General features: G+C 42.2%; 1 protein-coding gene and 2 long non-coding RNA genes across 7 annotated transcripts; 1 reads left to right on the top strand and 2 right to left on the bottom strand.

Annotated features, from left to right (window-relative positions):
• Positions 1 to 23,001: 23,001 nt before the first annotated feature.
• On the top strand, positions 23,002 to 83,262 carry LOC129487572 (uncharacterized). Of its 2 annotated transcripts, none has more exons than XR_008659371.2 (4): positions 23,002 to 23,120; positions 23,392 to 23,481; positions 69,813 to 69,931; positions 82,461 to 83,262. It is a non-coding gene; the product is annotated as an uncharacterized lncRNA (long non-coding RNA). The 2 variants fall into 2 exon arrangements; XR_008659372.1 differs by lacking the exon at positions 82,461 to 83,262 and adding an exon at positions 77,292 to 77,609.
• LOC129487571 (uncharacterized) lies at positions 80,808 to 92,528 on the bottom strand. The gene is made up of 3 exons (XR_008659370.2): positions 92,296 to 92,528; positions 82,005 to 82,151; positions 80,808 to 81,308 (listed from the first exon to the last, which is right to left on the bottom strand). It is a non-coding gene; the product is annotated as an uncharacterized lncRNA (long non-coding RNA).
• Positions 92,529 to 139,184: 46,656 nt separating this feature from the next.
• Positions 139,185 to 283,601, bottom strand: KCNK10 (potassium two pore domain channel subfamily K member 10). 4 transcript variants are annotated; one of them, XM_055288517.2, is made up of 7 exons: positions 282,728 to 283,601; positions 219,394 to 219,743; positions 196,824 to 196,941; positions 183,480 to 183,640; positions 148,473 to 148,659; positions 142,827 to 142,969; positions 139,185 to 141,006 (listed from the first exon to the last, which is right to left on the bottom strand). In XM_055288517.2, the coding sequence occupies exons 1-7, from the start codon at positions 282,765 to 282,767 to the stop codon at positions 140,386 to 140,388; spliced, it is 1,620 nt and encodes a 539-aa protein (XP_055144492.1). In that variant the 5' UTR covers positions 282,768 to 283,601; the 3' UTR covers positions 139,185 to 140,385. The 4 variants fall into 4 exon arrangements, with proteins under 4 accessions (XP_055144492.1, XP_055144494.1, XP_055144491.1 ...); XM_055288519.2 differs by lacking the exon at positions 282,728 to 283,601 and adding an exon at positions 279,962 to 280,116; XM_055288516.2 differs by lacking the exon at positions 282,728 to 283,601 and adding an exon at positions 279,062 to 279,599.
• Between the last annotated feature and the right edge of the window lie 2,958 nt (positions 283,602 to 286,559).

Raw genomic sequence — 286,559 nt, 5'->3', positions numbered from 1 at the left:
AAACAGAATTATACAATATGTGGCCTATTGTGACGTATTTCACTTAGTATAATGGTTTAAAGTTTTATCCATGTGTAGAATGTATCAGCACTGCATTTCTTTTTATGGCCTGATAGTATTCTGTTGCATGGTTGTACTACATTTTGTTTGTCTAATCACTTGGCTTCATTAACAAATATTTATTGAATCCATTCCATAAACTAGGTTTTGAGTTAAGTACTGGGGCTGTGAAAGAAATGGTCTCATGAAGCCTCATGAAGTTTACATTAGTTCAAAAGCCTAGTCACTGAGCTTGAAAGATTTCTATATAGAGGAAAAGGAAATAGGCTCTGAGTTTTATTTTGATCTCTTTTTAATTTATAACTGAGTATAACATAGCTGACATTACCAGAAGTTTAACGCATAGACAAATAAATAGTTCTATTATATCTTTCTTTTTGGACTTAGAATCTTAGAATATTTTGAGAGTTCTTTTTTTTGAGTCAGAGTCTCGCTCTGTCATCCAGACTGGAGTGTAGTGGTGCCATCTCCACTCACTGCAACCTCCACCTCCCAGGTTCAAGCGATTCTCCTGCCTCAGCCTCCCAAGTAGCTGGGATTACAGGCACCCACCACCACGCCCAGCTAATTTTTGTATTTTTAGTAGAGACGGGGTTTCACCATATTGCACAGGCTGGTCTCGATCGAACTGCTGACCTCAACTGATCATCCTACCTAGGCCTCCCACAGTACTGAGATTACAGGCGTGAGCCACCATGCCTGGCCAAGAGAGTCTTGATACAACACATTCTTTTGAATCCTCATTGTGGAAATTGCCTAGTTGTAAGTAGACACTCGGTAAACATTTTCCTCACCAAAATATTTTTAAGGATTTTTCTACCCTTCTCCTTTTCTCTTTGCTTTCCTTTTCTTGCCTGTTCTTTCCACTCCCCCCAAAATTATCAGATAGCAAATGTCTTGATAACATGTGGTGCCCTCACATTAAAAAATAAAATATTGAACCGGGCGCGGTGGCTCATGCCTGTAATCCCAGCACTTCGGGAGGCTGAGGTGGGCAGATCACCTTAGGTCAGGAGTTGGAGACCAGGCTGACCAATATGATGAAACCCCGTCTCTACTAAAAATTCAAAAATTAGCCGGGCCTGGCCTGGTGGCATGTGCCTGTAATCCCAGCTACTTGGGAGGCTGAGGCATAAGCCTGCAATGGGAAAATGGATCAAATCTGGGGTGTGGGGGAAGTGATGTGGGGGTTAAGATACCTCCTTTCTCTTCCAAAGATGCTGTTCTTACTGCATCACTTGTAGCTGGCCAGGAAAAGCCATGCAGGAGTTTTGTTTGTGGCCACTAGGTGACGATCGTATTCTGTACAGGACCTCTTATTAATAGTTCACCACAGCCACCACTCCAGGAGAGCAGAGGAACCCAGGATAATATTTTGTCAACCAAGAAACAAGAAGTACCTCCCAGGAACTGGAAATGAATGGGGAACATGCTGAAATCTCATTTGCACTATTCATTTCTCTTCTCTCTGGAAAGCTCGGCAATCATCAGGTCATTTCATTTGGCTTAAATTCCGTATGTCTTTCCAAACTTTTAAAAGTTGGTTAAAATTGTTCCACCCATATGTAAGAGAACATAGGCTAAGTTGTCTAATTCTTGCAGGAATGTGGATATAGCATTAAAAATATGTCTTTGTACAGTTATCTTACCCATGTAAGAAAAGAGTGGCCAACTTTCATATAAATAGAAACAGAACATTTAAGCTATATGCAGTTTGCATTTTTGTCTACTATTATGAAATTATTATCTATGAAATTCAAGATGTAACTCAACATATGTATAATTTTAATTTCTAATTTATTGTTAGATGTCAGCACTTAAAAATTACATCTTGTATTTGAATTGTTTAAATCTGTTCCCTGCAAAGAACAGTAATACAATCATGTTCTAATTTACTAGCATTTGCATATCTTAGAAATATAATGGCCTGTAATTTACTTTTCTTTTGACTGTAATTTTCTGAAGCTCTTTATGAAGCACCAGTGCATTTTTATTTAAAAAATAGGTTGTGACTCCTCAAATAATGTTACAAATCGATGTTCAAAAAGCAATCCATGTACATAGCCATAAAGGGATGAGCTAGAGAGGTCTCCATATGATCATTCAGTGTGAGCTCTAGAATAAAAATATAAATTTCTTTATCTAGGAAATATGTGTTGATTGAACTTCAAATCTAACACAAGCAAGAAACCTTACTCTGCAATGACTTGATTTGCCAATACTGTTAAAAATATTAACTTCAGTTCTCAGCATTTCATTGAAAGCTCTTAGATATTTGCTTGAGCTTGTAAACATCCTTTTAAAAGAATTATTTTCAGAATTACTCTAAAATTTCTGGTATTGCCTCCAAGACTGTTGACATTAACAAAAAATTTAACTTGGAAACCTCGATTGAAAATTTAGAAACAATTCTTGTTCTGATCCCCAGAAAGGACAATTTTAAGGGTATTCTCACTGGTAATCACAATTGTTTGTTGGATAAATAAATAATAAGTTAATTAATCAAACAAACTAAAAATGCTGCAATTTTACAGTTTGTCCTAACCTCAGGATTCAGTTCCTAAAACCCTTAGGGATATTTGTATTCCTGGTTGAAAAACTTTAAGCTTATATGGGAAAGTAAGGTTAAAGAGAAAGAGTCTCCCTTTAGGAAAGCCGTTATTAATAATTTTTACATTTGCTGAACTAAAATAATAGGAACAAACATTAGCAAATGACATTTTATTCATCTTAAATTAGTAGTAACAAAAATTGTCATGTTAATTTCCAGCTATCATTCCTTGCTCATGAGAAATGATTTTAGGATATCCCTTCCCTAAATTTTTAGTAAGCTGTTCATCAGTTGACTTACTTTTGTTGCAGACTACACGGTGGCATGAATCTCTGTTCATGGAATCAGTGCTGTGAGAAAACATTGCTACATTTTCTTTGTCAGCTTAATTGTAACTCCCAGCCCACATACCACCAAGCTATAGGAAATTCCATCTCAGGCATTATGGGATTGTCTTCCTCTTCTTGGTTTACACCAGAATAGGTGTAATTACATGATGCTAAGAAAATGAAAGGGGTCTTTGATTTATAGTCACCAGTGATGGTAATATTGCCTAACCTTTTAGTGGTTGCTTGATTCCTTTATGGCCTCCCTGAATCTCTTGGGGCACAGGGAAGGACTTGGTAGGAGCCCAGTTAATGGCCCAGATTCTTGTGCATCAGGTAGAGGTTCCTTCAAAATGTTGTATATCCTCATGAGAACTAAAAATAAAATCCTAAAATTCTAAGCCCCCCAAACTGACTGAAAAGACCTCTCTTGGCCAGGGGACCCCAGAGAAACCTTAAAAACTGAGTTCCTAGCCATGACAGAATGGGAGCTTGTACACACCTCATTGTACCCACTCTGTTTTACAACTTAGACACAACAACTGACCAGTGTTAATGTTAAAATGGAGATCATAAGACTGACAAAATTGACTCTTTATGGCAATAAGACACTAAATTGTAAACAAGACCTAAGGCCACGCCAAGCAAGAGTTAAGTCACGTACCCCCTGTACTTAAAGAATAAACTATGTTCCACCGCCACAAGATTTTTCTTTTTCTCTAGCAGCTAAACAAGCACTGGCCTCCAGATAGGAAATATTGAAACAATTACAGCTCACCAATTGCCAGATGCAGCCTGATTTCACCCCTCTGTTCCACAAGCCATCACTACAGTTGTGATGAGACAAGAGGTTGATTTTGGTAACTTTCTCTTGATGAAAGACCACCAACCGTAGACTGCTTCTGGCTGGTTTACAGAGGCTGTGCACTTGAGTGCCTCTGTGTCTCTGCTTCACCTTTTGACATACAAGGCCTAATTGCAATGCATTTATATGTTAAGTCTCCACACCAAAGTGTACAGGCAACATGCATGTTTATTCAGTGCACATGCGTTAGGATACTCTTCATGAATATTTATAGCTACTCTTATAACCTGCTAAATATGTATACTTGGCCAACCTGTTCGGCATAAATCCCTGTTCCATCCTCCCCTCCCTCAACGTACCTGCCTTCTGGCTTCTACCAGAGGCTATGTTTCCCAGCCTGTCAAAATGACCACCCTGCAGGCTGTAACCCTTTATGAGAAATCAAGTCTCCATTCTAAATGTAACAGCTCATGATGTTTCAGCTGACACTTCAGAGCTGCCTCTTTTTAGGAATGCCTGACTTCCAGACCTGCGTGGTTCTTGGCTTTAGGAATGGAGCATGTAGTACCTAAATAAGTCAGTCAAAGCCACAATGATTGGTTCAGTGGTGGGCATGTGACCAAACCTGCTTAGATTCTGGGACAAAGGCCCTTTCTTTTAATCTGGATGTGGTGGTATGTGAATGAGATGCCTGGAATCTTTGTGGCCATTTTGTTAACATGAAATAGCCAATGCATGGGAAAAAGGAGAGCTCAGGGAATCACACAACACTGGAGCTGTGTCCTAAAGATACAGAGAGTCTTGAATATTGCAGGTACATGAACCAAATATACTTCCTTATTATTTTAGTGTGAATCTCATATTTTTGTTCCTTGAATCCTAAAGGATCCTAATGGAATTTGGAACATGGAAGTGAGGGTGATGTTACAGACTCCAGACTGTTGAATAGGCAGAGCTGAAGAGTTACAGTGGAGAAGGCAATGAAGATAGAGCTAGCTTGTGATGTTAGCAGCCCATGTTAAGTGGTAGCAAAATTGCTGGTTAAACTATTTCCTGCTATATCCCGAGACTCAGATAATGTCCACCAAGGGTCAGGAATCAAGACTTTGGAAGGAAAAATTCAAAATGTTGGTGGTTTTTGGCTTCTTCTTATAGTTTTCAATAAAGTCCCACAAGAGACAGATAAAATAATACAATTTTTATGAGAGCTTTGCTGTTAAATTTTCAAATCCAGAAAACACTGCTGCCCCTTGGGGCCTACACACAGAAACAGTGTGTTTTACGCTTCAGGAAAAGGGTAAATTTTAGCTAGAAAAAGCAAGTCAGCATTGTTTGTGAGTCACCAGTGAGGGAGTCTCAAAAGCCAGACATTATGGGGAAATAAAAGAACTTTTTAAACCTCTTAGGCTCCCATCTCATATCAAGAAGCAGGACTGGCTGACTTAAAATTGGAGTTTTCTGTATGCCAGGGGGTAGTGAGAACCAATCATGATGTAAACGAAGCTTCTATTATTCAGGGAAATGAAAAAGCCTGGGCTCCTGACCCCAGTGGTCTAAGGGGAGGAGGCAAAGAAGAGTTAAAATGAGGATGTCAGAGACAGATGTTGATCCTCATGGCCTGAGAGCAATAGAATTTCCAGGGTGGCCAGGATGGTCAATGCCAATAGTCTGCTTTTCCTGAAGATAGCTGCAAGCCTCTGAGGAAAACCCCATATTCAGCCTTATGCATGCACTTTACTGTGGTACAAAAATAGAGACTGGCATACAGTTGTGCAGGTTGAGTATTGCACAAGAAATCCATGTCTAAGAGGGCACCATTCATTTAACAGACATTGAAGATTTGCACATTTATTATGTCCATTTTAAAGCATATGGCAACAAGATGCTTGCTCTAATAAAAGCAGCACGACAACTTTCCAACATCTGGAAGGAAGGTATCATAAGGAAGACACATCTTACTTTTACAGAATGCCCAATGAGCAGCATAGCCCTGCCTCTGCCCTGTTACTACAAGGTCATGTAAGCCTCTCCAACCCCGGAACCACCATGGGAGGAGCTAGGGTAAGTGGAATATATCTGAAAGACTGAACGTTTAGCCCAGAGTAGCTGAGCTAACCTAAAAAGACAGTTTAAGCAAGAAAAGATGGTGATATCATTAATCCGCAAGTAAAATAATTTTTTGCACCGATACCCAGTAGGTTCGTAAATCAGAAAGAAGAATAAGAATAATAATAAGAAGAAGAATAAACAGTCAGAGAAAATAAACTACTGTTTTAGGTGTGCATGCAGTTGAGTTATAGTGTGACCATTGTCTCTCAGATGTCCTAGCTTTGACAGGAGGTGGCCTCCCTGGAAAAGAGAAGAAAACATATCTTTTAAAAAAGGATGAGTTCATGTCCTTGGCAGGGACATAGATGAAGCTGGAAACCATCATTCTCAGCAAACTAACACAAGAACAGAAAACCAAACACTGCATGTTCTCACTCATAAGTGGGAGTTGAACAATGAGAACACATGAACACAGGGAGGGGAACATTACATACCGGGGCCTGTCGGGGGTTGGAGGGCTAGGGAAGGGATAGCATTAGGAGAAATAGCTAATGTAGATGATGGGTTGAGGGTGCAACAAATCACCGTGGCACATGTATACCTATGTAACAAACCTGCATGTTCTGCACATGTACCCCAGAACTTAAAATATAATAATAATTTAAAAAATGATACTGTCCACCTATGATCTAGAATCCAGGTTGAATATAGGCCCAATCACCTAGTGCAATGGTTCTCAAACTTTAATGTTTATAAGAATTAACTAGGAATCTTAGTTTAAAAGATTCTTATTCAATACATCTGAAGTGGGGCCTGAGATTCTACATTTCTAAGAAATTCTCAGGTAATGCCAGTGCTGCTTGGCCCTGGGTATGGGTGTGGAGTTATATAATTTTACAGTCTAGAGAAGAGGTTCTCAAACTTTAGCATGGATGAGAATCACCTGGAGAGCTTGTTAAGACAGAGCGCTCAGACTGTAGTCTACTCTTGTGTCACCACTGAGTCTTGGCCAATCAAAGGTGACCAACTGTTCAAACTGTGTTCAAATGATGCAAACATCAAGTAGTAACCCATCTAGTTGTTTCTGTACCTTACACCATTTTGTGTATGTCACTTTCTTTCTTCTATCTATAAATCTTCCACCATTTGGCTGTGCTGGAGTCCCTGAGCCTACTCTGGCTCAGGAGGCCGCTCAATTTGCAAATTGTTCTTTGCCCAATTAAACTCTCTTAAATTTAATTCGGCTAAAGTTTTTCTTTTAACAACAGAAAGATGAAGTAGATATGCCTTCTGATTCTACGAAGAAGGCATGAGGTACAGAAAGCGAGAGCAAAAGATAGGACATATTTCCGGATTCATATCAAGAGAGATCAGCAAGGAAACCCAGAAGCAGAGCAGCAGAGGGGACTCATGCCTTGTTTGGGGTTCAGGGAGGAGATCACCTTTTAGGTCACCCCTGCATTAGTAAAACTGCAAGAGAACAGAAAAATCGGCATGGTGGTATACCATGGTGGTGATACTTAAGAAGAAAAGATAACTGGGAATAGGTCCTCTGCTGTGGGATAGGGAAGGAATCCAAACATTGTCACTTGCTCCCAGAGGAAGAAGAGTAAGGAAGAGAGATGAGGGCCAGTGGGCCTCCCATGGATCCCTTTGGGAGGGAAACTTGACCCCATGGCAGAGGCTGCTTGGTGGACAACCAAGGCCCAGGGTGGATGGAGGAGGCAGCTGAGACCGTGGGGAGCTGCTGCTCTAGCAAGAACCAAGGTAAGGGAGTATAACAGGAGGGGACACAGTAGACCCCCAGCAGGCCACCAGATCACCAATTATACTGGCTGTGGTCTCAGCAGCTTCTGTCAGGGGGATGCCTAATGGACAGACAGGACATCATCTCAAAGGCCAGAGGGGACCAGAAGACAGTATGAGGAGCAGCAGGTGGACATCCTCGCAGCAAAGAGGACAGGTAAGCTTTCCTCTCCATTCAGTTGCCATCTTATGGAAGACTACATCTTGTGAGAGGCAACTCTCGTGGAAAGTGCCTTCTAGTGAGTGGCTCTCCAAGACGAGAAACAGTACTAAGAGGGGCATGGACCTTAAACTTGAGTCTTTATCCAGAAGACATAAACAAGTCTTTAAAAGACTATTTAAGCCAGCAGACATGGAGATATCTTCTTTGCACAAATTTAGGGTTTTTTTCCCCCCACCAATGGTGGGAATGAGGTTTTCAGGGCACAATGATGATAGTTTCTTTCCCACATCTAAATGTAGTGTGCAAATATGTGACCTTTCAACTCATCAAATGCTTGGCAAATTATGCAGGATTGTGCTACTACATTGATTTTACATAAGCCTAGTTTATTTAAGCTAGGCTTATTTTCATCAACTAAAAAACAATAGCAGAAAATAGAGCTACTGTGAACAGCCCAGAAACAGTGCCTTGGTCATTGGATAGTGGAACAATGAATGGATGAATAATGAGGAAATTAAGTACTGTTCAAAATTTTCCTTCATCTTTACTTTAAAACTCATTTGTTTTTCTGGCATCCTTTGATGAAAATAATTTTCATCAAATGGATGCCAGAGGAAAGTATCAAAAAGCCACAGTGCGTGAAGGAAGATATTACTTGGTGGAAACTTGGAGGGCTTGGAAGGGTTTTTTGAGTCCCTTTCAAGGACGATAGACATAAAGATGGAATGCTAACAATCACAATAACTAGCACCACATTTTACTTTTGGTAGACATTGAATATTTCCTTGGACATTTGGTGTGCTGATTAGATTTTAAGAGAGGTATCATGAAAATTATATAGTGTATTTGGTTAATTGGATTGAAGCGGGAAGATGGGATGAACTCTCCTGGGAGTTATCAATAGGGCTGACCAGGGCTGGGAAGGGCCCTTATTTGTAATGATGTCTGTCCTTTATTGGATGGACAGCAGTGCTGCGGTGAATGTGCCGGGAACAGAGAATGAACTCACATGGAGGCATAACTTTTCTCTCAGTTCTAGCTGACCTGGAAGATTGGCTACTGTTGATCCTTCTCCATGTTCAGCTCTAGAAAGGCATTTGAAGAACATCCAGTACAAAACCCTCATTTTATAGGTGAGGGATCTAAGCCCAATTCCAAGTCTCCCAGTTCAGAAATTTTTTCTTTACTGCAGACTTTTCTGGATAAAGGTGACAACAGATCACATACACACACACACACACAAAGACTATTGGTCCAGGGGAGAAAAGTGCAGGGACACTTTCAGGTATGGCTGAATTCAAATGCTCAACCTCTGTGGCCAGAAGGACATTTTCACCAACTCTCAGTTCCACCTTTTGCTATTTTATTTTGGCGTTTATATGATGTCAAAGATAGTTAACAGCATCTCCAGGCCTAGGTTCCACAGATTAGAAAATCCAGCGGGAAGAGAGCCTCTTTCTTGGTATCTCTGGAAAATTTCAAGGTTCCCCTGCCCTTGTCCCTTCCCATCTTTAAACCGATCACTGTGGTTAGGGGTGTATAGTTTTCTCATAAGCCAGGGCGGGGCCCCACGCCTGCCCTGGAGAGTAGGGTCGGTCCCATCATAACAACAGAGACTGTAAGGAGAAGAGAGGATGGTTTCTCAAGGGAAAATCAAGATGCTGTTACCAAACAAAGAGAGAAAAGAGTCTGTTTCTATGACTACATCGTTCTGGGCTGTGTGGTCCAAACACACCTGTGACACCAGACATGTCCCCTACATTATTTTCCATTGAAAACAATGTTTATTTCATTTTATACATGGTAAGAAATTGAGTTCCGTTGCATAGAGAATAGACTCCTTCAGAAATATTCATTCTGGACGGTAATGTCAGGAAGGATCCTGGCAGGCAATGGAGAGATCACTCAAATTCAGGTATTCTGAAGAAAGTTTAGTAAAGAGATAGTTACAAAGGATGGGCAGGGTACAGGGAAGCCACAAGGATGATGCGGGAACTGGGGATAAGAACATCTGGGCACCCTGAGGCCCCTGGCTCTGAGAGGGCAAGCAGAGGGGGTGGTTACCAAAGCTGGAGGCACAGAAGTCTGTATGCAGACCCCCAGGCATAGCCAGCCTATGGCCAGGCATTAAAATGAGAACTAGGGAAAGAAACAAAAATCCACCCCTGCTTCTCCTCCCTCCCTCCAACTTGCTGCGGGAATTCCCTATTGAATGAACCACCAGGAAGCCAGTGAGAAATCTCTTTGTTGTAGGTCCTAAGATCAGCCTCCCAGGGCACAACAGGAGAAGGACAAAAAGTGGGAGCAGAGAAACAAACAGGAAGTCAGTTTCTTATCTATTTTTACACTCTATTCATGGGCCCGTTCAGGGAAATATCCATAAGATGTCTAAACACATGCCCTGGTCTGATTTCCTGTGGCATTGACTGCTAAACATGTATGTTAAAAATGGTCTGTGCAAACATCAAAATACATAAGACTGTGAACATATCTAACAGCAGTATCAGTGTGGTCCCTTGAGGCTTCCTCTTTTTTTTTTTTTTTTTGAGACGGAGTGTCACTGTCTTCCAGGCTGGAGTGCAGTGGCGCGATCTCTGCTCACTGCAAGCTCCGCCTCCCGGGTTCACGCCATTCTCTTGCCACAGCCTCCCGAGTAGCTGGGACTACAGGCGCCCGCCAACACGCCCGGCTAATTTTTTTTTGTATTTTTAGTAGAGACGGGGTTTCACCGTGTTAGCCAGGATGGTCTCAATCTCCTGACCTCGTGATCCACCCGCCTCGGCCTCCCAAAGTGCTGGGATTACAGGCGTGAGCCACCGCGCCCGGCCGAGGCTTCCTCTTGATTTGGAGGCATGAGGTTTGTTTGAACTTTTGTTCTTTCATTTACAGGCTACGTGACCTTTAACAAATGAGATAACCTCTCAGAGACTGTGTCCTTGTCTTTAATAGGAGGATATTTCCCCTGCCCACCTAATGGCATCTGTTATTCAGTGAAAATGAAATATTGGATTTAAAAGTATTTGAGAGTGATAAAGTACTAATGTTATATTGATCTTTTCAACCTTAAAACATGAGCATAAGAAATGCAGACTAATATTTTTATGGGTATGATTTTTTGCAATGTTTATTTCAGAGTTCTATCGTGGGGAAAGAAAGAGAGATCAGACTGTTACTGTGTCTGTAGAAAGAAGTAGACATAAGAGACTCCATTTTGTTCTGTACTAAGAGAAATTCTTCTGTCTTGAGATGCTGTTAATCTGTAACCCCAGCCCCAACCCTGTGCTTGCAGAGACATGTGCTGTGTTGACTCAAGGTTTAATGGATCTAGGGCTGTGCAGGATGTGCTTTGTTAAAAATGTGTTTGAAGGCAGTATGCTTGGTAAAAGTCATCGCCATTCTCTAATCTCGAGTACCCAGGGACACAATGCACTGCAGAAGGCCACAGGGACCTCTGCCCAGGAAAGCCAGGTATTGTCCAGGGTTTCTCCCCATGTGATAGCCTGAGATACGGCCTCATGGGAAGGGAAAGACCTGACCGTCCCCCAGCCAGATACCCGTAAAGAGTCTGTGCTGAGGAGGATTAGTGAAAGAGGAAGGCCTCTTTGCAGTTGAGAGAAGAGGAAGGCATCTGTCTCCTGCTTATCCCTGGGAATGAAATGTCTCAATGTAAAACCCGATTATACGTTCTATTTACTTAGATAGGAGGAAACCGCCTTGTGGCTGGAGGTGAGACATGCTGGCAGCAGTACTGCGCTTTAATGCACCGAGATGTTTGTGTACATGCACATCAAGGTACAGTACCTTTCCTTAAACTTATTTATCACACAGAGACCTTTGCTCACATGTTTTCCTGCTGACCCTCTCCCCACTATTACCCTATTGTCCTGCCACATCCCCCTCTCCGAGATGGTAGAGATAGTGATCAATAAATACTGAGGAAACTCAGAGACCAGTGCTGGCGCCCATCCTCTGTATGCTGAGTGCTGGTCCCCTGGGCCCACTGTTCTTTCTCTATACTTTATCTCTGTGTCTTATTTCTTTTCTCAGTCTCTCGTCCCACCTGACGAAAAACACCCACAGGTGTGGAGGGGCTGGTCCCCTTCAGTTCTAAAGCCCGCTTGGCTCATTCCACATGTGGCAGTATTTTTTTATCATGTGAACGCCGAAATAGATTCGTGACAAATGAACCTCCCGTTTATTCCAGGCTTGCGTTAAGGAAATGATTTCCTATGATTCTGCTTACTGCTTAAAAAAATTAATCAAGTTTTCTGCCTGACAAGTAAGTCACTGTGTTTATTTTCTGTTCATGACTAGGCAAAAGCACGTAACATCCCTGTGTGCCCAGTGAGTTACGAAAGTCCTTTGAAAGCAGTGCATTAGCCATGGATCTTCCCGCTATCTCTCCCCTGCAGTTTGCCGAGAATGTTTTCCATAATAGAACCAGGCTTATCACAATTTATTCCTGCCTTACTGACTACTAGGTCATTGCCTAGAGTTCTGAACCCCGGGTTGGAAGCTGTTAAAGTTTAATAAAAACTACTTTAGAGAAAATGGTCACTCTCCCTTCATCCTCTCTCACCTCCCTCTGGCTCCTTGACCCCCATCCCTCCGTGAAGATGCTGGTTCCTAAGGCTCTTTTAATAGATTTCCTTGTTGTCCCAGGTTTCCGGAAATTCATCAGTGATAGCGGCCATGGGTATGTTGAGAGGATACTATGTGCTGAGAACTCCACATCTGATATTTTACTTAATTTCCCCACAATATTATGAAGTAGATGTTATTTTCCCCATTGTACAATAAGAGATGGAAAGCTAGAGAGGCTAAAAGCAGAACAAGAATTTGAACCCAAATGCCTGTGACTGTAACCACCATACATATAGCCTACCTGTTTCCATGTTGTTCTAGCAGGATCCTTGTTTTCTTCCTTCTTACAGTAAAATGTGACCGATCACTGTTGAATAACGGATCTTAATTAGGTCGAGATGCGGAAGGAGTTTGCTCCTGTAATTTCAGGAGGTCTTTGCATATACCTATTATTACAAATAGATTTCGCTTTATTGGAAAAAGGCTATCAGTATTCCCCGGGGACTCTATTTTTACAGCTGAGGCTGCTGCTCTCTATCAGTCACTATGAAGTAGAAATTCTGATAATGATATCATATAAGATTCAAGGCCACTAGTGATAAATGTTCAAGAGGAGGTGTGTTCAGCTTTGTGATGCACTATTGTGATAAAAATATGGCACAGGATTTTAAAAATATGAAAATGTAAAAGGAATACGAATATGATACATGATTACAATTCTACTTATGGAATTTAATCTATCTGTCCTAAATGCTGACTGTAAGAGGTTTAGCCCAGTGATATAAACTGTGCCTGAGACAGGTCCCAGTCAATTTCATGCTGTTCATATGCCATTTATTTTTACTTTTTAAGTACATTGGGAAAATACATAAGAAAAAATGTACATTCATCTTTTTAATGATATTACAAAAGATGGTGAACAAGTTAATCGGAAGAAAAGAAAAACAATTCATCTAGACATTCTTGCAATGAATTTTTGCCAGACGCTTAATTTTTACTAGATGCTAGGAGAATTGGGAAGCCTTAGGTCTGACAGAGGATCCAGAGACAAGAATTACAAAGTAGCGAGTGCTACAGCAAGAGTTAAGTAAGAAGGTTGGATAAGATGTGTGCTACTAGCTCAATCTTGAAAGGGTCCAGGACACTTGCCTCTGAGACCTAAGCGGCTGAGTGGGCATTGATCAAGAGTGGGAGGTTGTTTCAGGGTCAGCACATGCAAAGGACAGGCTCCATTTTAGGAAAATGAAAGTAGTTCAGTGTTATTGGAGCTGATGGTGAGGGAGGAAGTGGCAGAAGATAAAGGCTGGAAAGAAACAAGTCAATAAGTAGCCACAAAAAAGTTTTAAGTAGATGAATAACACAATCCAATTTGTGCTTTAGGAAGATTACTTTTGTCTCAGTGTCCAAAATAGGTGGAGGGAGGCAAAATGAGAAGCAGAGAGTTATTTGATGGTGGAAAGAGAGAGCTATTCAAACAAACAGGCAAGATTCAGTGGAGACCTGAACTAGGCAGGTGGCATCTTGGGTTGCAAGAAATGGACAGATACAAAAGATATTCAGAAGGACAAGAAGGTATTTTAGTTGGATGACATACATTTCAAAGGAACAAGGAGGAAGAATGGTCTGGGAATAGTATTGGTGAGCCAGGAGTCTTCATTTGAGCGGGCTGCAGGGAAAGTTGTGTCCACAGAAGATGCCACATTTCAGTTATGGTACAATGAGAGGGAATGTTCACTATGGCAGTGGAATCACCAGAGGGCCACAAGTGGATCAGATTGGGAAGTGGGATAATATTTCAGCCTGAATTAGATTGTACAATCCCAGGGAGCAGGAATGAGGAACAAGGGAGTAGAATAGAGAAAGAGGGGGAGTAATATGAGGATGCATTATAGGTCTAACTGCTGCCAGGTATGACTGATTGCTCAATCCCATAGGACCATCTTCTAAGAAGTTGTAATAATTTCATCACAGAGAAAAGTGAAGAATTTAGCCACTGGCTGCAGCCTCCAATTGGTCAAAGGTTTGTCTCACAGAGCATGAACCTCCCTGCACCTCCATATTACACAGATTTGAATGCAACAAGGTTCTTATGTAAGTATCATCAGGGTGGCCCCAGGGAAGGAGGTGAGAAGTTGCAACAATGTCAGGTTGCGCTTGCATGCAAGTGATCAGAATATACCCTAAGAGCAAGTTATCTCAGTGGCAGCTTGAATGAAATCGGTGAGCCAAAGCATATAAATTAGCACATAAAAGGTGCATAATACAGTCCACCTTCTGCACTATTCAGGGCCACTTTCCCCCATCATTATATCCAAATCGCATACTACAATATAGGTCCCCATTTTTGTGAGAATAAGTTGTCCTTATCTATTCTACAAGAGGGGAAGCACTCATCCAATCTGTCACAAGGTCCCCTTCAAGGGGATGGTCCACCAGAGTCTGGTTGAGGATAAGCAAGACAAACTTCTGTTCCATAGCTGGACGTGGATCTGAAGTCATAAGTAATATTTATCTCCAACCTCTTCCAGCAATTCTATATTTCCCTCACTATGGGCCAGCACGTTAGCTATCTGTGTTGGTCTCCTGGTGGGATGACACAAACATTCATCCTTGAGGGGCTTGAACCTTTATTTTCCTTATCCTTTTTGGGCCATAGTTGTTGCAATACAATTACACATCAACTTTTGACAATACAATTATGTAGGTACAATACAAACTATGTACAAATCTGTTATCGCTGGACCCAGGAGCACCAAGACACCCTTGTGAAACCCTTGGGTTCCAGATGTGTTTCTTCTTGTCCTCACTGGGAACAGCAACTCTAGCTATTCAGCAGAGTCAGGGGCTATTACTTTTAATGATGTGCTAACTTTTTATTCCCTGCTGGCCCATAAGCATGAGGAGTTCAACTGATATTTTCAGCTTCAAATTCAGGGGACCCTTACATTTTATCTGGCAGAATTATTCTCTTTCCCATCGACAGTCACAATTAAGATTTCTAATCCAATAGAGGCTAAAGTTGCAAGATGGAAGATGGTAAACACAAATTCTGTAATCACTTGGTTCCCAGTTTTATATAATTGAGCTACTGGGGATTCAAAACCATATATGGGTCATTGGCTTAATGTATATGCCATATCCTGGAAGATCATTCAAACCTGCTAGATGTTGTCCCCAAGCTGGGATCTTAATGAACCTTTAATATGATTTCTACCATTCTCTTAGGATGGCTGCTTCTGGGTGATGGGGTACAAGGAACAATTATTAGATTCTGTTTCATGCACTCATTACCTTGATTCTTATAAAACAGTTCCCTTGGTGTGTGGCAATGCTGTGTGAAATATGTATTGATAAGTCAAACATTCTAAAAACTTTTGGATGGTAAGCCAGTGGAGGTACTACAGACGAGGGAAAACCCAGGGTCTATTCACATTAAGGATCAATTCCTACAAGGACAAATTTCTGTCCTCCCCAGCCCCCAGGGTAGAAGATGTCTAATTGTAATCTACCTGATACCGAGAGACTGGCTGATCTCCTCAATCTCTGCTGTTGAAAAATTGAGCATTCAAGAGTATCATTAGCTAGACTAGAAGGAGTTCATGCAAACCTTTATCTCTGCCATGAGACCACCCTTTTCTTGGGCTCACTGTCCAGCATAGAAGCAGTCAATGAGAGAGAGATGAAGTGACATACATGATGAGGTAGCCTTCCCCACTGGTTGCTGAGAGACCTGTTGGTGGTAGATGTTCTCTGGTAGGTAGTAATAGCTGCAAAATTTGTGTCCATTTTTATAGGTCAATCTATATGCCTCATCCTGTGACATCATCATTCCCCAGTTTTCTAATTTGATTCCTTCCAGACTCCTCACCAGTCATTCATGTCAAGTGGATGACAAATTTACTGCTCACCACTTTCCCGCTGGCTAATTTACTTTTACCGCTGCTCTTTAGAGATACCACTGAGTGGATCTATAATATGTCAACAGTGTATTTTTGACTAGCATCTGTTGACACACTTGTGAGCCAGGCGTGAAGTTTTTTTTTTCAATCTTCTATCAGTTGGTCATAGGGAATCCCCTATAAACCATAAGTGCAAGATGAGATAAAAGGTATCAGAGTGATAGAAACAGATGACATGCAAATTTGTGCCACCTCTTCGTGCAATTTACTCTTGCCTTTTGGACCTGCCTCAGTCCCATTTCCAGGCACGACATTCCATAATGTAGATTGCTGCTGTGCTAAACCAATCTATGATTTAGTGGATCTAATCGTACACAGCTTGCTGTAGTTCAGATATTTGCTCCTTTCAAATCTCATCTTGAAATTTGATTTCCAGTGTTGGAGGTGGGCCCTAGTGGGAGGTATTTGGGCCACGAGGAGTGGATCCCACATGAATAGCTTGGTACCATTCTCTCATTAGTGAGTGAGCTCTTGCTCTTTTAGTTTCAATGACAGCTGCTTGTTAAAGAGTCTGGCACCTCCACTTCTCTCTCTCTCACTTCCTTTCTTGCCATGTGATCTCTGCACATACTGGCTCCCCTTAGCCTTCCACCATGAGTGGAAGTAGCCTGGGCCCCTCTGCAGAAACAGAAGCTAGCACCGTGTTTCTTGTACAGTTTGCAGAACAGTGAGCCAAATAAACTTCTTTCCTTTATAAATTACTCAGCCTCAGGTATTCCTTTATAGCAATACTAAATGGACTCAGAAACAGCTCACACTTGGTGTCTTGTGATGTTATAACTAGACATTCAATCTCTACAAATATCCGGTAGCAGGCCAGGAGCTGCAAAAGAAATTGCAGTCTGCAAAAGCCAGATAACTCTTTGTCAACTTTGAAGGAGATTCTCATTTCCTACAGTTCCTTCATCATGGAGAGCTCTATCACGATTAGATCTACTGAGTTTTATAGTTCAATAGTCTGGCTCTGCAGAAGGCTCCTGCAGAGCCTTCTGTTAAATGTGGCCCAGGCAAAACTTCCATATCTCCCAGAATATAGACCAAAGCAGCATTTTTAAATGCAGTCTATTCTTCCACCAAAATTCAAAAAGGCTCACCAAGCAGTGTACCTCTTTCTTAGTGGTAGGAGTTGCAAGTAGAACAATGTGCGTATTTCTTTGGAAGAATGTCCTAGCATATTCTGGATTGCTGGATATCTACTAAGTTGACCAATATCATGGGAACCTGAACTTCATTGGGTTTATCACCTACCCTCTGATATGAATGTATCTTACTGGGTCACCTAGGGTATTAACATTTCCAATAAGCATGGTATCATCAATACAGTAGACAAGTGTGATACCATGACATTCTGCAGAAGGTTAAGGTGATGGAAATATCTGGCTATTATATTGTGACCGGGACAGGAGAGTTAACACAACAGTGAATATGTAGAGTTGCCCCTCTAAATGTAAAGTCAAATTCCTTTTGATCATTTTTGCTGATGGAAATCTAGTCAACAAACATTTTCTGTAAAGGGTCATATAATAAATATTTTAGCCACATGGTTCTGTTATAATTATTCAACTCTGCTTTTGTAGTCTGTGGTCATGTTTGGCCCATGAGCTGTAGTTTGCCTACCCCTGACTTAAAAACAAAGTGTTTTCCAGATTAGTAGCTGCATATAAAACGCCAAAGACTGTGTTGATCTTTTTCATGAAAGGTACCACATTTTGTCTGTCATGACCCATATGTTTTTTTCAGGATACAGATAAACCAACTGAATAGGGATGTGATGAGACCACCACACCTTCATCCTTTAAATCTTCAATGTGTAACAAGGATTTACACATTAAAAGAATTACACATTGTATAATTCCTTTTAGGATGCGGATTGCTTATTTTCCATATAGGGCATGGATGTGTACATAGGGGTGTGTGTGTGTGTGTGTGTGTGTGTGTGTGTGTGTGCATTTGTGTATCTGTGTATATGTAGGAGGAGAAGGAATTGCAGAAATTTCAGGGGTTTCCACAGAGCCCTTGCTACCATAATGGCCCTTAATCTACAAGTCAGAGAAACAATGGGAGGGTTCTGCCAGATGCTTAAAATAACTGTGTATTTGGAGACTAGAAAAATAACTGAGATTTTTTGTCCTTGCGATTGAACAATGAGAACACATGGACACAGAAAGGGGAACATCACACACCGGGGACTGTTGTGGGGTGGGGGGAGGGGAGATATACCTAATGCTAAATAACGAATTAATGGGTGCAGCACATCAACATGGCACACGTGTACATATGTAACAAACCTGCACGTTGTGCACATGTACCCTAAAACTTAAAGTATAATCATAAAAAAAGAAAAATAACTGAGATAAACTTGAGATAACATTCCATTTATCACCTAGCTTCCATATACCTACTCTAACTGGAATTCCATGATGAAGCTTTGAGTCCACTAGCATCAGAAAATTCGGATCCCATATTTAACGGTGCTCAAAAACAAATATATGTACTTCCTTCCCCAGTGTACAATAGTCTATCAATGGCCACAGGTCCCTTTTGGGAAGGATTATAAGAAATATTTCATATTTATATATATTTTTTCAATAGCATTTCAATGTTATTCCTTAAGGGAACTCAGCCTCCCTTTCAATTAGTGGGTTCTAGGTCTACAAAATAACTTAAATTTTGAAACTGGAAGAAAGACTACAGATTTCATTGTGGTGACTGATGTTAACACTTCTATTCTGTAGTTCTCCATTTTTTAAAATAAAATAGTGCAAGTCAGCAATCCTTGTCAGCAGTCTAGCTGTCTCACACCTAAGAACACCATGGTCTATTAGCCAACACCAAAGATCCCCATTAGGGCATTTTGATTGACAGCCTGATCTTAGAGCTCATTATAGACATTATGTCCACCATGTTCCTTATAGTTCAACTATCAGAATCCCAAGCTCTGCCACTCTGGAATCCTGTCATCCCCGCCGATAATATACAGCCCAATTTTATGGCAGCATCTCCAACCCTCAGTCCTTTTACAAAGACAATTTTCATTAAACTTCTAAACAATTGTCTGTACCCTCTGACCACTGCATTCCTTATTTCTTTGGTTAATGGAAGATATTCTGTGTTCCTTCAATGAACACAGCCGGGTGATATGTTTTTAGATGTTACAAAATAAATTAATTCTAACAGCCCCATCTTTATGATCCTTCTGATCCTTTCTTCAATACTATACATCAAGAAAGTCCTAGCATCTCTACCTCATTTACTGAAGGCCATCATCCTGTATAAGCTTAAAGAATCCATCCAAACAGATTTTCAGAATCATCTTGAGATATTTCCAAAGCATTGAAATCCAAGTCATGAATGAGCTCTCCCTTGTTGAAAATGCTCCCTACACAGCCTTATATCTGTCTTCCCACTCCAGGACAATGCCCTCTTAGATCTACTTCCACATGTGTTCCAGGTCCTGAAAAATCCTTTTCAGTATAGACTATTCCTCCTGGGGCAGAGGTTGTACTTCCCTGATCAGACTGTGCTGAGACCTGACTCTGGTCATTGGCCTGAAACTAATGAGAATTGGATCTGGAAGAGAACTAGTGCCATATTGCAAAGCACCTGCCTTAAATGGTGTCATTTCATTGCCTCCAGAAAAGGGGAGACTGTTCCCCTCAGGCAAGTTGGAATCAGTTGCTTCTGCCATCCTGGGGAGTTCAGGGACATCTCGGAGTTCAGAATTCTCAGGATAATATACCTAAATATCCCTAATACAAGTTAGGGGTCCCGCTCTTTTCCCATCAGGGCATTAACTTTGACAGATGAGATCTGTTGGGGCTATGCCTTGAGTCACCTGTGCAGCTCTGCTACACTGAAAACTAGATGCTGGGCCTGCTTTTCAGCAGTCTGCAGGAAATAAGAGTCTCCTTCAAAGTTGCCATAGAACACTTCGCCTTTTTAAGGGTGTCTTTACTTGGCAGTTGGCTGTCATGAGCTTCTCATTTTCTTGTGCCAAGTCTTTCAATGCAGTTAAGAAACATCCCACTCAAAATTTTGTGTAATTATCATTGCCCTCATAACATTCAATTACAACATATCCCAGCGCCACATCTTCTGCCTGCACCTCACTCCCAATTACTCTCGGGTCAAGGGCAAAAAATTACATAGAGGTATGGGGTAGGAATGCAGGAAAGGAAAATGGCCATATGCAAATTGAAAACTTAGGCCTTCTGAATAAATTGGCCTAGAGGTGTATTTTGTTTGGCAGGCTCAACTTCCAGAAAAATTCTGAACTTAAATATCTTTAGGCAGAGCATGCATTTTTCCCATTTGCCACAGTTCCTACCAATCACGACGGTGTTACTCCACATATTCTCCTTCCCTGCCTGACTTCTGAGGGCATTTGGGCTTAGCATCTCTGGGTGTCAGGATCACATCTGGTAAGAAAGCATAGTGGATTTAGCTAGCTGCAAATTTTCAAGAGGAGTTACTCTCAGCAGCCTCCAGATAGGAATGCCCCATGCCTCCTGAAAACAAGTGAGCAAAGGCCCAGATTCCCTGAGCGCCTTTGAGATTTCCAGCACAGGCAAGCAGGGAAGCAACAGGGCTAGCTGATTCCCAGAACCCTGGGCACATGTTAGAAACAGCAGCAATCTCTTTTTAAGAAAATGCTTAACATTTTCAGGGGATGAGAAGGCACTGAAGTATCTTTATGCAGATGAGGTTTCATCTTGGTTCTGATTAAACAAAACGATGTTGTACCTGGTTCTCTTCCCTACCATTTTTTAGTGGCCTTCAATTCAGTCATCATTTTCCCCCATTCTCAAGAGAGATAAGAGTTAGAGTTGTTATATATCATCGAAGCAGACCTTGAGGTTGATTGTCTATGCATACCGATAATATGGTAACGCCATTCTGTTAAGTGAATGATCTAGATTTGTAAGAGATGTTGAATTTCTTAAATTCACTCTGAGATAGACAATAGATACCACAGACATTTTATTAGAAAATTTATATCATAGACATATTTATTGAGGCTCACTCTGTGCCAGGCATTGTATTGGGCTCTGTTGATGCAAAGAGAATTAAGATACGGGTTGCCGCTCTCGGGAAGTTCAGAATCTAGTAGGAAAACACATGATATCATGTGGAGTCTAAGCAGAGTGTTATGGAGACACCAAGGAGGGAGAGAAGGCTTCACTGAGAAAGTGACATTTGTCCTGAATCTTGAAGGATAACTTGCTCCTGAGGCAGAAGTGGGAAGATGGGATGGCAGTTCAGAACAGTGAGTTAGGGACAAGATGTGGGACTTCTTGTCCCTGTCTTACTGAGCTGCCTGTACCCCTATCACTCCTGTTCAGCACCTCACTTTGGTACTACTGCAGCTACCTTCATGAACAATCTCTGATAGACTCTGCCTCCCCACACCTCTGAGATGAGCAAATTGTACCAACTGCCTACAAGTAGCAAGCCAGTCACTAGTGCCCTCAACTGGGCACATGGGAGCTGGCTGAAAATCCATTCCCAGCTGTAAATTTTAAGTGTAACATTATACCAAGGACATCTATCAGTAAAGTGCCTAGACATTCCTTATTTTCCCATTTTCACAAGCTTGGAGATCAACGGGCAGGAGCAGGAATAAATTACTATGTTATCACACTTTTCTGACCATCTGGAAGAAAAGCTGTATCTGAAGAGCTGTGGGTGACCAGAATAGCTGAGTGGGTACTTGGGCGATCAGGTGTATTATCAGTGGAATAGCTGTTTCATCTTTATGATGATTTGATAATGAATGGCATTTTCTACTTCCATTGACTCCACGTTCTCAATCAGTTATACTGTACTCTGATATGCACACAATGGGATTGCCTTGGTGCTTAAAAAATGGATGCATGGACTCCACCGTTTAAATCAGAATCTCGGAAATTGGGGCCCAGATATCTGTATTTTGAAGGCTGCTCACAGGTTGTCATGTGCAACCAGGGTTGCTTACCACACTTCTAGACCAACAGAGAGATAAAAGATAGGGGAGCTTACACTCAAGGAGCAAGGACCCTTATTGGCATCTTCCCACTTTATATAGATATAGCTTCCATAACAACGACATGGGAAAATGTAATCAGAATTCTTGGAGCAGCATTACAGTAGTTTGACAGAAATACAGAAATTCTTTGATAAGTTGCTGGGGGTAAGGGGTGAGTCCTCTCAGAGGCATGCTTAGGAAACAGAGTAGTTCCTAAAATCTATGCATATGACAGAGAAGAATTAGATGGCCTTTGAGAGACCCAGAAGAAAAGGCAAAAAGGAATAGGGAAAAAAAGGGCAAAGCAACCTGCTGTGAGCATCCTAATCTTCCATGGCCTGAATTCCCAGTGCTTGAGGTAAGGATTTCAGTGCTGAGGGTGATATGGGCAATGTGAAGCAGGAGCTGGAGGATCAAGATTGTCTCTGCAGAGGTCTGGGTCTCAACCATGGTGATGGCTAATATGCATTGAGAGTTCTTTAGACATTCAGGAGTAGGGGGAAAGTTGAAAGATACTGTTACATTGTGACAAAAGAGAATTTGCTGATGTCGGTGGTCACCTTGGTGACAGGCTCACAGCTAGAACTGCATTTATGAGGTTCTACAGAGAGCCATTGTGACCAAAAATCCCCCTCCAGGGTGTTAAACTCCTGGAGGATACTCATAAGCCAGGACTTCCCAAGAGTGTCCCGTGGAACCTGAGTTCTAAGGAGGGTACAAGAAAAAAATCAACATGGGTTCCATGATCAAAGAAGTTTGGGAAATGGGCTAAATGAAAGGACTTCCAAGGCCTTTTATCTGCTAATGAGAAAGGTGATGTTTATAGAGGCAAGATACAGACTGCAGCTCTCTCTGCATGCTCTCATGAAATATCTCAAAGAAACAGAATTCCTTAAGGGTCACTTTGGGAAACACTACTGCCGGTCTATGTATGAATGACTGGAGCCACATAGAATGTTTTGCAAGAAATAACCAGGAGACACAAATGTATAAGAATACATACCAATGCATTTTAAATTTGCCCACTTTTTCGATCAAAAACAAACAAGTATAAGTTGTTTTCCCTTTCCATGTCCATTTCTAGAAAAAAGCCCTGTGAAAAACAAGCTGCTGTCCCTGCTAGAGGCATCCTGCAATCCGTGGATGTTTATCACCAAGCCATTGTTAACATGAGGTAATGGCTATACAGGATTTATTTCACTCATACCTTGAAACTCAAATTCCCTGTGGAGAGTTGGAGTAACATATATGAGGACAATAGAGAGCCTGAAAGTTAAGGATTCATCCTGCTGTATTTCTCCAATGGCACATTCATGATGTGGCTCCATAGTTTAATGCAGACTGAAAAGCAGTTGGCATTTCACAGCAGGAGGTTAGAAATAGAGTGTGCTACTGGGTCAGGGTAGCTTGACTGGATAGAAGTGCATGCCACGGATGCTGTAATGAGGTGGGAAGCAGGTGACCTGAATTTTAGTCCCAAAGATACCACACTAAACTCTTGCTATATGACCTTAGCCAAATTCTTAGTTTTCTTATCTGTAAAATGAGGTTTAGATGGTCCTGAAACCTCCCACTCATGCTCCTCCTCCTTCTCATCTTTCCTGGCTGACTGGGATGACGACCATGAGGCGATGTTGGCAGCCAGGAGTAGAATATGGCAGACTCACTAGCACACCTGAATCCCTGAAAAACAGTATCACTGTTGCTGCTGATTAAACCTCCTCCTTGAGAAAGGAATACATTTTTTGTAAGCTACTGGATGTTATGGGTCCCTGTGTTTGCCTTCTTCCTTATTTCATATGAGAACTAGTACTGAAAAGTAAGCACTATAATATCTAAAATGGAAGGTATTAGCTTAGCATTCAGACTGAAGGCAGGAATAAAATGGTTATGAGAGGCTAGAAAGCGAAAGCCTCATGTTATCCATGGATAACTTTAAAAATTATCATCTATGATTATTTGGAAGGTAGACCAAGAACCTATTGAGTCTGTGGCTTTAGGGAAAGCAGGTGAAAAGAGTATGAATATTAGTGTATGTCAACTGCTATTTGTTGTTTTTAATCAAGTGCTACAAGAAACAGATAAACTCGAGCAATAATTGGTTAGTTTGCCAGCGAAAGTGGAACTGGAAAAAAAATACAAAGCTTCTTGGGGCTGAAAAAACTCATGGGTTCTGTATCTCAAATACTAAAACATAAGATTTGCAGATCAAAAAAAAAAAAAAAGAAGAAGAAGAGAGAGCGAGAGATCCAGCCAAGTGGCAAAGATAATATCAATAAAGTTGCTTTGCCACCCAGGCTATTTTAGACTTCAATGTGGATTCCATGATGGTGGAATAGATGGTATGATCCAGGAAGACAAATCTTAGATCAGGTCTAGAAAAGAATTTGGGAGTTATTTACGAACACATGAAACTGACTGGAAACAAGTAGGTCAGATACCTAACGAGTTTTTGAGAAAACTGTAATGCCCAAAAAACCACAAGCTTGAATCTGTAAAATTACCCTCATGTAACAGCAGAAAGTGGGCTCTGGAAGGTGTGCAACTCCTAGCAACATACTCCTCAATATTCACCATTTAAGGGTCCATGGAGGCTAATGGACAAAAATATTCTCCAGGAGGTCAGAGCCAAGAGACAGAGGAAAATGAGGAAGAAATTTCCTTGCAGAGAACAGACCCAGGGTCTATCAAAACATTTTCTTCCAAGGCTTGGGGATCTTTGCAATACCTACCCTACAGGATTCCATTATTGCTCTGAACCAGGGAATTCTTTAGGCATTTTTATTGTGGTTAGCCAGTCCACTTTTGTGTATTGAATAGGCAGATGGAGCAAAGATAACTGGTCTGTTAGTCCAAAGGATGCTGAACTTCAAGGAACAGTATCTGGACTTTCAGAAGAGGCCAGAGCATCATTTGGAGATCCTAGACTTTGATATCAATAAGTGGACAATTCAATAAGTGGACAAAATTTTGGGTTTTCTCCCCAGAGTAGTAGGTACGTATGTTTAATGTAAAGGATGATAGCAGCGAAAGGGGCTAACTGTGATAGAGGTTGCTAGTTATCTACTAAAAATCCATTCCCCGCTTCTTTCCGGCACAGAGCTAAACTGCATTTCTCAGCCTCCCTCGCAGTGAAGTGGCCAAGTTTTCTTCAGTGAAATATGATTGCAGTGACATATGTCACCTCTACGTTTGGCCCATACAAACCTCACACTTATCCCAATATGTCCTTTCTTTCTACTGGTTGATTGGTGTGCCAAAGCTTTGTATAACTTCTAGATGCCACATATTGAGGATGGCAGAGCTATCCCCAAATGGCTCTATAGGGACCACTAAGTGACTGTGGAGGAGAGCTGACATCAATCCAAATCCTATTATAAAAACTGTTTGTTTTTAAGCCACTGGAATTCAGGTTTTATTTCAACTTCAGTTCAGAATACTCTAATACATCACTGTAAAAGTAATAATGCCTATTTATGCAGAATTTGCCAACTTTTCCAAGGAAGTCTACAGTTGATCTATTGAATCTAAGAGCTTTACACTGTCTAATCCGATCATCACTCTTGGTCAGATTAGATTACAGGGTTCCTTCTTATGACTATTTTAAATAAATACACTCAATCTCTTCTCTCTCATCCTCTCCTCTCCTCTCTTTATCTCTCTTCCCTGACTCCCCTGTTGCACTCTCCTGGCAAAACCCCAGCTCTGTTTTTATCCAACTCTACCTATGCCCACACTCACAAGCTTCCTGTGGCTAGTTTCACTTTAAACTCATGACTGCTGATGCAAAATAAATCCATAGTGCTGCCCAGTAATCTCACTACATTTCCATAGTTCATTCATTCATTCATTCAGTCTCATGCACAGCTATTTCATACTTTCTCTTCTCTCCACAACTGTCCAGTTCCTCCCCACTCCTCTTCTTTCTCAGCTGATGAGCTAGAATTCTACTTAAATAAGAAAAGAGAAGCAATCAGGGAGAAATTTCCATTGGTTCACAACATTTCCTCCACTGCCTACCTGCATCTGTTCCTATGTAATTTGCCATCCCTCCTGGGTGAATTGTCTGTGCTTCTTTCTAAAGCCAAAACTTCCATATGTGCACTGGGCACACTTCCTCTTATCTACTTAAGAATCCTACTCCAACAATTGTCTCCTCTTCTGCATCGTCAAAATTTCCCTCTATGCTGGATCTTTCCCTTAACACACAGAATATCTTAATATATATCCCATCTTTCAAAACATCAACAACAAAAAACCCAAAAAAAATTGACTTTGCATTATCTTGCAACTACCATCCTATTTTGTTGCTAGCTTTTATACATATATTCCTGAAAATAACTGTCTACATTCACTGTCTTCCTTTCTCTAATTTCATTCCCTTTTGAGCCCACTCCAGGCAGGTTTTCATACTCACCATTTCACTGTGTGGACCTATGATCCCAGCTACTGGGAAGGCTGAGGCAGAAGGATCTCCTAAGCCCAAGAGCTTAAAGCTTCAATGAGCTGTGTTCGTGCCACTGCACTCCAGTCTGGACAACAGCGCGAGACTCTGTCTCAAAAAAAATTTTTTTAAACCAACTTACATTGAGATCACCAGTGATCCTCATCTTACCAAATCTGGTGGGTAATTACTAATCTTCAGCTTAGTCATCCTGTCAGTAGTATTTGATAGAGTGTATCCTTCACTTCTTGAAATACTTTTTTCTCCATGGACTATTCTTTCTTGGTTCTTTGCTTTCCTTACTGGTCTCTCCTCCTCATCTCCCCAACGCTTAAATGTTGGAGTGCCCCAAGCTCAGTTCCTTATGTTGATTCTTTCCCATCTGCACTCATTCTCCAGATGATTTTGTCAAATTTTATAGGTTTTCATGCCAAATCTATGCAGATGGATCCAAAATTTCTAGTTCTAAGCCAGATGTCTCTGTTGAACTCTGGGCTTGCATATCCAACTGCCTTCTTGACATCTCTACTTGGGTGTCTCATTATTATCTTGAAGTTAACATTCCTCAAAATCAAACTCTTGATTATCTTTACCCTCAAGGTTGCTCCATAAAAGTAGCTCCACTTCTCATTTGTTTAAGCCTGAACCTTCATGATCTCCAGCTGTACTCTTTTCCTTACATCCTACAGCCAGTGCATCATCATATCCTGTTGCCTCCACCTCAAACCATATCCAGAATCTGAACACTTCTCGTGACCCCCTTACCATCACCTCCCACCTAGATTACTGCAATAGTAGCCTGTGGATAACACTATTTGTTCCCTCACTATATCCTGTGCAAATACAATTTTCATCTGGGTACTTGGTCTTCCAGAATGTATATTATATTTCCTAACATTTCCTGTAGTTTAGTGTGACCAAGAGGATGTAATCTGAAATATCTATAGAACCTTCCTTAAGAGATAGCTCCAAGGTATCCTTTCTTCTTTTTTTTTTTCATCTGTTCTTCCACCCTGTTTTTAAGTACAGAGATGACCACTCAGACCACAGGGATACATCCTTATGTTTATTCTTTTCTATTGTACTCATGGCAGTGAATTGGAAGGTCTTGGGGTCCCTGAGGACTTGGTGAAACAGATCTGTCATCTACTTTTGGATTTCGATGTCTGAATCTATAAGTAAGATAGAAACTAACTTCTACTTAAAGCCACTGTCATTTGGGTTTTCCTCTCACCACTGAACTTCATCCAAATCAATACACTTTCTAACTGGTTCTCTTCCTGCTACTTTATAAATGATTCTCCCCACAGCATCAGCAAGAGTAGATCCTTTAAGACTCAGATTGGCTCATGCTACTCTTGTCCTCAAAGCCCTCTGGTAGCTCCTCTTATTTCTCCCATTGTGCTCTCATCAAAGCCATTACTGGAAATCTCTGTTCTTCTATGCTCTGTTGCCTGCTCCTCCTCTCCTCTCATGTATGTCCACTCTTCATCCCATTCCTTCCATTCCAGGGCAATAACCTATGCACTGCCTTGTGAGCACACTCCTGCTGCAGGGCTATGCACTCCTTTCTTTTTCCTGAAAGCCTCTTGGCCTTGTTATGGTATGACCCACTCACTCACTTTCCACAAGACTGTACCCAAACATTATCTTATCAAACAGGCTGTTTCCACTCACTCAGTCTAAACTATCACCACCACCATGAGAACATATTCTGTAAAAATCAGAATGCTCAGCTTCTTTAGAGAAAGCAACCACTATGACAAAACTGGGCCCAAATTCTCAAAGGGCAGCAATGGACTTGATCCAGGGAACACCAAGGTGGGGCTTAAGGCAGCTCTAGTTATTCTTTCCATATAATTTCCATCAGGACTCTGTCCTCATTCCTTGGTATGGAGAATGGGTGTTGTGTTATTTTTTTTAATGTAAACTTCTATGCAAAGTTAGCTTCGAACACCAGTACCCCATCCCATTCTCTCCATTCCTCTTCTGCCAACCCATTCCCATTCCTGCCCAGCTAGATGGCCATCTTTCTAAATGAAAAGCATAAAGTTGCTACTGCTAGAAATTGGATGGCACAGGTACTTGACAGTTTACAGTACCCCAAACTCCCTGTTTTCATGTACCTCTCTGCTTCACTAATTCATCTTTGTCTGGTTTCTAAAGGCATATGATTAGCAGATAACACATTAGGATATTTCAGTCCTCCCAGGTTCATAGGAGAAAATCGAAAGATTAAAAGGCTCTTCGAGACCCCAAGGAATGACTCATCAATATGGAATTCCAGATATCAAGAGACAATCATTCCACATAGTAACTTTCTTTTTTATTATTATTATTATACTTTAAGTTTTAGGGTACTTGTGCACAACATGCAGATTTGTTACATATGTCTACATGTGCCATGTTGGTGTGCTGCACCCATTAACTTGTCATTTACATTAGGTATATCTCCTAATGCTATCCCTCCCCTCTCCCCCAACCCCACAACAGGCCCCGGTGTGTGATATTCCCCTTCCTGTCTCCATGTGTTCTCATGGTTCAATTCCCACCTATGAGTGAGAACATGCGGTGTTTGGTTTTTTGACCTTGCGATAGTTTGCTGAGAATGATGGTTTCCAGCTTCATCCATGTCCCTACAAAGGACATGAACTCATCATTTTTTATGGCTGCATAGTATTCCATGGTGTATATGTGCCACATTTTCTTAATCCAGTCTATCATTGTTGGACATTTGGGTTGGTTCCAAGTCTTTGCTATTGTGAATAGTGCCACAATAAACATATGTGTGCATGTGTCTTTATAGCAGCATGATTTATAATCCTTTGGGTATATACCCAGTAATGGCATGGCTGGGTCAAATGGTATTTCTAGCTCTAGATCCCTGAAGAATCGCCACACTGACTTTCTATACTTTCTACTCTTAAGACTGAATTCCTTCTACCAGATTATTTTACAAAGCCAAATGGCTCATTCCTGGAGAGTTGTTTCATTTGGTTCAGAATCCAAGTCTGTTTTCTTTTGAAATGTCAATACAGGCCAACCAGGTTTTGAACACGTGCAAAGATTATTGAAAACAGATTAATTTTCCTAGGAAAGGATCTAGCCTGGTACCAAGGAACTACTATTTTAAATGACTAAAAGAAGAATTACATTATTTAGCTTGCAAATACTATATTTAAAAGTTACTAAAGATATAAATTCGAACCATTGCCAGGTCAAGTGAAGTTCAAATCTGCAAAGTGAATAGCTTCTAAAAGGTTTATACAGAGCTTGGTAGTTCCCTGTTACATATTTACGTTGCATTTTTATTAAAGAAAAGTGTTGGTAAAATTAGCATGGTTCCATGTTAATTTTACTACGTCTTTATAAGTTCTCTCAAAACCAGATTCTTGGAAAATGGTAATAAAAACTGCTTTGAATGGAGTTTATGGACTTTTCTTTTTAGCAGTTTGTCCAGGATTAAGCAATTATTGTGAAAATAATCTCATTTGAATGGAGTTTGTGGACTTTTCTTTTTAGCAGTTTGTCCAGGAGTAAGCAATTTTTGTGAAATAATCTCATTAATTAATTCTTTCAGCAAAATCATGCAACAAATATTTATCTATCAATGCTAGTCACTGTTCTGTGCTCCGTGTTCACAGGGGTAAACAAAAGGGCAAAGTCTGTGCTCTTATGGAGATTATGGTCTGATTGAGAGGAGAGGTGATTAACAATTGTGTAATATGTGTGGACTATGAGGAAATGTGTTAGCAAAGCAAACAGGGATGGAGTTTTATTCACATTTGCATCACCAGCATCTGGGGCTTGGAAAGGGGCTTAAGGGATGAATGGATTAATGACTCAATATAAACTGTACCTGCAGAATCTCTGATCAGACAGAACATCTGCTCCAAAGCCATTGAATGGACTGGGGTGGAGCATGCATGGTTTTAGCTTCATCTCCCACAACTGTGGCTTTGTTATGTGTTGGTGGCAGGTGGTTTCCAAAAGGAAAAGCTTTGGGAGATAGAAGTCCTCGTTTTGACCTCTGCCCTCCTTGTACACCAGGAGCCAGAAAAACTTCATCTCTTTTACAAGAAACATTGAGATTCCTGTAAAATTAAGAAATCACACAATTTGATGCTCTACATTATCTAAAGCAAATGAGACTTCTATTTGGAACAAAGACTACCTTGTTGGGAAATGAGTCTGCAAGCTGAAGTGTTTTCTGATAAGTTTCTTTGGTGCTTAGCTTCCTTAAAGGGGAAGTAATCATTGCCCATGGGCCCCTTTTAATTTCCCAAAGTTAGTTTGTCTATTGAGTCATTTATGGTAGTTTCGAATTGCCTCATAGAACAAAGTCAGCACTTCTTGTTTACGCACACTGTGCCACATTGGCAGAGTTATCTGGGTCTTCTCTCTCTCAACATTTCCAGAAAGATGGTATCTGTACCATCTAGACTGTGTTTACCCTGAGGAGAAACTAAGACAGACATGCCCAAAGGCTGAACTCAATATCTTTGTAGAAATTATTAAAAACAATATCACCTTTAGCCTTGTCAAGAGCCTCTAACAAGACCTTTTCAGACCAAAGTGCCCTCAATATCAGAGCATGTAGTCACCCACCCCAGGTTGACCCCAGAAGTATGAGAGAGCTAAGGTGGGAGCCAGAGGCCGAGAGAAGAAAGGGGGTGACCTAGTTCATGACAAATGAATCTCACAAGCAGGACTAGATTGTAAAATCAGCAAAGTCACTCACAGCTGCATTATGTCCTCCCTGAGCTCTGGGCACTTTTGCCTTTGTGACCTCCTTCCTCCAACAATTAACAATAAAAATTGTATTTTATTATAAAGACAAACATAATCATGACAGAATTTATTATTACAGATAAGTTATGATTAGAGTAATTTTTGTTCTAACTTTAAGAGAAATGAAAATTAAACATTTTTGTGGGCCCCAGGCACTGTACCTCCTGTGGCTTATGGAAAAGTATGCCTTAAAGTTGGTGCCTTAGCATCTTTGCCTCCTCTTATTTTTCCTGTGCATGTCAACTGTCACTTTGCCCTTCTTTGGGACACCACTTTTTACAAATGAATGTCTCAGTTATCTAATATATTTGCGTTTCCATTGCCTCTCCTGCTCGCTGACCCCATTGAAATATTTTGGCCAGCAACAGAGTTAGGAGGGGTGTGATCCCCAATGCACTTCCCATTTCTACTTCCTCATTGCCCAGTTGGCACTAGCTTTTGCTGCCACTTCTCCACTGAAACTGCCCCGTAAGGTCATCAGAGTCCACTAGATTGCCAAACTCATGGATGATGGGCAATCTCTATACTTTAGAGCTTCCTGTAGCATTTGACACTATTCTTCATTTAACTAGTTTTTACTGAGTACCCACAACGTTTCAGTCCGTGTGCCAATTTGGGAGGCATAATTATCAAGTAATCAGACAAGATTCTGGCCCTCATAAGGCTTTTTGGCTAGTAGGAGACACAGATAAATAAACAGCAAGTACAATACATTTGGGGATACTATAGAATCACCTAATTGGAACTTGAGAAATCAAGAAATGCCTCCTGGAGGAGATTACCCTTAACCTAAGACCTGAAATATGAATAGAAGCTAGACTGGTAAGGGGAGGAAGAGTGTCCTAGGTGGAAAAAGCAACATGCACAGAGCCCTAGTGATAAAAGGAATAGCTGCACACTCTGGTAATAGAAAGTAATTCCACATGGCTAAGGCCTAGATATATATGCATGAGAGGGGAGTTTGTGCTGGGTAATGTCATGAGCATATTGTCATTATATGAAGACGGCTCTAGTGTCAGTGTAGAGAATGAATTGGGTTGGAGGCGACACTGGGGTCAGTGAGAGCCACCAGAGAGCTGCCAAAGGGATGCGGTGACTGTGATGTGGACAGGACACAGTAGGGTTCTGAACCAGGGAAGCAGCAGAGGAGAAGGAGAGAAGTGAACAGATTGAAAAGATCTGTCTTAGTAATAAATTGGATTTGGAGGTGCAGGGGAAATAGGAATCAAGGATAGCATCTGTATCTGGGCTGTTAGTGGCAAAAAAAAAAAAGAATCCCTTTGCTGATTAGTCAGAAAGAGTTTGAGGAGTTGAGTTAAGAGGCAACTCAATCTTTGGGAAAGGCAGAAAAAAAAAAAACACCCAGTTAGGAAAGCTCACATCCAGGACCAACGTAGCCAAGAGCAAGCCCAGCTGAACACCACATCACTGAGCAGAATTATGCTTCTTGTTCGTTGGCTCCCATAATACTAGGAACTGGACACCAAAAGCTTTCCTGCAGCTACCCCAGAAGAGCCTAATTCCTCCACATTAGCCATTGTCACAAGAGGCTACTTCCCCTCACCCAACAGCAGGTCATGTTGCTCACTTCTGCCTCCTATATTTGTGCAGGTGCAAATGCTTGACCAAACCTGGGTCCCATGTTGAGCCAAGTGGTAAAGAAGCTTGGAAAACATGGTTCCTAGCTAGTTCCTCCAGGGAGGCAACTACAGAGGAGTTGAGATGGATGCTGAATTCTTTATTGCATCAGCCATGATTGGTGGCTCTAGGGCCAGGCACATATTTTCTGGGGTTCTTCCCTGAGTCACTTCAATCATATACCATCTGGGCCATCTAAACTTGAAGCTCCCTCTGCTCTGGCCCTATGTTAATTTTTGAATTGTCACCAAGTAGTATTTTTGAACAGAAGTTCAAGATGTTCAGACTCACTGAGTAATCCATGTTCACAAGGCTCTCAACCTCACCAGCATATGAACCTTCCACAGTTAACCTGCCCTGCATACTTTTCTATTTATTATTAAAAGTTGCACACATGCACAAAGCAGAGAGAATGGTGTGATGAGCCCCTGTGCACAGCAATGCACAGCTTTGACAATGATTTGCATTTTGCCATTCTTGGTGTCCAGCATTCTTTCTTCTGCCTAGATCCAGACTCCTTCCATGCTGGGCTTTGTTCAATCCCAGTTCTCTGTTCTGTCAACTTCATCCTCCAACTCAGAAATCCTCTCAAGCTGATGATACCATGTGTACACAAAGTCCTCCTACCCCAGCTTTTTCACAAGCAGCTGAAATACATTCTACTTTGACTGTGGCTCCCATCCTACCAACCTCATCTTTCTCATTTATTAAGTAAAGTGGTATTGTTGGACCAGATGATCCTTTTCCACAACAAAATTCTAGGATGGAGTGTGAACTTTCACTTTTTGGCTTTAGACTCAATAACAATGTTGAATGATTTTAATTGGATTCTTGAGAGCCAGGACTCATTCTTTTACAATTAATACTCCTCCCCATCCCCTTCTTCTGGGAGCCTCTACCAACTGTGTCAAGCAGCCCCCCGCACTTGGCCAGGCACCCTGTATCCACCTCTTCCACAATATTTAGTACTCCCATTTGCATTCATATTTGTTTCCCACCAAAGGCAACTGTGCAATTGTTTCCTACTACCCTGCATGCTGCTTAAGTCTGATGAAGCCATTCTTCTTTGGAGTCTGACAATAGGTAATAAGGACACATAAGGTGACTTGAGTCCCTAACTGGACTCAAAAATGAGATGGCTTTTGTTTGGGAAATGCTTCCACTTCACACCAACCAACCTACTTACAACAAATGATATATAGCAGAGAGCACGTGAGCCGGAATCCACTAATCCTATCATACACCACACCACTTAGAGCAATGGGGCAGCTCTTTAAATGTGCAGCTGAAGCACCAGATTGGAGATGATACTCTGCCAAGTGGGTGCCATCCTCCAAAATGTGGTATTCTCCCTAAATCAGTGACCATTAAATGGCACCATGTCCTCAGTAGCTAGAACACACAGGTTTGGGTACCAACAAAGAGAAGCAGGAATGCCCTTGCCTTACTATAACATCTGGGGAAATTTTTGCTCTTGGCCTTGGTTGCCCAGGGCAGTACTCAGCCATTATCTTATTCCTCCTTGGCTTCCTCCCTCCTCTGTGTCACTTCCTAGTACCTCGCCATACTCTCCTGACATTCCCTCCAAAATAAGCTACTTGCCCCTGAATGTATGTCTCAGAATGTGTTTTGGGGAGATCCATGCTGAGGTGTGGGGTTAATGCTAATATTCATCTCACAGATTTGTTAGGAGGAACAAATGGAGAATGTACCAAGCACCACATCTGGCTTTGAGTAAGTGCTTGGTAAATGACAGTTATCATTGTTGGTGACATCATTATCACTATTCTCTCGCAAAGAGAGCTGAGGCTGGGCTTATTCAAAGTTCTAAGAGAGGCAACATTAACACACCGGCTTATTCCTTCCACATCTTCCCTCCAATAAGTAAATTATTGATCATATTAGTAGCTATCTTTTGTCTACTCTGCAGCTAGGTACTGGGCTAATTGCTTTGTATGAATTATTGCAGTACAATGTTGTCTCAATGGCCTTACCAGATTACAATAATCAGGAGTATAATTATAATCCTAATAATAATAGACAACATGTGTTGAGATTTTTCTATAAACTAGAAGAATCTTCTGAGTGTTTCACGTGTATGTAGCACTGCAGTATCTTTCTGTTTTACATGTGTAGCAATAGGCTCAGAGAGGAGAAATGGTTTGCCCTTGGCCACACAACCTGGACAAGGAGGAATCTGAATCAGAACCCAGACCTAACTGGCTCCAGAGAGCTTGCTCTTTTTAGAAGACCACAGTCTTATAATAACTTCTTGTGTTTCTCTAGATGGGACTGTATATTTGTGTGATTTAAACTTTTCAGGGTAATAAAACATTGTCCTTCACAGGAGCTAAAAAGAAAACTACCACTCAACATAGACAAGCAAAGTTCACAGGAAATCTGACCCTGTGACAATAATTTTAAGGAACAAGAAGGCATAAGTCACAATCCAAAATAGCAAGAATAAAGCATAGGATTCTGCTTATGCCAAAATATTCCTCTGTGATTTAAACAGATGCAGGGACTTTGTTTCAACCATAGTGGATATGGGAGGGAGAACGTCTACTGTTAACTTGGGATGTCTACAGAAGAAATGGATATCCAAGACACAAATACCTATTTTTAAACAAGTACATAAAAGACAGGGATGTGTCTATTTAATAAATTCTTATCATTTTCTACCCTTAGAAAAGTTTCACTTAATCAATAATTTATGCTAATGTGAAATCATTGTTAGAAAATTAAAATTCAGCCTTATGAAATAATCCACTGAAATCTTCCAAGTTAAGATTACACATAATACAAAAACATTCTTACTAACTACAATTAGAGGAGGAGAATGGAGTCATTTTACCAGCTCTTCAAGCTATAAAAAGTACATTTGATAGATTCTCCCTGCCCCTGTCTTATTTTCAATCATCACAATGGCTACTATTTTTCAGAGGCTTGTCGTTTGCTGAGAACTGAGTTAAGACCTTTACATTATTTCATTTAATTCCTATAATAACCCTAAGAGGAATACGCTATCATTATTTTCATTTTACACAAAAGGGAACTATGGATTAGAGAGGTTAAAATCTTGCACAACATCACTCAACTAGTATGCGGAGGAATCAAGACTCAAAATATGATTAACCAATGTTATTGACTGAAAGTATTATTCCCTCAGTGTTCTTTCTACGTAGACCCAAACATCTAAGTTCCACAATGGCTGGAATCATGGTAGACAAAAGTACAATGACAAAAGACACTGTATTACTGAGTTCTGAAAATAAAGACTCAAGGCCCTTCTAAAAGTGACATCGTAATAAATTGCTCCAAGAATTGGCTTTTCTTGGGGACATGCAAAGAGCTCACTTTTTGGCACTGTGATTTACAGATAAGTAGCCTCATTGTCAGGCTGTGACAGCCATCACAACAAGTCAAAAACACAGGCTCAAAAATGTATACTTCTCCAAAAACAGAGTCAGAATTCACACTCACGGTACAAAATTATAAACATCCTGCACCACCCAGTGACCCTGAGCCAACTTGGTGATCACAGGTGATTCTGAATTCAGTAGGAACCAAGAAGTAAACTCTATTAAATACTATAATTTCCTTAGTCCATCTGTTACATGCAAATACTAATAGTAGTTTCCAGGTTGATTGTTGAAAACCAAAATGAAAATTTGAAGTAGAGGCAAGGGACATATAACGAATGTGTCTTCATCATGAAGATCTTGAATTCAGCCTGATCTATGACAATGATCTTAGATCATTATATTGAGATATAATTCACATACCATAAATTCACCCATTTAAAGTGTACAATTCAATGGTTGTTAGCATATTCTCAGAGCCGCACATCCATTACCACAATCAATTGTTGAAATTTTCACCACTCCAAAAAGAAACCCCATACCCTTTAGCAGTCACCTCCCATTCTCCACATGCCTTCAGCCCTAGGCAGTCTGCATCTCATCTATATAGATTTGCCTATTCTGGATATTTTATATAAATGGAATCATATATGTAGTATTTTGTGGCAGGCTTCTTTTACTTAGCACAATGTTTTCAACGTTCACCTATGTGTTGCAGCAGGTATCACTACTTCATTCCTTTTTATAGCTGAATAACATTCTGTTGTATGGATATGCCAGATTTTGTTTGTCCACTCATCAGGTGATGAACATTTCAGTTGTTTCCACCTTTTGGCTGTTAGGAATAATGCTGTAATAAACTTTTTGTGTGCTAGGTTTTGTGTAAATATGTGTTTTCAGTTCTCATCAGTATATACCTAGGAGCGGAATTACTGGGTCACAAGGTAACTCTTATCTTTACCTGTTTGAGGAAACACCAAATTGTTTCACATTTCTGCCAGCAACATATTAAAGGTTCTTATTTTTGCACATCCTCATCAACATTTGTTATTATCTATCTTTTTAAATTTTATTTTTTATTTCAATAGGTTTTTAAGGAACAGGTGGTGCTTGATGACATAAATACGTTCTTTAGTGGTGATTTCTGAGATTTTGGTGCACCCATCACCCAAGCAACGTACACTGTACCCAAAGTGTAGTCTTTTGTCCTTCATAGTTTAGCTCCCACTTATGAGTGAGAATATACGATGTTTGGTTTTCCATTCCTGAGTTACTTCACCTAAAATAATAATCTCCAATTCCATCCAGGTTGCTGCAAATGCCATTATTTAATTGCTTTTTATGGCTGAGTAATACTCCATGGTGTGTGTGTGTATATATATATATATATATCACATTTTCTTTATCCACTCATTGATTGATGGACATTTGGGCTGGTTTCATATTTTTGCAATTGCCAATTCTGTTGCTAGAAACATGCGTATGTGAGTATCTTCTTTGTATAATGACTTCTTTTCCTCTGGGTAGATACCTAGCAGTGGAATTGCTGGATCAAATGGTAGATCTACTTTTAGATCTTTAAGGAATCTCCACACTGTTTTCCATAGTGGTTGTGCCAGTTTACATTCCCACCAACAGTGTAAAAGTGTTCCCTTTTTACCATATTCACACCACCATCTATTATTTTTTGATTATGATCATTCTTGCAGGGGTAAGGTGGTATCACATTGTGGGTTTAATTTGCATTTCCCTGATAATTAGTGATGTTGAGCATTTTTCCATATGCTTGTTGCCCATTTATACATCTTATTTTGAGAACTGTCTATTCATGTCCTTAGCCCACTTTTTGATGGGATTGTTTGTTTTTTTCTTGCTGATTTGTTTGAATTCTTTGTAGATACTGGATTTTAGTCCTTTGTTGGATGTACAGATTGTCAAGATTTTCTCCCACTCTGTGGGTTTTCTGTTAACTCTGCTGATTATTTATATTGCTGTGCAGAAGCTTTTTAGTCTAATTAAGTCTCATTTTTTATTTTTGTTTTTGTTGCATTTGCTTTCTAGTACTTGGTTATGAAGTCTTTGCCTAAGCCAATGTCTAAAAGGGTTTTTCCAATGTTATCTTCTAGAATTTTTATGGTTTCAGGTCTTAGATTTAAGTCTTTGATCCATCTTGAGTTGATTTTTGGATTTTTGAATAAGGTGAGAGACGAGGATACAGTTTCATTCTTCTACACGTGGCTTGCCAGTCATCCCAGCACCATTTGTTGAATAGGGTGTTCTTTTCCAACTTTATGTTTTTGTTTCCTTTGTCAAACATCAGTCGGCTGTAAATACTTGGCTTTATTTCTCAGTTCCTATTCTGTTCCATTGGTCTATGTGCCTATTTTTATGCCAGTACCATACTATTTTGGTGACTATGGCCTTATAGTATAGTTTGAAGTTGGGTAACGTAATGCCTCCAGATTTGTTCTTTTTGCTTAGTCTTGCTTGGCTATGCGGGCTCTTTTTTGGTTTTATATGAATTTTAGGATTTTTTTTTCTAGTTCTGTGAAGAATGATGGTGGGTTTTTTGTTTTTTTGTTTTGTTTTGTTTTTGTTTTTGTTTTTTTATTTTTGAGACTTAGTCTTGCTCTGTTGCCAGGCTGGAGTGCAGTGGCGCGATCTCAGCTCACTGCAAGCTCTGCCTCCCGGGCTCATGCCATTCTGCTGCCTCAGCCTCCTGAGTAGCTGGGACTACAGGTGCCTGCCACCACACCTGGCTAATTTTTTGTATTTTTAGTGGAGACGGGGTTTCACCGTGTTAGCCAGGATGATCTTGATCCACCCGCCTCAGCCTCCCAAAGTGTGATGGTGATATTTTGATGGGCAGTGAATTGAATTTGTAGATTGCTTTTGGCAGTATGGTCATTTTCACAATATTGATTCTACCCATCCATGGTCATGGGATATGTTTCCTTTTGTTTGTGTTGTCTATGATTTCTTTTAGCAGTGTTTTGTAGTTTTCCTTGTAGAGGTCTTTCACTTCTTGGTTAGGTATATTCCTAAGATTTTACACTTTTTGCAGCTATTGTAAAAGGAGTTGAGCTCTTGATTTGATTCTCAGCTTGGTCGCTGTTGGTGTATAGCAGAGCTACTGATTTGTGTACATTAATTTTGTATCCTGAAACTGTTGAATTCCTTTACCAGTTCTAGGAGCTTCTTGGATGAGTCTTTAGGTTTTCTAGACATGCAATTATATAATCAGCAAACCGTGACAGTTTGAATTTCTCTTTACCAGTTTGGATGTCCTTTCTTTCTTTCTCTCGTCTTATTGCTCCAGCTAGGACTTCAAGTATCATGTTTAACAGAAGTGTAAGTGGGCATCCTTGTCATGTTCCAGTTCTCAGGGGGAATGTTTTCAACTTTTCTCCATGCAGTTAGATGTTGGCTGTGGGTTTGTCATAGATGGATTTTATTACCTCAAAGTATTTCCCTTCTATGCCAGTTTCACTGAGGGTTTTAATCAAAAAGGGATGCTGCATTTTGTTAAATGTTCTTCTGCATCCATTGAGATGATCACGGGATTTTTGTTTTTAATTATGTTTATGTAGTGTACCACATTTATTGACTTGCATATGTTAAGCCATCCTTGCATCCGTGGTGTGAAACACACTTCATCATGGTGGATTAGCTTTTTGATATGCTGTTGGATTCAGTTAGCTAGTAATTTGTTGAAGATTTTTGCATCTATGTTCATCAGGGATATTGGACTGTGGTTTTCTTCTTTCGTTATGTCCTTCCCTGGTTTTGGTATTAGGGTGATACTGACTTCATAAAATGATTTAGGGAGGATTCCCTCTCTCTATATCCTGTGGAATAGTGTCTATAGGATTGATATCAATTCTTCTTTGAATGTCTGATAGAATTCAGCAGTGATTTTTGTCTGGTCCTGAACTTTTTTTGGTTGGCAATTTTTTTACTACCATTTCAACCTTGCTGCTCCTTATTTGTCTGTCCAGAGTTTCTGTATCTTCATGTTTTAATCTAGGAGGGTTGTATATTTCCAGCAATTTATCTATTTCCTCTAAGTTTTCTAGTTTATGTGTGTAAAGGTGTTCATAGTAGCCTTCAATAATCTTTTGTATTGCTCTGGTATCAGTAGTAATATCTCCCTTTTCATTTCTGATTTATTTAACTCCTCTCTTCCTTTCTTGGTTAATCTCATTAATGGTCTACCAATTTTATTTATCTTTTCAAACAACCAGCTTTTTGCTTCATTTATCTTTTGTGTTTTATTGTTTGTTTGTTTGTTTCAATTTCATTTAGTTCTCCTCTGATCTTCGTTATTTCTTTTCTTCTGCTGGGTTTGGATTTGGATTTTTCTTACTTCTCCAGTTCCATGAGATGTGACCATAGATTGTCTGTTTGTGCTCTTTCAGACTTTTTGATGTAGGCATTTAATGATATGAACTTTCCTCTTGGCACTGCTTTTTCTGTATCCCTGAGGTTTTGATAGGTTGTATAACTATTCTCATTCAGTTCAAATAATCTTTAATTTCCATCTTGATCTTATTGTTTACCCAATGACCATTCAGGAGCAGGTTATTTAATTTCCATGTATTTGCGTGATTTTGAGGGTACCTTGTAAAGTTGATTTCCAATATTATTTCACTGTGATCAGAGAGAGCACTTGATATAATTTTTTTTGTTTGTTTTTTGAGACGGAGTCTCACTCTGTCGCCCAGGCTGGAGTGCAGTGGCACAATCTCGGCTCACTGCAAGCTCCGCCTCCCGGGTTCACGCCATTCTCCTGCCTCAGCCTCTCCGAGTAGCTGGGACTACAGGCGCCCGCCACCACGCCTGGCTAATTTTTTTGTATTTTTAGTAGAGACGGGGTTTCACTGTGGTCTCGATCTCCTGACCTCATGATCCGCCCACCTCGGCCTCCCAAAGTGCTGGGATTACAAGCGTGAGCCACCGCGCCCGGCCCACTTGATATAATTTTGATTTGCTTAAATTTGCTGAGACTTGTTTTGTGGCCTATCTTATGGTCTGTCTTGGAGAATGTTCCATGTGCTGATGAATAGAATGTATATTCTGCAGTTGTTGGGTAGGATGTTATGTAATCATCTGTTAAGTACATTTGTCCTAGGGTATAGTTTAAATCAATTGTATCTTTGTTAACTTTATGTCTTGATGACCAATCTAGTGCTGTCAGTGAAGTATTGAAGTCCCCCACTGTTATTGTGTTGCTGTCTATCTCATTTCTTAGGCCTAGTAATAATTGTTTTGGAAATTTGGGGGCTCCAGTGTTAGGCACATATATATTTAGGATTGTAATATTTTCCTGTTAGACTAGTCCTTTTATCATTATATAATGTTCCCCTTTGTCTTTTTTAACTGCTGTTGCTTTAAAGTTTGTTTTGTCTGATACAAGAATAGCTACTCCTGCTTGCTTTTGGTGTCCATTTACATGGAATATCTTTTTTATCCCCTTACCTTATGTGTGTCCTTATGTGTTAGGTAAGTCTCCTGAAGACAGAAGAAACTTTGTTGGAAAATTCTTACCCATTCTGCCATTCTGTATTTTTTAAGGGGAGCATTTAGGCCATTTACATTCAACATTTGTATTGAGATGTGAAGTACTATTCTATTCGTCATGTTATTTGTTGCCTGAATACCTTGTTGTTGTTTTTTCATTGTGTTATTGTTATATAGGTCCTGTGAGATTTATCCTTTAAGAAGGTTCTATTTTGGTGTAGTTTTAGGATTTGTTTCAAGATTTACAGTTCCTTTTAGCAGTTCTTGCAGTGTTGGTTTGGTAGGGGCAAATCTCTCAGCATTTGTTTGTCTGGAAAACACTGTATCTTTCCTTCAATTATGAAGCTTAGTTTTGCTGGATACAAAATTCATGGCAGATAATTGTTTTGTTTAAGGAGGCTAAAAATATGACCCTAATTCCTTCTAGCTTATAGGGTTTCTGCTGAGAAATCTGCTGTTACACTGACAGGTTTTCCTTTACAGGTTTCCTGGTGCTTTTGCCTCACAGCTCTTAACTTTAGATAACCTTCATCTTGACTTTAGGTAACCTGATGACTATGTGACTAAGCAATGATCTTTTTGTGCTGAATTTTCCAGGTGTTCTTTGAGCTTCTTGTATTTGTGTGTCTAGATCTCTAACATGGCCAGGGAAGTTTTCCTCAATTATTCCCTCAAATATGTTTTCCAAACTTTTAGATTTCTCTTCTTTCTTAGGAACACCAATTATTCTTAGATTTGGACACTTAACATAGTTGCAAACTTCTTAGAGGCTTTGTTCATTTTTAAAATTATTTTATCTTTGTCTTTGATGGATTGGGTTAATTTAAAAACCTTGTCTTCGAAGTTCTTACTTCTGCTTGTTCGATGCCATTGCTGAGACTTTCCAGTGCATTTTGCATTTCTCTAAATGTGTCCTTGATTTCCAGAAGTGTGATTGTTTTTTATTTATGCCATCTATTTCACCAAAGATTTTTCCTTTCATATCCTGTATCATGTTTTTTATTTCTTTAAGTTGTACTTCACCTTTCCCTGGTGCCTCCTTGATTAGCTTAGTAATTGATCTTCTGCATTCTTTTTCTGACAATTCACAGATTTTGTCATGGTTTGGACCCATTTTTGTTGAGCTGGTGTGATCTTTTGGGGGCATTAAAGAAACTTTTTTTGTCATAGTACCGGGATTCTTTTTCTTGTTTCTTCTCATTCGGACAGACTATGTCAGAGGGAAGATCTGGATCTCAAGGGCTGCCGTTCAGATTATTTTGTCCAACAGGATGCTCCCTTGATGTAATGCTCTCCCCCTTCCCCTAGGGATGGGGCTTCATGAGAGGTGAACTGCAGTGATTGTTTTTGCTCTTCTGGGTCTAGCCACCCAGTGGAGCTACCAGCCTCCGGGCTGGTACTGGGGAGTGTCTGCAAACAGTCCTGTGATGTGATCCATCTTCAGGTCTTGCAGCCATGGATACCACCATGTGCTCTGGTGGAGGTAGCATGGGAGTGAAGTGAACTTCATGAGGTCCTTGGTTGTATTTTTGTTTAGTGCACTGGTTTTGTGTTGGTTGGCCTCCAGCCAGGAAGTGGTGCTTTCAAGAGCACATCACCTTCAGTACTATAGGGAGGATGCAAACTTGCCCTAGGGTCACCTGGTTAAGAATCCACATTTCTCAGGCGGTGGGCAGGGTCATAGAGCTCCCAAGAAATTATGTCCTTCATCTTTGGCAACCAGAATTGGTAGAGAAAGACCACAAGATTGGGGCAGGGATAGGCATGTCTGAGCTCAGACTCTGCTGGGGTGGGGCTTGCTGCGGCTGTGGTGGGGGGTGGGGGTGTTGTTCCCAGGCCAATGGAGTTATGTTCCCCAGGGGATTATGGCTGCCTCTGCTGAGTCATACAGGTCCCCAGGGAAGTGGGAGAAAGCTGGTAGTCACAGACCTCACCCCAATCCCATGGAACCTGCAGTCCTGTAGGCTGTATGGAGATCAATCTATACATCTACGATGAACTCATTTTTGACAAAGTCACTCATTTCTACCATGCCCCGAAATGAGGGAGCACCGAGTCTATTTCCAGGCATCCAGTGACCAGGGAAAAGAACTTGCCTCAGACCACCAGCCTCCCCACTGAGAAAGCAAGCAGACTCACGGTTTTTCGGCATCTCAGGGAGCCTGCAGTGGCGATCCAGTTTCTTCAAAGGGTCTGTAGATTATCTCAGCTTTCCTTGTAGGTTCCTTTAGTAGTCCTTAGAGCAAAAGATCACAGTGTGAGTCTCCACATGCTGGCTGCTCTTTCTGTCCAAGCAGGATCTGCAAGCTAGTCCTGCCTCCTATCCACCATCTTAAACCTATCTCTCACCACTGTTATTCAACATAGTACCAGAGGTCCTAGGTAGACCAATCAGGCAAGAGAAAGAAATAAAAGGTATCCGGATTGTAAAGGAAGTAGTCAAATTATCCTTGTTTGCAAATAATATGATGTTATATTTGAAGAAACTTTAAAACTCTACCAAAAAACTATTAGAACTGACAAATTCAGTAAAGTTGCAGGATATAAAATCAACATACAAAAATTAGTTGCATTTGGCCAGATGCGGTGGCTCACACCTGTAGTCCTAACACTTTGGGAGGCCGAGGCAGGCCAATCACCTGAGGTCAGGGGTTCGAGACCAGCCTGGCCAACATGGCAAAACCCCGTCTCTACTAGAAACACAAAAATTAGCCGGACGTGGCGGCTCATGCCTATAATCCCAGCTACTCGAGAGGCTCAGGCAGGAGAATCTCTTGAACCCGGGAGGCAGAGGTTGCAGTGAGCCAAGATCGTGCCACTGCACTCAAGCCTGGGTGACAGAGTAAGACTCTGTTAAAAAAAAAAAAATTAGTAGCATTTCCGTATGCCAATAACAAACAAGCTGATAAAGAAATGAAGAAAAAAGCTCATTTAAAATAGCTACAAATAAAATAAAATATCTGGAAATTAACTTAAAAGAAGTAAAAGATCTTTGCAATGAAAACTTTAAAATACTGATGCAAGAAATTGAAGAGGACACAAAAAAATGGAAATATATTCCATGTTCATGTATTCAAAAAATTAATATTGTTCAAATGTCCATACTACTCAAAGCAATTACAGGTTCAATGGAATCCCAATCAAAATACCAATGACACTCTTCATAGAAACAGAAAATCCTAAAATGTATACGGAACGACACAAGACCCGGAATTGCCAAAGACATCCTGAGCAAAAATAACAAAACTGAAGGAATCACATTACCTGACTTCAAATCATACTATAGACTATAGTAACCAAAACAGCATCGTTCTGGCATAAAAGCAGGCACATAGACCAGTGGAATGGAATAAAAAACCCAAAAATAAATCCATACATCTACAATGAACTCATTTTTGACAAAGTTGCCAAGAACATGCATTAGGGAAAGGGTAGTCTGTTCAATAAATGGTGCTAGGAAAACTGGATACTCATATGCAGAAGAATGAAACCAGACCCTATGTCTCACCATATAAAAAAACCAAATCAAAATAGGTTAAAAACATAAATCTAAAACCTGAGACTATGAAATGACTAAAAACAAACACTGAGGAACCTTTCTGGGGACATCGGTCTGAGCAAAGATTTCTTAGGTAATACTGCACAAGCACAGGCAACCGAAGCAAAAATGGATAAACAGGATCACATCAAGTTAAAAAGCTTCTACACAGCAAAGGAGACAATCAACAAAGTGAAGAGACAACCCACAGAATGGGAGAAAATATTTGCAAACTATCCATTTGACAAAGGATTAATAACCAGAATATATAAGGAACTCAAATCTATAGGAAAAAAATCTAATAATCCAATTTGAAAATTAGCAAAAGATCTGAATAGATACTTCCCAAAAGAAGACATAGAAATGGCAAACAGGTATATGAAAAGATGCTCAACATCATTGATCATCAGAGAAATGCAAATCAAAACTACAATGAGATATCATCTCACTTCAGTTAAAATGGCTTATATCCTAAAGACAGGCAATAATGAGTGCTGTTGAGGATGTGGAGAAAAGGGAAACCTTGTACACTGTTCATGAGAATGTAAATTAGTACAACCCCTATGGATAACAGTATGGAGGTTCCTCAGAAAATGACAAATAGAGCTACCATGTAATCTGGCAATCCCACTGCTAGGTATATACCCCAAAGAAAGGAAATCAGTATATCAAAGAAGTGTCCACAATCCCATGTTTATTAAAGCACTATTCACCACAGCCAAGATTTGGAGGCAACCTAAGCGTCTATCAACAGATGAATGGATAAACAAAATGTGGTACATACACACAATGGAGTACTATTCAGTCGTTAAAAAAATGAGATCCTGTCATCTGCAACTACGTAGATGGAACTGGAGGACATATCATGTGTAATAAGTCAAGCACAGAAAGACAAACTTCACATGTTCTCACTCATTTGTGGGAGCTAAAAATTAAAACAATTGAGCTCATGGAGATAGAGTAGGAGGATGGTTACCAGAGGCTGGGAAGGGTAGTGAGGGGAGGGGAGTGGCGATGGTTAATGGGTACGAAAATATAGTTAGATAGAATGAATAAGATCTAGTATTTGCTAGCACAACAGGATGATTACAGTCAACAAAAATTTATTGTACATTTTAAAATAAATAAAAGAGTATAACTGGAATGTTTGTAACACAAAGAAATGATAAATACTTGAGGTGCTGGATACCCCATTTACCCTGATGTGATTATTACATCTTGTATGCCTGCATCAAAATATCTCATGTACCCCATAAAATAATGTACCCATAACTATTTTCAATTTTTTAAAAAAAGAAGTTGTTTGTGGAAATCCAGGGAGTGTTTTGTCCCCTCCCCTTTTTCCTTCTTAAATTGTTAATTAATAACTTGATCCCATTCATAGATTTGCCACCTTCTAAGAAACAAAAAAAAAAGGGAAAATAAGCATCCTTTCAAATATGTATGATATGGTTCTTAAGATGTATGAGTCTTAAACCGGAGGGACTTTAACAGATGATCTCATGAGATAGTACTTACCAGAAATTGGCTGCTGACCAGCTGGCCACCACCTGAGTTCTATTCCTTGGTTGAGTGCCTTCTCTAAGAGCTGTCTTGTTGTCTTACTAAATCATCAAAAACACCTGGGCTACATAAGCTTCATTCTGGCAGAAATACTTCCCTTAGGTTTTGATTTTTTGTGAGGTCCTTGGCCATAAGGAGAATTTCTCTACACGTTGTAAAAAAGTAAAACTGTTGTTGACAACCCTCTCAATGTCCTTCATTTAAGAATGCATGTTTTAAATTTCTCTTATGATTTAGGGAGAGAAAATCATTTAATACAATGAAACCAAAGTGTTTCTCTTGGTTTTCGGAAAGATGAGAAACAAAAATCAGTAAGCATTTTCTTCTGCTTAAAATAATTATTTGCGGCCAGACGCGGTGTCTCACGCCTGTAATCCCAGCACTTTTGGAGGGCGGATTACGAGGTCAGGAGATCAAGACCATCCTGGCTAACACAGTGAAACCCCGTCTCTACTAAATACACAAAAAATTAGCTGGGCGTGGTGACGGGCGCCTGCAGTCCCACCTACTTGGGGGGCTGAGGCAGGAGAATGGCGTAAACCCAGGGGGCGGAGCTTGCAGTGAGCTGGATCGTGCCACTGCACTCCAGCCTGGTGACAGAGTGAGACTCCGTCTCAAAAAATATATATATTATTATTATTATTATTATTTGCCTGTTCTCCTGAATGATTTCCAATTTTCCTTTTATTTCTATTTAACTGTCTTGTGTGTATTTCACATATAAGGTACATGTTTCTATGGCATACATATATTTTTTATAAGTCTTTACAAATCCTTCTACAAATGATAAATAAATACATATCTATATACCATATGTAGAAGACAGTTCACCGTAAAAACTCCAGAGGTGATAGAAGCAATGACTATTCATCCAGGTCTCTTGAGCTAATCCAGCTCTTAAGCTAGTGTCAGGTAAACTTGTGAAGGAGGTGAAGATATTCTGAATCCTAGCCTCTCCCAGGCCCCTTGATTATCTATTGCTGTATATCAAATCACACCCAAACAGTGGTTTAAAAACAATAGCCTATCACTCATTTCATTCATGAATCTGGAGGTTCACTGGGATCAGCTAGCCAATAGTTCTCAAATATGAAAAACCACTTTTTCCTTGGAGGACATTTGGAAATGTCTAGAGACATTAGCTGGTGTTAATGAAGTGGCACCATCAGATAGGTGAAAGCCAGCTAAAACACAAGATTTAAATAACATGCGGTCTTAAAGCAAAATATCCCATATGTCCAAGTTTCAATCAAAAATCTCGTATACCAAGAACTATTAGGAAGATCTCAAATCAAATGAGAAAAGACAACTGACAGAGGACAACACCCAAATGACACAGATGTTAGAATTACACAATAAGGATTATAAATCATCCATCACAAAAGTGTTTCAACATGCAATTATGAAAATGAGAAAAATATAGAAAGTCTCAGCAAAGACTTAAGAAGATATCAAGAAGAACAAAATATATATTTTAGAACTACCAAAAAATACAAAAACCAAAATTAAGAAACTAAATGTATGACCACAACAGAAGAATGACTGAAACAGAGGAAAGAATCAGTAAACTTAAAGATACCTAATTTGAACAACAGAGAGAAAATAGATTGAAGAAATGAGCAGAGCCTTGGAGACATGGGACTATGACAAGTTTCAGGAGAGCATAAGAAGGTGGGACTGAAAAAATATTTCAAGAAATAATGGCTGAAAAAGTCTCAAATTTGGCAAAAAAACAAACAAACTACAGGTTCAAGAAGCAAAGTGAATGTCATACAGGAAAAATTCAGAGAAACCCACAGCAAGACACATCAGAGTCAAACTTCTGAAAACTAAAAACAAGAAAAAATCTTGAAAATAGCCAGAGAAAAACAATACATTATCAACAAGGGAAAAAAACAACTGGAAGGACAGTGGATTTCTCACTAAAAAGCATGGAGGCCAGAAGAAAGTGGCACATTTTTCAAGTGCTGGAAGAAAAGAATTGTCAACACAGAATTTTACATCTAGCAACAATATCCTTCAAAAATGAAGGAGAAATCAAGATATTCTCAGTTAAAAGAAAATTAAGTGAATTTGCCTTGCCCCCAGCACACATACATTAAAGAATGGCCAAAGGAAGTTCTCTAAACACAAATTATAAAAGAAAGAGTCATGGGGATGTCTGGAAGTAAGAAAGAATATTATAATAGTAAAAATATGGTAAATAAAATTTCCTTCTCCTCTTGAGATTTCCAAATTATGTTTGATGACTGAAGCAAAAATTTTAACACTGTCCAATGTGGTTCTCAGTGCATGTAGATAAAATATTTATATTATTAATGAGAGAGGGTAAAGGGATATAAATGAAGGCAAGATTTCTAAACTTTACTTGAATTGGTAAAATATCGATGCCAGTAGACTTTGATAAGTTATGTATGTAATACCTAAAGCAACTACTTAAAAAGCTGCTCAAAGATACATACTGAAAAACGCTAGAAATAAAAATGGGATTCTAAAAATGTTCAACAAACCTACATAGAGCCAGAAAGAAAAAAAAAACTGAATTTATTGCTCACTATGGTAAGGGAGAGGTAAACCTGTTAGACACAGTTCCTCTGAGCAAAACAAAGCATTGATTTCATATTGGGTTTTTGGGAAACATGGAGTTCAAGGATCGGCAGACTTTAAGAGGTGTGAGGGGTTAATATCATTTGTAGAAGCACGATTACTGGGGTGACACCCTTGTTGATTGGTGTGCTGTCCCTGGCGTGTTTACAGGAATAAGTCCATCACTGATTGGCGAACTTTTAGAGGCAAAAGACTGACACTGATTGGTTGGCTATATGCGTGTTCAGTGAGATGAGTTGTCTTGTCTATGGAACAGGTTTAAAACTGGCCCTGGTAGCTACTTCTTACCACGGCTAAAGAAAAATCCATCTTTTCCTAACTTTGCAGCAAATTTTAAATTGTCATTGGTATTGCTATTTGAAAGTATGTATTTTAAACTTTATTTCTATTATTTCAGCTTTTTGTCCCTCACATCTGGTAGGGTGGGGAATGTTTGTGAAAAAAGATTAAAGCATATCTTTTCTTCTTGCCTACTCATAACCAACTTTTCCCCTTCTGATTAACAATATTCATCCCTCCACCCACACTCATCTGACATATCTTTGGGGAATTCTTCCTTTCCTACATCAACCACGTGGTTCTGATGAGGGCTGTCTTTGTCCCAGCCACATAAATGGACATGTGATCCGGACCTAGCCAATCAGAATACCACATTTCCTTGATTTCATTGATTGGTCCAGAAATGAGCATATAACTCAGGTTGGGCCAATCAGTATTTTACCCTTGGAATTTTAAGTAAAGTTTCCTTTTACTCTTGAATCACTAGGCAGAAATACAGTAAGACCCAGGCTATTCCTCCTGCAGAAAGAAAGCACATCTGCAGGAGAAAAAAATGAAGTTACCAGCAGAGAAAAACGGAGATGAGAAATGGGGTGGGGAGAGGTGGGTGGAGAACAGCGTCCACAGCATTCTAGACCCTGTTTCCACATGTCAAAGGTCAGCTCCACCCGTGCCCTTCTCAATTTCATGGGCCAATAAAGTCATTATTTGATTAAACTAGTTTAAAAGTAAAGGAATAAGGAAAGGCTGGAAAAAGAGAAACCTTCAAGGGTGCCTTGAAATAGAGGAGGACAGGCTGGGGACAGTGGCTCACGCCTGGAATCCCAGCACTTTGGGAGGCCAAGGTGGGCGGATCACTTGAGGTTAGGAATTCGAGACCAGCCTGGCCAGCATGGTGAAACCCCGTCTCTACTAAAAATACAGAAATTATCTGGGCGTGGTGGCACATGCCTGCAATCCCAGCCACTTGGGAGGCTGAGGCAGGAGAATCACTTGAACCCAGGAGGTTGTGGTGAGCTGAGATCAGGCCATTGCACTCCAGCCTGGGTAACAGAGTGAGACTCGGTCTCAGCAACAACAACAACAAAAGAAATAGAGAAGGACAAAGCCAGCACTTTGGTCCAAGTGAACATGCCATCCACATAGAACTAAAATAGCTTTTAAAAGGATACTTTGGGCAGCAGTAATGAGAAAGCTATTGTTTCAGTAGGTAGTTGCCTTGGTGAGAAAGGTCACTGCAAAGAATTTAAACCACTGACTCTCTAGATGACAAGATTATGATGGTTTTTGCTGTGTGCAGACTTTCCTGTCAGATTATCTCTCTCACACTCAGCTATCCCTATGAGAAGAACCTTTAGAAGCAATATTTATTAGCGGTCATGTAATATATGAGTCATAAGCGGTTGAGACCATTGACCTCATTCATCTTCGACCACATGGTAAGGTTTTCTGAATAAAACCAGTCCTCCCTGCTCTAGAATGCTCTGTATTTTTCTCTATCATATCACCCTGTGACACTTCATTGCATGGATATTGTTCTGTGACTGCCTCCCCCAGTAGACTGAGTTCCTGGAGGGCAGCGACCATGTCTGACTCATTGGTGTATATCTAGAGCTTATCATAATGCTGTTAGGTGCTCAATAAACATTTCTTGATTGCATGAATAAAGGCATGAATGGGCAATGGGTCAATAATTGGGTGAATACTCAGCTATTATTTGTGAAATAAACAACAGATGTAGAAACTCTTAGAAAATCTAGGGTAGGAAGATATTTAGGAGGGCTCATCACCCAATAACCAGTATTGCAGAGATTGTAGCCCACAAGTGATTAGGTTCAGGAGCTGACCATTTATAGTTTTTCTCTCTAAAAGGAACCACCAAAGTCCTTCTCTCCTATCGGGCATGGAGCAGGCAGGGGAATAGTGCTTAACTGCCACAATCAGATAGCCTCACATTTGTACAGAATTTTCTAACTTTCACAATGTGTTTTACTTTGCAGTCCTTCATTTGATAGCTTGTGCAATTGGAAGGACATTCCTAATTCTTCTGATACAGCCACTTCGGCAGCTTGCTCACACTCATGCAACTAGCACAAGGAGATCAAGTCTCAAAGTGACTTTCAACAAGTCCTTCTGGGGGTTCACTGTGTACCATGCATGGTGCTAAGCCCAGTGTGTTTCGTTTTCGTTGTTGCTGCTGTAACAATTACTATAAACTTAGTGGCCTAAAACAGCACAAGTGTATTCTCTTACATTTCTGGGGATGGGAAGTCTGAAATCACTTTCACAGGGCTAAAGTGAAGAAACCATCAGGGTTCCATTTTATCTGGAGGCTCTGATGGGGAGAATTCATTTCCTTGTCTTTTACAGGTCATAGTGTCTGCCTGTGTTCCTCGGCTTATGACCCCTTCCTTCATCTTCAAAGCTCCTCACTCCAATATCTGCTGCTGTCATCACATTGCCTTTTCCTCTGACTTTGACTCCTCTGTGTCCCTCTTATATGGATTCTTGTGGTTATACCAGGCCCACCAGGATAATCCTGGATAACATCCCCATCTCAAGATCCTTCACTTAGTCACATCTGCAAAATCCCCTTACCAGGCAAAGTAACATATTCAGAGGTTCTGGGGATTCTAAAATGAACATATTTAGGGGCCATCATTCAGCCTACCACATCCAGTAAGCAAGTAAGTCTGCCCATCCTGAAGCCCATACGTGGGCTCCTCTATGACCCCTAACTAGATACCAAGGGTTTGGGTCTTCATCTCAGCAGTTGACTTATTTCCTCTTTATGTGCCACACGCAGGTTTGCCAAAATCAAAAGTAACGATCCCAATTGGTGATCTCTTAAACACAAGGGGATGCACCATTAGGGTAAAATACCAAAGGTACCAGAAGAAGAGACAGCTCTCACTGCAAGTATTACCAGAGCCTTTCCCACCCTCCCCATGGACCCCCATTCTGTTGCAGTTGCTATAATAGTGAGGCCAGTGTGTCACCCAAGGAGGGATATTGGGGCTGCTGAGTCAAGTGGATGTCAGCCAGCTGTGTCATGTGGGACAGCTCTGTACTTTCTGCAGACATTAGGGCCAGTGCTCAGACTGCCCTCTATTCATATCCCTTAGTAATTCTGAGCATGGGGTACAATTGCTTCTCTAAGAGCTCTTGAGCAAATAAAGAGGTAGTAACATCAATGACCAACTGGATAGACCTCAAGTGTCAGCAAAACTTTGTAACTGGCTGCTACTCATGCCATATTGGTGTGTCCCAGGAAGGCTGAGGGAAGACAGCTAAGATTAGATATAACTTTTTAGGATCTAATCCCTACTGAAAACTCAGAGTAAGGATTGCAAAGTTAGGCTAACAAGAGTCCAGTAACTTAGGTCCTAGTAACCTTGAGCAAGTCATTTAAATTCTGTGGTCCACAGTGCCTCCATCTGATAAAGAGTCAGTCCTTTTCGTCTCTAAAACCCACCATTGTACTGCCTTTAAGTTTCAAGATGGGAAAGCAGGTCCAGTATCCAAGGCTGGTGCCATGGCCAAAAGGTCACCCCAAGTCTGAGTAAGGCGGAGTTCCTTTCCTGCAGGCTTCTGTTTCCCCTCCTACCCTTAGCCTCTTTTAACAGAATGTTCAAGGGTTATGGCATGAATTGAGTAAAACCTCCCAATAATTCAGGATCTGTCCACTTTGGACAACATCGACTCCAAAGTCCTTGAGTGTGAGAGATGCTACTTTAGAATTGATTGACTACATCAGTGACTGCCTGGCTTCCACAGGAAAATGTCTCTGTATTCAGGATGTTTCCTTCAGATTCTTTCTCATGAATTTTGTGTGTTTTCCTGAAGGTACTACACAACAGTATTACTGGAAGTGTAATGATAGAGGATTTGGACAGTCTTTGATGATGTATTCCAATGAATGATGATGATACATAATAATAAGGTTCATGTTTGATGACATTGGCTGAAGATATAATTATGATGAGGAATTAATAATGCTGACAGAAATTATTCTCTCTAATAACTCTCTAGAAGTTATTAAAAATGTTATTTTTGGAAAGCATGCTGAGTTTAAAGTCTTGCCTTCTGTACTTCCTTCAACCACATAAAATATAGTCCAAATTTAGTTTTCATTCCTGATAAGAGATTGGTTTGTTGGGAAAAGAAGTGCAATGTCACAAAATCTTGGAGCAAAAGAATTCTCAGGAAAAATTAAATTCAATATTTAATTTTGCAAATGAGAAGACATGTTCATAATGGACATTACGTGAGTTGCTCAAAGTCACACTATAGCTGTCAGGACTAAACATGACTCTCTCTATACACAATATGTCTCCATATCTATGTCTACCTATATCCAGGGCTTTGTATCTACCCTGATACCCACTATCTAGTACGTATCTATATTCATTGCACCAATATTTTCCAGATTTCAGTACTTCATAATTCTCAATCTGTACCATATGTACTCACCATCTTACTATTATTTTTTTCCTTCAAATCAACTCAAATTTTCCCTCAAGTTTATTTAAAAACAACATTTGTAACACCAATGTAAATAAAAAACCAGTTTACTTGCCATAAAAGACTGGCAATCAATTTGTGTCTATGTACTAGAAGAAGTTTACTTTCCAAACCTTGTGAAAATCTGTCACCTCCCAGGATGCCTTGCCTATGAAATAAATAGAATATTGAAATTCTTAAAGGATTAGGAATCACTGGCCTAAGATAAAAGTAATCAACAAATAAACTTGCAGGCTTGAAACAGTTCTAATGTACTGAAATATCACAGAAAATTGCTATTTGTTTTATTACAATATCTTGCCTTACCAGTCCACAAAATTTTCACTTGGCTTATAGGGATGATATTGAAACACTTCACTGTGTGCAACAGGGAAAAGTAGGTCTTAGGGAGAGGTAGATATTTCACAAAAGAAAGCTGAAGCTAGTAAAACATCTCCGGTTGGAACAATTATGCTATCTGTGTGATATTAGACTCACTTTAATATCTCAGAGCCTTGGATTTTTCTCATTTTAAAAATGTGAACAATTGGTACTTTTCAGAGTTATTGTAAGGATTAATGAGAAAATATAAAGAAACACAAAATAATTAGCACACATAAAACATAAACACAAATAAAATAATTAGGCTGTATAAAGAACAAAATGGAATTTCAATACATATATTTACATGGCAAGTTGGGTCTTTTTCTCTGTTCTCCCTTTTCTGGAGTCTGATGCCTTTTATGGTTTTCATAATGTAATTCAAAAATGAGAAGCAGAGAAATATTGTTTTAACATCATAAGGTATAGTCATTTTTATTTCATTTTTCAGACAAAGAAACTGAGATGTAAAATTAGTTTAAGTAATGTGTCTATCCAGGTAGTAAGTTCTGAAGTCAAAATACTCTCCATCTTCAGAGCTTAAGCTCCTAACAATCTATACTATCTATTGCATAGTATCCAATCTATACTATGAGTCATGGCAGATTAAGATGACCACAAATTCTTTTGACACTCCTCCCACTGAAAGATGGATTCTATGTCTCCTTCTCTTAAATCCAGGTTGGTTCTCTGATTATCTAATGGAATATAAAGGAAATGATGTTGTACCAGTTTCCTGGCCCAGGTCTTAAGAGACTGGTAGCTTCAGTGTTCTATTTCTGTAATTACTTATTCTTAGAGTTCTGAGGATACATGTAAGAAATCAGACTATCCTGCTAGACAGACTACCTGTTCTCCAGTTCAGTGCACAGGCTTACCAAAAGACTGAGACCTAGCCATAGGACTATGGAATGCTTCCCACTCCCCAACACCTTGCCAATGCATGACTAAGGGCCTATTTACCACAATTCCTCTTACCCAGTACACATCATGTTCACCTGCTATGGTTTTTATGTTTGTCCTCTCCAAACCTCATGTTAACATTTGATCCCCAATGTAGCAGTGTTGGGAGGCACAGCCTGGTAGGAGGTGTTTGAGTCATAAGGGAGGATGCTTCATGAGTAGATGAATGGCCTTCCTTGGGGCTGACTGTGTTCTCCTTCTATTAGTTCCCAAAACAGCTGGTTATTAAAGAGGCTAGCACCTTTTACCACTCCTTCACCCCAGCTTCCTCTTTTACCATGTAATGTCTTAGCATACACTAGCTCTCCTTCCATTTTTCACTGTTAGTTGAAGTGGCCTGAGGCCCTCACCAGATGTAGTTGCCCAATTTTGAACTTCCAAGCCACCAGAATCATGAGCCAAATAAACCTCTTTTCAAAATAAACTACCTCGTTTCAGGTGTTCTGTTACAACAACGCAAAATGAACAAAGACACCACCTTTCAATGAAAAATTACAAGGCTAAAGAAAACATAGTTTGAAGAGTCTGAACAAGCATCAGAACTAGAGTCAGATGTACAGAAATACTGGCATTATCAGACTAGGAAATTAAAATAACTATGATTAATAAGCTAAGGGCTTTAATGCAAAAGTAGACAACATGGAAAAACAGATGGATGATGTAAGTAAAAAGATAAAAATTCCAAGAAGGAATGAAACAAAATGCTGGAGATTAAATACAATGTAACAGAAATAAAAAATGTCTTTGATGAGTTCATTAGAAACCTGAACATGACTGAGGAAAGAATCTCTGCTCTTAAACTTTGGGTATACATGGACATAAAGACAGGAAAAATAGATACTGGGAACTGCCAGAGAGGGGAGAGAGGGCGGGAGGCAAGGGCTGAAAAACTACCTGCTGCATACTATGCTCACTACCTGGAGTACATTCATACTCTAATCCTCAGCATCATACAATATATCTTTGTAACAAACCTGCTCAAGTACCCCCAATTCCAAAATAAAAGGTGAAAAAATAATGAAAAAAGGATCTCCAAGTTTGAGGATATGGCAGTAGAAACTTTTAAAACTAAAAAGCAAAGAGAGAAAGAGATTGAGAAAAAGTAGAACCAAATAGACAAGAACTGTGAGAAAACTACAAATGTTATAAACTACACATAGTGGCAACACCAGAAGAATAAATAGAGAAAGGCACAGAAAAAAGTATTTGAAGCGATAATGACTGATAAATTCCCAGATTAATGTCAGACACCTAATCAACGGATACAGAAAGTTCAGAGACTATCAAGCCGGATAAATGCCAAAATAAAGTACACCTTGGTACATCATATTCAAACTTCAGAAAATCAAAGATGAAGAAAAAATCATGAAAGAAGTCAGAGGAAAAAAAATCTTACCTATAAAGAAGCAAAAATAATAATTATATTTGACTTCTTTTCAGAAACCTTGCAAGCAAGAGAGTGGAAGGAAATATTTAAAGCATTTAGAACTAAAAAAAAAAAAAATCCACCAACTTAGGATTCTGTATCCCATGAAATTATCCTTCAAAAGTGAATGAGAAATAAAGACGTTCTCAGGCAAACAAAATTTGAGGGAATTTTTTCCAGTAGATCTGCTTGCAAGAAATGTTAGAAGTTTTTCAGAGAGAAGGAAAATAATATAAGTCAGAAACTCAGACCTACAAAAAAAAAGCATCAGAGAAGAAATAAGTTTAGATAAAACGAAAACATTTATGTTTCTTAATCTTAATGGATCTAATAGATAGGAGTTTGTTCAAAATAATAACAAAAATTTATTTTATTACATATGGTCATGTGTGTATGTTTATGTTAAGTGAAATGAATGACAAATTACAAAGAACAGGAGAGAGGAATTAGGAATATTTTGTTGTCGTTATTATAAGGTACTTGCACTACCTGTGAAGGAGTGTAGTGTTACTTGAAAGTGGGGTTGGATTATATATGTACATTGCAAACTTCAGGGCAAGTACTAAAAATAGTTTTTTTAAAAAAGCATAGGGGCTAGGTAGGATGGCTCACACCTGTAATCCTAGTGTTTTGGGAGGCCAAGGTGAGAGGATCACTTGAGCCCAGGAGTTCAAGGCTGCAGTGAGCTATAATCACAACACTGCACTCCAGCCTGGGGGAGCACAAAGTCAAACAAACAAACAAAAACTATAATTGACCATAAGTGATATGCTAAGAAAGGAGATAAAATTGAATCTTATACAACACTCAATTAAAACCACAAAAGGCAGAAAAAGTGTGGAAGGCAAACTAGGAAGAAAGAACAAAAACACAAATAAAAATATTAATGAATATGATAGATATTAATCAAATTATATCAATAATCATTTTAAATGTTAATGATCAAAATATACCAATTAAAAGACAGAGATTGTTAGAGTGGATCAAAAACAAGACCAAACTATATGCTGTCTAGAAGAAACCCACTTTAAATATAAAGACACATGGAGATTAAAAGTAATGAGGAAAAATATAATATGCTAACACTAATTTAAAAAAAGAGGAAGTAACTATACTAATTTCAGACAGAGCAGACTTCAGAGCAAGGAATGTTATCAAGAATGGATAGAGGTATTACATAATTATAAAGGAGGTAAATACTTCATGGAAAAATAATAATCCTCAATATGCATGCACTTAACAACAGAGTATCAAAATATATGAGGTAAAAACTGATAAAACTATAAGGAGAAATGGGTGAATCCATTGTTAGGGTTAGACATTTTAACATGTCTTATCAGAAATGGAGTGATTCAGGCAGAAAATCAGTAAGCACATTGTTGAACTCAACAGCACCATCAATCAACTGGATATAATGGAAATTTATAGACTACTTCATCCAACAGCAGCAGGTTATGCGTTCTTCTCAAGCTCACATGGAACATTAACCAGGATAGACCACATTCGGGGCCATAAAACATGCCTTAACAAATTTTTGAAGATAAATATCATAAAGCATCTACTCCCAGACTACAGTGAAATTAAACTTGAAATCAGTAACAGAAAGATAGCTGTAAATCCCAAGATAACCAAACTGCACTTCTAAATAACACATGCCTCAAAAAAGAAATCTCAAGATAATTTTTTAATTTGGAACTAAATGAAAATACAACTTATCAAAATTTGCAGGATGCAGCAAAAGCAGTGCTTAGAGAGAAATTTGTGGCATTGAATGCATATATTAGAAAATAAAAAGTATCAAAAAAAAGAAAATAAAAAGTATCTAAAATCAATTGTTTATGCTTCCACCTTAAGATACCAAAATAAGAAGAGCAGCTTAAATTCAAATTAAGCGGAAATAAATAAAAGAGCAGAAATCAATAAAATTGAAAACAGGAACTCAATAGAGAAAATCAATAAAACTAAAACTAGTTCTTTGGAAAGATAAATAAAATTGATAAGCCTCTAGCCAGGCACCAAGAGTAGAAGAGAAGACACAAATTACTAATATCAGGAATGAAAGTGGGAACATCACTACAGAACTCATAGACTTTAAAAAGATAATAAGGAATATTATAAACAACCCTATGGCCACTACTGTGATATCTAGATAAAATTGACCAATTCCTTGAAAAATAGAATATACCAAAACGCAAACAAGAAAAAAAAAGACAATCTAAATAACCCTACATCTGTTAAAGAAATTAAATCAATGAAAATAACCCTACATCTGTTAAATTAAATCAATGATCAATAACTTCCCAAAACAGAAAGCACCAGTCCCGGAGCAATCACTGGTAAAATCTACCAAACATTTAAAGAAGACATTATGCCAATTCTCTACAATCTCTTCCCAAAAAAAGGAGAAGGAATCCATCCTAATTCGTTCTACAAGGCCAGCATTACGCTAATATCAAAACCAGAGACATTTTAAGAAAATAAACTATAGATAAGTGTATTTTATGAACATGAGAGATGAGATGCAAAAATCTTCAGCAAAGACTTAGTAAGTCAAATCCAAAAATGTGTTAAAATAATTGTATACCACTACCAAGTGGAATTTATCTCAGGTATGTTAGGCTAGTTCAACATTTGAAAATGAATTAATATAATCCATCACATCAATAGGCTAAAGAAGAAAAATCACATTATCATATCAATAGATGTAGAAAAAACATTTAACAAAATCCAACATCCATTTATGATTTTTTAAAAATCTCAGCATGCTAGAAATAGAGGGGGACTTCCTCAATTTGATAAAGAAAATCTACAAAAAAAAAAAAAAAGCCTACAGCTAACATCATGTTTAATGGTGAGAAGCTCAAAGCTTTCCTGATAAGATCAGAATCATGACAAGGATGTCCCCGCTGACTACTGCTTTTCAACATGATACCAGAAGTTCTAGCTAATGTAATAAGACAAGAAAATAAAATAAAAGTTATATCGATGAGGAAGGAAGAAATAAAACTGCTTCTATTTACAGGTGAAATGATTGTCTATAGAGAAAATTCAAAAGAATTGACAAAACTAATAAACAATTATATAAAGGTTGCAGGATAGAAGCTAATATACAAAAGCCAGTCACTTTCCTTTATACCAGCAATGAATGAGTGAAATTTGAAATTAAAAACATATTACCATTTACATCAGCATCCTCACAAAAATTCTTAGATATAAATATAGCAAAATATATACAATATCTGTCTGAGGAAAACTATAAAACTCTAATGAAAGATATCAAAGCAGAACTAAGCAAATAAAGACATATTCTATGTTCATGGATAGAAGACTTAATATTGTCAGTATGTCAATTTTACCCAAGTTGATTTAGAGATTTAATGCAATCTCAATTAAAATCTCAGCAAGATATTTTATAAATATCAACAAATTGAATCTAAGATGTATACAGAGAGTCAAAAGACTCAGAAGAGCCAACTCAATATTGTAGAAGCAAAACAAAGTCAGAAGACTGACAGTACCTGACTTCTATATTTACTACAGTAATTAAAACACAGTAATTAAAGCTACAGTAATAAAGACCATGTGGTATTGATGAAAAATTAGAGCAAAACAATAACAACAACCATTAATGGGACGAGTAGAGAGCCCCAAATTGAAATGCATGAGTATAACCAACTAGCTTTAACAAGGGAGCAATGGCTATTCAATGGGAACAAATATTGCATTTCAATGAATGGTATTAGAACAACTAGACACCCACATAAAAAAACAGAGACACAGAACTTACACTCTTCTCAAAATTTAATTCAAAATATATAAAAGACTTAAATGCAAAACTGTAGAATTCCTAGAAGATAACACAGGAGAAAATCTAGGTGACCTTGAATGTGACAATGACTTTTTAAATACAACACAAAAGGCATGAGCCATAAAATAAATATTTGATAAGCTGGACTTCTTTGAAATTGAGAACTGCTCCGCAAAAGACAGTATCAAGAGAATGAGGAGACTAGCCACAGACTAGGAGAAAATATCTGTGAGACACACATCTTATAAACGACTAGTATCCAAAATATAGAAAGAGCTAAATTCAGCAATAAGAAAAAAAAAAAGTTGATTTTAAAATAAGCAAAATACCTGAACAGACACCTCACCAAAGAAGATATCAAAGTAAACATATGAAAAAATGTTCAACATCAAATGCCATTAGGGAATTGCAAATTAAAACAATGAGATACCACTGCACACCTATCGAATGCTGACAACATTAAATGCTGGGGAGGATGTGAAAGAACAGGAACTCCCACTCATTGCTGGTGAAAATGCAAAATAATACAACCACTTTGGAAGACAATTTGGCAGTTTCTTACAAAACTAAACATATTCTTACTATGCAATCCATCAATTATTATTTTTTTGCCCAAATGATTGAAGGCTTATGTTCACACAAAAACCTGCACTTGGATATTTATAGCAGCTTTGTTAATGATTGCCAAACCTTGGGAGCAACCAAGATGTCCTTCAGTAGGTGAATAAACAAATAAGCTACGATACCTCTAGACAATGGAATACTATTCAGAGCTAAAAACAAATTAGCTATCAAACCATAAAAAGACATGGAGGAAATTTAAATGCATATTACTAAGTGAAAGAACACAATCTAGAAAGGCTATAAACTGTGTGATTCCAACTATATGACATTCTGGAAAAGGCAAAACTATGGAGGCAGTAAAAATATTAGTGGTCACCAGGAGCTACAGGGAGGGAGGGACGAATACGTAAAGCACAGAAAATTTTTATAGTAGTGAAACTATTCTGTATGATACCACAATGAGGAATACATGTCATTATACATTTGTCCAAACCCATAAAATGTACAAAACCAAAAGTAAATGCTAATGTAATCTATGGACTTTGGGTGACAATGATATGTCAATATAGTTTGGTCAACTGTAACAAAGGTACCACTGTGGTGTAGGATGTCCACAGTGGGGGAGCTTGTGAATGTGTGGAGGTAATGGGGTATGTGGGAACTCTCTGTACTTTCTACACAAGTTTTCTGTGAACCTAAAACTACTCTTTGAAAAAAAAGTTTATTAACTTGAAAAACATTTAATAAAAAGACTTTTAAATTCATTCATTAAGGTCATTCATTTCTTGAATACTTTTATTAAACATCTTCTATGTGCCAGTGTATCAGTTTGGGTCCTCCAAGAAGCAGGCATCAAGACAAGACTAAATGTGCAAGAAAGTTATTAGGGGAATGTCTATGAGAGAAAATTGGAGACTGCCAGGAAAGGCTGAGAGAACCATTAGAGTGTGATGTAGGTCTGACTCTGAGTAAAGAAGAGAGAGAAGGAAGGAAGGCTAGGTAGAAGCTTGCTAGATTGCTATGCAGTCTAAGGAAAGTTGGACAAGGCCATTGCAGAGTTCTCGAGCCAAAATTGCCCATCAGTGGAGTCTTGCATCTCTCAGAAATGGGTCTGCTCCAATGTCGCTGCTGGGCACAGCTAATAGCTGGGAAACACGGATTTGACACAAACTCAGTGATGGATTTCACAGCTAAGCAGCTGGAGCCCTTGGTCCCTACAGTTGGAGATCTGAGGGGCACATTCTCATGGCCACCAGAGAGAGGAACTTTTTTATCCACCAAAAAATGAGAAGAGAGGTTCTAGTGTGGAAAGGAGGGAAGGAGTTAGCCTAACTCTGCTTCTAACCCAGTAGCTATCCCCCAGAAGCCATTCTGGTGAGACAGCAAAAGCCTGGGCCTTTACACCAATACTCCCAAATATGGAGAGATGCAAACAAAGTGAGAGGACTTTTGTCTAAGTTTATTCAATCAAATTGTTGATATATTTTTGGCTGGTTTGTACTCTCTCCTGCCCACTATTTATTAAATATTGGAGAATAGAGATTCTGTGAGTTTATTTCAATTCACTATTTTAAGTCGTAAGTCCTCCATTAGTTTTCTAGTATCACTTCAGCTACTATTAGGGGAATGGATTGAAGCAAAGAGACAATTAGGAGCCCAGACTAAAGTAGTGGCAATGGGGGTAAAGATAAAAGAATTGGGCCAGACACAGTGGCTTATGCCTGTAAACCCAGCACTTTGGGACGCTGAGGCAGGTGGATCACTTGATGTCAGTAGTTCAAGACCAGCCTGACCTAACAAGGTGAAAACTCGTCTCTACTAAAAATACAAAAATTATCCAGGCATGGTGGCACACGCCTGTAATCCCAGCTACTTGGGAGGCTGAGGTAGGAGAATTGCTTGAACCTGGGAAGCGGATGTTGCAGTGAGCTGAGATCGTGCCACTGCACTCCAGCCTGGGCAACAAGAGCCAAACTCCATCTCAAAAAAAAAAAAAAGAGAGAGAGAGAAGAGAATTGATTGAAAATATACTTTGGAGATGTAATCAACAGGATTGCAGGTAGATTAAATGTCCCTGCCTTCAAAATTTGCACACTTGGACAGACTGTTGAAGTATAGACTCTCAAAAGGCCATTACAATGCAGAAATATTAAGTGCTGTCACTCCTTAGCTTCTACTACAATCTTACCATGGAAGAGCCATCTCCAAGGATGCTTTTAATTCCATCATTTCCTATCTTCTTATGATTCCCACAAAATAAAAGACCTATCACTGTCATTTTCATTTGTTAATATTTTGTTTAAATTTTCTTTTTTAAATGAACTCATCTCCTAAAAGCAAATGAGAACTCAAAACCATTTTATAAAACCATCTAGGTAATAATGTAAGAGCTCAGCAATTTTCAATTAGGTGGAGACGATGTCCCCAAATAGGAAATTCACCTAAATGTTGGAAACAGGGTATTAAACAGCACATACCAAACATCTTGTGAGTCTTCCATATCTAACACCCAAGAGATCCCACTGCATTTTTCAGCGAGAACCCAGGATTACTCTAAGAAGTTGTCTTTGATTTCTTTGCTGAGCACAATACCTGCTTTAATTAGCCTAAATGAAAGTGTCTTCTATTAGACCACGTTCAATCTCTAAACCTAGCTACTGACATTGTTCTTGGAAGAAGGAAGTCTAGGGTGAGTGTATATGAATGTAAGCTGCCTTCCTATGCAGAGTGACCTCAATGCCATGCCCTTCACGTGGGGTCTCACTAAAATGCCTTCTGAGGAGGGGTATGCAAGTTTGCATCCAGAGAGGAGAGAATGAGCAACATGAGGGAGAGTAACCCACCAGCTCCACAGAGCTGGTGAGATTCAGAAAGGAAAAGCACATCTAATGAGGTTGCTGAGGTGTGATGTAAGCGGGCCCTGGGCGATGTAACTCCCACTTCCATATCACCTGTGAATTCTTCAGTGACATCTACATCGTACATGGAAGCATTTTAATGAATAGTCTGAACTTAGTAAGAATACAAACAGTAATAGTTTTAGTTTTCTCTTTCCACTGCTTTCTGCATATTCTGATGGATCGCCTTTCTCTACTTTTTAATGATATCCCAGGTAGATGCAGTGATTATCTAATCCCTTTTGTTTTTTTACAAACGATCTCCTTTCTAAAGGAGATTTTTACATACTCTAACATTCTGTCTAATCTAAAATAAAACTTGAACCTCGCATCTAATTTCAGGCCCCTTCCCTTTCTTTTCTCCTCACTACCTGCCTCCACCGCCTACTCCTTCTCCAGTCAGGCTTGAACTTGGCTTGGGGACTTGCAGTAGTGGTTGAACATGACCTGTTCTTCCACCTTCTTCCCTCTCTTCTGCCCTTTTCGGGGTCAGTACATGAAGAGGGATTAGAGGAAGTGGCAAAAGTCTCTTTTCCCCCTTAGATAGTCACTGTTATCTTTCTCCCTTGGCTGACACTAGGTGGCCCTTCTGTGTTGCCCACTTTCAAATGCTGGCTTCTCGTGAGATGTGTCTGAGTTCTCAGAGTCACAGTGGGAACTGCCATACTGTTCAGGTCCTGGAGCGGGTGGCGTGCTCTCCAGTTGCTCTCTTTGGACCATCTATTAGCTCCTGCCCCCCACTATGGTACTTTCCACAGTTGAGTCCCCTCCCACATGTGCTGCCCTCTTAGGAAGATGCCTTTTAGATGGCTTAAGCCTGGGCAGCTCCCATGGCAAGGAAAATGCTTGCCAAATGCTGACCCTCTTATCCTTTTTCTCAACTCAGCCATTGCAAGCTGCACCATCCACCCTCATACCTCCACAATCGTCCAGGTTGTAATTATGCCCCATTCTCTATATTCAGGGATCACTCTAAGCTCCAGTGTCAAGGAGTCAAGTCCTTCGGGACTTCTCTGCCTCCACTCCCTGTGGCAGAGCTAGAATGACTGCATGCTTCTGAGCTTAGCCAGCATCCAGGCAGAGAGTGAGATACCAGCCTCCCCTTTTTGAAGCACCCACTTCTAAACTCTATGACAGTTTTCCAGACCCAACATGGGTCTGGAGATGACAATGTCACAGCACTCCCCTCTAAGCCAAAATTCCCCCGCATCGATGAACTATTGGGTGAGTTTCCTTCAAATGTCATGGCTTCACTTTATATAGGATAGTTAGGATGTGGTGGGAGGTAGTGATAGTCAGAGTATCAATAGATTACCCAGAAAGCCATAGAGGGCACCTGTGCCAGCTTCCTGACACTCTTGTAAAAATATGGGGGACCTTGTCTGCTCTCTTCAGCTTTGGGGCTTTACAGGAAACTCTGAGAAAATAGGGAAAGTCTCATGCATAAGCAGGTTATGCACACTATTGCATTGGTGTGAATGGGTCATTCACTGTAAATATAAGAGCTGTGGAGGATGTGCGTTCAAGATTGGTACTAGGTGAGAACCAAAGCCTCTGGGGTGAGGGGGCACATATAATGCATATACACAAAAAGGTAATGTTATAAGCAGTTTCTGAGCATCCCTGTGCTGGGTGGACAAAAGCACATCAGAGGCTGCATAATGAGGGAATTTCTAATGAATCAGCAAATGTTAACAAAAACCATCAATGTGCCAGGCAACTGTGACAGATGCTAGAGATAATAGAAACAAATAGAACCCAAAGGTGGTGGAGGAGTCTCACTTGAAAAACATTGTCCAGGCACCTAATGGTTAGGTGAATACAAACAAACGTCCCAATCACACTCTTTCCTAAATGGATTTGTAATTGCCTGCATTGGGAGCAGATTGCAATATCAATAACTACAGTATAATGAACTGACTTGCTATTCCATTTTCATGGGGAACTTTGCAGTTTCTCCATTAAGCCATGAATCATGTTTATTTGAAGACCAATTTCGCCCCCACCCAGTATCCACAGGAAGAAGTGCACTCATCCCAGAGGCTCAATTACTCCCTGCCGCTTCCCAGCACTAGCCTGGAGAAAGCTCCAAGAATCATACATTATTGCCTCTGAACTGTGGCTAATTTCTTAGACTGTTTAAGAATTTGTATAAATGGTTATCTTTAAAGATGCATCAAATTAGAGGAAAAAAATAAATAATATCCTGAAGTTTAGAATTTCATCAACTCAATCAGTGAGCATTTCCTTTTGCCAGTTAACTCTTCACTTACTGTGATTTGTACCTTCCAATTTGTATACATAATGACTAAGTTTCATTGGCTTGCATAAGTAAATGCTTTTTGTTTTGGGTTTTTTTATCTACATACAATTACTATGTATTAATATCTTCCAGGATGCTGGGAACTTTGTACAGATTAGTTCTTACAACAACTGTAGAAATAGGTAGTGTTATCCCCATTTAATAGGTGATTAAATGAGGCCCAGAACCATTAAATAATTTGCTGACACTCATGCAATTAGCAATGTGGACAGAGAATTTCAAGCTAGGTTTCTCTAATCCAGATCTTAGAGTCTTACCCTACTGCATATCTCTAAAGAAGATTAAAGGAAAATATTCTGAGAAATGTAGCCAGGAAGCGAAAAGAAAAGCTTATGCATCGCTACGAAATAGGTCAACAGTAGCAACACACCACCTTGGATATGCTATGTGCCAAATACTCTGGAGTCCTTGTCTGAAGAGCTTCAAGAAGAGTGACATAACTGTTAATTTTCTCTACCTTAGTGGTGTGACACCAAAATGAGAATATCCACCACTCTCATTACTCACATTTCCCCAAATCTCCAAAGGATATCTAAGTGTCATCTGGTCCCACGGTGCCTCCCTAGACCCACCACATTTGCTCTGAGAGGTCCTCTAGTCCCTACTGGAACACGGTCGGGGATGGGAACTCATGGCCTCCCCAGGCAGCCCCTTCCATCTTTGCATGGCTCAAAGATAAAATTATTCTGAGCCTGGATCTCATGCCCTGTGGTTTCCGCTCATGGTTCTGCCTTTTGAAATTCAGAATAATTTTAATCCATCTTTTACATGACAGCTGTCATATATTTGAAGGCATCTCTCATATTCCCAGTTGAAACATCTAAGCATCTCCTGGCTTTTTAAGTATAAATATGATATGATTTTAAATTCCTTCATTATTCTAGTCATTCACCTCTGGTCTTGACTGCTACCTATATGTCCCACCTGGGCAATTGCAGTAGCTTCTTGGCTAGTCTTCTTCTTTCATTCATAAACTACAGTCTAAACTCCACTCAGCACCTGGGATATTTCTTTAAAATGTATGATCCTGTCTTTCTCCAACTGAAAAACTTCCAATAGCTTCATTTAAAACAAAATCCATACTCCTTACTCCAGTGCATTAGGCGCTCACTGTTTTATTCTCAGAGTGACGGTCAACTGACCTGAAACAATAAAACTTCGTCCTTGCTGGATGATTTTGCAACTGCTCTATATTTTATTGACATTCAGATAAATACTCATGTGAAATATGTTCAGAGCAGATTCAAGGGTACGTTTAGTGTGTCATGAAATGCAAGCATAATCTGAAATGCAAACAGGTCCTAAAGTAAAATACCCTAACCTCTGACCCTGATGCTTAGAATGTTTTATGAACTTTTCAACCTCTTGTAGATGCTAGCTCTTCTGACACAAACTCTAGCTTTTATGTTATTATAAACATCTAGGATGTAGAAGGTTTTTTAACTTCTCATCAAAGAAGGACATTCCGTAGCCATTCTAAATAAATCCAAAATAATATAACTAAAAATATAAGTGCAGTATGTTTTATGCTGTAACACCTAAACTAGGTGTTCTTGATCTGGAATCCATGAGGCTCTGAAATTCTCTCTCTCGGTAAATTTTGATTTTAAAACGTAACCAATGAATGAAAGGGAGACTCCTCTTTGTAGAAATCTCTGCGCGAACCATAGAAGCTGGTTGGCAAGATCAGATATGTTGATGTTAACCACTCACCTATGTCTTCACTCCACTAAAACTGTTGCCTGTTGTCTTACTGAGAGCCAGCACCAAGCTAAGTGCAGGGAATCAGTGGGGAGCATGCAAAGCAGAGCACCTGTCCTCAGAGAGTTCGTCCAGTGTTGGAGACATATGTTAAATCAATAATCATAGAAATATGTCATTACAAACTGTGATAAATGCTATAAAACAAAAATGCTGGAAAACCTAATTTAATGACAGAGCCTTGGACAGCCATCCTAGGGAAAGTAATGTTTTAGCTGAAAGCTAAAGGTTGAAAAGTAGTTCACCAGTAAGGAATTCCTGCTAGGCCCAGCACTAAAGGTCTCCAGTGTTTCTCTGTGGGTATGTTTTCTGGGAAACTTCCCAAGGGGTGGGTACCTGTGTAGCAGTTTGTCTCCAAAGACAGCCCCCATCCTATTCCTAATGGGTTCCTCTTAGTACCCACAGGTGACTCCATTCTCTGGGTGAATTTGAGTTGGCCTTTCCCTGTTTAGAACAATAGAACATGGCAGAGGTGATGCTGTGCCATATTTGTCACATGGAAGAGTATTAGGGACTGGACCTGTGAGTACCGAGGCCAGGCTGATATCTAGTTCATTTGGGCCTTCTGATGATGCCAGCACCTGCAGCTATCTAAGTGCAACCATGTGAGAGAGCCCAACAAGAACTGCCAAGCCAAGCCCATCAACCATCAACAGAGAATCATAAGTCATTATGTCAAGCCAATAAGTTTTGGGATATTTGGTTACACAGGAAAAGATAACCAGCATACCTGTCCATGATCTCGAAAGACTCTTTTGGGGGACTTAGCCTAAGAGAACTAAGTTTAGATCAGCTGACAGGGCCTCCTGAAAAATGTTTATTCAGACTTTCTTACTCCAATGGCAGGAAAAAAGAGTTTGTCCTCCCAGTGGACCCAACCCTTACCTCTCCGCATGCCAAGCCTCCCCTTGTTCAGGTCTGGAGGGAAGTGACCCAGGATGTCTCTGACAAGACCCTACCCTAACACTTGACTGGACTCTCCATGACAGTCTTTACCAGTTTTAATTTCTTCCAGTTTCTGCACTGCCATGGTTTCCAAACCTTTCATAAAAATCCAGCTCCAAGACAGATAAAAATGGTGTTTCTCTTTCTCAGGATGGGTAATTTTATTGTCATTGTCATCTCTTGATTTTTTAGGATCCAGTATCTGCTGGAGGAGCCCCACCTTCTGCTACTATTATATTCTTCAGATGAGTAGAAGAGAGTGGGGAGGGAGAGAGCAGGAAGAGGAAAGGAAGAATAATGTCTTGAAATTGGTAAGAGTGTTTTTGTTTGCACATCCTGCATTATTAATATTTCTTGTTTAGCATAATTAGCCACCCTCTCAAGCTTACACACAACCTGCAGCGTTTATGCCTTCCATTGATAGCTAAACCATCCGCAAAGCAGTCCAGGTCCCCGAAGGCTGAATGCAGGTGGTTCTGAATGCTGCAGGATGCATTCGAAAAGCAGGATACATAAGCTTTAATTGTTGCTAAAAATACATTCATTAGAAGAATTGGACTCCTTCTATCTGTCTGGAGTGGATAAAAGCCATCTATGGATTCAGTAGTCTTCAGAAAGTCACAGAAGAACAAAGAAAAGGTAGAAAAATGGGCCCAAATGAACTTCATTAATGAGAGAAAAAGATAACTAATATAAGACAATACCACTTCTCTTTATTCAAATAATTGGCAGTCCATTTTACTTGGACAATAACTATGGCCTCAAATGTGATTTCAGGCTCAACAAAGCAGTGCAATTTAAGGTCTATCATGCCTTGTTGTCATGCTTCACGCAGCCCGGGATAAGTAATTCAATACCCCTTACAGGATCACAGGCTATTAAACCAGGATAAGAGCTTAGAGGCAGAATTACTCATTCTATGATATATTATTATTATATAATATACTATTTGTATTCTATTATTACATGTATACTTCAGTGGCCTGAGTTAATATTTTTCCACCAGCCACTAATTCCATACTCAAGAGTTATTCATGAAAGAAAAAAATAAACTATTTTGACCTGTTAGAAATGGGTCAATATGAAAAGAATGTACACATATGGGAGTGTGTGGAAGTACCTGTCCTCAATTTGATTAGCAGAACATTCAGCAGGAACTGTGGAAATCCAAGTCAAGTAATATTCTCAACAGGTATTAATATAGTGCTTATTATTTGCTAGATACTGTTCTCAATCTTGCCTATGTATTAATTCATTCAATCCTATAAAAAATCTCTTTGAGCTAGAGACTATGACTATCTCTCATTTGTTAGATAAGGAAATTGGGACATGGAGGTTAAATAAATCACCTAAGTTCCTAAGTTCACATCATTAGTATCTGCTGGAGTGAGGATATTTGGACCCAGGCAATCTGGTGCAACCATCTGTGTGTTTAATCACCACACTAAATTGCCTCCCAATTCAAAGTTGAATGTTTCCATATTTACAAGTTATCAGGTTTATTTACCCTAAAACAAGTCATTCCTTCCTTTTTAGTGTACAGAGTGCTTTCACATATATTTTTTCATTTGATCTTTGCATCAGCTTTGAAAAGTAAGCATGGCAAGAACGATTATCCCAATTTACAGATGAAGGAACTTAACAAGCATCTTCCCCAATTCCTTTATACTTCTGGCAAGAAAAGTAAAGCTGGATGTCTAAATAATGCCTACACATAAATATTAAAATAAGACAATTCAATAAGAAATAGGGAAATCCATGGGCAGATGTTCTGCAGATGAAACACATGGCTTGCAAACATTCAAAGAGGTGTTGAACGTTATCAGGGAGCCGGGAAATGCAATTAAGGCTAGAATGGGGTACCAATTCCCATGGCTTTTTCAGGAAAAAATGTAAAAATCAATCTATGCCAAGAGATAAAATAGAGCCATAGGATCTATATGTTGCTGATAGAAATGTGAATTTAGAAAAACTTGACATTCTCTACCAAAGTTGAAATTAATATATCCTGTGACCCAGAAATTTCACTCCTACATATATCCTCAAAATATATTCTTATACATCAACAAGAAACATGTGCAAAAATGTTTGCATCAGCATTTTCACAGTAGCAAAAAATCTAGAAACAATTCAACTGTCCATCAACATGAGAGTGAATTAATTCATCATATAAAAATTCACTTAATGGAATATTAAGTAGAGTTTAAATGAATGGATTATAAAAACATATGTCAATATGGGTGAATCTTAGCAATATCATACTGACTAAAAAGCAAATCTCAAGGTAAATAAGTTGATAGAGAAAGGAAAGCTAAGGAATGATGAGATTTGGAGGGAGAGAGTCAGGAGTGTGGGAATTTGGAGGAATTCCATAGGGGTAACGTGGCAGGCAGAATTCTTAGATGACCCCCAGTGACCCACACTCTTGTATAATCTCTTCCTCTTAAGTGTAGGTGGGATCTATAACTTTCTCCTAACCAATACAATGTGGCAAAGGTGATGGGATATCCCTTCTGTAATTAAGTCCTGTTATATGGTAAAGATGAAGGAATTTTGAAGACGTAATTAAAGTCCCTAACAGTTGGATTTAAATAATCAAAAGATAAATTATCCTGGGTGGGGCTTACCTAATCAGGAGAGCCCTTAAAATGAGTTTAGAAGTCACGTACTTAAAGCAGCAGAAACTCTTTCTCTTCATTGCTGATTTTTTTTTTTTTACTTTTAAGTTCAGGGGTATACATGCAGGGGTGTGATATAGGTAAAATCGTGTCACAGAGGTTTGTTGTACAGATTCTTTCATCACCTAGGTATTAAGCCTAGTATCTTTTATTTATTTTTCCTGACCCTCTCCCTCCTCCCATTCTCCATCCTCCAGAAGGCCTCAGTGTCTGTTGTTCCCCTCTATGTGTCCATGTGTTCTCATCATTTGGCTCCCACTTGCAAGTGAGAACATGCAATATTGGTTTTCTGTTCCTGTGTTAGTTTTCTAAGGATAATGGTCTTCAGCTTCATCAATGTTCCTGCAAAGGACATGATGCTGACTTTGAAGATGCAAGCTTCCACATCGACAGCCTCAAGGAAACAAATTCAGCCAACCACCTGAGGGAACTTTCCTTGTCCTGCCTCAAGATGAGATCACAGTCTGCCCAACACCATGATTTAAGCCTTGTGACACCTGGTATGGAAAACCCAGTTAAACTCTCTCCAAACTCTTGACCCACAGAACCTGTGAGAAAATATATGGATATTATTTTAAACTGCTAAATTTGTGGTAATTTGTTATGCAGCAATAAAAAAACTAATGCAAGGAGATATAGATTATTGTAAAAATCTTAGCTTTTGTTTTAAAATATAGTTCACCAGTAGTAAGTTACTAATAAGTAACTAAACAAATAAAAGCAAGCCGTTTACAAATCAATAATAAGAGTAAGTCATGAACTAAAGATTGTAATTAATCAATTTCTGTACTCCTGTAATGAAAATAAAGGAGGAAAAGAAAATGAAAGAAAAGACAAGAGACCAGGGACTCGCTCTCTTCCTTTGTCAGGGAGCTCAGATTAGAACTTCCAGTCCAGTGCTCTTTTCTACTATAATTGGTTACCTCCTAATTCAAATTCTAAACACCTAGAGTCACTAAAAAGTGTTCAGAAATCAATGGTTATGCAAAAATTATATTCAACCCATGAAACCTTGAGTGAATCAACCCATCTTTCCCCACGCCAAACCTTCCTATGCCCTGTCTTCTGCTACTATTCTTAGAGAAGAATCTATGAAGAAGACTACAGTCTCCATACTTGTTCATAACCAATACTCTGGTCACAGCAGATTGAACCAGAGTAGCCACTGATCCAAAGGCATTTAGTGATAGGCTGGCCAACCACCTATGAAGAAGACTGTGCAATGTTTAGACTAGATGTGAGAGTTGAGAGATATCTTTGGGTACATGTCCAAACCTTATTCCATTTTCTTTTGATGATATATAGGAAAAGAAAAGGCATACATTGAATAGCCCATTCAAACACTGAATATCCCATGTCTTTTGTTATTATGAAAACAATTCAGACTTCCCCTCACACTCATAGGATATAAAGAGAAAGAATAATGAGGAGAAAATAATAGAGACAGCATATCTAAACTCCCTGCTGGCCATGGCTCCTGCTTTGAGAAACTGAGTGAGAAACTATATGGCAAAGAGTCTTTGAAGGTGAGACATATCCTGCAGCACTCTTGGTGACCTTGAGAGGCTGGGCAGACTATCCAAAAATGGTGACTGGCTCAAAAGCCTTACCCAACTGGGCATTCAGTACTGGAAGACAACTGTCTGATTTCATCAGTTCTCTGTTTAGAGAAGACTATTGTTAATGGAAAATAAGATAAGCAGAAATGTGTACACGTTGAGAAGACAAAATTAGGAAGCCACGGGTAGCAGAAGACATGTATAAGATGTCATATGGTAACTGAGTAGAAACAGCCAGTAATTGAGAGAAATAAAGGCGAGAAGCCTGAGAAGTGGTAATTGGCAGTAGTAGGAAGTGACTGAGTCACCATATTGGTGCCACAAAAGTAGCTACCAGCACATGCAGCTGAGAAGATGACCAGACACCAGGGCATCTCAGGTGATCACTAAGACATTTTTCTCATTTTTCTGACCTCTCCATTGATTCTAAATACAGTCTTCCCTTACTTGAGGTAACACAAGAGTGTCTGTTCCTGTCTCTCACAAGACACTGCGTAAGGTAGCAATGAAAAGCAGGAGCTCTGGAGGTAGACAGCCCAGGCTTTTACCCAAGCTCCATTAGTTCCAAGCAATGTCACCTGGGGCAAGTTCCCTAACCTGCCTGTGCCTCTGCTTCCTCATCTGTGAGATGATAATATTATTAGTGCCTAGCTTATAGGATCACTATGAGGATTAAATTAATTATTGTAAAGTGCTTAGAGCAGTATTTTGCACATAGCAAGTGGCATATAATAATTTGTTGAATGAATAAACTTGTCAGAGAGGGAACTCTCCTTCCCTACTCCCAACTCTCTCTTCTGTGTGGAGGGATATCAATTAGTGTAACATTCTGTCTGGAGGAGATGGAATAATTCATTTGATTGGAGAGTATATAGGTTACAATAGGACCCAGCCTTAAGGGACAGGAAACTCCAAATAATAGTGACTTAAACAAGATAAAGGTCTTCTCTGGCCAGGCACAGTGGCTCACACTTGTAATCCCAGCACTTTGGGAGGCCACAGTGGATCACTTGAGATCAGGAGTTCGAGACCAACCTGGCCAACACTATGAAACCCCATCTCTACTAAAAATACAAAAATTAGCCAGGTGTGGTGGCAAACACCCATAATCCCAGGTACTTGGGAGGCTGAGGCAGGAGAATCACTTGAATCCGGGAGATGGAGGTTGCAGTGAGCTAAGATCATGCCACTACACTCCAGCCTGGGCGACAGCAGTGAAATTCCATCTCAAAAATAACCTAAAAACAAAAAACAAAAAAAGGTCATCTCTCTCCCATAAATAAACTTTGAGGTAAGCCATCAAGGGATAGCACGATGTCTCCAGGGCCGCAGGTTCTTTCCCGTTTGCTTGTCATTCACAAATTCCAGTTTCCATTTCATGATCCAGAATGGACACCCCAGATCCACATTCTTGTCAGAAGAAAGAAGAAAAACTAGGGAGAAAAGCATATGCCTTTACTCTGCCTAAAAATTGGGCACAACACTTCCCTTACTTGTGTCTGCTTAAACTAAGCCATATGGCCACAGCGAACTGCAAAGGAGACTGGGAAATGTAGTCTTTATTCTGGGGAGCTGGCATGCCCCAGTAAAAAATGGAAGAGGGAGGAAGAAAGAAGAAGAAGAAGAAGAAGAAGAAGAAGAAGAAGAAGAAGAAGAAGAAGAAGAAGAAGAAGAAGAAGAGGAAGAAGAAAGAAGGAAGGAAGAAGGAAGAAGGAAGAAGGAGAAGAAGGAGAAGAAGGAGAAGAAGGAGAATTAGAAAAGAAGAAGAAGAAGAAGAAGAAGAAGAAGAAGAAGAAGAAGAAGAAGAAGAAGAAGAAGAAGAAGAAGAAGAAGAAGAAGAAGAAGAAGAAGAAGATTATTTGAGGGAAGAGGTAGCAGGGTGCCATGCTGAATTTATAAGGAGAAAGTGAGCATGCTTAATTCATGCACTTGCTAGGGAACAAGCTTATCCTAATCTAGCCTGGCTGGGGGATGTCTGTCTAATTCTAGGGCTCAGTACTAGGAAGCTGCCTTGGCCACAAATGTAAGCCATACTTTTCCATATTATCTTTCACACCAATAAAGATGATAGGCTTATCTCCATCTGCTAAACAACTTTGTCTTCTTTTCAATTGTTTCAGAGCTCAGATGGAAAAGAATGGTGTTACTGAGACCCTTCGAGATTCCCCATGTAATTCGATAAAGAAAAGGCAACACAAAAGAGTTGTATAGAATTTCCCACATTATGGACCCATGTCATAGAGAGAATCCATGGTGCATTTGTTAGCTGCATTTAAATTACAACTCTTTCAGATCCAAGATTTATTTGGTAGGCAAATATATCTGGATGCAGACTTTTAAACAATGCCATTTCACATCTTCCATTCTGGAATGGTTTTATACTGAGTGGGATCCAAAGCTTTAGTGTTTATCCTTTAGCGGAGTGAGGATTTTTGGATCTAAATTGACTATTCTCTAACATGTACTGTTTTAACATTTAGAAAGTGTCCATTTTTAGCAAAATCACAGCTGTGTGAATGTAACATACTGGTGTGGAGGAGGGTTACATTTCAACTTGCTATATTAGAAAAATAAGAAAATTACTAACTTTTAGATCTGGAAGAAACTTACGGATTATTGAGCCAACCCTTCCTATTAAGGATGAGAAAGCTGAAGCCCAGAGAGGGAATGTGATATGTCATTGGTCACTCAGGCTAATAAATTATAGGATGGCATGAAAGCCCAGTAACTGCTGGTCCAATATTCTTTCTAGCATATGACACCATGCAAAACTCTACTTTCTTCTCTTTCACTGTCCACTGCTCGGTAGCAAGCACCATACTGAGCTCTGAGGATATCTGAGTTGAATCTGATAATGTTCATGATGTGAAAGAGATGATAAGTGCGTGAACAGATAAATGACTACATAACATATTAAAGGCAAAAACAGGCAAATGCACCTATGAGGTGGCAATGAGTGACCAATTAATTATCTTGGTTAGTGGTGGGAGATGGAAGGTTAACAAAGACTTCCTGATGGAAATGACTCTGAGCTCAGCTTTTTAAGTCAACTAGAAATTCATAAGGTGGAATACCATCCCTAAAGAAGCAGTAGCATGTACTAAGGTGCTGAAGAAAGAAACCCCATTTTATTCACTAAAAAATACCAGAGTGCAGTTAGAAAGTAAGGTACCAAAGGGACAGAAATAGGAGGCAACTTGGGCAAGAACCAGAACATATAGACCATTCAGTCCACCCTGGGAGCTAAAAGTTTATCTGTCAATAGAGAGGAGCTTGTTGAATCTTTTTGAGCAGACAAAGGTATGACCAGATTGCCTTTGTTATGAGTTGAGGAAAAGGGCAAATTAGTTGAGGCCAGGAGCAGGGAAGCCAGTTAGGAGATAAGGTTGAGGGTTCAGGCTGCCCACCAATATCCATTCTCTCTTCGTCCATAGGGATAAAAATTTACCTGGATGCAAGGCTATTCAGAATGAAGATTAATGATATGGTTTGGCTGTGTCCCCACCCAAATCTCATCTTGAATTCCCACGTGTTGTGGGAGGGACCTGGTGGAAGATAATTGAACCATGGGGGCAGGTCTTTCTCGTGCTGTTCTCATGAGAGTGAATAAGTCTCATGAAACCTGATGGTTTTATAAGGGGGAGTTTCCCTGCACAACTCTCTCTCAGCCTTTTGCCATCCATGTAAGATGTGACTTGGTCATCCTTGCCTTCTTCCATGATTATGAGGCCTCCCCAGCCACGTGGAACTGTGAGTCCATTAAATCTCTTTCTTTTGTAAATTTCCCAGTCTCTGGTATGTCTTTATCAGCAGCATGAAAACAGACTAACACAATTACATTTCCCAGCTATCCCCTTGCACTGAGATGAGCCATGTTACTAACCCTGGCAAATGGGATGTGAGTTTAAATTACATGTGAAATCTCTGGGTTTCACAGGAGGAATCTGAACCCCTGCAAAGAAAGAGACCACAAACAGTCCTGGATCATTATGTGACAAAGAGAATCACTTCTATCTTGTGTTTTAAAATATTGTTATGTTTAATCTCTGTCATGGCAGTAAAACCTATATTGGAACAAATCCCTGAGGCTGCCTAGGTGAAAGGCGATGGTCTGAGGCAGGAAAAAGGTGAATGAATTAGTGGGGATAATAGATCTGAGAAAAGTTGTTGGACTTATTGACAGGAGGTAGGAAATGAGAGAAGAAGGTGTTAATTGCACCCTCCCGCCCCATATGCTTTCACTCCAACACTGGGTTAATGGATGGTGAAGTCATCAATGAAAAAAAGAGGATGTGGGAGAAGTAAGATTACTTCCAAGCATTTTAGAGGAGTTGGAAGTTTGCTGGGAAAAACCTGTTTTCAGTTCATTTGTTCATCAATTCAAAAAATTTTTACTGACCTCTTACTATGTGTAAGGAACAAAGGATTTTTTTACAAAAAAAAAAATGTTCATTAGCAACAGCATAGGTTTTTATTACAAAAACAATAAAGATGGGAACCTCAGCTGTAAAAGTAGTAAAAATGCAGAACTCTATGGATTACGCACAGATTTGTCAGGCCCTTCACTGCCTGAGCTGTTTACAGATCATCTAACATCTCACTTAGTGTTGTCTCAGGTTTGCACAAGCAGCCAGCCTGGAAAAGGGAAGTGTGTGAGGCACACTTTTAGCTTTAAGATTTTATAAAAGTCCACCTGTTTGGAACTGAGGTTCATATAAGAAAGAGAAGGCCCCTACAGTGAAAAGAATTTCATATAGCCACTCATGTAGTTGTACTGTAATCCCAAATATCCTTAGGAGAGTCATTCCAAATAAACATATGTACATGTACATTCAGGGTAAAGAGTATGTGTATGTACATTCCATACACTTCAAAACACAGTCCTGTTTAAATCATCTCTGCACATTTTCACAGCAGACTTTCTTTTTGCCCTATTTATCCTCCTACATAAGCAGTTTAAATAATCACCCTACATGATATTCTGAACTTCCTGAGTAGAATAGTTTTTCTCATATTGACTAAAAATTCAAAGTATGTCTATATATCAGGAAAGTCATTTAACATTCATGTTAACATTCACAAATGTTAGGCTGCTTCAAACATATCCTACCATAGATTTCTTAAACATAAAATATATATGAAGGAAATCAAATAAACAAACTTCTTCACTCTCAGTTTTTTAACAAATGGTCTGGGATCATGTTAACTCCTCTGATCTCTGCTTCCTGCAGGGTGGTCTGCTGCTGGTCAAATGAAAGTATTCCCCAGCTAAGTCAGACAACAGGAAAGCATTCATTTAATTAACTGGCATTCAATGCAATTCAATGGGTTATTTCTTAAACACCTACTATGTGTCAAATCCTGTCCTAGGCCTAGGTGGATGCAAAGGTAAGTAAGATTTAACATGGCTCTGACGCAGGTTCATCGAAGAGCCCTAGGACCCTGAAGGGAAAGATTAATTCCTTGTGATTGTGTTGAAAGGAAAAAACGCTTCCTAAAGATTCCTACGTAAGAGCTAAACTTAGAAAGAAGGGTGGGAGTGAGGTCTCGGAAGAAACAACTGACACCTTAATCTCAGACTTCTAACTTCCAGAACATTGAGAAAATATATTTCTAATATTTAAACCATCCAGTCTGTGCTACTTTGTCATGGCAGCCTAGCAAACTAAGACAAGGCATAACTCTCCAACATTTGTAAAGGAGTGTCAAATACATCACTGTTGATCTTCACATTAACCCTGCAAGGTACATATTATTATGCACATTTAAGGAAACTGAGGCTCATCAGATAAGTAACTTGCCCAAAATCACACATCTACAAGTAGCAGAAAGATACATAGAGAACTGGGAGCATACTGCACATATTTTTATCTGCCATTTTTTACTCAGTTGTTTTATCATGGACATCTCCCATATCACTGAAAATCAAAGTATGTCAATTTAGGTTTGCTTATCTCAACTTTGAATAAGCTGCCTAGGGAATCTATGTAACAGAGGAACATCTTGAAAACTAACATTGGAAAAAATAAAAATGAAACATAACTTGTTAAAACCAGCAAGGAATTTAGTGATCACCCAAGAAGGCCAAACACTATGACAGGTGACAACAAGGCTATGGCACATCCTGGATCCTAGAAAGGCTGTCCTAGTTTATGTGAATATTCTGGGAAGGACTTTCTCATCTTCCTTGACCCCAAGAACTATGGAGGGCTGAACAGGCAGGTTGATCCCTCTCTAGCTCTGAGTCTGATAGAGCAAAGAGGATGATGCTATTAGTGTTCACCTCACAGTGTATTAAAGGAGGGAAAGACTTAAAATGGTTTACAGTGAGATTTGGGAAACATTAGCAATGATTTCTGTGATTTAGTAGATAAAAATAAAAAATTCTGTCCTTGCTTTTTATATACAGATTATCCAGTTTATTCTTGATAACCATTTTCAGAATGACACAGATCATCATTGCAAGACCGTAAGTGTACATCCAGTAGAACTCGGGGAAGAACCAGTATCACAGAAGAAGAAAGAGAAGAAAATCGATGTATTCATTACCTCTAGAAGCTTACTATCCAGTTGGGGATATGATAAATCTTAAAAACAAAAATTGAAAAGAAAAAAGATAAGAATTGCTTAAAGTAGCCTCCAATTGTTTTTAAAAGACCTAGTAAGAATTTATGTGAAAATACTTTATAAATTTTGAAGCACTGTAACAGGTTCTTACTACTACATGTTTTAAAAATACTGATTTTTTCTGTGTTTCAGGCACTATTTTGTAATTATTAGTAACTAGTGCACGTAAGTTAGCATAGAAGAGTTGAAACTGAGTTAGTAGTTGCCTAGTAGACCTAAAATAAAGAAGCAACTCACGAGGGTTGGAGGTTGCCCTCGCTCACACTGCCACAAACATTTTTAAACACCACCATGGCTTATGGACAAAGTAGACACAGCACAGGTTTAAACTCAGGGCTGGGGTTGGAATCCCATCTCCACTACTTAGTAGTTATTTGACCTAAGATAAGTCATGAAAATGCCATTGATGATAATAGACCTTGAAGCGCTCTTAAAAGATTTCATGATAATGCATGGAGAGTACCTGGGCCACAGTCAGGGCACTATAAGTGGAAAATTTTATTACTCTTAGGAGCCATAATTAGTTTTCTAGGGCTATCATAACAAAGTTCCACAAACTGGGTGGCTTAAAAGAAGAGAAATTTATTTCTCACAGTTCTGGAGGCTAGCCATCCAAAATCGAGATGTCAGCAGCGTTGGTCCTTCTGAGGGCTCCCAGGGAGCATCTGTTCCATGCCTCTCCTAGCTTCTGGTGATGGCTGTCAATTCTTGGTGTTCCCTGCTTGTAGAAGCATCACTCCAGTTTCTGTCTTCTTCTTCATATGGTGTTCTCCTTGTGCCTCTGTGTCTTCACATAGCCATCTTCCCTCTGTTTCTCTCCTTTTCTTTTAAGGACACCATTTGTATGGATTAAAGGTCCACCCTACTCCAGTATGGCTTCATCTTAACTAATTATATCTGCAATAACCCTATTTCCAAATAAGATCACATTCTATAGTACTGGGAGGATTTGAACATATCTTTATGGTGGCAGGGGGCCACAAGTCAACCCATAACAACAACTTAAGTTCAGCTTCTAGTCCCACAAACCAGCCAAGTGACCTTGAATGAAGCACTGCCTCCGATACTCAGTATACTCAGTATCGTCATTTATAAATTAAGACAATAGTATCTCTTTATAGAATCTCCCATAGAGTCAAAAGAGACTGTAAGTGAGAGTGCTTTGTAAACTATACAGCATTATATAAGTTAATTATAAGCATTTCTATAAAGAATACAGAGTATTTTGATGCCCATTTTATTCTTAGCTCAGCTCCTATAACCCCTCTGAATCATCCATTGCCCCACAGTTCCTTGCTTGCCTTCAACAAACTCAAATAGGACATTTTTTAAATGATTTGTCCTCTTAACTCTAAGTGAACTAAATTATGCCAGTGTATTGTTGGGCTGGGGCAATTGAGTTGCCTGACCATTTCCATGAAGTCACAGTGCTAACCTAATTCAATGTGACAGCTTTGTCCTGTAGCACATTCTTAAAATTTGATTATTCTGAGTAAGAAAATATTCATTGAGAGGCTCACCAGGATTGCACCAGGCCTGTTTAGTATCCATATGTAAAGGTTAAGCTCCAGGAGTGAGGGCCAGAGGGCAGCTGAGCTGCCATCAATCATCTTTCTCAGGCTCCAAATTGAGGAGAATTAATGTGTACCTGCTTCTGTAACCTTCTGCTGCAGAATTAGACCATGAATAATAAAATCCACGATTAGTCATAAATTGGAAGAGATAGTTTTTTTTGTACTGCAATAAAACAATTGAAAAGTAAATAGGCCTTTTATACTTTCATAAAACAGGCACATTAGAGCATCCGAAATAGCCTTCACTTGGGTTCTTCATTACACTGATAATGACTGCATATTGCCAGTATGTGCCCTCTTAGTGAATAATTTTTTAAGGTCGAAAAACAGAGTACATAGGTATTTGGTTCATTCTCATTAAGTTTTGTACTGAAAAATGTAACCTCTTTTTTCTATTTTCAGATGATGCGTATCATAAATTATTACTCACCCCATGTTTCCACCCTCGAGATACCTCCAAACAATCACCATGCCACAGTGAACATTCAGTAACAAAGATTCAGCCAGGGTTTTCACCAGCTTGAATGGCAGTGATTCCAATTAGGAAAATAGAGAGAGGAGAGTTCAGAGCCACCCAGAATGGCTCTTGCAAGACACGAAATAAAGGCAGCAGCAACAGGGCTGAACATTCCTCCTCCCTAACTCTCCCTTCACCAGTAGGAAACCCAGGATAACTGCAATCACTGCAGGCCATCTGGCCTGAAGTTCTACCACTAGCAGCCCTCCATGGGACCTTCTTAAGGAAGCATGTCAACTCAGGTAAGGGATGTAAGGGGATGGATGACCCTTTGAGACCAAAGTTGGAGCAAAAAACACCAGATGTTCCTGTGCACTGCTCCTAAGAGATGGTTCTGAAGATCAGTTCAGGGAGAGGTCAAAATACTGGACAGAATCTCAGCAACGTGGAACCTCAAACTAAGTGACAGGCACTGACAACCCTTCCCCAAAGAAAACAAGCACAGACATGGTTTGTGGTAAGCAGAATTATAAAGATGAATTCCCATCTCCCTGTCAGATTACCAATATGGTAAATTACCAGATTACCTGGTTATTTATTCAAACACTAATACAGTTATTGCCTTGATGGAACCATACAGATACAATTAAAATCCCAAGTACCAAATAAATTGACCTTAAGACAAAGACTAAGTAAATCACATGAGCCCTCTGCAAGCAGAGAGTTTTTCTCCAGCTGGTAGCAGAAGCCAGGAATTTGAAGCATAAGAAGTATTCAACACATTATTGCTGGCCTGAAAATGGAAGAGGCCACATAACGAGGAAAATTGGTGGCCTCTAGAAGCAGGGAGCAGTCCCCTGCTGACAGACAGCAAGCCAAGACCTCAGTTCTACAACTGCAAGACACTCAATTCTGCTAAGGACAAAAATGAGCTTGGAAGTGGACTCTGAGATTCAGGTGAGAACACAGCCAAACAACACCTTGATTTCAGCTTAAACAAAGAATGCAGCCACTCCATGCCAGAATTCTGACCTGTAGAAATTTGAGCTAATAAATGGATGTTTTAATAGCTTCATTGATACATACTTCACTTACTATAAAATTCATTAAAGTGTACAATTCAGTGGTTTTCAGTATATCCACAAAATGCAACCATCACCACTATTTGATTTCAGGATTTCTTTTTCTTTTCTTTTTTTTAATCCCATAAAGAAAATCCAAACAATTAGCAATCTTTCTTCCTTCTCCCTGCTCCCAGCCCATGAAAACCACTAAATTACGCTCTGTTTCCATGGATATGCCTATTCTGGATATTTTATATAAACCAAATCATGCAATATGTGGCCTTTTGTATTTGGCTGCTTGCACTTAGCATCATGTTTTCAAAATCTATCCATGTCGTAGCATTTCTCAGTATTTCATTCCTTGTATAGCTGAATAATATACCACACAAATATATCACATTTTGTTTGTCCATTCATCATTTAATAGATGCTTAGGTTTTTCTATTTTTTAACTATTATAAATAATATTGCTTTTAATATTTGTGTACAAGTTTTTCTGTAGGCACAGGTTTTCATTTCTCATGGATATAAACCTAGAGTGAAATTGCTGGGTCAAACAGCAGCTCTATGTTTAACAACTTGAGGAACAGCCAAACTGTTTTTTGAAATGGCTGCATTATTTTACAATTCTGTCAACAATGTATGAGGGTTCCAATTTCCTGACGTCCTTGCCAACACTTGTTAATGTCTGCTTTTGTATTTTAGGCACCCTAGTGGGTATGTCGTAATATTGCATTGTGATTTTGATTTGCATTTCCCTAATGGCTAATGTTGTACATCTTTTATATGTGCTGATTGGCCATTTGTTTATCCTCTTTAGAGAAATGTTCTATTCAAACACTTTGCCCAAGTTTTAACTGGACTAATTATCTTTTTATTGTTGAGCTGCAAGAATTCTACATGTATTCTGGAGTAGTTGTTTATTCAGAAATACAATTTGCAAATATTTTCTGTCACTGTATAGGTTGTCTTTTCACTTTCTTGATAGTGTTCTTTGAAGCAAAAAAGTTTTTTATTTTCTTGAACCCCGATTTATCTATTTTTTCTTCTTTTGCTGCTTATACTTTTGGTTTTATAGCTAAGAAACCATTGCTTAAATCAAGGTCACAAAGATTTACACCTCTGTTTTCTTCTGAGAGTTTTACAGCTTTCTTTTTTTTCTTTTTTGATAGAGAAAGGATCTCACTGTGTTGGCCAGGCTGTTCTCAAACTCCTGGGCTCAAGTGATCCTCCTGCCTCAGCCTCCCAAAATGCTGGGATTACAGCAGGCATGAGCTACCACGCCCATCCAAGTTTTACAGCTTTAGATGTTGCATTTAGATCTTTGATCCATTTTGACTTAATTTTTATATGTGGTGTGAGATAGAGGTACAGCTTTATTCTTTTGCCTGTAGATATCCAGTTGTTTCAAACCACAATGAGATACCACTTCACACCTACTAGGATGGCTACAATAAAAAAAAAAAGACAATAACAAATATTGATGAGAATTTGGAGAAGTTGGAATCCTTCAATTTGCAAATAAGATATAAATTAGAGGAACCACTTTAGAAAACATTTTGGCAGCTCCTCAAAATGGGTATATACCCAGGAGTGGAATCATTGAGTCAAACAGTTTATTTGTAAATAAACATTACAAACCAGTTAAGACTGATGCCAGACTCTAAATCAGAAACTATGTAAATCAAAAGAAAATTAAGCATAAAATTACAGTTTGACTTAACGATTCCACTCCTGGGTATATACCCAAGAGAAATGTAAACAAAGGTTTACACAGAAGCTTGTATAAAAAATGTTAATAGCAGCATTATTTATAATAGCCAAAAAGTGGAAACAAGCTAAATGTTCTTCGACTGATTAATGGATAAAGAAAATCTGCTATATCTATATGATGGAATATCACTCTACCATTCAAAGAAACAAAATACCGAATCATGCTACAGTATGGATGAACTTAAAAACATTATGCTAAGTGAAAGAAGCCAGACACAAAAGGCCACATATTGTGTGATTCCATTTATATGAAATGTTCAGAAAAGGCAAATCTATAGAGACAGAAAGTAAATTCGTGATTGCCTAGCGTGGGGTGCAGAAAAACATGGGGATTGGAGGGTGATAACTAAGGGGTGCAGGGTTTCTTTGGGGGGTGATGAAAATGTTCTAAAATTAATTACGGTGATTACGGTTACACAGCGCTATGAATATACTAAAGACCATTAAATTGTATACTTAAAATGGTTGTATTGTGTGGTATATGAATTATAATTCAATAGAATAGTAGAAAAAAACAGGTGATGGAAAGCATTTGCCTGCAGTCTATAGTTTTTCTACTCCTGGTGTAGGAGAACAAGAACAAAGAGGTCACTCAGATTGTTTTAATTGCCTTTGTACTAAGGAGAAAAATAAGACCTATGTCAGGCACATGGGTAGATGGTTCCTCATAAAGGCTTAAGACAAAACCCAAGTAAATAAAAATGAGTTTGTATTTTTCTGATGAACCTTTTTATATATGTTTTATGTGAACTCATGTGAGGCAGAGGCAGAGAATCACTATACATAATTTCTAGATACTGGCCATAAAACTTTCTTTCTCACCGTTGCTAATAGGAGAATCAGACAGCATATAGTTACAACGAGTTCTTTAACTCAATCTGGCAATCTCTGTAGTTTAATTGAAGTTTTTTATAAAATTTATACTTAAGGCCAGATGCGGTGGCTCACGCTTGGAATCCCAGTACTTTGGGAGGCCGAGGTGAGTGGATCACGAGGTCAGGAGTTCGAGACCAGCCTGGCCAAGACAGTGAAACCCCGTCTCTACTAAAAATACAAAACTTAGCTGGGTGTGGTGGCAGGCAGCTACTCGGAAGGTTGAGGCAGGAGAATCACTTGAACCCGGGAGACAGAGGTGGCAGTGAATCAAAATTGCACCACTGCACTCCAGCTTGGTCAACAGAGCTAGACTCTGTCTCAAAAAAAAAATTATAGTTAATGTAATTTTTAACATACTTTTGTTTTAAACCATTATATTTTCATCTAGTTATTTATCCTTTCTATTATTCTTGTGTTTTAAACCACCATATTTCCACCTAGTTTTTTTTTAATCTCTATTTTTCCTTCCATTTTGCCTCTTTTTCTGCCTTCATTTGGATGATTATTTTATATGTGATATTAGCTTATTAATGACTATGCTTTCTATTATTTTAAGTGGTTGTTCTAGGTCTTAAAATACATATATTTGACTTAACATAGTCTATCTCCAAATATTACTTTAACTGCTTCATGTATATTGTAACAACTTTACAAGGGTATAATTCCATTTTCCTTCTCCTGTCCTTTGTCCTAATATGTATACTTCTATATGTGTTATAAATTCCACAACACGTTGTTATTATTGTTGTTTCAAACAGTGAATTTTTAAAAAAAAAAATTTAAATTAGGTCAAAAGTCTGTTATACTTAACCAGTATGTTTAACTGTTCCAACATTCTTCAATTCTTTGCATAGAGCCAAATTTCTTCCATTATTTTCCTCCTGCCAAAGACCTTTTCATAGCCTTCTTACATTGGAAACCTGCTGGTAGTGAATTTTTCAAGCTCCATTTTTATATTAAAAAATTCCTTTTTAAAATCATTTTTATATTATTACATGTTATTGAATTATCACTTAACAGTATTTTGTTTTGCTCCCTCCACCCCTTTCTCATGAAGTAAAAATGTTTCTCAATTTTCTTTTGATTTATATAGTTTCTGATTTAAAGTGTGGCATCAGTCTTATCTGGTTTGTAATGTTTATTTTTCTCTGGCTGCTTATAAAATTCCCTTTATCACTGATTTTCATCAATTTGATTACAATGTGGTGGTTCTTTTATACTTATTCTTTCTGGGATTCATTTATCTTTTTGGATTGCTTTATAAATTTCATCTCTTATGGAAAATGTTCATTTACTATTTCTTCTCTTTTTTTTTTCTTTCCACCCTGGGGCTCCAGTGACACATATTTTAGACCATTTACTGCTTTTATACAGAAAAACGATGCTCTGTTTATTCTGTTTTAAGTATTTTTTTCTCATTATGCTTCTTTTTTGATAATTCCTATTGCTATACCTTTGGGTTCACTTATTTTTTATGGTATCAAATCTGCTGTCAATCTCATCCAGAGTCTTTTTTATTTCTATTACATTTTTCATCGCTAGAAACTCTATTTGGATCTTCTTAAAACTTCCATTTCTAGATACAGTTTCTAGATTGCAGCACAGGATGGAGGAACTCATTTCTCTCCTCGTTGTGGTTATGCTTTACTCATTTTTCTTAAATCAATGAATGGGGCATGTTTATAAGCTGGTTTAATTTTTTGTTAATTTCATGTTTTGTATCATTTCTGGGTCTGTTTTACAGACTAGTTTTTTGTCCTTGCTATGGGCCATATTTTCCGAAAATACTTAGTAATTTTTGATTAGTTGATCAACATAAATTTTAGGTTTTGAGGTGTGATATTTTGTTTTATTGCTTAATATTATATTAGACCTTCTTCTGGTTTGCACTTATTTTAAATCAATTTGATCTTTTTCAGACTTGCTATCATACTATGTTAAGGTTGATCCAGAGTAGCCACTATTTTAAAGCTAATTCAGCCCACTACTAATATTACACCCTTCTGAGGATTCTATCCAATGTCCCATGTATTATGATATCTTCCCATTCTCAGTCATAGCAACATAAGCTTTTCTTCACTGTGTATGAATTCTAGAAATTGGTTACATTAGTGTTTTCTGGTGTTTTTTTCCTTGACCTAGGGTCATTTCCTCTGCACTTACTCGCAGATTAATACTCAACCAAAGATACAAGTGGACTTCTCTACAGATCTCTGGAGCTCTCTATTGATCTTCCTCGTCTCCAAATTCTAGCCTCGTTGGATTCCCAAATTCTTAGCCCTGTGTCCTTCGCTCAGCAAGACAACCAGGATTTGGGTTTGAGTTCCTCCATCCTGTGCTGCAGTCTAGAAACTGTATCTAGAAATTAAACTGAAATGATTATAGGGCTCACTTTATTTGTTTCTTTTTCCTTGGAAGTTCGAGTCTACTGCTGCCTGTTTCCCATTGTCATAAATTATTGTATTACAGAGTTTGTCTTCATTTTTACTTGCTCGAAGTGGGAGGGTAAATCAAATCTGTTATCCCATTATGACTAGAAGCAGGAGTCCAGTTTTGCCTGTTTTTGAACTTTACAGAAATGGATCTTTGCAGTACGTTTCCTTTTGCCTCTGGCTTTTCTTGCTAAACGTGGTGTTTGTGAGTGCTAACCATGTTGTTTCAGGCCGCATTAGTACATTGATTTTTACTGCTGTTTTTTATTCACAGTTCAACAAATATTAATTCATCTTTTGCTATGTGTGCTAGGAACTGTGTCAAGTTCTAAGGATACAAGTTTTATCAAGATAGACATAATTCTCACTATCAAGAAATGTATAATCTAGTGCAGGAGTCAGCAATCTATAGCTCATGGGCCAAATGCAGACTGCTACCTGTTTATTCAGTCAGGTTTTATGAGAACACAGCCACAGCCATTCATTTATGTATTGTCTATGGCTGCTTTCATGCTACAGTGACAGAACTGAATAGCTGTGACAGGAACAATATGGCTCACAAAATCAAATATATTTACTTTCTGGCTGTTTAAAGAAAAAGTTTGCTACCTGTATTAGTCTGTTTTCATGCTGCTTATAAAGACATCCTTGAGACTGGGCAATTTACAAAAGAAAGAGGTTTATTGCACTTGCAGTTCCACATGGCTGGGGAAGCCACACAATCATGGTGCAAGGTGAAAGACATATCTCACATGGCAGCAGATAAGAGAAGAGAGCTTGTGCAGGGAAAGTCCCATTTTTAATATAACCATCAGCTCTCGTGAGACTTATTCACTATCACAAGAACAGCACAGGAAAGCCCTCCCCCAATGATTCAATTACCTCCCACCGGGTCTTTCCCACAACATATGGGAATTCAGGATGAGATTTGGCAGGGGACATAGCCAAACCATAACACTACCCCTTATCTAATAAATAATATTAGTAACTTCTTGCTATAATAGAGTGCAAATGTGGACAGACACTGTGGCTTAGAAAGAATAAATTACTTACTTAAAATTCTTGTAACTTAAACCTAGATCTGTCCAGCACTTAAACCTAGATATGACCTTCTGATCATCTCCTTGCCTGGAATACAGTACTCTGCAGCCAAAGAATCCTCCCCATCCTTCTAGGTCAAAGCTTTATTCAGGCTTCTCATCTTACCTTGCCTGTCTATAAGGATCTCTCTAGCTCTGACTTTCTGTCATTTGATCCCTACTATCATCTGTGCTATGCATGGAAAAATTAGCTTGGACTATTAACTGTATCAACTGTATTAGTCAGGACTCTGTTAAAAATACAACTCAAGCAAGCTTTGACAAAGAAGAATGCTATTTGTTGAAGGAATACCAGGGTAATTTATATTACTAAAGGATTCAATATTCAAATGGCAAGGTCAGGGGTGAAGCTGGGCTTCAAAAACAATTTAAACTGAGTATTTCCTGGGCTCTTCTCTGTATCGTGTCTCTGCTTCTCATGGGTGGGCTTGGTTTCCTGTCAAAGCAGATGGCTTCCTCCATGTGCCAGGAAATAGGGCATCCAACAACTGTTGAATACCCCACCTAGTAATGTCTCCTTCACCCAGACTAGAAAAACAAAGTTATTTTTGTATACTTCCAGCTGGAAAAATCCTGGAGAAGGCTTCAAATTGGCCTGACAAAGGTCAGATCTCCATTCCTGAATCACTCAGCTGCAGCCAAAGCAGCAATGTTATTCAGTATACATGTGCCACTGATAAACCATCTCCTATAGAGTAAGAGTTGTTCCCAGAGTTAAAGGATTATTTATGAATGAGACACTAATTCCAAAGTGTGTCTTGTACGTTCTAACCCTTATTTTCCTAGCATTAAATGCATGTTCATACACACACACAAACACACACAGAGACACATTGATTTCAGGAGACCTGAGTGCCATTGCTATAAATGAGGAGGCCAGAGCTCTCGCTGAAGTGCGTGCAAATACAAATACATCCTCTGGAGCTGAGGTAGTTATCAGGATGTTCCGCAATGCCCCAGTGCCATTCCCGTGATGGCATGTGTCACTTTCCTCAGATCCCTGTGAGCATAGCCACTGCTGCACACTCCTGCTTCCTCAATCTCTGCGCCCCCTACTCCTATGAAGCTCTAGGACCTTATCCCATGAGCCTTACTGGGGCCATGACTGTCTTTGATCCCATGCTATTCAGAGCTGCTGGATAACCCTCATTTCATCTCCAGGTCTGATCTCCAAGCTGCCCATGCCCTGTGAGACTGCTCTGGATGGATTGAAGAAAAGGATTGCCTTTCCTTCTAGCTTCTAGTTTATTACAGCTAATGGGGGATGCCTGCAGAAGACCAGATAAATAAAGAGAAGTCAAGTCAGAGTATCTATTCCCCAGCTCCCTTCCTATGGGATTGCCATAGGCTGACTGCATTTGTTGGCTGAAGGACGCAGTTCCTTTCTGTCCACAAAACCTCTCTCTCTTCAAGTTCTGCCAACTTGTCATAGTTCTATCCTCCATTTCCCCACTGTTGTCTTGGGTCATGCCATGTAACAAAGCTAGAATAATATAGTAGCTTTTGGCAATTCCACTCAAGGTGGTAGGGGAATCAAAGACTCTTTGACCATAATTCATTGGAATTATTAAAAGAGGAGGTTCATATTGGCAATGTCAAAGTGCTGCTTATCTTATAGTTCTACCCAAAGGACCTGAAGAGCTCACCTCCTGCTTCACAACCAATCACCATCACCATTTCATTCTTGTCCAGAGGAGAATCAAGTAAAACTGAATGACTAGCCCATGACTGAAAAGAAGACGGGGTAGTTTCCTGGAACTGAGGAGACTAGCAAAGGAGCAGCAGGGGTATAAAGATGAGGGTGGTTTTCCCAATACACTTCAAAGGGAATGAACATCAGAGACTGCCTATTGGACGGAGTACATAGGACTCAAGACCGTGGAGGAGCCTGGGATGAATTGGATAGAACAGGAACCACCCGAAAATCCTCCCTCTCAGCATAGACCAGGAATAGACTCAAGAATGAGACTTGAACCTAGAGTAAAATGCTCTTTCAAATATTTTTCTGAACTCTTGTGTTATGATTGACCTGCAAGGAGTTGAGGCTGTTTAATAATGTAGTATTTCATTTCTTCCTTCCATTGCGAAGGACCTAATGCTCAGTTAAATAATGTTGAGTCCAGGGTTAGTGGACTCATTTCCCAGAGCTGTGGCCACTAACCTTCCAGAAAAGTAGCCCATCCCTGAATTTTTAGGCCATTAAAAAATAAATAAGAGGACTTCTAAAATTAATCTCTTTGCATTTTGCTTCATTTCAATTGAATGCTACTAGAGTCATTACAATGATGACACAAGAGGCCCACAGTGTGACTGAAACATGGACAGTTGTGTTTTTCTCTGTAAAGACTACTTTCCTAGGTGGAATGAAATAGAAAGTTAACACACCAACAAGCCAGTTGCAGGAGTGACTCTTTCTTGAAAGCTAGGAGGCATATATTCATTTTTCTATTGCTGCTGCAATAAATTACCACCAATTCAGTGGCTTAACACCACACAAACTTATTATCTCATGAGTCTGTCATTCATAAAACTCACTGTTCTGTAGGACGGGCTCAGCTGGCTTCTTTCCTCCCAATCTCAAGGCCAAAATCTAGGTGCTGCCTGGCCTTGGCTCTTCTGTAGAGGCTCTGGGAGAGAACACGCTGCCAGGCCTACTCAAGTTGTTGGCAGAGTTCAGCTCCTTTCAGCAGTGGCACTGAGGTTCCCACTTCCTTGCTGGCTGTCAGTCAGAGGTTGTTATCTGCTCCAAGAGCCTTGATTCTGGATGCTGTCTTCATATTTAAAGCCAACAACAGTGAGTAAAATGCTTCTTATCCTTCAACCCCCTCTATCTTCTGATACATCCTCTGTCAACCAAGCTAGGGAAAGTTCATTTCTTTTAAAGGCTCATGGGATAAGTTTGAGCCCACCTGAATAATCAAAGATAATCCCCCTATTTTAAGATTCATAACCTTAATTACATCAACAAAGTCCCCTTTACCATGTAATGTAACATATTCAGTTTCCAGGGATTAGGGCATGGACATATTTGGGGGTCATCCTGCCTGGTGCAAAAGACATTGAAGCCAGATTATGGCCAAGTGCAGAGACGAGATAGCTTAGACCAACTGATGCCATTTTTGCATGTGATTTTTTTTTTTTTTTTTAGTTATCTTGTTTAATTCAGTGTACTTGGAAAATGCTATGAAAATAAATTGTTTCAATATACTTTTTCTAATTACATATGTAAATATATGATATACTGATATACATGTAGAATATATATATAGTCAAAACCTTGGAGCTACATATTTAGCTCATTCAGTTTATAAAAAAAAAAATCTACCACATAGCCTCCTTAGCAAAGCCAGTACTCCTTCTCAAGATAATCAATCAGCTGAATCAGTCTGACTCTCAGAAAGACATTGAGTTAATTGTTTATCCAAAAAAAAATGAATTCTAAAATCCACTGAAAAAGGCATGAATCATATGATAACTTTATAATACCATAATACAAATTACTAGAAGTTGTTAGGATTAAAATTATATTGATCTAATGTAATTAATTACACATAATTATAAAAATCATTCATTATAATTTTTATGCTATAAAATTAAGAATATATCTATTTGCTGTTTTTCATTAATTAACTTGCAATGGTATAACATTTAATATGTGGTTAAAATGATAAATTCTTTACTAGAGGAGGCCTAGGATGAAAGGGAAGGTACTCATTGTTAGGCTGGTGTGCGTGTGTGTACTAAATGTGGATGTTTGGCTTTGGGGAATGTTGTGGGGAGAATTACCTTGATGCAATGGTACCCTCCAAGTATGCTCTCAAACAAGCTATCTCAAAGGCCATGGGACAGAAAGACTCACCAACCAAATTTAAATACTTGAATCGCATGAGCTATTTAATCAATTTAAAATATAGCAAGAGGCAAGGGAAAGAGATGGGTTAATACACTTAGGATAGGGTATAAGAAGGTTGAACCACGGTCAGCTTCTCCCCGAGGCACCACAGACACACTGTCCAGAGACCATCCATTTTTAGGAGCCCACAAAACTGTTTTAATTTTTTTTAAGTCAGAAAAAAAGAATGAATGTAATCTACCCTGGATTATACTAGTCTTCATACTAATTCAGTGGTAAATATTTTTAATATTTCTTCATGGAGGAAGAGCCCCAGAAAGGCTAAAATGCCTAGAACCCAGACAAGACATTCCCATACAGACAAGGATTGGAAGACCACACTATCCAAAGTTTGGGGGTCACACAGTTTTCACGTAGTGTCTTTTCCTGCTTCAATCTCCCCCATGAGTACTGAGGTTATGAAGACCAGAGCTGAGGTTTGAACTCGGGGTTTAGGCCAGGTGCAGTGGCTCGTGTCTGTAATCCTAGCACTTTGGGAGGCTGAGGCAGGAGGATCACTTGAGAGCAGAAATTTGAGACCAGCCTGGGCAACATGGTGAAACCCCATCTCTATTTAAAAAAAAAGAAAAAGAAAAAAAAAGAAGAGGGAACAGAAAGTAACTGGAGCCAAAACAAACACCAGCCCATCTGAGAGACTCAGGGCCAAGTGTGCCTAGCCATAGCTAACGCTTGGGAATTAGCCAGCTCAACAGCTTTAGGCTTTGACTGAATTTCTTAGGCAGAGCACATGTGGGGCCAAAATAGGGCCATACTGGGAGTCACCAGTGGATGGACAATGTAAGTATGACATAGTTGTCAGGCCAGAAGTGGCAGCATCATATTTTATGACTTGGTCTTTCCATATCTTTGTATCTGTATGTAAATCTCTTGTTTTTTCCATCATGCATTCCATTTCTTCTGTTTAACTAGAGATGGGGTCGTGCTATTTTGTCCAGGCTAGTCTTGAACTCCTGGCCTCAAACAATCCATATCTTACAGGTTACTACTATTATATTTAACATGTTTATGGATTCTGCCTATGTCTCACAAGATATTTTTTGGCCATTATCTATTCTTAACATGTCCTGTGAATGTTGCCTGCATCTCATAAGCTACTAGCTTATTAGAAAAATTAAATAAGAGTAATGTATGAGATTAAGAAATCTCACCATTTACTTCATTAAATGTAATCAAACCTGTTTTATGTAAACAAAGAGAAAGTTATATACCATAAAAAACTGTACTTCATTAATTTTTCCTCATGTTTTCATCATGTTTTTATTTTATATCAAAAAGTAGAAAATAGTAAACATTTTATAAGGTGAAATTAGGTGAGCATTGTAATTTAAATATATGTTTAGTGTTATAAAGTATATTTAAACTAGAAGGAATCACATATAAAAAAATTTATTCATAGGCTTTATCCAAGGTAATTTGAAAATTTGATAGTCCCTAAAAATACTCTAGTTACATATTTTAAATTAATCATCACTAACTTATTCTACCTGCGCTGTTAACAGACGCTTTTCTTTTTAGTTAGTGACTTATTCTAGGGATAAGCATTGGGATGTAGAAAAAACCAATTTCGTGAAATATGTCTGCAGAGAGGTAGAAAGGGGGAAGCCATTTTTAACTTTCATTATTTCTTAACAATGCTTTTTGCTTTATCTTTGTCAAACTCTCAAGAGCTATGGATTTCTTGATAATGGTGAGGGATGAAAGAGTAGATCATTCAGTGAAAGGCCCATGACTACAGTTAGTATTTCTGACTTCAGAACACACAACAAAGGCCAAAATATCCCCATTTCTAATGCCATACTTCATCTTTAACAGAAACACGTTCAAGATGGTAAAAGAAAGATTTTGAGAATCTTTGATTTCATCAATTAAAAGACCCTTCTTTCAAGTCAGTATTTCAAATTATCTGTGCCCTGTGAGACCTTACCGCCCAGAGCAATGAGTCACAGTAAGAATTGGAAAGGTGAAATGTTTACCTTTCTTAGATGAAGAGGTAGGCTATAGAAAAAGGAAAATGGGAAAAGAGAACTCTGTAATGCCAGGAAAGAAGATCCCAGGGATCTAAGCACCCCAGTCATCTGCCCAACTTCTCCAGACTCTGCATATTTTAAATACACAAATTTCCTTTCCCTCCAAAAAAAAAAAATCCATGAATTTCTTGGATAATACTTACTGGAGAATAGGTATAGCAAAATATGTATAAATCAGGCTACTAATGTTAATTGTAAAACTGAAATTATAAACTTTCCTGTTTTTGCCATAGTGTTTTGCCACCTTTGAAGCTTTGGTCTGAAATACACATATACACACATATATTTAGTCAGAGTATTTGAATAACCCAAAAGACCAAAGACTGCCAGTGGACAGCAATGTCTCACTAGGGCTATAGAGTGCAACGCCCCTATCAGAGACCGAGGGCCTTGCTCATTCAATTCAGCATTTTGTGGGCATCTCTGGGGTACAATTAAGCCAATTTAGTCTGAAAGGAAAGCTGTTGGATCAATTAAAGGATAAAAATAAAATAACACATAACAAGAGTATTGGACATGGTTTTGATTTTTTGGAAAACACGTAAGTGCATAATCTGAGGCTGGCAAGAAAACAGCCACACACGGCAAGAAATAAGAAGGAAGCCAACAGCCACTGGAACCTCAGACATGAAGAGAAATGCTATTTCATACCAATTTTGTTTGAATCGATGGGCCAGATTTTATACAGACTCCAAGAACCTGATACTGCTGTTAACAAGCTGCTTGTATCCATGGTTTTCTAAGAAATGCTCTGGCCCTGAATTTAAATCTCACCCAAAAGATAATTATTATTCTTAGAACTAACTCCCTCTTCCTCATAAGTCACTCGTGTGGGCCAGGTATGCAATATTTTGCTCTGAATATTTACATCTTCCTCTGGCAGAGGTTTGACTTTGGCCTTGGAGAAATGCCATTGATGAAGTTATAACCAAGAGCACAATTTGGATCAGAGGTAGGTTTGGCCAAGCTGAGTTCCAGGGTCAAGTGTCTAGGAGAGGCAGGAATAGAGAGATAGATTAAACAGTGGTCAGGATGGGAGGGAACCAAGGATTCAAAGGCCTAATTCTCATAGGGCAAAGCTCTGGAGCCAAGTATCAGGCCAGATTGCAAGATGCACAGGGTACAAGTAGAAATGGGCTGCCCGGATGGGGTGGATTGGGGGGACCCAAGGTAAAGAGGCAAACAACTGTGGATCGAAGATAGCCCACCAGCTTCCACTGTCTCCTAGGAGGCGTTCTAAGTAGAGAGAGGCAAACAGCAAGGCAGCAAACCCTGGGATCAGATTGGACAGAGGGTTTGCCACTTGTCCAAGTTTGATTGGGTAAACTCTGAAAAGCCTTCCTTTTGCTACTGCTCAACTTTATTATCAACCTCTACAAATACATCAAGCATCTATCCCTACATGACTGTTTTCATACAGTTTGGCTTTCAACCAGAGAAGTTTCCTGCTTTCCAGAACACTGGTGTGAATAACCTCTCAGTGCATCCACATTCCTATGCCAGCTCTCCATTTCCCCTTCCACACTCAGGCTCTCCAAACCCTAGTCTAGTTCCAAACCAAGCCAGGCCTGAAGGAAGGAAGTGGTTGAATTGCTTCAGTTCACTCTCCTGTCCCTTCTGACCCCATCCCCCATCTGGTAGGGCATAGCGTTAAGCCACCTGCCTGGAGACAGATGGAGGAGTGGTGCCCAGGCCACAGCACTGTGCCTGGATCCATGCCGGCTGGTATTCCCTGAATTTCCTTGAATTTCCCTGACCTAGGTACAACCTCATGATAAGAGTTTGCTGAGCCTTCCAGGAAAACTGTGCCCACCTACATAAACCTCAGCTGCAAGGATCTGTGGCTGGACTCACTGGTCCATAGTCTACCCTACCGCAGAGGTGATATTGGTGAAGGATCTACCCCTTCTGACACTCCCTACTGTGACCATGTCTTACAAAGAGTAAATCGCCTGATCGTGCTACCAAATTCTGATGTGTAACCCATCATCCTTTTAAGTCATGGCATAAACTAGTACCATTTTTATAGAATGGCATTGACATGTGTCTCCTTAAATAATATTCCGATAGCAACTGACTCCTTTTTCAGAAACAACAAGTTCACAGGCTCTGGAAGAGAAGGGAGGAAGAGCAAAGAGGAGTATTGTATAAATCATTCAACTAACAAGTGCCAAAAAGCTTTTTACATTCTTAATCACTGAACAGAAACACATGTATAGAACTTGCATTTAACCATGACTGTAGACAGGTTTGGGTGTATTTTGGTGTATTTGTCTCAGTGCCTCATGAGAGTACACAGGTGAATAATCAGGGAACTTACTTTAAAAGAGCACATTTTATTTGGGAGAAATCTGGAAGGGCACCAGGGTCAAGGTATGGGACCCCTCCTCCCATGCTAAGCTTTCTAGAACAGTCTTGATTTCAAATATTCAGTCCTGTTGTATAACCAATTGATACTTCAACACTTTCTCATCCAAACTGCATCTCCTGACCATCTCACACACATAGGAGTCCATGTGTCCTGATTTAGAGAGTTGGAAAAAAAATAGTGCCCATCGATACATTTCAGTAGAGATGTTTCTCCAACTTTGGGCTTTTCTAGCTAGAGCTGCACTCTCTGCGTAAGACTCTTCACTGCACAGATAAGAAGAGAACTTCTCAAGCTTTTCTGAGAATCCTCAGAGAGCCTGTAGAAAACACCAGCCCTCTGACAGGAGTTGGGAGAGCATTAAAGCAGAAGGCTCTAGCAAGCACTCACACCAGCAGAAGGTGGGCAGAGGATGTGTGCCCTGGCACAAGGCTTGTCCAAGGGGGCAGGAAACTGGAAGAGACTTTGAACACTGGTAAGCTGCAATCTTTGACAACTCAAATGAGACTGCCTTCTAGGGCCACTAAAAGCCTCCTTTTGACAAATTGGAATCAAATTATTTCAAGTGTGAAGTACTAAACTGTCCAATAGGACATATCCACAGAGTTTCCAAGTTGGCTCTCCCAGACACACAGAATACTAAGAGAACCATGTAGAAGGGTGAGATTCCCTGGCTCTTCCTTTACTGACCACTCAGCAAGATCCTTGACCTTGGCATTATCTGTATTATTGCAGTCTATCTTCCCGAGTCATGAATTTGCTACTTTTCTCATTCTAGGTCTGGGTGTAACCTTTTGGAGGTGCTCCTCTCAGCTTTGTAGTCTTCTCTAACTCATCCAGCAGCCACAGGGCCAGGTGAGAGGTGCTCCACTTTCCATCTATTTCTGTTGGAGTTCACTCTGCTGGTAATGTGGCATCAGCCACTGCTACCTAGTTTGACAAGGAACTCTCCAATCTGCATTCACCATACAGCTAGCATATCTCCAACCTTAGCATCCAATAGGTATCAGTTTTTGAGGAGCTATTAAAGGCATCTATCTATCCACTGTCCTCCACACATGGTGCAGAAGACAGATGGTACATGTTCTGGGGAGGGAAGAGTATCTTGCAAACAACAAACCAGGTCTGCCCACGAATAGACTTTTTGCATAACTCACTGGATTTCTCCACCCAGAACATCCCTTCTGACATCAGCTCTATCACTTCCTAATATTCCCATTAACACTTCAACAACTGGCCAATACCTTAGGGGATTCCTAAACACCTCTGCTGTGCCAAAAAAAGGTGAAAGTCCGTGGTCTTCAAACCAGGACTCATATGTAGGCATCAATGGGTTGCTAAACACACTGAAATGGTATGCCATGTTTTTCATTTTTTTCTACAAAAATATTCTATAGCTTTCATCAGCTCTTATAGGAATCCATGACCCAAGTGATGTTAAGTTCTACTGCTTATGGTATATTCCAGTCAAGTAGAAATTATCCTTTTTCTTTTTATGGAAAATAGGAGATGCACCGTTTTCCTGTGCCTAAACTGGAAAACCACTGCCAGAAGCCTTTTGAAGTAACCAAGGTCATAACCCCATAGCCTTCCAGTTCTCTCAACCTTTCTTCACAGGCATGGTCCTGTGACCAGCTATCCATGGGTGCTGTTGTGCCTGATTCATTTGTTCCTGGCTCTCTGCCCACATCTTCTGGTGACCCAGCTTGGGGTCCTAGATTTCATCACTAGGGAAGCATCTGTCTCCATGGGCACCATGGCCAACTTTGGTACCTACTTCCACCAGGAATGGCATAGACCACGAATTTCTGGGTGGTCTCTTTCCCATCTCTAGCATACCCTTCCATCAGGGGATACAGGAGCAGCCTGTTGTGATCTTTAAGTAGGAAGTTACTTAAAGGTAAGAGGGGGGTCAACCCTGTCCCTGAACATTTAAATACAGCAAAGTGCACCTGTGCATTCCTCTTAAGAATGCATATAGAAGACCACTGCATGCAAGAAAAATACCCCATTAGTTGATTCACCTGGTAATAGGCTCCTGCTTAGTCCTGCCAAAACCTAACTGACTAATCATTTTCCCTTTCTTTCTGTGGCTCTTGAGCTCAGGCAGGGACCCATTTCAATCACCTTATCTGGCTCAACAACCCATTCTGCTCTTGCTTTGCATGTTTCCTAGGTTTAGGCCCTGGCAAAGCACACTCTCTCAAACACTTTACCATATAGGAAATTCCACAGCCCAATCCTTCTAGACTCCCTCACTTCCCACCCTCTTTCCCCTCAGATCTACCTAGGAAGGTTTTTGAAAGAGTTTTCACATTTATATGTTTTTCAGATACTTAGACTATTTAAGAGGAAAGGAGGGCATTTCAAGCATCAGTCCAGGCAGTAGATTTGCCCTCATTTTGCCATTTCAAATTTTTAAAAGCAAAGAAACTGAATATCACGCTGAAGTGTTTTTTTTTTTCTTTTTCCCTGATGCAAGGTGGTGCTCTGGCTCTCGAGGGGTGGATGTTCAAGTGCTTCCTTTTGATCTTGAGTAATGCAATGTCCAGGGAAGGCCTCCCTGTCCCCTGCGTTCTCCAGACCGCCTAGCAGGCCAGACCTCATCCTGAAGTTGCTTCTTTCCCATATGGCTTTAGTGGCTCAGGATGACTGGTGGGACACCTATTGAGAGATAATTCCTAGCCATGCAGCTTTGCCCCCACATGACTGCCTGCTCCCTCTCACAGAGCAGAAATCCCCTGTGGGCCTCTGGAGTGCTGTCCCGAGTCCTGGTCTGTACATTCTCTTGAGGCACTTCACAGCCCTTCCTGGGAATCATCCAAAAGGAGGTGATTCCAGCCAGTTTAAGGTGAGAGCAGCCAGCAATTCAATCTACATACCGTTTCTTTGGAAATTAAACATGCATATAATTCAATGAACTGATCCTGAATAAATAGCATATTCTGATATTTGCTACAGAGACAGAGGTGGAAAAGAAATCTCTGACTTAGCCCTGAGTTTTGATTTTTATCCATTTGTTCTGCAAATGGAATTGAGTATACCACAAATTCTGTTCCCTCTCAGAGGCACCTTTCCTCACTTCCACCTCACAAAAGGATAACTGGGGCTGCTCTTGATTTTGGCTCTTCCTGGTCAGCTCATGGGGTTATCATTGCTCCAGCCGAAGCTGTCATGGTTTCTAAGAAGTAAACATTTTGCTGAATGAAACCATGGCAGAATTCCGTCTGGGTGGCAAATTAAGCAGCCTGTGCACCCTCAGGGTGGGGGTGGGAGGGTCTAATTTCCATTGGCAATTTATGAAATAGCAGGAAAGAAAGGTTACTGGAAAGTAAGCCTTACAACAGATGCAGAGTTGATGGAGGCTGCAAAAAAGAAAAGGAAAACCACAACTCTCAAGCAGCCTTTTATTTCTTACTTTACTTACTTAGGAAAAGTTACTGTCACTGGCATGCCCAGCACTGGGGCCCTGCTCACACAGTGAACAGGCTCCATAGAGAAGACATTTTGACCATAACATGTGAGACAGGAGACAGAGAGGAGGCAGGGGTGGGCTTGTGACATATGAAGCCCCATGAATGAGCAGAATCTCTTGGGGAAAGGGTCACACTTATAAAGCGAAGGCTACTGTATTTGAAACACCATTTCCCTTTTTGCTAAGAACTCACTGAAGGTCATGTTGAACAGAAGTCTTGAATGATCAATTCCATGAAATTTCCCAAGTTATCTCTTTGAGTAGCACACTCACCACCAACACAGAGCAAAGGTGGTAAATCCAGGAGAAAACCTAACAAGAGCAATTCACAGTCTCCTGGGTCCTAGCAGAGCTGGGGGCTGGGTGCACACTCCTCTAACCTTTGTATTCTTTTCATTCTTTCATGCCCACTCTCAATATTTGAAGAAGGAAAAGAAATGCTATTTAAAATAATGGGGGATTACAGCTGCTTGTCTTCAAGGGGACATGGCATGATCCATCTCCCCATAGGTGGTTTTTCTGTACAGCTACCAATTTGGTGGATCTTGATGGAGCTTTTAGGATGTGAGAAGTTAAAGCCACTGAGTTAGTCTAAATGGGTGTTGATGGCAGTGACTGCTGCTGATACGGAAGGGAAGTGCTGGGAAGGGAAGAGCGTGGTCCCTTTAAATGATACAGAAGAGGGGAAAGGAAGTGCTGGCTAGAGGAGAGCATGGTCCTTGGCTAGGGCTCCACCCCTGAGCCTGTGCCCATGGACCTATTTGAGGATAGGAATCTTTGTTTTCCTGCCCAAATGTTGCATTTCCCAAGACCACCCTGGCCTGCCATGACCCCATCCTGTGCCTATAAAAACCCCTGAGACCCTAGCTGGTAGACACACAGGCAGCTGAAGTCAAGAGGAGCACATCAGCGGAGGAACACACGGGCAGCTGGATGTTGAGAGGACCACACTGACAGGCACCAGCATCCCAGCAGGCCACCAACTGGCAGAATGACGGCAGAGTTTGCCTGGGGCAGTCGGAGGAGAGCTCTGGGGAAAACCATCCCCGGAGAGACTCCAGAGGACAATCCATCTCCCTTCTGGCTCCTCCATCTGCTCAGAGCTCTTCCTCCAGTGAAACTTCTCAGTGAAACCCAAGTGATTCTCCAAGCCCATGTGTGATCCAATTCTTCCGGTACACAAAGGCAAGAACCCCAGGATACAGAAAGCCCTCTGTCCGTGTGATAAGGCAGGGGTCTAACTGAGCTGACTAACACAGCCACCTATGGACCCTAAAAGAGCATACTGTAACACACGCCCCCTGGGGTTTCAGTTGTGAACATTCAAGCCCTAGACGTTGTCGTGGAGTCAGAGCCCCACAGCCTGCCCGTCTGTATGCTCCCCTAGAGGCTGGAGCAGCAAGGCACTGAAGAAGCAAGTCATACCCCATCACATGCCCTGCGAGGAGGACAAGGAAACTTTTCCCATTACAACTGGGGCTCGTCTGGGATCGCAGATGTGAAACTGTCAGGTCTGCCCTTCTTTCAAAACCCTGCCACCTCTCTCTCTTTCCTTCAGGTAAGAGGCTCTGTTTTTCTTTCGTCTCTTTCCTCTCTCACACACAATTTGAAATGGCTCTTATCTCATTCTTTACAAAGTTAAGAGTTTTGCTACAGGCTGCAGCAATGTTACTAAGTAAAATGAGTGTTTGGCTCAGCCACAAAGGTGCAAATCAGACCAATTTTTTCTAGAGGTGCCATGTATGCCTCCACCTTGGCAGCTGCAGGCACACACGGCTCAGGGCACCTCTTCTTACTCTTTCCCCTCCCAACTTGGGCACCTGGGTGTGCCCACAACAGGCAAAGGCCGAGTCCAACAACCATGGGGGCGGCGGGAGGAAGCTGAGGTGATAGCCAGGACCCCACAGGGTGCTTCTTGCCCACTGAGTCAATGGGAACCTTTCCTCCGCTGACCAAGGAATTCAACCTGGTCTGAACTGGGAAAAGGATGGGAAAGTTATAAGGATTAGAGCGGCCCACTTGCACTAAGCAAGGGGTTCTTCCCCAAGCGTCTTCCCCTTTTTTGCCCCTTTAACTGTTTTTCTCTTTTTTTTCCTTTTCTAAGTGACAGGGCCTCCCCCGCGCCCACAACACTCTGTTTCTAATAGGGAAATTAACAGATGAGCAACCCCTGCTGGCTGATAACAGCAAATCTGCAGGGCTTATTCGAGACACTAAGTGGATACAAACATCCTCCGAAATGACTTTTTAGTCCCAAACTCAATTCCAAGCTTCAGGCTGAGGCCCTAGAAAGAAAAAACAAGTCTGAGGAATCCAAATTCAGGCAAACAGGCACAACGTAAATGAGCAGGACCAATTCCTGCTGACTGAACCCCACCCCACGGAAGAAGGCCATGCTTCATGGCATAAACAAGCCCAGGGAACTCAGTTTGCCAACAGCAGGGAGAAAGGAAGGCACAGGTGAGGGTGATTAATTCTTATTCTCCAGGTCTTCCCTGCTTCATGGGTACATACTACATTGTTACCTGGGGCCGGCACCTGCCAAGGTCGCCGGGGCTCAGGGACAAGAGGTGGAAAGTGAAAGGAGGGTGCTCGCGTTCTCTCTCCATCACACCCTGAGTTTTCACTGAAAGAAGGAAGGGAAATGAGGGACACTTCTATTCTCTGTCTTTCAGAATGTGCAACCAGTTCTCTTCACCACCCGCAGCTTATACCCCTCTAAAGTGTATCCTGAACCATTGGGACTGCTTTGATCCTCAGAATCTGGAGGAAAATGGCCTCATAGCCCTCTGCACAAAGGTTTGGCCAAATTATGATTTACAGGAAGGACTGGCTTGGGCTCAGGAAGGAACCATTCATTACAATAGCATTCAGCAATTAGAACTCTTCTGTAGATGTGAGGATAGATGGTTCTGAGGCCGATATGTACAGGCTTTCTATACCTTGCAAGGCAATCCAGACCTTTGCCAAAAATGTAGGATTGATCTAGCCCTCCTGTTTGCCATCTCAGGAAAGGCTGCAAGGGGCAAGCCTGGGGAATTAAAGATACTAGTCCCAGAGGCACTCCCGGCAGAGGAGCCAGCTCCTTCAAGCCCTGCTCCTCCGGGTCCACCCCAACCTCCCTATCCAGCCTCAGCCTCTCACTTGCCCCCTCATAGAAACCCCAAATTATGATTTACAGGAAGTACTGGCTTGGCCTCAGGAAGGAACCATTCATTACAATACCATCCAGGAATTGAAACATTTCTATAGATGTGAGGATAGATGGTTCTGAGATCCATATGTGCAGGCTGTCTATACCTTGCAAGGCAATCCAGGCCTTTGCCAACAATATAGGATTGATCCAGCCCTCCTGCTTGCCATCTCAGGAAAGGCTGCAAGGGGCAAGCCCAGGGAATTAAAGATATGAGTCCCAGAGGCACTCCCAGCAGAGAAGCCAGCTCCCTCAAGCCCTGCTCCTCTGGGTCCACCCCAACCTCCCTATCCAGCTTCAGCCTCTCACTTGCCCACTCCAAGAAATCCTCACCCTAAACAAGCCCCAGTCTCACTCTTGCCCCTACAACAGATGCCCAGTGAATTTAGGCCCAGTGAGGTCCAGGTCCTCTTCTCCCTACAGGACTTAAAGCAAATTAAGGGGGATCTTGACATGTTTTCAGATGACTCTGATAGCTATATAGAGACTTTAATGGCCACCATGCAAGCCCACAAACCCCGGAAATCCAGGGGGCACCTGTTAACTGCTAAAGATATGGAAAGAACAGATATCTCTCTTCTAAAGTTTATCTGTTCTAACACAAGGTTTAATTTCCTTCACCAGGGTGAAACAGCCTGGGGCACAACGTTGTTGTTATCTCTGTAATCTTTGGCACTAAATTATTTCCTTGTATAATACACATGTTTAACCCATGCATACTTAACCTTATGAAACTTTTTTTCCCCTCACACCTAGAATCCATTGGCTCCCTTTGCTAGGAACCCTTAGATAGACCTCTGGGAGGAATCTGACTGCCGTTCTCCCCAAAAACAAATGCCTCCTGTCTGCAGGAAGCAGCCAAGACCAATCATCATCCATATTCTAATGGCAATTAGATGTACCTCTTCAGAGGGTAGAAATGATCCAGAAGGGAACTGCTGGAAATGGAAGAGCATGGTCCCTTTAAATGATATCGAAGTGGGGGAAGAGAAGTGCTGGGTAGAGGAGGGCATGGTCCCTGGCTAGAGTTCCATCCCCGGACCTGTGCCCATGGACCTAAGTGTGGACAGGAATTTTTGTTTTCCCGCCCTAATGTTGCATTTCCCAAGACCAGCCTGGCCTACCATGCCCCCATCCTGTGTCTATAAAAACCCCTGAGACCCTAGCTACCTCCACTCAATAAAACCTGACACTCATGCTCCAAGACCCTAGCAGATAGACACACAGTCGCTGGACAAGAGGAAGAGCACCACCAGTGAACGAAGACACGCACATGGGCATCGGGACATTGAGAGGAGCACACCAACAGGCACCAGCACGCCGGCAGGCCACCAACCAGCAGAACAATGTGGAGTTTGGCTGGGGCAGTTGGAGGAGAGCTCGGGCCACCAGCTGGCCCAACTCCAGGGAAAAATCATTTCCCTTCTGGCTCCCCCATCTGCTGAGAGCTACTTCCACTTAATAAAACCTCACACTCATTCTCTAAGGCCACATGTGATCCGATTCTTCCAGTACACCAAGGCAAGAACCCCAGGATAGAGAAAGCCCTCTGTCCTTGCCATAAGGCAGGGATCTAATTGTGCTGGCTAACACAGCTGCCTATGGATGGCAAAACTAAAAGACCATCCTGTAACACACACCCACTGGGGCTTTAGCTTTAAATATTCACCCCTAGACACTGCTGTGGGATCAGAGCCCCACAGCCTGCCTGTCTGTATGCTCCCCTAGAGGTTTGAGCAGCAGGGCATTGAAGAATCAAGTCAACCTGCATCACATGCCTTGCGAGGGGGTACAAGGGAACTTTTCCCATTTCACTACTACCATGCTGGCTGCAGCAGGGAGGCGCGACTCGGCCTGCACACTCTATGGAGCTCCCTGGGCACCACTGCAGCAGTCCAAGCTGCAGCTGCAGACCCAGGCCTCCTGGTCTATGGGTAGCCACCCAAACTACAGCTGTGGGTCCGAGCCTCCTTGTGCTCTTGTGGGGAACCGGAAGCAGGCAGGATCTGCCCTCTGGGGTGCAGCTTCAGGGCCCAACCAGCAGCTGCAGACCTGGGCCTCCCACTCCATGGAGCAGGCAGGAGCCAGGGACAATTGGGAGCTCTGCCCCATCCAAGTTGATGGGGTGGGAACTCCCTGGGTGTAGCTGCAGCTGCCCTCCCAGGCATGACACCTGAGCATTGCTGTAGTCTGCCTCCTTGGGGGTGGGAAGGCCCTCCCCACCGACGGCCTTGCTGGCTCTGGGGTGTCTGCTCCCACTGTCTGGCCTCGCTCCTCTCCTGGCACCTGCTTCCATCCTGGAGTGAGGTTGCGGCCGAGCCCTGAGGCCATTAATAGCAGCAGGAGGCAGATTGATTCCTGGGTGGAAAAGGGTTGGTCTCCAGTAAGGCCCCACTTTCAGGCCAGGAGGTTGGGGGCTGGGCTGCCTGTCCCACTGACCAGAGTGGGGTCTCATAGTACCTCTTCTGGACCCACCCATGGCTGCCCATGGATCAATCAGCAGGTACTTTTTCCCCTCTGAGGTCCATAAAAACCCAGGGCTCAGCCAGAGTAGGGCACAAGATGGCCTGAGTCAGAAAGAAAACTGCAGAGGAGGGCCAGCTGCAAAGAGGAGGTACCCTCTCTGCTGAGATCAGGAGAGACATCAGGATGATCAGTGAGCAGAGAGGAGCTACCCTCTCCAGGGCCTCTGCTCTGCTGAGAGCTGAACACTCCACAGGACAACCAGCCTATAGAGAGGAAGTATCCACTCTAGGCCTCCTCTGAGCTGTTCTAAGACTTTATAAGGCTCATCTTCATCTTGTTCACCCTTCACTTGTCACTCTTCATTTATCTGTATACCTCATTCTTTCTGGATGTAGGACAAGAACTCAGGCAAAGGCATCACTGGCCACAGAGGTTTCTGGCCAGAAAATTGATGCCCCAAAGATCCCATAACAGTGTGGTTTCTTGTGGAAGCCAAAGAGAGCTAAACTGCTTTGCTTAATGGAGCAACTAGAATCTTGGAGCTGTCTGCAGATGCCACCAGTTTGGGGAGTAGTGGGTGGAGTAGGGATCTTAGAAGAAATGGATGAAGTGGACAAGTAGTAAGGAAAACAGGAATGAGGATACCTAGGGAGAGTGCCAGCTAAGTCCCCATAGCCTGAAATAATTTGTGAATTTTGTTTTCTATTCTATGCAGTGACAAAAGCCCTTCTGTTAACCCAAAACCTTCAGCTACAGAAACAGAAGTAGCTTTTTCAGTCTGGGATGACAAGAGCAAAAGCAAAGAGCTACAAGATGCCAGGAAACTGAAAAAGGGAATTCAGTAGGATCAGGAAAATGGATAAATGAAAGAAGTGGAGAAATTCAAGGCTCATAAGAAGTCCTTGGACGCATTTGGGAAGATGCAACCTCTGCAGGGTCCAAGAATGGAGGCTCCAGCCAGGCAATTTTGTTACTATAGGAGAGAACTGTTGACCTGGAAGACAGGAAGATCCAGGGCCTGAGTTACCAAAAAATGAAAGTTGCTAAGTGTAGTGAAGGTTCTCCCTGCTCCTTTCATCCAATTCTCATGTTGCTTCCGCTGCTTCAATCTAATCCCTTACCCTCAACCTTAGTCAGGGGCCCTCTTTCTTTAGTCCATTCTTCTAACATTAAATCGACATGAGGATCATTTCCTAATTTGGGAAAGACAATGATTGGAAATCAGCATTACTCTTTTCATCCCCAAAATATCACATTCTACTCCATCCTTGGATATTAATGCCTTCCTTGCCTTCTGAGGTACTTGTCCTTGCACCATTTCTAATCCACATATTCTCATATTTCTCTCTTCTCCCTTTTCTTCCCTTTCTTCTTTCATTCTACTGTCCTATTACTAACTATATTCAGAGCATAGGACCTCAATGTGTCCTTTTGTATGACTTTCCTGTTCAATGCAATTTAATTATAAAGACTTTCATTGACATGAACCTTCTGTCTTCCCGCAGACCTATTAAATGGTGAAAACAAAAAAGATTGATCCGGTATCTAATGCTGACTTTCTTTTAGAGTATGTAGGGGAACATTACTGAAACAACCATTTATCTTTTTCATTCTAAGGCTTTGTCCCCTGAATACCTGACATTCAGGCCGTCTAATGACTATACAGACTGGATGGGGCGGGGCCATGATGTGCGGGGCCATGTGCTTTGATGTTTCTCCAGTGAGAAGTTAGTGGCCAAGTTCAAGTGTTCAGCAGGAGAGATTCATGACAGCAGCTGTGCTTCTGCAAGGCTCTCTGGCATATCTTACAGTCATACAGTCCCAGGCTTTCAGAACCACCCAAAGTGAATGCAGAGAATAAGAGACAGTAAGTCATCTTTACCAACTGAGATAAGAACTAATTCTCCTTCTCTTTGCTGGTTCCTCTCCCTACTCCATACTAATTTACATAGTTTAGTCTTTGTACTTGTATTCTTTAGGTACTCCTAGAGGCAGACAGAGAGCAGGAGGTAGACAGACCTCTAGTATTCTTTAGGTACTAGGGGTCTCTCTAAAATACCCCTCTATTCTTTAGGTACTTCTAGAGGCAGACAGAGAGCAGGAGGTAGAGAGTCTTAGAACAAGAAAATGTTCATAGCCCAAAAGCATTTTCAAATGAGACGGATGGAAGTAGCAGGAGGTGATAGTAAGAGACCACACAAAGACCACACTAAGAGTAGGGTTTACACCTGCATTCACAAGATACTAAACAAGAAACGCAATTGCCATTCAGTCATATGATTTCCCAATGGAAATGAAATGTATTTAGTGAACTTCAGTGTTCCTGGAACTAGGGGATTTTTTTATTCTTGTTCCCTATTTTAATTAGATCCATGCCTACAGTTATTCTCATTTTTTTAGCAGATCCAAACGACATAAGGTAGTTTAAAATCTAGTTAAAAATCATCTAGAGATCTGCCTGAGCAATATAGCAAGACCCTGTCTCTACCAAAAAAAAAAATTTAATTAGACAGGTGTGGTGGCATGCGCCTATATTCCCAGCTACTCGCGGGGATTGAGGCAGGATCCCTTGAGCCCAGGAGTTCAAGATTACATCACTGCACTCCACCCTGGGGGATACAGTGAGACCCCGTCTTTTAAAAAACATCATATAGAAAAGGGCATTTATTAATGTGACAACATGTAATACATCACTAAATGCAAAAGCAAGCAAGAGAACAGTCTACACATAGTGCAGTAACATTACACAGTATTGTAATTATCACATAGTACGGTAATAGTATGGAAAAAATATCTACAAATACTGTATGTGTTTATGTGATCTTTTGAGAGACAGACGCTATATATAACCCAATATATTGTTATTTTTGGATGGAGGTGACTGCAGGTGATTTTTTGTTGTTTTTCTCCCCTTTAATACTAGTCACATTTTATGTTGAACATGTATTTTAAAACTAATCAAGGACTGTGCTATTTCTCAAAACTGCATAGGAAATTGAGGTGAGACAAGCTCCAAAGATTATAGTTCGGATTACAGGAGATTCCTGAGTCTTTTGCCTTTCTCTTTCTAAGCAATTTGACAATAGAGTCAAAAGAAATCCCTGGTTGATTTAAACCTGTTATCAGTACTCCACTACTGCCAAGACAAGCATTTTTACAGTTTCTCTCTGGGAGATCAAGAATCCAGGCATTTTCACAAGTGATTAAATGTATCTAGCTAGAGTGAGAGGGAGTGTGATGGACACCAATGGGATAAAAATAGATATTTTTACAAGAAGACAAATGATACATTATTCAAAATATTTCATTCAAGCTTTTTGTATGCTCTCACCTGCCCCCAAACACATAGTCACTTCCAAGGACTAAGTTAATGGCCATCAAAGTGATGTGTGTTTCATTTAAATGGCACATGGATACATATGTAATAAACCTGCACATTGTGCACATGTACCCTAAAACTTAAATTATAATACTAATAAAAAAAGATAGATCACTTATTTCCCCCATTTTCCAAACAGAAGCAGTTGCAATTAATGCATTTCACCACACTATAATGCAATGCAGAAGAGAAGGGCTTCTCGGTGAAAGCCTGTTCTATTTCCATCCTGGGCCATCACCTGTGTGGGCTCTCAGTAGGAGACCACAGACAGATGAGGCACTGCCTGCAGCTAGAATGCCATAAAACACACTAGTGTTATTTCTCTTAATGGCTTCCTCCCATCGCTGTCCAAAATGAACTTGCTAATATATCATAGGAGTTATCAAAACAGGTTTTTGTTTCTTCCTTAGTACTTGAAAATCCATTGGTAATTACCATTATGGGGTTGCATTTTGCATCTGTAAGTCTTAGAATGAAAACTAGATCTCCCTCACATGTTTTCTATCTACACATTTTTCTTTTCTCAGAAAACTGGGCCACATGCATTCACAAGAAGTGGGCAGCAGGATGACCGACTCCACACCAAGCAGATGAGACATATTCCTATAGTCCCGTGACCTCCAACAGGGTTTCCCTTTATCTGTAGACTCAGTGATCTCCTTTTCTCTCCCTCTCTGAAAGAATGAAAAGAACCCAACCAAACAATCTCTGAGGTAGTTCAACCCTGGCTATCATAAATCAAATAGGGTGAAGGATAAAACTGTGTACCCGAGCCAATGGGTTTCTTCGGAAACCTGCTAAGATGGAGCTGTTACATATTCATCATCTAACTGATGCTTTTCAAACTTTAATGTGCTTATGAGTCCCCTGGGGATCTTGGTAAAATGCAGATTCTTAGCCCCAGGCTGGGGAGCCTAGGATTACGGATTTCTAATGAGCTCCCAGATGATGCTCAAACGATGGCTGGTCCTTTCCAGTCCTGGCATCTTCTGGATACCATTGGTTGAGATAACCCATTAAAACCAATTTTGCCTGATGGTGATCCAAGGTAAGCAAAATTTATTCTGGTGATGAAGGGCTCACCCCTGATCAGGGAATATTATAAAAGAAGCCGAAAAGTGTAAGAAGCTAAAAGGGTTTTAAAAATGACACATTCTTCATTGGAACCAAAGAAAACCAGGCATCAAGACAACCCCAGAGACAGAACCAGAACAAAACTGAAACAGAACTACTGGTTTTATTAACCACTTTGTCTTGGAATTCAAAATGTTGAGAAAATGAGGAGAACTTTTTCGGAGGAAAAACGAGGATCATGTTGCCACTGCATCTGTAGGTGATTTATGCCTGCTGAAGGCATCAGGAAACCAGCAGCCAGGCTCTCCATGCACTTAACACTAGAAATGCAATTGTACAAACAAATGAACTACAGGGCAGATCAATTAAGTAGGCTACAGTAGTGAGACTCTTTCCTTTCTAGTTTCCAATGTTTTATGATTCCAGGATATACACAAATTAAGTACACCTGGGAAGATATATTTATCTTTTTTCTAAATGAAGTATTGCATCCACTTGTTTCCTGAGTCGATCAAAGAAGCCAATACTGCCATGGTTTCCATTTATATAAAATGAATAAGAGTGTACAGGTGTGCTCAGATATCCCCATGCTTGCAAGGTTAGAAGGATTATACTCCCAGACTCTCAGGTCCACAGAAGACGCTGAGGCCCACAGTGACTTGTCCAAATTCAACTCCCAGTTGGGAGAATATTCGGCCATACTAGGAAGAGGGAGTCATTCATGGAAGAATCACAGAGGCTCCAGACCATCTGGATGTATGGATTCATCTTGACTCAAATTCATAACTCATTTTAATTCCATTGTCTTTCCAAATTGTGAGCTACAGGTAAGGAGCAAAAGGCCAAAAAGAGAAGTTGATCCAAAATCCCTCCGCAATGACTGCTTATAGAAAATAGCAGATTCTCCAAAAGAGGTGCAGAGTCTGAGAATGCAGATATGTATGATCTCCCAAGACAACACGGGTGCCCAAACTGAGGACCGAACAATATGTCTCCATGGCAGATAAAGAGGCCACTTCCAGTACCTGTGTGAAAGATTGTGCTTTCACTTATAGGATATTCTTTTTATTGTCCAAAATTAGCATAGCCAGAAACAAAATCTTGGACCTGCCTAGTTGGGCAAGAATCTAATAATGAAGGTAGAGGGAAGTATTTGCATATATTCAAGGTCTATAACTTCCTGTAACTATCTTCTTGTAATTATTCAGTATCATAAAAGGAAATGAAGAGAGAAAGACAAACAGACTCATACTCAGAATCCCTAAATGCTAGGGAAGAAAAAGTGTTTTGGGTGCCCTAACCTTCATTATCGTAAGTTCTTGGGGATGTCGATTACTCCATCAAGATTTAGAGAACCGTAGTTACAGTACTGAATTGAACAATAAGCAAGCCCAATAGAGGTCTGCCGGAAAAGTCACAACTCTATTCCTCCAACAGCCATACTCCCCGTGTAGACCTTGCCACTCCCTATCACAGCACTGTCTTGGAAATGTCAGATTCCAAGACCTGGCTACCTCTCATTAACCTCCCAACTCTTATTTCATTCCTCACCTTACAACAGCTCTTCAGGCTCATTGATCCTATACTTCCCTCCATACTTCCCAGCCAATCTCCCTTTTTGTGGCTTCCCTTTTTATTTCAGAAGGATCCAGAGTGAGACCCTTTTCCATTCTTGGTGAGATCCTCAATTACCTGGCCCCTTCTATTTCAGGCCCACCAGCTCTATTACCCATCTTGAACAGATCCAAATCTCCCTCCCCAATGCTCCTACACCTGTGCTGCTGAACACTGCTTGAGAAAGTCATACACAGGGCCTCCAGCCTCTCCCGGGATCACAGCATCCCATAATAACCCTCACCCATATCCCACCACAGCTATTCCAAACAGTTATCATTCTTACCAAATCCCCATCCCATCCCCACTTACTGCCTCAGGAAGTTGGCCTTGCCTTCCACCTCATTGAGGAAAACGAAGTCCTCAAAAGGGCCATGCAAGGTTCCCTAAGCCTCTGAATGGATCTAATTCTGTGTCTGTCTCCTCCCCATCTCCTTTGGTGAACTTTGTTTACATTCTAACTCAAGTTCAAGGCAATCCCACTACCGATGCTCTGCAAATGTCTCCCTCTCCCCTCTTCTTGGCCCAAGACCATGTTTCCTGCCCAGTGTTTTCTTTCCCTTCTGCGTTCTCACCCTCTCTCGTCAGGCTCTCTTTGTGCAGCTTATGAACATGCCCCAGAGCCTGCCACAGTTCTGGAGGAAGCAAAGGTCTCCCTTGACCTTCCATCATCTCTAGCAACTGCTCCATCTTCCTGGCCAAGCTTGTTAAAGAAACCTAACTGGGCTTGCTCCCTTCATTGGGAGCCAAGGATCTCACTTCTTCACCACTGAAAATGCTCTGGCAAAGTTTACAGTAGGTCACCTTCTACATAACAAACCCAGGCTCAGTGGACACCTTTCAGAACTTACCTAATGTGAATGCTCTGCTACTCCTTTCTCAAAAGTCCCTTACCCTGTTCTTAGCCCTGGCCTCCGGCTTCTGCAACGTCAATCTTGCACTCTTCTTCCCTTACCCCTCCTAAGTTAACTTCCTCTGTTTTCCCGGTTTCCCCTCTTCCTTCAGGATCCCCCAAGGTTCTACTATTTTCAGTCCACATGCTTAGATAGAGAGCTCTTCCCCACGCTCATGGTCATATCCCATGGATAGACAAAATGGACCCAAAGTAACCAAGTCCTTTTTTAGCCATCCACTGGCTGAGTTTGCTAAAGAACCTACCGACACCTCATTTCCTGACTGATTCTCCCTTCCCACAACTTCCAAGTCACGAAAGGAAACTCACTAAGTCTAGGTGCCTTCATACAACAGGATGTTAGAAACTTTGAAGATGAGAGAAAAAGAGGAGAAAAATATCTGTTCTGTGTGTTCAGGCTCAGGTTCGCCTGGTTTGTCTTGGCCACAAGGGACATAGGAGACCTCTTCACCATTTAGCTGAGCCCATTGCATTCTTCAGAGATTCCACACAATTTTCTGGCATTTAGGCTGTCTCTTGAGCCAGGTCCTGCTGTTCATTTGATTTTTGTTTCATTTGTTTCTGTCCACATGCTTTCAACATGCTAAGCTCCTCTTTCCCTCTATCCCTTCCCTCTCTCCTTTCCTTCCCATCCTCCCTTCCTTTCTTCTGTCCATATTCATTGACTGCCTACTATTTGCCAGTGTCCAATGGGGCACTAAGATAAATTAAGTTGCCCATAATCAAGTGGGAGATGAACAGGAAAAATGAGTAGTGACTGTAGAAGAGTCACGTTCACTTGGAGTTTGAGTGTGATCAAAGTCCAAAGCCCCCAAAGACCCTCTCCCAAGATTTGGGGGTTGCTGTGGCACCTTGCCTTTGCCAAGGTTCCATTCAGTTAAACTGCCCTTCGGGCCATTCCTCTTAACACTGCACTTGAATCCCACTCAGAGACTCAGCACTAGCTTCTCTCTGTTGAATCTCGGGGTTAAGATCTAATTTTTCCAACTCTCTCATCATTTTCGTTTCCTTCACAAGTGATTCTTACGGAGTTTGCTCCATCCTTTAGAGTGAATTTCATTCTTCAGTGTGAATTTCACAATGATTTGGGGCCACAGGTTTTCCCTTCCCTCCCTCCTGCCATTCCTCCTTTCCTTCCCATTCACCCTTCCTTTCTTCTGTCCATATTCATTGACTGCCTACTATTGGCCAGGCTCCACTGGGGCAACTAAAATAAATTAAGTTGCCCATAATCAAGTGGGAGATGAATAAGATTTCAGGGGAACAGGTAACCTATTCTCTAATACAAGCTTGGGAGAAAAGTGATTTGAAGAGTTGGCAAAAATGTGGAGTTTTTTAAGGCAACTTGTGGGTGGGTAAGCAGAGCCCGGGCGGATACAGGAATTATAGTTCTTGCCCTGTATATCACCCCAAATTTTCAGATCTAGTTGGAAGCAATCATTAGACAAGGAGAAAAACAGTAGAACATCAATATAGTGTGCCTCAGTTAAATAATTTTTGAACTGCTCTTGCACTGCAGGAGTGTCTGTTGAATAGCTAACAGAACCTAAGTTGAGAAGTAAACTTTAAGAAATTGGACTAATATTGTGATTTTTGATATTATTGGTCAGAATCATTTCCCGTTTCTCATTATAATAGTTAAGGCGAGTACTTGATTTCTTAGTTTTTAATTCTCTTATAAGAAGCTAACCTTGCAAGAGAGGTGGTTTTCAGTGGTCATTCCCTGAGGAAAAATGCCTTCAGCCCAACCTCAGTATACACACATGCACGTGCGCACGCACACACACGCACACACACCACTCCACCATATTCCCACCAATTATCCCTGAGCCAGCCAGTGTATTTTTTGCTGGTCTATTTCCAAAGCTAAGCAAAAGAAGAAGAGATTGCTCTCCTGGCTGGTGGAAAATCTTAGTAAGTTTTGAGAAAAAGCCAAGTAAATAATTTTCTGGCGTTCTTATTCCATCTCCCATCCCAAACCTACCATAAGAATCAAAAAAATGATAGAAGTGGCTGGGATTTTTAAATTCAAAAGTCAGTGATGTGAGTGAAAGGCTGTGATCAAGACTAAGCTTCAGAAAAGTATCTCCGAGCTCCCAGAGATTTGCTGTAGTGAGTGCTGAATGTCTATGGCACTAGTACTGGAAAGCAATGTGGAGTGCACAAAATTCCCTCATCACTGTAGACAGCTGAAATGCTCAGAAAATTTTGTGGAATCTCTGAGAAATGCAACAGGCTCAGCCCAATGGTGAAGAGGTCTCGTGAAATTTAACATGCATATTTTTAAACACATCGTTTAGAAGAGAAATACTGCTGAGCCAGATAACTATTGAATTTTATGAGTCCTCATAAAAAAAAAGGGAGGAGGTTGGGTATAGGAAAATAAGATTTTTTGTGCTTATTCTATTTTGTGACGGTCCTTCCTTTTTTCCTTCTACTCATATTCATATTCGGAAGTTTGTGAGACTTCTCAATTGCCCTTCTCTCCTTGGCATTTTTCTTCTTTCTAGGATCCTGATGTATTTCTCTTGTGCCTCAGGGACGTTGACTTTGGAGAGAGCTGTTTTGAGTTTGAATCATGATTTTGGCACTTACTGGCTTTGTGACTTGGGAAAATTCTCTTGTTTGGCATGTATTTTCTCTTCCATAAAATAAGAATTATCATCCTTACCTCACAGGATGGTTATGAGTATAAAGCAAGCTAATATATGCCAAGTGCTTCATACTTGCTGGCACCTATAGACACTCAATAAATGTGGATTTTCTTTCTCAGAAGAATAACTGTTGTTTTTTATATTCAAAGCTATATTCTCTGTCAGTGTCCTCAATAGTCCCAAACTGGGCAAACCTGGGGCTGGACACACAGAACACTGTACCCTATTCTTTGTTTGCCTGAGGGCCAGGGTCAGAAGTTAACACACAGCTTAGCAAACAAGTATTTTCTAAAAAAAAAAAAAAAAAAAAAAAAAAAATTGTGGAGTGACTGCAAAGCTCATCTCTAAGGCTCTTTTCAACTGACATTATGACATATGGGACTCTGCTTTCTAAGATCTCCCGTGGCAGGCAAATACCTCTGACACACCTCCACCCGATGCATGCACCTGACAAAACAGAAAAGAATAAAGCTGCAATTTGGAGGCCAAAGCGAGGCAAAATGAAAGGCTGATGTTGAGAAGCAACCTTACTGTTCCAGCATGGGGGCCTCTCTGCTATTGTTAACCAAATTGATGTTTTCTTTGGAAGACCACTCTGTCAATTAATGGCAGTGGACACTGTGTTGGGAGAAGAGTCAAGATTCGACACATCTACCTCCTGTTTACCTACTTGATTGATGGTCTACACCACAGAAATGTCCCACATTTTTCCCACACCACAGCCCCTCATAACCAAACTCTATAAAGAGGAGAGTAGCTCCCACCCTCAGGCATATTTTCACTCTTCATCCCATTCTCTTCTGTTCTTACGAAGGAGCCCAGTCTGTTTGGCCTTGCCTAAGTAAGAATGGCATAGAGAAACCTCTAAAAGGTCAAGGATTCCCTTGGTGGAAAGAATTACTGATGAGTTTTTGCTCACATTGATGAATGAGCAGTTAATCAATATGAAAGGAAGGGAGAGAAGGAGGGGTAAGGAGAAGAGAGAAAGGGAGGAAAGAAGGGCTTGAAGCCACTGAGTCAAAGTTCAAAATAACTAGGTTTGCATCTCTGTGAAGCTTTTTTCTAGCTGGGCGAAGAAGTGTCTTTCACCCAATCATATGTATGAACTCTTGCTTTCCTCCCTGACAGGACTGGAAGCTCTTTATACAGTCACGATGTGGCTCTGGTCTGTGGTCCTAGACCAAGTTTTCATGGGACTCCCCTCTTTGGCCTCACACTTCCTCACAAAACTTCAGTGCTGCCTCATGGCCTGCGGGATAAACTCCAAGTTCCTCAACGTGGTATTTGAGTGGCCATGGGCCTGGCTACCCCCGCACCCTTATCTTGATCTTTCCATTATGACAGCTCCCCATGGCTCATAGATCACTGCTGCATCTCTGTGCTTTTTCTCATGGTTCCACTCTGCCTGGAACCCTCACCTACCCATACCCCTAGGCGAGCTGCTACAAGGCCTCTTTCTGAAGCCTATCATGGCTCCTGCCTCCTTCCTCTGTGTGTGACCTCTGCCCCAACACTTGGCACCCCTCTCTCATTGCACTGGCCACATCCTGTAACATTGATCAGCTTCACGGTTTTACCCTCACTAGACAGTGAGGTCCTTTGGGGAGAAACACTGTCTTACCTCTCTCTCTGAATCTCCACCATGGAGAACCACACCCAGCACACAGTAGGCATTCAGTAAATATGTGTTGGGTGAAGGGGTAAATGAATCAAATGTCCATATTCTCCCTTCGGTTGAAACTCAAATGTCTTTTAGAAGATTGAACACTACGTTTGAAACCACCCTGACTGTTGCTGCCTCCATCCAACCTCTTGGCAGGTGCGTATTTTGTGTCTTTTATCCTCGTAACCTCATTTCTCTTTTTATTCCCCTCTGTCACTTCAATGGCATGCCAACCTCCATGCACTGAGCAGCTGATAAGGCTGGAAGCCTGGCAATGGTAACTACCAGAAAGTTTCAACTCCCAGAGATGGTCATGGACTTTCCCAAAATATGTTCCTGGGGGGCCCCAAAGTGTGCGGTTGGAAACAATGCTTCCTATTTTACGTAAACCAAGGAGAACTTGGCATGCAAGTGTGGGGTTGCCACAGCAGGAATGTGGAATTCCATCCCAGACCCTTCTCACTCAGGTTGGAAATGTGCAAACAGCAGCTAGAGAAATATCCATCTGGATTACTACAGACCCGATCAGGGCTTTGTGTGGAAGGTTAGACTAAGTGACCTCAACATTCTCTGTCCCTATATGGGCAGGTCTCAGTCTTTGGGTTCAAATTTGATAACCTGCAGTGAGTTTTTGTGGGGACTGTGATTTGGACCCAATTATCTCATTCCCCATTTCTTCCCTCCCCAGTGGAGACTGGAAAGACTCTGAGCCCCTACACATCCCTTCTCCTGGCTCTTCACTACAGAGGGCTTGAGGCTTCTCCTCTCCTTGGTTCTTCCAAGGTCCAACCTATGAAAACAAAACTGAAAATTTGAGTTATAAATACAGTCACCAAAATGTAAATGACTAGAAATAGCCACTCCTGAGTCTTACTGACACACATACAGAAAATATGTGACATCTCCCTGGTGACTCAAGGCAGTGTGAACAGCAGCAGCAAGTGGGCTTGATAGTGATGCTTTAAATGCCTTTGGCATTTAAAGCACCTCCCTGGATCTTAGCTAGGCGTCTGTAGCTAATCTTCGGCCACAGGACCTTCTGGCATCTTCCATGGCCTACCTGTCAGTTTGAAGATTGGCAGCAGCTTGGAGCCCTCACCCAGACGAGCAGCAAAAGAGGAAAATAATGAGTAATTCATGAAAGAGTCACCGTCAAGGGACTCTTGGGACTATTTGAGAGAAACCTGGGCTGGGGGAATGGGGGTGCTGGAGCCCTACAGAGCAGCAGGGGGCAGTGCCAGAGAAATATTCTGTGGCTGTTCCCACGATTCTAAGCCACAGCAAAACGGATGGTTTCCCTATATTGTTTTGTTGCATTCAGACAATCTGGACTAAGATGGCTGGTTCCTGACGAGGAGTTTGGATGTAAAGAGGAATGGTGATTCGGGACTCATAAAGACATCCCGAATGGGAGGGTTGGGAGAGCAGGATAGCAGAGACCTGCCACTGGCAATGCAGGGCTCTCAGTGGAGTGTCCCGGCAGACTGTGAGGGCAGGGAGGAACCTGTTGTTTGACAGCAGTGAAGGGGGCAGGACTCCTTTTATTGTAATTATCCAGTGGCTGACAAAGGAAGGTTTTCCTGACTCACGTGAACCCAGGAAATAGGGCCTTCGAGTCCTTTGCCTGGCGTGGCAGGGCAGCGGCACAGGTTCTGCACAAGGCAGGAAAATGGGACCTGATGCCATTGCCTGTCACATCCCTGCTAAAGAAAGGCACAATGCTCAAGGCCCATCGCACGTGATGCCCATTTCTGCACCATTACTACCCACTCCTCCTATACCCTGCAAGACTCGTGGGAACAAAAAAAGGAAAGAAAAACTGTAAACATTCACAAGGCATAAAGAGAGTGAATCCCAAAGTGCACACAAATACCATTAATACCCCTAGCTCCCAAATCTCCCCCAGGCCAGTCTTCCTGGCCTCCCAAGACCAGAGAGAAGTGGCCTTTCTCAATGTGAAATGATCTCTAAATGCCAAGAGGTGTTTTTGAATAGAATCATGCAAGACTTAAAAGGGTCCTTATGAAACAGATGAAGATGATGGATACAACAGTACCACCTGAAGCCAAACCCTCTCAACCTGCAAGAGGAGCCTCTGGCTAAAGCTCAGTTATTTCACAGGCTGGAGATTAATCATAGAGCTCAAGAATATGCAAGCAAAGAGAAACAGAAAGGAGAGAGAGGTGGAAAAGGAACCTGTCACCTCCATTTTCTCTCTCTGGAAGCCACATATAGTGAAGAAAAAGCATCAGGGTTGGGAGGTCCGGTGTGGTTAGGAGGTCCGGTGTGGTTGGGAGGTCCAGTGTGGGTGGTATTCTAAACATCAACAGAAAGGGTAAGTCCACCCACTTCCCTCTACCAGAACTTTGCCCTTTAGTGCTTCTAAAAGGATGGGTTGTAGGGAATAAAAGAGGGAGACAAGATAAGAGGGAAGTAAAGACATTACCTCGCCTTTTCCCTTTACGAGCTTGGGCAAGTCACACTGCCTATCATGGGCTGCCTGACATGCTAGCTGGGAATTTTCTGACTTTCCCTGGCATCACTGTAGTATTACAGCCAGATCGTAACCTGAGAGCTGATGCGCTTCCTCACCTAAAATGGACCCGATGGGAGGGAGGGTGGAGTGCTGTTTGTGTTCAGGTATGAGTCATTACCATGCATCCCACTTCCTTGAACCTGACTCTTAATTGCATGCTTTAGCCAAGATTCAGCAAATGGAGAGCTTGGGAGGAAGTCTCCGTTGGCAGATAGCACCCATGTTGTTTGCTGCTCATTTTTCTACCAGTGGGAAAAAGAACTCCTAACCTCTGGAGTCAGTAGTCTGGCCACGAAAACTCATCCAAGTGACTTGGGGAAGAGATAAGATTCCCTGGCCCCAGGTGGTGCAGAGAAGTGGGTGGTACCTCCTGGAGTCTCCATTCCTTCTATTATGTGTGGTTTTCATAGTGGATTAGAGGCTTCATGGCAGTGAAGTGCCAATAAGAAGAATGTGAGATCTGGAGTTAAACATGTCTTGATTTTATATCCCAGCGCCATCACCCACCGCTGGTGGGTGTGACCTTGAGCAAGTCACTGAATTTGTCTGGTACCTAGGATGCCACACCCACCCACCCACACACACACACACATACACACAGCAAAGAGTAATTGCATTTTGGTTCTGATGCACATGAGAGACTGGCAAGTTTAAACTCCTCGATGGGCCAGCAACTGTTGAAAGGCTCTTCAGTTTCTCTTTGGAATAAAAATAAACAAGTTCAAAAAGAAAAGAAAACAAGTTGAAAATGGACATGTATTCTTCGAGGAAGCAGATTTGCCTTCAGTGGCTAAACAAGGAGTTGTGAGGTTCTTCCACTGGATCATTTATACTTTTTTGTATAGGTAACAGCAGAGGATAAAACTAATAATAGTAGAAGTAATTAAATGGTTACTCTTCAATAGTACATAATAGTTAAATAAGAATAGAATCATTAATTTTGTGTGTGTGTGTTTACCTAACACAGAGGCAAGGGCTTCATATACAGGATCTTTGGGGGATTCTAACCCAGAAAATTCTAACCTCTTGATTTTTTAAAAATCTTTTTAAGAGGCCTCCTCTTACTTTGTTCTAATCGCCTTTGGGACATCTATGGGTCTCTTTGTCAGAAAAGACCCAGAGCCTGGGCTTAAAGTATAGAAGTGGGGAGAATCCCCTACCACTGTAAGCAGCGAGCATTGTTTTTATTTAATGGGAGTCACACTGTGCTGTCTTGCTGCACGGATAGCCAGTTCTCTATATATTATAACACGATAAACCAAGGAGGAGAGGGGAAGGGAAAGTACAAGCCCCCTTTGGTAAAAAACAAAACAAAACACACTGGGGTGATGCCAGTTGCTAAAGGGAGCAGCACCAGGGACCAGGGACAAAGGTGGAGAGGGCGTCATCTTCACTCCCCCTGTCCACCATTGCAGACACAGCAGAGGCTTTCCCTGATGGGGGCTGGCGTGAGTGCACTTAGAGACAGCCTTTCCAGGGCTCTTTGCAGCAACTGTGCCCCTGTTAAAAGTGAGCCCATGATACCCAGGCTTGCATGAAGGGCGGAAACTATCTCTCTCTTCCTATACAGAGTGGCAGCATCCCGGAAATAGATGGCAGACAAGCTGCAGCGCTGTCTGCCCTAGACTGGGGGAAGAGGCTCTGTCCCAAACCCATTTCAGTGGTAGCCACCAGAAGAGCATTCCCGCAGACCTCACTCACAATGCAGCCAGAAGCTAAAGGACAACGTCTATACAAACGGAAGGTCTTGGCCGGGCACCGTGGCTCACGCCTGTAATCCCAGCACTTTGGGAGGCCGAGGCGGGCGGATCACGAGGTCAGGAGATCGAGACCATCCTGGCTAACACTGTGAAACCCCATCCCTACTAAAAATACAAAAAATTAGCCGGGCGAGGTGGCAGGCGCCTATAGTCCCAGCTACGCGGGAGGCTGAGGCAGGAGAATGGCGTGAACCCCGGGGGGCGGAGCCTGCAGTGAGCCGAGATCGTGCCACCTCACTCCAGCCTGGGTAAAAGAGCGAAACTCCGTCTCAAAAAAAAAAAAAAACGGAACGTCTTGAGCCCTGTGACAGGAGCATGATAGGGAAACAGATTGTGTTCTTGCCTGTCCGGGACAAGGAGCTGGTGCGGCTCCCTACTCCTGCCCTTAGCCCCGAGACCTCAACATATCCCAACACAACTCCCCTACCACCCCCTCACCCCAACTCCACTCCGCATAAGGGCAGGTGCCTCCACTCATCACCAGGCTACTTAAGGGCTAGCCAGCTTTTACTCTTTAGTGCCACCTACTGGCATAGAGACCAAACTGCACCACCAAATAAAAAGCCTGCCAGAAGGGCACAGTGCTAGCGTAGGAGACAAGCTTCCTAAGATCTCCACACTCCCAGCCATGCAGAAGATAGTGTGTCAATATGCATCAATCTAGTGTGTGATAGATCCAATACGTCACTCCAACAAGCAGCATTTGAAAAAACCACTGCATAAAAGCTTTCCATAACCAAGGAACCTATACAGAGACTTGGTCCCCTGAAAGCACCCAGAAATGAAACCAAATGGTCATACACAATATACAACACAGTCATACCTTCTAGGGAAAATAAATTTTTAAAAAGTCTTAGCCAAACAATAGCAAATTCAAAAGTTAGAAGCGGCAGTTTCTTTAGTTGAGAAGGAATCACCTCAAGAACTCTAGCAGTACAAAAAGACAGTTCTGACACAAAGGATCAAACTAGCTTTCTAGCAATGGATCCTTACCAACAAGAAAATTCCGAAATGACAGATAGAGAACTCAACATATGGACTGTAAGGAAGAGTTCAGTGAAATCAATGAGATCCAAGAGAAAGTTCAAGGATCAATGAGATCCAAGAGAAAGTTGAAAACAAACATAAAGAAATCGGAAAAAAAAATTCAACATATATGTCTCGTATATGTTATATACATATATTTGAGACAGGGTCTTGCTCTGTCACCCAGGATGGACTGCAGTGGCATGATCTCGGCTCACTGCAACCTCCACCTCCTGGATTCAAGTAATTCTCCTGCCTCAGCCTCCCCAGTAGCTAGAATTACAGGTGCTGGCCACCACGCCTGGCTAGCTTTTGTATTTTTAGTAGAGACAGAGTTTTACCATGTTGGCCAGTCTGATCTCAAACTCCTAAACTCAAGTGATCCGCCTCCTTGGCTTCCCAAAGTGCTGGCATCATAGGCATTAGCCACCACACCCGACTGGCTATATTTAAAAACAAAGAAAACTTCTGGAAATAAAAAATTTGCCAAAGTAATTTCAAAATACAGTTGAAAGCTTTAACAATAGACTAGCTCAAGGAGAAGAATTTCAGACCTTGAAGACCAGTCCTTTGAATTAACTCAGTCAGATAAAAATAAATAAACATACTTTTAAAAAAAAATGAACAAAGCCTTCAAAGAATATGGAATTATGTAAAAGTGACCAAACCTGTGACTTACAGGCATTTCTAAGACAGGAGAATAAGAAAAAGTAAGCAATTTGGAAAAGATATTTGAGGCAATAATTCAGGAAAATTTATCTGATCTTGCTAGAGAGGTAGACATTCAGTTACAAGAATTTCAGAAAACACCTGCAAGGTACTATATAATATGAATATCACCAAGGCATACAGACATCAGACCATCAAGATCAATGCTAAAGAAAAAATCTTAAAGTCAGCTAGATAAAAAGGTCAAATCGGCCGGGCGCGGTGGCTCACGTTTGTAATCCCAGCACTTTGGGAGGCTGAGGCGGGCGGATCACGAGGTCAGGAGATCGAGACCACGGTGAAACCCCGTCTCTACTAAAAATACAAAAAAATTAGCCGGGCGTGGTGGCAGGCGCCTGTAGTCCCAGCTACTCGGAGAGGCTGAGGCAGGAGAATGGCGTGAACCCAGGAGGCGGAGCTTGCAGTGAGCCGAGATTGTGCCACTGCACTCCAGCCTGGGCGACAGAGCGAGACTCCGTCTCAAAAAAAAAAAAAAAAAAAGGTCAAATCACCTATAAAGAAAATCCCATCAGACTAACAGCAGACTTCTCAGGAGAAGCTTTACACATCAGAAGACATTGAGGGCCTATCTTCAGCCTTCTTAAAGAAAAAAATGCCAATCAAGAATTTTATATCCTAACAAACTAAGCTTCATAAACAAAAGAGAAATAAAGTCTTTCGCAAACAAGTAGATGCAAAGGGAATTCATCACCACTAGACCTGGCCTACAATAAATGCTCAAAGTAGTTCTAAACAGAAACAAAAAGACAAAACAATACTCACTACCATAAAAGCACACATAAGTGCAAAGTTCACAGATCCTATAAAACAGTTATACAATTAAGACTACAAAGAAACTAGCTAACAACACTGAGAAACAAACCTCACGTGTCAATATTAGTCTTGGATGAAAACAGCCTAAATATCCCACTTAAAAGATACACATTGGCAAATTGGATTTAAAAAATTAGACCCAACCATCTGCTGCCTACAAGACAATCACTTAATATATAAAGACACCCACAGTATCAAAGTAAAGAGATGAAAAATGTTTTATCACTCAAATGAAAAACAAAAAACAGAAGGGAATTGCTATTCTTAGATAAAACATACTTTAATTAGAAAAGAAGACTTAACTATCCTAAATATATACACACCCAACACTGGAGCACCCAGACTTATAAAACAAATTCTGCTAGACCTAAGAAAAGATACAGACAGCCATATAAAAGTAGGGAAGGATTTCAACATTCCACTGACAGTACTAGATAGATCATCAAGGCAGAAAACTAACAAAGAAACTCTGGAATTATACTGGACTCTTGACCAAATGGACCTAATAAACATCTACAGAACATACCACCCAGCAACTGAAGAATATTTTTCTCATCTGCATATAAAACATTCCATTCTGTAAAATTGACCATATCCTTAACTGTAAAGCAAGTCTCAATAAATTCAAAATAATGAAAGCATATCAAGTATCTTCTCATATCACAATGGATTAAAATCAGATACCCTTACCAAAAGGAATTCTCAAAACCACACAAGTACATGGGAACTAAACAACTTGCTCCTGAAAGACTTTTCAGTACACAATGAAATTAAGACAGAAATCAAAAATATTTTTGAAACAAATGAAAATAGAGACACAACATACAAAAACCTCTGGAACAGAGAAAAAACTGTATTAAGAGGGAGGTTTATAGCATTTCATGCCTTCATCAAAAAGAAAGATCTCAAATTAGCAACCTAACATCACACATCAAGAAACTATAAAAATAAGAAGAAATCCAAAGCTAGCAGAAGAAAAGAAATAACAAAGATTGGAACAGAACTCAATGACATTGAGACCAAAAAAAATTATACAAAGGATCAGTGAAATGAAGTTGGTTCTTTGAAAAGATAAACAAAATTGATAGACCACTAGCTAGATTAACCACATTAAAAAGAGAGAAAGTGTAAATAAACAGAACCAGAAATAATAAAGATGACATTACAATTGCACAGAAAGAAAAAAGGATCATCACAGACTACTATGAACTTTTCTGTGCACACAAACTAGAAAATCTAGAGGAAATTAATAAATTCCTGGAGACATACAACCTTCCAAGACTGAACCAGGAAAAAACAGCAATCCTGAACAGACCAATAAGAGTAATAAAATTGAATCTGTGGTTTAAAATTTTTCTACAGGAAAACAAAAGCCCAAGACAAGATGGATTCACAGCCAAATTTTATCAAACCTAAAAAGAAATGCTGGTACCAATATTATTGAAACTATTCCCAAAAATCAAGGAGGGGAGTTTCCTTCCTAACTCATCCTATGAAATCAGCATCATCCTGATACCAAAATCTGGCAAGGACACAACAGAGAAAGAAAGCTACAGGCTAATATCTTTGGTAAATATAGACATAAAATTCCTCAACAAAATACCAGCGAACTGAATCCAATAGCACATCAAAAGAAAATTCTAGGGATACAAGGATGGTTCGATATACACAAATCAATAAATGTGATTCACCACATAAACAGAAGTAAAAACAAAACCCATATGATCATCTCAATAGATACAGAAAAGGCATTTGATAAAATCTAGTCTCCTTTCATAAAAAAATCCTCAACAAAATAGACATCAAAGAAACGTACCTCAAAATAGTAAGAGCCCATATATGACAAACCCCCAGCCAACATCAAGAATAAGAAAAAGTTGAAATTATTCTCCGTAAGAACTGGAACAACACAAGGATGTCCACTCCCACCCTGCCTATTCAAAATAGTACTGGAAGTCCTAGCCAGAGAAATCAGGCAAGAGAAAGAAATAAAAGGCATCCAACTTGGAAAAGAGGGAGTCAAATTATCTATTTGCTGATGACATGATTTTATACCTAGAAAACCCTAAAGATTCCTTCAAGACTCTTAGATTTGATAAACAATTTCAGTAAAGTTTTAGGATACAAAATTAACATCCAGAAATCAGTTGCATTTCTGGACCCCAAAAACACTCAAGCTGAAAACCAAATCAAGAACTCAATCTCATTTATCATAGCCACGAAAATATATAAAATACCTAGAAATACATTTAACCAAGGATGTGGAAGGTCTCTACAAGGAGAACTACAAAACTGATGAAAGAAATTGTAGATGACACAGATAAATGGAAAAACATCCTATGTGCATGGATAGGAAGAATCAATAGCGTTAAAGTGACCATGCTGCCCAAAGCAATCTACAGATTCAGCATAATTTCTATCAAATTAACAATGTCATTTTTCACAGAATTAGAAAAAATAATCCTAAAGTTCATATGAACAAAAAAGAGCCCAAATAGCCAACGCAATCCTGAGCAAAAGAAACAGAGCTGAAGCTGTCTCGTTACCTCACTTCAAACTATACTACAAAGCTATAACAACCAAAACAACATGGTGCTGGAATAAAAAAAAAGTCTTATAGATCAAATGGAACAGAATAGAGAACCCAGAAATAAAGCCACATACCTACAACCAACTTTATCTTTGGCAAAGCCAACAAAAATAGGTAATAGAGAAAGGACATAAATGGTACTGGGAAAACTAAATAGCTATGAAGAATGAAACTGGGCCCCATATCTCTCATTACATACAAAAAATAACACAATATGGACCAAAGATTTAAATGTAAGACCTGAAACTATAAAAATCTTAGAAGAAAACCTAGGAACAACTCTTCTGGACATTGTCCTGGGTAAAGAATTTATGACTAAGACCTCAAAAGCAAATACAACCAAAACAAAAACAGACAAATGTAACTTAGCTAACTAAAGAATTTCTGCACAGCAAAAGAAACAATCAAGAAAGTAAGCAGGCAATCTTACTTTAAAAAGGGAGACCATATTTGCAAACTATGCATCCAACAAAAGACTAACATCTAGAATCTATAATGAACTCAAATGAACAAGAAAAAAAACCTCATTAAAAAGTGACATAGTAGACACTTCCCAAGAGAAGACATACAAGTGGCCAACAAATATATGAAAAAATGTTCAAGCATCAGAGAAATGCGAATTAAAACCACAATAAGATATCATTTCACAACACTCAGAATGGCTACTATCAAAAAGTCATAAAAGATGTTGGCAAGGAAGTGGAGAAAGGGAACACTTATACACTGTTGGTGTGAATGTAAATTAGTTCAACTTCCATGGAAAACAGTATGGAGATATCTCAAAGAACAAAAAATAAAACAACCATTTGACGCAGGAATCTCACCACTGGGTGTCTACCCAAAGAAAAGAAATCATTATATCAAAAAGATACCTGCACTCATATGTTTGTCACAGCACTATTTACAATAGCAAAGATATAGAATCAACCTACGTGTCTATCAACAGATGATTCGATATAGAAAATGAGGTATATATTCACCGAGAAATACTAAGCAGCCATAAAAAAGAATGAAGTCATGTCCTTTGCAGCAACATGGAAGGAGATGGAGGCCATTATGTTAAGTGAACTAACTCAGAAACAGAAAATCAAATACCACATGTTCTTACTGATAAGTGGGAGCTGAACAGTGGGTACACATGAACACAGAGATGGAAATAATAGACACTGGGGACTCCAAAATGGGGGAAGGCTGGAGGGGGATGAGGGCTAAAAAGTTACCTAGTGGGTACAGTGTTCATTACTTGGATGGAGTGTTCACTACATATCCATGTAACAAACCTGTGTATGTACCCCCTGAGACTAAATAAAACAACAAATAAACTAGGGAGATACATGAGCAGAGGGCCTGCTTTGTAGCTTTCATAAAGTCACTGACATTTCTATATGCTTGTCTCCCTATTCCATAACTACGAAAAACATTGTCTGTCTCACCTTCAACAGATGGGAGCTTCTTAAGCAGAGGTACAAAATCTGACATATTGCTTGGCCTTGGCATATAATTAAGTGCTAATTGACCCCCTCTGCCTTCACACTAGTTTGAGATGTATTGAATTGAAGCCAAGCATTTTCAGTGTCTGCCTTGAATCTTCTTCAAAGGTCCTCTGGTCAAGCTGGCTTCACACATGCCTCAGATGCCATGGATGAGTTATTTTGTCTGGAGCACTCGGTTGGCCCCTTGGAGGGGCTGGTCTCATAGGGTCTCCTCCTCTGTCCCAGCCCTTCCACGTGTGGGCAGAAAATTGGTCCTGCATCCCAGCTCCCACAGGGCTGAGCTATTGAAGCTGCCCAAGAGTGGGCATTCAATATATGTCTAGCTTCCCAGAGGGCAACCAGGCCCTGAGGAGACCAGATACTTCCAGAATCTGGAAGCTGGTTTGGCTATGGGACCGACCGGATCCCTCTCTCCATGCAGTCCCACTGTTCTGCCCCCATTCCCTTTCCTCTTTGCCTAAGAGGGGAGGCAGATTTGGCTCAGCATTTGGGAGGCTCTTGTCTCTGGCTCCCACACTCATCCACCAAGGCAGAAAGAGGTTGGAAAGCAGGAGCTCAGTTGCAGGTGCTTCTGGCCTTTAGCTGCAGGAAACTGCCTCCCCAACTCTTTCTCAAAAAGAGACTCTGCATTTCATGGCACAACGCACAAATACAAAGTGTTTCTATGGTGTGAATCTTCCACAAATCAGGGAGAAAAATTATCTTCTGTTTCCACCCAAGAAACAAAATGATTCAGGCTCAAACCAAGAAGAAGAACCATTTTGGTCAGAAGGAGAAAAAAAAGGTTTAGATATGGAAGAAGTGGTGAAGCACTTTATTTTCTGTAAATCATCGTGACATCGGTTTCAAGACCCACCAAACTGGGAGCATGGGAAATTTTTTCTTAGAAGGTTTGGACTGGGATCTTGGGACCCTGCACCTACCTACACTGCCCCTCGCCCTCTGGCAGGGCTGCCCTGGGTCTTCTATGCTCAAGCCCACTGTGCTGTCCTTTCTTTTCAGGGGGCTACACACAGGCCCCCTGTGTGGGACTACAGACTTCTCTCTGCCCTGTCCGCAGCCTGAAATGGAAACCTCTCTTTCCCATCACTGCATTCCAAATCACTCTACTCCCTGTCAAATGAAATCTTGTGAGACTGACTTTTGAAATAAACAACCAGGAATACTCCTACCATTGTGTTTCTCCCTAGAGGAAATGAAGCCAAAATCTGGGATCTACTTGATGCAAGATAAGAGGAAATGGGGAAGTAAAGGGAGAGGGGAGAAAAGTTAATATACTGTGTATTATTCAATCACACTTACTTTCAGAAGGAGTTATAATTCCTGTTGTAGCTGGTGACCAGTAGCACCGATTTTCTGTTTATCTTTTAAGTTTGGCTTAGAGTTCGTAATTTGTTTTAGTCATTTTAAAACATTCCCCCCTCCACAGAAAATGTCTCATAACAAAGTAATCTCAAATGACTATATATTTGAAGTATTCTCTGGACAAACAGATCAATCTTAAATATTGATCAGAATATTTAATTAAGCAGAATTATGCTTTGGAGCCATTCAGGTTTCTCTGCTACCTAACAAGTCCTATACCATCTTTAAGATGCCCTGTCTTACAGGAAGCCTGCCTTGACTGACACAGTGCAGACTGATCCTCACACTCTCTTAATTCCTATCACTTTTGTGGTAATTTCTCGTACTTTTGAACCCAATCATATACAGTCTTACTGCCAGCTTTTTACCTCCCCAGAGCACATTGTTCAAAGCTACCTAACTCTACCGTGCAAAACTGTGAGGGCAGTGAACATGACCTAGTTGTTGCATCATTTTCCCAGGGCCTCATACATAATAGGGTTCCATAAATATTTATTCAATGAATGAATGGATTATACAATCTTAACCAGTTGCTATTGCCATTAGCTATTTCTCCTATTTTCCTCAGCAATAATTCACTGGGAAAAATGTTTGGGGTTCATATTCACTCACAGAAATAATGAAATGGCCCGTTACTTTTCTACGAAATCAAATAACTGAAGAACAAAATGTTCTTTAAGGTATTGATTAATGTTCTATATAAAATACTGAAACACACAGCCATAAATTATGCTGGCATTATGTGTATTTCTATTTCTTATGTTTCCAACTAAGGCTGTTGACGCTAGAATGTTAAAAAACGTTCTTCATTTCAAAATAAATTTGTATCTCATTGAGGTCCTGTGGTTGTTTTTTGCTTCAAGCATTTGCAAAACAATTCAAAACAGCCATCAATACAGGCATTTTACAGACAACAGCATCAATTATTATGTTGGAAAATATTTTAATATTATCACATTCCAAGTGAAGAAAAATCTTTACTTAACCTGCATGATTCCAAATAATAATGACCTTTAAAATTCATTTAATAAACAGTTGTCTTAATAATAACTTGTGTGACAATTTTTTTTTAGTTTTAGATTCTTATGTATTTTTAAATATATTTCTAAGAACAGGTCATCCAAAATTTAAGATATTTCACATGAAGACCATGTATGGATGCTGACCTGTATGCCACTTCAGATCCATAGAGCTAGGTGTGCACTGCATTTTAAAACTGGGATAGTCTGGTTTGAAGAGTATTTGCACCACTCTGGCTTCTTTGGTTGATGCAAGTTCATGGAGGTGGCCAGATAAAAAGCTGCCATTGTGGTTGGTATTCTGTCTTCAGAAATCTCCCAGCATATTTTCCATTTGTCTGGACTGCTATCCTTTGTCCTGGACTCCTCTCACACACTGCATCCTCCTGACTTCCCCTCTAGCTCACCCCAAATTTGGGCTGCCTTCTGCTCTGACTCTCTGCAGAGCCCCTTTGCTCAACACCACAGTTTTGGATTTGCTCTGTATTCAATGACTATCTTCCAAGTTCCTGCCACGTCTATTCACTGTGCCAAGCCCATGAAATTAATGAGAGAAAGAGAGCTCCCTCTAGGAACTCTCGATGTGGGGAAGATTACAAATGTCAAAAACCGGGTGACTGTTCTTACCAGGGGATCATTGGAAGGCCATCTAATCCAGTCCTGGAGTGGCTGAAAGGCTTCTAGAAAGCTGATCCCCTTGTGGAATGATGGCCAAGAAATAGCATATGCGAGACCTCTCTAGAGACTCTCAGAACTAATTGGGGAGAAACTGTAGGGGCTGGAGCCCCACAGAGCAGCTAGGGCAGGGACAGATAAATATTGTTTTATGGTCATTGTTATGATCCACTCCTGTGAGGATAAGAAAGAAGTCCTTTCTAATACAATTATTTTATATCCAGGTACTTTTGTGTTCTCTAAGAAATACAGGCCCATTTACTATCATTTTGGAAAATTCTTTTGATGGTCAATAAAGTATCAGATTACCTTGCTGCTGTTACTCTAAGTGACTAATGCTATTTAATTCTAAATAGTGTACCCTCATGAGAAAATGAGAGTGAAAAGGCAAATAATACCTTACTACTACTCTGAAAATAATTCTGACTTCATGGACTCCCTGAAAGAATCTCAGAGTCCTACTTGGATCACTAGGCCATATTTTGAGAACTGCTAACAGGGAGTGTAACCTTAAAATAGATTTTAAGAATGTGCCTGGATAGTAGGGAAGGAATTATTTGATTGATGAATGATACCTGCCTTGGGCACAGGAGCAAAGCATAATCTCGTATTTCCTAAGTATACAGACACTCAAACTCTAGCTACAGTAATACAATTGGTTTTTAAATAAGCATTCCATTATCAATACATACAAATGAAAGCTGTCCTTCATAGTAGTCATGTTTAGAATTTAGTTGTTTCAACAACTATCATTGTGATTAAACTATTGGAGTTCATTGTAAATCCGAAATACAAATCAAACTCATTACTTTATAGACAAATTTGGTTTTCACCAAAACGATACTTAGGAGTTGGATAAGTTAGTTATACTGCCAGTCTTGGCTCCAAATGACTTCCACTTCCTGAACAAATTAAATCTGCCTTGAAGGATGCAAATGTGTGATTAATAAGGTAATAAGATTATCCCACCAAGGCTGGGCGCGGTGGCTCATGCCTATAATCCCAGCACTTTGGGAGATTGAGTTGCATGGATCACTTGAGGTCAGGAATTCACGACCAGCCTGACCAACATGGTGAAACCCCGTCTCTACTAAAAATCCAAAATAAAAGTTAGCCAGGTGTGGTGGCACATGCCTGTAGTCCCAGCTACTTGGGAGGCTGAGGCGGGAGAAACTCTTGAACCCGGGAGGTGGAGGTTGCAGTGAGCCAAGATTGTGCCATTGCACTACTACAGCCTGGGCAACAAGAGTGAAACTCTGTTTCAAAAAAAAAAAAAGATTATCCCACCAATAATTTGAGTTTCTATGATATATCAGGTACCTTGTTGAGTGCTGAGGATGGAAATAAAAGGCACAATCTCTGCCCTGAGGCATTTATAATATGCACGGAACAGACAAGGAAACTAGCAGTTAAAACCCAGCATAGGCAACGCTATCACCGAGGGGCGCTCAAGCTGTGTTGAAAGCAGCTAACTCCAAGGGGATGGAGAGAAGAAAGGAAAGACTTCCCGGAGATATGTCATCAGCTGAGTTCTGAGGGCTTGAATGAGTCAGGTAGTAGTGGAATGGGGGAAGTGGCGCATCACTGAGGAGGACTTCCAGAGGGATAGCAGGTGCAAAGACATGCAGAGAGAAGAACTGTAGACCACTTACACTCGCTCTGACCCACAGCTGGGAAGGCACCTTTGAAACCATGGCATGTCTCCCTCACAAAAAGGAGAGGAGAGACAGTGAAGACAAGTCAGAAAGAATCACATCACATTCTCTGGAAAAGTCATTAAAGCATATGTCCCCTGCAGCCACATGGCCTAGTGAGATACTCAGGCTTGGAGCTGATTAACTTGGGTTGGAAGTTTCCTATTTGAGCCTCGTAAAATGAAGATACTCAATTTACGGTTGCATTTGCAAGGGTAAATGGGATGTTTGTAAACTGGTAGATAACAGGTGCTCAAAAATGGTCATCATTTTATCTCTACCCAATATTAATAAGCCCGTGGCTGGCAGACGCATAGCAAGAGCAAAACCAAACACAGCATGAAATGTCGGCATCCAAGGGGTTGTTCATTTTGTACTGGAAGACCTGGCACAATGTCTAAACTTAGTGTTTCACCAAGAAAATGTGATTTATCATGCTGGTGTAGTCCCAGCAATGTACAATCAAGATCAGGTTAAAATAGGGAAATGAAAGTAAATGTGCAGCAACAATCCTGTTTTTTTTTTAAGGTTTCTCTTCATGGATTGCTCTGCGCTCCTCCTCCTGCAAGACAGTGAGTCTCCACAGGCCCACGAATGTCATAAATGAGTGCAAGCTTGAGGAAGCACCTATCCTGTGCTCAGGACAAAATATCTGTGGTCCAGAGCAGAGCTCCCAATCCAGCTACTGTGAACCACGCTTGGCCCCACAAAAGAAAGAAAAACAGAAGAGACATTGGATTGGATCTTCTAGAAGGTCTTTGTTGCAATTTTTCTCCATCATTGAAAAAAAAATTACATCATCAAATAAAGACAATAGCAGCACAGCTTATTGAAATGTCACAAGCAAATTTGTTTTGTACTTTCCCTAAGAACATTATGAAATCCCCCTCCCCCCGCATTATTTTCTGTAAAATGCCTTTTTTTTTTTAAAGCACCATGAAATCCTACAGAAAGAAAAATAAGTAAAACACCTCCACACATGGATTTATCATCATTGTCACTGGGTCCCCTGCCTGTGACTCTGGGACGAGAAGGAGGCCAGAGGCTGACATGTGAGGTGGTTTGCATATCACTTCTAGGCACCACTGCACCTTCTCCCTTCAAGCTCAGAGCCCTGACAGCAAAAGAGAGGTTCTACAGTTACCTTCTGCAGCATAGGTCTGCTGAATCGACAGAGCAGGAGTCCTCTCAAAGTAATTTTTTTAATGCACAGGGAACTATTTCAGACTTTTCACCTAAGAATCAAGAACACAAAGTAGATATCAAATCTCAGGCACCTGTGAAAATGATCGTCACTTTCAGTAAAATCAGAGACACCTCTCATTTCTCCTCAATGCCACTGCATTGATGTCAAGTGACTTACAGCAGGCATGAGAGAACTGAGGTTTACTTGGAGTATGGGTGGGTTGGTGAAGTCCAATGAAGGTATGGTGCAGAGACAGAGGACAGGGCTTTGCTTACAGCCATGTAATTAGCATGCTGTTCCAAAGTTTCCCTATGCAGAATTAACAGCATCCACAATGCCACACTAAAGTGATCTTTGTTTCAGAGTTACCCTTTTTCTTTTTAAGGCCATTACCAGCCAGCTCTTACTGCTCACTCAGCCACTGTCTTTGCACACAATTGCATCATAACAGTGAGAAAGAATAACCTCATATTAGCAAAATGCAACAAGCAGAGATATGGAATGCAACACTGGCTGGTTTTTCCTTTCTCGTTTTACAGGGGCTCTGAATGTTTGTTTTCCTACGCCTTTCCCATGGTTCAGAAACCCTGGTACCACACTGGATGCTTCACATTCTCACCAAATCCAGTGGGTAAAAACCAGCCCCACCCAAACTCCGGTCACCTTCTCACTAGTCCTCAGAACCCAGCATTGCAAATAGACAGGCAGCATTGACGAAGCCAGGAAATGATATCATCTCAGAGGCAGGCAAGGGGGCGGGTTCTTAGTATTCAGCTGAACTAGGACTTTAAACATGGAATGGTCCTTATAGAACCCAAAGCAGCCATTTCCTCGTGTGTGTGTGTGTGTGTGTGTGTGTGTGTGTGTGTGTGTGTGTGTGTGTATGCGTGAGAGAGAGAAAGAGAGAGAGAGAGAGATGTCTGTCTGATCATAGTACTTGAATTCATGATACATGAAGTACTACAATTGACTGCAAATAGCAACAGCTTAAAATTCTTTAACTAGTCTTAACAGCATGCAAAAAATGCCCTCACAGCATGAGCCCTCCCGGTGACAGTAAACTAAAGAGCTATAAGGGAGGATAGAGAGAGCCTACACAGGGCATGATCCGAATTTGGACACCAGTCTCCCAAGTACATCTGGTCTCCATCAATCCCCCAAAAGACAAATCCCAAAGGGCAAGAGACTAAGCTCTCACCTTAACCTAAAATGGGCAAGACAATTAATTAGTCATTATTCACAAATCCAGCTTATAACTTAATCTTAATAAATTTCGTGAACTCATGGACTAGGGAAGTTTCATTAGAGAACTGCACAACTACAATGGACCTTGACAAGTATCTGTGCTCAACTCCCTCCCTTGATGTGCAGACAAGGTAACAGAGATCTAGGCAGAGAACTGTTGTGCCCACAATCACAGGCTATGACTGGTGGAACACAAATAGTCCCAGTTACCTTAGTAACAGGCCAGAGATGGCCCAACACCACCCCAGCCCACACACACACACACACACTCTATAAATTCCTGCCCCAAAGTGATAAATTCCTGGAATCACTGTTGGGTTAGGACTGGGTATGGAGCTGTACTCTTTCCAGGAAAAAATGCCCATTGGCTCTTTCACCAGTAAAGCTCCAGATTTGTCATGCAAGAAAAATTCAGTGCCCGATTGCCAGTGAAGCAAAAGACAGCCCCCACTGAAGATGGTGGACGTGTGCTCTTTCCGTGTGCGAAATCGAAAAATTTCTCCTAGGTGTATGGTGGAGCGGGAGTGCAGATTGGAAAGGGGGGGCTGTGCTGATGCATGTATAGAATGTGTAGCAGCTTTGACTTATCAACGTGTATTCTACATGCCATTTGGCCCTATCTAAAAAAGGTAACATTCAAGTAACTTCAAACCAACTGGCCTCCTCCAAAATCTTAGTTTATATGAAGAGGAATCCAACCTCTTATTCTCTCTCAGCTTCTTTGCGAGAGTATTTTATAGGTTTCTAAACACTTTGCACACATATTTAATCGATCAATCACCATAGAGGATCTTCTTTGATTTTGTTCATCACATTCTTGGCCAAATGTACTCAGGGAACGGGTTATGTAGAAAATTTTCCCACCCCCAGCCCAAGGTTATGTTTGATCCCTCTGTATGACTGATTTGACTATTTGGGGAAGCATCTATGCACACACCAACACATGCACCTGTTCCATTTGGTAGAGTATGCAGCTTAGTGCTTTGAACTATTTTATTCCTGCTGTATGCAGAGTTTCTACAAAGTTAGCAAGTAAAGTGCAAAAGAGTGCTTTCAAAGGGCATTTTTTAAAGGGTGCCACATACAGAATTTCTGAAACCAAATAAATGTACAGTAGGTGTCTGCAGGGGCAACCGTTTGAGCCACGTTTACACAAAGACCTTGTGCCCTCTTGGCGGTGGAGATTCCGCCATATCTGCTCCTCACATCTGTAAGCTGTGTCTATTGAAGCTAGAAAAACACACATACACACAAACACACACATTCACAAGGATGCATGACACAGACACTATAGTGAAGTTGAAAGCAGACTTTGGTCAGACTTTGAATACCAGCTCTACCACTTTCTTGCTGTGTGCCATTGGATAAATAACATAGCTTCCCTGAGCCTCTGTGTCCTTGTGTATATAATGGGTTTGCAAATACTTCCCACAGAGTGTCGTGAGGTTTCATTGAGCTGACGTTCATAAAGTGCCTAATCCTGTGCCTGGCCCACAGAAGGCACTGGATAAATGAGAAGGAAGCCTCTGCCAGATTTGGCTGTAGGGCCTGGATTTTAACACACTACTACAAAGAATGTACCAGATAACACAGAGTGGAAACCAACTAAGTGAGATCCATGGACAGTTTAATTAGGAAACTTCGACTTGTTAGAATAAGAGAGGAAGTCCCAGTTATCTACCTATTCCTTAAAACACATTTTTGTCGGGCTGGAATGATTCCCATAGGAAAACTCAACATCCACACCTGCATAAACATCGCCTCCCAAGTGACTATTTATTACTGTGTGGACACAGGATGTCACCAGTGAGCCTCATCTCCAGTCCAGTGGAGGAGTTGACTTAGACCTTCCTTGGACAGGAAGGGTCTCATCAAAGTTGATTCTTATCTGGCTCCTTCTCAAAAGCAATGCCAGAACTTCAACAGAGCCTAAAGGTCTGGGGACAGGGAGATGGGACTGCATGTGCTCCAGGCAGGGAAGAGATGTGCATTTTTGAGAAATGGGCAGGGACAGGTCTTCTATGGTACCAGTGGTCGAGGATGTCGTGGGTACAACTGTCCCTGGAGGTTAGAAAGCACAAGACAGTTTCTGGAAGTCTCCACTAGTGCTGTGATCTTTTAGCAAATCCACATTGCAGGTTAGTTACGTAAAATCCCATGAACTCTCTAAAAGGTAGCAGTGAGCCTAGAATACCCATAACCAGCAACTGCCTGGTGTTGCCAGGTCCAAATGCTTTCACGTGTGGCCCAAAGAGCTAGCTGTGAACCAGCCAATTATGATAAAGACTGAGGCATACGCAGGAGTATGTATTTTCCCCTTTCTGCTACAAACCCGTTTAAAATCATCATGCAACCTATGACTAGCCATTCCCCGACTTTCCTTTACGGGATGTTCTAGCCTCACAGACCAATCATAATTATGATGTGTTAGCTTATCGTTTGCCTGGGAACAATCAGTCTAGGGGTGTTCCAGTTTTAGTGAATGACCGATGTGAGATGTAGAAACAAGCAAGGAGAAGAAGTGACATTTTCAAAATGAAGGAATGCCCAAACATAAAAGCAAAATGAAATATTTTAAATATTTCTAAGTATCAGCGTTAAACGGAATTAATGGCACTCACGCTGCAAGCAATAAAAACATTTCAAGCTTACTGTACAAGGGGTACATTTACTTTTTGTTTGGAGATAGCGAGATTGAATCTTATCACTATGTCTACCCTAAGACACCCAAGGGACAAAAAGCCCTGAGATGGAAAGATGCCATGGTCCTCCTCAGTGTGTCTCAGAAATGCAGGATGTCTACTTTTATAAAAATGTAGGATCAGCTAGACAGAACAGCAAGCCACTGGCATCATGCAAGGCAATTGTTTGGTATTTCTCCCCCTCTTATCAAAACAAGTTATAACCAAAGTACATGGACATTTCCAAATCAGTTTATTGTCACCATTGCACTCACTGAGGAAAATGCATGATTGGCCTTTAACCACGCAGCAGTTGATGTCGCATTTTCACCACTGCTCGCCAGTTCATGTGGACTACCTACCCCTGTGAGAAAGACCAAACTCAGCAGGCTTCTGTCATTGGTTAAGGTGATATCCACAGTGTGATGTGTTTGTGATTTTTTTTCTTTTGTCATGAGAAAAGCAATTGCACCTTTTAATACGTGTGCTCTGATCTGCTTCCAGCATATTCCAGGTGCTCTCAGGTCCCCACAGACATTCATTTGGAGCATAGAAAGACTAGGTATGATGCACTGAATGGTTTGTGTCAAAATTCAAGCTCAGAGCACATGCCAAAATGTCAACTCCAACCCTTGTTACACATAACCAATTCACCCCAATCAGGTCCCCTTCTGCGTGCGCACATATTACTAACGACTCCACTAAAAAGACACACCTGTTTCTTTCAGGAGGCTGGTCTAAGGAATAGCTGCCCTTGTCTACGTGTGTGCCCAGGTAGCACTGCCCAGGGGTACAGCACTGCCACTGAAATGCCCTTAACATGTACGGCCAGAACCGGCTACGTGCACGGACACTCTTGGTGTGTCCTGTGGTTGCTATCTGAAATGAAGTTCTTGTTCTCTGATTCCTTTTGGCAGAGCAAGCTTTCAGTTGTTTATGGCACAGTGAAATATATTCTTCAATGCTATGTAATTTTGGACTAATAAGTCTGTTTAAGGCACGTGTCTCAGTGTGAATATTAAAAACACACACACACACACACAACGCTCAGTCCAAGACCAATGTCCTTCACATTTAGTTTCTGTCTTCAAGTAATGAGTTGTTCTCCAGCTCCCGGTCTTTGGTGTCCGTGGGTATCATTCCGTTCTCCATCTCAGCGTGCTGCTGGATACAGTCCGTCAGCATGGCTGTGCTGGAGTTGTCCGAGTTACACATCTTTTCTGTCTCCTCCTCTTTCTTCTCCTCATCCAGGGAGTAATTCCGGAAGGTCTTGTAGATTTTCTGAACGTCCTCGGGCAAGGTCTTTTTGAGGTCCTTGTTTTTCCTCTTGGTGAGTCTGGAAGTGGACCCGAACTTGTTGATGATGTTGTCCTCGGACGCACCCTGCCCGTGCTTGTTCAGCTGCTCCGGCCCCTTCAGGCGCAGGTTGTTGGGTCGGTTGTTGATGCTCTCCTGAGACGAAGCCTTGAAGCGGCCGGTGTCCAGGGCGGCAAAGACAGAGCGCTTCTCGGGGGACAGCATGTCCAGTGAGTGGGCCCGCTGGTCCAGGCCCAGCCGCCGGCGCTCCATGCTGCGGATGGTGGCCGCCCGCTGCAGCTTATCGTGGATCTCCACGCTGAGCCTTCGCCGTGTCTCCCGGAACTCGGCCGTGACGTTGGCCTTCCATTCCGCCGCATGGGCCTTGATTTCACCCACCTGGCCAAGAGACAGAAGAGCAACAATATGCTGACAAATGCCTCCCTGCTTGGCCTCCCAGCACCCACAGCCCTCGGGTGTCCCCACGGGGAGGCCAGGAAGTGACGCGGCACATGCCCAGGGAGAGGTGCAAATGCTACCTTCTGCCCTAGTACTTCTGCCACCTGGACACCCATCCCTAATTGGCTAGTGAATAAGGTGGCTCAGGGAGACACACGTGGTGGGCAACCCCAAGAAGCCTGAGATTTGGAGACGGTGACTTAAAGAGAGGGGGACGGCATTCTGCAGGAGAGGTTAAAATGTGGAGTTGGACAGGCCTGGCTTCGAGCTCTCTTTTGTCAATTGCATGGCCTCATTCCCCCAACATACACTTGAGTGACCATATATAGCTCACCTGAGACGAGGAAATGCACCTCACTCAGTCCTGGGTACAGCAGATGTTCAGCAGGCCTTCTGCCCTCCCTGCCTTTCTGGTTTTCTATCCGGGCAGCGTGATCAACCTGTTCCAGTTTGCCTGGGGCTGTCCCAGTTTTAAAGCAAAGTCCTGTGTCCTGGGAACTCCCTCAGTCCTGCGAAAACTGGGATGGTTGGCCACCCTATCTGGGCCATGCTACGGTCATGTGCTGTGGGGCTTTCCCTGGTTTAAGAAGATGCTCCAGGGCAGCTGGTAACCCACTTCCCCCGGTCGGGGTGCAGGAAGAGGGCCTGTTCTGCCAAAGCCCACAGAACAGGCCTCCTTAGAGTGGAGTTTTCCCTGAGGATCAGCACCAAATTTCTCGGCTTTTAATGAACAGAGCAGACAGTACAAGTCCCATGCTTCCCTCTGCAAATGAGGAACTCAAATTTGTGCATTCAGGAAAGTCAATATTCATGTTGTTCCCTTCTCTTTCGTTATAGCTGATTTTCAGCAGGTCAGTTAGCTGTCTGGGGAACCAGTCTGGAAATTGCATTGCTTACTTTCCTGGCTTACTTATGTAAACCAGGAAAATTAGCATATGGGCCCAGGAAAATGACATGGGAAATCTCTCCATTCAGCAACTTTCTCCTGGGGCCTTTTATACAGAATGAAGCAAACAGAGGCTGGTCTTCTCTTTATTTCTTTGGTTTTCCTTATCTCCCTTCCTTTCTTTTAGCTCTTTTTTTTTCTCCTTCCTTGGCCTTCCTCCTTTCTTTTCCTCTCTTCCTAAGAGAGCTACATGAATATTTATTTTTTCATCACAAAATTTATCTTTGCTTCTTATGTCTTCCTTTACTTCCCTTCACGTAAAGTTACATGCACGGCTCTGTCCTCAGGGATGTATATTTGTCTCTATGGATGCGACAACCAAGAGGGGATATAAGTGAAAAAGGCCCATTGGGCTCACCTCCCCGTAGCTGGCCACTGTTGCATGATTTCAGTTTCTTACTGAATCGGGAAAGATTCTTGGCGTTCAACTGCCTTTCCGCACAGACCCTGAGACCAGAAGGACAGGCTGCACACCCTCCCACACACTCAGCAGTAGTCTACCTCTCCTGACTATTTATTTTCATTTTCATTTTTTTTAAATCAGCTGTTATTTACTAGTTTTTCCAGGATTTATGGGCTGGTAAACGAATCACCATATTTTCTCACCTGCCAAAAAAAGAATCTAGAAATAACTGTATTCTATTCTCCTTAGCTTTGAAAGAATGATTCAACATGAGGAAGCCTATGACCCGCCCCCCCCACCCCCCCCACACCCGAGCCAGAAACACTCCAGCCCACAGGACAGAGACAGGCAATTCTGGACACAAGCTCATCTGTTCTCAAGACCATTCATAGAGTTAGGAAGGGGTCCTACCTCTTCTTTTGTCTTTTTGGACAGAACCCGTAGCCAATCTCCAATCATACTGAGGACAGCTGCAAAGTAGGCAAGGCCAACAAGGATCCAAAACCACACTAGGGGCTTATACCACTCCCGATAATTGATGCCAGCGTTTCCCCCTGAAAACAACCAAATGTTACTTTAACCGTGATCTAGCATATGGTCTTTGCAGAGAACACATATTCCATTCCATGTAGTGAAGACGTCATCCATCATCGTGTAACACTCAGCTGTTAGGTTTGCTGTGTACAAGGTGGACTGGGGTTAGAGGGCAAGGGGGGTACCCATCCCTTACCCAAAAAAGCCTAACTTGAGGCTTTACTTCCCTCGATTCTTGACCACTAACCTTAATACCAGAAATAAAAAACGCCAGTGGCCAACTTGACCTACTAATGCTCAACCTGAGCGTTGAGGATGAGTGACTCTGAACTACAGGACAACAGATCAGGCCTGGCTGTCATTGTTTTTTCTTACACTTCTCTAAATTTATTTTAATAAAAATCAAATATAATCATATCACCCCCTATGTTTGGAATTCTTGGAACCATTTCCATCTTAAGCAGTCGTACATTTACTAAGAGACAAGTGGCTGTGTGAAAGTAAAATTAGCTTTAATGGCATTACTGGGACTTTGATGCCAGCAATAGTGATTTAATGCTAACTGAGGAATGGTGTTTACATAGCGCTACTCCAAAGGGTCAATTAGGCTGAGTAATTAGAGTCACCATAAACTAGAACTGAAAGGGACCTCTGAGGCCAATCCCTTTATTTTATAAATAAGGATTACAGTAAAAATCCATCAAACCAAACTGGCCAGTTGCCTGATTGCATTGACTGGCTGTTCCATTGAAAGGACCAGTCATTTATTCTGAATAATTAGCCTATTTATTCTAACCTTCCTACAGACACTGCTGGAGGCAGCCATGCAAAACAGGTTGCAAGCCCAACCCACCATCCTAAAGAAGTGAGGAAGCTCCTGGAAATAACGGACATCAGCCTCGATCTCTCTCTGGGAAACGCTGTTGCTTAACGAAGCAGGCAGTGGCCATTTCTAAGACGACAGATACTAGCAATGGATTGGTAACTATGGTATTAGGTGATGAGTGATTACAGACATTCCCACCGGACCAGGGTTGTAACCACATCTAGCACCACTGAGTCCTACGGCAAAGGCAGCTGGGCAAGAAATGTGACCTGTGGCTCCTCTCAACAAGCCCAAACCCAATCAGCAACAAAGCGCAGCAGACCATGAGGCTCGACGGCTGCTGCCACTTCTTAGAGTTAGAATTCTAACTTTCCTGTGCCAAGCCCCCTTCGGTTTGGTCCAGCTGCTTTTGGTTTTTCCTTTCAGACAACTCTCTCCTGCATCATTAGAGCTGTAGGATACGATTTGAGTTCCTGCACCAGTAAGTGGTTCTTGAGGTTCATTTGTTTTCTGTGCTACGCCAGAGAAATCTGTAGCTTTTTTTTTTTTTTTTATACTTTAGGTTTTAGGGTACATGTGCACAATGTGCAGGTTTGTTACATAGGTATCCATGTGCCATGTTGATTTCCTGCACCCATTAACTCGTCATTTAGCATTAGGTATATCTCCTAATGCTGTCCCTCCCCCCTCCCCCCACCCCACAACAGTCCCCAGAGTGTGATGTTCCCCTTCCTGTGTCCATGAGTTCTCATTGTTCAATTCCCACCTATGAGTGAGAACATGCGGTGTTTGGTTTTTTGTCCTTGCGATAGTTTACTGAGAATGATGTTTTCCAGTTTCATCCATGTCCCTACAAAGGACATGAACTCATCATTTTTTATGGCTGCATAGTATTCCATGGTGTATATGTGCCACATTTTCTTAATCCAGTCTATCGTTGTTGGACATTTGGGTTGGTTCCAACTCTTTGCTATTGTGAATAGTGCCGCAATAAACATACGTGTGCATGTGTCTTTATAGCAGCATGATTTATAGTCCTTTGGGTATATACCCAGTAATGGGATGGCTGGGTCAAATGGTATTTCTAGTTCTAGATCCCTGAGGAATCGCCACACTGACTTCCACAATGGTTGAACTAGTTTACAGTCCCACCAACAGTGTAAAAGTGTTCCTGTTTCTCCACATCCTCTCCAGCACCTGTTGTTTCCTGATTTTTTAACGATGGCCATTCTAACTGGTGTGAGATGGTACCTCACTGTGGTTTTGATTTGCATTTCTCTGATGGCCAGTGCTGATGAGCATTTCTTCATGTGTTTTTCGGCTGCATAAATGTCTTCTTTTGAGAAGTGTCTGTTCATGTCCTTTGCCCACTGCCAGAGCAATCAGGCAGGAGAAGGAAATAAAGGGTATTCAATTAGGAAAAGAGGAAGTCAAATTGTCCCTGTTTGCAGATGACATGATTGTATATCTAGAAAACCCCATTGTCTCAGCCCAAAATCTCCTTAAGCTGATTAGCAACTTCAGCAAAGTCTCAGGATACAAAATCAATGTACAAAAATCACAAGCATTCTTGTACACCAATAACAGACAAACAGAGAGCCAAATCATGAGTGAACTCCCATTCACAATTGCTTCAAAGAGAACAAAATATCTAGGAATCCAACTTACAAGGGATGTGAAGGACCTCTTCAAGGAGAACTACAAACCACTGATCAATGAAATATAAGAGGATACAAACAAATGGAAGAACATTCCATGCTCATGGGTTGGAAGAATCAATATCGTGAAAATGGCCATACTGCCCAAGGTAATTTATAGATTCAATGCCATCCCCATCAAGCTACCAATGACTTTCTTCACAGAATTGGAAAAAACTACTTTAAAGTTCATATGGAAATCTGTAGCTTTCTCCTGTGGGCTATCTGGGAGTAAATATTTACCTTTGCAAGTCACTATCACCCAGCAAAGATGGTCACTAGGGTGCGCTAGTGAACAAGGAACAATGCAGCAGGCAGTCAACACCCTTCTAAGTATCCCTTTTGTGAGCTGCTTATCTGGATTCGGAGTTCTGTGTGTGCTCCCAGACAGAGTTGCAAAATACTGTAAGGCTGTCCTAAAGTGAGTCAGCTGCAAAATAAATCAGCAATCAATCCTGCAGGATCAATGTTCTGATTACATTTCTAGTAGAGTTCGTACCATGTCAAATCACAGCAACCATCAACTCTTGTTAATGTATCATTTTCCAATGATTGGGCAACCTTCCCTATCACTTGTAGACTGTTACCAAAAGATAGAGATAAACTTCCAGTCTTTTCAGGCATGCATTCTCCAGATTGGTCTGTGTAAGCTCAGAAAACTGGAGCTTGGAAGGGGTCTGGCCTAATTGCAGTCAGCACTGTGACTTTTAAGAGACCATGGTCTGCAGAAACCTCAGGACAAAGGAAATATGGCTCTGTAATCACTGACAAGTGCAGTAAAACTGTGGATGCCTGGGACTGTGTAGGTTGTGCCCTTACTAGGTAAGTAAAGATAAGGTAAAGTGCTAGTTTGTACTAAGTGCTCAGTCCATGGTAGATAATAAATAATAAAAGCATCATTTAAAAAATCTCACTCCCAGGCCTCTGCTATTTGTGCCTCAGATTAACAGACCGAACTGAGCCATTGGTTAGAGATCTGTGTCTGACACAGGTATCTTATAATAGACAGTCCTCAGGACAGCCCAGTGTTATCCCAGAGAGCTCTAAAGCACCACCCACGGCAGGTTATGCTTTCGATACTTAAAGATGTTTGTGAAATAGTTCAAAATTCCAGCTGCCACTACATGTGTTTGCCTTAGATTGGAACCACCACTGAGTTTTCCCATGGACCAGCTATGGATGATGCTAAGGGATTAACTGGAATACATCTATAACTGTTCCTCTTACTTTTCTCAGTTTCTCTGTGCGGTCTCTCTTCAGAGCTTGAGGGCACTAACTAGACATCCATGGTTGAGCACTGTGCATAAGGGGAAAATGGGTAGAGTCCCAGACTCCAGGCTTTCTGTAAATGATTTTTAGTCATATTGACTAAAAATCAATTTTTAGTTAAAAGCTAAAAAAAACTAAATTTAGTCACTTTGCAATTCTTAGTCCTTAACCAATAAAAAGGAAGGGAAAAAAAACCCTACTATTTCTACAAAGTGGAATTCAGTCTTTGTCTGCCCAATTGGAAGAGCTACAAAACCACTCTGCCAGTTATTTGTATTATAAAATTAACAGGGAGGCACGCGTGCCCCTATTGATGAGCCTTCAGCAATCTCTTCCAGAATTTCCTATTTGCCAGACTCCCAGAGACCAGAACCCATCCTCCTGATGCGCACAGTATTCCATGGAGAAATCAAGACACTGCTGGGATCACATGCCAAACAAGAACAGTCTGGCCAGGTGCAGTGGCTCACACCTGTAATCCCAGCACTTTGGCAGGCCGATAACATGAGCCAAAGAGATCGAGACCAGCCTGGGCAACATGGCTAAATCCCATCTCTATGAAAAATACAAAAAATGAAAATAAAAAATAGCCAGGCATGGTGGCACATGCCTGTAGTCCCAGCTACTCAGGAAGCTGAGGTAGGAGGATCGCTTGAGCCCCAGAGGTCCAAGGCTGCAGTGAGCCATGATCACACCACTGCACTCCAGCCTGGGCAACAGAGTGAGACCCCGCCTCAAAAAAACAAAAAAACAAAAAAAAAACAAAAACAAAAAAAAAACAGTCTGCTTAGGGCTCAGGTCAGGCTGCCACTTCACCAGGAACTGGTAAAGGAAACACACACACACACACACACACACACACACACACACTCCACCCAGACATTTCAAACTTGTGATAGATGATAGAGTTGTTTGATCACAGTGTTCACTTCTTGTAGTAGAAACTGATCACTTGTCTGAACATCTAGAACTATCCTATCAGAAAAAGAGAAGGATGGCCTCTTCCTTCTATCTGTACCTTTCTACCACACTTCTGGGAAACTGTTGCACATATGAAACTAAATCTCATTTCATTTGCAAGTTCCCTGGCCCTAGATGAAATTGATGGTGATTTTTTTTCACTTCCTTAAACATAGCTCATCCACATTTATTTTTACAAGGAAGACTATTGCTTATATATACACTCCTGCATAATCCATGAGCTTATATTCCCTCTGGGCAGTTCTCAGCTCCCCATAGTCACCAAAGTCCTCAGCTTTGTATCTGGGCATGCCCAGGACAACCGTTTGCAGAGATGATGGCTCTCACCTGGGAGTCAGGAAGCTGAACCTGCAGGTCACTGCAGACCAAATTCTATGCTAATCTCGTCTGAGTTTCCTATGTGCCACTTCCTAGCACAGCCTTTATCATTGGATTAGAGAGGTTTAATCCAATTCAGAAGTCCAAGATTCAATGAGAAATTCACTTTAGTCTTGCATAATTCGTGTGACAGTAAGGGAAATAAGCATCCTGAGAAGGAAAGGGTTGGCTTTCTTTTCGTAGCAGAAAAAACCTATGGTGTTTATATTACATAGGACTAGGGATTTGAAATGAGCCTCTTCACAGCAGTAGTGACACTGAGTCATCTTCATTTGCTTCTCCCGCAACATCTTTTATCGATTGCGAAAAGCACAGCCAACAGATTATTTTTCCCGCCAGAGCCCCAGTGCCTGGCATGCCCAGGGTGCTTACCTGCCACAAAATCACCAAAGCCCACCGTGGTCAGAGTGACCACCACAAAGTAAATGGACTCCAAGGCCGTCCAGCCCTCGATGTACTTAAAGATGACAGCAGGGATCGTCACAAACACAATGCAGCCGGCCAAGATGAACAGGATGGTTGAGATGACCCGGATCTTCGTCTGACTCACTTGCTTTTTCTAGAAAGAGCAAAGGAGAAAGATAGGCAAGTCAGCGGCATCACCCTGGATTCAGGATATAGATGCACAGAAAAAGGTACTGTGTCAGTGACTTTTAACCTTTCTCTGGTCATTGGCTGCTTGGAGGAAATTTGATGAAAGCTGTGAACTCTTTCCTAGAAAAGTGCATTCAGAAGTTTCCAAGTGGTCTAGGAGGTTCTCAGGCTCCCTGAAGCCTGTTCGTGGACACCAGGCCAAACAAACAAACAAAAAATCCTGCTTAGCCGATGCTTTGAATGTTTCTTGCATAGTTCCATGACTGCAGCCCAAATAGTGATTCTAACTTCTCACTGGTGCAAATATAACGATTTCCCAAAAAGGGCCTGCTGCCATTTGTCATGTAGTATTACTGATCCACCATTCGTGAGAATGAGTTTGGAGCTCTTTCCACAATGGTGGTGATGGATTTGCACCGTTTGCCTTGTGTCAAACAGAATATGCTGGAAAAAAAATTATCTGAGTCAGGCCAAAATGTTTGGATGAAACAGAAAACACAGTCATCCCCATCTTCACTTGTGACCGTCTCCAGCCAAGTATTTGTGTGTTTCTTCACCCCCACATTTTCCCTGCTGAGGCTGTACATTTATAACACACTTTTGTTTTAAAACACACCTGTCTGAGCTGGTGCTGTGATCATCATGTGTGTTGACTGTATTACTCACAAGAGACAGGATAGGAGTTAGCATAACAGGGTCCCCGTCTAAATGGGTAGTAGGATGACAATTAGATAGACTTAATGATCTGTGGTGAAATCTCCTTTGGGGCTTTGAAATTTTTATACAACTCTGCAAACAAATCTCATCTCATGCCAGCTCCTGAAGGAGTCAGTTGTTGGGTCATTAAAAAAAAAGCATCTAGAATGGAAATTAGACTGATACTGGGGCAAAGGAATCAAACCAATGGAGTCCAGGAACAGGACTGGTAGCATCGGTCGTATTCTCTTTGGATGTGCTGAAGGCGACACTGGAATTGACTCTAAGCTGAAAAATCCTCACAACTCTCAGAATTGGTGCTGGAGACTGTCATCAGGAGGCCCTGGTATCATATACTAGCATAAATATATGAACGATGTGTTTAACACCAGAATGTATGGCCTTTCTACATTGCCTAGATGAATTTTCTGCAAACGTACACCACGTTTGGGGCAATCAATATAAGAAATCGGTACCATGAGACCTGCATCCTCTTCATCGCACCAAGCACAGAGAGACCTTTGCTTTATATAGTTCATTTTACACATGCAAAACAGAAGCCAAGAGGGGTTAAGGGACTTGCATAAAATGATGCTACTAATTAGCCGAGATTAGAATTCTGATGTAATTAATTCTCAGTCCAGTGCTTAACAATGGAAACAGCTTTTCAAGTAATTCAACAATTCACCAGCCCAAAGAAAGTTGTCAAACAAAGTTGTCTGCACCTAACAAAAGAAATCAGACTAACTCCTGCTGAAAATGGGCAGTCCTCTGTCCCTTCTGTGAAGGAAGACTGAGAATAAAAAATGGTCACTGGGTGATCTGTCCAGGAAAAGCTAAAGAAATGCCATCCTTCCTTGTAAAAAGGAGGTACTTTTCTAACTCCTAAGAAGGCATCTGGTATATAAAATGGGAACAGGGAAAAATAATTTGATCTAATTATCCTAATCTCCTCAGAGAAGCCATCTGAAAAAAAAATACAATTTATTGATATTGTTAAAACTATATATGAAAATATCGACTTTTTCACACATGAAAGTGTCATAACAAGATAAATTACCTGAAAACTGCAGGGAAAGTTTTGTCCATTTCATAAATATCCATGTTGGATATTACAGGAGGATTTTGTGAAGGCAGGTAAGCCCCTCTGAGAATCCAGGAACTTACTTTAATTAGCCTAGTTTTGTTTGCAGAAATGTACGAAAAGTTCAAAGCCCAAAAGGAGATTTCGCCAAAGATCATTAAGTCAATCTAATTGCTGGCAATGGGAGTACCATTCCTCCTCAAATATTCCTCCTCAAATGCATAGTGAAATTAAAGTGAATTAAATGTTTGTGAGATGCTTGTTAAGTCATAAATTAAGATGTGAATGTAATTGCAATCTAAATGAGGTTGAGGTTGGCAAAAGAGGACTGCAAGTACGTAGGAAGCTGGAGACGTTCCTGGACTTCAGGAGATGGGCAGGAGGGAAGATGGGGAAGGACAGGGGTGGATTTGTTTGACGGCAGACAAGGAAGTGTATGACAAAGGCTAGATCGTGGCATCTTAATTGCATCATCTACTGGAGACTTTATCAGCAAGGTAAACATTTCACCACTACTCATTGCCCAGGCTAACAAGTGTGTTCCTGGGCTGCTTCTCCTAGACATCCAAGGGTAATGCTCAGAGAATGTTTGGAGCATTTAATTATCAGGGTATTTCAGGGACTTAAGAAATGCATGTCTTGCATGTGTATGTGTGTGTAGGTGTAGGAAAATATGTGTAGACCCATACTTTGCTATAAAAAGAAGTGCTGTGGGCGTAAGGTTTTAGCAATATCTGTTATTCTGGATACCCATGTTTTTGCTGCCCTCTAGGTATTTAAAAAAAAAAAAAAAGTTGCCTTAATTGAACATTTTAAACTGCAGCTTTCACAATGGAATCACAAACCATCTCATGTGCCGTGTGGTGATCTTCAGTTTTCTTATCCCCATTAGCCCTGTAACTGTTCACTGCTGCTGAAAAACCATAGTAGTGTTTAAGAGCACAGAGTCTAGGGAAAGACTGCCTGAGACACATCCCATCCCCACTGCTAAATAGCTGAGTGACCTTAGGCAAGTTTCTCAACCTTTCTGTGCATTATTTTCCTCTATAAAATGGAGATAAGAAACCCCACCTTATCGGATTGTTTGGAAAATTAAACAAGTGTGCAAACACTTAGCACAATGCCTGGTTAATATTCAATGCTTGTTAACAGGCCATTTTAATGTAAATGCTCAAATTTTTCCTTAGACATAGAGAGTCCCAGGTTTAATGCTTCTCTTTGCCACTGAGGAATGTTCCCTCATATGTGGCTTAAGATAATCTTTGTTTAGCTTCAGGAGGTCACTGCTGGTTGTCCTTTCCTGGATATATTGTATACCTCATTGTCAATGACAAAAAATGTCCTCATTCTCCTTTGGTTCCTCTTGCCAACTCTGGTTTGAGCTCTCAGACAGTCTCAGCTCACAATCATGGAAGCTTTTTTATTTGCCTTCCAATTAATTCCACCCTACTTCCAAAACCCCAGGCTCAGCCACCTCCCCATCCCATTTTTCATCATCCTTCAGAAACTGCCAAGAATTGCAGATAACGTTTGTGATGTCAGGAACCAGCTGCAGAGGGATTCTGAGAGGCACAAACCTCACTCTCCCTGCCTCCATGCCACATCCCCCTGCCACTTACAGAATGGAGCCGTGTTTCCACGGTGGGGTTGCTAGGCAAAATTGCATTGCTTACTTACCAGTAAGCAGAGCCACTAGCAGAAAGCTCTGTGAGAGCCCATATCTAACTGAGCTAATGTGTCCTTAGTCTAACAAAACTGTTATCAGGGAAGAGATGGTCTGATATGATATTTGGGTAGAACTGATAGGATGGTTGTGTACTTCTGTCTGAATCATGTTTTCACACTTTGTTGATTGGTTAGACTAGAGCACATGTTCTTCCCTTCTCTTTACACAAACAGTATTTTGCAAAACTATCTCCCGTATCCGATTGATACAAACTATAGGAATTTTTGAAGTACTCAAAACCCATCTCCTGTAGAGTTCATTTAGTTGTTAAAATTATATGTTCAATTGTTCCAAAGACCAAGTAAGCTTCGTAAACAGGAGGAGAGGGAGCCAGTTCTAAGAGCTCTCTTTTGAGAGAGGGATGTATGGACTGACAATTCGGGAAGTGTTTACTTGTTTCAGGCCTCAGAGGGCTAAGCCACATGTCCAGTTCTCATTAAGCATAATTCTCTGCCTGTTTTTGTTTACTTCCACAATGCTATTTTGGAGAGCATGTATATTTCCATTCATCTGTGGGCTATTTTTTCATTTAATTTTTACCCCCTCTTTAATCCCCATTGTTTGCATCTTTATGTAATTTCTTAGAATTCTGAGATTAACAATGCAGATTGTTTTGTCTGGCTGGGAAATTATTTATTCATTGTGATTTCTAGCCAGGATGTCGGGGATTTTACTCAAGAATAAAGACACTGCAGTAAAAATCCTAAGACAGAAGCTAAACATGCAGAGCTCAGTTTACAGCTTGGTTTGGTTTGTTGAAATGCAAACACATCACCATAGTAATACATCTGAACTGAGGATAATTTCTCAAAACGGAAAGATAATGGGAACTGCCTAGTAAGAGGACTGACTTCATTTTCTTATAACATGTTTTCTTCCAAGATTTATTTTAGAAGGTTCAGTTATAACTAATAATTTCAACACCACAATGAATGGCCTTGTGACACCAGCAATTCTATAAACTATGAGTAGAGCTTTTAAACACTCCTTGCCTAAAATCTCCATGGCAGAGATGCTGTAAGCACACACAGTGAGAATAGTGAAGTGGAACCTTCAAGAAGCCTATTGAAAATGTCCCACTCAAAAGCTGAATACACAAATGGATCATATCTACACACACACAAAAAAAGTTTATATCCAGCTTCTGACTCTGAGTCATGTTGCATGACACCTATGACAGACTGGCCAGTTCAGTACTTTGCTGGTTTCACTATGCAAAGTTCTTGAAAAAGATGTTGGTATATATGGGTAAATTGTTTTTATCACTAGACTACCAATATAGGTGCATCTGGGATGGAAAAAAATAAAATTCACAAATAATAAAAACTCAGGCCAGGCGTGGTGGCTCACGCCTGTAATCCCAGCTCTTCGGGAGGCTGAGGTCGGGAGTTCAAGACCTGCCTGGCCAACATGGGGAAACCCCATCTCTACTGAAAAATACAAAAATTAGCTGGGCATGGTGGCAGATGCCTGTAATCCCAGCTACTTAGGAGGCTGAGGCAGGGAGAATCACTTGAACCCGGGAGGCAGAGGTTGCAGTGAGCCAAGACTGCACCACTGCACTACAGCCTGGGCAACAGAGACAGACTCCAACTAAAAAAAAAAAAAAATCAACTGTTCCACTGCAGGAAGACTTTAATTAAAATTTTCAAAAGCCTTCTATTCTAAAAAACTGGTGGCTGTTAACATTTGAAGATAATATGCTATTGGAACACAAGATTTGGCATTTAATTCATCCTGCACATAATTATTTAAAACCTTTATATGTCAGGGACCATTCTAGTTGCAAGGGACACGGCAGTTTGAGGGAAGGAGGTATGGAAGGAAGGAAGAAACGGAAGGAGGGAAGGAGGGAAGGGAGAGAGAGAGAGAGAGAGAGAGAAGAAAGGGGAAAAAAAGAAAAGTTCCTTCCTCTGCACACAAAGTACAGCAGGAAGATCTGAGCCTTTGGCTGAAAAAGTCTTTGTGGCACTGTCCATGGTGCCCCACCCTGGTAGATATTGAAGGCAAAGCTTAGTACCTAATGACACCTAGGTGACCAAATATATCACCTGGGAGAGAAGAAAGGAAAGAATAACATTCCGGTAGCTCTGGCATGTGGAATATAAAAGAATGCCAACTGTAATGGACGATCTTTAAATCTTTGTTAGGCATTCGGAAGATATGTCTCAGAGGCAGGAATAACTCATAAGCGATCACACCACATGTAGAAAACATCCAGACAAATCCTTAACTGAGAATGGGACACCTGCTGATGAGTCACACCAACTGAGTAACTCCTGACAATCCCAAAAGATGCTCCTCCCAGCTGCTCACCTATCCAAATTCTAAATTTATCCTACTCAGATTTCAGCGGCATGATGAACAATGCCTCCATCTCAAATGGCCTCTCCACCATCACAAACAGAAGCATACAATAATACTACAGTAACAGTGCAACAGACAGCTAAAAGGTAGACTCACTCTTCTTCCACTGGCTAACAAGGTGTAAGGTCACAGTTCCGTGGCTAAGCAGTGACAGGAGTGAAGGCACAAGACCCCTCTAATAGGATAAATGCTCATTTTCCACCCCAGTGCTTCTTTCCTTGTATAGGGAGCTCCACCTGCTGTAATACACATGGCCACTCAACTCTTATTCTGACCCAGAAACTGTTACCCCAGCCCCTTCCTCTCCCCTTCCTTTTGGGAGTTACCCCTTGTGATCGCCTATCTAATTCTGAGGTTGTATTAGGAAACTCATCTTTCCACAGATATAAGACATATTCTTCAGTATAAAGGGAATATAGTAATGTTAGGTTTTAATTTATCATCTCCTTTGTCTTATTTTATTTTATTTTATTTTTGAGGCAGAGTCTCACTTTGTCGCCCAGGCTAGAGTGCAGTGGCGCAAACTCAGCTCACTGCAACCTCCGCCTCCCAGGTTCAAGCGATTCTCCTGCCTCAGCCTCCCAAGTAGCTGAGATTATAGGAGTGCACTACCACGCCCGGCTAATTTTTGTATTTTTAGTAGAGATGGGGTTTCGCCATGTTGGCCAGGCTGGTCTTGAACTCCTGACCTCAAGTGATCCACCCGCCTCGGCCTGCCAAAGTGCTGGGATTACAGGAGTGAGCCACCGTGCCCGGGCCATGATTTTTTATTTTAGCAGAAAGCTCAGTGATTATTCCATTATGAAGGGGGAAAGAGGTGAAATCCTCTGGTGTTCAGCAAGCTGTCCTCAAGGGAAGGTGAGTTCCCTTCTTTAGCTTCTGAATGTTCACCCGGAAGGAAGACATGTTGTAAAAGCAGAAACGTAGGGTGAGATTACAGTGGGTTTCCTGCTAAGGGTGCTCTGCTAAAAGAAGAGTGGATTGGGACAGCCATTAAGGAACCCTGAACCCTGGCTAGAGCTGTCTGGGAAGGACAAGAACCTGGAACAGCAGCCGGGGCAAGGGGAGAGCAGTGTCAGGGTTCTCATGTAGCCGTAAAACAGACTAGGTCAGTAAAACACCCCTTGCCTTGCTGGCTCCTCTAGGAACACTTTACTCTTTCTCGTCCTTCCCACCCATCTCTTAGTTATGCAGCTGTTCCCTGGAACAAGTATCCAAGAGCACCCAGAACACGTAAAAGAGAAGAAGGTTGTAATATGACCCCTATCCCCACTCCCATGAGTAGCCCAGAGGCTACTAGACAGAACTATCTATAGGCCCAGGAATAAAGGTAAGTGACAAACAGGCATGCATTTTCTGTGACCTTATTTATCTTGCCTGTTAGAAGATTTGAAGACAGGCTTCAAGGTCAGACAGATTTAGGTCAACACCTATACAAATGCCTGGGTGTTGCTGGGTAAGCAGTAAACAACCCCCTTCCCAATAGACAGTTTCTTTCTTTTTTTTTCTTTCTTTTCTTTCTTTCTTTTTTCTTTTCTTTCTTTTCTTCTTTCTTTCTTTTTCTTTTCTTTCTTTCCTTCTTTCTTTCTTCCTTTCTTTCTCTCTTTCCATATTTCTTTTTTTTTTTTTTTTTTTTTTGAGACGGAGTCTCGCTCTGTCGCCCAGGCTGGAGTGCAGTGGCGCAATCTCGGCTCACTGCAAGCTCCGCCTCCCGGGTTCACACCATTCTCCTGCCTCAGCCTCTCCGAGTAGCTGGGACTACAGGCGCCTGCCACCACGCCCGGCTAATTTTTTGTATTTTTAGTAGAGACGGGGTTTCACCGTGGTCTCGATCTGCTGACCTTGTGATCCACCAGCCTCGGCCTCCCAAAGTGCTGGGATTACAAGCGTGAGCCACCGCGCCCGGCCTCTTTCCATATTTCTTTATCTCTCTATCTTTCTTTCCTTCCTTCCTTCCTTCCTTCCTTCTTTCCTTCCTTCCTTCTTTTTTTTGACAAATATCTTTAATGTAAGCACCTAGGGATGCTTGTCCATATAAAACTATAAATAAAAATAAAATAAGCATTAAGAAATCTTACAGAGAAAGGTGTGTGAACTAGAAGAGAAAAAGGCAACGAGAAGCAAACAAAATTAGAAAATCTTTAAGAAGGTTAATTTAAGAGCATAACTGAGAAAAAAACATTGGGGTATAGACAGAAGAGATAGAACAATAGTTTGAGGGATCTAGAATTTTTCTGGAGGCATACAAGAAGGCTTCCCAGCTACGTGTGTACCTAATTGTTTCAGAGATAAAAAGAAAATGGAGAGAAGGGAGAAAGGGATATGCATGAACTTTCTAGTTAGACTAGGAATGAGAAGTTAGATAAGAAGGAAATACAGCTTTATAGAAAGTCATGCAGAAATAAGCCCTACACTGGAAAGGCCTGCGTTGAGGGAACTGGACAGAAGCACCTACCAATGAGAAAATTCCTTTAGCATATTTTTCAAGCTATGAATGAAGCTGAACTCTATAACTCTTCTATTCCTTTTTTCAATCAGTATTTATGGCGTACCTACTCTCTGTCAGATAGTGAGCTAACTTCACTGGTGAGTAAAACAAAACGGCCCCCAGTCTCACAGAGCTAGTAGGAGTTGAGACAAGCATTAAACAATTATTCAAGGAAATAATTAATCACAGCTTGTGATAAATCAGACGTGTTGTGAAGGGGAAAGAACTCACGGAGTGAGAGAGTGTAAAAGGAACCTCATGGCACTGTGGAACTGTTTGCCTATCACAGTCTCCATATCTACTGCCCATACCTCAAGATTCCCTCTTCGTAGTAAAGGGAGTTGTTGCAAATGACCCAAAACAGAGGATTAGTGATGGAGGGAAATAACCCTGCAAGGAGGCTAGGGAGGTGCCAATGAACTTGGACTTCACATACATTGGCTGTTTTCTACTCCTGCCAAAGTTTCCATTGGAGCCCTCATGGCAGAATCACCCAGGGCAAGAACCTTGACATCCTAGGGGACATGATCTCATCTAAGTTTTATACAAATGCCTCCAGGAAATGCCAGGCTCCAATTGTGTGTTGTGGACAAATAAATGCATACATGATTCATTTGCTTATTCATCTATCATTCATTTATGATTATTAAAGAGGAGCATTGCTCTTTCACTTGATTAGAATGGATTTGCTTAGAAGGATGACACTGGGCGGGGCACAGTGGCTCACGCCTGTAATCCCAGCACTTTGGGAGGCCAAGAGGTGGGTGGATCACTTGAGGTCAGGAGTTCAAGACCAGTCTGGCCAATATGGTGAAACCCCATCTCTACTAAAAACACAAAAATCAGCCAGATGTGGTGGCAGGTACCTGTAATCCCAGCTACTTGGGAGGCTGAGGCAGGGGAATCGCTTGAACCCGGGAGGCAGAGCTTACAGTGAGCCAAGATCATGTGACTGCACTCCAGCCTGGGCAACAGAGTGAGACTCCCTCTCAAAAAAGAAAAAAAAAAAAAAAAAAATAGAAGGACTACACTGAAGCCTATTTTGATTGCTGAACATGCATAATAAATGTCCTGGCTTTTAATTAGTATATTTTTTCCTCTTAAAAGAATTAAGTTATATGCAAACTCTTTCATGGAGCTAAATGTAATGAATAAAGTAGACTATTACCTTTCATGAAGAGACTGGGCTGTTTAGCTATGCAAATGAAAGCAGATGTAGGCATCCCAAGACTGTGACTCCAGGGACACATGCTCCATAAGATAAAGTAGTCAACAGTGCCCCACCCTTTGGTAGGGTTGCATCTCTGTAGATACTATTTCCTTTACAAGAGTATTCTCTCTAAAATGCAGTTCTAGATTACATCGCTCCTGCAAAGTGTTTAGCAGAGATATGTATGAACAGTTTGAACAGTTCTTCTCAGAGGACCAGAAACTGAGAATCTAAAAGCAACAAAAGAAGATCTCCAGACCTCCTGATGTTCACCCCATGTTAGGAAAAAGATTAGAAAATGGAATTGGACCAACCCTGGTGATGCTCAGCCTCTGGTGTATGGTAAATGATTATCAATGATCCTGCCGTAGGTCACCCAAGCCACTCCACTATCACGCTGTGACCAAACAGAGCTAATGTGATCACAGGGCATGTCCACGTCAGAGGATCCTCGTCATTCTTTTTGTCCACCAATAATTTGAACATCCTTCTTTAGTTTGGTGAAAGACAGAGACCTCCTCCCAGTATAGAAGCTGCAATGTACCACCTACTGACTTTCCCAGCCTCTCCTGCTATGAGGAGACAAGCACGTGACCCAGGCTTTCCCAGCCATAAAGACATAATTCAGACTTTGAACCACAGCCATGCGGATGTAACAGGGTTAAACCTTGAAGTAGTCATCTGAGAGTCCTCTGTCCTCTGTCCTCCTCTTTCGTCTCACTGGCACCCCCACTCCCCAGACCATTCTGAAAAGAGGTGTGGAGATTCTCAGAGGGAGACTTACAAAACCGCTTTCTCCTCTTCCAGACAGTAGGCAAGACCGGGTTAGGAACACAGACAGAGAGAAGGCGGAATGGCCACTCAGCCTGGAGCAAAAGTACAGTAGGAGGGATGAGATCTTCCTAGGGTCTTCTGGGTGGTGGCGGGGGAGAGAGGGGGAAGCAAAACATCCAGTCTGGAGGCCAAGAGGAAGAGATTAGATGCAGAGCTTTCTGCTGGTGATTCATCACCTGTGCACAGCCCACCTCGCAATGATTCACCACCTGTGCACAGCCCACCTCTCAAGAGTCCTGGATCCTCCTAGGTCCTCTGACAGAGGGTGAGGGACTGGAACCCTGAGTAGGGTGGGTATGGAAGGTAAACCTTGCCCTTAATCAAGGTGGAAGTGAAAGCATCAGTGGGGAGCTTCCATGGGAGGTGGGGTGGCAGGCAGGAGCAGACGTATCTTGGATGTTATATAAAGAAACAGGTACCCTGTGAAAGCCATTCCAGGGATGGTGGTACCAATGCTGGTAGTATGCCCCACTCCAGGAGCAGTCACAAGGATGGTTCTAGCAGCAGCATCCCTGTATATGCCCAGGCGGACACAACAGTGGCTTCTTCCAGGACCAGTTCCATGGTGTGATTTGGTCATTGTTTTTAACAAGGTACCTTCCAAGTTTGGGTTTCCAACCATCCCAAGGATTTGGTATCTATCCAATATCCTTTTTAAAATTATTTTCATTTTTGTTTAAATTAGCCATAGTTTCTCTCATTTTGAGCTAAGCTGCCTGCCTGCAACAGCTACTCCTGGAGGGCAGGGCAAGCTGGCTTCAGCCACCTCGAGGCAGGTCAAGGACACAGCCCAACTGGACATCCTGGAACAGGCCTGGAATTCTCGGCTCCAAGAACAGCCAGAACTGTAAGCAGATGTGATGTAACTGCTATGGGTAATATGTCTCTGACATTCCTAAATCTTAAAAGTCTTGTTAAAATCTACAGCTGGTGTCAGCTGCAGTTTGGAAGGTGTTGTATCTATTCCTGAGAATCTAGTGTTACTGGGGAGAGTAGTGTCCATCTCCATCAGCTCCAGGACAGCAGGACAGTAGCACTCCCCCTTCTGAGGCAGAAGGATCTGTCACCTGCAGAAGGTGGGTAGCAAAACTGTCATGAACGATCAGTGGTTAGAGCAGAGGTCAGCAATCCAGAAGGAGCTGATGGAGTAACACAGGGAAGGCACAGGCTGTGGCCAGGACATGATGACAACCCCTGCCAGTACCAGAGGGCAGGGAAACTTGGACAGGCTAGGTAGCAGGTGGGAGGGGTACTGTGGGGCCAATGGAGCACCAGGCACTGGGGCCAAATGTAGATGCAGAGAAAACACTCAGAAATACAATTATCAACGTGTTAATGGTGGATTTCTTGGACAAAGGATATTTACATGATTTTACTTTTTTCTTTGTACTCCTCTGCATTTTCCAAGGCCTCTACAGTGCCCATGTATTCTCCTTGTAGTCTTCGTAATGAAAGAAAAAGGAAAAAGGGGAGAGATGGGAGAGAGTGAGAGGGAGAGGGCTAAGGAGAAGAGAAGGGAAGGAGAAAACGAGCAACATGCTCATGAATATGGCGGTGGTTCCCTCGGGAAATAACAGCACGGTGCCCCTGAAAATCATTCACTTGGTCTTTCTTCCTTTAGGAAAAGGAGTGACAACCCTTCCTTGGAGGGAAAACTAAAAGAGAAAAGGAGGAAGAGATAATCCCCATGGTAACGTAAGAGGGATGGACCTTGTCTGAGCCTTCAGGATCTCAGGAATGTTTGCCAAAGGTGGCAGTGGAAGAGCTGTAAGGACCTGGCCATGATCCAGTTCAAGAAATGCATCCTGCCTGCCGCCTCATGCTGCCTCCTCCTCCTCCTCCAGAATACGTCAACCCATTTCTGAGGAAACTGTCAGGGACCCCTACCCTCCAATTTCCCCCAACTCCCCCCTACCCCCGCTGCAGGCAGGTAGTTGCTGACCCCTCTCTCTTGCTGTAGTAGCAGTTAGTTTGCAGTTCTGGAGAGACTGGATGGTTTACTGGTGCCCCAATACTGCTCCATTTCATACTTCGGTGCCTTTTCAAGATTTGATTTTTTTAGAACCATTTTAGCTTCACAGCAAAATTGAGAGAAAGGTACAGAGATCTCCCATATAGCCCCCACCCCAAACAGGCGCAGCCTTCCCCGCTATCAACATCCCATGCCAGAGTAGTGCACTGGTTACAAGTGATGAGCCTATACTGACAATATCACCCAGAATCCATAGTATACATTAGGGTTCACTCTTGGTGCTGTACATTCTATGGGTTTGGACAAACGTCTGATGACATGTATCCACCATTATAGTATCATACACAATAATTTCCCTAGCCTAAAAATCCTCTCTGCTCCACCGATTCATCCCTCTCTTCCCCCAAGCTCCTGGCAATCATGGATCTTTGTAACTGTCTCCATAGTTTTGCCTTTTCTAGAATGTCATGTAGTTGGAATCATACTGCATGTAGCCTTTTCAGACTGGCTTCTTCCACACAGCAATATGCATTTAGCCTTCCTCCACATCTCATGGCTTCATAGCTCATTTCTTTTTAGCTTCTGTGCCCTTTTAAGGGCTGTTCCATCTGCTAGGATGTTCTTCCCACTTTTTAATGCTTCTTGGACTCCTGTTCATTCCTCACACACCATTCTGACATTACCTCTTGCGGGAAGCCCTCTCCAGTTCTTGCTCTCTGCTGTCCATGTTCCTTCACCCTTGCATGGTCCCCTGTCCATAGAGCTGCTCAACCTGCATCATTGTCTGTCCATCCATCTGTGTGTCTCCCTATTACATAGTGTGCTCCTTCATCTCAGTGTCCTAAGTGCCCGGCACAGTGCATTTTTCTTTTCTTTTCTTTTCTTCTTTTTTTTTTTTTTTTTGAGATGGAGTCTTACTCTGTCGCCCAGGCTGGAGTGCAATGGCATGATCTCGGCTCACTGCAACCTCTGCCTCCTGGGTTCAAGTGATTCTCCTGCCTCAGCCTCCCAAGTAGCTGGGACTACAGGCATGCACCACCATGCCCAGCTAATTTTTGTATTTTTAGTAAGATGGAGTTTCACTATGTTGGCCAGGATGGTCTCAATCTCTTGACCTCATGATCCGCCCACATTGGCCTCACAAAGTACTGGGATTATAGGCATAAGCCACCACGCCCGGCCCATAGTGCATTTTTCTACTGCTGCCTCCTCTATTTTAGCACCTTGAGAAAATATGAGAGTATTGTTTAAGGCAAATATTCTATAAAAACAATAAAATCATTCATCCAGCAAGAGATAAACTGACAGGATGTTATAATTTGGAATGCTAGTAAAGGTACATAACATAGAAAGGTATAGTCAGATGGATGTACACACACATGTGCATATAATAAATATTTGTGGAATAGAACTGAATATTAATAGCATGGGAAATACATCAAGGGAAGAGGCTTAACTATTGGAAAATGGCCATTTTCACAAGAAGAGAAATTAAATATGTAAATTCTTGAAAGTTACATGGGAGCTCCCTGGAAGCTCTGTTTATATCCCTGTTTAGATTACAGCACCCTAGGAGGTGGTCTCTAAACTTGTTAGGGTGTTTGTGGTTGTCAAAACTGGAGGGGCACGTTTGGCATGTATTGGGAGGAGGTCAAAGACGTTCAGATGTCCTGCAATACAACAATCAGTGCCACAAATCACAGAACCATCCCACATTTAGCATGAGTTTTGAATGTCCCGGTGAGAAAAACTCATGTCTACAATTATCTGAGCCAAGAACCTAACTCCCTTTTACATGTGAAGACACACACACAAATTGTTTGCATCTTTTCAAAGTTGACCAAATTTTATAAGAATCTGACTTTAATGTAAATAGATTAGCTGGAACCTTGCTGAGAGTTGTTCTCTGTTTTGGAAAACCACACCACTGGAGAAAAAGTCCTTTGTGACATCTTAGTCATCAACACAACATACCTGAACCAATCTGCATTTGGAGATATTGCATTCTACATATAGATGCCAAGACTCACTGCTTCAGCAGGTCTCCTAGGGTTTCATAACAGAGCACCTATTATTGAAACATTACTTTCCATTTATTTCTCCTTTATATTATATCTAGAAAATTTGCATTGAATTTTTCAAAATTACCTGTATTGGCAAGGTGCACTGTCTCTGAAATTCATTTCAATGTAGTAAAGAAGTATTCATAAATATATGCTATAAAAGGATATTGGATATTACAGGGTTCAGAACCACTGGGTAAAGGTAAATTGTATACTGTATTTAAGAAGATTGACTTGATAAGTCTGTAGAATTACACTTCTAAGTATAGCCTGATGAGGTAAAAGTGTCTGTGCATATGAATACCATTGGCAATAAGCATTATCAGGGAGCAGCTCCCCTACAGACCCATCTTTTATTCAAAATAATTGTACTTCAAAGACTAAGAACTTTTTTTCCCATTGCCATCTATTTGCATACAATACTAGTTTCGATTTCAAGGTCACTCTCTTTTTTCTTTTTTCTTTTTTTTTTTTTTTTTTGAGACAGATTCTCACTTTGTCGCCCAGGCTGGAGTGCAGTGGTGCAATTTCGGCTCACTGCAAGCTCCGCCTCCCAGGTTCACGCCATTCTCCTGCCTCAGCTTCCCAAGCGGCTGGGACTACAGGCGCCCGCCATCACGCCTGGCTAATTTTCTTGTATTTTTTAGAGGAGACGGGGTTTCACCGTGTTAGCCAGGATGGTCTCGATCTCCTGACCTCATGATCCGCCCACTTCGGCCTCCCAAAGTGCTGAGATTACAGGCGTGAGCCACCGCGCCGGCCCAAGGTCACTCTATCTTTTTTTAGATGGGGATTGTGCAGGATTAGGAGAGTAGGAGGGATAGGGGATGTCTCACTATGCTGCCCAAGCTGGGCTGATCCTCCAGCCTCAGCCTCTCAAGTAACTGGGACCTAGTCCAGCTTCAAGGTCATTTTCTCTATCAAGATGTATAAGGCTATGTCTAGCAATGTTCATTCATTGATTCATCAAGTACGGATTAAGTGCTCTCTGGCTTCCAGGCCCTGTGCTAGCACCTGAAGATGCAGTGGTAAACAGGCAGATGGGACCCGATCTCACACAGCTCATAGGCTGATGGGGATGCCCCGCATCAATACAGTGAGATGAATGTTATTCTAGGGGTCCACAAGATGCTATTGCGGGGGAGTGTTGACCTCATTTAGAAGTCAGGAAGAGCTCCCCAAGGAACTGACATTTGAGCTGAGACCAGGAGGAGGGTACAGACATTGTTTGAAACACCATAAATATCACATGCAAAAGTCTGGAGATGAAAGAATGTGGCACATTCAGTGCAAACGCAGAGGTCCACTGACTTTCCCGTGGTGAAGCAGAGATTTCTCCCCAAACACGATCATCAAGGCTCTTACTTTAGGAAATATTAACTATGACAAACTTTTAACATTTTGACCCATATAATCTTTTCAGAAAATTTGGTTGGTGGGCTCCTTTATTTCCCTAAAAATAGAAAATAATTTGAATTCAAGACATTTCTAGAAATATCATTAAAGGCACATGATCATTTTTTAAAAATAGAAAGGAGAAGGGAAGCAAATGTGTGCTCATCTTCTAGACAGGGGACAATCCCATCAACTCTTAAACTCTTCCAATAGTGGCTCACGGAAGCAGGTGTCACATATTTATACAGCCATCTGGACAGGTCCTCTTCTTCCTCTTCCTTGGGGAAAAGGTTGATAAGCCTCCAAAGGGTAGATAAAAGAGAGAGACACCTAATATAAATACGGAGTTAAAGGGCTCAGGACAATTGAGGCTTTCTGAAGAGCAGCAGAGTCAAGAAGCATATAGCAATGTCAGGAAAAGGATGCCAGAAAGAAAGTGGTAATAACACTGCAAGAACACCATATGGCATTTACATGTCATGTACTGCATTTTAAATGTTGATACTTGCTTTTTTTTTGTTAGCTCTGGTGCCAACTCTGTTATAGTACATAGCAAAATTTATTTTTTAAAAATAATCACATGGAAGTTCTCTGTAATCTATTCTTCAAATTGTAGATAAATTCCCTTTTATTTTAACCACATGGTATCTATTCCTGATTCTAATTGCTCAAGCTAATCTGCAAAAATAGTTTAGAATGAGAAGGGACAGTCCTGACAACTGAGACGAGATGCCCGATACACTCATTTGTGACTACTCAAGAGTGAGAGGTGACCTGGGGGTGGGGAGTGGATAGGCAGACAAACAAATATTAATAATAATAATTTAGTATCAGTTCTTTCAAGCATTCCCCAGGCTCATATAGAAAGACTACAGATGTTGTTCACGGTGAAATTCACTTCTGCCAAGGAACGGAAAAAAGTAATGGAGGAAACATCACTCAATCTGAGAGGGGAAATGGTGTAATAACACGGTATCTAAACAGAAGAGACGGCGTTTGAGCTCAGTAAAACCCATCTTCCGAGGATCCCTTGTTGGTATTTGAAGGGCCAGGCTTCTTTTGGGAGGAAACTTTAGTCTTCCTTTAGGATCTTTCAGTAACACTTTGATGCATTTTTATAAAAATACAAACTGGCCCTTGTCTTCAAGATCTAGTAAGAGCATGGGCAAGCTGAGAGGCAGTCAGCTTGTAGCTAAAATAAATTCTTACTCATTCTTGGATTTTTTCTTCTTTTTTTTACTAGAATCTATGTATATGGTAAGATCACATGGGCACATCTGCATGAACACTTGCAGCCAGTGAAGTGTGGCCGAGGACGAAGAAGACAACCTGCCTCCTTCACACAGACCTAATGGCAACGGCACCCCTGGGGGGAGCCCCAGAGGAGCCGACCAACCTGCCGACTGCACTCTTCCTAGTGCTGTTTGCCTTTCGAAAGGGGTCGCTGCATCGCTGCCAATGCATCTTCTCCTCCCAAGGCCATGCCTGATGGCTGAGGTCCTGTCCCAGATACAGACCCTGTTGCCCATGGGTTTCTTTCTCTCTGTCGCAACCCTTTCTGGGGCCCCCTCCACTTCTCCAGCCCCACCCACCTCCATGCCCATTTCCAGGAAGGGTAGGACAGATGGCAGCATCAGCAAGCACCTCGTCTTCATTTGTGAAGCTTACACATCCTGGGTGCTTGGAAAAAGACCTGGTTCGTGTCTCTCTCCTCTCTAATCAATTCACAATCAATAAATATTTACTGAACACCTCCAAAGCACTTAGCACTGAGCAGGTCCTACAGGGTTACAGGCCAATAAAGGCACAGTAACATTTAGCTTCAAGGCCCTTATGCTTTACTTGAGCAGAACAATCCATTGGCAAGACAAGGCAGCTGCTTGTGTGATGTGAAATATACAAGCTAGAATTAACAAGTCTCTCTCTGGGCTCCCATAGCTAACAGTGTTCTATAATAATAGTGAATAGCATTGATTGAGGCTATGTGGCAGGCACTGCTCTCAAGTATCAACTAAGTGCCAAAACAGACAGGAACCATTATTATCCTCATTTTTTCAAATAAGAAAACTGAGGCACAGCCTGAGGTCACGTAGCTGATAAGAAGTAGACAGATCATGGATCATTCACCCGAGGTAGTGTGACTTCAGAGCCTGCCTGCCCTAGCCCTGGTATCATTCTGTACAATATTATAGACACTGGTCTTGATGCATGGCTGTTTTCTCCTTAAGAGAAAGGACTATCCCTTGTTTATTGCCACATACCCCTATAGTGTTGAGAACGCCCACAAAAAAGTGTTATTTGATATGTTATTTGATAATTGTTTATTAAGTTGACCTAGCGAGGAGCATGAAGGAACAGCCACAGTGAAGAACAGAAAAGTGAATCATGATTGGGTGAATAAAGGGATTTCAGAGTAGAAAAAAGGTCTGGTGGAAACTGGATGTCATCCATATGCAGAGGCCCTAGTCGGCTTGGCACTGAGCCACCCGTCCTCCCACCAGCTCTGCGCACAGGGCCCAAGCTGATGAGTAGGAAGGAAAGACGCACAGGGACACAGCTGTAGGTTAGGGCAGGGAGGGAGAGAGGGCAGGTGCAAGAGGGAAGCAAGGTTAAAGGCACAGCCTCTCCACTTAGCCCTCAGAGTGACAGAACAGCAGCTATGGGAGCAGCCAGGACTTAGATGCAGTCAGACAGCAATTTACCAAACGCTGTCATTTGGGCCTATAAAAGTTAAAGAAAAAGAAAACAGAAAAAAGCAAGTGTTGGTGAGGAAGTGGAAAGACAGAATCCCTGGGCATTGTTGGCGGGAATGTGAAATGGTGCAGCCACTGTAGAAAACAGTGTGACAGTTCCTCAGAAAAATTAAATCTGTAATTATTATGTGACTCAGCAATTCCACTGCTGGGTATATGTCCAAAATAATTAAAAACAGGGACTCGAATAGATGTTCATACACCCATGTTCATAGCAGCATTATTCATAACAACCAAAAAGTGGAAACAGCCCAAAAGTCCATCAACAGATAAACAAACAAAATGTGGTATATACATACAGAGGAATATTACTCAGCCTTGAAAGGAAGGAAATTCTGACACATGTGCAACATTCATGAAGCCTTAAAGACACTGTGCTAAGTGAAATAGGCCAGACACAAAAGGACAAACACTATATGACTCCATTGACATGAGGTTCCCAGAGTGGTGAAATTCATAGACACAGAAAGTAGAATGGTGGTCACCAGGGGCTGGGGGAGAGGAAATGAGCAGTTATTATTGAACAGACTCAGAGCTGTCATTTGGGAAGATGGAAAAGTTCTGGAGATGATGGTAGTGACGGTTGCACAACAATGTGAATGTACTTAATGGCACTGAACTGTACACTTAAAAACAGGATGGTAAATTTTATGTTGTGTATACTTTAACACAATAAAAAAAGGCATAAAGAAAATCTTGAAGCAGGCTCTAAAGTATCCTACCAACTCCTGGGAGTAACTTAGAGGAAAAGAAAACTTCTGGCCAGGCGCGGTGGCTCATGGCTGTAATCCCAGGGCTTTGGGAGGCCGAGGCAGGTGGATCATGAGGTCAGAAGTTTGAGACCAACCTGGACAAGATGGTGAAACCCTGTCTCTACTAAAAATACAAAAATTAGCTGGGTGCAGTGGCAGGTGCCTGTAATCCCAGCTACTCGGGAGGCTGAGGCAGGAGAATTGCTTGAAACTGAGAGGCAGAGGTTGCAGTGAGCCGAGATCGTGCCACTGCAGTCCAGCCTGGCAACAGAGCTAGACTTCATCTCAAAAAAAAAAAAAAAAATTCTTTGTAACAATGATTATGGCCAGGATGAAAATGTTAAATCCACAGAAAAAGAAAGCCCAGAATGACATGGAAATTGATGCTAACTTGAAAGGCCAGTGGTCTCAACTTTTGTGAGCATAGCACTCCCTTCTGAAGGTTAAAAAAAATCCTTGATCCCCACACAACAATAGAACTTTTGGTACTAACTGATAGTGAGAATATATATATATATATATATATATATATATATATATATATAGAGAGAGAGAGAGAGAGAGAGAGAGAGAGAGGCCGGGCGTGGTGGCTCACGCCTATAATCCCAATACTTTGGGAGGCCAAGGCGGGCGGATCACCTGAGGTCAGGAGTTCGAGACCAGCCTGACCAACATGGAGAAACCCCATCACTACTAAAAATACAAAATTAGCTGGGCGTGGTGGCGCATGCCTGTAGTCCCAGCTGTACAGGAGGCTGAAGCAGAAGAATCACTTGAACCCGGGAGGCAGAGGTTGCCGTGAGCCAAGATCGCACCATTGCACTCCAGCCTGGGCAACAAGAGCAAAACTCCATCTCAAAAAAAGAAAAAAAAAAGATACTATGAATTCAGGAGTCACCCTTTAAAATGAACTGAAATGAATCATTGATGACAACCCCTCTACACACATTTGGAAAAGGGCAGCACACATGTTACGGAGACAGATTGTTTATTCTGTCCACCGGCAATGCTTGAAGCACAAAAGGATTCACTGACCCTTTAAAACGACACCTCAGACTCCCAGGGGCCCACCACCTATAGGATGAGAACTACAGCTATCTATGAACAGGAGCCTAAAACTCAGCAGTAAACTTCCAAGACATAGTGCAAAACCATTAGGTCAAAACTGTTATGATGCACAAATGCAGCTCCTCTGAGAAAATACAAAGCAATGCATTCTCCCCCAGAAATACAAAGTGCACTTCTAACAGGAATGCACATTTCCTGGGCTGGATTCAGTTCAGGAGAGTGCAGTTTGTTGGCAGCCCTTCACTATGCAAAGCCATCAGTGCCTGCTCAGCATGGGCCTGCACATGCTTGTCACACTGTCACCTCCCAGGGGAGCTGGCTCTTTGGGGTGTGATGGTTCAGAACACTGGCACACCTCTCAATAATGATGTGTATTCTAAACATTTTCCCTTCCCTAAGGCAAAAAGTCATAAAGCTATCTAGAAAGTATCAATGACTACTGACATGCCAGTCATCTAAAACTTATCCTACAGTGAACACATAGATCACACACCCAGCTCCGTGATGAGCACACTCAATTCAATAAGAGCACCTCTCAATTTTCAGGAACCTAATTTGTTAGAAGCTACACCAAAGTAGGTCATTGCTCGCTTGGCTCACAGAAGTAACATGAGGCTAAATGTAAAAAGAAAAAAAAATTACGATAATTTTTTAAAAAGAGTTCTCTACAAGGGAGCAAAGAATTAATATTTTATTAAATCAGTGCATTCCAGAGGAACCAAACTAACCTGTGAAAATTGGTGATAAAGCATGAACATAGGAAATCATTCACCTATTACGCTGATTTTATAATACTAGTAAAAATGTGATTGCTAATAGAATTCTTGCATTAAATTCATAACTCAAAAGCACCTGGAATCTTTAGATACAGTTTACCATGTTGTAGACCTAAAGCATCACTAGACTTTCACTAGCCCCAAAATGCAAAAATATAAAACCTTTTATTGATACTTAATAAAACCCCTGGGATTCTAAGAAGTGATTATCTCTTCAATGAGCAAGACCTCACTGATAATGAATACCCATAAAATTTTCTAGATAGTTTCCTCTATCAGAGATCTTTTAAGAATTTCAGAAGCCTTAGGGAAAACCAGCAAAATCTGAAAGATATGAGGAAAGAGCTAAATGGCTCTTAAAAGGAAGAGATATTTAATACTACTTGACATAGCAGACCTTGAGTTTAGGACTGAGTTAAATCCCCAGTGGGAATTAAAATCTTGGTGGTGATGGTCTCAAACTCTATGCTCTTTTTATTTTATTTTATTTTATTTTATTTTATTTTATTTTATTTTATTTTGAGACAGAGTTTCACTCTTGTTGCCCAGGCCGGAGTGCAATGGCACCGATCTCAGCTCACCACAACCTCCACCTCCCGGGTTCAAGTGATTCTCCTGCCACAGCCTTCCCAAGTAGCTGGGATTACAGGCATGCACCACCACACCTGGCTAATTTTGTATTTTTAGTAGAGATGGGGTTTCTCCATGTTGGTCAGGCTGGTCTTGAACTCCTGACCTCAGGTGATCCGCCCACCTCAGCCTCCCAAAGTGCTGGGATTGCAGGCTTGAGTCACCACACCAAGCCACTCTATGCTCTTAAAACCATCGAAGCAGAGCACTGAGGCATTCTGATGAGTCCAGAAAAAGAAGAATGCTTTGGAAGACAAGGCCAGCTATCTCAGGGCACCAAGAGGCTTGGCTTTGAGCTGTGCATTTCCTCCTGTTTTTAACATTAAGCAGGTTGCACAAAGTGGAGCGATGGGTGGAAGAACAGAGTGGAGACTATCTTTGCCTGGCAACTGCTCTCGCAGAGGTTGGTCAAAACAAGTCAGCTATTGGTACAGTATAGGCCCCTCTTTTATTAGGTTGGTACAAAAGTAATTGTGGTTTTTGCCATTACTTTTAATGTCCTATAGTGATCTCAGAATATAAACCCATCTTTGTATTAGTCACATAGCAGCAGACATGAGCAAGGGGACACCTAAATCTTAGATTAACCTCCAAGAAAAGAGAACACAAAGAAAGAGATGTTAGCTAATAATGAGCTGGTATTAGGGAACTAAAGCAGGTAGATAAAGAATCAGAGGCTATGATGCAATTCAACACACTGAGAGAGAGCATAAAGTCGGAAAACTAAAATCCTTTTAAAGCAGATAAAGACAGGTCCAATATCTTTCTCTCAACTAGCCATTTTTATCTGTCCCCAGGTGTTACTAAACCTTTTGTGAAGGCTCCTCTGAGCCATCAGATGTTATGCCTACATTGCAAGAGGAAGAAGAAAGGACGTATAGTGGAATGACTAAGTCTATTCATGCACTCTGGGGCAGGGAGACCAGGTTTGGAATTCTAGCTCTGTCATTTATAGGATGTGTGACCTTGGACAAGTCACAGAACCAGTCCAAGCATTCTGATCTCATAAAATTAAGAAACAATAATGATTTATTTGGCAGCGTTACTGTACAGCTTACTCTAGGTAAAGCCCAGATAGCCCAGTATCTGGCATAATAAACCCTCAAAACAGATTAGCGACTCTATTAGTTCATTCTCACGCTGCTATGAAGAAATACTCAAGACTAGGTAATTTACAAAGAAAAGGGGTTTATTTGACTCACAGTTCCACATGGCCAAGGAAGCCTCAGGAAACTTACAATCACGGTGGAAGGCACCTCTTCACAGGATGGCAGGAGAGAGAGCGAGTGTCAAGCAAAGGGGTTAAAGCCCCTTATAAAACCATCAGGTCTCATGAGAACTCACTATCACAAGAGCAGTATGAGAATAATCTCCCCCATGATTCAATTACCCCTCACTGGGTCCCTCCCACAACACATGAGGATTATGGGAACTATAATTCAGATGAGATTTGTGTGGGGACACAGCCAAACCATATCGGCGACTTACATCTAGGCTTTGGTACCACAGTGCCATAATACTCAGTATTATCTCAACAAAATCCTCTCAGACAAATGACAGATCCAAGGCTCCCTACAAAGGTTCCCGCATGCAGATGTTCATGAATAATTTCCCACCCCAAAGTAACAATCAGATTCCCAGAAGTTACCTGTGATCAAAGCTTGCCAGGGGGAAAAGAGACAGAGAGAGATTCTGTTAAAGCTACCTGGAAAATGTTTAAATGATAAACGCTATCCAGGCAGTATTTTAAGTCGTTCTATTTTAGGCAATGTTTGATATCTTTACTGTACATAGAAAATAATGAAGATGCACTTTAAAGGCCATTAAAACGTTCTATAGTGACCTCAGAAGACAACAGGAAACACCAAAGGGATACTGGCCAGTTATGAAAGGTAAGCCAAGAAAGAAGAACAATACATTAGATAAGTCCCTATGGGTCAGTTAAAGTTAATGCTGAGATGGTTTGCCTAGTGAAGAATAATAGCAGAACAATTTATCATTATGTGTACTCATCAGAGTCAAGTCTCCAAGCATTTTTGCTTTATTGGTGAGAAATGATCTCATTCTCGGAGTATAAAATCTGCAAAGCCCTCTTTAAGGACCCATCTGAGAGAGGAGAGTTCTGAGTCAGAATGGCGCTAGCACTGAAAAACTGATTAGGACCATTGGTGGAGGCACCAGAGCTCGTGTGGAAGATTTGGATGGGGGACCATGGTATGCACCTTGTAGTCTTTGGGGCAATTGTCCCCTTATATCCCAGGATAACTATGGTCAAATTAACTAGGGCGATTTTGCCCCTGAGGACACATTTAGTAATGTCTGCAGACATTTTGGCTGTCCTAACTGTGGGCAGTGATGATGCTGGCATCAAGTGAGTAGAGGCCCAGGGATGCTGCTACACATCTCACAATTCACAGGACAACTCCTGTGACAAAGAATTATCCAGACCAAAATGTCAATAGTATCGAGGCTGAGCAATCCTGTGTTAAATGAAGGGAGGAAAGAAGGAGCCGTCCGTGGGAAAACTGTCATGGGCTGTCATTAAGAAATGCTGTGTAGTCTGTTTTGTGGATGTCATGTATGTAGGTCACCCCAAATGTACATTCTGGCCCTATCATTAAAGCTACACAAAATCCTTAAACTAATTTGGAACAGACCTGGTTGATAAAGCTTTAAAATTATTTGCATTTTAAAATAATTACTTCCTACCTTCTTGCCTCTTAGGAAAAGGAAGAAAGCAATTGTTTACATTAAAACCAGGGTCTTTTCTCTGATAAAAATAAACTCATGGCAGGACGTGGTGGCTCATGCCTGTAATCCCAGCACTTTGGGAGGCCAAGGCGGGCAGATCATGAGGTAAGCAGTTCAAGACCAGCCTGGCCAATACGGTGAAACCTCATCTCTACTAAAAATATACAAAAATTAGCCAGGCATGGTGGCACGCGCCTGTAGCCGCAGCTACTCAGGAGGCTGAGGCAGGAGAGTTGCTTGAACCTGAGAGGTGGAGGTTGCAGTGAGCCGAGATCTTGCCACTGCCCTCCAACCTGGGCAACAGAGTGAGACTCCGTCTCAATAAATAAATAAATAAACCCACATTATCATGTAACATTAATCCTACTGAGTTATTTGTTAGGAACTTATAATATGGTATGTACTAGGGCAGGTATGACATAGAAGCAGATACTCCAGAGACATATGGGCACTCGTAAACTGAAGTTCACCAATATTGTGTCTTTTCTACACTACTGAACGGCAGCCATTTCTTCAACTAAAGCCTCAGCCTACCACTCTGCCCTCCTCCCCTGCCTCTTTGGGTGCAATGCTGATGTGCACAGCCAAGATCCTTGAACATTTTCATTACCAATAGGTATTGGAAACTGTAGCTGAACCTACAATGCTGAAAATAACACCCAGTTTTCAAAACAGTGCTTTTGATTAGTTTGAAATAATAATTTTTATTTTTTTATTTTACTTAAAAATATTTTTAGAGACAGGGCCTCATTCTGGTGCCCAAACTACAGTACAGTGATGTGATCCTAGCTTACTGCAGTGTCAACCTCCTAGACTCAAGCAATCCTCACTCCTCAGCCTCCTGAGTGTCTAGGACTATAGGCACTTACCACCAAACCCAAGTAATTTGAATTTTTTTTTTTTTTTTTGAGACAGAGTTTCACTCTGTCACCCAGGCTGGAGTGCAGTGACACAATCTTGGCTCACTGCAACCTCTGCCTCCCTGGTTCAAGCAATTCTCCTGCCTCAGCCCCCCAAGTAACTAGAACTATAGGCATACACTACCATGCCAGGCTAATTTTTGTATTTTTAGTAGGAACAGGGTTTCATCATGTTGGCCAGGCTGGTCGCGAACTCCTGACCTCAAGTGATCTACCTGCCTCGGCCTCCCAAAGTGCTGGGATTACAGGCGTGAGCCACCGCGCCCAGTTCAATTTTTTTTTTTCAGAGATGGGGTCTCACTATGCTGCCCAGGCTGGTCTTGAACTCCTGGGCTCAAGTAATCCTTCTGTCTTGGCCTCCCAAAGAGCTGTGATTACAGACGTGGACCACTGCGCCTGGCTCTTGAAATAATAATTATTTTAAGTTAACCCTTTTGCTGCTGAATGCTAGCTCAAAGATGCCTTGGGAGAAACAGAAGCTTCCTGCCAATTGTGTTCTTAAAAGCCTCTCCTTGATCCATGCCAGGCACATGGCAGAGGCCTGCAGGAGTCTGTGGCTTCCGCCACATGCCCCTTCCTAGAATCCAAAGTGTTTGATCAGTCCACTAATTTAACCATATTAGCACTTTGAGATTGTCATCACTTCCATCTTAAACATGTGGCCTGTTCTAAATTTTCCAAGTAATTTTGGCACTCGTAAGTCTATGGTAATGTTTTATTATTTGTCAGTGACACCCAGAATCATTTGGGACCATAAGCAAATAAACATTTCTGCCATATCCTTGGGGCGGGGGGGAAAGCCAAAAAAAGAAAAAGAAAAAAAAAGGTGTCCGTTGGTTTTACAGGAAATATCAGAAAGCCTGCTGATCCGAGCCGGAAAAAAAGAAGCAGGTAACTTCCTACCAGAGGCCAAAGTCCAGCTTGGAGCCAAGAAAATGAGAATCAGTCCAAAATGTGACTGGTTTTCCTACAGCATCCTATCAAGTGATAATCAGCCTGGCCCAGCAAGACAGCTACCCCACAGCAGGGGAGAAAGAGGCCGCCTGCTTCCAAAACCTGCTTCAGAATCCAATGTCAGCCCTCTTTCATCCCAAATAAGCAGATATTTGGGATGCTAACTGCCCAGATATTTCCCTGGGGACTCAGGAAGAATTATTTTTACTTTAATTAGCATGGTATACTAAAATATTCTAAACTCCGCATTGGTTTCATGGTGTAGATTAATCTGACATTAATATCTTCAGCCCACTTGGAAGAGGTTAAGGCAGGATTAGTGGTTCTAATCCAGGTCCTACCACCAATTCACTGTGTGGATTCAGGCAAGTCACCTCATGGGCTTCATCTTCTCAGGTGTGAAATCTATGAGTCTCACAATAGTAGTATTCCCCCCGAAGAGTGATGTACAAACGACCTGGAACTAAATTCCTGAAAGGCTGGTCACCGTAGAGTGGGACCCAGGAGCGCATCTTAGAGCATATGTACATGACTATACTAGTGCGCAACAATTTTACCATCCACTACTATTCTTGGAGATAAAAGAATGCATTCCAAACCCCCTTTGCAGCTACAAATGGGACCTGGTAACTAGCTCGGGCCAATGGGCTCTACCTGAAGGACAATGCTCTGAAGAGCCAGCAAGCAGCGCTCAGCTCTTTCCCCTGCCCTATCTAGCCCCTGAGCCTGAGAAGCTGCCTGGGTTGCAGCAGATCTGGCAGGAGTGGGAGTAAGCTGTTTGTGATAGGCTAGCTAATGCTGATTGATTCAAAGATCCCAATAGCCACCTAATTTATGACAAGGAGGAGAGAAGATATCTTCTCTAGAATGGTCTCAGTGGCTAGCAGTTAATTGACATCTATGTGAGACGTTATCATTTGCTTACTCCAACTTCTTTGCTAACAGAATTCTAATTTTGTTCATCACAGCAATGTGTTCAGCCCCAAGAGATGAAACATGATTCCTCTGCTCCTTAAGCATTGGAATCACTTGGCGAGCTTGGTAAACACAGATTGCTGAGCTCCAGCCCCACTCCCCCAACCACCACCACAGAGAATTTTCATTTCTAACAAGTTTCCAGTGGATGCCGATGCTGATGGCCCAAGGGATACTGATGCCTAAGATTGAGGGACCAAACTTTGAGAATCACTGGTTTAAGTCCATCATGGCAATACTATCGTCCTTTGTCCGATACTTCCTTTCCTATCCTCTGTTGCAGATGCTAATGTGATCTCATTCTGGGCAATGAGACAGAAGGGGAAATCTACAGGGTAACTTCTGGGAAAGATTTTTCTTCCATAAAAGGAGCTGATGTCAACACAATATTGAAAAAGAAGAAAAAAATTGGAGGACTGACACTAACTGGCTTTAAGACTTACTATAGAGCAAAAGTAATCAAGACAGTATGATATTGGAGAAAGAATAGACAAATAGATCAATGAACTAGAATAGAGAGCCCAAAATAGAACCACATAAATATAGTCAACTTATCTTTGACAAAGGAGCAAAGGCGACAACATGGAGGGGAAAAAAAAGTTCTTTTCAACAAATGGCACAGGAACAACTGAACATGCAAAAAATATGGCTGCAGACACAAAGCTTACACCCTTCACAAAAATCAACTTAAAAGTGATCACATACCTACATATAAAATGCAAAAGTATAAAACTCCTAGAAGGTAACATAGGAAGAAATCTACATGACCTTGAGTGTGTCAATTACTTTTTAGATACAATAAACACATGCTCCATGAAAGAAATAGTTGATAAGCTGGACTTCATTAAAATTAAAACTTCTGCTCTGTTAAAGACACTATCAAGAGAATGAAAAGATAACCCACAGATTGGGAGAAAATATTTGGAAAGGATATACTAGATAAAAAATGCAAAGGATATACTTGATAAAGGAATATAATTCAAAATATATACAATATGGCCAGGCTTAGTGGCTCACGCCTGTAATCCCAGCACTCTGGGAGGCCGAGGCGGGTGGATCACCTGAAGTCAGGGGTTCGAGACCAGCTTGGCCAGTAAAGTGAAACCCCATCTCTACTAAAAATACAAAAATTAGCCAGGCATGGTGGTGCATGCCTGTAATCCCAGCTACTTGGGAGGCTGAGGCAGGAGAATCACTTGAACCCAGGAGGCGGAGGTTGCAATGAGCCAAGATCACACCACTGCACTCCAGCCTGGGTGACAGAGTGAGACCCTGTCTCAATAATAATAATAATAATAATAATAATAATAATAATAATAATAACAATAATAATAATAATACATTACACATTATACATTAAATCTCAACAATAAAGAAACAAATAGCCCAATTAAAAAATAGGCCAAAGACTTTAACAGACACTTCACCAAAGAAGATATACAGATGGCAAGTAAGCATCTGAAAAGATGCTCCACATTATACATCATCAGAGAAATGCAAATTAAAGCAAGATACCACTACACACTTAGAATTGACAAAATTCAGAACACCCACAACAGCAAATGCTGATGAGGATATGGAGCAACAGGAACGGTCATTCATTGCTGGTGGAAGTACAAAATTGTATAGCCACTTTGGAAGACAGTGTGGCAATTTCTTATAAACCTAAGCATATTCTTACCATCCAATCCAGTCATCAACATCTTAGTATTTAACCAAAGGAGTTGAAAACTTATGTTCAACCAAAAAACATGTGCACAGAGGTTTATATCAGCTTTATTTGTAATTACCAAATCTTAGAAGCAAACAAGATGTCTTTCAGTAGGTGAATGGTCACATAAACTATGGTATACCCAGAAAATGGAATATTATTCACCACCCAACAGAAATGGACTACAAGCCATGAAAAGACATACAGGAAACTTTAATCCATATTTAAGTGAAATAAGCCAGTCTGAAAAGGCTACATACAGTATGAGTCCAACTACACAACTGTATTAGTCCATTTTCACGCTGCTGATAAAGATATATCTGAAACTGGGAACAAAAAGAGGCTTAATTGGGCTTACAGATCCACATGGCTGGGGAGGTCTCAGAGTCATGGCGGGAGGTGAAAAGTATTTCTTACGTGGTGGCAGCGAGAGAAAAATGAGGAAGAAGCAAAAGCAGAAACCCCTGACAAGCCTATCAAATCTCTTGAGGCTTATTCACTATCATGAGAATAGCACAGGAAAGACTGGCCCCCATGATTCAATTACCTCTCCCTGAGTCCCTCCCACAACACATGGGAATTCTGGGAGATATAAGTTGAGATTTGGGTGGGGACACAGCCAAATTATATCAATGACATTCTGGAAAAGACAAAACTATAATAAAAACATGAGTAGTTGTCAAAGGTTAGGAGAGCGGGATTGATGAACAAGCAGGGTACAGAGGATTTTTAGGAGACTGAAATATTATGTATGATACTATAATGGTAGATGCATGTCATTATAAATTTGCCCAAATTCATAGACTCTACAACACCAAGAGTGAACCCTAATGTAAACTATGGACTCTAGGTGATAATGATGCATCAAAGTAGGCTCATAAATTGTAACAAATGTACCAGTCTGGTGGGGGATGTTGATAATGAGGGAGACTGTGCATGTGTGGGGGCAAGGGGATATGGGATATCTCTGTACCTTCCTCTCCATTTTGCTGTGAATATGCAACTGCTCTAAAAAAAGAAAAATTTTAAGGGAGTTCCTTTTGTATTTCCTGATATGAGGTTGGGTGAAAACGTGCTATTTGGTCATGAAGCAGCCATCTTGTAATGTGAGTGACAAGTCTGAGGATGAAGAGCTACCATGCCAAGGAAAACAGAGCAGAAAGAGATAACAAATCTGGATACACCTGACATTGTGGAGCTGATAGCACAAGCCTGAGTCAACGTACCTCCAGGCTTCTTGCTATGTGAGATAAGGGTTCAAACTCTTAACCCATTGTTAATCAGTGTTGGGAGTATGAAAATTGTCAGAATCAAAATGGGGTTACTTGTGTTTAAAACCCTGACAAACAGAGTCAGGGAAAGCCAGGGAAGAGTCATGCACAAATGCCTGATTATAAGAGCTATCATAAAAGACTGCAAAGACTACAGTCTTGCACAAAACCCATCACCGCCTTATGCAGAAAAGTATTTCTGTGAAGACATCTACCCAGCAACTGCCTGTCCAACCTTGGACTGGAATCACTCTTGTTATTGATCCTTGTACTCAAGGATAATTAGCTCAAAATAATAATGTAATCCTCCTCATTTTTCCTTTAAACTCCCCCCCCCCTTTTTTTTTTTTTTTTTTTTTTTTGCTGTGCTTCCCTGAATGCACACATAGTTTAAACTGGCATGTATGTTACCACTACAATGCCCATCCCTGAGTAAATATCATTTTCTTTCAGTGAGCCTCTCTCTGTATATTATTTAGGGTGACATAAATGGTGTCAGAAGTGGGACCAAAGTGAGTGCCCCTCAGAGGAATGAGAGGTCCCTGGAATTGACTGCAGTACTGACTGAGCCCTTTCTGCTCTCTGCTTCTGTCCGTTGCCTCTTCTGTCTGGGTGACTCTCCTCTCAGATTCTCAGACTCCCTCCCTTTGGTGAGTTCTTTTTGACTTTACATGTGATTTGATTTGGCTAAAAGGTGCCTTAGGTAAAGAACTTTGCATCCCTCTTGGGTCTGTAAAAGGGGTTTTTGTTTGTTTGTTGGCAAGCACTTTCTGGTAGAAAAGTATCCTTCTGCATTGAGTACTCTGGTTTCTACAGAATTTACATTCTGTCTAGTGGCATGTCTTTTCTAGTGAATTCACTTTTGGTTCCTTCTGTACATCTAGTTTAATATGTTATTTGGTCTGTACACCTGGCCTAAAAATTTTGTGTGGCTGGGCATGGTGGCTCACGCCTGTAATCCCAGCACTTTGGGAGGCCAAGGAGGGCGGATCACCTGAGGCCAGGAGTTCCAGACCAGCCTTGCCAACATAGTGAAATCCCATCTCCACTTAAAAAAAAAAAGAAAATTGTGAGCATTCTTATTTTAGTTTCATTTGGGTTTGGTTATACACATCTGCAAATAATTTGGCACCTTTACTTTTACCTTTCCTTTGTTTCTGAACATCATCTGAGAGCAAAATTAAACATTCTAAGTGGTGGTGCAAGAAGGCCTTTAAAAGTGTTGTTTTAAGCTTCTATGTTTGTAGTCATATGTTACACAGCAATAGAAAAACTAATGCAGCAGCAAGGTCCTAATACAGGATAAAGTGATTGTAAGCCCTTTTGGAAACAAAGCTAAAGCTATATTCTCTGATCAGCTTATAAGCAATAAAGCTGGCAATTTGATCTCCATCTGACTCCTCCATTTCACAGTTAGTTCTGAACTCCAGAGGAGAAGAAAGAATTTTTATTTATTCATGTCATAAAAACTCCAATAGTCAGGCATTTTATTATTCTGCAACCAAAAGCATTTCTAAGTAATCCAATATCCCTCGGCAATTCTTTAAAATGAGGATCAGACCTGGGATGTGTTGGAAGGACCCAAAACAGGGTCACCTCAGGATTCAGGCATCTAGAAGACCAACTTTACATTTACTTTATTTATTGGTTGATTGATTAATACAGGGTCTCACTCTGTCGCCCAGGTTGGAGCACAGTGGCACGATCTCAACTCACTGCAACCTCCACCTCCTGGATTCAAGCAATTCTAATGCCTCCGCCTCCCAAGTAGCTGGGATTACAGGCATGCACCACCACGCCCTGCAAATTTTTGTATTTTTAGTACTGACGGGGTTTCACCATCTTGGCCAGGATGGTCTTGAACTTCTGACCTCAGGTGATCCACCCACCTCAGCCTCCCAAAGTGCTAGGATTACAGGTGTGAGCCACCATGCCCGGCAGAAGGCCAACTTTAGGTTTTATTTTTACTCCACCGTAAATCCTCTCTTCCCAAGAGCTGAGAGAAAATATAACAGATCAAGAGAAGGGCTTAACACTCATTGAGCAGAAGAAATACATAAACCTTCCCCCATGAAAACTAAAAATTCACAAGCCCAAGCTTTGTTAGTTTATACAATTTTCACTCCTCAAATAACCACCTAAACGTAATTGGACTTTTAAGTGTAGTTTAAATCAATGGCAGAAAACTGAGATTTTCAAACAAAACTTTACATGCAGCAAGCAAACTGCTGCAGGATCAGTTGTTTGTATATTTAGGAAGTGTGCTTACATTCCCCCTGGAATTTGGTCACCCTTTCCAATAGCACCCTCCAACACTCAGCAAATGCATTCATTGTGCACTGCCAATTCAATAATATGCAACTGTCTTGCCTTCCTAAAAGAATCTTGACCTTTGATGGTGCTGCAAGGAGCTGAGTGGACAATCAGCATAAAGATGATATGTGAGGTTTCTAAGACTCTGTATCAGAATCTGCTGATGATCCATTTGAGAGGTAGCTTCAAGGGGAAGGAGAACCGTATACTCTATTTGTAGTCTGAAATTCATTAGGGGAGACTAAGTCCCTAAATTTAGTAGCAGATGTCCAAATGATTGCAACCTCTTCCATCACTTTGAATATAGTAACTAGAATTTTTTCTGCTAAGGATGATTTCAAAAACTTTTAGTCCAATCCTTTCTTCTACAAATAAGGAAACTGAGCTCTAAAGTAGCTACATAAAAATAAAAATGCCAGATCAGTCATTTCCCCAATTGAATCCTGTTCTGAGTGTTCAATCCACCAGATTCTTTTTTCTCTAAGAGGGCCATGAGGCAGCAGCTAAGAGGGTGCTTCCAAGAAGTTCAAAACAGTTCTTGGAGACAGGGCTGCCATGTCTGGATTAGGAAGAACTAAACATCTGAAAAGCAGGGAAGCTGAGCACTGATGGTTTCCATGAAGACTACTGGGGAGCCCAGGTGCATGGCCTAATGAGGCCACCGGCCAGCCAGCATGAAGGAGCAAAGGCTGTGGGACATTCCAGTAAAACTCACATACCACAGAGCTCTTCAGATGAAACCTGAATGAGTGGCTAGCCTGCCCATGAGGGCTTCTCTTGGAGAGACACACAGAAGCTCTGGGCTCTATATGTCTGCCCTATATGACAAGCTCTTTTCCACATATTATTTTATTTAATCATCACCAAAACCTGACAAACTAGATTCAAATTCTATCCCCTTTTGTGGATGAGTAAACTGAGGCAGCTGACCCAGGATCAGTGAGATTATAAATGGCTCACCCAGCTATGGTGCCTCATTCCTCCCATTCTGCTCTTTTTAAAAAGCCTCTGAAACTGCTCATCTGAAAGCTCCTTTGCATTCTTCTAAAGAGAAGTATTGCAGAGACAGCCTTGAACTCCAAGTTTAAGAGTTCTTAGAGGGGGAAAAAAGCACAGCTTTAGAGCTTCCAGCTGATCTGTCTTTGGCCACCATTCCTAGATCCTGGAAAAGACCTCAAAATGTCATTTTTAAACATTAAGTCATCATAAGAAAGCATTCCCTGAGGAAGGTTTGAATGACTTGAGAATTAGGTCAGCAGTGAGTAAGAGAGCAGAAATGACCTTACACCTCAGCAAAACAGGTGTTCTGTGAAAGCATACGAATGAGGGCGAGTTAAAGGGCATTGGGAACTCCAGTTTAATCACTCAGCCACTCATGCCTGCAACTGATGCCAGGAATAATTTATTAATTAATTTTAATTTCAGTAAATAAATTCCTTGAGTTGAGATAGTTGTCTCTTGTTTAAAGATAAATATTCCAGAAAGGAAAAACCCACTAAGGCAATAGCAATCATCAACAGTTCAGTAGGAAGTAGTACATCAGGATGCCATTTCTGAGGGAGCACTCAGCAGTGAGAGGTGGGAAAGAGACAGACCATTAGGAGATAGGCGCAAAGCACAGAGCAGTGTCTGGAGAAGTCAGGCTTCTGGCAGAAGCAGGATTAGCCTGAAGACACTGTGCTTGAAAATAAAATGGAGTGAGGGAGTTCCAACAACAAAACGGATGGATTTACAGTTTTCTACATCATTACAAACACAATGAGGAACCCCATCTTCCATCTTTAAGGAGAAACTGAGCTTGTCTCACCTCTTCAAAAAATCTGTGTTGGCAAATCCATACTTAACTCTCTTGTGTTGTGATTGCGGAAATACCACTCTAAAATAGGAGGCTATTCAAAGAAGGGAGTTTAGGTGCAAGATCTTTGACTTTCATTGGCCAACACAGAAAATACAATCATAACATTAAAATTATTCCATTAAAAGCAGACAATGCCCCTGATACTGCCTCCTGGATCCTGTCAGGCCAAAGCCAACTGGATCACAGTGGTTAGAATTTAAATATGACGCAGTACTCACTCGAAAGACCTTCTCCACTCTCGCAATGCTTTTCCCAAAGATGGTTCCAAGTTGGTCTCCAATTCCAGCCAATAAGAAACCAAAGAGTGGAATTCCAAAGATGGCATATAAAATACAAAAGATTTTGCCTCCTTCAGTGCTCGGAGCAATATTCCCATACCCTGGTGAGAAATATTAAAAAGAGGGAGAGTGGCAGAGAAATTAGCATACTGACCAAAGAACTCAGAGACTTTTTTAAAAGTTTGTACATTCCCCCACCTTATGAGCTTTAGGGAGTAGCACTTCATTTCAAAGGCCCTATACAATTCGCAACATTGTTCCATTGCTTCTCTTCCTTCTCCCCTTATAAAAGGTTTTAAGGTTTCTTGGATATTAACACATTTTAGGAAATTCATGGTCACTCAGAACTTTCATTTTCTTTTCTGACAAAAAGTGATACCACCTTTTTCTGAAACACCAAGCATCATGGGCATGTCTAGTTTACTGAGATCTGAATGTGTGGGAAGGAATCACCATTGCACTTTTTAGATTTGACAAGAGCTTCTTTTTCACAGTCTTACCCATGGGCTCCACCTGGACAGACTGTGGCTGTCTTCAAAGGTGATGGGTACTCCATATTAAAGAGGAAATGTGGTCTAGTACAAAGTTAGAAAGGACTCATGAATTGTACAGCCCTACCCTGGGAAGTCTGAAAACAGGAAAGAATAGGGAAGGGAAGGCTTTGTGCTGTCTCTCCCCACTGCCAGTGAAGTTTAGCCCCATCTGGTTCTTTTTTTCTCTTTACTGGTAACTCCACATCATCTCTGAGTCCTACCTCTCCTCCAAACCACCTCTTGCATTAAGGGTAATAAGGTGCTAAAAGTTTATTGATGGATGTTTGAATACAAGAGAATCTTTTTATACTCAGGTCTACTAACATGTATTTCAAATAGTGCTTTGAAAATACCCACATCTGCATTCTTAAAAATACTGCAATTACATAAGTAACTTATGTACAATGAGTACTGGGCTTACCCTATATGGATGAGGGTAAAGAAAGTATTGCTGGAAGAAAAAGGCCTACAGCATTAGCACACTTTATATGGAGATGAAAGTCTAAATTAATTAATATTCATTTTTGTGCCAATTGATATTACAATCGTATGTTAAAAAGTATCTAGACAGTACTCTAACCATTCTCCCAAATCTGGGTAACTCATGTGGGGCCTGTTTCTGAATCCATTCAACGAGTGAGTTATTGGGTCCATGGTTATTGACAGGTTGGGAATGCAACATGATAAAAAAACGTTGATAATTAGTCTATCATTCAACCACCCACAGGCCTGCAGAACTCATGGCTGCCTTCTGCCTTCAGGAATGAGTCACCTGGACACTTTCCTTTGCAATCTTCTGTTCTAAATCATTCAAACCTCTTATAATAATCTAAATTACAGTTTCCATGTCTAAAATGAGTGTTCAGGCTAGGCTTCCTCATCTTGTATTCTTTTACTCACCAGGATTTTGATTTAAATATGCAAAAAAGCTCTCAGAACTTTTTTTTCAGGTACTTTCAGGAACTTGGACAAAATCATTTTTCCAAACATTCCCCTCTAGAATGGTCGAGCTGACATTAAGCTAGCCCTATTAAAAAGGAAATAAATGAGCCTCTACAGTTTCACTTTATGCAGGTTTATGGTGTCTCTTGGAAACATCCAAGTAACTTGTGAAAATACTGAAGACCCCAGCTTGACCGTCTCACAATAGTCTAACTTTGGGGAATATAGGTTGTCCAAGTGTCTCAGAAAAAAATTTATTGCAGACCTAGGCAAACAAATGGAGGCTTGGAACTGGATGAATAGGCATCTCATTAATCCTGACAAGTGCTACACCCCCTTTCTCCAGCTTTCAGAGATGACCACCCCCACCCACCTCCTGGGTAAGGCACTGTGGCTTACCATGGAGCATCAAGGAGAAGTGAGGAGATGAAAGATCCGGATCCAATTCCACCTCACACTACCTGGTTCTCCTTAGACCCACTTAACCTCTACAAATCCTAGTGTCAGATGTACTCAAGGAAAATACAGGGGGGAAAAATATCAATGGACTGTAAAGTACTGTACCAATGCAAAGTATTATTATTATTATTATTATCATAGTTGGTTCTTTATTTGTTCAGTGTTTTGTTGACTAGAACACAAAAATAATATTAAAGCTAAGTTCTTAGGTAAGAGCATGAGTGATGCAATACTCAAACAAGCCTTTAAATATATTCACAGCCATCTTTCTTTGGTGACACACTGCCCAGTGGACAGAAAGTCATCATTCTTGAGTGATGCTGTATCTCATGCATGGGCGCGTGTGTGAGTGTATTTGTGCTCCATGCCTTTGGTGAACTATAAGGAGAGACTGTTTGACCCTCCACACTGTCACTCTGGGAAAATTTCAGCACTTACACTTTGGAGCTTTGCTCTGAGGCAATGGGAAGATCACATTTCTGGATGTGGGGATCTGGTTACACCCCGCCTGTCTGACTGCTCATCCTTCTAGAATGCTTGGGTAGAACTTTGAAGTAAGGTGTGACAGTTGTCTACAGGCTCTAGAACTAGAGACTACCCAGATTTCTGTTCTGATTCTTCTATTTACCAACTCTCAGGTCATAGGCACATTCTTAATCTCTCTCCCTCACTTTCTTCATCTAAAAGACAAGGCTATTAAAGTGCCTACCTATAGCTATTAAAGATTAAATGAGTTACATGCAAAGCAACAGTTACATGTGAAGATTAAATACCTGTGAAATATGATGCAAACTAAGCACCCAGTTTGCCTTGGGCTTTACTATGGGAAGGAATTGTTTCTGAGCAATATGTCTCCAGGAAAACTCAGTCCCAGGAGAAAACAGGCGGTTGATTCCTATTTTCCCTCCAGAAACTTCACTGTTCTCCCATAGCACCCACAGCACCAGGTGGTGACTTTCAACAGAAGACAACCAGCTCCACAAGGGCAAACAGCCAAGGGGAGGCTGTAATGAATGCACAGCACCAGGATAAGCTCAGATCTGTTCACCTCTGGCTAGAAAAGAGTTCCATGTTTTTCAGGAAGAGAAAGCTGGCATTTAAAGAGGACTTGTGCCTGAGGAGTGCACACAAAGGCTTCCATTTGCTGTTTACATGCCAAAGTCAAATCTTGGCCCAACTGTGTGTTGTGCAGCCCTACTTGTTTAGTTGAGAGTGTGCTTTCTTATTATGGTCACCAGTCTGTCTGTGGAGGCTGGGCTGCTTTATGGACGTGCGCCCTGTGCAGTCACATGGGGCCCACACTTAGATGGGTCCTGTGCTTGGTTTAATGCTCTAAGCTTACCATTTTGATGTTTTAGCAAGGGACCCCACTTCAATTTGTAGTGGGTGCCACTAATTATGTAGCTGGTCCTGGTGAATCTAGCTGGACTCCATTGCTTACTAACTATGAAATATTGGGCAAGTTATTTAACTTCTCTGGGCCTCAGTCTTCTCACAGATAAAATGAGGCTAATAACAGTATCCACCTCGTGTGGTTATGCAGGATTAAATGAGATAACGCATGTGGAGCACAATGCATGTTAACTAGTAAGAATTCAGTAAATGTTAGCCACGGCGATTGCTCTTTCCAAAGCCACGGGTTAAACATCCCATCTAAATCAAGTGGGGCTCACACTCATAATCTCAGCACTTTGGGAGGCCAAGGTGGGAGGATCACTTGAGGCCAGGAATTTGAGACCAGCCTGAACAATATTGTGAGCCCTTGTCTCTACAAAAAAAAATTTTTTTTAATTAGCCTAGCATGGTGGTGCACAACTACAGTCCCAGCTCCTTGGTTGGCTGAGGCGCGAGGACCGTTTGAGCTAGGAGTTTGAGGTTACAGTAAACTATGATCATACCACTGCACTCCAGCCCAGGCAACAAAGCAATACCCCTTCTCTGAAAAACAAATAAAAATAAAAAATAAACATCCAATCCAAGTGCTGGGTAAGTACCAACAGGTGCCTTGATAGCTTGATAGGGACAACCCTTAAATGAGACTGCCAGGCTAGTGATGCAGTGACTGGCTACCACCTGGGTCCTGACCAGAGGCTGTCTCTCTGATGTGGGTAGAGTCAGGTGGCTCAATCTGAAAATGCCTCACAGACTAAAATCTAATTGCATTTCACAGGTATTGGTAAGAACCTGATCGCTCGCTGTCCTTCTACAAATGACAGCTTGTGAAAAAGCATCTGCACATAGAAGTGAGCATCATTCATCCAGCATAGAAAAGCTAGTTACGGGGGACCCACCAGCTGAGCCAATAATCAAAGGCAGGTGGGACTTTCTCACGTTGAATTAGTTACTGAGAAAGGGACTAGGGTGCAGTGCATCCCTGTCATTGACTGAGCAGAGTCTGCTCTTCCTTCTGCTGTGGCTACTGGTCTGGAGAAGTGCCTGAAGATATTCTGTTGCTATACACTTGTAAATCTTTCCATATATCTCAGCACAAGAAAAACCTTCTTCAAAAAGAAGTGCTTTGATATCCTCAGATAAAAGGGACCTCTGATACTAAGGAGTAGCGCTGCTTTTCAGAAAAGATTCTATTATTCCCAAAGTGTGTCTATAGACATTCTACCTAATAAACACATTTTTTACGTCTGAAAAGTACATAACCTTAAGCTGCTCATCAGAGTCTTTCTGGAAAGAAATTTGGCAAGCCTTTCATTTCCTTTGACAGAGCAAATCCTTGGTAATCTTTCCAAGGAAACAACCAGAGATGAAGACCACACTTCACAACGTAACACCATGGTGTTACACTATTACTAAAATAGAAACAGCTTAAGCTCCCAGGAATATGTTATTATAGTGTGAATAGTGGATCCAATAGAAACCATCAAAGAATACGCTTTTCAAAGAACTTTAGTAATATGCAAAAATGTCTGCAATATTATGTTGCAAATTTTATGATCGCAAGGAAACAGGCCAATATTTGTGTATTTCACAATTAATGAAAACACAGCTCCTCAGCTCTCATGGTTCCTCTTTCCGGACTCCTAACTAGTGGAAAATTGCTCGGGAAGAACTGGAAGAATTGCTGGGCTCTGAGTTTTCTTATAAACCTTCCGACCACATACAACAAATGAATTTACCACTAAGTAATTGGAAAAACAATTATTTCTGCACCTCATTATTCTTACTTACATTGTATTAAGGGTTTCTTTGGAATTCTCTAACTATATGACTCTATAAAGATCCTCCACTCCGGAGTTAAAATTTAGCCAGCTAAATGGTGTTCAACTTACAATGCATTATTTTTCAATTAAAAGAAAGAAAGAGTGAGAGAGAAAACTGTGTTTTCTAAATTAAATAGAACAAGGACCCCATCTCTAGTATTAACACTGTACCATGATACTGAAGTGGACTTTGCATTTTACTTTTGGTTTCGTTGCACATTTGTTTTGCAGTAGTTTCCTGTTCAGCATCCACCTTCCTTCTGATTTTTGGGAAAGACCCCCTTCCTGTGCATAATTGGTATGACACAGTGTCCTGCCTCCCACCACAGAGGAAACAGCCTCCTAGGCAGCCAGGATGTGTGCACATGAACAAATAGGATGGCTCTGCCTAAGACTTTAAATCAAGAGTCAGTGGCTCAAAGATGATGGCAGATGGCAGCTGCAGCAGCCCGCAGGCTCAGTCACTAGCTGTGGAGGTCAAAGGATATTCACTGGCCCTGCATGAGCTCTGACCCAAAGTGTGTATTGGGATGTTCTCAGTTGCAGGTAATAGAAAGCTCAACGCACTCTAGCTTAAACAACGAAGGAAAATATATTGACCTCAGTAAATAGAAGGAGGTTTAACATTCATTTCTTAACACTTCCTGGGTAGCTCCATCCAGAGCTCAAATGATGTAAGTGAGATCCCATTCACCACTCCTCTTTTTCACTCTGCTTCTTTAGTGTTTGATGAATTCTAGGCAGAACAACCCAAGGGGAAAAAAATGACTGGCAGTGCCTTAGGCCTGTCTCTTTCCAGACTTACCTTTAGTAAGAAAGAGAGGTCATTTCCTCCAAAGCTCCAGCAAAAGCCCCTAATCCAGATCATATGTCCATCTTTGAAGTAATAATTGTGGCCAAGCACTGGATTTCTTAGTCTAGACAAGGTGATTGTTCACCTGAGGCTTGGGCACAAAGCGTGGGGAAGGGAACCACTGAGGATATGACAATGAGGACATCGGTGAGTAAGTGAATGGAAGCCGGGCAACAGAATCCAAGGGCTAAGAGCCATTTGCTCAAACTCAAAGATTCCAGTGTAAGCACACACACAAAAAAGGGCAAAAACTGTTGCATATCAAATGTTCTTCATTAGGCAGATGGAGCCACCATTCCTCAGTCACATAATATTATGTGGATCAATAAATATAGTTGTTCAATAAACCAAGTTCCTGGATTCCTAACAAGCTAACACAATAAATACCATTAATGTGCCTTCCAATGTAGCTATAGTGTTTTTCAATGCAGCAGACAGATCATTCATGATCTCTCACTTCATGAAACAAGAAAATTAGGAGTTTCCTTCAATACACACTAATGTCTCATGAATCCAATACTGGGTACCAGACAGCATTTTCCAAAACGTACTTCTTGAAGTGGCCCAGACTTTCTCAATTTTAATTGGTGTACAATAGATCCTCCTACAATGCATGACACTTTTTCCCAGGTTAACAATCTGCTGAACACAATGAAACCTGACATTGGTCTTCTTGGATCCACTACAGCAATGCCCTCTGGTGTTGTTCAGGTTTCTAACACTTTTTGCCCTTATACCAAATGGTGTCAGGCCACCCAGCTTCCTTTGTTGGATGCTGTGAGTCTGTGGATTAAGCTGACCTAACCTGGCCTAGAGTGCCAGAAAAGGCTTCTAAGCCCCAGACCCACTGGTGTCATGGGCATCTTGAATACTTTTAATAGCTAACATCAATATATTTGCAGATTTGCAAGTGTAAACCTAGCATGTCACAAAATTAGATTAAGAGCCTTTCTAAATAAGAATGGCAATTTTCCTTCATCCAAAATGTTCTTGTTGCATATAACTTTCTGGATTTCACCTAGAAACAACCTAGGTCCCGAAGGCTAGATCTTAAAACAAAAGCAAAAACCTGTTCCTCTAAACCAATCGTTAGCCTCTGAAATTTGTGCCTGTAGGAAGTTGATTGTCAAAACTGTGCCTCAGAGGAAAGAACCTCTCAAAAGGCATAGCTGGGCCTCAGAGAGCAATAAGGCAGGGAGTTCCTCCTAGAGAGTATAAGCAAGTTTTAATGAAGGAATTTCCCCCACCAGGAGGGCGGGGGAGCCTCTCAATGCCTGTCCATCATTGCTGTGAACCAGTGACTGCTGGGTGTCTCTCCTGCTTCTGAATGAAGATTTTTATTGCAGCACTACTTCACAATTGTATGTGGGCAGAAAACCCTCAAACTCATTTTCAGCAGAGCTGGAAGAAGGATATAATCCAGAGATTCCAGAATATGTGTAAGAACTACCAAAAGAAGTGGAGATTGGACAGAAGCCATATGAACAAAAAATAAAGAGAAGCAGCTCGGAAAATGATGACAGGGCCCTAAAGTGGTAAATTTCAGGAAGTATCAGAAAATATCCAAGTATAAAGGTGAGGGTCTCACTCTGAACCTCAAAAGAGATGTCCCTGTTTTTACCAAGCATGAAATATAGGATAAAGAGGGAGAGCAGCAGAAGCCACCCTGAACTTGATCTCATTCAGAAAACAGGCAGGTAGGACAGAAATAATACAGATGGACCCTATTTGCAGGAAACACTCTGTCACAGAAATGAAGAGAGTTAGGATGTGCTATCTGGAAGGTGGTACCCTGACTCACCCTGCTCTCCTCTCCCCAACTCCATGAAATCATTTGGCAGAAAGATGGTCCAGGAATATCCAGTTTGCTTGGGGCCAGGTATTTTAAAAAGAAGTTGACCCAGCATAAATATAAAACTTCCATAAGAAAAAAATGTGAAAAGAGTAGCAGAATTTACCAATGGATGGAAAGAGGCTCACTAGAAAAATGTTTCCAAAATCAGACAAAAGTTGTGACCAAGTATGAAATAATCATCTCTAAGAATCTTCACAGAGAAGCCAAAAAGTAGAAATTCAAGAAATCAGTGGAAAAATGGAACAACAAGTGAAGATGAAATGTGAGCTATGAAATTCAGGAAAGTAACAGGAAAAGGAAAAAATTCCCTACTGATCACAAAAACAAAAAATAAAATTGGAAGGAGCTCATGGCAGCATAGGTATTGTGGAAAACATACAAACAAAAGGAATAGGGAGAATAAAATTAACAAAATGAAAACTAAATTTTAAGAGTTAAAAAGTAGAAGAGAAATGAGAGACATAGAAGATGAGTAAAGAAGTTACAATATATGTATAGCTGTAATCTCCCAAAGAACAAAACCAAAACCACACAGCAAAGAAAATGTTTAAAGATGTCAATCAAGAAAACTTTAATGCAATAAAAGAGTCAAAACCTAGTAATGTTATCAGATGAAAGATAGAGAAATAATATTTTAAGTCACTGAACAAAAAGATAAAGTCACCTATAAAAGCAGGGGAAAAAATGGCTGGCATCAGGTTTTCCCCACAGCTGCATAAAAACTGGGAAACAGAAGAGCAACAACTGTGAGACCAGTTAAAAAGAAAATGTGAAGCCAGGTGTGGTGACTCACACATGTAATCCTAGCACTCTGGGAGGCCAAGGCAGGAGGATCCTTTGAGGCCAGGAGTCTGAGACCAGTCTGGGTAACACAGCAAGACCTGGCTTCTACAAAATGTTTTAAAAATTAGCTAGCCCTGGTGGTATACACCTGTAGTCCCAGCTACTCAGGAGGCTGAAGCCGAAAGATCACTTGGGCCCAGGAGTTGGAGACTGCAGTGAGCTATGTTCGTACCACTGCACTCCAGCCTGGACAACAGAGCAAGACCCAGTCTCAAAAAAGAAGAAAAAGAAAATGTGAGTCAACAAAATGGATTTCATTTTGTTTCAACTATCCTTCAAATGTTAAGCTACAACTGTGAACAATGCAAGATCTCTCGGAATATTGCTTCCCTGAGCCATTCTTAAGGCAACTACTTGAAGATCACTTTCAGCCAAGTAAGTGATCATGAGATAAACCACAGCAAAAGGACTAGAGATGAACATTAATGATATCTAACTATAGAGCTATGACTAAAACAAATGCAAGTATCAGGGTAATAAATTAAAATGTAAATTACATACCCTGAGGTTATACAGGCATATCTCAGAGACATGGTGAGTTAGGCTTCAGACCACCACAATAAAATGAGTCACACAATTTCTTTTTTGTTTCCTAGTGCATATAAAAGTTACGTTTACACTCTACTACAGTCTATTAAGTGTACAATAGCATTAGGTCTAAAAAACAATATATATGCCTTAACTTGAAAATACTTTATTGCCAAAAATTCTAACAATAATCTGAGCTTTCAACAAGTCATAATGTTTTTGCTGGCGGAGGGTCTTCCTTTGACGTTGATGACTACTGACAGCTCAGGGTGGTGATTGTTGAAGGCTGGGGTGGCTATGAAAATTTCTTGAAATAAGACAACAAAGAAGTTGGCCACATCCATTTACTCTTCCTTTCACCATTTCTCTGTAACATGCAATGCTGTTTGATAGCATTTTACCTACAGTAGAACTTTTTTCAAAGTGGAATCAATCTTCTCAAACCCTGCCACTGCTTTATCAACTAAGTTGATATAATATTCTAAATTCTCTGTTGTCCGTTCAACAATGTTCACAGCATCTTTACCAGGCAGAAGCAGATTCCATCTCAAGAAATCACTTTCTTTGCTCATCCATAAGAAGAAGCTCCTAATTCATTCAAGTTTTATCATGAGATGCAGCATTTCAGTCACATCTTCAGGCTCCACTTTTAATTCCAACACATCAGCAGTGGCCTCCTCTAGTGAAGTCTTGAACCTCTCAAAGTCATCCATGAACCTTGGAATCAACTTATTCCAAACTCTTGTTAATGTTGATATTTTGACCTCTTCCAATTCATCACAAAGGTTCTCAATGGCATCTACTATGATGACTCCTTTCCAGAAGATGTTCAATTTACTTTGCTCAGAGCCATCAGAGGAATCATTACGTATGGCAGTTACAGCTTTATGAAATGTATTTCTTAAACAATAAGAGTTCAAAGTCAAAATTACTCCCTCCATGGGCTGAAGAATGGATGTGGTGTTAGCAAGCACGAAAACAACATTTATCTCCTTGCACTTTTCCATCAGAGCTCTTGGGTGACTAGGTGCATTGTCAGTGAACAGTACTATTTTGAAAGGAATCTTTTTTCTGAGCAGTAGATCTCAACAGTGAGGTTAAACTCTCCAGTAAGCCATGCTGTAAACAGATGTGCTGTCATCCAGGCTTTGAAGTTCCATTTATAGAAGGCAAGCAGAATAGATTTAGCATAATCCTTAAGGGCCTTAGGATTTTCTGTATGGTAAATGAGCACTGGATTCAACATAAAGTCACCAGTTGCATAGCCCCTAACAAGAGAGTCAGCCTATCATTTGAAGCTTTGAAGCCAGGCATTGACTTCTCTTCTGTAACTATGAAAGTCCTAGATGGCATCTTGTAATATAAGGCTGTTTTGTCTATAATGAAAATCTGTTGTTTAGTGTAGCCACTTTCTTAGCTAGACCTTCTGGATAACTTGCTGTAGCTTCTCCATTAGCACTTGCCACTTTAACCTGCACTTTTACGTTATCAAAAGGCCTTCTTCCCTTAAATGTCATAAACCAACCTCTGCTAGCTTCAAACTTTTCTTCTGAAACCTCCTTACCTCTCTTAGCCTTCACAGAACTGAAAAGAGCCCACTTGCTCTGAATTAGATTTTGGCTTAAGGGAATGTTGTGGCTGGTTTGATCTTCTATCCAGACCACTACAATTTTCTCCATATCAGCAATAAGGCTGGTTCACTTTATCATTCATGTGCTCACTCATTGGAGTATCACTTTTAATTTATTTCAGGAAAATTTCCTGGCCAGGAACAGTGGCTCATGCCTGTAATTCCAGCACTTTGGGAGGCCAAGGTGGGTGGATCACTTGAGCCCAGGAGTTCAAGACCAGCCTGGGCAACATAGTGAAACCCCATCTCTAGAACAAAATGTTTAAAAAATTAGCCAGGAATGGTGATGCACACTAGTAGTCTGAGCTACTTAGGGAGCTGAGGTGGGAGGATCCCTTGAGCCCAGGAATAAGGCTGCAGTGAACCATGATCGCACCACTGCACTCCTGCGTGGGTGACACAGAGAGATCCTGACTCAAAAAAAGAACACAAAATTTCCTTTGCACTCACAACATTGCTAACTGTTTGGCAGAAGAGACTTCGCTGTTGGCCTATTTTAGAGTTCAATATGCCTTCCTCACCAAGCTTAATTATTTCTAGATTTACATTTAAAATGAGAGACATGCAACTGACTCTTCCTTTCACTTGAACATGAGAGGCCACTGCAGGGTTATTAATTGGCCAAATTTCAGTACCATTGTGCCTCAGGGATCTGGGATGCCTGAATGGCTGGCTGGTGGAACAGTCAGAACACACGGCATTTATTGATTAAGTTCACCATCTTCAAAGGGCATGGTTTGTGGCACCCCAAAACAATGACAATTGTCACATCAAAGATCACCAACCACAGATCTCCTTAACAGATATAATCAAAAATGAAAAAGGTTGAAACTATTGTGAAAATTACCACAATGTGACAGAGACACAGAGTGGAGCACATGACATTGGAAAAATGGCACAAATAGACTTGCTCAGTGTGGGATTGCCATACACCTTAAATTTGTTTAAAAAAAAAAAACTCAACATCTTCAAAGCACAATAAAGTAAAGCACAGTAAAGTGGGCTACAACTTATATAGAATGATACCATGAATAAGAGTGGATAGTGGAAGAGGGAGAAGAAGTTGAGATGCTAAGTTCACTGACTGCCTTATATGTAATAGCTGAGTGCCAAGAGTTATCTTTTAAAGCTGGCAAATCATGTAAGAGAAACATAAGCAAATTTAATCATTTAAAAGATGATGTCCACCAAAACTTTCTGTTGGAAAAAGAGAGAAAAGAGATATCATCACCCGTTATAGGGATCGAAAACATGCTGGTTAACGAATAGAACACTAAGATTATTACATGCCATTATACTTATAAAGTTAACCCCTAGGCCAGGTGCGGTGGCTCACGCCTGTAATCCCAACACTTTGGGAGGCTGAGGCGGGCAGATCACCTGAGGTCAGGAGTTCGAGACTAGCCTGGCCAATGTGGTGAAACCCCATCTCTACTAAAAATACAAAAATTAGCCAGGCATGGTGGTGGGCGCCTGTAATCCCAGTGACTAGGGAGGCTGAGGCAAAAGAATCGCTTGAACCCAGGAGGCGGAGGTTGCAGTGAGCCGAGATTGCACCACTGCACTCCAGCCTGGGTGATAAGAGTGAAACTCCATCTCAAAAAATAAAATAAAATAAAATATATAAATAAATAAATAAAGTTAACCCCAAGACAAAAATACGAAACTCACCAAGTGTCAGAAAAAAAAGACACACACACACAAAATAAGACAAAGACTGATACAGGAAAGAGGTCATCGCAGCTCACTCTATGATCAGCTACAGAAAGCATTTATCTAGTCAAAATCATGCAGATGTTTCACTTCTATCTAATTAAATATTGAGAAGACAGGAGGATAGGAAAAGAGCCCTTCTGTGATGGGGCAGGCAGGAAGAAGGAACTAACTCCTCATCTTCCACAATGGAAAGTCAAAAAAAATCCCCAAAACTGAAAATTCCAGAAGTAGTACAAGCATGATATTTAAAGACATGGGGATGAACATTAAAATCAACCATCAAAACAGATGAAAGCGACAGTCTCTGGGGAAGGTAAGAAAAGGTGAGAGGGTCAGAATGTTACTGTTTTTTATAACAAACTTTGTAGAACAGTTTGGTTCTTTACTATATAACTTTAATAAGAAGTACAATTTTTAAAATGGAAGTTGAGCTCAAATGAGTAATCCGAGTTCAACCGACCAACTCATATTTTCCATTCTAACCTTTTCATTAGGTTTGCTAGCCTTTCATTCTGGAAAAAGAGATACTTCATTCTGCTTTGGCTTTTGTTGAAAGCCACCACAATGACTGCATTAATTTAAATGACAGTGTTTCATAAGCCTCCTCTGAACCTCAAACTATAGTGTATGCTGTGAGGACAAAACACTGACTAAGCGCCCTTACTCAAAATGACCTGCAGAGGAAGAGATATTAGCAAACAAATGGGTACCTATGGTGGTAATGACAGTTCCAGCAAAGAAAAAGGCACTGCCGAGGTCCCAGTGGCTGCTGTTGTTGGAAGAGTTTCCTATTGGACTGACTCCCGCATTGTCAGCATCAAGGGCATGCTGCAAAGAAAGGGAAAAAGCATAAGACTCAGTTTAAAAGTTTTTTTTTTTTTTTTTTAAAAAAAAAAAAGGTTCCAATACATTATTCCCCTGCTCAAGAACCTGCAGTGATCTCGAGAGAACTGGTTAAGTGGATGAGGGTACCATCCCAAAGCAAAATACTATGCACCCAGTTGTGAAAATTAGAAAATTAGTGTTAAGTAGGGGGGAAACACTAGGATATAGAATATGGTGACATTTATAGAAAGCTTGCAGGCATGGGGTGGCCCAGATTATGCAAAGTGCATACAAGTTGCTGTGCATATACACACCCAAAAAAAAAATGTCTAGAAGAATGTTCACCCAAAGTGGGCATTTCCACAAGGCAGGATTTTGGTTGCCTTTTCACTCTTTTCTGTCTTGTAAGAATGTTTTACGTTGAGCTTGTTTCCACAGGGCAGGAGTTAAGAGCCATCCTGGCTGTGGCCATTATTAACTTCAAAACTTTGGGCAAGTTGTTTGAACCTCTCTAAGCCTAGTTTCCTCATCTGCAAACTAGAGATAATACCTTCCCCACAGGGTTGTTGTGAGGACTAAATGAGATGGTCCAAATAACACCCTTAGCCCAATGTCTGGCTACCAGTTTTAGGGTTTACCAAACAGTAGCCAATTTGATGATTGTCATTCCACTCTCCCCCATCCCCACACCACACACACATCACTCTTTGTAGAAATAAGCTACAATGACTCCTTGATGATAACTGAATTGGAATTCCACACACCTTAAAATTTCCAACAAACTGACCACAATGATGACTCATTTTCATCTCACACTGCTATAAATTCCCCACTCTGGGCAGGATACTCCATGACATGTTCCCTGTACTTACATACCTGTGCCCTCCCACAAACAGTGCCCATCCTTCTAGGTCTAATTCAAGCCCTGCTTCTTCCAGGAGACTTAGTCTGTGCATCACTGCTTCACAGTTGCTTGCCCCCTTCCCCGAGTTCATACTTCAGCAACAATTAAAGATACTGCTAAAAATCCCTCCCTAGCCTCATCACGAGCAGGAGAAGGTAAAAAAACTCCGTAGCAGTTCTTCCTGAGCTGGCCCCTGCCATCTTCTTTCAAGCCAGGGAAAAAGGTAGGACGTGCCATCATGGCAGCCGAAACACCTGCTGTTCACACGGGTGAACTGGGATAAAAAAGCGACAGGTGGAAGCCTTGGAGAGGAGGTGACAGACACAGGAGCTACTTCTAGAACAACAAACAGACACTGTTCCTTGGGCAAACCTGGAATAACCCTATGTAGGGAGAGCAAGACACAAATATTGAAACGTAATTACATTTATCCTAAGTAATGCCCATTAAGCTTTGTTAAAACAGGCATATAGTGGTTGTCACAAATCAGATTACAACTGGAAAAGTCAATCATCATTACATTTTGCCTTCTTTCATCTGAGTTATTTCAAACACTCTGAACCAGGGATCAACAACTTTTTCCATAAAGGGTCAGATAGTAAATATTTCAGCCCGGGTGGGCCACGTATGGTCTCTGTTGCATATTTTTCTTTTTTAAAATAATCTTTTAAATATGCAAAAACCATTTTCAGCTCAGGGGTTGTACAAAAATAGGCTGCGAGCTAGATTTGGCAGACTCATAGACAATTGACAGGATGATACAGGGGGAAAAAGCACCTTCTGTCAAGTCGTGAGTCTATTCTTTTCTGCCTCTAAGAGAACATGGAATATTATGCAAGGCCACAGCCGGCCACTGTTTCTAGCAAACCCTGGCACCCTAGAATTTAAAATCTGGCTGCATGGGATGTGTACAGACTGTCTTTGCATAAATCAGCCTAATTGACAATGGTCACATAATCATCGGAGGTATGTTCTGCTCTGCTCTAGAGGGGAGACAGATGGTGAGTCCTTTCCACTGGTAGCATCTCCATTTTCACTGTGCCGTATGAGTACCATCAGGCCAAGCCACAAAGCCTTCACCAGTGTTTATATCTTCATTATCTATTCAGCTCTGATGAGCCCACTTGGAAATAATACCGCAGGGAGGGCTCTAGGCTTCAGTCACTTAGGTTGCCTCAAATCATACCATCAGTACCGAATATTTACAACTCCTATCAAGCTGTGAAGAGAGGTTAGGCTCACTCAAGTCTCACAGTGCTGAGAACTGCACATAAATGTCATAAGCAAGCCCAGCACTGCAAGCAAAAATACAGATTTTCACGAAAGACAACGGGGACGATGATTTGTTTCATCAAAAAATCTGAAGAATCATTTTCAAGTTTCATTTTTCTGGAATTATGCAATTTATAAATATTTAATGTTTACCTTTGTAACCCTCAAGGAAAGTGTTTATCAGTTGAAAGGAAAAGGGATCTAACAGTTGTTAAGTGTCTGCCTTTCGCCAGGTGCATTAGAAGCGTCATTCTGTTTTATCCTTTCTACAACTTGTGTGTGATTCCATTCTATCCTTTCCATAACTTGCAAGAAAGTGGTATTATCCCCCACCTTAGAGATGGGGAAACAGGCTCAGGAAACTTAATTAATTTGTCCTAGGTCACCCAGCCAGGAAATGAAGAGGCCAGGATTCAACCCTGTCTGGCCCAAAGCAGATGGTTTTGCCTTTCCTCTACCTTTGGTACCTAGAATGCATGCCGCCTCCCCCACTCCCATCTTCACCTCCAGACCGATGAGGCAGGAGGACAGCCATTGTCCCAGAATTTAGGCAGAAGAGACCTTACAAGGGATCATTTCTAATTAGACTACTTCCTTGAACATGCAAATGGAGACACCAAACTTCATTTGGCTGTTGAAGCTGATTAGAGATGAGTCGCTCTATGTCAAAATAAAATTAAAGAATAAATTAATTAAAGTGGGAAAAGGTTGATTTTTATACCCTAAGAGGGAGGGATCAGAGAAAAGGGAAAAGCCCTAAAAAAGGAGGACAAGAAGAAATAAAGCGACAAAAAGGGGTGTCAACTGACAGGTGGGAAATTCAGGCTCCGTAGCAGCAATGCCCAGGTCTTTGAAGAGCAACTCCATCTAGTATCCAATTTCAGCTGGGTTCTATCTGTGATGTCAATTCCTCTCTCCCTGCCAAATCTTCAGCAAAATGGGCAATGCACCCAAATGCCTTGGGGAAGCAGTTTTGTGGAAATTATACATAAGGCTTGTTATGGGCAAAGTAGGGCCACTGATGATCTGAACTAACTCCTCGAGAGCAAGACTCAATGAAAAAGAGAAAAATAAGCTCTCCCACGAGTCACCAAATTTCTGACATGGCTTCAGAAAGCCCCAATGCTGAGCATGAGGTTTGATTTTCTATCTGGATCTTATGGCTCTGAAAAACTCTGGCAAACAACCAGAATTCAAATGAATCAGCAAACTCAGGTTATAACTGACTGTTACCATTTGAATTGGCAACATCATTTTTAACTCAATAATAATAATTCTAATTGAGTTTATAGTTCTAATTTTTATGAATTTTTGAAGTATTTTCTAATGATCTTGTTTGAGCTCAAGTAAAACATTTTCAAATTAAATGCATTTGCTTTTAAGATTTTTCTCGGCCGGGTACAGTGGCTTATGCCTGTAATCCCAGCACTTTGGGAGGCCGAGGCAGGTGGATCACAAGGTCAGGAGTTCGAGGCCATCCTGCTTAACATGGTGAAACCCCGTCTCTACTAAAAATACAAAAATATTAGCCGGGCGCGGTGGCGGGCGCTGTAGTACCAGCTACTCTGAAGGCTGAGGCAGGAGAATGGCGTGAACCTGGGAGGCGGAGCTTGCAGCCAGCCGACATCGCTCTACTGCACTCCAGCCTGGGCGACACAGCGAGACTCCGTCTCAAAAAAAAAAAAAAAAAAAAAAAAAAAAAAAAAAGATTTTTCTCTGCATTCAGCCTGCAGAAGTGAATGGAGGGCAGCCCATTAGGAATGTATGAGCACACAGATGATGAAATGGCACAACTGAGCTCGGAACAGTTTAGCTCAAAAGATGTTACAGGGTAGAGGTTCAACCAATGTTATTCAATAATTTCAGACTCAGTGAGCATCATCTGTTCACTTACAAGTTCAACCATTATCAAGTTCAGAGAGATCTTATGAGGATCAAAAAATTCACACAGATAGATAATTCAATAGAGGTAGACAGATAATTAGATATGAGGGGATACTGTAGCTAAGAGGGCATTATTTTACATTTTAATTCCATTCCTCCTTGAATTTCCTTTGTAGCCTCTAAGCTGGCATTTCCAGCAACCACTCAGCTACCCAGTAAATGGCCTGGGAGTGAATGTTTTAAGTCAACAATAAATAAATGAACAAACTAAACTAATAAATTTAGATATATTATCTTCCCAGAGGTGTGAGAGGAAAACATTTTACTTCTTTCTAAAATTAGACAAACAGAAAAGCAACTCAACAACAACAAAATAATAATGATTTGCTTCTTTTAAAAAGAGGTGGAGAGCTGACTTGAAGGAGGGCAAGATCTAAAAGATTCTGTGCCCCTCTTTCTCCCTTGTCCTCCCTCCTCCATACCATGCATTAGGACTACCTGACAGGCAGAAGAGAGGAACTGCAACCTCTCACAAAGTGAGGCGGGTCTGTAGTTGATGTGCTTAGAAAGAGAGGAGGAGGAGGTAACTGGAGCCCTCACAGGACCCCCTACCACGTTTTCCCCACCAGTTTCCTCCCATCAGGCAAGGCCAGCTACATGAATCACTGCTCCAGACAGCGTGCGATACCATCATGAGCGTTAATGCTGCAATGGGATGAATGATGACCCGCAGGGGACCACTAACTGTCTGTGGCTTTTCTCCTATGATCTGTGCACTCGGTGAGATCATCTGTTTCTGTCTCCTTATGTGCCACCAAAAAGAAAGACAAACAAAGGTGCAGCAGTAATCTCTCGGCTTGTCTCAGATTGGCTGAAGAATACAACAGATTCGTGCCCTATGCATGGACGCTAATAGCTGGGTGACCAGTTGACCTATTGTCCAAAGCAGGGAATTTGCAAATAAAAAAGTAGCTCTGTTAATAGCTAAGCTGGGACCACGGGACAAGTGCAACCCAGGATGTATGGCCATTTTACTAACAGACTGTTTGTCTCTCGAGAAAGGACTTCATCTGAGGGTACAATGGTGGCTGCGTCCACAACGTCCTTACTCCCTGAAGGGCACAGTCAGCAAAGGGATTATGAATTGGAGATTTAGCCAGGGATTGAGGCAGGGTGAGGGCATGAGTGTGGAAAGTGGTTTCTAAAGTGTATTAAAAGTGAGCCTATTTTTAGTAGAGACGGGGTTTCACCGTGTTAGCCAGGATGGTGGTGGGTGCCTGTAGTCCCAGCTACTCGGAGAGGCTGAGGCAGGAGAATGGCATGAACTCGGGAGGCGGAGCTTGCGGTGAGCCCAGATCGCGCCACTGCACTCCAGCCTGGGGGACAGAGCGAGACTCCATCTCAGGAAAAGAAAAAAAAAAAAAAGTAAGCCTATTTCAGCCATTAGCAGTTGGGAGGAAAGCCACAACCCCTGTGAGAAAGGCAATTGGCAGACCACATTCATTACTACTCAAAAAAGTCCCTAATGATTCAAAACCCCAGCAGCAGGGCAGCAACATCTCTCCACCTCCTCACACATTTGTGGCGGAAGAGCCTCGGGTTTGAAGTGGAAAGACAATATTTAATTTGCTTGCCACAATTACTTTTTCTTTCACCTGCTTCAGAAGTATTTCACATATAAATATTCCACAGCCACAGAAGTGAATCTTCCAAGGGCAAGGTGAGTTCACGATATTTCAAACAACCATGCGAGGGTCTCAGAGAGGATTTCTGGGGCCACTCCCAGCGAGGCACTTTTGTGGCTGATTCAGAGATGTCTTGGATTCAGTACAGAAAGGGAGATGGGGGAAGCACCTCATACATTACTCTTGCAACAGGGAAAGTTCTTGGATAAAGCGGTAACCCTTCAGCCTTGCAAGTTGTTCAGCTTCTCTGAACCTCGGTTTCCTCATCTATAAAATGAGGGACTAATACCTTCCATGCAAGGCTGTTGTCAGAGTTGTTTAAAAATGAACATAAGACTTCAGGCACTGTGCCTTGTCATTTCTTATTCAGGAGTATTAGTAATAGGAACCCTTTCAGAGCACTTCCTAGAGTACAGATTAACTCAGCCCTGGTGAGGACCTAGTACAGTGGGCAACATTGCTGCCCCCAAGGGACTCACGACACTGAGAGCGGTAAAGTGTTGTGTGTACAGTACACATCTGGTGTGCTGCAAAGCTAGCAAACAATGCTCTTAGAATTGTCAACATGAAGTTCACCATCCTGAACTCTGCAAAGGCGCTTCTCTCTACCTTGAGTTCTTTTCTTTCTCTATCTCAGACACACAGCTTCCCCACTCTGGGAAGGGCAGGCTGGCTTATGCCCAGCCTGGGACACCCAACTATCTGCAATAAGACGAAGGGAAGAGAATGCAGGCTGACGCACGTGTGCCTTTACCTCCCACCCAGACAGACAGCCAATATGGCAGTCAAGCCTGCGCTGACCTGAGTGGACACACCCCAATCAAGTGGCCTTCCTAACTGCCACACCACCTCAGAGTCCCTCATAAAAAGCAGACCAGACCATAAAAAGGTAAAGAAAGAGGCACCCTCAGTGCTGTGGTGGATATTACAATGACGTGTATTTTCCTATTGCCCTAAGTACCCAGTTATGTGCAAATATTAGCCTTTCCTCAGGTCCTCAGGGAGCTAGGCAGCAAGTTTTCATCAGAACTTTACAGCCTGGTTATAAATCTAAAGTGAAGGCCACTGGCAGAAAGGACAGGGCAAGTGGAGAATCTGTTTGGAGAAGAGGAGAGAGAAACCCAGGATGGGCTAGCATGCTTGCTCATGGCGTATGGTCTTAGACACGCTAGCTTTCCTTGCTACCACAAGTTAATCCCTTACAATGGGGATTTCTGAGACTCAATTCATTAGCACCTTGGGTATTCACTAATGACTAATCTATCTAAATATTATCTTATGAGACCAGGCCATATTTGGGGGCACTCTTATATCTTCCAAATTGTGCCTTATGATAGAGAATGCATTTCCTCTGTCTCTCTTTGACTGTATGGAAGGATGAAATAAGATAAATTTTAAACGACGAGGAAAGTATCAAGTCCACTAAGGAATTAGGGATAGATGTGTATACTTTGATATGATCAATAAACTTTCAGAACAACAAGCTGTCACTCTTTCATCTCAGTTTGGACTTACGCTCTACAGGCTGAATAACAAATTTGCCAGCCGATGTTGAAAAATTGCCCTGGTCCTGAGAAGAGTGTTTGATATATGCCTTGCTCTCTCTGCACTTGAGATCATTCCCATTAAAAATGGGTCTATCCAATTTCTATTTTAAAAAAACTGTACTGGACTACAAAAGCAGCTACAGGAATTCTGATTCATTACACTGTGCACTACATGGAAGGTTACTGTTCCTTCCATTGTCATTGCATTGAACAGAGCCTGAAATTTAATATTTAGATGATTAATAACATCATGAAAAAGAGAGGCTTCTGCTATCTTGTTTTTATTGTAGCTATTTACTTAGGGCTCTTTGTTGCTTTTGAGTGATCAATATTAATCACAAATTAAGACTTCATTTCCAGCTGGGCATGGTAGCTCACGCCAGTAATCCCCATACTTTGGGAGGCTGAGACAGGAGGATTGCTTGAACCCAGGAGTTCAAGGCCAAACTGGGCAACATGGCAAAATCTCACCTCTACAAAAAATACAAAAATTAGACAGGTATGGTGGTGCATGCCTATAGTCCTAGCCACTCAGGAGGCTCAGCTGGGAGGATCATTTGAGCCCAAGAGGCAGAGGCTGCAGTAAGCCATGATCGTGCTACCGTACTCCAGCCTCCACAGAGCAAGACTGCCCTTTACAGAACAAGATTCTGTGCCAAAAAAAAATAATCATTTTCTGTGCCTCCTTAAGAATGAGTCACCAAATCTCCCGTGAGCATAGTTTGATAAGGGGAGAAACAAGGAAGTGGAGACAATGCTAGAAACTTCAGGGAAAGTTCTAGAATACTCCTAAAATTAATCATAGCTGCCAGCACTTGCAATGTGCCAGACTCTGCCTTATTATCCTATTTAGTCCTCACAAAACCTTGTAATCATCGATTCTATTACTAGTCCCATTTCACAAGTGAGACTGCAGAAAACAGAAGTAACTTGTCCATGGTTATAGTAGTTAGGAAGTGTCAGAGCTGAGACTGGTTAAAAGTCCTCTCTTTTAACTCTAGCCTTCTATCTTCCATGGATAGTTCTCTGTTCACCTTCTAAACATTTTTCTAAAGCTCATCTGTCATGTCACCTTATTCCAACTAAAAAAAAAAAGGACAACATAGAGAAGTCATAATTTGTATGTCTCATCTCCATTTTTAAAAAAACAAAAGGTTAAACAATCACTTACTCAGGAAAGTTAAGCTGCACCACCAGGCTTTTCGTCTCTTCTGCCCATTTCCATAGAGAAGGAAGGAAAAATAAACGTTCCCAATATAAAGTGATAAGCTACTCTTAATTGCAGACCTGAATGATAACCCATGGACATTGGTTTTAGATGGAAAAGGGTGACCCAGCCTCAACACCTTATGTTAAGACACAAAGCCCTGTCACTCTAAAGGACAACCAGGAGGTAATCATGACTCTCTACAGTTGACTCACAGGTGAATGAAGGTCCTTTTTGGGGTCCCATAGGTTGAGTCAGAGACTCCTGCTCTGTGACTAAGGACCTGAGTGCTTCCTTGTCTTCTAGAACCAATCTAGTAAACAACAGTTACTGGGCTGTAACTATCCACTAGAGTAGAGCATCATGGCTGAAAAGCATGGATTCTAGAGCCAGACTGCCTTGGCTGGATCACAGTTCCACCTCTCACTTCAGCTTGGGCAAGTTATTTAACTTCTCTGTTCTTCTGTTGCTTACCCCACTTCACAGGATCACTGTAAAATTTAAATGAGTTACTACACATAAAGCATTTAGAGCAGTTCCTGTCCACAGTAAGCACTATGCCAGAATTAGCTAGCGATATAATTAATACTGAACCTCAAGCTCCTTGAGGACAGGGTGGAGGCATCTTGCAATTTTTATTATTTTTTTAATCGTTAGAGCCAAACACAGCACCTGCTTCATGATAGGTACTAAGTAAATATTAGTTATATAAATGAATACATTGTATTGTGATAAGTAATAAGAGCAATTGTAGGAACCAGACACCATCAAAATCTCATTATTCCATAATATATACAGCCACACTCTAAAGGAGAACAAACCCATGCACATTTGTATAAAAATGCGGTCACAGGAGCATTCACTTCTGGGTTTTGGTTTTATTTTTATGGGAGTTTTTTTAGAACATTGAATTCTCGTTTGCAAATTCATTTTCCAGTGGCATGCCAATTTCCATTACCTCTTTAATTTCTGGCTTAAAAGCTTTAGATCTCCTTCACTAAACAGTGATGAAATCAATAACCCCAGGGAGGGAAACAGTAATAATAATGACTCGGAGGCCTGTAGACACAGGCTGGGGGCTGCAGGCCTGATCTTGCACACATTGAAGCATCTTTTGCGTGACCACTTTGCTGGTGAAAGGGCAGCTCTTCTGAATTCAAAGCAACAGCCAGGAGGAGTCACTTCAACTCAGAGTTGTGCCGCTGGGCTCAAAGAACCCGAACCTGCACTCTCCAGAGCTCACCTGCTGCCTGAGCTGCTACCTAAACTTCCTGGACAAAAGACTGCTTGAAATACGGGATGGAGAGGGCTGCTCTAGATCTGCACTCTGAAGTCACCACAAGGATTTCCATGAACATCTCAGGTGCTGTGCTTTCCTAAAAATCCTTATGTCCCTAAATATGGAAATACATAAAGCTTTGACGGCTATAGATACCAAGGGAATCTGCTCATGCATAAAGAAGACAAAAAGGTGAGTTCTTGTCTTAGCTGGGTGTGGTGGCACACCCCTGTAGTTCCAGCTTCTCAGGAGGCTGAGACAGGAGAATCACTTGAATACAGGAGGCAGATCCAGAGAAGTACTATTGACAACCAGACCAAAAAGAAAAGACTTGTATAACATAGAAACAAAAGAATTTTTTGCTTTCCTTCTGTGAAAGTTCTAAACGAAGGGCCCTTGGTCTTCAAAACAGATACAAAAGCTGGGCATGGTGGCTCATGCCTGTAATCCCAGCACTTTGGGAGGCTGAGGTGGGCAGATCACAAGGTCAAGAGTTCAAGACCAGCCTGGCCAATATGATGAAACCCTGTCTCTACTAAAAATACAAAAATTAGCTGGGCATGGTGGTGCACGCCTGTAGTCCCAGTTACTAGGGAGGCTGAGGCAGAAGAATCGCTTGAACCCAGGAGGTGGAGGTTGCAGTGAGCCGAGATCGTGCCAAGGCACTCCAGCCTGGGAGACAGAGCAAGACTCTGTCTCAAAAAAAAAAAAAAAAAAAAGAACAGACACAAAAAGCACCATTCCTTCATTCCTCAAGCCTTTAGCATCTTCTATTGGCCAGCCACTGTGCCAGGCAGAAGGGATATATTGACAAAAGACATAGATTCAACTTCAAAGAGCTCACAGTCATGGAAAGAGGACAGAGAAAAGTAAAGGTCACCCAAGAGAGTCTAGTGAGTGTAGGGCAAATGGGGCCAAGCAGGACATGACCCAACATAAAGGGCCCATAAAGGCTTCCCCCAAGAGTTGAGTTTTGGCACCACTGAGGACAATTCAGTTCAGAAGTCCAGAGCAAACCACTTAGCAGAGTGCCACAGTTACCACTCCATAAATGTTTAGTTATTGAATTAATGAATGAATAACTTAAAACCCTTTGGGTTTATATGAAGAACCAAAATGGCAATGTACTGATTGACCAGATTATATCACTCTGCTACTGAAAACATAACTGTAAGCTTCACAGTGCTCTTAAGATAAAATTCAGAATCAGCCCCTGCATGGTTTGGCTCCTGCCTGTCTCCAGCCAAATTGCTAAGTTCCCTTTGCTAAATGCCCTTTGGCCACATTTGCACATTTGCTCACTTCTCTGAAGTCCTCAGCCATGGCATGTTGCTTCCTCCCATCCAGGGCCTTCACTCAGCCCTCTCTGCCTGGAATCCTTGTCCTACTAAATCAGTTCTCCTCTTCGGGTGTCCCATAGCTCTAGCTTCCTCTCCTTTGCAACTTTCATCTGGCTTTTAGTTACAATTATTTGTGTAATAACATGCATAAGTTTGGCTCTCCGACTGTCTATAAGTAGGGTCACTTTATATTTTATCTTTCAAACCAAGACACTTTTTTTTAATATAGATGGGGTTTTGCCATGTTGCCCAGGGCTGGTCTCAAACTCCGGAGCTCAAGTGATCCGCCTGCCTCAGCCTTCCAAAGTGCTGAGATTATAGACATGAGCCACCACACCCAGCCCCAGGACGCTTTTGAGAGAGAAAGGGGCACTATTAACAATTACTCCAGAACCACAAAACCTGGGACATTTGGTCATCCTAGCTATAAGCTCCAAGAAGGCAGGGACCATGTCTGTCTTTTATGCAACATTACATCCCAGCATCTAGCACAGTAGGCAATCAACAAGTTTGTTGAATGAAAGAATGAATGAGTGAGTGAGCAAATGAGTAAGTGAGTGAGCAAGTGAGTGACTCGGGTCTTGGCAGAAGGGCAGAGCCACAGCCTTGGGAAATGTTTATGGGTCACGCAAATTACCCAACATCTCTTTGGGTATGGAGAGGACAGTTTGGCAGTTCATAATCTCTAGTCCTCTCATCTGCAGAATAGCAGCTTTGGTTGCCATGACAACATCAAAGGTTCATACCTAGGACCACAGCACAATGCCCACTCCTCACATGCCGCCGCCCACATCTTAGACTAAATCCTTCTCCGCTAAAGCATGGTGGAGTCAGGCCCAACAAGCACAGCCAATAAAATGAGTCAGTAAGCCAGAGGCCAACACTCTGGCCACCCTAGCCTTGTCATGGAGGCTCTCTGTATGTCAGAAAGGTTACAAATACAGCGAGAGGACAGGAGAGAGAGCTCTGCATTAGAAGGCAAGCACTAACTGTCACAAAGGAGCCTTCTCATCATGTCGTTTGAGTGGGTTTTCCCTTTGTCAGGAGGAATTTGTCTTGACCCAATTATGTACTCTCTAAGCCCACCATGTCAAGCCAAGGAAAGTATGATTAAGAGAGCGTGGCCTCTGGAGTCAGAGAGATCTAGCTAGACTCAAGTCCTGCTTTGGTCACTAGCTAGATGCAAGAACTTTACCCTCTGTAAAATGGGGCAGCAACAGTGGCCGCCTCTTGGTGCAATGGAGAGAGGCAAATGAAGCTAAGTAATATATGTAAACCCTCTAGCACCCAGCCAGCACAGAATCAGTGCCTAATAAATGATGCTAACTGGAAAGAGTCAGGGGAGCAGGGGATAGGGAAGGATTTGTTAAAGGGGACATAATTACAGCAAGATAACAGGAATAAATTCTAGTGTTCTATACCACTGCAGGATGACTACAGTTAACAATAACCTAGTATATAGTTTCAAATAGCTAGAAGGAGGATATTGTACGTTCCCAACACAAAGAAATGATAAATGTTTGAGATGATGAATATGCTAATTTCCCTGATCTGATCATCATACATTGTAGGTATGGCAACATCACGATGTACCTCATAAATACATACAATATTATAGGTCATTTTTAATTTTTTAATGAAAAAAATAATAAATCGTGCCAAATAATACCATCAAACACAGTACTGAGCAAAGTATCTGAAACTCTATTTGGAAAGGATTAAAAAAAAAATGCTTAGCCGGCACAGTGGCTCACACCTGTAATCCCAAAACTTCGGGAGGCTGAGGTGGCAGATCACCTGAGGTCAGGAGTTTGAGACCAGCCTGGCCAACCTGGTGACACCCTGTCTATACTAAAAATACAAAAATTAGCTGGGGTGGTGAAGCAGCCTGTAATCCTAGCTACTCGGGAGGCTGAGGCAGGAGAATCACTTGAATCTGGGAGGCAGAGGTTGCAGTGAGTGAGATCTCACCATTGCACTCCAGTCTGGGTAACAGAGTGAGACGCCATCTTGGGGGCAGAGGGGGGAATCCCATAGACGTCATAAAGTGAAAACCAATGGTAAAGTTTCTGTTCACCAACAGAAAGAGTCACTGGACCAGTCAGGGTGGCGGGGAGAGAGAGAGAGAGACAAAGCAGTTGGGAAGAGACCCCCCAAAAGGCTCATGCTCCAGGCAGTTCCAGACCTAGCCCCGGCCAGGCAGATGAAGGCCCCAGGACTTTCTTCAGACAGAAAAACTATCATGAACAGACAGTGACCATTTCATATTGGAGAGACCCCTCTTGCTGGAGGCAAGGACTGAAGTGAGCCAAGGAAGAAGCCAGCCTTCCAGGGAGTGAGATAACCTGCTCACTCTGAGGGGATTAGACCAACCTGCCCCCAGAAACGTTCTCCAGAGACAGAGGAATAGACCCCTGTCGTTTGCTTTACAGCAAGGCACTTAGAATGAAAAATCCCATGTCCTTCCCGATGGGCGCCTCATCCAACCCTAAACCCACTCCCGTGAAATGCTACTCCCTTCAGCGAGGCTATGACCAGAAGAAATGGCAGCCATGGGACCACTCGAGCTCCCCTGAAGACACTCGAACTCTTAAAACATCTGGGAAACATCAGAATTCATACCCTGAAAAAAGACTGCTGCAAATGATCATCCCTGCAAACCAAAGCATTCATTCTTCACTTCCCCGTCAGTCAGTGAAGGCTCCTCATGATTTTCTTATTTGAGGATCACAAAAGAGGAATATTTTACGGCTTTCTCCAAGACTAGTCAGTATAGAAGCTTCTAAGACAATTGCACTAGGAACAGGGAGATAAACAATTGCGGCATGTGAGGACGTCAAAGATAAAGGCTTTCTTGGGACAGAGTGACCGCCAAATCAAGTTCATGGAAACCTCAACTTCAGAAATACATTTAATTTACTTTATTCTACTGCCAAAGAAACGCAAGTACTCCAGGTATAATTATCTTTGTCTACTCAGTTCGCTTGAGAGAAGAAAGACGGGTGGGGGAAGGAGATAGCATTTCCTGAAGGCCAGTGACATGCCAGGCACTCTGCTAGGTTCACTCACTCCCCACAATCATCCGAATGAGGACTGTGATCCCTTTAATATGAGGAGGAGCCTTAGGTTTAGCGGCATTAAGGGACCAAGTCTATCTGATACAATGTCCATGATCATTCCCCTTCTAAGACACCCTTTCTTTGAAAATATAATATTCCCCACGTGGAGTGCTATAGCACCATGCAAGACAGCCCAGTTTTCTTGAATCACATTTCCTTCTCCCTCCAGCATTTTCCTTGGAGTAAAAGCTTTACAAAGAGGTCTACATGTTAGTGAGGGGATACTCACCATTGATGCAAGTGAGCAGTATGGCACAAGGGTTCAGTTGTGTGGGCTCTGGAGTCTGGCTTCCCAGGGCTCAAATCCAAGTTTAATCACTTTTTGGCTGTCTGGACTTGGACAAGTTATTTAACTTCTTGGGATTTATTTGCTCATCCATAAAATGAGATGATGATGATTGAACCTACTTCAGACTGGGCATGGTGCCTCAAACCTGTAATATCAGCACTTTGGGAGGCCGAGGTGGGAGGATTGCTTGAGGCCAGGAGTTTCAGACCAGCCCGAGCAACACAGTGAGACCCTGTCTCTACCAAAAAAAAAAAAATTAAAAATTAGCTGGGTCTGGTGGTATCCACCTGTAGTCCTACGAACAGACAGTGTCCATTTCATGGTGGAGAGGCCTCTGAGGACTTCAGTAACTTGCTGGAGGCAAGGACTGAAGAGAGGCAGGGAAGAAGCCAGCCTTCCAGGGAGTGAGACAACCTGCTCACTCTGAAGGGATTGGACCAACCTACCCCCAGAAACGTTCTGAGGAGGCTGAGGCAGGAGAATTGCTTGAGCCTAGGAGTTCCAGGCTACAGTGAACCATGATTGCACCACTGCACTCCAGTGTGGGTGACACAGCAAGACCCTGTTTTTAAAAAAAAGGAATAAAAAAGTACCTACTTTGTAGGCTTCTTGCAAGAGTTAAATGAGCTAGAGGATTCAAGCACTTAGAACAGAGTCTAGAGGAAAGTAAACAGTCAGTAAGTGGTAGCTATATTTTATTGTTACACTAGCTCTGCAGGAAGTTACCCATTTACAATCGTCTGCACACTCCCTCACATCTCAGGGGCAAGATTCTAGAGATGGATGCATCTTTTGTGTCCTCTATGAGCTGAACTGCTGAGCCCCAGCTCAGGTTAAGCGGCTTGCCCTAGGACATCAAACTCGGTCCTAGTGGAATTCGGATTAGCGTCATTGTCTCTTTGTTCAGAAGGGTCCTTATTAAAGGGGCCTGACCCTTCTTCTAGAAGATCCACACACCTCATTAGGGTTTAATTGCAGTCAGGCGTTGGGGATATAAGCCCTTTCACTCGGTCACACCTTGGAATCTATGGTCACTCCACTGGTCAGGTGACCTGCTGCTTTGAGGCCTCCTGAGCCCACTGGGTCCCTCAGGTTCTCTGAAACTGTGTCTCAAACCAATCAGAGAAGCAGGGGAGAGAGAGATCAGTGGAGCCGGCCCTAGTGTCTACTTAATAAATGTGAGACTGACAGTCTCCAGTAAGACGAAGGATAAAGATGACATTCTAGATGCCCACAGTAAACCCTCTCAATAAAATGGAAACTTGCTGTGCCGATTCCCTGTGCTCAAGACACAAAGACAGAGCATCATGGTGTGAGCAGCCCAGCCTAGCACTCGGGGAGTGACTTCTGTGATGGGCACTCTGCACTTGAACAGTAGAAATAAAATTTGTCTATGAGAAAATGCAGGGTTTGAAGCCCAAGGGGCATTTCAGACACCTTCTTCTCTTTTCCCTGAGCGGAACTCCACAATGCGCATCATTTAGGAGTTTTCTGGTTTCTTTTTTTCTTCCTTCCCTAACAAATAAGCAGCAGCAATAACAAGAGCTCAGAGTTACTGAGCTTCTTTTGTTTAATCCTCAGACCACCATAGTGTCTAACACGTAGACACTATGATCGCAATCTCCATTTCACAGAAGAGCAGTGGAGGCCAGGGGCAACATGATATTTGCCCAATTCACTCAGCTCATTAAGTGGTATAGGATTTAACGTGGGGAGATTAACCCCAGAGTCTTGGGGGCTACAGGCCATGCAGGGATATGGAGCACATAGCAGAAACCTTTGCTGAGTGAGGTTTGAGTAATTTTCAAGTTTTCTTTGTCAACTCTCTTAAATATAGCCTTTTCTCTATCTCTCAGCATCCCTCACCTGTGATGTTGCAACATTCTAACTGGTCTTCCTTCTTCCTGTTTCTCCTTCCTCCAACCCAACTTCCCCACTGCTAAAAGGTTTTTTCAGCAGCCAATTTCCATCTTCCAAGCCTCGCTTAAAGCTTTCAGTGACTCGACATTCCACACAACATAAAGGTCCTCTAAGCACCTCCTCAGTCCAGCTCCCACGACCCCCTTCCCAGCCTCATTTCCACATACTCTCATACTTCTCAGTTCAAGCCATTCTGACCACTTTCAGTGCCTCAAATCTGGAACTGATTAGTATAACATTCTTGTCACCACAAACTTGTTAGCATTTTCCCATGGGCCACATGCCAGCCATTGGGATACCCTCCAACCATGGCCTACCCAATGAATCCCTCCCAGATATCGCGTTTCTGTTCCAGTGCATGGTGGTTCAGAGCCTGGGATATGTGGTTAGACTGCCTGGCAGTAAACCCTAGATCCTCCATTTCTAACCAGGTGACCTTAAGCCATCATTTCAGCTCCTGCTGCCTCATTTCCTCATCTGTATGTGGGCACCAAAGACTATCCTCATAGAATAGCTGTGGGGACTGAAGGAGATAAATAACCACAAAATATTCTCTGCGCTCTATTTGCCTCACTAGGGCTCCATTTTTTGGACATCTTTCAGATAGCTCTATTCCAACAGATTGTAATTATTGGCTTACATGCCTCTTCCTCCAGTGCTTCTCAACCTATTAGCATGTTGAACTGGATAATTCTTTGTGGGAGGGAGATCTATGCTGTGCATTGTAGGATGTCTAGCAGCAACCCTGGCCTCTATCCACTAGATGTCTAGAGCACCTCCCCAGCTGTAACAACCAAAAATGTCTCCAGACATTGCCAAATGCCCCCTAGAGGCAACCATCCCCTCCCCGGTGACCCCACCCCAGTCCATTAAGAATCACTGCTTGAAACTCTGAGCTCCCTGAATAATACTAAGAACAGTAGCAGCAATAGAAGCAGCAATAATAATCCTTTTGTGAGCACTTACCATGTGCCAAGCACAGTTCAAAGCCTTTCTCATGAATTACTGCATTTAATCCTCTCAACACCGTGAGGCCACATTCTATTGATGAAGAAACAAGAGGTAAGTAACTTGCTTATGGTGTGTCTTTTTGTTTTTGTTTTTGTTTTTCGAGATGGAGTCTCACTCTTTTGCCCAGGCTGGAGTGCAATGGCACCATCTCAGCTCACTGTAACCTCCGCCTCCCAGGTTCAAGCGATTCTCCTGCCTCAGCCTCCTGAGTAGCTGGGATTACAGGCACCTGCCACCATGCCCAGCTAATTTTTGTATTTTTAGTAGAGACAAGGTTTCACCATGTTGGTCAGGCTGGTCTCAAACTCCTGACGTCGTGATCCACTCGCCTCGGACTCCCACAGTGGTGGGATTACAGGCGTGAGCCACCGAGCCCGGCCGCATCTTCTTTCTCTCCCCAACACCTGGCATGTTACTTGATATGGCAGAAGTTCAGCAGCAATTCTGAGAACGAGTGGATGGATGGATAGATGAATGAATGACTAAATGAATGGATGAGAATGTCCCCTTCATAACAGCTACCCATCTTTCTTCACCTTTAGGGATAGTGGCCCATCACTCTCCTCTGGAGTCCCACGGTACCCCATAAAGTGGTCTTACTTGTTGGAAAATCCCTCCCCACTATGGCTGTAAGAGCTACGGCTCTTCTAGGCTATCCAGGCATTTTGAGGGCATCATGCTTCTCTGGATACTCTATTTTGGTTATTAATAATATGAAGCACACATTCCAGCTTGGCTTTATGAGGGGTTCACTCAATCCAGCCAAGAAACATGACGAAATAAACACTTTCCATTTACTTTCTACTCACCAGTCACTCCTTTCAGACTTGGGTGAGATACAATAGCACTATCTTTCCAGCTTAAAACACAGCACACTGAAAACCCTTCCAGATGTGAAGACAGACTATTTTTAAATACTGTGTTTCTTGTGATCTCTATATGCAGTGCCACTCAGAGGCATAAAGTGTGAGAAAGCTCCCTGGTCTGTAAGAGTGGACACTTTCATCCTTGTGAAGGTATCAGTGAACTGAAGGGCAAAACGTAATGATTTGGTGCAATGATTTGACACAGATTCGGCAGTTAAACCTGCTTAACTTACATTGTGACAAAGACTGTAGATAAACACAAGGATGAATCTGTAAGTCATAGTAGATGGAGATCTAAAAACATCCCAGGTCCAGGACTGATGCTCATGTTTATAGGGAGAAGAAACAGAAATGCTTCCTGTTAGGCAGCCAGGAACTCTAATGATTTATTTATTGAGACAAGGTCTCACTCTGTTTCCCAGGCTGGAGTACTGTGGCACAATCATAGCTCACTGCAGCCTCAACTTCCCGGGATCAGGTGATCCTCCCACCTCAGCCTCCCAAGTAGCTGGCACTACAGGCGTGTGCCACCACACCCATCTAATTTTTGTATTTTTTTGTACAAAAGGGTTTTGCCATGTTGTCCAGGCTGGTCTCGAACTGCTGGGCTCAAGCAATCCATCCGCTTTGGCCCCCCAAACTGCTGGGATTATCAGCATGAACCACCACACCTGGCCATCTAATGCTTTTTGACTGCTAAAATTCTGGAAGGTGTCTGATATGGTTTGGATTTTTGTCCCTGCCCAAATCTCATGTTGAATTGTGATCCCCAGTGTTGGAGGAGGGGCATGGTGGGGGCAGATTTCCCTCTTCTGTTCTTGTGATAGTGAGTGAGTTCTCATGAAATCTGTTTGTCTGGTTTTTTGTTTTAGTTTTAGTTTTTGTTTTTGTTTTGAGACAGAGTCATGCTCTGTCACCCAGGCTGGAGTGCAGTGGCTTGATCTCGGCTCACTGCAACCTCTGCCTCCTGGGTTCAAGCGATTCTCCTGCCTTAGCCTCCTGAGTAGCTGGGACCACAGGTGCATACCACCATGCCTGGCTAATTTTTGTATTTTTAGTAGAGACGGGGTTTCACCATGTTGGCCAGGTTGGTGTCGAACTCCTGATTTCAGGTCATCCGCCCACCTTGGCCTCCCAAAGTGCTGGGATTACAGGTGTGAGCCACCATGCCAGGCCAAGATATGGTTGTTTAAAAGTGTGTAGCATCCCTCCCTTTGCTCTCTCTTCCTCCTGCTCCAGCCATATAGGACATGCCTGCTTCCCCTTCGTCTTCTGCCACAATTCTAAGTTTCCTGAAGCCTCCCAAGCCATGCTTCCTGTACAGCCTGCAGAACTGTGAATCAATTAAACCTCTTTTCTTTATAAATTGCTCAGTCTCAGGTAGTTCTTTAGAGCGAGAATGGACTAATACCGCATTCAACATAAAGCACAAGTTTAAAAGAGACTGGAGCTTATTATATAAACCAAGATCTACTTAAAAGGCCTGTAGACTATTTGGATGAGAGAGTGTACAGTCAGTCCAACCTTGCGCTGACTACCAGCTCTACCACTTTGGTGGCTGGAAAGTTACTCACCTCTTTAAGGAAACTGATGTTTCCTCACCTGTAAAATGGGATTCATGATATGAACTTAGAGTGTTGTTGACAAGATTAAATGAGATAATGGGTATATGATGCCCAGCTCATAACAGGTGCCTAATAAAGAGCAGCTTTTTAAATTGTTATAAAATTATCTTAAAGGTACACACATGTATGTATGTGCAAACACATTCACACAAACACACGCATACACACACATATCTCATTTCACAGAGAAGTCTTTGAGGTCAAAACAGGACGCCAGTCTTAATGGCAGCATCGGAATTAAGACCTCCACGGTCCCCGACCCTGTCCTTCATTCAGGTCTCTGAGCTCTCTCATAAAGAAGAGGGTTAAAGAACGGGCAATACAGAAATGCTGAATTAATCAACAAACGCATGGATAAGCTCAGATAGCTTGTGACATCACTGGTGTTCTACAATTTGCTTTGATATCTTGCTCTAAAAACATTTATCTAATGGGCAATAATTAGAGGCAAAGCATAAGTCACACGTGGAGATAAAGATAAGACAACGCATTCCTTTTCTTCAAGATCTTACTGCCTAACAAAGGAAAATTCAAGCATGATACTAGATTCACTTCAGAACACCTATCAGGTTATTATTACGTGTCTTACAACTAATTAAAAAGGATCCTACCTCATATCACAACAATGTGTATAAATGTAATTATACTGCTACTTAAAACTACTCCAGAATTGTTTCTTCCATTCTCTATAGCATGCTAGGCTTTAAATCTGGCACTGATTAATACAAAAATCTCATCACCACAAATGTGTTAGCATTTTCCCATGAAAGAAGAAAAGGCATGAGCGTGGTGACTCACACCTGTAATCCCAGCACTTTAGGAGGCCAAGGCGGGTGGATTGCTTGAGCCTAGGAATTCAAGACCAGCCTGGGCAACATGGTGAAAACCTGTCTCTACAAAAAAATACAAAAAGTAGCCAGGCATGGTGGCACATGCCTGTAGTCCCAGCTACTCAGGAGACTGAGGCAGAAGGATCAGTTGAGACCTCGATCAGGAAGTTGAACCTGCAATGAGCCATGATCACACCACTGCACTCCAGCCTAAGTGACAGAATGAGACCCTGTCTCAAAAAAGAAAAAGAAAAAAAAAGACAAAGCCATTTGGAGAACTGACTTCCTATGAAACAGTTATATGAAATGCTGCCCTTGGATTTTTAACATTTTATTTTCTTGAGAAGAATTATAGGGCATAGTTATGAACTCATATTTATTCCCAGGAAGGGAAGAATTTGTATTTCTATTTATTTAAGAGTCAAGTCATTATTAAAACTAACTGACAAGAATATGATTGCTATGAAAGTGCCAGATCATAAGCAGCATCAGAATTTCCCTACTCTATTGGTATGGTAGGAAATAAATAAATAATAAAACAGCGCAGACTGGCAAATCCTACACTATCTTGGATTGTTGCAGCCATTAGAATTTAATGTGCATCATCCCAGAGTCAGAAGGAATTGTAAAAGCTGTCTTTTCCATCCCTCCACCTTCCAAACTTTAGAGCCCCCAGAAAGATGAGACTCTCCCTCACCTCCATAAATGTCACCGCCTTCCACCAAAACCCACTCTTTGTAGTTCAGGAGGGTGTCTGGGATAGAAAGTGGAACTTCAGCCTCAGAGGCAGCCTTCCTCCTTCACGTCCAAGATGAAGCCCTCCAATGGGGCTCACCACCATTTCCCTTTCTTCCTTATGGGAACTGCTTTTCTCTCTGGCTTCCCAGACTTCTCAACCCTCCTGATCCAGTCCCTCGCACCACAGCCGCGTAGATGACTCTCTGGCTTTCTATAGCTCCTCACCGCCACAGTCCACCCCTGCCAAGTCCACATCTGTTGCCCAGAATTGTTGCCTTGCTTCTTTAGGCTGCAGTTCAAGTTCTCTGCTTCCATTTTCCTATGAATCTTCTTTCCTTAATATCCAGTGTATGTAAAGGCCTTAGTACATACCTGATACACAGTAAGTATTCAAAAACAGCAAACGTGATGATTACTACTACTGTGATCCATATTATTTCATCCCCATAAATCCACTATAACAGCTGTTTCAGGCCGCTGACAGCCTCTTCACCCACACACCTGGTGGCCTCTTCTCTACCTCAACCTCATGGACCTTGGACAGGTTAATATATCCCTGCTTATTCTAAATCTGCATATTTAAAATTCTTTCTTTCTTTGGGTTCTATCCCAGCATTCCACAGAGAGTTCAGAATCAAGGAGCTAATCAGCACACATAGGTGGACTTGAACTTGAAAATCCAAAGTCCATTGGCCTGCTGCCGCCTCTGACCACTCATCCAAAACCAGATGCAGAACATAGACCCTCCTTCCCCCACACTGTCACATGCCTCACTATCGCTTCTTGGAGGTCTCAGCTCATATGTCACCTCCCTGGAGAGAACTTCCCTGACCACCAAGAGCCTCTCAACTGAAGGCAAGACTAGAGACCCAGAAAGATAAAACCAACACTGCCATCCACCCCACCAGTTGGCCTAAGATGGACTCACTCTCTGCTCACCTGGATCAACGTCTCCAGCTCCTGGGGGCTCACACAGACATGATCCCGCAGGAATTCCGCCTTCTCCAAGGCGATGGTATTCTTCTGGCTGCTCTCAAAGGGCTGCTCCAATGCCCGGAAGACAAGACCGCCAGTGACAAGGTAGACCACCACAACCACAAAGATGGCAACCACCGTCTTCCACTTCATGACGGTCTGCAAGCCCCCCTGGGAGGTGCCTTCCATCCTGGCTACGACTGTGGCTCGGGAGGAAATGGACAGGCGCGGAGCTGGAGTCGGAGCCGGAGCCGGGGGTTGCCCGTTAGTGGCGCTCTTGGGCTGGCACACCGGTGCTGCTGCGGGAACGGCCACTGAGGAGTCAGGGTGGGGGACAAAGAAGAAGAGAGTTTGCTTATAAATAAATACAAAACGTGTCAGAAACAAAGCACAGATGTCTTCTTTGAGCCAGCTTTCAAATGTGAGGATGAAATGCTGGTTCACCAAGCCTGCAGTTAGGGAATTTGATCAGTTGCTAGGTACCCATTTGAGTTCTAAAAAATAAGCACCAGGAGTCCCAGTTTAAAAAAAAAAAAAAAGTATAAACTGAGTTTGAAATGCTTACATTTTTCTACGAGGGTCTAAATTGAAAGCTATCTCTCTACCATTTATAATTCACCTCCTCCCTTAGCTTCCTTGTTGAAACAATGTGTAAGGAACACAACAAATCACCAGATTTAAAAACAAACATGTTGTTGAACTTGGAGAGGAAGTAAATAGGAGAGGGATAACCAACTACTCTATCCAAGCACCAAGGGCTGGTGATACCAAGAGCAGAGAAGAGATGAACGTCTAGAGACTTAAAAAGTCCTCTTGTCACAAAACAAAGGAAAAAAGGATGAGCTTGTTATACCTTAATAGAAGATGTGACTTAGGCATAACCACTCCTACTAGTAATAGAATTTTTCTTCTATCGTTTTCCAATAAGATGTCATTGGAAAAAAACTGTTTCCTGGTTTTCGAAGCACATAGAATTCTCTAAGGTCCCTGTTCTCTGTAGGACAATTTCATTACTTTGGAAACAAGTAGGTTCAGCTGGAGGCTTTTCTGCGATGGCAGGAAGTTTGGGGTTGTGACGCACATGCAATGCTATCATGCATCACAGAAATGTCTTGTGCAACAATGAACGGCCATTGCACTTAAGTTTTGTTCTCCCTTTATTATTCCAACTCTTATTACAGTCTCTGTCATGGTGCAGGCTGGCTGTTGTGTAAAGAAGGTATTAGTAGATGATAAACCTAATTACCTAAGTGGGGTAAACAGTTCCACTCCAGCGGGGAGTTAAACTGCTCAATCACTGTTGGAAAAGTCAAACAGCAGGCTATGTCACTCCCTGTTCAAAACACCTGGCTATAGAGGTGGTGGCTTAGAAGAATCTAAGTTTGTAAACATCCGCCTCTCCTCCTAGGCCCTCGGAATCAGTTTCTCTCTTTGGAAACCGAGCTGAACGTCAGTCTTTTAATGGAATATTATCCAATCCAATAAAATCGCTCCACATTAAATTTCCCTCAGATTTACGCAAGTGCAAAATTGTCTGGAATCTTGATTGAAAGATCTATATGTTAGAATCAGCAATCTGGGCATTATGTTCTTGCTAACCTTTCCCTAAAGATGCTGCATTCACTTTCCCCCTTGCTCCTATTGATGCCAAGAAGGTAAGCCTTGCCTAAGGTGGCTTTCTTTTACCACTGCCCACATCTCCCATTCATTCAGCCTTATCACTGTATTTCATCCCTTGGGCCTTCCCCTACCCCTGTGGCCAGCAGCCTCATCCAGCCCACCGTCACATCTTGCTAGGACCAGCCCAGCAGCCTCCCAAGGGGCCTCCCTGCTTCCATGTGTATCCCGCTTCTGACCCAATATCACTTCTGGGAGCACCTTCTCTCCTCCTGCCTTGGATGCAGGTACAATAATGGCCCACAAAGAGGTCCACATCCTAATCCCCAAGACATATATGAATGTCATCTTACATGGCAAAAGGGACTTTGCAGATGTGATTAAGAATGTTGAGATGGGGGATGATCTTGCATTATATAATGCAAGAGTTCTTATAAGAAGGAAGCAGGAGGGCCAGAGAGAGAAGGGATGTGAGGACAGATACACAGGTTGGAGTGATGCAGCCATGAGCCCAGGAATGTGGTCCCTCTAGAAGCTGGAAAAGGCAAGGGAAGTATCCTCCCCTAGAGCCTCCCGAAAGAACCTCTACTGCTTACCCTTTGATTTTGGCCAAGTGAGGCTGATTTTGAACTTCTGACTTCCAGAACCATACAATAATAAACTAGTGTTGCTTTAAGCCACTACATGTGTGGCAATTTGCTACGGAAGCCCCAGGAAATGAATCTGCCCTCCATTAGTTCAGGTTTCCTGATATGGTTTGGCTGTGTCCCCACCCAAATCTCACCTTAAATTGTATTCCCATAATCCTTACATCTTGGGGGAGTGACCCAGTGGGAGGTAAGTGAAGCATGGGGGCAGGTTTTTCCCCGTGCTGTTCTCGTGATCGTGAATAAGTTTCACAAGATCTGATGGTTTTATAAAGGTGAGTTCCCTTGCACATGCTCTCTTACCTGCTGCCATGTAAGATGCGACTTTGCTCCTCATTTACCCTCCACCATGATTGTGAGGCCTGCCCAGCCATATGGAACTGTGAGTCCCTTAAACTTCTTTCCTTTATAAATTACCCAGTCTTGGGTATGTCTTTATTAGCAGCAGGAAAACAGACTAATACATCTCCCTTGCCCAGCACTCAAACAGACTAATACATCTCCCTTGCCCAGCACTCAAACAGACTAATACATCTCCCTTGCCCAGCACTCACTGTGCGGTGCTGCTGATACAGCCTGTGCCCTTGTCCAGCAATCCCATTAGATTGAAAGCTCCATGTGGGCAGGCACCCTGTCTACCCCTCACCTCTGCACCCCTAGTGTTCTGCACAGTACCTGGCACATGGTGGGTAGACAATCAATGATTGTGGAATAAGTGAATGAAGGGTAGAAGGAATGCTGGCACATCCAAACCACGCAGACAACGTGGATGAGCAGCATCAAATGGCAAACAGTTTGGCACTCCAGCAATACTGAAAGCAGGTCCTCAAACACAGCAGTGCTCTGTTCACACCTCCACACCTTTGCAGGTGTTGTCCTCTCAGCCAGTAACCCCTTCCCCACCCTCATCTGCCTGGAAAACTCCCATCCTCTTTAGTCTCAGCCAAAAGCCACCTCCTCTATGAAGTCGTCCTGGGCTCTTCCAGGCAGGCCCAGTGTGCCGATCCTCCTCACTAGCCTACCAACTTCTTGGAGTCAGAAAGTTCATCAAATTTTAATCATTGGATCTCAATTTCTTGGCATAGTACCTGGCATAGAGCAAATGTTGTTTTCTGGTGGTGGTGGTGGGGGTGGTGATAATTCCTTTACACAAAAGCCCCATCAGAATCACCAGCACTCTCAAAAACAAACATTTATTTAATGCTGAATGGGCACAAAGGGGTGTGGTATGGTGGGGATAAGGCACAGTCCCTCCCAGCCTCAGGGGCTTGCCAGTCAGCTTAAGGAACATGCTCCACAGCACCAGGTAACCAACATTAGCTTAAAGCCTCATCAGCTGACATGCAATGGCATGAGCATGGAGGTGAGTGGAGGCTGGTCTCCTTCACTGACCTGCATCATGGATGCTTCCCAAGCTTCTAGCATCCCTGAGGCTGGGCAGAATTGGGCTTCAGAAAGGTCTCTTCAGGCCAGGTCCTGGTGCCAGTTTGCTAACAGACTGTCCATTAGGGCAGAGTTTGAACAGAATCCACCCATTCCTGAGCTTCCAAAGCATCAGAGCAAAAACCAGAGTTTCAGTCCCAAATCCATCAGTGACAGCATGACCTCGAAACCGTCACTTAGTTTCTCTGTTTGCTTACTGTGAAATGTGAATAATAGCAGCCACCTTTTTTTCTAAACGTCCACAGGGTTCTCAGGAACAGCAAATGAGCAGCCCTGGTCTACTGCTGGAGTATATTTGTAGTTGTCAGGAGTACCGGCACAGATCTCAGAATGTTACAAAACCTTTTGTGCATTTCACTAAAAATGGAGTTTGTTGTTTCGGCAAAGAAGACTGCACATCTCAATGGCTAGAAAAGGATCTGGATTGTGCTTAAGTTGGATAAATTTTTTTTCTATTTTTTTTTTTTTTTTTTTTTTGAGACGGAGTCTTGCTCTCTCGCCCAGGCTGGAGTGCAGTGGCACAATCTCGGCTCACTGCAACCTCCACCTCCCGGGTTCAAGCTACTCTCCTGCCTCAGCCTCCCAAGTAGCTGGGACTACAGGCGTGCACCACCATGCCCTGCTGATTTTTTGTATTTTTAGTAGAGACAGGGTTTCACCATGCTGGCCAGGCTGATCTTGAGCTCCTGACCTCAGGTGATCTGCCCACCTCAGCCTCCCAAAGTGCTGGGATTACAGACGTCAGCCACTGCACCCAGCCAAGTCAGATAAATTCTTAAATGGTATTTTCATTAATCCATTTATTCTCCTTAGAAGCCATAGTTGTTCTCACCCTAATACAAAGTTGCCTTGTGACCTGGAATGAACCACTGGAGTTCTCTGTGCCTGGAACCAACAAAGAAGCAAACTTGGCCAGGTGATGAGGATGGTGATGCTGATGGTGGTGAAGGTGACAGGCGCCCTGATGGCCTACTGGGCACTTACTCATGGTGTCACTCTGACAAACACTCTGCTTACATCACTGCATTCGGTCCTCACTACAAGAAATTATCACACTGCATGAGTCCAGGTAGGTCCCCCCAGAAGCAGATGCCAAGAAGGGATTAAATGTGCATGGATTTTATTAGGGGGAATGCATGTGTGAGAGAAAATGAGAGGGAGCTGGGGAGGCTAGAACAGCCACTAGACTCTATGTAAGTCTCACCCCTGGAAAAGGAAGGAAAGAAGGAAGGAGGAGGTAAGCATCTTCCAGCCTAAGGAAGTTTAGCAAGCCCATCAAGGAGTTCTTGGGCTGAAGTCAGCTGTCTGAGGAGTCCTGTGTCTCCCAGAAACAATCCTGCCGTAGTATCCTTGCTGCACACGGACACTGGCCGGGAGCAGCCCGGGAGCAATGTACGCGCAGTGCAAGCCCAGCTGTGGACTTCAGGGCAGCAGCCAGGGCCCTGATCACCGACCCTCCCTCCAGTTAGAGGCCTGTAGGCACATGCTCATGCCCAACACAGCCCCACTTTGCAGACAAAAAAACTGAGACCCAGACAGGTTCAATGGCTAAGTCAAGTTAAGCAGCCCGAAAGTGAGAAGCCAGATTGAAAAGGGAATCATCTAACTTCAAAGTCAGTTCTGCAGAGTGTAGGAACAGGAAAAGAGGAAACATAGCAATTCCGGGGGAAAGGGCCCTTTTATCCCAAAAAATAGGAACGACATTTGTTTCAAATAGGCATAAAAATATTTTCCAATCTATGAGATTGACCACTTCAGTTTCCGAATGGCGGTGGAGTTCTTTCCTGCATAACGTATCAATAATGAATGGATCTATAAAGTAATGGCCTATCACACTTCACGGCTCCAACAGAAGAGTACTGGGCAGCAAAAGTGCTGCCAAGAATTGATGAGAAAGGAAATGTTGAAAGATAATATCCTTTCTGCTAGTTTTCATTTTAAAATGTTTCCTCAAGAATATCTGCATGGCTGGGCACAGTGGCTCACACCTGTAATCCCAGCACTTTGGGAGGCTGGGAGTTCGAGACCAACCTGGCCAACATGGTGAAGCCCTGGCTCTACTAAAAATAACAAAAATTAGCCAGGCATAGTGGCATGCACCTGTAGTCCCAGCTACTCGGGAGGCTGAGGCAGAAGAATCACTTGAACCAGGGAGGTGGAGGTTGCAGTGCACCGAGGTCGTGGCATTACACTACAGCCTGGGTGACAAGATAGAAATTCTGTCTCGAAAAAAAGAAAAAAAGAATATCGGCACATATTTCATATAAATGTGGGTGATATGGAGGGGCACATGTGGAAATCGGCTTTTTCATGGTTGAACAAGCTCTTAATAAGTTGACATTATTCAGGCTTTCTCAAGCCCCACAGATATTACTGCACCATCCATTCATTCGTTCAATCAACAAACAACTGAGTTTGCCTGGCACTGCATTTGGCACTGGAGCTACATAAATTAATAAGATGCATCCTGCCTTCAGAGTTAATGAAAGAATTAACAAAGATCTTATACATGCATGAAGCTGTTTTTGTTTTGCTTTGTTTTGTTTGAGACAGGGTCTTGCTCTGTCACTGAGGCTGAAGTTCAGTGGCACAATTATAGCTCACTGTAACCTCGAACTCCTGGGCTCCAGCTATCCTCCCACCTCAGCCTCCCTAGTAGCTAGGACCACAGATATATGCCACCATGCCCAGCTAATTTTTTAATATTTTGTAGAGATGGGGTCTCACTACATTGTCCAGGCTAGTTCAAACTCCTGTCCTCAAGCGACCTGCCAGCATCGACCCCCTAAAGTGCTGGGATTACGAGTGTGAGCCACTGCACGCAGCCAATGAACCTGCTTTTATCTTCACCAAACCTTCTGTGTAAGGTGATGATCATTATCTGCCCCCATTGACAGATGAGGAAACTACGGGCCGAGAGGTAACACTGAGCAACCTATGACAAGCTAACAAGCAGCGGCATCCTTGAATCCATCTTCAGACACTGACCCGAGTGCCTCCACTCCTCCACGTCACCTGAAACAAATGGCATTCCAAGGGTTCAGAGTCTCTTGGAAACCTGAAATGCAGCTGCCTCAGTGCCACTGTCACACAGCAGCGTGACTCTGCCTACTGACCCAGGCAAAGTGCAACTGTGACTGCAGACTCCCTGGCGAGAGGGAAAGGACACCCTCCGCTCACCTCCCCCCACCCCCCAACCTCCGCAGTCGACCTCCCACTCCTACTCCAGGTCTGGAATCACTCCGGGGCCACCTGCACTGATGGCTCAGAGCTTCCCAAGAGTCCCAGGTTACAGCTCAGCCTGGATAGGTATAGGCAGACTTCAGGCCCCTGGGGAGGGAGGGTGTTAGGAAGAGGGCAGGAAAGATGAGGAGCACAGGATTCCACCCACACCCGCCTCCAGTTGTCCCAGCAGCTCTTAGAGCAGTGTCTGTGCTGCCTCTGGCTCCAGATACCCCAACAACCAAATCGTGTTTTCCCTGTTTCCATGGGACAGCCCTACCTTAAAGGCAATCAAGCTGATCCCAGTAAGAATGGCAGTAACACTAAGTCTGTATGCACTAAGTGAGCAAGCCATGGACCCAAAACGCCACCTGAGGAGAGGCTCTCCCTTTGGGTGAAGCATTGCTCCCTGCTCTCTTCAAAACTTCAGGCTGCACTTCCAGATGGAGGAGATCAAGCTATGATGAAATGACTGAGACCCTATGGAGCCATGAGAAGAGGAAAACAAGGCAGACTGGGGGGAAGAGGGAGCTAGAACTGCCTGCCACCTCATCTCACATCTGTCCTTTCCTGTCCCCTTAGTCCAGACCCCCATCTTCTCTCACCTGAATCATTGTGACAGCCTTCAGTCCTGTTCCCCTTAAATCCGTCCTCCACATCCCAGTCACGTACATGGCGTGTCGCTCTCTCAGGTGTCAATGTGATCACACGGACCCCTGCTAACAATCCTCTGAAGGCACCACCAAGATTCAGAGTAGAGTACAGGCTCCATGCCTTGCTCCCCGACTCTCCCTTCTAGGACCTGGCGCCTGCCTATCTCGCAGGCCTCACCCACTGCCACGCCCCCACAAGCAACCTTTGCCCCAATCAAACCCAGCAGCACCCAGACCCGCTCACACCTGTCCCAGAGAAACAGGTCTCGATTCCCAGATTCTTTTCACCTGACTCTTTTTTGGGTCAATTCCTTTGCAAACATCAAAACCCACCTCATGTGTCCGCACCTCCAAGCTGACTGCTCACCCCCAACATTATATTATAAGATGTCCTTCCTTTGTGTCTCAATGTGAAGTTTAGTAGAAAACCTACAACTAAGAGACCCCTGGTTACAGTTTGTTTCATTCCCGAATTCGTTCATTCATCCATTCTTCCATTTGCTTTGGGCCAGCATTTATGATATCAAGTTCACACACCTGCCCAACAGAAACTTTGACTGCAGAGTTAATCCTGCATATGGAAGCACCTCTGGCACTATTGTGGTTTTTTCCACAGGCAGAAATCCAGAGTCGAGGTGTTAACATTCTCAAAAAGCAAACAGTCCAAGGAGAATTCTTCATGGTTTGTGCAAGTGCTAGAGTGGACAGACAGGAGACAGGGCAGTATTTTACTTCACTGGGCTCCAAACACTCAGTTCTGGCCTTTCTTGTTCTCTTCATGAAGAGCTACAAGCCTCTCTTTTACTCAGGGGTACGAAATACTTGTTAGATTTTAAAAATTCTACTGAATGGCAAGAGTCACACTTGGTGAGTCCCCTCTCTGGTGGAAGACAGGCAGAATTTACCCTGAGTCTGCCTTCCTGGGGTACCTCTGACTGGGGCCAAACTGCATAAACTGGGATTTGAGGACCCGCAAGACTAAAGGGCTTTTCTTCCACCCCACAAGCTGGGGAGAGAACAAGGGGTTCACATGAGACTTAAAGGAGCAGTGACTTCCTTCTCAGGACTTGTAAGCTCGACAGTTTCCCCTGATCTTTCCCCAAATCTCTTCTTGTATTTATAAACCAAAGTCATGGCAAAAAAAAAAAAAAAAAAAAAAGCCTCTCCACCAGCAGACAGGCCCCAGAGAATAAGGTTATCAGGGTTAGAGGAAGAAGGGGGAAGGTTGGACTTCAACAGCCACCCAGCTTACCCCTACCATAGGTTTACCTTCCACGATGGCCCCACCCTCCACAGGAAACACTGGGCAGGGCTCCTAAAAGACAGTCCTCTCTCCAAGCCTCCTTCCTCCTCCCTGGAAAGGGACAGAAGCAGTAGCACTATTGGGAAGATTTAACATAAAATGTAGGGCATGTTGCTCAATGCCTTGTTCAAAGCAAGTCCTCAATCAACATGAGCTGTCCACATTATTAGGAGATGAAGAAAACTACGCGATCTATGCAAGCAAATGCAACAAAGCGTGCAGATGCTGTGCTTGACAGAGGTGTGGGGGACAGAAAGACATGAAAAGGGAGTGTCAATGCCACTGAAGAGGAGACGAGAATGCAAAGACAAGGTGCTCACTGGTGTGGAAAGGGCATTAGGTGTCTGCGAGAGGGCAGAAGGAGGTGGAGAGGAAGGCAGAACAGCAAGAGGGGGCAACAGATACAAAGACACTCAGCCATGAATCAGCCTGGGGCATTTGGGAAATTACATCAGGTCTGCATGTCAGGACTAGAGGGTGTGAAGATGGCTACACCAAAATAAAGCTGCAAAGACAAGCAGAGGAGAGAGTGTGGCTCTTGTTGGTCTTATTAATGAGCGTGGGAAGCCATCAAGGCTAACACAGGGAGAAGAGCCAGGGGGTCAGACCTGGGTTTAACAAGCTGACTCTGGCAGCAGTGCGTAAGAGACATGGAGCAAGTGAGAGATCGTCTGTGGGGGGTGTGGGTAGGAGTTTACTGGAATGTATTACGAGGCCTCAACTCAGGCAGCAGCAGAGGAGGAGTCAGAGACAAGGGGTGTTAAGGAAGTAAAATGTGCGGGTCCTAGTGATTGATGCAAAGGAAGAAGGCAGGTGTCTTGGATGACTCTTATAAGCTTATAACAGTATCATGCTCTGCAAGACAGAAAATGCAGGACAGTTAGGTTTGCAGCTCCTATAGCCCATCCAGGTGGAGCTACCCAGTTAACATGAGGCATAAGGGACCAGAACTCAGGAGAATAATCTAGCTGAATCCCTAGATTTAAGAGTGATGAGTATGTAAGTGGTACTGAAGCCACAGGACTGGATGAAGTGGTCCAGAGGGAGATGTAAAATGAGAAGAGAGTAAAAGATGATGCTCAAGGGAGCAACATTTAAGGGACAGCAAAGGGAGGGGGATGCACGACAGAGAAAGAAAAAACTAGAGAGGAAAAGGGGAGAACTGGGCTGGGCATCAGCATCAGAGATGGTAGATCTTATCCCAGTCTCTGTCTCCAGCACCATTCACAAGGCCTGACCCACAGGAAGTCTCAGTGTGTGCCTGATGACTTCAGTACTACACCATAGCAGCATTTTGCTGTTTTTACCACTTCCTCTCTCTGGCTGCCAGGAAACCCTGTTCAACAGCACTCCTGTTCCAGAACTTCTGAGCATTTTTGGTTGCTCCTGGTAGCAGGTGGGATGCCTTTATTGTTCCGATAAAATAAACTCTCACCCTCCGACCCAGGGCACAAATTGCCCAGCACCAGAGCTACTCCTTGTGTGTGCTGAGCTGGTCAGAGCAGCCCAGGCATATCCCACTGGACTACCATCTTTTGGGATTCAGAGCTGCCTACCTCGTGATTCTCCCAATAGACTCTGACTCCGCCATGTTGACGAGATGCCCTCCTTTATCCTGCCTCCATGATCAAGGCCCTAAAGGTGGACACAGCCACAGCTGGGATTCCTTGTGTCTTCTTCCAAAATGCTTCCTGAATATCATATTCTGTCTCTTGCCCTAAGTTTTTTCCTCCACAATTTAAATTAACTAGTGCACTTTATACAGGAAAGACTTTTATCCTCCTCTTGGGATTAAAAGTAATACAAGCAGTCATAGTTCTCAAAATATCTCCTTTCCCTGGGGCCAAGGGTTTTAAATCCTATTGTCAACGCCATTCCTTCCAGATGTCTTTCCCAGGTGTCTTGTCAAAAGCAGTTATCTCTCCTCACTGGCTCCTGGAGGGGTCTCCCCACCCGCCCCCCACCCCACCCCAGGCTCCACTCAGCAGCCAGGTGAGCCTTCTGAAATTCCCAGCTTGCACCTGTTAAAACTCCATAAGCACCACTGTGGTTCCTTCCCTGGCCTCCAGTGTCCCATGTGCTCAGGGCTCATCTCACTTCTCCAGCCCTCCCCTCTTCCTCCACACACTCTTCTCCCTCCCCAGCAAACTCCTTCAGTACCTGCAATCACAAGCAAATAGATCATAAGTAGTTGTACTGTGGATCTGTAGATCCACAGTAGAAAGCAAAACTGAAAAATATTTTTTGACATATTAGAAAGATCCTTTCCAGACCAGCCTGGCCAACATGCCAAAACTCCGTCTCTACTAAAAATACAAAAATTAGCCAGGCGTGGTGGCGCATGCTGTAATTTCAGCTGCTCAGGAGGCTGAGGCAGGAGAATTGGGAGAAGGAGGTTGCAGTGGGTTGACATTGCACCACTGCACTTTAGCCTGGGTGACAGAGTGAGACTCTATCTAAAAAAAAAAAAAAAAATAGATCTTATGGCTTAAGTCCATAACATGTCCTATTGCATAATTGCCTAGCTTTAGGAAATCTGTTCACTGTGTCCCACCCAATAATGGTGATAACAAATAGCTAGAGGTACTTCGATTAATTCCATATTTATCAGGCCATAAAATACATGGAAATGACAATGGTTTAGAATGATGAAAAGGTGGGGCATCTACAAACTTTATGTGTCATTCATTTGTTTATTCAACCAATGCATGCCCACTGTGTGCCAGGAGTAGTACCAATCTCCACACCCCACATCCAGGCTGCCAAGCCACCCTCCACCCGGTCTGAAGGGACCAGTTCGGGGAAGTGTGAAGCCACTTGGTGTAGCTTTGATCTTTGATCTCTCCTCTGCTCTCAGCCTCCTCCCCTCTGATACAACCTTCCCCTCACCCCTATTCCAAACCATTCCAAAGATGCCTCAGGGGCCCCTGCTGAAGATCTGAGGACTCCCTCATGCCCCCAGCCTCTTCAGGGCCCCTTCCTGTGCCTTTTCTCCTGATACCTGGGCTTTCCCTGAGGACACTGTGCTTTCAGTGTGACTCTGGGGTAGGGGCTGTTCAGTCTCCCTCACCCACAACATCAGCGTCACACTGTCCTGGAAAACCGATACCCCACATTCTTGTGTCAAACCCGCAGTTCCTTTGAGACCCCAGCCCTCTGGCTCCTCCACTTCCTACTCTTCCCCATGGCCATCAGTGGTAGACCTGGCTGCTCCCCCAGTTTCCTACAGCCTTCTCTCTGGGTCCTGTTTCCCTCCTAAGTGATTCAGCATCCCGCACACAACCCAGCCAAGACCCAAGCCTCCCATTTCCTTGAATTTATCACCATTGCCATCATCTCCATTCCATCTCAACCACTAACTCAGGGCAGGTATCCCAGAAGCAGATCCTAGATGAGAATTTGTTTGTGAGTTATTTATTTAGGAGATGCTTCCAGAGAAACTGTGAGGGAGTGGGTGATACAAACTACTAGGATGGCCAGGCACAGTGGCTCATGTTTGTCATCCCAGCACTTTGTGAGGCCGAGGCAGGGGATCACCTAAGGTCTGGAGTTTGAGACCAGCCTGGCCAATATGGTGAAGCCCCAGCTCTGCAAAAAAAAATACAAAAAAAAAAAAAAAATAGCCAGGCATAGTGGTGCATGCTTGTAATCCCAGCTACTTGGGAGGCTGAGGCTGGAGAATGGCTTGAACCTAGGAGTCGGGGGTTGGTGAGCTGAGATTGTGCCACTGCACTCCAGCCTGGGCAACAGAGGGAGACTCCATCCTCCATCTCCAAAAAAAAAAAAAAAAAAAACTCCTAGGAACATCCTGAAAACAGGCTCCAGCAGTAGACCAAGGAGAGTTCTCTGAAAAAGGCTGCAGGTACAGGCCAGAAAGAGAGAAGCCCCCAGAAGCTAGAGGACAGGTGCACAGAACAAAATGGATCTGGGTGACCTTGGCACAGCTCCAACAGCTCCACTACAGCTGAGTCTCCCTATGACCACATCTTAAACCTCATTATCACAAGAACTGTCTCAGAAATACTCAGTTGAAGCTATGACTACTACGGTCTGAATTTTTGTGTCCCCCAAAATTCACACACTGAAACCTAACCCTCAATGTAATGGGATTAGGAGGTGGGGGCTTTGGGGGGGTGATTAGACGGTGGAGGCTGAGCCCTCATGAATTGGATTCATGCCCTTATAAAAGAGAACCCAGAGAGATCTCTTGGTCCTTCCACCAAGTGAGGACACAGCAGGAAGACAGCTGTCAACCAGGCAGCAGATCCTTCCCAGACACTGAGTCTGCCTTGGTATCTTGATCTTCCAGCCTCCAGAACCATGAGAAATAAATTTCTGTCGTGCAAAAGCTACTCAGTCTATGGTATTTCATTATAGCTGCCCTAAGGCACACTAAGACATTGACTACAGCATCCTCTCTTTCCAGTTGCTACCCTCATTGCTCCCACATCATACCCTGCCTCTACTTTCTCCTGTCATCCTACCCTCCCTGTGTTCTCTTTCTCTTCTCCAGCCAACTTGGATCCCATATTCAACACTGCTCTTTAGCTAACAGACTCAACTTCCTCCCCTTTTGTCTTTTCCTGGAGCTACCTGGAAATATCCCTGTATGATATTCCTTCTCTCTGCTCAGAGTCACAGGCTGCTGAACACTGCTACAGAAACCAGGCAGCCTCACAGGTCGCTATCACTCTCAGTCCACCATTTCCTTCTTCAAATGGCCCTTGATGCCCCATGGCAGTCCTGCCCTCTTTCTCTGCTCAGCGACAGCTGTCATGATAAATGTCATGAAGACATCCAGGTGTACCTCCCTATAAACAAACCTGAGATCGTATATAGAAATCCTACTCTGCAAGATAGACGTGTACTTTACAAAAGGATTTTCCATTGAAAGCATTTAAATAGCACAGTCTGTGTGCATCAAAAGTGGGGTATCATATATATATTTTTAAACCATTTCTGTAGAATGAGGTGTGCCCTCACTGTTGCCTTTCCCCAGGTCACTGACATGGAGGTTCCACACCCCAACACACTGTGCTTTGCAAGCAGCCTCAGCCATCTCCATTTGTCAACATAGCTGCTCAGTGCTCCTGGTTCATTTCAAAGTCACCAAAACCTCCTACACAAAACTTAAATGGAAAAAAAAAAAAAACATTTGGATGGTTATTCCTTCACTGTGCCTACTAAGTCAAAAAAATAAATAAATAAACAAGATCCATCAAAGGGAGAAAACAGTTTCTACAAAATACCCTACCAAACAGCTTTGCATTTCAGCATCACTCTCTGAGTAATTTCCTCTGAAGTGGCTCCTCTAATGCATATCAGTGCTGCTGACATCAACAACATTTCTGTGATTTACTGCAAATGCATCTATCAGAGCCTGGGAGTGGGTGCAGGTTAGAGGAAGAGAGAAATCTAAAAGGGAAAAGGATACCCACATTATTCCTCATGGGGCTAGGGAGACAGCAATGTAGGAAACCTACAAATCCATTCATCTGAAGACTGGGAAGTGTTTTTGAAATATTCATAACTCTGATTAGTGAAGTCTTCGAGGAATCAACAGACTTACTTAAAAATTGGGGAAGTCGACTCTCTTCAATAAAACAGCTCAGTGTCTTCCCAGTAACACCTAGGTTTGGGGAATAAAATGTGGCCAAAGGAAGGCAAGAGTCAGTGCTGCCAGAGAAATCTACGGCTGAATCAACATTCTGAGGAATTTTCCATACCAGAGAGCTACTGAGCATAGGCTGAACCTGCCAGCTAGACCAACACCTCACTCCACTCCCCAAAATACCTTTTCTCATTAGCAATTTCTCTTGCTAGAGGATAAGTTCCTCTAGATGCCCCTTGAAGCTGAACCTTTTCATCTCTAACTTTTCCATGGTCCCAATCCCAGAGCACAGTGTATAAAAAGAGCTCAATTAATGTTCATGGCATGAATTCAACAAATGTTTGCTGAGGGCCTATTGTGCTTCAGGCACCGGGGTCACCAAGGTGATGAGCAGAACCCCTGCTGTCCAGGAATGGATGAGTTGGGTGAGAGCTGGCAGTACCTTCACCTCCACCCCTATGGAATTCAGAAGAGGCCCAGCACTCAGGGGCTAGAGAAGGCACCCAAAATCTCAGAGAGCAAACAGCCCCTTACATGGATCATATAGAAGTCTGCCAAGCTGCAATACTGGTACAGAAGTTGGCTTCAGCATCATTTTCAAAGATTAACCCCATCTTCCCCATATGAGAAGTGTCCCTTCTCCTAGACCCTCAGAATCAAATCTATTACCAAAGCAGTCTCTATGTGATGGGTTAGTCACAATTAAGCAGCCACTGTGAACATATTTCCATTCAAGGAACTCCCCAGTTATAAAATTGTGGGACACTATTCGAAAATCTAAGACAAATTGGATATTGAATGCTGGCACATAGTAGAGTTCCCTAAATTAATGTGGAATGAAAGTACCACATGCAAGCTTGCCATGTGAGTGAATGCTAAGTGTTGATGCAAGATCTTCGTAAACAGCAAAGCTTGCGGGAAAACACAAGAGAAAAACCATTTTCCCAGATAGTTCAATCTAACCTTTGAGTTCAGGTGTCAGCCAAGGAACAGAATCTTCAGCCAAGGAACAGAATTTAATTCAATACACTTTGGATTCAACCCATACTTAATTGCTTGGAAACTGCCTCTGAAGAGGTCACTGGAAACAGTCTTGTGGTTATGTTTCCTCCACCTCACAGAAAGGAGGAGAAACAAAGGCATAAAAACCGGTACAACCAATTAAAGTAGCAGATGATCAGCCTGGCTGTCTTGGAATTTGTGGGCATGTCTGAGAGTTCTCTGCCGTTAGGAGATTTTTAATGGCCCCTCAGAAACCAGTTGTACTTGGGCTGCCATGAGAGGTGCCAAACACACAGGCACATGGAGTAAGTACTTGGTTCCAAAAGCACGCCCAAAAGTGCCATGCCACTGAATTCACTGAGAACCTCCCGTGAGGCTCATTTCATGGCGTTCCCTAAGTTGTACCACAGGTACCAGGGTAGTTCGTTTCTTTCCATTCAGTTATCAACAGCTGCTAATTTTCCCCAAATGCAGTTTCTATCAAACCAGCATTTGATGAGGTCCTACTGTGGGCTCAGCATCCTATGCTCTAAGGGAATTTAGTAGAAGCATTAACCATCACCAGAAATAATTTCCTTTGAGGTCAGATTTTCTTATTGACCCTTGTGGCTAAACCTAGAAATAGACTGCATTGCATGGTAGCTTCTACATGGTAGTTTAATTAAGGGAGAATTGCCAGATGCGTGTGTGTGTGTGTGTGTGTGTGTGTGTGTGTGTGTGTGTGTGTTACAATGCACATAACATAAAATTCCCTATTCTAGCCATTTTAAAGGGTGCAATTCAATGTGGGCTACCAGATTCAGGAAACAAAAACACAGGACACCTAGCGAAATTTGAATTGCAAATAAACAACAGCAACAAAATTTTTAAAGGGTAAGTATATCCCATGCAATATTTGGGATATACTTATACTTTTTAAAAAAGTTTTCTGAAACTCAAATTTAACTGGATATCTGGTATTTTATCTGCCAGCTCTAAGGTAAGGGACAGGAGGAGCACAACCATCACCTACCCAACATAATTAGCCAAAAACATAGTGAAGTACTAAACTGGGTGATATGATTTGGCTGTGTCCCCACTCAAATCTCAACTTGAACTGTATCTCCCAGAATTCCCATGTGTTGTGGGAGGGACCCAGGGGGAGGTAACTGAATCATGGGAGCCAGTCTTTCCCATGATATTCTCATGATAACGAATAAGTCTCACGAGATCTGATGGGTTTATCAGGGGTTTCCGCTTTTGCTTCTTCCTCATTTTCTCTTGCTGCTGCCATGTAAGAAGTGCCTTTCACCTCCCACCATGATTCTGAGGCCTCCCCAGCCATGCAGAACTGTAAGTCCAATTAAACCTCTCCTTCCCAGTCTTGGTTACGTCTTTATCAGCAGCGTGAAAATGGACTAATAGACTGGGTGATATCCATCCTAAAACTGCATAAAATCTACTGGTCTTCCTCTCCTGTCACTCCACTGAAACTTCCCTGCTAACGATCTCTGCTACCTACACAGGGGACACCATCATGGCCACACATCACTTGTCCTGTCAGCAATATTCTGCACAGGAGAACTTGCTCCTTCTTAAAAAGCTCCCTGCTTACAGCCTCTGTGACATCACACTCTCAAGGCTTTCCTCCACCCTCTCTCATTGGGTCTTTTTAAATCCACTCTGCAGATACTTCTTCTGCCTAAACACTGGACTTCCATGGGTTATTTCCTGGACCCCTTTTGTTCTATATCCTCTCCCTGTGTAATCCCTACCCACTTGCTGATGGCTCCCAGGTCTGTATACCCAGACCTAAAATGTCCTTGGAACTCCAGCTTCGCACACCCAATTGCCTACTATTGAGTTTCATTTGGATACCTGAGGTGTATCTCACACTTAGTAAGTGAAAATTGCGCTTGATAGTTGACCCAACCAAAAAGGAAGTCTTGTCTCACCAAATGATAGTAATGTTCACCCAATGTGTTCAAGCCAAATAGGCAGGATCCTGAGAGGCAGCCTTACTTTCTGTTCTCTTGTCCTGTCCCTCCCCAATAGTTCTCTCATTTCTACCTCCAAAACAGACCTGGAAACAATCCACTTCCCTCTGCCTCCCTGGCCCTCCATCCAGGCTACCTGCTCCCTACTAGGCTCCAGCCATAGCCTTCTCTCAGACACTTTCCACTCTCACCCACTCCCATCCATTTCCACAGAGCAGTCAGAAAAATCTTTTCGAAACATAAATCCTCTCACATTCCTCCTTGCTGAAACTTTTCAGTGCCTCTCATCATTGCATCTAGAATAAAATACAAGCCCCTTATCATGGCTTCCAAGGTGCTCAAACTCAGTGCCTCTCATCGTTGCATCTAGAATAAAATGCAAGCCCCTTATCATGGCTTCCAAGGTCTGACAGTAGAGCCTCTGTCTCCTCTCTAATTTCATCTCACAACATGCCCCTTTTCCTTCTGGACTCCAGTTTCCATTCAGTTTCCACTCAGTTTCCACTCAGTTTCTTTCTGCCTGGAAGGCCTGTCCCCCATTCTTCCATGGCTGGCTCCTTCCCATTCTTTGGGTCTCAGTTTAAATGTTACCATGTCAGAGAGGTATCTTCTGACTACTCTCAGTAGCCTAGGATAGTTCATTTTATGTGACAACTTGACTGCGTCACAGGATGCCTAGATATGTGGTCAAACATTATTCTGGGTATTTCTGTGAGGGTGCTTTCTGATGGGATTCATATTTAAGTCAGCAGATTGAGTAAAGCATATGTCTCCCATGACATGGGTGGTCCACATCCTATCGGTTGGAGGCCTGAATAGAACAAAAAGGCTGACCTTCCCCTGAGTAAGAGAGAATTCTTCCTGCCTTTGGACCTGATCTGAAATCTCGGCTTTTCAGGGGAATTATACCATTGGCTTTCCTGGTTCTCAGGCCTTCAGATTTGCACTGGAACTAAGCTATCAGCTCTCCTGGGTCGCCAGCTTGCTGACTCACCTGCAGATCTTGGGATCTGTCCATAATTGTGTGAGTCAATTTCTTAAAATAAATAAATCTCTATCTCTCTCTCTCTCCACATACACACACACACACACACACGTACATATATACATATATCTCTCATATATGTATATGTAAGATACATCTGTGTGTGTGTGTGTGTGTGTGTGTGTGTGTGTGTGTGTGTGTGTGTGTGTGTTTGTATCCTACTGGTTCTGTTTCTCTAGAATACCCTCACTAATACATAGGTCCTCCCCATTATTCTCTATCACAGCAAGTATGATTGTAGTGATATTACTTGCTTCTTTACTATTGATGAACCATCATCCCCAAAACCTCCCCCACTAGACTATCAACTCCCTGAGGTCAGAAACCCTGCTCATTTGGTTCACTCTTATATACCCAGTACCTAGCATGGTACCCGGCATTGGAGGGCATTTAATAAATACTTTGAATGCATGAATGAAACCAAAGAAGAAGACGTTTGTTACATAGTAATTATACTGTATGAAAAAACTAATCGTTATTTACTTAAAAAGAATCATAGATATCAACTAATCCAACCACCTCAACCAGAGGTTGTAAGTAACTTGCCCAAGGCAAATTCTGGAACCAGAATACAAGCCCAGCATGCATCCAGCTCTAAAATCCATGCTCTATCAAGACATCCTGCCACCTTCAAGTTCTGTTACAATAAGTTCTCTGGAAGAGAAGCTCAGGTCATGATTTTGTATCAATTTGCAAATTTAGCTTGAGTTTCTCAATTTGATACTAATAGTCCTTTGATAATTCCAAATCTCAATATTTGGCATTCGGGACTGTATTTAGCTCAGTAGGAGCAGAGAGTGGATAGCCATGCCATACCTCAAGGCCCAAAGCTGAGGCTTGGAAGACACCTACTTTTAGGGAATATCCTGGAACAAATCAGCAAACTAAGCCAATTAGCTACTGTGCATGAAGGGAACTACGTCTATCCCCATGGTCCTCCATTTCAGCACAGTTGCACACTGTCTCAAACCAGCTACTTTTTTATTCCTAGGAACCCTCCAAAGATTGCAGAAGAAATGCCCTAAACTGAAAGCAATGGAGGTACAGAAAGGCACTACCTTGAAAATTACAGCATATAATACCTTCTTATTCCTAGTACCTTGAGGCTTGGTATCAAGCTCTCCCATGCACAAAAATCAACAGAGGCTGGAATCCACGACCTCCTGACAGTGCTTCCGCATAGACAATTCCAGAAGACACCATTCACAGCTGCACAGTGCACAACCTGTGCAGACATACATGGTACCCCTACCTCTTAAAGCCTGCTTCATCACTGTGTCAAACTGTGGTCTCTCTGCAATTTAGACATGGGCTAGAAATGTCCTTGCGCCAGAAAATTCACATTTCTTTTCATCACAAGTAAACAACTGCTGTGTTGCATCTATTAAACTCCACTGTCTACTAAAGAAGACAGTGATTATCACACTTTAAGGGGTTTTTTTTAATCACTTTCCATCAGGAAAACTTGATGTGGAAAAGGAAAACTGGGAACAAAGATCACGATATGATCACTCTTTCTGGGACACATTTATTTATAAAATCAGTCAAGAAAACCCAAGAGATATAAGATCTAAATCAAAACGAACTTTTAAAAAGTGGAATAAACTCTTTCTCTTTTTTCTTTGACTTTTAGTTTTATGGATTTGTGCTTACATGGGCACTTTACAGGTTATCTTCCACAGCAGATGGTAATACAGATTTGCCGGTAGAAAAGACTTTTAACTAGTGACTGAGACCTTGAGCCTGAAGTTAGAATAATGATACTGATACAGCTTACAGGCCAAATCTTTAAACTAAAAATATCCAACAGCAATGTGGAATATGTCAGAGGTGTGGGTTTTAAAAGTTTAAATTTTAAGTAGAAATTCAATTGAATTAAACAAAATCCAAACTTGAAGCAGAAAATGTAAACATAGATATAAAATTCCATTTGAAGGAAGGGGCTCATGCCTGTAATCCCAGTACTTTGGGAGGCCAAGGCAGGTGGATCACGAGGTCAAGAGATCGAGACCATCCTGGCCAACATGGTGAAACCCCCGTCTCTATCAAAAATACAAAAAAAAATTAGCCAGGCATGGTGGTGGGCGCCTGTAGTCCCAGCTACTCAGGAGGCTGAGGCAAGAGAATTGCTTGAACCCGGGAGGCAGAGGTTGCAGTGAGCCGAGATTGCACCACTGCACTCCAGCTTGGTGACAGAGCAAGACTGTCTCAAAAAAAAAAGTCTGAACACCTTTTGGTGTTCCATACTGCTCTTGGATATTGTATTTTGTATGTTACAAATATATTAAATATGTATTAAGTATTGCATTATACTATGTATCATATATTAAATATAATACAATATAATTTACCTCAAAGCATGCTACTTGGTTGGACTGTGGAGTAAGGGCCTAGAGTAACATCAGCTTTGCTTCCTCTCAACCCCTGCAGCAGGTCCCAAGACTTTTTTAGGACCCAAAAGATTCAGGAACACAATTCAAAACCTCAAGTCTAGAGGAAAGAACACCAAGAAGAAAATTCAGAACCTGGATTCTAGTGCCGGCTTTGTACTAACTAGCCCTGTCACATTGAGCATGCATCTGGGGACTGGGAGGCCCTGGGTACAAACGCCAGCCTGCATGACTGCATTAATCAGGCCTCTCTAGAAAGACAGAACTAATAGGATAGATGTACCTATGAAAGGGAATTTATTAAGGAGTATTGACTCACATGATCACAAGGTGTCCCACAACAGGCCATCTGCAAGCTGAGAAGCAAAGAAGACAGCCCAAGTCCCAAAACCTCAAAAGTAGGGAAGCCGACAGCACACTGTGGCCAAAGGTCTGAGAGCCCCTGGCAAACCACTGGTGTAAGTCCAAGAGTCCAAAAGCTAAAGAACTTGGAGTCTGATGTTGGATGGCAGGAAGCATCCAGCACAGGAGAAAGATGAAAGCTGGAAGACTCAGCCAGTCTGCTCATTCCACCTTCTTCTGCCTGCTTTTTTTAGCTGTGCTGGCAGCCAAGGGGATGGTGCCCACCCAGGTTAAGGGTGGGTCTGCCTCTCCCAGTCCACTGGCTCAAATGTTAATCTCCCCTACAACACCCTCACAGACACACCCAGAAACAATACTTTGCATCCTTCAATCCAATCAAGTTGACAATATTAACCAACACAATGACAGCCTCTCTACTGTTCACTCTCTCACCTATAAAATGGGTACAATAAAGTAACTACTTCACTGTATTGTGCAAATTAAATACATAATACTCACAGGGTGCTTAGAATATTGAATGTCTCTAGTAAGCACTTAAATAATTGCTAGCTGTAATTAATGAAGTCTACAAAATGGAACATGTGTTCCTGAACATTAAATGCAATGCTAACTAAATAAGTTTGCATTAAACTCACTTTGTGTCTTGTTTTAAATAGTGTTTGTTTGTTTGTTTTTGAGGTGGAGTCTTGTTCTGTGGCCCAGGCTGGAGTGCAGTGGCACGATCTCAGCTCACTGCAACCTCTGCCTCCCGAGTTCAAGCAATTCTCCTGCCTCAGCCTCCCAAGTAGCTGGGATTACAGGCACGCACCACCACACCTGGCTAATTTTTGTATTTTTAGTAGAGATGGGGTTTCGCCATGTTGTCCAGGGTAGTCTAGAACTCCTGACCTCAAGTGATCCGCCCGCCTTGGCCTCCCAAAGTGCTGGGATTACAGGCCTGAGCCACTGTGCCTGGCCTGAATAAGTTTTATTTTAACTATCATTAGGGGTTGTGAGTGGCCTCAGTCTCTCCAGAGACTAGTTAATTGAAAGCCAACTGTATTTGTCTTTACCTTTTAGCCTGCCAACTTCTTGTGGCATTTCAATATGCCCCCACAGCAATTAGCACAGGATCTTGTACAGAGTCAAGATTCAATCAGTGCCCATTAAATGAACAAAAGCTTATCTGTTCTAAGGAGTCAATCTTTGAATTTTAATACAACTTAGGTTAAGATTACTCAGGTTCTTTAATAAATAAAAGAGATCCTGATTTTAGAGCATGTCCAAATTTAGATGTGTACTGGATCCTTTAAGCCAGACAGCCTCATAAGTGGCCCATAGTTAAGCCTCCTGGAAGACTGTATTTACCAAAACTAGCCACAACAATCTCTCCTATCCCATATACTCCTTACTATGTGACTTTAATATTTCCCCCATGAGAACATCGAACCTATGTTCCCTCTCCTGGAGTCTGGACAGGCTTGTGACTAAAGCAGAAGTGACACTATGTGACCTCCAAAGCTAAATAATGAAAGGCCACACTGCTTCTGCCTGGTTCTTTTGGGATGCTCACTCTTAGGATCCAGCTGCCACACTGTGAGGAAGCTCAAGCTAACCCATGTGGAGAAACACAGTGATCACGTACAGATGTTCCAGCCAACAGCCATGCTGAGATCTCAGCCAAGAGCCAGAATCAACCACAAGTCACATGAGCCAAGATACCTCCAGTTGATTTCAGTCCCCTCCCCTAACCCCACAAACACCTGTAGATTTCCCAGGGGAGGCTCATCTTCCCAGGTGAGGCCCCAGACATCGCAGAATAAAGACAAACCATCTCCTCTATGTCCTGCATGAATCCCTGAAGCACATTTTCTAAGCATAATAAAATGCTGTTTTACGCCAATAAGTTGGGATGGCTATGCAGCAATAGGAACGGAAACAGGCATTCATCTATATTGTGATAGAGGAATTGCTCATAAAATGGAAACATGGCAAAAACCAGGACAGAACCCAAGCATCCTGCACACTGACTAATACACAAGTTAAAACAAGATTCTAAAGTAACACTCTTGTTATAACACATTGTATTAGTCTGTTTTGACACTGCCGATAAAGACATACCTGAGACTGGGTAATTAATTTATAAAGAAAAAGAGGCTTAATGGACTCACAGTTCCATGTGGCTGCGCAGTCCTCAAAATTATGGCAGAAGGTGAAAGGCACATCTTACTTGGCAGCAGGCAAGAAAGAATGAGAATCAAGTGAAAGGGAAAACCCCTTATAAAACCATTAGATCTCATGAGACTTATTCACTACCACGAGAACAGTATGGGGGAACCGCCCCCATGATTCAATTATTTCCCACCAGGTCCCTCCTACAACATGTGAAAATTATGGGAGCTACAATTCAAAATGAGATTTGGATGAGAAAGCCAAACCTTATCACATGCCCTACTCTTCCATCTATTGAGGTGTACCCTATGGAGAAAATATAATAGTAACATTAAAATTGCTCATTTATTTTTTATTACAATACCAGGCACTATTCCAAGTGCTTTACATGCATTAACTCATTTAAATGTCAAAATAACTTTACGAGCAAGGTATTATTATTACTCCATTTTACAGATGAGCAAACAAAGCACAGTACATGCCACTAAGAAGAGGCAGGGCCAGGACTTGAACCTAGCAATCTGGCTCCAGAGTGCATAATCTGACACAGGACACTAGATGCTTCTCAAGCCTTACACCCTGTGAAAAATAATACATGTGAAGCAGCTAGCATAGTGTTTGGCACTGTTTCCTTCCTTCCCCAACATGGATGCTACCATCAATTATCATCAATTAGATTGCCACAAGTTCTTTTTTATTATTATTTCCATAGGTTTTTGGGGAAGAGGTGGTGTTTGGTTACATGACTAAGTTCCTTAGTGGTGACATGAAATTTTGGTGCACGCATCACCTGAGCAGTGTACACTGTACCCAATTTGTTGTCTTTTATGCCTCACACACCCCCACCCTTTTCACCAAGTCCCCAAAGTCCAATGTATCATTCTTATGCCTTTGCATCCTCATAGCTTAGCTCCCACTTATAAGTGAGAACACACGATGTTTGGTTTTTCCATTCCTGAGATACTTCACTTAGAATAATGGTCTCCAATTCCATCCAGGTTGCTGCAAATGCCATCATTTCATTCCTTTTTATGGCTGAGTAGTAATATATCACAATTTCTTTATCCACTCGTTGATTGATGGCCATTTCAGCTGGTTCCATATTTTTGCAATTGTGAATTGTGTTGCTAGAAACACGCGTGTGTGAGTATCTTTTTCGCATAATGACTTCTTTTCCTCTGGGTATGCACCAGGAGTGAGACTGATGGATCAAATGGTAGGTCTACTTTTAGTTCTTTAAGGAATCTCCACACTGTTTTCCATAGTGGTTGTACTAGTTTACATTCCCACCAGCAGTGCAGAAGTGTTCCCTTTTCACTGCATCCCCCCCAATATCTATTATTTTTTTATTTTTTTGTTATGGCCTTTCTTGCAGGGGTAAGGCAGTATCACATTGTGGTTTTGATTTGCATCTCCCTTATCATTAGTGATGTTGAGCATTTTTTCATGTTTGTTGGCCATTTGTATTAGATTGCCACAAGTTCTAAAGCAAAAAGTATGCCCCTTCTAAAGCAAAATGTACAGCTCTAACATTTTGTTTCACTCATTGTTCACTATTTAATTTTTACACTTAGTTGTCCAATTAGCTGCTTGTCCAATTAGCACATTGAACATGATTCAAAGAAAATCTTGTTTTCACTCAAACACATTCACATCCCAAATCTGCCTCTTCCCCTAGGCTTGTGCATCTCAATTCATGGTATTGCTATTCATCCAGGGCTTGGACAGGAAATCCAGAGTAGTCTGTGGCTCCACCCTGCCCTGACACCCACAGCTAGTCCAGCCAACTCTCCCTTCCAGATACATCCTGATTTCATTCCACCACTTCTTTCATTCCCACCTCAACCAGCCCATTAGCCATTGCTGTTTCTGCACAACAGTGTCCTAACCAGCCTGCCAAAATGTAAATTCGATCCCTACACTGCATGCTGAAAACCCTCCAGAGGGTTCCCATGACACTCTGAGGAACCTCCAAACTCCTGTCCTTAGATCCCCAAATTCTGGCCACGGCCCACTTCTCCACCTTCATCTCCTACCATCTGTCCCTCAATACCGTCCAGCCACACGGGTCTTCTCATTTGTCCAAGTTAGCTCCAGTCTCAGGGACTGCACGTGTGTTGTTCCCTCAACCTGGAACAGTCTTGCCCAGAGCCTTACAGGGTAGCTCCCTCTCGGTGCTCAATGCTGCCTCCTCAGCGAGGACTTCCTTCCTCACCACCCCACTGCAGAAGGGCCATTCTCCCCTCCAGTCTCTCCCTAGCCCACCGCCTGGCTTGATTTTCCTCAAAGCAACTTAGTGCTAGCTGAGACTGTATTCTGTACTGATTTGCTCATTCCCTGTGTGTCTCCCTTATTAGAATATAAACTTCCCATCTAGAATACATGATTCAACCCAGCACCGGGTTGGTCTCATTATAACACCACTCAGTCTACAGTCCAGCCTTCGCCCCACCTCTGCCCTCCATGTAAAAATTTCCATTTCCCTAAAGGAAACCCTGGAGAAGATCAAGAGTAACATGGCCTTTAGGATTCAAATGCTGCCTTTTCTTTCTGACTCATCTGAATGTACCTCCTTCTTTGCCTTTTAAAGTCACCAGGTGGTTTTTCTATTAATCATGAAAGAGGAATCTCACTGGGCTTCTTCTCTTTCATTCACACAGTTCCTCAGGCTGAAGCAGGGCCCCATTAGTGTGGTGTAAGTGATCTTGGGGAGAATCCAGTTTGGTGGAATTAATCATGCCGTCACACAGTTTTTTAGATTCACTTGAAGACAAGGCAACATTTGCCCAAGTGCCAGGGCCATGGACTTGCAGCTTTGGGCGATGGCAGGAATGGGAGCAACGCTGCATCGGCCTCCTCTGGGAGCCCTGCCCACTGGCCCTAATCATAGCCGCTTGTGTGATCTGCTCCTCTTAAGCTGGCCGATCTTTAGCTACACACACAGTGAAGAAGAGAGCCTGAGGGTACACCCACCCATCTTTTAAGGGGGCTGTGATGAATTGTTCAAGCTTAGAATCAGATAGACCTGAGCTCATGTCCTTAGCTCTGTGGCCTTGAGAAAAAATACTTAAGCTCTCTAAGCCTCATCAGTGTTCTTATCCTTAAAATGGAAATTATACCTTTCCCTTAGTGCCATGGTGAGATTTCAGCAAGTTAATTCACTTGAAGTGCCTGGCACATAGTAAATACTCGGTAAATGTCAGCTACTGTGATTATTACTAAGGGCATCATCCTTGTGTATCCATTTTGGCATAAGCATTGTGTCTTATTCACCTTGTATGCCCAGCACAAAACAGAGGCACACTGTAGATACTTACAGGACAACTTTTAAAATAATTGGTAGCATCAGCAGGATAATGGTCAGTCCCCCAAAGATGTCCATGTCCTGATCCCTGGAACCTGTGAGCACATTACTTTACTACTTTACATGCCAAAGGGATTTTGCTGATATGATTAAGTTAAGGATCTTGAGATCCGGAGAGGATCCTGGATTATCTGGGTGGGCCCAGTGTAATCACAAGGGTCCTTATCGGGGGTGGGGGGGGAGCAGGAGGGCCAGAGAGAGGAGGCATGTGAGGACAGATGCAAAGGATACAGTGGTGCAACCATGAGCCAAGAAACATGAGCAGCCTTTAGAAGCTGGAAAAGGCAAGGGAAGGATTCTCCCTAAAACCCCCAGAAGGAAACAGCCCTGTGGACACCTTGATTTTAGCCCCATATGACCCACTTAGGAAGACTAACATGCAGAACCATGTGATAAACTTGTGCTGTTTTAAGTCATGCAGTTTGTGCAACTTGTTATAGCAGCAAGAGGAAACTAATGCAACATGCTCTGGGTGCTTGCTCTGTGCCAGGCACTGTGTACATTTCACATGAATGCCCTCACTAAGCCTCACCACAGACCAGGATGGAGGTTCTACTCTTGCTCCAATGTTACAGATGGAGAAATTGAGGCCCAGGGAAGTTAGGTACTTTGCCCAAAGCCTCAAAACTTGTAACAGATGGAACGAGACTGACATCCTAAGCACTCTACTATGTGCAAAGATGAAAACTTACAGGTGAAAACCTTTCGAGAAAATTCTCGCCAATGTCCCTATAAGGTACAAAGGCCTAAGTTAACATGGCCACAAGCAAACAACAAAATTATTTCTGCAGGTCATGCAGCTGCTATGTTCAGAGCCAGAGGAAGATCTTTTCATTCACAAAAAAAGGCACCCACCACGCAAGTTGTGCAGAAGCACAGCATTCACCAGAAGCTTCTAGGTCAGCGTCAGGAAACAGGCAGGGAGGTATTCACATGGCAGAACTGTGCTGTGAGAAGAGGCCCACCAGGGCAGACTGACAGGTGGTCCCTCTGCAGCGGAAAAGGGCAGCACCTGGACTATTTTTATTCCCACACGTCTTGTACAAACTGTTGCTTTCACCAGCAGAAAATCATGAAGAAGCCGAACACTGCAGTACTGTAAACAGTGGGAAACTCCTGGTCGTGGAAACCACGGTTGGCTTTCTCAGGCACAGGGGTTTTCTAACTGTGCACAGGAGCCAGCCTTGAGCACCCCGCCCCTCGTTCCCCACTACCGCAATGGAGCACCATGTCACCTGCTTTATGTATTGAGCTTTCACGAGAGCTTTCATTCAAAGAGAGGGTTTCTCTGTTACAAGGCAATGTTAAATGAGCCCTTTCCTGTTGTCTTGGGGTTTATACTGAGATCTGTTAAAACTGAAGACTGAGGATCCATCTACGCAGAGCTTGCAAAGATGAGGTTAAACTGGTCTCTAAGCCATATAAGAGAATTCACTGGAGAAAAAGCACTTCTTAGCAGAAAAGAACACATAGCATTGCAGCACTATGGCAAAGGAAGGAGCAGCAAGGGAACTGCTCAGAGATCAGAGGGGTTGGCAGAAGGGGGTCTCAGCATCTGGAATCCCAGCTGGGTGCCTGCTGAACTGCATACTTCATAGAATGCACTGCTGCAGGTAGGGGCATGAGAGATTTGTCTGAACTCAGGGCTGCCACATGAACTGTGCAATTCCAGGAGAACACATGTGAATGATGCCCTCTGGAGGTGTGCAGTGGGACGGCCCTGGGAAAATCAGACATGGGTGCACAGTGTTTGGCCCGTAATGCAGGCTGAGGAGGGTGGGCAGCAGTGGAGTCGCCTGCTTTCCCCACATATGGCAGCACGAAGATGCCTAATGGTTTCTCATGGACCAAGTAGGCACTGGATGGGGTCAGAAGCTACATCAAAGCCTTCAGAAAAAGGCCTTCCCCAAGAAGTCCATCTACTTGAGAAAAAAAGTTCAGGGTACACTCAAAGGAGAAGCTGAGGGGCCAGGGGTGTCATAAGAGACCAGCCAGGGAGGGCATCATCCATGTCTGTAGAGGAAAGTCTGGGGGTCTTCACAGGGTGGCCAAGAACTCACAAAAGCTGGACACCTGCAAGACAGAGACTGTTTCATGGCTAGAAAGAACCGTAAGAAGCACCAGCTAAGTAAAACACCCTTGCTTTCTAGTCACCTTCTCCCTGCCACTTGACTCTGGTGGAGCCAAAAGCAGCAAAGCCAGCAGGAAAGGAGTGTGCACAAGGAGGGAAAAGGAACAGCCACGGCCCCCGCCTTCCCTTTCCCATGGCTGATCTGCAGCATCTCAGGCCAGGCCTGGCCTACAGGGAAAGGAGAGCTTTGTGATTTTGTTTTGTTGTTTTTATTGTTTTTTGAGATGGAGTCTCCCTCTGTCACCCAGGCTGGAGTGCAATGGCGCGATCTCGGCTCAATATAAACTCCGCCTCCCAGGTTCAAGCGATTCTCCTGCCTCAGCCTCCCGAGTATCTGGGATTATAGGCACCCGCCACCATGCCCAGCCAATTTTTTGTATTTTCAGTAGAGACGGGGTTTCACTATTTTGGCCAGGCAGGTCTTGAACTCCTGACCTCAGGTGATGTACCCAACTCGGCCTCCCAGAGTGCTGGGACTACAGGTTTTTTTGTTTGGTTTTGTTCTGGACAGGGACTGGCTCTGTCACCCAGGCTGGGGTGCAGTGGCATGATCTCTGCTCACTGCAAACTCCTCCCCACTCGTTCAAGCAACTCTTGTGCCTCAGCCTCCCAAGTAGCTGGGACTACAGGCACACACCACCACGCCCAGCTAGTTTTTGTATTTTCAGTAGAGACAGGGTTTCACCAGGCTGGTCTCAAGCTCCTGGGGTCAAGCGATAGCCTGCCTCGGCTTCCCAAAGTGCTGGGATTACAGGCACAAGCCACCTCACTCGGCTGAAAGAGAGCTTTGAATTGGATGAGAGGTTTGATGTTTTGGTTCATGTAAAACTGGACTTTTGAATATCTGAAAAAAAAGTACAATTTTTATTTCTATTTTACTTGATTTGATTTTTAAAGTGCCTGGAAAAGCTGTGAGGTATTTCTGGTGTATCATCCAGGGTTGGCCTCACAGGGCAAGAGTGAAGGTAGGAGTTGAAGTTAAATAAAGTGATTTATGGTTTGTACTCAAAACAAGGCCCGCCTATTTAATAAACTAGTTAAATGGCTTTAAAAGTAAAAATAAAAACTGCTATAGCTACCCCTTCTCATTATGGATTCATATATCCATGAATATATATTTCCAGCTCTACCCTCTAAATTCCAGACTCCTGTCTCCAACTGTCCAGTTGACATTCCCACTCAGATATTAACAGGCTTCTCAAATCCCACAGAGCCAGAACAGTATAGTTGATTTTAAAATAATAAAAACCCTCCATTCTCACCTATCTCAAGAAATGCTACCACCATCCTCCCAAGTTACTCAGCCCGCAAGCCTAGGAATCATTTTTAATTCTTTTCCTTACCATCTTCAACATGTATTTCATCAGCAAATGCTGTGGATTCCATCTCCAAACTAGAAATCAAACCCATCCACTCTTCTTGTCCAAGCCACCATGATTCTTTGCCTGGACTTCAATACCTCCAAAATAGCATACCCACTTCCATTCTTCCTCGCCTCCTTCTCCTCCTCCTTCTCCTCCTTCTTCTTTTTTATGGACAGTCTTGCTCTGTTCACCCAGGCTAGTGTGCAGTGGTGCGATCATAGCTCACTGTAACTTTGAACTCCTGGGCTGAAGCGATCCTCCTACCTCAGTCTCCCAAGCAGCTGGGACTAAAGGTGTGCACCACCATACTTGGCTAATTTTAAAATAAAATTTTTTAGAGATACGGTCTCACTATGATGCTCAGGCTGGTCACTAACTCCTGGCCACAAGCGATCCTCCCACCTCAGCCTCCCAAGTAGCTGAAGTTACAAGTGTGAACCACTGTGCCTAGTCCTGCTTCCATTCTCGTCCACCCTTTCCCTACATCATTCTCTCAGCATCCATGACCATGCCATGTTATGGCAACAGTACCAATTTTGTTTAGGGAAACCACTACAGCCCACTCTCAGCCCTTGAGTTGGGCTTCACTGGGCTTCTCTCTTGGGCTCCACGAGTGAAGCACACAACCCAGGCTAAGCCAATTGGCACATTCAATTCCCTCAATCACCACCATGATAACTAAAGAATGAGTATCTGACCCTAGATGGGCCAATCAGGACCAAAAAGATGCCATTGCAAGACTTTTGTTTCAGCCTTAGGGAACTGAGCTGTCGCCCTCCTGAAAGATATAAATCCAGAAGACAGAGGAGGGTCTGCAGCCTTTGGCAGCCACCTTAGGATTTCCAAGATGGAACTTGCCTAAGAATAGAGCAATGCAAAGAAGACGAATCAAGAATGAAGAACTATACAGTCCTGGATGCATGATCTGAGCCCTAGATTGAGCTTTGCCTGGACTGTTCAGTTATGAAAATCAACAATTCTCTTTTGGGCTGGATCCCACTTGGGCTGATTTCTTGGGTACAATGTATCCAGAGCACTGTGTCAAGCAACAGATACATGGGTTGATCCAATGACTCTGCCTATGCCCATGACACTCAGGCCTCAAGCAATCCAAACATACAAGCGTCCTCATAGGGCTACATGGGCAAAGGACCGCAAAAGATTCTGGCTGGTCTTTAAAATATCAATTCCAGCAGCAAAGTATTGCCTTGAGGATCAATTCCAGACTTGAAATATTGCCAGCTTTCTCTTTCCTCTCTTAAATTTAATATGCAACTTCAAGGGTATGGTCCCAACCTTCCCTTCTCAGTTATTCTAATAATGTTGCATTCTACCCGTAGAAAATATTTAAATGAAGTCATCTATGATCCTGTATAGGTTAAGAATTTCTCACTGTACATTCATGAATATTCTAATTCTCTTCAATGTATTTCTCATATGTGTTTGCTCATCTATTTGTTCTTATACTGGAAACTCTAAAAGACAGAAAATGAGACTTTATGATCCTCTTTGTGAGCTATCTTGAGCCAGACAAGTATTTAAGTACCTAATAAATACCTATTGATGATAAATACAGCTGTGACAAGGGTGATAGTAGCGTTGTTCTGTGTGTCATTAGAAAGGTTTCTCATGGGCCAAGTAGGCACTGGATGGGGTCAGAAGCTACATCAAAGCCTTCAGAAAAATGCCTTCCCCAAGAAGTCCATCTACTTGAGAAAAAAAGTTCAGGGTACACTCAAGGGAGAAGCTGAGGGGCCGGGGGTATCATAAGAGACCAGCCCGGGAGGGCATCATCCATGTCTGCAGAGGAAAGTCTGGGGGTCTTCACAGGGTGGCCAAGAACTCACAAAGAAGACGGCCATTCAGTGGAGATTATTTCCCCTAAATTAATAAAAATCAACTTTGTTCTGTCACCCTTGTGGGAAGGCATTAGAAACAGGTATAGGTGAACACCTTGGAATTCTTCCTAGTTCCCAGATATGAATAGCCACCTTGGATATTTGAAAGCTTGGGCTCTTTCTCATAATTTGCAAAATTCTTCTTGGCTCTTCAGTAGCAAACCCAAACATTTTAAATTTCCTTGAGATGGTGGCTCACCTATAATCCCAGCACTCTGGGAGGCCGAGGCAGGCAGATCACCTGAGGTCAGGAGTTTGAGACCAGCCTGTCCAATATGGTGAAATCCCGTCTCTACTAAAAATACAACAACTAGCCAGGCGTGGTGGTGGGCACCTGTAGTCCCAGCTACTCGGGAGGCTGAGGCAGGAGAATTGCTTGAATCCGGGAGGCAGAGGTTGCAGTGGGCCAAGATCACGCCATTGTACACCAGCCTGAGCGACAGAGCTAGACTCCATCTCAAAATAAATAATTATTTATTTATTTATTTCCTTGAGATCTACATGGGGTCAAAATCTAAAAGGAATTCATTGACAGGAGAACACCTCCACTAGTATCAGAAACATAATTAAAGTTGTTCATTAGCTCCCAACTATGGACTGTGCGCTCATGCATTCAGTAAGCTCCTCTTGGGATCATGGGCTTTATTAAAATATCCTATCACTGAGTTCCAGAGTCTTAACTACAATAGCACTTCTGCTCTTTGGGGAGTCTAATTAAAGTAACAAATTCTTGATCCTCAGCCCTTAACTCACCATGCTACCAGCTCCTTGTCTGGGCCTGCTGGGCAACCATCCCCTCCCAGTCTGGTCCAGTCCATGCACCTGGGCTATACACAGAGGAAGTTATTCCAGGTATTGGTAGAATCTTGCTCAGGAGCCCTAATGTTAGATTCTGAAGCTCTTTTATGTAACTCTTCATACTCTGGCCCTGTCTGGCTTCTGAGACCTCACATAACTGGACATAAAGTAAATGCATGTTCTCAGATTTGGGGAAACTGCACGGCACATTGGAAGTGGAGTAGACCTTGATGCCCCACGGAGCAAAGCCTGAATCCTGGTTCTACCATTTCCTAACTGTATGACCTTGGACAAGTTATTTACCCTCTCTGAGCCCCAGTTTTACACATGAAACGAGGATAATATTGATGATCAATGAATACTTATTTGTAGAATTGTTATCATTTAAAACTAGTGTTTCTGAAGTGGATAGGACACTCGATAAATGCGTGTTGCTGCCATCACTGTAACTTGGTTGTTCACTTTACCATCATTAGGTATACACACTGACCCTAATCGCTCTTGGTATGAGTCCTATCTCCCATGCTGCAGCTGTTTCTCTTTCCTCCTGCTCTATTCTGATGTCTGGCAGAGTTGCACTGCAATGAATTTATGTGGCAGGCCAGAAAGGGAGAGAAGATGCATAGACATGAGGCATCGGAGAACGTCTCTCCATTCTGCTGTTATTATCTACACGGCTTGAACCCACTGGCTCTGCATTCACCTTCTGATTCTTCTCTCTTAGACCTGGACATCTGGGCATTTGAATCCTAGTGTCCCTGGACCAACATCAACGCCTAAAACTAGAGGCTTAACATTAGTAGTGAAATCCAAATAGGACCATTACATTGGCCAAAGCATGGTACCAATATAGTACTGTACAAATATCTTCTATCAAATCAAGACATTGTCAATTACAAAACACACCATTATTTTATGTGCCTCTTGAAAATTTAAATTGCCAATTAAATTATGACATATTGCAAGTAAGACATTCTGATTTCAGAAGGGTAAATAATTCAAAAATGCATCTAAGAATTAATGTAGTACAATAGAACATTTCTCTTGGAGAAACATACAAAGTACAAAATATGGCTCTTGTTCCAATTTATCAGAGTACTTCACAGAGCCTGGTAGGTAGTAAATAAATATTTGTAAATGAATAAATATATGCATGAATAAACGGATTTCCTATCAGCCACATTATAATGAGGTTCTATCATTTTAAAAGGAAAGTTGCCACAGTGGAAAAATCATGCAAAAAAATTGAAGTTAAATCATTTCACATTTGAAATGATTGAATAAATTGAAGTTAAATCATTTCACATTTAAAATTCACTTAAAAAAATAAACTTCACTTCAAACAGTTTGTCGCCACTAGGTTGCAGACCTAGATCCATTAACAGATTCCAAAAGTTTAGTGTCTACTTAATAGCCAGTTTGAAAGTAGATGCTATTTTTAAGTGCAGCATCCAGGACCATAAAACGTAACGTGCCTATTCAGAAACATCTGGCAGCATTCTCAGGGCACAGTTTTGGTTCCTATTAGCTAGGAGACAGCATTGGCGGTTTTGATAACAGAGAATACAGATCCCTTTGTAACTTCTCCTTTCATTTGTACCCTAAATTGTCTGTCGACTTCCAGCCATTTCCTGGCACTTAACCAATCCCAGTGATGATGGGGATGAAGGCCAGTGAGTCACGATCCAGAAAGAATTTTCCTTTAAAAGAATTCAGCCTCCACTTCCTGCCCAGAGCAGCTCCCAAGAATTGCTTTGCCCTATTCATTGCAGTCAGCATTGGCACATTTCATCCCAGGTACTACAGAGATAGACATATAAAATAGATAAATTAAAAAACAACAGATGAAAGAACTACGCATGACAATGAATGGATGTGGGAGATTCAGACTTAGACGTTTCTCTGGGGAAATTTCCAGTGGGCCACCCTTCTCTTCGTTCTGCAGTGGGAATACCAAATTTCAAAGCTGCTCGTTATGCCTTCATCTGCTCTTTGCTTAGAGGTATGCCCAGGAGAGTCATTTCTGTGTAAAGGCAGAATTGCATCCACAGCCACCAACCATAAGATCTTTTCAGGTAGAAAACAAGGGATTGAAATAGAGGAATCCTGGCATGTAAGTATCCCAAAATAAAAGGAAATTGAAAAGGAACTACCTACTTTATGTATAAAAATGAGTTACTCAAGTGACTTTTCACAGAATATTGTTGGCCAGTTCCCAGGACACAGTACCCTTGTACAAGTCAAAATTAATATTGTCCATTCTCAGTGCAACCTCTGCACCTCTCCAGCATGAAAGGGCAAACAGAAATTGTATGGCTATTTATCCTTGAGTATACTTAAAGACAAAAATAAAAGGAATTAACTACAGTGTGGTCTGCCTCTGTTCTTTCACAGTGAATAATCTGTAAAACACCTTCCCCTCCTCATCCATCACCTACTGTAGCTGCAATCATTATCTTCTTTCCCCTACCATACAATCACCATTCTCCACTGCTCCATGCCTCAGAGATGCCCCACCTCTCCTCCTTGTAATTTGAGAAAAATTACTGACTCCATTATGCCAGTGGCTAGTGGGTCCTCAGCCCTCTCAGTGACTATTTAAACCTTTCTTTTTCACTCCTCCAGCGACCCCCTAGCCCAGACCTTTGTTATGGTGACCACTCACAAATTCATTGTTTCTCACCCAGATTGCTACAGTTTCTCCCTAAGAGTATTTAGCTTGCAGTTATTTGTCCCTCTGATTTAAATTATGTACACCCAGCTAGTGTAGACTTCCATGGCTCCTGATCATCTGTGAAAATAAATCCATGTTCAACCTAGCATGTAAGGTATCCATAAGACCCCAACCTTCCTTTCCACCTTCATGCCCCTAACATCACCACCAAACAACGGAGACTTGCTCTTCTCCACACAGGTGCCTCAGTTTCCCTCTGTGTTGTCATGATGATGCCCTTCCCTCTGCTGAACACCCTCCATCACTGCCTTTTGCATGATCCCATCTTTTAAAGTCCATCTGAACTGACACGTCTTCCAGGAAGCCTTCCCTGGTCCCCAAAGCTGGCTATGAGCTCTTCCTCCCGTAAGTACTGAATACGTGTCATTGCATCTCTCTTACAGTCCTTATCCCACTGTCTCCCACTTCATACTTTGGTTTCTGGTTTAACACTCCCTAAGACACTTTAATTTCCTTAATACTTGCAAAAGCATCATATAGTATCTGGCAAATACGTGTTGAAGTGAACTGAATTTGAGGAGAGCTTACCCTTGGGTTCCAGAGTGGCAGCTCACTCAGCTGACCAGTGGCAGAGCTGATATCAGATGACTTATCTAAAAGCTGCTTTACATGGCAGAGATTGGACCTGTCAGGCCTACATCTCACTTTCTCATTGGTGTGCCATTCTCTCTCTGCTTTGCTCCAAATCTATTAAGAGTAAGGACTGCGTCATATTTTCGTCTCCTCCATCACAGGGGCTTGCACACAGTAAGTATCTAATAAATGTAGCTGACTCCTATTTATTCAGTTTCATCATGTCACAGTTAGAAAGCTGTAACAGTGCCTTGGGTATTCCCAAAAGTGTAGCATATGAAGCATAGGTACACAAGACAGCATTAGGTAACACACATATGCAACCTTTTTTTAATGGCCGCAGGTTTAATTTAATGTGCATTTGGAAAAATAGAACTAGCACAGAATACCTATGATTTCATAGGTACTAGTGCTTGGGGTAAGGCTACATTTATTTAAGATTTAAATTTAAGGGTGTTAAATTTAAATTTAAGGGGTTAAATTTAAAGAAAAGCATTAAGTAAACAATGATAAGTTTATTGCATAGAGCAAAGCTAAATTTCAGTTTTTAAAAGTGAAATCAACTTACAGAAAATATTAAGTATATAGTGACACAGCTGATATCTAAATATGGCTACCAAAAAATTAAAAAGCGAAAATGGCATAGGAAAGGCTGAAGTTTAAGAAGCCCTTCCCTAACTGGTATGTCCAGTCTGAATCTGGTTTTGCTCTCGAATGCACCCACTGCAATATTTATCCCTCACAAATATTCCTTCATGTAACATCAGTACTCAGAAACCCCAAATAGCTCCCGGCCAGCCTAATCTCACTTCCTCTACTGACAGTTCTCATTTCCCTAATTCTCTTTGCCAATTCCCCTCTGATTCCTCCCCACTGGGTCTCAGCCCTTTCTATCCCTTGAGCAAAACTTGCAAATATACACCATCTTACCAGTGCTTAAAACCATCTTCCTCCCCTTTCTTCTCCATCAATCCACATACATTCCCTTCCCTGAGTAATGAAAGTTCAAAACCACCTACTTCTTCTACTTCTCATTCTTATCCATCTTGTGCCACACGTCCTTCATCAATCACATTAACTGTCTTTACTTATGACTTTGCATTTATTCACATGCGTGTTTCATCACTCCAGTTACACTGTGAACTCAGCAAGGGCAAAGACTATGTCCTTGATGTTGTGTGAGGTCTCAGTCAGCCTACAAGAGTAGGCTAAGCATATGCCACAAGCACTAAACATACGTCCCATAATATGAGAAACCAAAGGCCAGCATGTCCAGAAAACACTTAACACTGGGTGCTCTCCTAGCTTGTCAAACATGAAACTTGGTTTAGGAAGCACCTGCTCACTACATAATTCAAGTGGGGTTCTTACTGCACTCATCACAAAGACTGAGTTTTAATAGCTTTCCTGGACAACGAACCTGGCTCATCATAAGAATGCATCTTTAGGGTATTTTAATAAGAAAATTGTTCAATCTGGATTCATTCCTAATGCTTCTTTCAAAGAACTCACCTATGCCTTCAAATGAATTGAATGAATGCAGTCCAGAATTCCAAAATTCAGAAGGTTTTGGACTGAAAATTAATTTTATTTATCATATGTTTTAAATAAATAAGAAATCATTTATCCTATATTAGACTTCCTTTTCTCAATCTGTTAAGGGGTTTTCTGTCCTCATCTGAGCAAATATAGACCATTGGTTACAAATATGGACTTTGGATTCAGTCAGATCTAAGTTAGACTCTCAACTCTACTATTCACCAGCTCCAGGACCTTGTGGAAATTTATTTACTCACACAGCAAACATTAATTGAAAGCTACCATGTGCCAGGCACTTTGACTGACCTCCCTAAGTCTCAGTGTTCTGAGAATGAGAATAGCATTCCCTGACAGTAGAGACATTGTCAGGACATTTAATCTGTCAGGATTAAATATGATAATGTATGCAAAATGCCCGGCACTCTTCCAGGTTCATAGTAACAATAAATGTTAGTTATAACTGTCATTATCACCATCATCATCATTATCTTGAGTCGTTGTAGAGCCTTTAGTGCTGCTAATTAAGTTCCCCTTCTTAAAACTCTCTCCTCCCTTGACTTCACAGAGATATCATTGTAATGTTTTTAGTTTATTAATTTTTAAAATTTTGAAATTTGGTTTATAAATTTTTTAGTTTTAGTTTATTAAACTAACAAATAGAACTTTTTTCAAAGAGTTAGAGGCATAATGCAGAGAATCCTAACAGTATGCTACGACAGAGGGTGCCCAGCAGGAGTGGGCGGTTAGAGAAAGATTCTTGGAGGACATGACATTTGGACTGAGATTTCAGAGGCGAGGAGGAGCCAGTCCTATGAAAATTGGGCAGAAGATAATTCTAGGAGAAAAAAAAAAAAAAAAAACAGCTCCCGCAAAGGCCCTCAGATCAGGAGGAGCTTGTTTTATTCAAGGAAAGCAGAAAGAAGTGCAGCATAGGTTAGAGGAAGACGGCTCAAGACCAGCCTTGGAAAGGAGGTCAGCACAGCCAGCACTCAGGGTGCTGCAGGCCAGCACCAGAAAGCAGATTTTATGCCAAGTGGAAAGAGGAACCAATAGAGAATTTTAAGCTGAGGGTCAAGAGAAATCAGATTCATATTTTTAAAAGATCATTGCGGCTGTTCCACAGAGGATCAATTATTGGGAGTAAAGGTAGAAGAAAGGAGGCCAATAAAAAGGCTGTCAGCTATCCACATAGGAAGACGCATGGAATGAGGGTGGCAGGAGCAGAAATGGAGAGAAACAAACACATTCTGGATATGTTCTAGATATCTATCAGGCAGGACTTGCTGGTGAGTGGAGTACAAAATGGCAGGGGTGGGAAACAGAGGACTCGCGCAACATGCCCAGACTTTAAGCAACTATACAGATAGATGGTGGTGCCCGTCAATGAGATGGGAAACTCATTCAAAGAGATGAGAAACTCTTGAGAGAAGCAAGTTTAGGATATACTCGGCATATACGTGATACAAAGAGACTGCTGAGATCACTCAGGAGAACCTACAGATCCTGACAAGAAGGACCTCAGGTCTAACTGCTTGGGCATTCAACCAATTAGAGGTAGAGCAATGGGGAAGGAGTCAACAGGAAACAGGAGTGGCCAGAAAAGTTAAAAGAAAACCCTGAGCCGCCAGGCATGGTGGCTCATGCCTGTAATCCCAGCACTTTGGGAGGCCGAGGCAGGTGGATCAACTGAGGTCAGGAGTTCAAGACCAGTCTGGCCAACATGGTGAAACCCCATCTCTACTAAAAATACAAAAATTAGCTGGGCGTGGTTGCACACGCCTGTTATCCCAGCTACTTGGGAGGCTGAGGCAGGGGAATCACTTGAACCCGGGAGGCGGAGGTTCAGTGAGTTGAGATCGCGCCACTGCACTCTAGCCTGGGCGACAGAGAGAGGCTCTGTCTCAAATAAATAAATAATTAATAAATAAATAAAACCCAGAGGAAATGATGTCACAATGCATGTGATGAAAGTGAAGTGCTTCAAGAAGGATGGGCTGGCAGGCTGTCAAAATTACTGGGAAGGGTCAGGGAAAATGCAGACACTGCCTGGCACTTTCACCTTAGGTGCTCCCCCTTCCTTAATAACAGACCCAATTTTGGTTAAATGACAACATTTCAAAGAAGATGGGTCCCATTCACAGACTCAGGGGATGAATCTTAATTGGTCCAAGCCAATAAGGATAATACCATCCCCCTTTGCCAGGGATGAGTTTAGGGGGTGATATTTTAAAAATGTGCATGGGGCTTGCAGGGAAAAAAAAATCCTCCATGATAAAAACAAAAACATACAGGCCACTTCACTCCCTTCCCTGCTTTTGGACAACATAATATCTGCTCATGTGATCAAGAGAGTCAGGGCAGGAAACTGAAGTCTGGGTCCTTGAAGGTATTATGAAACAGCCAAGCCAAGCCTGGAACACCCTTGTTCAGTGAGAACGTAACTCTCTTAACAGTCAACGTCCGTATTGTGTAAGCCACTTGTATCAGGACATTCTGCAACAGGCAGCTGAAAGCATCCTAATTGGTACTTAAGATAAAAGGACAGAAAGGTGATGCAATGTCCATAAGTGGCCTCCAAAGGAGCAGCCCCCGTAAAGTGGTGGTGGCTTAGAAAGAATATGAGGGGAGGAAGTGGGGATGGTGGCTTCAGACCACTCTTTCCAGAAATTTTGCTGTGAAAGGCTTAAAGGAATGAGGGGTGGCTGGTGGCAATGCGGGATCAAGGGGGATAACACGGAAGCCCATGTATATGCTAGTAGGAATATTCAAGTAGAGAGGGAGAGATCAGTTCCCCAGGAGAAGAGAGGATGCCCCAAAGAGCAAAGGAGTCCCCAGCATAAGCAGAAGGGACGGCCTTAGATAGGAAAAGACGCCCTTCATCCAGAGAGGAATCAAGGTGGGACTGGTGGGTGCAGATGCAGGTAACCTAGCAGACTTGATCTGGGGAAATGAAATTATTTCGACCAATTGCTTCTTTTTTTTTTTTTCAATGATGTATGAGGTGTTCAAAATGTAAAATGTTTCTCAAGACCTATCTAAAAAAAACTCCCTCCAATGTGAAGTCCCTCCTGAATCGCACACTCAAGTCTCTCCTTCACGCTTTCACAAAACTCTCTTCTGGAGGAGGTATTCTGTCTTGTGTTATAATTTGAGTTCCTTGTGCCACCAGAAAGGACGCTCTTTAATGACACGGACCACCTCATTAGCATCTCAATAGCAATCAAAGAGCCTGGAACACACGTTTAGTAAATATACTGAATTGCATTTTGGGAGAGTGAGGAGGGGATGGTTTGAAAACAGGAGTTGGAGACCAGCCTGGGCAACACAGGGAGGCCATCTCCACAAAAAAAATAAATAAATAAATTAGCCAGGTGTACTGGCATGTTCCTGTAGTCCTAGCTATTCAGGAGGCTGAGGCGGGAGGATCACTTGAGCCCAGGAGTTTGAGGCTGCAGTGAGCTAGGATCACACCACTGCACTCCAGCCTGGGTGAGAGAGCAAGACCCTACCTCTCAAAAACAAAATAAAATGAAATAAAAATACTGAATTGAAGCAGTCTTACCGTAATGAGGTAAGAAAGACAACTGACCCTCATTATTCACTGAATATATATTTGCAAATTCTTCTACTTGCTAAAATTTATTTGTAACCCCAAAATCAAATCAATATTCATGGTGTTCTGCAGTCATTCACAGTCACGCACAGAGCAGTGAAAAAAGTTTGAGTCACCCAATGCACATGTCCTCAGCTGAGGTTGAACAAGGCAACGCTCTGCCTTCTTGTTCCAGCACTCATGCTGTAAGCAAGTGTCCATTGTGTGATCTATTTAGTGCCATGCTTTTCACATTTTGTGCTTTTTTGTTGGGGCTTGCACTGTTTAAAATCACCCCTAAGTGCAATGCTGAAGTGCTATCCAGTGTTCCTAAGTGCAAGATGCGAGGTGCCTTATGGAGAAAATATGTGTGTTAGATAACTAACTTTGTTCAGAAATGAGTCACAGTGCTGTGGCTGTGAGTTCAATGCTAACAAATCAACAATATATATGAAATAAGATGTCTTTAAACAGAAACACACATGCAACAAGGTTATCTATTTAGTTGATGAAAATGTGACCTGAGCGGGTGCAATGGCTCATGCCTATAATCCCAGCACTTCGGGAGGCCAAGGCAGGCAGATCACCTGAGGTCAGGAGTTTGAGACAAGGCTGGCCAATGTGGTGAAACCCCATCTCTACCAAAAAATACAAAAGTTAGCCAGATATGGTGGTGCATGCCTGTAGTCCCAGCTACTCGGTAGGCTGAAGTGGGAGAATCGCTTGAACCTGGGAGGTGGAGGTTGCAGTGAGCCAAGATCGCGCCACTGCACTCCCACCTGGGTGATAGAACAAGACCCTATCTCAAAAAAAAAAAAGAAGAAAAAGAAGAAGAAAATGTTGTGACTAGAGGCTCACAGGAACCTAACCGTATATTTCCCCTAAAAGCAATGGTTCGCTATTTGCTAATTCAGGATTTACAGCAACTTTATAAAACACAAGAATTACCATAAATGATGAGAATCAACTGTACTTGATTCTGCCCTTTTCTGAGAAGGAAAATTATGGAAACAAAATAGTTTGATGAGACTGGAACATGCCTCATCAAGCTTCACCCTCTCTTTTCATGCTGTGTGGATCACTCACCAGCACCAGGGTTTGTTCTGAAGATGTCTTGGGGATAAAACTGCCAATCAGCTGTGGATTGTGTCTCCTGAGAGCCATTAGCCTGCCTGAGAGGTTGAGCATCCCCTGACTCCCACCATCAAAGCTAACTGATTGGGGCAGAAGGCAGAAAGGCAAGAAAAGAGGGAAGCTGTACCATATGTCTTCATTTGGGTTTCCCCAGAAGCTGATCCTACAATTATGATTTGAGCACAAGTGGTTTGTTTGGGAAGTGAAGAAATTGCCAGTAGGGAATTAGAGAAAAGAGAAAGAGCTGGGAAGGCAGCCAAGAAAACCAATAAAAGGTGCAGTTTCTAACTAGCTACTGCTATCGCCCAATGGAATTTTTCCTACAGGGGAAACTGGGACCCCATGTAAACCATATTCCTGAGTTATCCTACCCAAGGCTGAGGGAACTGGGGTGTTTACGCACCATCTTCCATCAGTTATTGGTTGAGGGCTCCTCCTGGGGTCCACTAATTCCCCAACACTTCCTGCCTTCCATGGGAGCAGCAAAGTAGGCTCAGTCAAGAAAAAGACAAAAAAAAATGCCAAGCTGGCAGTCTGAAGTGAGCCAGCATGAGCTGAAGTGGTGCGAGCAGGAGGATAGGGACAGGCACTGGAACATCTGCTACATCAGACTGGGCTGCTGCTGAAAGTCTTACATAAACCCAGAGCAGGAATGGGGCCACTTCCATGAGAAATCCATGGTAGACAAAATACCTATACAACAAGCACATATCCGCTACTGGAGGCCTAAAGTGTTCACGTACTTTCAGCTAATTATCTGATTCAGGGGCCAATTTCCACTAGTTTTAAGTCAAAGTAAGGTTTCATGGTGTTTGTATAGGTTATTTTCCTCCTTCTTTGGTAGAAGCAAGATGGAAATCTCATTTGCATTTTAATGATAAAATGGGACCTTTTCCCTAGAATAGCATGTGAGAGAACAGAGCAGGACAAAAGTAATTTTGGGGAAATGTGGGGGAAGATTTGTACTTCATAGGATGTGCTCTGTCATCATGATAGCTCATTCCCTGATGATCAAGTGAAGACACACATCCCTGCCCAAGAGCCCGCTGGTACCAGGCCTTTTCCTTCCATGAATACCTGTCCCCATCATCCCCACTGCTATCACAGCAACTGAGGAAGGGATACACCATCTCATGTCTCCAGAAAAGCACTGGAGTGGGGCGAGCAGACACGGGGCAGGAGGGGAGCCACCTAAGACACCATAGTGTTTCATTACAATCTATTACTGAAGACAAGACAGGAAGGATGACATTTTCTCCATCATATTGAGTGACTGGTTGCTGGGTTTCCAACCCAGAAAGAATATTTCTCCTATCATTTTCGTTTCTGTAACTTTCCAAGTTCAAATCATAACCCTTAGGAAATGGACAAAAGAATTAGACTGGCCAACACTATGTGAGTATACAGACATGAAACCATACCTCCTTAAAGGTAGATGGAAAATATCAGAGTTCTTGCAACCACAGCAATTCCTCAGGATGTCCACACCCAGTGGGACACACCTATCTCTATAGAAATGGTGTTCAGCATGATGCAGAGGTCCAACCAGAGACCAGTGAGTGGATGAGAAGGCCAAGGTCTTGCCTTGGAGCCAAGATGGACCTGAGCACAAATCCCAGCTCAAGCACTTTCAAGATGGGTGGCCATGAGCAAATTACATACACACTCTCAGCCTCAGTTTCTCATCTTCCAAATGGACTAATACAACTGTCTCAGACGATTGTCTTCATTCTTCATTCAAAATAGATATGGATGCCACATGAGTGAAACTTGAAAGCATTATGTGATGTGAAAGAAGCTGATCACACACACACACAAAAAAAAACCTACATGTTGTATGATGCCATTTACATGAAATGCCCAAAATAGGCAAATCCATAGAGACAGAAAGAAAATTCATGCTTGCCAGGGACTGGGAGAGATAAAATGGGGAGTGACTGCTAGCTAATGGATACAGAGTTTCTTTTTGGAGTCATGAAAATTTTCTACAATTAGATAGTGATGATGATTGCACAACTCTGTGAATATACTAAAAACCACTGAATTGTACATTTTAAATAGGTAATTTTATGGCATGTAAATTATATCTTAATAAAGCTCTTATTTTTTAAAAATAGACATGGAGTCCTTGTTACATGCAGATCCTTTGGAACTCATGAGCATCTAAGTCGGTTGGCTAAACATTAGGATATTAACCAGAAGAACAAGCAAGTGACTCAGGCTACTGTGAAGAATAAATCACATATTATATGTTAAGCACTAAGTACTGTGCCTGAGCCACTGAAGACCCTCAGCAAATGGGTGTTACCAGTAGCAGCATCATTGATGTTTATTAGGTGCCTCCTATGTGCCAGGCACTGTGCTCTACTCTTTGTGTGCATGGTCTCATTTAAGAGTTATCATTTAACCATACCTACTCCCTAGGGAGTAGGTACTTTTATCACTTCCGGTTCTCAAGTTGGGAAACAGACACAGAGAGGTAAGTTAGTGCCTAAGTTCGGCAGCTTGGGAGTGGCAGAGCTGGTGGGGCACACCTGAGCTCTTGCACATCTTCTCATCAAACACTTCATCTCCAGCGGCAGCCGTGGGAGTATGGCCACTGTTAATAATCATCAGCACCCCCAGTCAAGGTTCCCTCGATCACTAGGATGAGCTTGAAACAGAGCAGAAACCCCTGATAGATACTGGAAGGATGGCTCCTACAGGTCTCTTCCAGCCACTCAGCTGAGAGTCCTGGCAGTGGAAGTGCGGCCTCAAACTCCAGGTAAGACTCTCACTACCCCTGGATTCTTAATGGACACCCCAGTCAGTCCAACCATCTGCTGCTTCCTTAAGCCCTTGTGACCCAGACTGGCATCCTTGGTTCTCTCTTGGCCTCATTCTGCCTCTGCCCCAGCAGCCCAGATAAGGCCAAGAGACTGCAAGGCATATAACAGACAAAAGCCCTAATTTCCTCCTACTCAAAAGACATGTAAATTTAGACACTTTGGAAATCACGTGTGGCAAAAAGTTACTGTCTGCTAGAGTGTATGTGTGTGCGCGTGTGCACATGCATCCAGACACAAGCACACATGTGTGCACTCATGCGATGTGTACTCAAGTACCTCACATTTCAGCATCTTGCAATTCCTTGGAGATTAATTTACATGCCATCATCATGGAAGAGACTCAAACTCCAAACTCGTCCCAGTATACATGCACAAGCCGCAGAGTTCTCAAGTTGGGAAACTTCAAAATATCCTCAAAATATCTAATTACAAACTAGGCAGCTCTGAGGCCTTCTTTGAAATCACTGAATTTTCTAACAGAATGTCATCACCTTCGGCAGCATCAGCACCCATTCCATATTAAATTCCCATATTAAGCATTTTTGCCGAGCAATGGAATATCAGAATGGCCTCATTTTCATCTTTATTAACGTATTTTTGGAACCTCTTTACTTGTCAAATGTGTGCCTGAAACAGATTTCTAAAATGCAGAAGTTGACGTGAGTGTAAGAGATGCTAAGCCTTGGCTAAATGGTTAGTTTCAGGAGGGCAGAGATTTCGTCTTGTTTATTGCTGCACCTCCAGGGCCTACGACAGTGCCTGTCACGAAGAAGACACCGGGCAAATATTCACTGAAGAAATGGATAGATGTCTTCTTCAAGAGGCTGAATATACACTCACGTTTGTACTTGCTGCAGACATAGAGAATTTAATTTGAAATCTCAGAACCGATATGCTCCAGACTCTAGTAGAGCCTACTGCTCTTTCTCGATTCTTTTTCCCATAGGAGGGAGAATAGAAAAAAAGGCTCAAGCAGGCAGGGCACGGTGGCTCACACCAGTAATTCCAGCACTTTGGGAAGCCGAGGTAGGTGGATTGCTTGAGCTCAGGAGTTCGAGACCAGCCTGGGCAACATGGCAAAATCCCATCTCTACAAAAAATGCATAAATTTGCCAAGTCTGGGGACACATGCCTATAGTCTCAGCTACTCAGGAGGCGGAGGTGGGAGGATTGATTAAGCCCAGGAGGTCAAGGCTGCAGTGAGCTGTGATTGCACCACTGCACTCCAGCCCGGGCGACAAATCAAGATCTTGTCTCAGAAAAATAAAAAACTAAAAATAAAAATTAATAAAAGGCCCCAACACCTGTTGGCATTACCATAAGCATCACTGTTGAATAATGAAGGTTAGCATTACGGGTTCATATTATGCTTTGTCCCCTTTTTGCTGTCTGGGCAAGCACAAGTCACTTGACCAATCTAGATTCAATGTTGCCCTAAGAAGCCTCAATGGACTTGGATATCTCAAAAGTTCCTTCCAATTTATAAAGTGAGTTTAACATGAGCAGAGCAACCTCTGAACAACATTTGCACAAATGAAAAGTTGCTTTCAGTGACTTTCCTGGCACTCCCGCCCTCCAGAGCTCACAGTCTGCTCCCTACACAGCACCTGACATCTCCCCTTCTCACTTGACACCAGCCTATCAATACATATCAGTCCCTGGTTCTGTTCTCTCTTGGTCCAGTTCTCTCATAGGAACTATTAATTTGGCTGTACCCACGGGTAATTGGAAATTAGTTTGTTACCCTGAGGAACTACATTTGCATGCTAACGAGAGTGTTCTGGAGCTGACATTTTAATCCGTATCTCTATCAATGCATTTATCATGGTGTATCATAATTACTTGATGATGCACCTGTCTCAGTGGCTAGGCTGTGACTTCTTTGGGTACATGCCTCAGGTCTTTTTCATCTTTCTGTGTCGAATGCCTAGCCCCATTTCTTCAGGCACTCACTCGCTAAGTGTTTATGGAATAACCAGATGGATGAGTGACAACAGCCAATGAATAAAGTAACTGTTAAGATAGTCATGGGAAGGAGTGGTGTGTGTCAGCTGTGGAGAGGGACTTTATAGGGCTCCTCAAATCCCACCCCCTGTGGCTGTCTACTCTGCCTGTCTTTAATACTGAGGCTGAATGCAGAGATTATTGCCTGACCAGCAGGCATTCACGCTCCTATAGAAACTGCGTTCTCACCCTGCCAGAGAAAGGGATCGGCACATCAGAAGCTTTCATTAATTCAGGCTTTTGGGAGGCCTTCCAAGCTGAGGCCACAAGAACACAACTAGCAGGGGGTCCCATTAGAGTCAAAGGAGAATGCCCCAATGTTACAATACCTCTGGACACACCAGGAACAAAGTGACAGCTAGTATGGAGGGGGCAATTTTATCAGGCGCATTATGCTGAACTGAGAGCCACATGCTTCCAAAAGGCATCTGAAGTATAACAGAATATGAGCGAGCGCACCACAGCTTTGCATTTATTGATTCATGGACTCTAGATATGCAAATTATCACAGAATCAAGGGTCATGTAACAAAGCCAGGGAAAATATCATTTTAATGAAGAGAAATTGAAAATGCAATCGCCATTGCTTTAAGATACACCTCCCATTTGCAACCAGAAGTTTGGAATTGCTTGTCATAATTCAAAGATGTCAAGAAAAGCTTTTTTCTGTAAAAATATTTTAACAGCTTTTATGTAGGATTCCTACAAGAATACATAAATACCCCAGGTAAGGCCAGCACCATGCCTGTCACACAGTTAAGTATCCTCTGCAAACATTCACTGAAGCAATCATTTGATTTATTAGCGATTTAAATAATCTTTTAAAAATCTGATTGTGTCATCCTCCCACTTCAAATCAATCAAGACATTCCTGTTATTCTCAGAAAAAAAGAGTTCCTTAGTAAGACCTACTATGCCCTACATGACCTGAGCATCACCCACCTCTCCCCACCCTCAAGCGCCATGCCACACCTCACTTTCCAACCAGCACCAAAACCCACATCTCCAAACAAGAGACCATGGCTCTCTTTCCTTTGCCTCATTGCCTTTCTCTGTTCATTTAAAACACATCTAAAAAATCTCATGATCTATACCAGACTGTAAATGAGGGAGTGTTTCTGGAAACTTTGAGTGCCATGAGCCACTGTTGTTATGCCCAGCTGTAAATAAGTCTAGAGTATGTATACTACATGACTTAGGACCAATTTTCACAGTAAAAATGGAAAAGCGGAAGAAATCAGGTGCATGAGGCTTAGTCTGGATCATAATGAATCCTTGTGGATCTCAGAATCGAAAAAGGGGCCACAGGAAGTGTTGAGTTAGTAGGAAGTTAAAATCACCAGTGTAGAAACCACCCTGAAAGTCGGTCCCTTGTCAGGGTGGTTGGGGGCAGGGAGGGGGGAATTTCTGGATGAAAGAATAGAGGGGAAAACAACAGAACCAGAAGGGGGGCACAGTGGCGTCTTGGCATCCTGAGACTTTTTCCACTCTTCGTCACTATGGTTACAGATGCCATCAGTGCTGGCTCCTGAATGTGACTGGGGCCCCAGGCAGCTCCATTCAACACACTCTCACCCTGTCCCAGACCCTGTCTTTGCCGTTTTATGTAGTAAGTGACATATTCAACAATGTCCAGCTCCTGATCATTCTCAAGTCCACGGTGCTACTCAAAAGAAACCATATTCACTCGCCTCTGCCCAGAACACAGAAGCTCCAAAACTTCCTTCAGAATACAAAACTGCCTCAGGAATCAGCCAGGCATGTAATGTTTGGAAACATGGGAACCTCTAAGGCATTGGATGCATCCTGCTTCCTGGAAATCATTTTCTCAAGACTGTACAGAAAAAGCAACAAGATTGTCAAAAAAATGTTTACTCAAAATATGACAAGGAGTGCTAACGGTCCTCTCTCCATCAGCAGCTTCTCGCTGTGTGTTTGCCGTCACCCCCAGGCACACGGTCCCTGCCATCTTGGCTGGGTGCCGACTTGCGTTTCAGTCACCATACAGACACATGGCCTGCAGGCACTGCAGGAACACACCAGACACACACCAGACACCCCATTCCCCAGCATTTCTACTGCTCGGCCTGGAGGCCATCCTGTTTTTCTGGCTTTACCCAAGAAAGTTAAGTTGTCAGTCACTGAATCTGTAAAAGAAGGGACATTGCAAAGAAAGGGACTCTGTAAGAGAAGTGGGACCATGAGTTATCACAGTCAGAAAAAATAGGGTGGATTATGGGGTCTTTTTTTTAAATTAATGTTTACAGATTTACACATAGCATGGTGCCCACACAAGACAGGCTCAATAGACACTTCCAGTATTTGAATAATACAAAAAGTTTGGACTGATAGGTATGCTGGGATCTATTATAAGACCATATGTTCATATTATACATAAATCATCATCATGCTCACTGTCTTTCTAGAATAATGTTTCAAGCCATTGGTAAATGAAAGGGTAAAAATGGAGTTAAATGAATCATCATTCTGTGGTTAAGTAGAAAATGCAGGCTTAAACAAAATTAAACAGACTTCTGAACTACAGGATTATCAGAGAGAGGTGTATGAGGCAGAGGTAAGAGTTCAGGCATTAAATCAGACAGACCCGAGTTCAAGTCGTAGCATGACTAGGTAACTTTGGGCAAGTTACTTAAGCTCTATAGGCCTCAGCCTCCTCATTCAGAAAGCAGAGATAATAATTTCACCTATTTCTTTGGATTATGAATAGGATTATATGAGATAATAACTATAAAGCATTTAGCCTAGCACGTGGTGCCTATTCAATAAATGATAGGAAAAAATTCTTATGGTGATTTTTCAATACGTCTTCAAATTCTTTGACATGTCTCCCTTCCAACATGAATGTGATCACCCCCACCCCTCCCCAGATGTGGACTAACTTTAGTGACTGGTGTCTAATGAAAAGAATGTGGTGGTGGTAACAATACGTGATTTTTGAAGTTAAGTCATAAAAAGTGTTGCCAATTTCACCTTGTTCTCTCTTGAATCACTTGTTCTTGGGGAAGCCAGCCACCATGTCACATATGAGTATACATAAGCATCCCATGGACAGGCCCACATTGGCAGGAAATGAGTCCTCTCCCCAACAACCAGCAGCAATTTGCAAGTCACATGAGTGCACCATCTTGGAAACAGATCCTCCTGCCCCAGTCAAGCCATTAGATGACAGCAGCCCAGACAACATCTGACCACAATCAGTGACAGACTCCTAGTCAGACCACCCAACTAAACTATCCCTGAATTATTGATCCACAGAACTTCTGAGATAATAAATGTTTATATTGATTTAAGCCACTAAATGTTGGGGTTATTTGTTACACAATAATACAGTAACATGCTAACATGCACAATGACTCTCTAGGAATGACTGAGCACGTATCATCCTGCAAACCAACTTTACCATGACACCACTTTTCTTCTCAGAGTATCTGATGAGTCTAGCTTATGTCTCATAGAACACATTTTGGGAAATGTTGGTCTGGAATTTAACAGTTTATGAAGTTTATTCACATTTGTCTCATTTGATCACCTCAGCAATTGTGAAGTGGTTGTTATTGTGATCTTTATTTTACCCAAAAGAAAACTAAGGCTACGAAAGGTTAAGTGACTTGGCCAAGTTCACACAGTGTTATGGTCTGAATGTGTCCCCCCAGAATTCATATGTTGAAATCCTAACCCCAAAGGTCATGTTATTAGGAGATGGGGCCTTTGGAAGGTAATTAGGTCATGGGCATGGAGCCTTCATGATTAGGATTAGTGCACTTATCAAAGAAGCCCAAGAAAGACCCATCACTTTTTCCACCATGTAAGGACACAGCAAGAAGGCACCATATATGAGCTGAAAAGTGGGCCCTCACCAGATGCCAAATATACCAGTGCCTTGATCTTGGACCTCCCAGCCTCCAGAACAGTGAGAAATAAATTTCTATTGTGTATAATCTATCTAGTTTATGGAATTTTATTAAAGCAGCTGAAATCGACTATGATACACTGCTAATAAAATTGGTACATTAACTCAGACTCAAATATTGTGATTCCAAGCCATGTTCTTTCACTGGTCTTTTCTCTGACTTAACCAGGACAGCCTAGGTTGTTTAAATCTGAACTAAGAATACTAAGAGTCTGTACCAGAGTATCAGGAGGGTTGTGCTCTGCTATGGACCACCTCCTGGATGATCCAGACAGTGAACCAGATGCTTCCAAGAGGCTGAACTGGAGGCTGCCCTGACTTCACAGGCTGCCTCCTGCAACTGTGAGAACAGCATAATGCAGGTACCATTCATGGAGCCTTTACGATGATCTAGCATTCTTCTAAGAGCTTTGCATGTATCACTTTATGTAATCCACATAACAAACCAAAGAAGTAATAGCTGTAATTATCTCTATCTTGCAGATGAAGATACCAAGTCACAGAAAAATGAAGCGATGTTCCCAAATCAGCCTCTAGTAAATCATGCTTGGATTAGGACTTAGGCAATCTAAGACTATCAGGGAAGGAAAGGATCTCAACAACCAACAACTCAACTCCCTCCTTTTCTAAATGAGTGGCAGCACCAGCCCTAGAAACCAGGTCTCCTATCCTAAGCTCCTATACTGTACAGAGGGTGACATTTTGCCTGGAGTCTAGGTTAAATGACTATAACATGTATTTAATCTCCTTTCAGGTTATTATAAGAATGTATAGGCCGAACCAGATCTATCATAATCACCTCCCATATGGCCTCAAATTCCACCATTGGGGATAAATTCCTTTGGCCTAAAGCAACATTCTCAGCCAGTAGAATCCAGGAGCTGGCCCAGGTTGGTCCACGGTTAACATGGGTAACAACACTCCCCAATTTTCAGAGAAAAATATAAATTAATAAATAGACTTTATTCATCTCTAAGCTTTTCCTTCCATCAATTTTTCTTAAACACTTGGTGCCTGACTTTTGTCTCAGAGGACGAAGTAAGTGAATGTTTGATGTCAAATCTTTTATCACACCTAATATCAAGCACCTCTATTCTACCTGTCAGGCTCATATTACATTAAATTTAGTAAGTTATACTATTTATCTTTATCATGTTAAATATTTGGTGTGTGATTATTTAGGGGATCTCGAGTTCTGCTTGCACATAAGAAACTCATTTTCTTGGTAGTAAAATTGTTGGTAGCTTGCATGTCAAAATTATGAATATTGGTGTTTTAGGCGTCTGCAAAGGTGACCGTGACTTCCAGGCTCTCCATCACCTGACAAAATTTTCATTTTCTATTCAAGCAACTCTTTTTAAACTGTAAATACCACCAGCCCCACCACACTGGGTAGTTGAGTACGGGAGAAAGGACCCTTTGCTCAAGCGAGAGCAATTGAGATCAAAACTCTGCAGGATTTTGGCGGGGGTGGGGGTCAAGAGGGAAAAAAGGAATGAAGAAAAGAAGGAAGGGAGGAATGAAAGAAAATTTCCCTGTGATCACCTGGCTTATGTATGGCAGTAAATCCTATGTTTACCTTTCTAATCTTGTTTCCCCACCATTCCACTCTGCTACAAAGTTACCTCCATGGAAAGGGTAAGTGATGAGACTAGAAGTTATCAGTAATACAAAACCTAAAATCTCTTGAAATCCTATCCACCCCCCAGCCTCATCCCCACTACCTCCAATGCCCACCCCCTCCCCACCTCCCTGGCTCTGGGAATGGCAAAGGAAAAGAATGCAATGCTCCCTCATGACCATGCCCTCCCCTGCCAGTGATTATGGCCCTTACTCCCTCCCTTCAACCCTAAATGGAGGATTAGGAAGTCAGGTTTCATTTTCAATTCAGAGTACTCAGTCCTAGACACTCACAAGGGAGAAAAAAAATCTTAAACTGTGGCTGCAAATGACAAATAGATGTTCTAGCAAGTAAATATGAGGTCTTTATTTCCCCATTCTAGGTGATGGTAATGAGCCAGACATAGATAAACTGTAAAGTCTCCACTGAGAGTACCCCTAGGACCAGACCCCAGAAGTGGAAGGTCCCTTTGACCTCCATGATTCTCCAGGTGGGTGGAACCAACAGGGTGACCACACTCCTAGTGCCACATTTAGGTAGATTCTGTAAGCAAGCCATGCAGAGCTAAGCCCCTAACTAACTCTAACCTCATCTGGATCATCCAGTAGGTGCCCTTCATAAGAATCAGAGTACAGAAAAAGATTGTCACTTTTATCCACCTTTCTGCATCAGCCAAGGGAGGTGTCCAAACTGAAACTTCCTAACTGGCTATCAGTAGAATGGCTTCTATTTTATCATTAAACTCTTCCTCTAATTTCCTGTAGACTAAAAGTAAAAAGGAAATCACTAGCTCACTGCGCCTATATTAAATATACTTCACACCATATCTCAGTTGTGGTTGAAGTTTCCTAATGAGGGGAAAGACTATACTATATTTTTTAAATGCATCAGATTTAAGGTGGGGCTCATATGGAGCCAAAGTACAGATGTTTTGGAAATGGCTTGGAATAGCAAAGTCAACCTGCTCAGTCTTAATTCAACCCAGTGATCACTGGGATTGGCAAAAGGATGGTGAAGCTCCTTAGACACTGCTGGAAAAGAAGCCTGAACCAAATCTTGGCCAAGACAGTCTTTGGAACACTGTTCCTTGGTACTTTTGAGGATAATTGTAATATTGGCACATTTTAAATCCCGTTTGGAACACTGATCTCCTGAAAATTGGATATTAAATCAAAAATAGATTATTTTATTTCCAGGAAATCTAAGCTATGCAAATGTATGTTTGGAAACACATTAATAAAGCTAGCACTTAAGCAACCTAGCAAGTTGAAAATGGCCCCCATTCACGAAAGACCAAAATCTTCTTTTAGCCAGTACAGCAGAAGGAAGATCTAAGGGTCTTCACCTGAGCTCATAGAATGAAAGTGTAGACCTGTACAATAAGTACAACCTGCTGAAAATAGGCATCAATTAAAGATTCACTGATCAACAGGGAGACTGCTTCCCCTAAATCTCTCAGAGAAATCTTTGAACACACTTTTGGATAACAAAGAGCAGGAGAGAGTGGAATGAACAAAGTGCTGGCAGGAAGGAAAGCTTGAAGGAAATTGTCATGGACGTAAGCATCAAAAGGCCTAGGGTAGCCCCAGCTCTGCCTGTTTGTTGCTTTGGGCTCCCATATAAATCATTTATCCTTTCTACATCTTGCTTTATTTGTTAGTAAATCTAAGAGTCGAATCCCTACAAAAATAGGGTTGTTTAATGAACAAATGAGATCATTCCTAAAAAGTGTTCTGTAAACTGAAAGGTGCTATGCACATAAGATATGGGCTTCTCCAGAATTTTGCATTAAAGTGTGCGCTAAAAGTGCAGCATTTAAAAAAAAAAATCCAGCTCCACTCCTAGAGCTTTGCTTCTTTCTTAAGTGGATTAAAGTGCCTAAAAATAGCCACACTCCAATAGCTAATATGAGCCAAATTATTTATTGGACACTGACCATATCTTTAGCAGGATAGATTAGTCCACCCATCCACCCTCACTGCACTTCTATTCAGCCTTCTTATTCCTGGTCAAAGACGAGAAAAGAAGGAAAACAGCCCACTGGAGGTTTAGGGTGAGCTGGAGCTTGCAAGGAAGCGGGAATATCAGTGTCCTTTCTGATAAGCCACTATTTGGGGATGTTCTTCCTTTCTCCTTATTTGTACTTTGCCATTTACAGCTTAGAGGCGTCCTGCAATTTCCATGAGGCATAAAGCCTTCAGTCCTCTCCAATCCTTCCTGCCAACCTTCCATTCATTCAGCAAAGGGTTGAGTGCCAGGCACTTTCCAGGGCACTGGGGTTATGGCAATAAACAAGACAGAGAAAGTCCCTGCTCATGCAGCTCATATGCTAGTAAAGGAGGCTGGCATCAAATGTGACCCGTGAGTAAGTGAGATGGTTTCAAATCATGACAAGTGCCAGTAAGACAATCGAACAGGTGACATAAGAGAAAATGATGGTGCTGGGGAACAGGAGGAGAGGTCTTTCAGATGAGACAGGGAATCCCTTGCTAACAAGAGAACATTTGAGCTGAGATTCAAATGACAGAAAGGAGCCAACTATGTGAAATGCATTATAAGCAGTGGGAATTCCAAGCGCAAAGGCCCTCAGACAGATGCAAGTGTGATCTATTTGAGGGATGAAAGGAAGCCAACTGGCCCTAAGATCAGATCAAGATGGGGAAAGTTGAAGAGACAAAGTCAAAGAGGTAGACAAAGGCAATGACTCCTTTCTCCACGGAAGGGAAGTGAAACCCAGAAAAGCTCATTGACCAGCCCAAAGTCATACAACTAAGTATTGCTACAGCTGCTTTTAGAACCTAATTATTTTGCCCCCAAATCCAAAGTTTTTTTACACTGTATTCATCTGCTTGCCTCTAGTGAGAGGAATACTATTTGCAGATCTTACTGGTTTTAAAAAGATCTTAATACACATAAGCAGCAAGTAAATACCAATTTTAAGCAGAAAATCATCAACAAATGATGCTGATGATTTAAAGTGCACGTAAATTCTGCTATGAAAGCTAAGACTCAGAACCAATCTGCTCGTGGTAGGTCCTACACAAACAGTAACGCTCTTCGTAGGAGGCTCTGTTCCATGAACATGAAGGAAGGCCATAGCTCACCAGAGATGAACCGTTTTCCACTTGGGTCTTGTTTTTACCTACACCTCTTGACAATGCTTTGCTTAATCCACCCAAATGCTATCCAAACCAATCTATTCTCAAACCACCTTCATTTAGTGCTATTAAATTGTAGGGTAATAAGGCTGTAAGAAAAACATTATAATTACAACTGCCTTCCACAACCCATGAGAGCACCTCCGCCTGAAGGGTCATGTCTGTTGATAGACAAATCCTACAGTCCAAGTAATGTGAACTGTCTCTCCACTTTCCCCTAATACTGCTGAGCTCCCCTTCGTCTTTTCCTTGCTAAACACATTTGGTCTGTGTAATCCAGAACCTCCAAAACACAGACCCAAACTCTGTCCAGTAGTCACTGACTTGCCCATCAGACATGGAAATGTAAACATTATTGTCTAAATAGGTTAGTAGAGAAAGGAACGAGTAGGGTAAGGTTGAGTCACTGTCTCCTCTTCTCCTTTATCCTTTCTCTTCCTCTCTTTTATCCTCCTCCTATTCCAATGCCTTTTCCTCTTCATCCTCTCTCTTCTCCTTTTCCTCCTCCCAACAAGCTTCTCCACTTCCTGAGCTTTGGGCACCTTACCAGGCAAAAACCAAAAGTCCCAATAAGAAACAGAGACTTGAAGAGTGTTTAAGAGCCCAGATTCTAATCTTGTCCTATTAGCTGTGCAACCTTGGGCAAGTTACTCAACCTCTTTGTTCCTCAGTTAACTCATCTGTAAACTTAGGATAATACCTTCCTCCTAAAATGTTTGTGAAGATTAAATTAACACATGTAAAGCATTAGAAGAGCACCTAGCACATAATTCTATAGAGATAAGAGATATGCCACCTCACTTCCCACTCTCTTCCCTCCTCCATCCCCTGGCTAGAAAAAGACTACTGTCACCCCTACCTTTGGGAACAATTGTACACAAAGTCAGAGCAACTCCACTGGAAGGCAGATTAGTGGTGTCATGATGGCAATCAAGTGCCAAATGGGACTATAACACTTATACCATCAGATAAGTATTGTGAAAATAATTGTATGAAATAATGTACATAAAGCACCTGGCATGCAATGGTTGCTCGTTAAATGTTGTTATTTTTATTGAGGTTTTTTCATGTTTAGCACCATTGGTTGTAACTGAAGGTGCTATTTGTATGCTTTTCTTCACTGTGTCAGGCTGTAAAATGTGTAAAATTCGTCTGTGTTCATCACTGTAACATGAATATATAGAATGATGATCATACAGAAATGTACCTTAAAACCCAAAGCCAGCTTCACAAAATCAGTCTCACGGTGCTCCCTCTGTACCAAAGTTCCTTGAAGATCCTGACCCCAGCATTTAGACAGCTGCCCACCTAACACACCCCTTGGATGGCTTGGGGACATGTCCTACTCAACAAGTCCTAGATTGAACTCATGAGCTTTCCTTCAAGACTGGTCCTGCCCTGGCTGCCATCTCAGTCATTCCAATTCCTTCACTTCACTTCCACACATTATTCGTGCAAAGCCTATTGATTTCATGTCTTCTACAGCTCTCTGCTCCATCCGCTTCTCCATGCCCACAGCAACCACCCTGGCCCATGCTACCATTGTATCTGGTCCCCTACATCCACAAGAGCCACACAGCACTTGTTTTGAAACTTAGTTCAAATCATGTCACCCCTCGTCTTGAAACTCTTCATTGACTTAAGATAAATACTATACTCTTCCAACCCCACAACCCTACCCCATCTCCAACAACACAAGGCTTGGCGGGGGTCTCACCTGTGGATCCTCCAGTCATATCTCAAAACACAAGCCCTCTTGCTCTCTGCTAGGGATAAATACGTTTTTCAGAGATTTCCCAAAAGAAAGCCAAGGCACACTTCTATATTTCCAGAGGTTTCAAATAGAGACAAAACGAAAGGTTTGTGCTGTATTTATGGTATAACAGCCTGGGTGTTTAAAAAAGGCAATACCTCTTCACTCACTCTTCAGTAGCCATGGGAACCTCCTTTCAGTTCATCAAATACACATACCTCTTCTGCCTCAGGCCCTTTGCACTTGCTGCTCCCCCTTCTGCAACAATTCCCCTCCCCCTTAGACAATTAACTCCTATACATCCTCCAGGCCTAAGTCCAAGTGTCATGTCCTCAGGGAAGCCTTCTCTGGTCCCTGTCAATCTCTTCTATCAGACACTTTCTTAAGCCTCTGATGCTCTCCCTGGAGCATACATAAACTTCGAATTATGCATTCCTCCATGCAATGATTGATTTAGGTCTGTCTGCCTCACTCTAAATTCCAAGTCAGAGCTTTTATCTTTCCTGTTCTGACTGTATCTCCAGAGCTTAGGACAGTGCTTAGCATGTAATAGGTATTTAACAAAAATGCTTTTCAGGGATTCTCCCCCCAAAAAAGCAAAGGCACACCTCCATATTTCCAGAGATTTCAAGTCGAGACAAAATAGAAGGTTTGGGTTGTATTTAAGATGTAACAACCTCGGTGTTTAAAAAAGGCAATATCTCTTCACTCACTCTTCAATAGCCAGTCAATTCCTGAGACATTTACTCAACAAATAAGAAGGTTTCTTCTTTCCAGTCTGGAGAAAAAGAAGAAATGCGCTCATAAAGAACATTAAACACACACGCACCCCAAATAAACAAATTTCAAACCCAATACACACAGAGGCGTTGCCTAGCCTGACACAGTCGTCAGATGAGCTAAGAGAAATGCTAAAGAGCATTCTTGTCACAACTGGACACGCGGTTCCAACTTGTTCTGCTCCCATACTGATCATTCCCTTGGAGCCTTAACATCTGTATGCTAATTACAGACACGGTGGCCGACGCTAGGCACACACAAATCCGCCTTAATCGCTCCCTTTTGCGTGGATGAAACCTGGTCCAACATTCGTAAAAGCATGCAAACCACACCATTGCTTGGGCGGGCACACTTCGTGCCCCTCCCCGATGCCTTGCCAGCCCCACCCTTCTCACAAACCACCCCTCCTCCTGCTTCTACTCTGACCTGAGCCTAACTAGCTGCTAGGTTTGGTAATAAGATTGAACGAAGACTCAGGAGGCCCTGTGGGCTCCATTATTCTGCATGCCCTGCGAGAAGAGCCCACCCCTAGGGACGGCTGCTGCAACTCGAGCCCCACTTGCTGCCAGGAAACCTTTCCCACTGAGGACACCCGGGCATGCGGCGCAGCTCCAGGTCCAGGGGGAGGCACCCCACCCATTTGCCAGAGAGACAAAGATCACCAGAAACAAAGGACACACACACACACACACAGACACACTCGCACACTCAAAGTCAAAAGCAAATACCGACACTTGCAATTTCAAACCAAACAGTCGGCTTGGTCTATCTAAATAAATCTGGAGAAAATCTAGGAGGGACAATGATTATGTGGTAATGACAGGCACTATCTGGGTTCGGAACCCACGCTGCCTCCGCCCTCCTCCCACCCGCGCTGCAGTTCCCAGGCGCATTTCCCAGCCTCAGGACACACGCTGCCAGAAGCAAGAGTGCTTCCACTCAAGGAAGCGCGCACACACGCCGGAGACAGAGGCAGGGCGAGGGCAGCCAAAAGTAGGAAATACCCACCTTTAGGATCCCAGTTCACCTGTTTTCTTGGCGTCTCAATTGGAAATTTCATTGCTCCGTTGCCCAGAAGGGGAAGAAATGAAAAGAACCCAAATAATAATAAAGTCCTCAAGCTTTACACGCCTCGGTTTAGCAGTCCAACAAAACAATTTCCGAGGATGGGGGAGCCTTGGACTGGCTCGTGGAGGAACCCCAGAAAAAGACAGGTGGGAAAATATTAGCTTGGGAGAGAACTGGAGACAGCTTGGGTGTTTGCACCGGCTAGGGGGTGGCCGGCCGGGGCCCCGTGGGTAAAAGAAAAAGTAAGATCGGCGAGGGGTGGATGAAAAGATGGAGAGGAAGGCTTGGGAAGATGGAAGAGCCAAGCTGCTTCCCAAAAGCGGTGCCGGCAGGTTAGGGGCTGAGCAGCCTGAAGGCTGGGGCTACGGAGAAGCCCACTGCAGTGTCACTCCAGCCCCCGAAGGCGTGTGCGCACACACTCCCGCACACACACACCCGCACACACACTCCCGGGCGCGCGCTTGGGCGGGCACGTCAGCCTCGCTCGGCCGCGCTGAGCGCACACGCCCCACCCCGGCCGCCGCTCCTCGCCCCCGGCGACGCCCTCCACTTCCCGCTCCCCGAAAGCCATTGGATGTAGGGGTGGCGCGGCGCCCGGGGAGCGCGCGGCGAGGGCGACCCTCCCCGCGGCGCGCCCCAGACGCCGCGCCCCGGCAAGAGGGAGCAGGGCGAGCAGCGGACCCAGGCGCCCAACCGGGAAGGCGCGCTGAGCCTCCGGCACCCGGCCCGGGGCAGCAGGAGGCGGCCGCGGACTTGCCCACCCGGCGGCGGGAGGCGGTGGGCGGTGGCGGGGAAGCCGCGGAGGGGCGGGGAGCGAGCGGCGGGTGCACCGCTACTTACTGGCTCGGCCGGCCGGCGGGCAGGCGTGGAGGCGGCAGCGGCGCGCTTGCTGGAGTTGCAGCCGGAGACACGCTTGGTTGCCTGGAAGGCGCTGCAGGAGGCGGAGGAAGGGCCGCTGCGGCCCCGCCGCAGACCTCAGCCTCCGGGTCACCTGTTTTCACCGCTCTCACCCTGGGCTCTCCCTCCTTCTCTTTTCTCACTTCATTTTTTTTCCTTCCGTGCCTGGCTCTCTCGCCTGAGTCCCGAACCCACGTCCCCGCCGCACTCCGAGGAGGCCCGTGCCAGCCATGAGCCTTTTGTTCTTGGACCGCTCCGCGTCTGCTGCGCTCTCCCTGCCCGGGGAAGCTCGCTCCCCAAGCGCAGCTTGGTCCCTTCCCCAGCTACCTGCAGCCGGACTGGGGCCTCTGGTCGTTGGCTGGAAAGGAGGCTTGAGAGAGGCAGGGCGGCCCCGGAGGAAAGCGGAGTTGCCAAGACTCGGCAGCTCCTGGAAGCGGCGGCCCCGGGATCCTGGGACCCAGCAGGGCAGATGCGAAGGGACCCAGAACTGTTCCTGGAAAGGGGCTAAACCTGGAGCATTCATCTAATGCCCTCTCACTGACCCTGCTTGAAACCCCACAGGGGTTTGTGGTGGGGCCTCAGTCTCCAGAAAAGCCAGGTGGTGCTGAGGTGCTCTTGAACGGGTCACTGAGTATCAACATGAATGATACTGACAAATTGCTTTGGATGCCTGGCAATGGAGCCTTACACGTATTAGATGCTCAAGAAATACTTGTTAAATGAAGACATGGATTGCATGCTGCAGCGTTGGATAGGAAGTAGTTTAAACCCCTACTCTGGCTTCCAGATAAGGTTACTAAAATTTGTTGTTCATTCAACGTATATATTGAACCCCTTCCTGGTGCCATCACTGTGCTATGTGCTGGCCATATGGCAGAGAACAAGACAGAGATCTTGCCTTCATGGGGCTTACTATCTAGTGCCATAAGGTCCTGTTAGATTGTTGTTGCCTTTACTTACGTATAGAAATTGCCCAGCTCATTCCCATGCCTGCCAGCTGGGGTCCTAAAATCCCACACTAGCAGCTGATCTCTGAGTTGCATGCCACTCTAGGGCACCTTGAGGCTTCTGGGGAGCCCTATGTCAGCAGCATCTTTCTCACCATCCATCCCTCACTATCACATCAAGGTTTCTGAGTCCAAGAGCAAGACCTACAGAGGTCCGCTGTGGTCTGTGGGAAAGGTGAGTGCTTTGTCACTGGGCTATCACAGGCAGCCCAGGCTGGAGCCCTGAATTCTCTGCAAACCCCATTCAGGCAAAACTGGTACCAATCCGATGGTGCTACTCTGACTCTTCAGCCCTTTAGGCAGGCTCCTGTGTGCTTCAGAACCATCTTCCCTGGACTCTGTAACCACACTTTGCCTCTCTCTACTGGGACTGGGAGGATGGCTAAGACATAGAAATCAAACAAACAAGGAATCTGCTTCTCTCAGCCATGCCCCGAGACACCAGTGTGTATGTAAATTCTGTTCTCAAGTCCAGAGGGAGATGCTTCTAAGAAAGGCTTTCGAACCTCCCTCTGCGCTCTTCTCTTTAACTGTTCACGGGCAGCTGGACTCTAGCACAGTCACTGCAATACAATGTTTTTGCCTGCATCAGAGTCAGAGAGGGGCTTCAGCAGAGAAAGATACCCTCTCCTGAATCCTCAGAGCATGGGGAGGCAAGATTGACATTTACTGAATTCCCCCTCACCATCTCGTATTTCCTCTCCATTCATCTTTGTTACATCATTTTGCAGAAGCTGTAACTGGCCTCCTTTTACAGATGAGAAGATCAAGGCTCAGAGAGATAAAGAAACATTCCCAAGGTCACGATATGAGGATTCAAACCCAAGTTTGTATGACACAAAGGTCCGTGATCTCCATGCCAGAACCTTGTGAGCTCATCCAGTCCCCGGACCCATGAATCTGTCCCTAAACCTGTCCCATGGGTTCGTTTGGGTAATGAAGGTCTAAATACGATATTTTCTAAGCCTCCAGGCCCTCCTCCTTTGCAAAATGAATTGACATATGGTTGTGTTCTGGGGTCTGCATCGGGGAATTAGTTCACTGTCCAAGGCAAATTCCTGTGGCAGGAACTGCACCCTTAGGATGCAACATCATTCGGCCAATCAACAAACATTTATTGAGCATCACTTGTGTACAAGACAGGTTGCAGGTCCTCATTAAAAGTTATTTGAGGCCCTGAGTAATGATGACCTTCCCCAGAATGGCAACAGCAGGATGGTTATAAGGGGAGGGTTGGGGATGGGGAGGTTGGGGTAGACTCTATTAGGGTAGGGAGCAGGATCAGTGTCTAGTGCTCCTGGTCTGCCTTGAAGACTTGCACTAGGCATTGGCCCTTAGGATGATCTCTCTGCTTAATCACTGGATGCCGTGCCCTCCTTTCTTTTCCCCACCTCCAACCTCTGGAGCTTTCTCTCACCTCCACTTTCATTCTCCCTTCTCAGAATGTAGACAAAAACAAGTTACCCACCCACCCCCCCAAAAAATCCACCAAAATTAGGTAAATAAATCCCAGTACCGTTTCCCACAACGTGCCTGAAATCAAACACAACTCCTCCTCAACTGCGTATTTGAAGTGGACTGCATGGAGTGGGGATGGAGGGAGACCCCCCCCCAAGAAAACTTAGCCCTTTGGGCTACTGCAATCCCCTTCCATCCCCTTCGGTTCTACCCTTTGGTTATTTACAAGCTGGACTTCACTTACCCAAGGAAAGAATGAAGTCGTCTGTGTAGAGAAAAAACATCCAAAAAAGATGCCGCGCCAAGCGGTTCTGTCTCCCTCTGTGCCGCCGCAACTTCCATGGCTATTGCTTCAGGCGGGTTAAGTCCGGTGGAAAGACACTGCCTAGCGTTCCTGCGGCAGGAAAACAAAACATCGTGGCGCAAAGTCTCCCTGCACTCGCCGTCCCCTAGCAGGAAACCCGGGCTGGCGGCCGCCGCGTCCTGGGTCCACTCTGTGGCAAAGCGCTGCTGCCGGGCGCACGGGTCTCTGCAGCTCAAAACCTGCCCGGCCGGAGCGCAGCAATAGTTGCCCCACCACTTTAATGAATGCCGTGTGGCCCGGCATGGGAAGGCTGGGAAAGCCCGAAAACCCCAGTCATCTCTGGCAACGAAGTTTCCCCGAGTTGGCTGGTTCCCTTACCCCCTCCCCACGCTCCAGCCCGGGGTGGCTGTGAGACCGAAGGAGACGATGCCTGCCGCGTGGGGAGTCTCGGGGTGGCTGGCAACGAACAGCTCAGCCAGAGAAGAGTCGAACACGGATTCCGGGGCGAGGAAGGAGAATTTCCTGGGACAGCGAATGGCAGGGAGTGATGAAGCAGCTTGGGGAATCCTGTTTAGTGCCAGTTCTGCAAACAGAAGAGGGAGGAGATGGGCTGATTAGAATCTACTTTGAATTCACGAATATTAGACTAAATTCATTAATCTGCCTTGGATTGTTTCCCTTTGGTTTCATCCTTCTTCCCTGAAGTCCAGAAGAAATCCCAGTCTTCCATCTTTTCCCCTCCCCCAAGACACCTCCAAGTCCTCTTCCCAAAAGAACTGCAGTCAGGTTTCCATGTCATTTTGTGAAAATACCCCCCGCCACACACACACCCTCCTTTACCACACACACATACACACAGACACGCAAACATCCCCTTCATATACCCACTCAGTGGAAGTAAAATTGATAGCGTTATACATTAACGTTAACTTAAACGTGCCCCACCAGAAATTTTCTTCCCCCTACCCCCACCTTGTGAAGTTTCCACATTGGTCTCAGCGTTTAAGCATGCCTACATTTGTTTTCTAGTCCCAACTGACATCTGCAAAAACACACCCTTAAATATATGTTGCTCTAATCCTGGGCTCTGCTTTTGGCTTGGAAAAACTAGAGACACATCAGAAGTGAAAGGACAGAGGGTGTCATATGTCATACACCTGGAAGCATGAAGCTAGGCTGCTCCATAATGAACTCTGTGCGTGTAAGTCCTGCAGATTTATTTTGATGACTCAAACCTCTAATTGGGGATTAATGAGGATAATATACTATAAACTCCAAAGAAGTTGTAATTAAGGTGTCAGGCTGATGGACATGATTCATAACCAGGAACTGCATCCTCTTTCCCTATAAGTTTCTCTATTTAAAATCTTAACCCTTAGGACTATATTTTTATGCTCCTATAAAGCATTGTGCCAAACATCTTACCAAAAATGTACACAGCTACAGTCCTTCTTATAGAACAAGTTTTAAAGTGTTTTTCTCTCTCTGGATTACTACCAAACCATAATCCCAGGTAATTTTTTAAAGAGATGGAGCTAGAATATTTTTGCTTTTCCCCTCCACTATTTACTTTGAAAATTTTCAAACGCACAGAAAAGTTACAGTTGTTTGGTAAAAACCAGTGCTGTAGTTTGAATGTGTTTCTCTAAAACTAAATGTAATTGTCTTAAGAGGTGAGGCCTCTAGGAGATGATTAGGTCATGAGGACTCCCCTCCCACTTATGAATTGGCGCCTTTTAAAAAGGGGCTTGAGGGAATGAGCTTGTCTCTTACTGCACTTCTGTCATGTGAGGACACAGCAAGGAGATGCTATCTTGGAAGCAGAGAACAAGCCTTGATTTTGGACTTCCCAACCTCCAGAACTACGAGAAGTAAATTTCCACTATTTATAAACTAACCAGCAAAAACAGACTAAGACAAGCAGGATCCAATCAAAGATTGCATTTGCTTGTTCTATTTAGTGTGTTTTATTCTATAAAAGCATCTTCATATTTTTCTAATGCCATTGATTTTTTTTCAAAGAATCCAAGCTCATTTTGCTTTCTGATAGGTTTAATGGCCTGATGTAGCTAAAGATAAGTTGAGTCAAAGGGGAAAAATTATTTCCTGGTCATAGTAGGTCATTAAAATAAGTTAACATTTTCTATAAACTTGGCATCTGTGCCAGTATCCATAGAATGGAAGACAGTTGTAGCTCCACTCACTCAAATTTCTCTCCTCCTTAGTCTTTGCTTTACTCAAAGAAGTTATCTTGATTTTTATCCAAAAGGTCTTGTTTCAGGAATGGATGAGTGTTTTCACACATATACATCAAGTTGACAGGCACATATGGTATTTTACTGAATTTAAAAATAAGAACTCAGCAAGGTCACACACCATAATGAATGAGCTCTGATTTTCATGTCGTTCTAGGAAGGTTTTAATTTGAACCAAACTTAAAGACGTGTAGAAAGCATGTGTGTTTTCAATAACCTATTGATTTATGAGCAAGTCTTATTCTCAGGGTCTTTCAACTTGGCAGAGTTGAAAATTCTTTAGAGGGACCTACTGTCTGGGCATATGGACAGATGCTTCTCCCAGAGAGCCTATGAAAGGCTTGGAATAGCCTGGACAGTAGAAAAAATTGTGTTCAGTAGGAAGTGAGACACAGTCTCACATTGCTTCTCAGCCTTTTAGTGAAGATCAAGTGTGAGACACAGTCTCCACCTCCTATGGGAATGTGTGAAATAAATTCATTTCATTTTTGCTGCTCTTAAAGCTAATATTTGTTTGCGTGAAAATCATTGGAACAAATGTAATATAAGAACTTTCCTCTCCTACAACTAAGTCAGCTAAATGTTTGCTGAATCATGAAACAAGATTTCGAAGAAGTCATTTCAAGATTACTGGTTCAGTTTTCTACTTCTAAATAAGAGTCCAATATATATGACTATTCAAGGTTTCTAAATACATTTAGTGAAAGATTCCAAACCCTTTGTTGATGGGCTTTTCCAAAATGTAAAAAACTTTGGTGAAGTAAAAATATTTTCTTATTTCCGTCTAAATCTCTTTCTTCTTTAAATTTTTCAGTACTTAGGTGAAGATGAGGAGAAACCAGTCTTTTTCCGTAACTGTTATGTGTTGGAGATTAAATTGTTCAATGTCCTCTTCTTCATGTCAAATAACCCTTTTTTACACCTTTACTGACATATGTAGGCTAATATGGCTAACTCATACTTTTCTTAAAAGCATTCTTTTTCACTACAAGTTTCAGGAAAAAAAATCAAAGTCTTTCTAAGCCTTACCAAGTTTCTGCATCTATAAAATAGGGGTCCGTAATAAGAAAAAGTATTTAGCCAACTTATGCACATTTTAGCCCACCATTCTTTTCAGTAGGGAGCACTGCACAACCAACCAAGTGAATCATGCCAAGCTTCATTCAGTTTCCTCACCTGTAAAATGGAGCACTAAATATCTGGCTAGTTCTGCCTACAGGGTTGCTGTAAGGAGGCAATAGATGTGGAAATGCTTTGTAAACTGTGTAGGAATTCACATATTAAAGGAATCATCCTTAGGATTATTTGTTCCATAAGATTCTTCTTACTATCCACCAGGCACATAGCAACCACTTTTTAAGATTATCCCATTTATTTCTCATAACAATCCTAGAAGAGGGACAATATTATTGTGATTTAATTTAAAATAATATCTGACATGTATTGGGAATATAAATATTTGTTGAGGAGAACATTGGAGCTTAGAGAGGTTACTGCTTATCCAAATAAGCAAGGCT

This window comes from Symphalangus syndactylus, chromosome 8 (genome assembly GCF_028878055.3).
Source record: "Symphalangus syndactylus isolate Jambi chromosome 8, NHGRI_mSymSyn1-v2.1_pri, whole genome shotgun sequence".
NCBI lineage: Eukaryota > Metazoa > Chordata > Mammalia > Primates > Hylobatidae > Symphalangus > Symphalangus syndactylus.
Note: the sequence above shows the minus strand (reverse complement) of the source record. Positions and strands in the feature narration are given on the sequence as shown.

Excerpts from the sequence above, each read along its gene's own strand:
- KCNK10 (XM_055288516.2), bottom strand. The coding sequence starts at position 279,113 with ATGAAATTTCCAATTGAGACGCCAAGAAAACAGGTGAACTGGGATCCT. Across the intron at positions 219,744-279,061 it reads GGTGAACTGGGATCCTAAAG|TGGCCGTTCCCGCAGCAGCA; the intron begins GTGGGTATTTCC and ends CTGACTCCTCAG. Across the intron at positions 148,660-183,479 it reads GAGTGGAGAAGGTCTTTCGA|AAAAAGCAAGTGAGTCAGAC; the intron begins GTGAGTACTGCG and ends TGCTCTTTCTAG.